This window comes from Filicampus tigris, chromosome 7 (assembly GCF_054856515.1).
Source record: "Filicampus tigris isolate MCC_2025a chromosome 7, RoL_Ftig_1.0, whole genome shotgun sequence".
Taxonomy (NCBI): Eukaryota; Metazoa; Chordata; class Actinopteri; order Syngnathiformes; family Syngnathidae; genus Filicampus; species Filicampus tigris.
The window spans coordinates 4332924-4621281 of record NC_141223.1 but is presented as its reverse complement, the minus strand read 5'-3'; the positions used below and the strand labels follow the sequence as shown (position 1 = coordinate 4621281).

General features: G+C 40.3%; 4 protein-coding genes, 2 long non-coding RNA genes and 1 pseudogene across 11 annotated transcripts in view; 3 read left to right on the top strand and 4 right to left on the bottom strand.

The window, feature by feature from the left end:
• Positions 1 to 4063, top strand: part of LOC147144483 (cholinesterase-like) — a 9264-nt gene extending 5201 nt beyond the window's left edge. The window contains exons 7-10 of the mRNA XM_086035677.1: positions 871 to 1181; positions 1711 to 1920; positions 2336 to 2493; positions 2883 to 4063. Coding sequence (XP_085891803.1) covers positions 871 to 1181; positions 1711 to 1920; positions 2336 to 2493; positions 2883 to 2980 — 777 coding nt within the window. The 3' untranslated portion in view covers positions 2981 to 4063. The remainder of the gene's footprint in view (positions 1 to 870; positions 1182 to 1710; positions 1921 to 2335; positions 2494 to 2882) is intronic.
• An 18508-nt stretch (positions 4064 to 22571) lies between these two features.
• slitrk3a (SLIT and NTRK-like family, member 3a) lies at positions 22572 to 29360 on the top strand. 2 transcript variants are annotated; one of them, XM_086036471.1, is made up of 4 exons: positions 22572 to 23295; positions 23427 to 23444; positions 23910 to 23996; positions 25565 to 29360. In XM_086036471.1, the coding sequence occupies exon 4, from the start codon at positions 25623 to 25625 to the stop codon at positions 28329 to 28331; it is 2709 nt and encodes a 902-aa protein (XP_085892597.1). In that variant the 5' UTR covers positions 22572 to 23295; positions 23427 to 23444; positions 23910 to 23996; positions 25565 to 25622; the 3' UTR covers positions 28332 to 29360. The 2 variants fall into 2 exon arrangements, with proteins under 2 accessions (XP_085892597.1, XP_085892596.1); XM_086036470.1 differs by having other exon boundaries at positions 22572 to 23444.
• A 22215-nt stretch (positions 29361 to 51575) lies between these two features.
• si (sucrase-isomaltase) lies at positions 51576 to 99117 on the top strand. The gene is made up of 47 exons (XM_086036161.1): positions 51576 to 51699; positions 52373 to 52458; positions 52950 to 53070; positions 55234 to 55343; positions 55434 to 55585; positions 57087 to 57258; positions 58184 to 58283; positions 58387 to 58499; positions 58752 to 58877; positions 60238 to 60369; positions 60820 to 60939; positions 63751 to 63864; positions 64861 to 64945; positions 65658 to 65775; positions 66413 to 66584; positions 68335 to 68451; positions 70464 to 70618; positions 71040 to 71124; positions 73779 to 73835; positions 76088 to 76212; positions 77306 to 77394; positions 77977 to 78026; positions 78256 to 78447; positions 80120 to 80269; positions 80348 to 80554; positions 80856 to 81010; positions 82341 to 82509; positions 83379 to 83475; positions 84671 to 84783; positions 85093 to 85218; positions 86204 to 86332; positions 86521 to 86634; positions 86741 to 86803; positions 87548 to 87664; positions 87774 to 87864; positions 87968 to 88106; positions 89182 to 89315; positions 89474 to 89508; positions 89922 to 90038; positions 91260 to 91408; positions 91715 to 91799; positions 91894 to 91950; positions 92677 to 92801; positions 93233 to 93321; positions 94116 to 94165; positions 97994 to 98161; positions 99022 to 99117. The coding sequence occupies exons 1-47, from the start codon at positions 51576 to 51578 to the stop codon at positions 99097 to 99099; spliced, it is 5472 nt and encodes a 1823-aa protein (XP_085892287.1). The 3' UTR covers positions 99100 to 99117.
• Positions 99118 to 133144: 34027 nt separating this feature from the next.
• On the bottom strand, positions 133145 to 147826 carry LOC147144480 (uncharacterized). Its single transcript, XR_015087508.1, has 3 exons — positions 147223 to 147826; positions 138542 to 138697; positions 133145 to 133345 (listed from the first exon to the last, which is right to left on the bottom strand). It is a non-coding gene; the product is annotated as an uncharacterized LOC147144480 (long non-coding RNA).
• Positions 147827 to 153701: 5875 nt separating this feature from the next.
• Positions 153702 to 263038, bottom strand: LOC147144478 (uncharacterized). Of its 2 annotated transcripts, XR_015087468.1 has the most exons (4): positions 262877 to 263038; positions 261966 to 262066; positions 156889 to 157104; positions 153702 to 154174 (listed from the first exon to the last, which is right to left on the bottom strand). It is a non-coding gene; the product is annotated as an uncharacterized LOC147144478 (long non-coding RNA). The 2 variants fall into 2 exon arrangements; XR_015087469.1 differs by lacking the exons at positions 153702 to 154174; positions 156889 to 157104 and adding an exon at positions 260978 to 261762.
• LOC147144479 (uncharacterized) lies at positions 164364 to 259685 on the bottom strand (annotated as a pseudogene).
• Positions 263039 to 266214: 3176 nt separating the features above from the next.
• Positions 266215 to 287894, bottom strand: zbbx (zinc finger, B-box domain containing). Of its 4 annotated transcripts, none has more exons than XM_086035855.1 (9): positions 287749 to 287894; positions 286324 to 286442; positions 285784 to 285897; positions 281465 to 281552; positions 280794 to 280848; positions 280339 to 280451; positions 269108 to 269318; positions 267565 to 267733; positions 266215 to 266529 (listed from the first exon to the last, which is right to left on the bottom strand). In XM_086035855.1, exons 2-9 carry the CDS (start codon positions 286380 to 286382, stop codon positions 266526 to 266528), a joined length of 813 nt encoding a protein of 270 aa, XP_085891981.1. In that variant the 5' UTR covers positions 286383 to 286442; positions 287749 to 287894; the 3' UTR covers positions 266215 to 266525. The 4 variants fall into 4 exon arrangements, with proteins under 4 accessions (XP_085891981.1, XP_085891980.1, XP_085891982.1 ...); XM_086035854.1 differs by lacking the exon at positions 287749 to 287894 and adding an exon at positions 287360 to 287638 and having other exon boundaries at positions 286324 to 286445; XM_086035852.1 differs by having other exon boundaries at positions 266216 to 266529; positions 286324 to 286445.
• Positions 287895 to 288358: the final 464 nt, after the last annotated feature.

Sequence of the window (288358 nt, the reverse complement as noted above, 5' to 3'; positions counted from 1 at the left end):
TTATCTTCAAAGTTACCGGTTGACCAAATTTGACCTTCATGCAGCAATTCATTCCCAACAAACATGTACGCGTGCAGGGACATACTAGGCCCCAAATTTAGCCGGGAATTAGAGATTGAGAGGCCCAAGTTGACCGATAGCTGAAAAATTGTCGTTCCTCCTCCCCCCCTACGTCGAAGCCGCAAATACAGTACTAACCAATGAGCCAATGAGTGTGACACTGATTTTAGCTCTCATCATTTTTATGGTAAAAATTGAAGAGAGTCTATTGATGTTGTCGACCATCAAGGCACTTAAGGAGGAAATCAACCCAAACACATTATTTTCAGGAATATGTTCCCAGCAGTCCCACTACTTGAAACACGGCAATTCTGGTTAATATTGCTTTTGTGGAATATGAGTTTAAGCAGCAAAATCCACCCCTTTTTAAGCTAGCCCCGGGGGCGGCCATTTTGTCACTTCTGTCGACTAAAAATGACGTCACAACTGCTCAGGGCTCACCACCAATCACGGCTGATCCAACCTCCTCGAGTTGGCCGAGGCCACGCCGCCTGTGCCCTGACTAATAACTCAAACTTTTTGGAGTTACTATGAAACTTAACTTTTGACATCAGTGTAGATCTTGGTAAACTATAGATTGAAGACAAATTAAATGATGTAAACTTTATCAGCCACTCCAAAGGGAAAGACACGTTGAATGAATCACTTTGTGGTAGCGGTGGTTGGAGTGCTCAACTGATCCTCTGAGCTGGTTTTTGGAGCCAGAATCTCCCAAGAAAATACTCTAGGTTAGTAGTAGGAAAAATAAAGAGAAAAATGACTAATAGAAGTCAAGTTTAAAAAAAACAACACTTTTTTTTTTCTCTACAGGTGTTGCTGCAAAGTAATACACTTCCAAAGAAAGAAGTGTTGTTTGGATTAAACAAGAATGAAGGCACCTACTTTTTAGTTTATGGGATGCCAGGATTTAACATCACTGGTGAGAGTCTCATCACCAGGATGGAGTTTATGGAAGGAGTGCGCCTGGCTACGGCAGGTTTTGACGCTGTCGCAGAAGAAGGAGTGATTTTCCACTACACCGATTGGGCGGATGAACATAACAGGATGAAAAACCGCGACTCCCTAGGGAATCTGGTCGGAGACCGATTTTTTGTTTGTCCTTTGTTGGAGTTTGCTCGCAGGTAATTTCAAGAGCGTCAATAGCATTACGGTAATGCGAGTCCACTTAATGGGAGTTGCCGTGTCCGTCTCGATGTCACAGATGCCGGAGTCAAGTTTTGTCTGGAGTTCGCATCTGCTTGTGCTCCTATGAGTTTTTTCTTTGGCTTGACCCTGTGTATACAGTATGCGCAAAACACAAAAGCAAAAAGCATGCCAAGTTAATCGCAGGCTCCAGATTGCCCATGGGTGTGAACGTGTATATGTATGTGTTGCCTGTAACCGACTGGTAAGTGGTCCCTCGGGTTTCAGCTCCCCGTGACCCTGAGCAGGATAAGCAGTGTAGAAAATTGATAGGCTACACGGTAATAGTCTCTTGAACACATAGCTGTTTAGATGGGGCAGGGTTTATTTATTTATTTTTTTTTAATCATCCAAATCATGAAAAAGAGTAAAAAGAGGAGAAAAAAAACCCAACTTCAGTCAGTCTAGAGGCAACTTTATTTGTTTATTGACCTACGATTTCAATCACACCGTGTTTGTTCCCCCCAGGTACTCACAACAGGGCGGTAAAGCATTCCTATATTCCTTTGACCACCAGTCTTCCATAAATCCTTGGCCAGCGTGGATGGGTGTTTTACATGGTTACGAGATAGAGTTTGTGTTCGGAATGCCACTGAATGTAACATGGGGATACACAAAGACCGAAGTGAACATGACCAAGAAATTCCTGAAACACTGGGCCAACTTTGCAAGGACGGGGTATGTATAATCAAATCGCAAACGGTCTAGAGACAGGATTACTTTGTTGCCACCCATGTATTTAATCATTCACCTAGTCATGAATTCTACTACATTCTAGCATTTGTGAGAGAGTACATTGTTCTAAAAACAACAAGAGAGCTCTCAAATACCAGCAATGCAACAGATGAATTTGAAAAATGTCTTCCCTCTTTGTTATTGCCCAATCAGTTGTCATTTAGACAGCAGCAATTCAGACCACATAAAGTTATACTGCAGCAAGGGGGATGAACTTCGACTTTCTTCATTAATCTTTTACTGGGCATTGATATTTAGAATGAGGTGTGCCTGAAGCTTGTGTAAGTGTAATTTGCCCTTTTTGCGCGTGTGTCGCCATCTTTTTTCAGGACATCTTTTTGTATGCTTTTCTATTCAGAAATCCAGGAATTGATGGGGCCGCGTGGCCCTCGTTCAGCCCAGAACGCCAAGAGTATGTTACGCTAAACTCTAACCACCCGGAAAAAAGAAGCATGATGAGAGCCAAAGAGTGTTACTTGTGGAATAAAGTGATGCCAGGAATACAGAAGGTTTCGGGTAGGACATTTTTCACCATTTAATAGTGCACGCACTTTTGAAGAGCATAGCTGAAGAAGTCTCCGAATAAACAAACTTGCCTGAGAGAAAATTCTTCACTGCCGGATATTTTCAGACCCTCTTTTACGCTAACGTTTGAAAATTTTTTAAAATAAATATAAATAACTTCCTGGGATTGAATGGCTGGACTGTGAAAAGACAAGTCAATTCGTCAATGGCAGTGAAGGAGTTAAGCGGCAAATTGGGTGCCCAATTTGATGCTAAAACAACATTTTAACATCTCTTTGTTGACAAAAGAGGTTAATATTAAACAGTATTTCATACTGCATTACTGTATTCTGTTTTAATTGATCGCACATTTTTTAATCTGTCTGTGTCTTTTTTCACAGATGACCTACAGGCTTGTATGACTGCAAATGGAATAATGCTCCACTACAACTGGACGTTCCTCATAATGTCATTGTTTATCATGTTAATCTATTTGTAGAGGCAAATCAGTCTTCCAAATAGCTCGACTGTCAGATGCCCATATATCAAATACGAGGGAAAACAGCGTCTTTTCAGTATGGCCTTTGCTGCTTGGAGACCGGAGGTTCGATTACCTACTTCTGTACTAGTTGTCGGATGGATGGTAGCCTGCTTCCTGAGTATTTTTCTACTTTTTTTTCCACTGAGTTTTCCTGAGTCTTGAGCAAGCGAGCCCACCCCCTCACCACTGACAACTGTACCTTGCCTGAATGCCCACATAATCTATTTGTGCACGTGTGTGGACTGTGTTTATGAGAAATGCTTGCAACAAGAATTTCCAGCAGCGTTAATAGAATTTCCCTTTATGGGGTATAGCCTTCTACAACCAGTACTTTTTTTTTCTTTCTTTTTTTTCACGGCAACGGCTGGAGCACTTTAATATAACATTGTATGATATATGGTATACTACATTACACACTATTGTACTGTAAAATATAGTATATTTTTTTAAACTAATGAATCGCAAAAAAGTGCTACAATGCTCAAGTCGGTCAAAATCCACCTTTTTTTCTCCTTAATTGAGATATCTGTTGTTGTGATTTGGGCTAAACAAATAAAAGTTGATTTGATTTCGATTTTTTTTTTTAGATCCCATTCATCAGAACTACATCCAGTTTTCTTTGGGTGGGCAGAGCGTGTCCGTGGGTGGGCACTGCCTAACCTGACCCCCCCCCCCCCCCACCTCTGGTAACGCCCCTGCCAAGCAGTGTGCGTCTGTGAAAACACCGAAACCCGGTCAAGCCCTCCCATACGCATACTTAAACTCCACCTCACGCTAAACTTGCACTGGGATTGAACATGGAACCTTAGTGTTAGTGTGTACTAAACAAAAGCGTATTTTCATTTACTTATCAGGGAATATCTGTATTTTTACTAATGCATTTGTCTCTATGTTGAGTCATAAAGTATTGGTAATAATTGCATTTGCTTATTACAAGAAGACAAGCATTAATCCTTATTAGTTCACAGTAAAATCTAAGTTGTGTACTATTAATTTCTCTAAAAGTGGTTCTTAATAATAAAGGGTTTTGTTTTGATCTCATACCATGTCAATGGAAAAATTATTTTTTGAAGTTTTATTTTTACAAATGTTTCTTCTTGTGACAGAATAAATCAACACAAATAAGCACACACCTGATAAAATTAAATTTACCAACATTTTCATTCACATTCAACAGTTTTTTTTTTTTTTTTTTTTGCTTTAATCACTCAATACCAACACATTTTAATCAATATGCAGGACACTTTTTTTTTTTACTGCAGTTACTGTTCAGTCATGTTGTTAGGTAGGAGTGAGCTGAAGTATTTTTCAATCTAAGAAAAGTTGAATGTGGTAGATTGGTCAAGCCGGTTGATGCAAAGCTCCCCCACATGATGCCAACTCCTATATACGGACGGCCCCGCATACGCCCGTCTTTGTAGCACCCATTGAACTCTCTGGAGCACCCCTACATCTCTGATCCTAGAATTGCTAATAACTACCCGTACTTATTTACTGTGTCTGTTCGAAACGTGACACTGTCAAATACAATTCATTTGGCAATCATCAGTACCAGTTGATGCTCGTTTGGTTATCATCACAAGTAAAAGTACGGTACCGCTGGATCGAAACGTTCCTATCAAAGCGCACACTCTCTTTCTTCCTCTTTCATTTGAGTACAAATACCGAATGGATTATAGTAAAGCAAAAAAAGAAAACATTATTTCATGCAGATCCCGGATCACCGAATTTTATGTTACTGTATTTCATCTCCAGCTCACGCACACATCTCATGTTGGGGGGGGGGAAACACTGTCAACACCTTCTGGAATTATGGTTAAATTTTACTGTTGTCAAGCCTTTTTATATTTGCTTTGGTAATTAAAAAAAATATATATCCAGATGTTTTCACTGTTCTTCAATTACGTTTAGGTCCTTGGAAATGCCTGACTAGGAAAAAGACTTCTATGGGAGTGGTGATAATGTTCTGCTTTGATTGATACTGCATATGTATCGTATCGCTGCTTTCTACTCCATGATGAGAGCAGCAGGAATAATTTAATGAAAGCGGTATTTCAAAGTGAGAGTGAGCTGATTCAGAGTCCAATGCTTTCCAAAGGAAGTTGAGAAAGCTGATGAAGTATGGATGTTTAAGGGCTTAAAAGCTTGCCATTGATGGACATCTGACTATAATGAAGGAAAGATTTTGTGCTATACCGCAATGTGCGTGGCAGTGGGGATGGGTGGGCGCCGGGGGGGGGGGGGGTGGGGTGGGGGGGGTCTTCACTGATCCACTGATAATAAATCTTGAAGAATTCTGCCTGCAACCTTAAAATACAAATGTCATGGTAAAGGAGTTTTAGATGATTGCAATAACGACCTGTTCTACAATAAATCTTTTTGTTAAAAAAAAAAAATACTGTCTAATGGTTGGCTAACGGCCAAAGGGTGGACCATGAAGCTGACGAAAATAGAGACGGAGATACTTGGAGTGTCCCATAGGAGTATTGAATGCCATTTCCGCTAGTCGCCTTTTTAATTCTTACCGGGTGGTACCTGTTGCGCAAGTCGAGTTTGGTAAAAATAGTAGCTGAGCGTAATGGAGCAAATGCCGAGTCCGTGAGGGGGAGTGGAAACTTTTTCTTAATGGTAATGTCATTCAGCCAATGCTAATCAACGCACGGGTGAAGACATTTATCCGTTTTGTCAGTAAACAAGAATCCAGCACCAAAAGGGGACGAAGACGTACAAACAAGTCCGGCAGAAGTGGATGAGGAAATGTAATCGTGTATTTCGGGCTTCCTGGGAAAATGTTAATGTCGTATAAACATGCCTTTGTGTGTGGGTGGGTATTTGGTGGATGGCTGGTCTGTTTTAATTCAAGCCTATGAAATTTTAAATGAAATGTCTGTTCATCAGTGTTCCTGCCTGAGGATAAGAAAAGTTGAATTTGGCCCCCTAAGCAAAATATGAAATCGATAGTGAAGGTTTAGTCGGAATCGCCGAGGGTAGTGTAGTACTACGTACAATTTTTTTTCCCCCGGAAAAAAAAAAAGGCGACTGGCGGACGACGGAAGGGTATAACGGACGAATAAGGGACGTTTAATTTGAAGTAAAATGCCCAGCTCTGATTCTTACGATACAGTAAGCTTTCTGATCACAAAATACAGTCAACCGTTGATGTTATTCGGGTTATCAGTTGTTGTTAAATTCTGACTTTAAGAGTCAGCAACTACCACCATGCCCCTGCGGGGGGTGTAGGGGAGTATGTTGCTTATTCATACAAGGCACGCTCTTGCTTTCATCCCCACATCCAAGCACCCCCACTCTCCATTACTCTTCTCAATGCAGTGCTTTTGCCAAGCGCCTTAGCGTTGAGCTGCTCTCCTTTCAATACCGCTGATTAAAAATGTCTGATGCATCAACACGACTAAGCAGATTACAGATTTAGTTTTCCCGAACCAAAGGTTTCTACTAGGGAAAGAAGTGAGCAATATTAACGCACATAGAGGACCAAGTCAACCGTGCGACATTTAGTTATAAAGTGCATGACTCTGGTTGCATTTTCCTTTGTTTTTGAATCTCTAGGCTGAATCACAATCACAATTAGAAAAATTTCCAAAATTGTTTCCCCGGATGTGATCATATTTACTGTTATGCTTTGCAAAGCCGCTCCTTGCTGCTCTAATGCCGTGACCAACCGGTTCACTGTTCATAAAACATGTTAAAAAGAATGTAATAGGTAGGTTTAAGAACAATGCATATTTTAAATATTAAATTGTGTTCATGACTCAATAATAACAAAGTGACTGGGCAAAACTGGCAACCATGTGGTCGATTTCCGAGGTGAAAAATAAAAAGAACATAACGTTCATCTTGAATTTGCCCAAAAATCTTTTCCAAAATCGGAATGATTTTGGGAAAATATTCTATTGACTGACACGCCTTGTTATATATGTCATAAATGTAACACCATTTAGAAAAAGAAAATCAAGCCAACAGTCAAACATGGTGGCGATAGTGTGATGGTCTGGGGCTGCTTTGCTCCATCGGCACCTGGACCTACACCGGTCCTACACATGCAATGCAATTTAATTTCACTGATCACCACACTGTGCGTGTGTGTGTCTGTTGTTTTCATTTGATCTTTGCCATCACCTGCGTGTGACGTGAAAATGTTCGTCTTGACACCGATTGGCTGTCGCCGACGGGCGACAAACTGGGACCACGTCGGTCAGCCGGAAATACCGCCCATAGACGGATAGATGATGCCCTGCTCTGATTATTATTATTATTATTAAGGCTCAAGCTTTCATGTATGGATTTTTCTTGTTCTCCCGTGGCTTGCTTATTTTTATGTTTTCAGGTTCCTCCCATATTCCCCGCCAAAAAAAAAAAGTAGTCTCAAATTGCCCATAGATGAGAATGTGAGTCTGAATTGCTGTTTGTCTATAATTGCGCTGCGATTGACTGGCAACAAGTTCAGGGTGTTCCTCGCCTCTCACCTAAAGTCAGCTACCATAGGCTCCATCTTACATGTGATCCTAATTGGGACAAGCTATAAAGAAAATGGAGGGATCTTTACAGAATGTCACACACCTGTGTGCCACTTCCTAAAAAGAGCTATAAGGCTTAAAGCTCTGTCTGTAGGAAATGTGCCCTTTATTGGCCACTCTGCTCCAGACATCTCTGGCTAGATGCCTGATTTTGATTTAATACTTATGTCACATTTACATGAAGATTTCAAGTGAGTCATATTCAATTTGGCTGTGTGTGACTGCAGACATGAAACACACTGCATGCACAGGGGGCGGAATTGCATGTAACTACACAAGTGTCAAAACAGGGCAGTAACAACATGGAACTAAATGATCATATGTAAATGATACAAATATGATGTTTGTGTTGTTTGAAAAGACACAGGTGTGCATTCGTCAGCGATTGCATTGACCGGGTACAGCTGATCTGTGTGTTTACACTCGAGTGGCATTGGCATATATCCACTAGGTATTGTGTTTTTTTTGTTTTTTTTCTCTCTATGCTACTGTGACACATATTCCAATTGGGCGTCCATGTTGAATCTCCTCTCCCATCAACAGCAACAAGAGAATTTAATGTTCTAGCCGTTTATAAAACCTGAAGTGTGGAAAACAACATAGACGATCTCATAAGATCGCGCAGGATCGTAAAGATGATCCAGATGAAATATCTCGTGAGTATGCATGCATAGTTAACAACTGACAATCTACACAGGATTAGATCATACTTAAATATAGCCTCAACCAAAGTTGATGCATACGTAAAAGTGGCGGTGTATGATGCCATGCCGAGGATTCCCGTCACTTACATCAACAGATTGAAGGCGCCGCACTGGAGAGGCTTAATGAAAGAAGAGAAATAACCGAGCAGATGAATTCCCCTAATAAAGTCAGTCTACCCTTGAACTCACACAAGCATGTCTGCACATGCACTCCCCCAAGGGGATTTTCTCATTCTTTTGAAGAACATGAGACATACTGATTATCATGTCACACAGCAAGCTCACCTATCCAGAACTCCACCTGCTTTCTCTTTGTCCTTGTACCAGCATTTATTGTGTGGTGGAATGAAAGCAATGTGAATGACAAACTTGAATGTCACCCCTCCAAGCCCGCTTGATGCTGTTAATGGTAAGGCAATCCATTGAGGGATGCTGAACGATCTGAAATTTGTATTTATTTTAAAAAATACAAATAAAACTTCCCATGGGGAAAAGAAACTCAATTCCAGAGGAAAACTAACAAATACATAATGTGGAAAATAGGTCTTGTCACCTTGCTTGGTAACATTCTTGTTGAGAAAAAAAAAAAAAAAAGCAGGTAATGATTTCAAATAGAAAACTAATAAAACTATCTAACACACTGACACCAAGTGATTCTGCTTGCTATTGTAATTACTTCACTTAACATCTGTTCAGAGCTGGGCACTTGACCCTTTTTTTGCCGGTCCGGCCGTGACCCTCTGGCCATATTCATAAACATTGTTGGCCCCCGTCCCGTTCCGCCCCCCACCCCAAAAAAACCCAAAAAACGTCCGTGATTGACATCGCCGCGGGAGACATGCTAACTGCAGAGGCTTTTTAAAGATCATTAGCTGGCTAATATACAATTCGAACCCACTGTGGACACGCTTCAAATGCCCCAGTAGTACTTACCCAACTGCGTGTGCTTACTTGCATTGTAAGACCCGGGGTTGGATTTGTCGTACTGTATGTATAATTATTTGGGTCCAACAGATGGCCAGAAGTCGCAGTCAACAAGTTACTTATTTTCCACACTTCCCCTCCTTCACACTTCCCGGCCTTCAAAATAAAAGCATACCAGCCAACCACTATACACAGCAGGTTTGCTACGGCGTATTTCCAGAAGTAGGGAAGGCGAGACAGAACAAGTGCATGAACTCCACCTTGATGTGCCGCCGTCATCCTTTTGTGCTGCACGCAGCTTGACTATACTCGTGGACACAAGTCGTTTTGAAACAGTTCCAAGTCGGGGGGCATCACTTCAAAAAGACAACGACAACAATGGATATCGCGCCTGCTACAACCGTAAAGAGACCGAGATGACGAGACGATGCATTTCATTTTATAGCGAAAACGATCTGGAATGTGGCGGCTGAGGGGGAACGTGGGTGAGTAGCTTCTTTTTACACAAACGCCGCTGCCAAACTAGTTTGCTTTGCAGCAGCAACGAGCTGCGTGGTGCATTCTCTCCTCCGTGTGGGAAACACTATGTCATCGCAACATGTGACATAATGGCCCGATCAGAGCAGCAACAATTCGTCATGTGTGCGTGGCCTGTGTTGCAGACCTGTCGCCAACTGCACAATGCGCCGGCCACGTTAATTAATGCGGCTGTTGTCGCTCTCGCCTAAAAAGAAGCCTTTCACCGAGTAGGCTGAGATCAAATTTGGCCGCCTCGCGAGCACGTCACACGCATGAGGGCCGATTAGTGGGCCGGACTAAAATCTTTTTCCGGCCATGCTTAGTCCAGCCCCTTTTTTAAAATTTGTCAGCCCCCACCCCCTGCCCCAAAAATGGGCATCCGGCCGGGCCGGAGAGTCCGACCGGTCCGCCCCAGGGACGGACTGCTCAGCTCTGCATCTGTTGTGTATTCTCTGTCTTCTTATGTGTTTGAAAAAGCATTTACTGGTTTACTAACATTGGCACTGCAGAATTACACTTTGTAAGTGCAGCTATCAATCCACTGCTCACACAGAGCTCTGCAAGGTGTAAATGTGACCTAATTGGTACATCCACCTTTTTGTCCTCCTAACAGCAGGATGTCAGTCCCCTCAACATGATTAAGCAATACTGTAGTAAGCAGTAAACACACACCAATTGCTCATCAATTACGAAATAATTTTTAGGCATGGATGTTATTCAAATCACTTTTAATAGTATGAATAAAGGATGTATGCAATAAAAAAAAAGTCACTGATTTAAGGGAAAAACTCCATTTCGTGTATTCAGGGACTTCACATTCATATAAAAACATGAGGGTGGGAAAAATGCTGTTTTAGTCTTTTGTTTATTAGCTCGTCCAAGTATTATGGACAAAGACTTTATCCTTGTTTATTTTACCCTTTGATAATGATCCATTTCATTACATTCTACATTGAACAACATTTTTCCAAGTGTCCACATGCCGTTATATACGATAATATCATGATATGAAGCTCACAATACGATATTGTTAAAAAAAAAAATCACAATATTCTTTTTTTTACATAATAACAGCATTCGCAAAGAAATAGATGACCTACAATGACCGAACACCTAACATTGAGGCAGGTACTTGCTAATGCGCGCACACATTGTAAATTGGGTCAATTTGTGGAGGAATTCAAGTGTGGCGATTAGTGTGGGTTTAAACATCCATCCATCCATTATAGGTGGCAAAAAATTGCAACTAATTAAACTGCACTAATAAACTAACCACCAGAGGGTACTGGAGCTATTAAAATCGTGCCTCGAAACCAACGATATATTGTGGCAATTTTAATATCGCAATACCTGGGTATTGTGACATCCCTAATAGTATAAACTATAAAATAATTATATATATATATATATATATATATATATATATATATATATATACACATATATATACATATATATATACACATATATATATATACATATATATTCTTAAAAAACAATTTTTTTTAGTTAATTTTTTTTTTTTTTCAGGCTGGATTTACTCCTAAAATGGTAACCATCTCTGACCTTATTTTTGATCACGTTTTGCCATGCTGGGCTTCGGATTTAAAAAAACATGTCTGCGTAATAAGGTAATTTGTTGGCAGTCAATTGAGATACATCACACTCCATGAAAATCCTTTGGGGGATTGTCATCTTTCAAACCGACCCTTCACCTGTTGTGTGGCCTGTTGCTTTTCTGTACCGTGATTAGCACTTGTAGGAGGCTTGCATTTAGACACTGCAGTAGCCAGTGCAGGGGGGAGGGGGGCATTAGAGCAACATTAAGGATTAGGTCATGATGATCCACACACATCTAATCCGTTATTACACAGACATGTTTTTTAAATCAAAAACCCAGCATGGCAAAACGTGATCAAAAAATAAGGTCAGGGATGGTTACTATTTTAGGAGTAAATCCAGCCTGAAAAAAACCCCCAAAAAACATCTCTCTCTCTCTCTCTCTCTCTCTACTCTCTCTCTCTCTCTCTCTATAGATATATATATATATATATTATATATCTATATCTATATCTATATATATATAATATATATAAACAAAAAAAATATATATAATATATATATAAAAATATATATATTTATATTTATATATATGTATATATATATTTTTTTTCATGCTGGATTTACTCCTAAAATAGTATACATCTCTGACCTTATCTTTTGATCACGTTTTGCCATGCTGGGCTTTTGATTTAAAAAAAAAAAAAACATATCTGTGTAATAACGGATTAGATGCGTGTGGATCATCATGACCTAACCCTTAATGTTGCTCTTATTCCCCCCCCGCACTGGATACTGCAATGTCCAAATGCAAGCCTCCTGCAGGTGCTAATCACGTAACAGAAAAGCAACAGGCCACACAACAGGTGAAGAGTCGGTTTGAAAGATGACAATCCCCCAAAGGATTTTCATGAAGTGTGATATATCTCAATTGACTGCCACCAAATCCAGGATGTACCATGCCTCTGGGATAGGCTCAAGCTTAGCCATGAGCTGAATGAGGACAACTGGTTTGGATGGATGGATGTATGGAAAAACATACATACAAGAAGAGCAAAAGCCATGCTTTTCTATGAAGATTTCCATTTCAAGGTTCCAATCGTTACTAAATAGACCACACCAAGATGACATCATCTTTTCACCAGAGCTAGAAGTAAAGTTTTCTTTGTATTAAATTGATATTTTTTCCTCCTCCGGGAATGTTGTTATAGAAGCCCCTTCCCCTTGCTTCTCCGAACAGCACAGTACACAAATTTCCCACCGGTAAGACCAAAATAGCAGTTGCAATATGAGTCGTTGAGTAATATTTGAGAAACTCTGAGTATGTGTTGCAACCCGTGTTAAAGACCTTATTTAATCGTCGTGGGGACAATTTCACAGAAAACACGGATGAACATCACAATCACTGGTTTGGGTCAGGGCCAGCAAAGCTTTCTCTGCTGGACTCAACACTCTCAGAAGCACTGAGCAACAATCCCAATCTAAATTCTAATAATTGTTCCATGAAATGATATTGATTTATTCTCAAAAATCGACTCGCTTCATTTTGTCGCATTTATCTTGGCTTTACTGCTTCTGGTACGTGTATGTGAATGTTACATGGTTGCGTCCAATTACATTTCAGCCTGTATGTGCCGGTCATGGTCATGGCAACGGACGGATATTTTTGAACGGTTCTTTTTGATGAACTGATTCTAATGATTCAGTTTGCTGAAAAGAACTGTCATGCCCATCACTATTTACATGAAAGCTGAACTTCATACATGTGGGTCATTCTACACCTGATCTTTACATGGTGCGTTACTGTCTTTGTTGGTCAACCTAACGGAGTTTACAAATAGTCTTTGACAAGTTCTGCCAGCAACTAGTCACATCCTTAAACCCACTTTTCTGGGTTGTCAGTCTGCCCGCCCGTTGTGTCATTTTTGTTCTTTCTTTCTGTCCATCACTCTGTCTGTTTGACTTTGTTACAGACCTGCAACTAAGCAGAAAGAGCACACATAATCCACACAATCTACTGGCAAAGTGTTGCAGCTCAAATTGCCATTTACTCTCCTCGTCCCAGGAGATTGGATTCTTAGCCTCATGTTCAAGAGTGCAAGAGCAGGAGGAGTGCTTTGAATGTAAAAGCAACTACTGATTCTTGCATAGTAAGTTTACTCAGTTAAAATCAAACAGGGAACTAACTGCACAGCAACCATAGGACAAACTGACAAATGTTGTCCACATGCAGATTTGTGCCGGGGCGGAACTCCGCATTGTGGGCATATTTGAACCATGTGGCTGTGTTTTTCTTAAAAAAAAAATTCTTAATTTAATGAACTATCAAAATGTAATTTAAAAAAAAAACAACTCTTCTTTTAAATTTATTTAGAATTTCCGAGTGGAAAAAAACCTTCCTAGGTTTTTTTTTCCAAGTAAACATCATTCCTCATTTTCTACATTGTAGATTATTTACATCAATTAGTTTCACCTATCATAAATGTATATGCCAAAATTATATGTAAAATTTGGTAATACTTTGCTATTTGCCAGTGTGAAGTATAAAAGCACTAAAATATGTCAAAGGAATATAAAAGTCATGATGTCTGTACGGAAACCAGATTTCAAGGATGACGAAGTGGAGGTGCTGGTCAGTGTGTCAAAAGGTCAGGGAGGGAGCGCTGGGGGCTGACTTTTGCCAAAAGCCCAAAATCTGGGTGAGCCGAGATGGCAGCCGCATCTTGAGGTGAACACGTATCGGCGCTAACATGAAGTACAAGTGGTGAGATTTTCGGACCTCTGTGAAAAACAACACGTCTGCCGACCACAAGCACACAAAAGAACTCTGCGAAAATTGTTGTGCTTTTATGATGTCTGTGTGTTTGTTCAGTAACTGGGAATGAAATCGCATTCCAAGACCTTATATGAACTGTCTGTTCACAGTAGAATACCGTGAAACACTGAGCTGCTTTAAAAAGCAAAAGTCCCTAATTTGTCTTTATCTTATTTATTGTCTGAGCAACGCACAAAACAAATTCAAAAGTTGTTTCCATAAAGCAGCGTCAGGCATTCCAGTCAGTTCATCACACATGGACATCCAACTCATCTTACAAAGTGACAACGGACATTTATCATTTTCACTGGCAAAATGAACGAGTGGTCGGTCGGTGGAGACAAAAAAATTGTTTTCACTTGTTGTATTGATGAGCCAATGTTCAAGAGTTTGCAACAAGGGCCTCTAATGAGCTAGGTTGGTCATTGATGTATCGTCTTTTATACAATATTCTGCTGACATTAATGTCATGTTCCATTCAAATGTAAGTCGCACTTTATAACATATGACTTCCACTTGACGTTAGTCCTTCTTGGGAGAAATTACACGTTTCAAATGACTAATTATTTCAAACCAAGTCAACAGCAAAATGTTCTTTGCAAGAAAATGTGCTATACACCTTAACTAGTCCAAACACGTAATTCTGATGAATATTGCATTTGTGGAATATGAGCTAAACAGCAAAATCCACCCGTTTTTCACCATCTCATGCGGCGGCCATTTTGCCATTACAAATCCTCGGGGCTCAGGCAACAACCAATCATGACTGGGCTTCGGAAAACAGGTGAGCCGTGATTGGTCGTGACCTGAGCCCTGAGCAGTTATGATGTCATTTTCACTCGATAGAAGTGACAAAATGGCCGCCCCCTGAGATGGCTAAAATGGGTGGATTTTGCTGCTTAACTCATATTCCACAAACATTAATCAGAATCTTGTGTTTAGATGAGTAATTCTGATGAATATTGCATTTGTGGAATATGAGCTAAACAGCAAAATCCACCCGTTTTTCACCATCTCATGCGGCGGCCATTTTGCCATTACAAAGCATAGAAGATTTGCTTGTAAAGATTTTTGGGCGTTGAATTCCCTTTTAAGTGTCCATATGTAGTTCCTTCCCCAATGAAGGACTCGGGTACAAAATAAACCACCTGAAAACGAATTTTGGGAATTTTTAGTCTGGGAAATCTTTCTAAAACATTTTTAAATGACAGATGTCACTGACTCATAATGTACTGCATATTTAGTTCATCCTAAAGGTGAAGCATTCCTCAATGGACAGTCAAACTGGAACAGAGAAGGGTCTTCTCCAAAGTGTTCCCTACATTGGCCAACATATCGAAAATGAAATCCGATTGATTAATCGGTCAATAATCTATTTAATGAGAGCTCTGTATCAATAGGCAGTAAAATCTGAAGAGTAAATGTTTGGGCTTTTTTGTTTTGCTCCTGGTTTGTATTCAGCCTAGCTATTTGTATCCTTGCAGATCAGTCCAAAATTGCCCAGAGCCCAAAACTACTTTTGCCTCATAGAGGTCAGATAGTTGACCCAGTTCTTCCTGTTTATAGGTTCATTGCCCTTTTTCAAAAAGCGGGATGCAAAGAAAATCTTACGACAGAGTGACTAAAAAAAGACTCGAAATCAGGAGCACTCTAATCATGTATGCAAATGTATTTCAAACTATATTTTAAACAGAACATCATAACTTCACCTAGAAAACTGTAATGCATCGATGCTGTGTCTGGAAGTTAAAGGTTTTGAAGCCTGCACGTGTGCTTTGCAGTGTCATGTGCCTTGTCTTTTGTTTGCATTTCTAGCTCTGGGGAATGACTGTCAAGGCTGGGAAAAATGAAAGAAAAAGTTCTAAAAATAGTTCATGATTACTCCAGTGATGTATCTCTCACGAGGTCCCAACAACGTTTTCAAATTATATATCCGGTGCATTTCTTGCTCCATTTTCCTCAGCTTTGGAATCCTATTTAAGTAAAGCACTTGGCAATATGGCTTTAAATTTCTCTTGTTCTCTTGCCTGCGCATGTAAACTTATTTTGATGTTTTCCAGACTTCACCATAAAACCGATCCCGGCCATTCTCATCTTTCTCTTTGTTCTGTTGTAACTTAGCCAGAAAAAAAAAAAAAAAAAACTGATGAGACAGCAACCTATAGTGCCCGCTCTCCAAACACACTTAACAACACGCAAACACATCTCTCCTGGGAAGAGAGCGTTCTGTGGAAATTAGGTCTCTGAACAGTCGTGCTGTGGGTATTTTTGCTCAGACAGTTTGAGGCTAGGACAGCAGAAAGGCCCGTAGGCTGGAACCATAGACATGACCATGTGTGTGTGTGTGTAAGAGCCACATGGCCTATTGGCAAGATCACCATTGTTGGCAAAATTGCATGCGGTGAGACTGCGAAAAGATAAACACAGCCAGGACACATGCAGGGCGTAGACACATTGTATATTATGTATTAATAGGACAGACCTTGTGGTTAAGAATACTGTACCCATGTTGATGCGCCTTAAAAGGGAAGTCAACCGAGAATATTTCTTTACAATATGTAATATGCACCCGCACTAGTCCAAATACGGCGTTCTGATTACAATTGCGTTTGTGGAATATGAATTAAGAAGCAAAAATCCACCACTTTTTAGCCATCCACGGGGGCGGCCATTTTGTCACTTGCTGTCGAATGAAAATGACTTCAAAGTTGCTCAGGGCTCAGGTAACGACCAGTCGTGGCTCAGCTTCAGAAAATAGGTGAGCTGTGATTGGTTGCGACCTGAGCCCTGAGCAACTGTGATGTCATTTACAGTCGAAAAAAAAATGGACAAAATGGCCGCCCCCTGAGATGGCTAAAAACAGGTGGATTTTGCTGCATAGTTCACATTCCATAAACACAATATTAATCATAGTATCAAGTTTAAACTAGTGAGGCTGCATAGAACATATTATTGTTTGGGTTGACTTCTCCTTCAAGCAAATCAAAAGAGAAACGAACAACAGAAATATATCTCCTTTAAAAAATCAATTAAATTGAAACTATGCACGAAATATCTACAAATCATGTTTATGTGTTCATAAATAAATCACAAAATAAATTTTTTTTGCAAGCCCTTAAGTATTGTTGAAATCCATCGGAAACCGTCTGATTATGGCAGTTTGAACACAATGTTGTGACAGATGAAATGCAGAGATGTCAACTAGGACAGAGAGTACCCAATTAAATCATGATTTGAGTCTCGGATTATGTAAGACACTAAGAGAAAAATGGTCTCTGTTACTTTTGCATTCCATACTTTTATCTCCAATACCACTCCTGAATTGTACCGTTTAAAGAAGAATGAGACTGTGATGGCGCAGTGCTACTCAGGCAGTGATCTGCCTTGCGCATTCTCAATGCCAATGTGTGTTTTCGTGAGGTCAACAGATAAAAGAAACTGCTCACTCCTTATCTTTGGTTGCTCTTTTGTCCGAGACTCCATTCACCAAGTGGCTTAATGCTCCGTCTTTCACACAGGAGTTCATACCCCAGCGGGAGGTCCTTTATATGACATTTGACCTATTCTGCAACTTTGCACGTTGTTGTTGTAACTTATCCTGTGAAAGTGCATCGAGAGTATACATTGTGTACAGTGAAGCGTCTAATATTTCTGTTCTTGACTATAAAAAATGTGTATAACTTGGTATTCGACTGGCGCCCGTGCGCCCGGCTTAATAACGGGCGCAAATTCATTTTCGTCAGTCTCCTCCTTGCAAAAGTTAAGAGTTCCTCCCACCTTCTGCCGCATGTCTATACTTTCAATACGAGTCATGTGGGCCATGTTTAAAGTGGAAGTCAACGCACACATTTTTTTTTTTTCAAGAATATGTTCTATGCAAGCCCACTAGTTGGCAATATGATTAGTATCAAATATACTAGTATTGCAATATTGCTAAATATTGCGTTTGTGGAATAAGTGTCAATCCACACGTTTTTAGCTATCTCTGGGGGCAGCCATTTTGTCTTCTTTCGACTGAAAATGACCTCACAACTGCTCACAACGACCAATCACGGCTCGGATTCAGAAAACAAGTCAGCCGTGATTGGTCGTCGTGAGCGGTTGTCATTTTCAGTCGACAGAAGACAAAATGGCCGCCCCCCCAGAGATGGCTAAAAAAAAGTGCATTTTTCCTGCTTTGTTTATATTCCACAAACGCAATATTCATCAGAATGTCGTGTTTCAACTTGTGAGCCTGCTGGGAACATAATTGTGAAAAAAATATATTTGGGTTGACTACCACTTTAAATGGATGGAAAGAAGGCGCTTGATTGATTTAACCCGGTTGGAGTCAGCTGTGTTGACGTCCAAATGGCGCAGGCAGCCTCTGTCTAACTGCGCCAAGCTGCGTCGAATTGCCAAAACGTCATACAAACAAAAACGAAAACAGGGCTCATTGTGTTTGACTTTTGAGCTTTCATTTTAATTTGGCTGATATTAAAAATCTGACAGGGTAACTTGTCTCCATCCTCTACAAAATACCTTCAGCTGTGCAGAAAGAGGAAGTATTAAGTGCAAAATGTGAATCACTTTCAACATTTTCATTTGTGTTTTCACATTTTCCCCTTTTGCCTCGCGTTCTTTGAGCACAGGACAGACCATTATTTTCATTGTAACCCAGGATAGAATTTCGAGGCCAGGCCGCACAAAGGCGGTTTCGAAAGCTCATGCGGCAACAAATACAGTACTCTACTTTCTCCCAATGCTCCATAAGGCCTTCCTTGCTATTTCTTGCGGCTATCAGTCACACTGTCATAGACATTCATTGCTTTCAACAATGGATTGAATAGACGAAAAAAAAAAAAAAAAAAAAAAAACACGTTTCCATTGGAGTGTTGACGTTAAGATGAATAACATTTGCAATTATGAAATCGTGTTCTTGCAAATTTTGCCGAAAGATTTGTCAAATATTGGAAATACGTCTGTTGCTTCATACTGTAAAATACATATGACAATTCACCATAGAGTAAATAATAACAAAAATCTTGTTTGTTGGATCATAGCCGACAGTGACTAGATTGTAGGCGAGGTGGACGCACACACCGAACTGATAGAATGAACTCTCACAAATGCGCTTGCCGTTTCACTCTTGTTAGCAAAGACTTCTGATTGTCTCTGCTTTCTTTGATCAATTCAGCTACCTGAGCGCAGCGGCAAGTGGGAAAGTCAGGCGATCATCAGGTAAGAGAGAGCGCTGGCAGGTGGTAGTGTGGGGTGGGCATTCAGACCAGGAAGTAAGCAAGACATTGAGAGCGGTATTCAGACATTGTGACTCCGACGCAATCGAGCCGACTGTCTGCTGGATAACGAGAAGCGGGAAACTTTTAATGGAGACCATTAGGAGTTTAAATGGAAGTGCTAGTCTTTAGTCCATCTCCTCGAGCCATTTCTATTATTGCTCCGCAACGATGCAAGTATTGCAGCTATACCAGTACATTTTTTTTTTTTTTTTTTAGATCTATTTTAAGATGTTCTAATTTCTTGTGCATTAAAAAGATGATCTCACAATTAGTATTTATCTCTTTACACTGGGAAATTTTAAATGGACTATTATGTTGATAATATCTATGGATTGATGTTTCAGTACTTTTTGATACAAGACTTCTACTGTTTGCTCATTTATGTATCAAGGGGTATATTAACTGCTGGAATGTAAGTACATCACCAATAAAATGGAACAGGGGTCACCAACTCCGCGGTCCTCGAGGGCACCTGTCCTGCAGGTTTTCCAATCTCTCCCTGCTGTAACACACCTGATTCAAATGATCAGCTCATCAGCAAGTTCTTGAGAAGCCCGATAACGATCCACGGACCCGAACACCATACAAGGGTTAAAAAAAAAAAAAAACATTAAGCACATCTACTAACGTAAATAAATAAAATGTATGGCCACACTGAACAAAGGAACACAAAATCGCTAGAGACTTGTTGGTCCGACTTGAGTTTGGACGCTTTGAAATTTAGAGGTGCCACTGTATCAAACAAACCTCTGTAATTAAAAGAAAACACAGAGGGTAACATTTTCAAAACCGCTCTTGCATGTAAACCTCAGTTGACATCTTTCAGCGCTACATCTCATGTTCAGGTTTCATCCAAGCTTGTTCTGTTCGACGTATTTTGGTCCTCATGGTGACAAAGATGTGCCTCGACATTTCTTTACCTAGGATGCCCTGAAAAGTTCAATCAACAGCTGTTTTATTCAAGTAGGCACTTAGTATTTCACACAAAACACACTCGATAGGGAGTTAGGCTGACTATGCCGACTGGAAACAAAAAAAAAAAAAAAAAAACTGGATAAAACCCTCAAAGAACCAGTCGATTTACATTCCAACGCTTACATGAGGTCAAATGTTTGCTGGAGTGAGTGAAAGAATGAGAACGGCGTTTTGAAATAGTCGTACTCTGTGGGATCCTGGTTTCGTGCTGCAGAGTAGAAGCAATGAAATCCGAGCGGTGCTCCAGCCAATGATTCTTCAGTCGTTGCGGTGCCCGCTGAGGATCAAAGTGGAATCAAAAGACACGACTGGAGAAAGGATGCAACCAGCCAGGTTTCTTGTCAGAACCCATTCGGGTTATTCATTGTCGTCACAATGAACTATCCACACTCGCACTAACAGATCTTGAATCGTTAATTAACCTAACACGCAGAGTTCGGCACGGAGAAGAGATTCAAACGGCAAAAACCTTTGACCGTATGCAGGCGCGCAAAACAAATGAACCGCCGTGCTGCTCGGTTGGAATTTTCCATTCACCAAGATGAACCTAAAACGTATTTTATCGGCGTTCCTTTAACTACTTAACTTTAAATTTCAAACTGATACTTGTACGTCCCTAAATCGGTCATTGTCCACTTTCCGCAAAATGGCTGGCCGAATCATAAAATCCCACGGTCCGTATTATTAGCTCTGTTTAGGTCACAAGTTCTTCATTGTGACCAATGCCAACCTACAGTAACCGTACAGCATGTTCTCTGTGTTGAGTGAATGCTTTTGAGTGACCCCGTGTCACTCTGCGTGACATTAGCCGTCAGACTGGAGGATTGAACGATGGCTTTTCATAAAGAAGAATGTCACTTTTTGTCGACCGGCAGCTGCTCAAAAAATGCCTCTCTCAAAGATCCACATCCACTGCCAGTCTTCTCGGGCGAGCTGAAGGGAACCATCAAACCAGCTGGGTGTTGCCCAAAAATACATTGGATGTTTGACCTCAATGATCATAAAAAATGTATGGACTTCAGAGATTCTCCCATCTCTCGGCGAAAAAAGACGCTTGTTACTATTTTCAACCTCCTCAGATGGTAACACCCCGTAAAAAAAGGCAAGAAAGAGAGAGAGAGAGAGAGTTCAAGTCAACCGCTGTTTGGATATTGATTGATTGCGATCTAGGGGCTTTATGGGAAATAAGAGGGACAGCAGTGACAGGCAACAGATTTGGAGAGGCAAGATAGTCTACTTGTTTAAGAGAATTGTTTGATATTGTCGGCAACAGACTGATTTGGTGAATGCATTGTGTCTTGTGCCGGGCTCAAAGCAACCAGCTTCTGCTGCGCAAAAAAATATCCGTCTCGTCTGCGAGAACATATCGACAGGTAGTGTGTATTTCTGTAGTTGTGACACAGTTTCCTAGAGTACATTTTACTCTAAAAAGACTACATTTTGGTACCGGTAAACAGAATGAAAATTGAAAGTAAAATTCTCAAGAGAAAATTTTATGCTGGATTTTACACTGAATATTTTACTCTCAAATGTGACTCGGAGCAAATATAGTCTTTTTAGAGTAAAATGTGCTCTATGAAATGTAATGTGTATCATAAGCTAAATTAGCATATTTTGTTATTCAGTTCACATCATTAGCTAAGTATGAACATGAGTTTTGATATTTGATCATTATTTTCCCCCCTCCTCAATAATATAAGAGGAAAAATATTTTGTGTGCATGATAAGTTTTGTATTTTGTTGTGCGGGGTTATCAAAATTGATACTGACAATAAATATGATATTTGTTTATCATATTTATTAAACATGATACTGACAATGAAACGATTTGGACTTTTTACTTTTGCACTTTAATGCATTGTAGTCTTTTTTTTTTTTTTACTTTTACTTAGTTGAATCAGTACTTCTACCAGGGCCTATTTTCCCTTTTAAAACAAGTATCTGTACTTCTACATTTGTACAAATTGGAGTACTTTAGCCGCCGCAATTTGCATATCGAGGGATACCTAATAGTACGTTTGTCTTTGCAGAGCTCGAGGTGACGTTGTCTCAGTCTGAGTTTGTGCTTTGGCTCTCGTTGCTCCTGCTGCCAAAGAACGGACGCGTGTTGCCCGCTGCAGGCGAGACGCGGGAAGGCAAGCAGATCGGGGGAGGAGTATAAACGCACCAAGTGCGATCACGCCTCTCCCTTCTTGCTTTAAATAGTCGTGGCCACCCGCTGTCGTCACCACGGCGGAGATGAGCGATTTTAGACGGACTACGGAATACCCAATAGTTAAAACAAATCAAATAATAACGCGGTGAACTTTGAGTGGCATCCACAGGTCTGCCAGTCACACCCACACCTCGCAACGCATTGCATTTCCTTCTTTTTTTTTTTTTAATTTCTAAAACATCTTCTCACCCAAAAATCAAACCGGTTATTTCCCCCTCCTTTTCACTCTCTATCTCTCTTCTCTGCGTCTCTCACCCTTTCCCTCCCTCCCTCCACCTCCACGGCTGGCTCAGTCCCTCCTCATCGCTCCTGTGACGCACGACAGTCGGCATTTTTTGGACGCGTGGAAAAGAAAGCGAGGCAGTTTGCGGCGGGGGTGGGGGGGGAGGCAAATGAAACTAAATAAAAGCAGCCGAGCAATTCCGTCAACATTCCCGCTGCTTATTGCTCCAAACGTAACGAGGACGCGGTCCTGAGGAGACAATTGTCACCCGGCTGCGCAGTCGCCGAGCGCGCTCACCCGGGAGGCGGCGGCGGGGGAGGAGGAGGAGGAGGAGGAAGAAGAAGAAGAAGAAGAAGCAGGACGGGCTGGAGTCGAGGACTTGCATTTTAAGCACACACAGGAGAGTGGGAAGAAGAAGGGGAGAGTGTCAGAGTCACCGGAGAGCGAGGGAGAGATTTCAAATTCCTCTCACGTCTTCATCTCTCCTCTTCCTCCTCTCCTTTCGCCTCAGCCACGGGGAGAGGGTAAGGAGATAGAGAGCTCGAGATGGCGAAGGAAGAGAGAGAAAACTAACAGCGTTCAAAGTATTTCTCCTTTTTTTTTTTTTTGTTTGTTTGTTTTATCATTGCTGTTATTTCTCCCCAATGCTTCCCAGCTGCAGTACAACCCGAAGGTGAGTTGACAGCTTTTCGGCGTGTGTGTGTGTGTGTGTGTGTGTGTGTGTGTGCACTTGTGTTTCTTGCATGCATCAATGTCAACTTTAACCACTGCCATGATCGCGGAATAGTCGTGCTCTTTTCAGCACATCAGCCACGGCCAAATGTTGCTGCATTATGCTTGGCATCGCTTTCCACGAGCGCGGCGCTCTCTGCTAGATTGAACTCAGTGCTTTCAGTGAACGAGAGGATTTGGCAGGACTAATTCAAACACCCTTTTGTTACGTTCCAATATAAAGTATTCAGCATTTTTTTACTGAAGTGTAGCTGTTTGACTTTGAATCGGTGCCACGTTCACATCAACTCCAAAGTCCCCTCTCTGTGCTTGCATATCTGCTTCGTCGATTTGCTCTCGAACGTTTTTCACACCTGGAATTCTGGTTCTGACAATCCCCCCCACCCCCCACCCCCAACCCGCGCAGCCCGGCATCGGACAGTGAGCAGGACGCTGCGGGCCACAACAGAACACGCCGAAGGAGGATGAAGAAGTGGGAATCCCTCTAAACTAAGTATGTATATCACTCCATTTGATCCAACGCGTATGACTTAAAATAAAAAAAGGGATGGTGTTCTATCTAATAATCAAAATAATCTGTCCTAAAAAAAAAAAAATAAAAAAAAGAGAAAAAAAAGGTTGGATATCGAGGAATCCTGCACACTGATGAAAGGAGGAAAACTGTGATTTTTGGAGCAAGGCCGCAGTTTTGGATGACTTTTATTTTATTGTTATTTTCGGTGGTGTGTTTTTTTCCAGGGGAATACGTCCTTGCATTTTTCTCTCTCTTTTCATACCCTCCTTTCACTTTTTTTCCCAATCAATACCATGGACAGCGGTTTTGCTCGGCCACAGTCTTTATTGGATTTTTCAGCACCCACTTTTCGACGGACAGTGCCCAGCCTCTGTTTGTGCGCGTCAGTGAATAGAACGTCACTTTTGCCTTGACGTTTGATTATTAGTGGCAAGGCCGACAGAATACCAAAAATTATTTCATGTTTTATGTTATTATCAATTCGTCAGTACTTTTACACCACAACAAAAATCACTCCCACATGCCCCCCCTCCCCCATTATCTTATCTTTTTGTTTCGTAAAACTTGAGTCATCCTGCAAACGAAGCTGAACCCCTTCTCAGATTTCACACTTCTTGATCCTGTAGCACGCAAATTCCGTCACTGAAGGCAGAGAAAAAAAAAACGTGCGTGGGTGTGTGTATGCGCTGGCGGTGTGTGAGCGTGTTGCATTTTTTTTCTTTTTTTACAAACAAAAAAGGGTCGTATTTTTGCCTAAAAAATATTGAGTTATTTTTTCTTTCATTTTTAAGTGAGTTCATCCAGGCTGAAACCACTTGATTTTTTTTTAAATTGCATTTTTCAAAAAATGTACTAGTTTTTCATAACTTTACTCCGACATTTTGAAATATTTTCCCCCCATTTCTTCGATTCAGTAGCTTACACTTATTTCGCCTCGATGCATGTCTCCTTCACCAGTACGTTGCTCATGGACATATATGGTCATATATCCATTTATTCTAAAAATGATGAATATTGAAGTTCATTCGGTACCCTTAGCTGTAGTGTAGCTTTCCCCCAACTGCTCTCATTACTTACGAAGAAGGTGATGAGTCTCCTGTTATGTAATAAATACACCTGGGGGACGGTGTCTCTGCTGCTGCTAACCTCACCCACCTGCTGTTGCCATTGTTTATTCATAGCGATAAGCATCCCTGAGGTGATTTATTGCGACCTTAGAGGCATATCTGCTGTATTATAAATGGACCCGGGTCTGCTCGGTGATGCCAACTCTTCAAGAGATTTGTTTCTCTTGCATGGATATCGCATCACCGAGATTCCTGGGCCCATTTTGTTTGAAATACCCAGCGACATCTCAAGTGGTCTCAGTGTTATTGTATCATTTTCTGGCGTTCGTTCCCAAGCGTGTTTCCATTCCATCGAAACGAATGAACCCCTATTCTTGCCATGTCTTTTCACCTTGATCTTTACTTTGCTAGATTTGTTTGTGTGTGTGTGCGTATCTCATTCTCACGCCCCATTTCATTCTCCCTCTGTCTCTCTTGCAGTGCTGTGAAGTGGCTCTCTTCCTGGAGCCCAGACTTCACCCACCTGGTGTCAGCAAGGATGCTGTGGGTTACCTTGCTGAGCACCATAGCCTTAGGATGGAGCACCCCGATCCCATTACTCGAGGACTCGGAGGAGATCGATGAGCCTTGCTTTGAGCCCTGCTACTGCGAGGTCAAAGAGGGCATCTTTCACGTGCACTGCGACAGCAAAGGATTTACAAATGTGAGCCAGATTGCTCAGATATGGAGCCGGCCATTCAAACTCAACCTGCAGAGAAACTCCATGAGGAAGCTCTACTTTAACAGCTTCCTCCATCTCAACAATGCCATATCTATCAATCTAGGTAATAACGCCTTGCAAGACATCCACGCCGGAGCATTCAACGGCTTGGGAATACTCAAACGGCTTTTTCTACATGAGAACAAGCTCGAGATTTTCCGGAATGACACATTCGTTGGACTGGAGGGTTTAGAGTATCTCCAGGCAGACTACAATGTCATCAAAAGGATCGAAAGTGGTGCATTCCGGCACCTACACAAATTGAGAGTGCTTATACTAAATGACAATCTGATTCCTGTGCTCCCCAATTATCTCTTCCGGTCTGTTTCACTCACACATTTGGACCTCAGGGGGAACAGACTCAAGACGTTGCCCTATAAGGGGACATTGGAATACGTTGGGCGGAGTTTGATGGAAATCCAGCTGGAAGAGAACCCTTGGAACTGTGTGTGTGAGATTGTCCAACTAAAGACTTGGCTGGAGAGGATTCCTTATACCGCTCTGGTAGGCGAAATAACATGTGAGTACCCGTTCCATTTACATGGGAAAGACTTGCGGGAAATCAAGCGCAGTGAGCTTTGTCCTTTGCTCTCCGATTCAGAAATTGAGGCCAAACTGGGAATTCCACGCATCCCATTCAACAACGACAACACGTGGCCTACCAAACCTTCGTCCATGCTCTCTTCCTTCCACAACACGGCCTCCTCTGCAATAAAGCCCACTAAACGACCTCGGCCCACCAAGAACCCCCCGACACCCCGTAGCATTTACCCGGGCAACAACCAGCCCCCGATTGCCGGCTATCAGACGAGACCTCCGATCCCAATCATTTGTCCTGCGGGATGTATTTGCAACCTTCATATTAATGACTTGGGCTTAACGGTCAACTGTAAGGAGAAAGGCTTTCACAACATCTCTGATCTTCTGCCGAGGCCTCTCAACGCCAAGAAATTATATCTCAGTGGGAACCTAATACAGAAAATCTACCGTTCTGATTTCTGGAACTTCTCAAGTTTGGATTTACTGCATTTAGGCAACAACCGGATATCTTATGTGCAAGAGGGCGCTTTCATCAACCTGCCAAACTTGAAAAGTTTATATCTGAACGGCAATGACATTGAAAGGCTCACCCCCGGGATGTTTCGAGGACTTCAGATGTTGAGTCTACTCTATTTCGAGTACAACGTTATACGCGAGATACGGCCCAACTCCTTCTCCCTCATGCCCAATCTGCAGCTGGTTTTTCTCAATGACAATTTGCTGCGCTCCCTGCCCGACGACGTCTTTGCTGGCACCAACCTCGCTCGCCTCAACCTTCGCAACAATTACTTCCTCGACCTGCCTGTGCGTGGAGTCCTGGAGCATCTGACCTCTATTGTCCAGATTGATCTTCACCAGAACCCCTGGGAGTGCTCCTGCGATATCATCCCCCTCAAACAATGGCTGGAAAAGCTCTCGTCCGTTATTGTGGTCGGGGATGTCATCTGCAAGACGCCCGAGTTCGCCTTCGGCAAGGATTTGCGTTCGCTAGAGGTCGACGTCCTTTGTCCCAAACTGAAGTATTCCTCAGGCCCGTTGCCGGCTCAGCCCGGCGGGGACGACCTCACCACCGGGAGTGCGGGAACGGGGGAGGCGGGCGGACGAGATGCAGTTCCGCTGTCGGTCCTCATACTCAGCCTCCTCATCCTCTTCATCTCCGCTGTGTTTGTAGCAGCCGGGCTGTTCGCCTTTGTTCTTCGCCGAAGGAAGAAACTGCCCTTCAGGAAGCGGTCGGAGGTGGATCTGACAGGGATCCAGATGCAGTGCAGGATTTTCGAAGACGCGCCGAGGCAGAGCAGCGCCGTCAATACAAGCACACTGGAGAAGCCGACCGCCAGCTTGCACACTCACACTCATCCCAGTCACACGCATTCCCATGGCCATGTTTATGATTACATCCCCCACCCTGTGACTCAGATGTGTAACAACCCCATCTATAAGCCCCGGGAGGGTGAGATAGCGGCAACATCAGATGAAGACAGAGGGCAGTTTCCAGCCAAGAAAGACAATGGCAGCAGCAGTAGCAGCAACAACTACAGAACCTTGTTGGAGAAAGAACGAGAGTGGAGCCTGGCTGTCTCCAACTCTCAACTCAACACCATCGTCGCTGTCAACCACACCACAGCCGACTTTGCAGGGCTTCATGAGAACGGCGGGCTCTGCCCGACAGTCATTGACAGTCAAAGGCCCACACCGACCGTGGGTTTTGTGGACTGCCTCTACGGGACTGCCCCCAAATTAAAGGACATGCACGTGGCGCACGCTCACCCACCTGGCATGCAGTACCCAGATTTGCAACAGGATGCCCGGCTGAAGGAGACTTTGCTTTTCACGGCGGGGAAAGGCTGCTACCCCGAACCGTCCCAAAGCGATTACCTGGAGTTAAGGGCCAAACTTCAAACCAAGCCGGATTACCTCGAAGTGCTGGAAAAATCGTATCGGTTTTGACATTTGTAGCCCAGAGAAGAAAGGCCGGACACGATCACTTTGTCGTCCGAAAAACACAACCACTCAAAACCGATATGAAAAGAAAGTCAATCTGGACAAGGCAGCATGATATGAAATAAAATATATTACAATGCCGCCCAAATCATTCTGGAGGAGAGGCTGTTCTCAGATATTTCAATCAAGTGCCTTTTTTTTCAGAGTAGCCAGCAATGTCAGCATCTGTTATTTTTATAAGATAAATATCTCTACTAGCTGAGAAGAGTGAGAGAGGCAACGGGGAATAAAAGAAAAAAAAAAAAGAAAAATACACCACAATCCTGATACAACGAAATCCTTTGTTTATGGAATTCCCATGACGCACGGGAGCGGGACGTCTCCCAGAATCGGAGGGTTATTCCCTGCCTCCTCTACCCCTCGCAAGGATGTACAAAGACCCGGAGGCCGTGCACATTAAGGCTATGGGAAATCATTGAAAGAAGGATAAAAACAAATATGAATATGAACCGCAGTTGGCTGCGCATGCACTCGCTGCAGTGCAGGAAAATGAGGGGTGGGGGTGGCAATTCATCACATCGAGAACAAAGATACTGCAACGCATTTACAGTTCAGTGTTCTATTTAATTTTTATATCTTATGACTATGGTTGTTACTCTTCATTAGGTCTTCTGTCTATATCAGGGTGCTTGTCGTAAAGGATGCGCCAGTGACGCACGGATGGTCAAACATTTGTGAATATTATTATCAGACCACGCTCAAGGTTTTCTGGATATTTCCATGCACTTTGTTAAAGCCCCACTCTCCACGCGATTGCCTCCGGATCCCGCCCCCGCCCCATCGTCGCCCACTAACAGCTTTGTAGGACGCACTTTTAAATGTTTTCTCTCTCACACAAAGATTTGAAGAAAAATGTGCATATATTTATTCTGTAATTTCAGTGGAGACTTTAATTGTAAAGGTAATGTTAAATCAATGTACAGTGATTATGCGTCTGGTATAGCCTTCTTAATAAAAAGAAACTCTTCAAACAGATGTCAGGAGGCTTGATGTCACGTAAAGGTGTGTTGAGTCATACTGAAGACCGCGCGGTTGTTCAAGAGCCATGTCGAAGCTGCGGCATCATCGGTGGTGCAGGTAGAATCCTTCAACTAGATTTGGGTTCAGGAGAACTCAGCAGACAATTGTAGAAGAAGTAAGCATCAGTTTACATTTGAACTGGACTAATTTTGATCACAGGTGTCAATGCACCTGCACAAGCTTCATTAAAAAAAAAAAAAACATCTCAAGTAACCTTTAGTTTTCTACGTAATACGGTGTTACTTTTGGCACGAAATTCTACCAAGTTCTTGTGAAAACGGGCTCCTGAACTAGATAAGGAAATCAATTATTGTATATTTTAGTGTTGATCACATGTTTATTCCAACACTACACACCACTATGTAACGTGACGGGAATACAGTGCAGTGAAGTCAAAGCAACTTTATGTGCAAACAGAAATTTCTAAATTAAATATATACAAAGTACGTGTGGGAATTGGCAATCTTCCTTTTTCAAATCGGTATTAATGGTGGCAGCTGTTGAAGAACGAGTGAGATGAGTGGTAAGAAGCTACTGTATACGTGTGACGTGATGGGAAAATGAAGCTACAAGATGCTTCATGAACCACTTGTTGGGTTTATTGAGCCCTCTAGATGGCATTCTCTGTTCAACATCGGGATGGAAGCACACTCACTTGCCATTTCGTAAACCTCTTTCTTTAACCCAACGCTGCCATCTAGAGTCAAAAACCAAACAAACAATTGAACCACGAAGCATCTGGAAGCTTCATTTTCCCATCACGGCTTGACTGCACTAATGCCCCAAAAGTAGCACTATAGTTTTAGTCCACTGGAGGGCGCTTGGTTGAGTACATTTCGTTCAGTATTAGAATAATGCACAAATTCTGTTTACCTTCTTGTTATTTTAATTCATAATAAACACCGAACCCAGAGAGCTAAATCTGCTAATGGCTTGTTGCTCGATTTCTTTTTTTTTTTTTTGGACGTTATACATTTCTGCCGTGTATTGTTATTCAGTATGTTCCTGCAACGTTACAAATGGCAGAATAAACAAGTCGGCGCTGTATCCAGGTAACTGAAGGGCCCGCTTTGTATATTATGTGTCGGAATGTTGACAATGTAATGGAAATGTCTTACAATGTACAATCAAAGAATGATTTCACAGAGTATGCTCTGAAATTTGGGAAAGATAAGTGACTAACATTCACACACACTCACAGAAACGTCTCGTCTTGCAGTGGGAACATAGCGTGCATTTCTCTAGACACATAAACACACTAATGAGACTTTGCTCCGAACTGAAACAACATTGCTTTGCAACTTCAGTGTTACATAAAATGGAACCTCAAGCAACATTTCTCCATGAGGTAGTCTTGAAGGACAATAGCTTGTCTACAACATACAGCTCGTACGATACCGTTAGCATCAAACGTCACAATTTGAACAGTAAAGCGACAGTTTTACGCCGCTTATGATCTTTTACAGGGACGCGGCCAAACCCCATGCGGCCTCTCCTTTCCATGACTATCAGTCAGCAATTTCACCCTGCACTCACTTTGATTAAAGCCATCGTGCATCGGTTCACCCCAACCTTCACCGTCGGGCCCTCCATGAATAAATAAATAAATATGATTTGAGGACCACTGAGGGCGAGGAAGTTGCTCGGTTCCATGCGGCTTGGCAACCTTCCATCCTCCATCACGTGACCCCAACAACACCTCTCACTATTATGTTTCACTCTCTCATGTTTTGGCCCACTGCACCATGCGGAGCGGTTTTATCCTCGTAAATCCTCTTTGTTATCCTGCCCTAATATCTCCAAGGGATTTCATACTTTGCTGTAATATTAGATAATGGCAACCAGTGGGATTCATTTAAGACTGTCTGATAGTTTCTCCTGTGTGAAATGTAAAAAGACATACATTTTTGCTTGTTTGGATTATCTCCCGTGCTGTCAGAGATGTTTGAATTTTGCTGGGAAGCTAACCTTAGCTTTGGATATTTCTCGTGGGGTCCGCGTGTCGACAAGAGTCCAGAATGGTAAATGAGGAAAGTGTATGTGCATGTGTATGAGCGGGTGATACTCGCTCCACATATGTTAATTTGATTGCTGGTTTCTATCAATCTGGTTAAAACTCACTCACTGCCATTGACGTATTTACTTGTCTTTTCACAGTCCAGACATTCAATTCCAGGAACTTATTTATATCTATTTTTTTTAATTTGTTCATACGTTAGAGGTTAAAAGAGTGTCAGAAAATATCTGGCAGCGAATGAATTCAACTTAGTTCCTGCAAAGGGGAGGGGCAAAGTACATAGGGGATTAAAACTGTAATGTCGAAAATCAAACGGAGATGTTACTCTAATCAACTTTTTGGGACTGCCACTATTCTTAAATTTTAGAAAAGTGCCTGCCGGAGCACCCTTGGGATTTGTGTTTTGGGGTTTTAGTTTTTGCATTTCTTTGTCATCCTCAAGCGCGCGTTGAAGTGATATTTACTTTGGCGGTGCAGTTTGTAATTGTAACAGTTGTCACGTACATTTAAGTTGATTTTTACTTGCACACTTTTGTGTTTGTGTGTGCGTGCATGTGTGTCTGTATGTGCGTGCGTGCTCGCTAGTGGTTTAGTCTCTTTATCCCAAAACTTGCTCCCGTTGTCTGTTTTGTTCTTCCTGTTTGCAATAATACGATGTTTGTAATGTGATTTCTTTTGTGTTCTTCTCCTGTGGCAACGGACTAGGTTTTTGTTCGCTGTGCAGACTGTGCTGATTTGACGCATTTTGTTTCACTTTGAACTTAATACAGAAGTACGCTGACACAAAAATACTCCCCCTCCATAATGATTCCACTTTGTGTCATCCACTTTATAATCTTGACTTCCGGGCCAGATATACAGTGTCGTCATTTTGACAAGCCCATCTGTTTTTACGTTCACATTCACTAAACTGCTGCAAAAGTGTTTCATGTTATCATATTCAATGAGAAATTAGGAGAGAATGTAAAAGAGGTTTTGCACCCATTGGTGTCATACAGTATGCGATGTGACCTTTTTTCATGTTGAATTGATTCCAGGATGCGGCTGTAGATTATTCCCTCATTTTTACATTGACATACATATATATATATATATATATATATATATATATATATATATATATATATATATATATATATATATATATATATATATATATATATATATATATATATATATATTTTTTTTTTTTTTTTTTTTACTCCAAAGCTGTTTAGAATCGACCTAAACATCGTTCAAATACTGCTGTGCATGCTTGTATGGGTGAGTGACAAAGCTGTGTTTGCTCAAATTGAGACACCGATTGATGAGAGGGTAAACACACAAGCAGTTTAGAGAAGGGTGAGAGAACATTGAGTCATTCGTGAGAGGATTGCAACGGCTACGCCTCTTGGAGAAAGTGCCGATTTTCTGCTCCTTTGTCAATGAGAAAAGCGGCAATCATCCAATTAAGTAAAACAAAAGTCCAAAGCAGAGAGTAATGTCATGAAGGCAGTGAGAAAAAGCTGGGACCATGTTTAAAAAAAAAAAAAAAATCTTTAAATTGCATTGCATGTGTGTTTGTTGGTGAGATATTTGATATGCCGTTGGGGAAACAGGGAATTATCTCCAGTTTGCTGAAGAAGCCAATCTTTCTGACCGTAATGCTGAAGTTGCAGTTTAGTGCAGGTGTTGCATACAAATATGCTAAATCCTCTTTTTGTGTAGGTGTGTGTGTGTGTGTTGCCTCTTTGTGTGCGTCTCATTTGGGTTTATTAGATGTTTGACTGTTTATTCTATGGGCTCAACAAAGTTTCGTTGAAATATGCAGTAGTCCATAAACTCACAATCATGGGACCCTAAGCAAGAAGGACCGTAGGGCCCCCCGCCCCCCCCCCCCCCAAAAAAAAAACTGCATGGTGATGGATATGCAAAGATAAAAGTGTTATTAAAAAACGGATGCTTAAAAAAAATCTGATAGTCCAATAGAAAGATTCCTGAATCTCAACATGTCGTTGCCGTGTCGACGGGGTTTCTAGTTGTGTTATTGATATGAACCAATATGTGCTGGCAACTAACTGATAGATGGGGCCCTATGTGGGGGAATTCCGACTGTATCCACTAGGAATAATTTCTTACAGTACAGGTCACAGGTCACTTTGTACGACAGTTACATTTAGCAGGTCAGTGGGGGAAATGGGGCCATATTATTCTTACATTGTGATGACATCTTTTAGGTTCGATGTTATAAAGAAAGTTTTGTTGTCCTTTTTTATCGGAAATTGATTGTTTTGTTGATCCTTTTGTGGTGCATTTGAAAAAAATAAACATTGTAGTTTGCAGAGCTGGACATTGCCTAACCGTCACCAAGTTCCCATCTGAATATTGTGTGTCTGTTGTTTTTATTAAATCAAGTTCTCGACGACGATTGGCTGTCGCCGACGAGGCTTCGTGGCGGTTAGGCGATGCCCAGCTCTGGTAATTTCACTACGCATGTCAAGATTGTCATTGCCTCCAGTGATGTGAATATAACTTATCAAATGTTGTCCCTTTAATCAGTTCTGCTGGAAATAATCAAGATAGTCCTTCAAAAATGTAAACATTCCTTTCATACATCAGTTAGCAGCGCTGAGGTACGGGAAGCTTACTGACTTGCTATGTTGGAGCAGAGAAAGTGCGAGAGAATGCCGTGGAGCTGTAAAGTGGTTTTGTTTGCCGAATGATTTGAGTCCACTGAGACTTTGTCCCTCTCCGTTTTGAAAATGCTGCAAGTTTTTTTTTTTTTTTAAAAAAGATACATTTGTAGAGTAAGCAGTTTGCTTCACTTTTGTTTACGCTAGGATGCAAAGTGAAATGTTATCACTCATTTCAGAAAATGGGGAGAGGATCATTTAAGTGACTTAAATATGGAGCATAATATGCCTCGCTATATGGCTAGCTCATATAAGTCTTTGTTCCACAGTAAGAGGCCTACTTTACACTTCGGAATGGCCTGTTTTGAATTTCTTACCACAGCATATTTTTAATTAGCATATTTTCTTCATGCAGCTTTATAAATTAGGTGATACTTGACAACAAATGTGGCGTTATATAGTTTCCATTCATTTTCTTCTTTCCATCCTTCACATGGAGCGGGAATAATGAACCCCTTAAATGATGATTTGTATTCTATTTTTATTTATTGCATCACTGTACAAACCTCCAAGGAATATGGCCACACCAGTTTAAACTTTGATAGATGGGTAAGATTTTGTGCGTGTGCGTGTTTGCAACGTGTGTGTGTGTTTGTGTGGTTTTAGGTGTTAAGTCTCTTTTAGGATTTCAATGACTGTTACATAAAAAAAACAGCCAGTATAAAATGCTGCCAGTTAAGGAATGCAGAATGTCGCCATCTTAATAGCACATTTTTAAAGATGATATGTAAACAAAATGAGGACCTGGTCTTCCTTATAATGTTTTCAATGACATCCTTTCATAGACCAAAATGATCTATGTAGGCTTTGCTGGAGCCTCTGAATTTGCCATAGGTGCGAATACAGATTGTTTCACTATATCAACCCATGCAACTGGCCGGTAATCAGTCCATGGCCTCTCACCCATTGGCAGCTGACGTAGGCCCAGGTTCCCCTTGACCCTGCATAGGGTAATAAATGCTAAAAAAATAATGGATGCATGTAATGAAAGGGAGCAGAGGTGATGAATGAAAACTGGTGAGCAAAGAAAGCGGAGGTCAAAAGGAAGCTAAGTGATCAATACAAACAGGTTTTGGAAACACAACAGATGCTGCAAACACGCTTAACAGATTACAATATACTGCAGTAAAGCATAGGCTACTTACACAAGGACTAAATTATGCAGGTAAGAAGCGAGGTCAGCGTGACGCAAACGGTGAATTTACAAAGTCAATTGGGTTCAAATGGCACATTGTATGCTGTGCTCATGGATAATACATATATGGGTCTACTGTACATGATAATACACATGCTATCCTGCACTCAAACATATTCCGCGTTGGAGTAAAAGCACGGAGTTCTTTTACGAGTAATTAAATGTTCCTCTTTATAAATAAATGCATTGTCCTATTTGAAAAACAAATTAGTGCTGTATGTGAATATGAATCCAACATAAAACACATTATTGTTATTCATTATTATTATATGCAGAGCTGGGCAACGCCTAACCATCACAAAGTTCCCGTCTGCATATTTTGCCGACCCACGCGGTCCCAGTCGGTCCGAGTCAGCCAAATGACGTCGAGAACGGAATAAACCGGTACCATGTCACACGCAGGTGCCGCGCACCTGCCACGCGGCCATATAAAGACAAGTTAAATAAATAAAACAGTGTTGTATACCTTTCGGCCCCACGGACGCAATGAGATGTGCCCCATGTTGTTTTTATTTCACTGATCTCCGCGCCGTGTGTGTTTCTGTTGTTTTTATTAGATATTTTTCCTTTATTTGGCAGCGTGTCTGCTTGTGCGGCGCCTGAGTGTGAGGTGTACATTAAGTTCTTGACATCGATTGACTGTCGCCGACGAGGGACTGACTGGGACCACGTGTTTCAGCTAAATATGCAGAGGGGAACTATGCGACGATTAGGCGATGCCCAGCTCTGATTATATGCAGAACATCGGCTGAGTGTCTCTAGGTTTGAATCCAGACTAAATTGTCCTCAGGCTGTGTGAGTGTGAATGGCTGTTTGTCTATAATGAGCCCTGCAATTGGCTGGTGACCATTTCCGGCTATACAGGATAGATTTGTAATAAACAGTGCCAATTCCTCATGTCAAAATTGTAGTTTTTTGCATAGTTTCCCTAGTTGTTTAAGATCAAGAAACGCATGTATCTGACAAAGATCACCCAAGTTAACAAAAATGTATTTTTTAAATGGGGATTTTATTGATATACACATATAAAAAGAAAAAATAAACAGTTTTCTTGCCTGCCCTGGCTCTCCTTTAAGCTCAAGCAGAGGCCGGCGAACGTGAGGGTTCCGTGCAGGATCTTAGCTCTTGCCACTATGTCACTCTTCCGGACGGAGATGTCGGATGTTGTTCCTGGTATCTGCCAGAGACACGGGAGGTTACTGCTGACACCACTGTTCCCTTCACCATTTGCATTTTCTCTAGTTCTTCCTTCACTCCTACAGTGTTGCTCCCGCTTTTTGTGTTCCTTTTTTAGATGATCTACCATTGCCGCTGTCTTCCGATGTTTTTCCATCACCACTTTGTCAGGCTGGTTGGCTATGACCAGTTTGCCACACTTGATCTGGAAACTCCACAGGATGGTGCTCAACCAACTTTGGTAGTCTGCCATCTTGATTCTCGGACCTGCAGTCCATAGTTTTGATACAGATGTTCCGGTATGCTATTCCTGCTACCTGGTTATGGTCCATGTATATCTTGTCCGCCAGCATCGAACATCCTGCACTGAAAAGGATTTCTGTTGAATTCACTCAATTTTATTTCTTCAAGTGGTTGCACTTGAGGTCCTGTCTGATGTAGGGTTGGTAGACCCTAGCCTCTATTGATCTCGTGTTAAGGTCCTGTTCTTGTGCTGCCATGATTAGCGCCTCCGTGCTGTCTTTCAGCACAACCTGTCCAGCCACTGATGTGTTTTCCCGATGTCGGCCACTTCTTGAATTTGTCGGTAATACATGCCATGCAGGAGCTTGTCTTTCCGCGGCATTCCATCTGGCTCCTTCTCCTTACTGGCCTTCTGTTGCCTGAGGCATTTACTAAGCAGATCATCCTCGGGGGCATCTTGATGTATTCTTGGAGGCCTGTTGTTCCCTCCTGGATAGTGCCTGTGACGCTCACTAGTCCTCAGCCAATCCCTTTCCGCTTTGTGTACAGCCTCAGGATGAAGGACTCGGAATGGAACCTTCCATGCATTTCTTTTCTTGATATCAGTGGCTTGCATCTATTCCCGTGGCAAGGTTATTATGCCTCATTACTGGCAGGGCATAGGTTTTAATGGGCGGCTGCTTCTTTCTTTTGCTGCTCGGCTGACTATTCAGGACCCGCCTCACCCTCTTTAGGTATTTGTCTGTGGCTACCCTTTGAGCTAAGTCCACATGGTTACTATTTGCCTTAGGAATGCCAAGGTATTTGTAGCTGTCCTGTACATGTGGTATGCTGCTTTCAGGAGGTTCAAATCCATTCCAATCCATTCCATTCCACTCGTGGCTATATATACATATTAGCAGAGCTGCAAACCTAGCCAACCTATACAAATATTTCCTGAAAAATTTATCTGGATTTTCATACTTTTTAAATTCTGCCGGGAAAATTGTATGTACAAGACAAAGTACCGGTACAGATGGAATTAAGCTGTAATGTAAAAAAAAAGAAAAAAAAAAAGGAGATGTGCCTTAAATCAATTTAAAAGGACTACCATTATTGTTAAATTTTAGAAAATTGTACCTTTTGGATTTATGTTATTGTTTAGTTTTTACATTTCTCTGTCGTACAATTATGACTTTTGTGTGTGTGTGTGAACATTTGTTTGCTTACAGAAACTTGTAGGGGTATGCATGCGTGTGTGTGTGTGTCTATGCGTGTGTGTGCATTTTTGTTGTAGCTGTGATATGGCGGCATAATTTTGTGTGTGTATGTGAATGCATAGGTGTGTGTGTGTAAGGATGTGGACGTATTGCGCTGGCCCTGCGACTGCAGCAGAGAGGGAGAGATTTGTGGAGATTTTTGCCTAATGAGCGTGGATCACTTGCATCGTTAGCATTAGCTCAACAAAACAAGCATCGGTTTAATTAAGGCCTGACTGCTTTTAGAAGATCAGCACACAACCACCCACCCTTGCATGCATCCCCCAACTCACATGCGTCTCTATATAGACGATGGCGTTGTTAGTCAGAAGTAGCTAGAGGGATTTAACGATGACTCTTGAATAAAAGTAATATTAAATGGTGAAGGCACCCATGCAAAAAGTGTCTTTTAACAAAGCCAGGGCAAATGCGTGAGGCCAGTGCGATTTCGGTGTTACCGTGGTGATAAAGGGTCCCTCGGCATTTGGCGTCATTTCTCAAGACGCAGTACCTCAATTTTCAATAAAATTAGGACGTATTTATTAATAATACAGAATAACAATACTCTTTGATACTTGCAGAAAAAATATTTTCAGTCAATGACAGCCTAAATCACGAATGGAAATTAAATAAAAATAAAGCTTCAAGACGCTTCACGAACCAGTTGCTGTGTTTATTGACCCCTCTGGCAGTCTTTGCTCAACATTATATACAAACAGACATTAGCGGGCCTACATGACATTTGTTAACGTTTTTTAAAAATGTCTCTCAACTATGGGGCTTGTGGAAACACTCCATAATGCATCCACTCCACTGAGGATTTTGTCACAAGACAACACTGCGCCTGCTTGTACAGACTACACTGCGGTTGATTCTCACACGCCCTGTTCATGTTTGTTTGTGCCAATTCAATGGTGCCTCGTGAGCAATGGTGTTTCCTCACACTCTGCCGTATATTCAATTTGATCCGCGTGCAAGGTAGTTGTCCCAATATGTCTACTCGCATGCACGTGCTTGAATATATTCTGTTGTCAGGCACAGAGGGCAGCACCAGATCTCAAATATGTATGAGCGGAGAGGAGAACCCTTAGGGAAACACAACTAGACAGAGAGGAACATAGCCCCCTGCTGTGTGTGTGTGTTTGAGAGAGAAAGCATGTGGGGGAGACAGTTGAATTGAGATGAGAAAAAAAAAAAAAAAAAAAGGGAAAAAGAGAGCACACACACGCACGCGCAGACTCTACAGCTTTGAGCTGCTGTCACTCTTCTGTCCACTATCTCCTCATTCCCGCTGGTCTTCTCCCCTCTTCCTCTCTCCATCCTGCTAGGCAATGAGAAGGAAAGGTGTGATAAGATGAGATGGAGGCGCTAGGAGACGCACCGTAGCCAAGCGAAGTCGCGGGAAAGAAGAAGTCAAGCACTGTATGGGTGTTATTTCCAAATTAGATGTACAGTACGGGCACGCTCCACTACTTCACCTGAGTAAATGTCTGGTCTTCTTCGTGTGAATTTGGGCTCCACTTTGGCTACGCAGTGACGGACGCTAGCTGGGCAAGTGGATGAGAAGAGCCTAATGTAAAGCTTAAATGCCTTCGCCTGCCAATTAAAGCGAGCCCGGGTGATGAGTTCGAGGCGTCTCGAGGCAATACCGGAGTGATTTATCCAAATTTTCGCTGGTCACCAAATTATTTTCACATTTATCAAACACGTTGCACGGCGTTCACGCGAAAAGATTGCTACTTAATTTAATTGGCAAACGCATCAGAACATCAGAGAACCAACCAGGGGTGCACGAAGCTTGACATGCAAAAATTCAATTCCGTAAAAAGTACGCTTGTTTGCAATTCAAGTGCATCCTTTGTTTTAGGGCTTGTCGCCTTATCTTAATTGGCACACTTGATGTCCTCAAACAGCGGACTCCAATCTCGGTGCTTCAATTAATTGTTGGGCGCATTGGCCACTTAAACAGATAAACGTCTCACTTTACATAGACGCCTCATATTTTTTCCTTGGGATAATAACAGGTGATGCCACAGGACGGCATCTCTGTTTAAGGTAATTGCCAAATTAACACAGCGCCACCGCTGGTGTTTTAAATTCCTTAATTCAGACCTATTAGGGCAAATGCAATCGATGTCATTATTAGAAATGTTTGCTGAATGAAGTCCAACTTCAGCAACTTTGCTTGGTCCATTCTTCTGAATTAACATGGGATGGGTGACGTCTCTTTTTGACCGGAGTCTCTCAACCAGTCTCTTCTCTCTCTCTCTCTCTCCTTCACCTTCCAACCTTATCTTCTCCTCCATCCCTCGGAGCAGCCGTAGCAGCACTTGATGGATTGTTCAGGTCAGCAAGGTTGACAGGCCAAGTGATGTAAGAGACAGAGAGAGTGAGAGACGCGGCCTGCTCATGGACGTTGACGTCGAGCTTGCCGAGTCTTCTGCTCTACGCATCTCCCCTTTACCCTCACCCCGGCATGCTTCGCTATTTCTTCTTGCATGCGCTAGCCCTCTACACATCTCTTTGTCATGGTTTGACTGATTGTTTGTTTATATTCATCACAGCCCTTAAAAAGGAAATAGTGCCGTGAAAAAGGGTTCACCCATTCCACCATTTAAAAAAAAAAATATTTCCACACTTCCATCGAAGAAATGTAAATATGACACAAAGATAACACAAGTAAACGAGCGATTTTGTTTTTAAATGATGAGTTAATATTTTAATGGGGCGACATTCTATTCAAAGAGGGAAATCAACCCAAGCATATTTTTTTTCAAGAATATGTTCCCAGCAGGCCCACTAGTTGAAACACGGCATTCTGATTAATATTTGTGGTTTGTGGAATAGGAGTTAAGCAGCAAAGTCCACCCGTTTTTAGCCATCTCCGGGGTCGGCCATTTTGTCACTTGTGTCAACTGAAAATGACATCACAACTGCTCAGGTCTCAGGTAACGACCAATCACTGCTCAGCTTCAGAAAACAGGTCAGCCGTGATTGGTCGTTACCCGAACCCTGAGTAGTTGTGATGTCATTTTCAGTCGACAGAAGTGAAAAAATGGCCGACCCCGGAGATGGCTGAAAACGAGTGGATTAACTCTTATTCCACAAACGCAAAATTGATCAGAATGCCTTGTTTGAATGCCTTGTGGGCTTGCATAGAACATATTCTTGAAGAAAATATGCTTGGGTCGACTTCCACTTTAAACCTCCTTATGGGGAAAAAGTAATTGCCTCCCTTGTTAAATCTTGAATTAACTGTGGCTAGTAATCACATTTTGTGGAAAGGTGAGTTCAGTTTCACTGACCACACCCAAGCGCGATCATCCAGATCTCTTCAAACCTTCACTTAAATAGAACATGACTAACAAAGTCCTCAAAGTGCTGAATCAAAAATGCCCAAAGAACAGATGAGAAAAAAAATGAAATCTACCATTCTGAAAAAGATTATGAAGCAATTTCTAAAGCTTGGGGATTCCAGCAAACCATGTTCGGAGCCATAACCCACAAATGGAGAAAACATGAAGCATTGGTGAACCTTCCTTGGAGTGACCATCCTACAAAAAGCTGGAACAACAACTAATCCAGCAGTCCACAGAGGAACACAAGACAACATCTTGAGAACTTTTTTTTTTTTTTAATACACGAATTTCAGAGCAGCACATCGGCCACTTTTTTAGAGTTGTGACACTCCTTGCCATTTTTGGGAACCTCATTACACCAGGGCTGTGCCCATGGAGCTCACAGGCACAGCGGCACTGATCTTATTTAAAAATAGGCCACTTCTAAAGTAACGTCATATTTATATGTCCTATTAAATGGTTGCATTGCTTTTTTTTTTTGTTACCTCATTTTGTGTTCTGCGGTTTATTCGTGAGGTGCAGACAAAGACCGGCGCATCCATGTGTGTTTGGGATGGCAGACCCTGTTCCAAGTTCTGTGGTCCTGCATCGCTTTTTGTACATTTCATTCATACAACGAGGGCGGCGGTGACGTTGGGACTTGAATTTCGATGAAGTGCGTGCGTCCATTCGCCTTGGCTGGTGCGTGCGTATGTGTGTACACGTATTTATAACACAAGGACAGTGATGCAGGGAGGAGCTGCATATTGATTAACTGAAGTCTAAGAGAAGGCCCTCTGTTTTGGCAGGCACAGCCACGGTCTAACAACAAGCCATTCACCCCATATAACACACACACACACACACACACAAAACTCCATCTGATACATCCAACATGTCTAAAAAGCACAATATCCTCTGTAGCTAACTTCTACTTTTTTTTTGCTTTAATATCGACTTATATGAACGACACATTCCTTTCAATGTACCATGAGGATCATCCACGTTGAAAGAGTGGTGGTGGAAGAAAAACAGAAATGCAAGTGGAGTCATGAAGGGCGTGAGCACCGAGCAGACTACGATAGCCCGTTAAAACATCGATACAGTGTGTACGCCCAGAGCAAGCATGCCCCCGGTGTAGGCTGAGAACAGGGAGGGTGGGATGTGAAAAGCAAGATGCGCGTCAATTTACTTTTTGTTTTTCCTGTGTGCAGGAGGTAAAATGGGAAGAAGGAAGGTAAGGGGGTGGAGAAAGGTGCTGAAGATGAGAAGTCCCTTTAAGTCCTTTTTAATGAAAAGGGGAAGCATACAACATCAGTGTATCTGTCGGATAAAGGAAATGCAGATAAGAGAGAGAAAGAGAGAGAGAGAGAGAGAGAGAGAGAGTGTGACAGAGCGAAAGGGGGATTTGCAGTCTTTCACCAAGATAAGCGTACTCACTGTTTCCTTTCGAGCCTTCAAAAACTCAGTGAGGTAGCACGCAACACACACACACACACACACACACGCAAACGTGTGCGCATGTGCGCCCGCATAGCCAACACTATTCTACTGCAAGTGAGCTCTTGGCACCTGACAAAAGTTCACCAGCTCAGAGTTACCATGGCAACGAGGAGATTCCTTGTTGCTACCCGCACAGCATCCGCTCACACAGGATGATGAGACTGAGAGGAATAAACTTACCATCAGGTCGTTAACGCTAAATAGAACATGGAATACGATCCATTTATCAATTATCCCAGCCGCTTATGCTCTTTGCCGAGTTTATGTTTTGGTAAGACATTGTAAAACGTTGCGAACGTCCAATGATTTATCTCTGATGCATACCCGTTTTTGCTTCTGATGTTCTATGAGTCAAATGAACACTGGGGTCTAATTTACAAGGTCATTGCACAGTTTTATATGAATATCCTTGCTCATATAATTCTGTCTATAGTATTAATGGGTGTGTATTACAATCATTGAGGATCGATACAACTAAGGCAACAAATAGTGAAATGCTGGGCTGCAAACCACCAGAAGGGCAATTGATTCCGTTTTTATAACTGTCGGCTACTGTCTCATATGCAACGCTTCAACATATCCAGGCAGCATTCATCTTCTCAATACAACAACATTAGCCAGAGAACGGAAGTTGAGAACATTCTGAGATATTCTCCCATCCCGTAATTGGAAGTGGAAAGTGAATACAAGCTAGCACATTATCCGTCATCAGTAAGGACAGTGAAACGTCCGTGGGCCAGGACCAGCGGATTGAAGGACAGCTTCGTCCACCAGGCTGCAAGGAAGCTGAATTGGTCGCTTGCTCTGCCCTCTCCACCTCTTTTGCTCTCTGCTCACACGATATATGGACCGTGACCCCAAACCTGCACCCACCAACACACACGCGGACCAGACAAGATTGCATCAGCCGCTTTATGTACTGTAGCATGAGTATGCTATTAGTGCTGTTACACTACACCTCCACGTAGATAATATTTTTAATGAGCCTTGGTACTCCTAATTTGTGCTGCACTCGACCTTTGCAGTAATTATCTTTGTTTTTGTCTTGTGATGTTTATATTCAAATTTTATTTGAATATATATATATATATATATATATAGTGGTACAATCCCTCTGAATCATTGTAGAAATCATCATCCGCAAGGGGAGATCTTGCACTTTGTGATTGCCGTTCTCATTCAACGGATGTCAATTTCTGCGTCTGGAACGTCACCGGCTATGTGCACCTCGACTGCGTTTCATCACACGGCGCACAAATGCCCAACTGCTCTCTTCCACCTGTGAGAGTCTCGGAAAATACCAAAAGCAAGAAAACTCCACCCGTGCAAACAGTTAAGACTGCGCTTTGTGCTAAACGCGCGCCCGGCATGAAAATAGGGCCCTAAATATTTGAATGTTTGATTGTAGCACTACAGGCCCTTGAGGAGTGTATTTCAGTCATCTGTACGTTTTACATATCGTTGTTGTCCGATGTGTGTAACACAGAAACCCCATTCACATAAAAATAAGAACAATGAAAAAAAAAAATGGACGTGCTTTTCACAGGACAGCGACCACATGTTGCAGAACTGACAATAAAATCTTAAACGACATCTTTCTACATACAGTATATGCTTGTTCCCAGTAAAATCTTTTGCTCTGACCTCATGGTATTAGTCAAGAAGCAATCAAAACAAGAGTTTATATTGGATACACAAATAGGTGGCTAGCTTTTCTATAATGTGGGTCAAGGCACTTTTTACATGACTTTTCTGATAAAAACCAATCCAAACTTATACACACATGCACACTTCGGCATAGCGTGTACAGTACCTAAACTATAGCTGGCTGGTTGGCAGCCCTCAATGTTGAGTGGCTACTTTTACAGAAAAGGATCAATATAGGGAACTGAATTGCCAATTTCAGTTTGTTCTATTGACATCGGCGCAGTGCTGCAATCAAGAGGGGGAGCACCTGAAATTGGCGCTGGCCGAGTGGAATTGGATTTGTAAAGAGAGAAATGCTGATGAGTGCGCAGAATGATCAGTGAAGGATTAGGAAAATGGCGCTATTGAAGAGGTACTAATGCTCTTGTTGTACACACATAAGCATTGTAAAAATATATTGAGACACTTTGGCGGAGTATCTTAGTCACTTGTGTGCTGTCTTTTTTTTTTTTTTTTCCCCCTACTGCTGATGCAGTTCAATGTGAATCCTGAAAAGGAAATGTTAACTGTTTGACTCTATACATACATATTTTTTTTCGAATGACATGGGAATTTGTCACAAGCAGATTCACGCGGGTAGTGTTAGGGATTCCTAGACGAGGCCACCACGGGAGAGGGAAAACAAGCGCGTACGTGTGTTTGTGTATACATGTCCTCGTGTGCAGTGAACTGTGAATAAGAATATATCTATGGTAGATATAGGCCAGTGAGAACTGTACATCTTTAATTAGAAACCAATGATGTCTTGAATTAGGGGTAGGAAAGGCAGTCTCACCAGATGGCACTCTTTTCCTTTCTTCCCTAATTATATTTAATACAGAGCTATAATTCATTTTACTAAATGAGTTTTCTGCCCTGCTGTTTTTGGAGTAATTTCCTCTAATGTCTACACGGTAGCTAGGACTAAATGAATTAATTCTACCTGGCAATCTGACCAACAGCTAATTGGATTTAATCATTAGTTACAATTGCTCTTTCGGCTGTAAAGCTATTAGTCACATATTTGAGTTTTAGGAAAATAATAATTGGAATAATCATCAGGTTATGGTATTTTTCGTGATTCTCAACAAAACACACTACTGTTTGAAACCACATAAACAGTTGTAGTTTCTTCCTGCACAAACCTAATGTTGTTTAGTTTTCTGGCAATGGGCCTCTAGTAAGTCTAACTTTAGTCTGGCACTGTAAACACCAACACAACTTGAAATCATGATTATACGCTCCAAGGCAGACTGTGTTTCATCAGATATAGTCTTGGGAAACCAAAGACCAAAACAGATACCAACTGCCTAGTAGTCGTGCACAATACAACGAAGGGAGATGAGCGTTTTGTATATTGGGAGACGGCATGCTGAATTGAAGACTGTCTTTGTGATAGCGTCACAACGGAGTGGCGGTAATCCATTTTTTTTTCCTGCACAAACATCGAAGCCGGGAAACAAAGCTCGTGTAGAAAATGAGCAACTCTCGAGCTCTATCGGGACCGGGGGTTCATTAAAAGAGCCAACAAATCCCCGTGCACCGTCTTATTTCAATGAAACTCGCACCTTAATGCATAAAACAGTTGGCACCGAAATACTTCACAGATGGGCAAAGCTCAATTCAAGGTCAGGAAGATACTTGATACGTGTTACATCTTTGCACAACGCATGCCAGAGCTTAAATTTAGACTGCATCATAGTGAGAGACACTTTTAATATTCTACCCTTGTGTGGTTCAGTAAATAATATTAGAAACACTTCTGCGTTCTGAAGTCTCTGGTGAGTATCAGTAGCGTGATTGCAGCACATGGATTAAGTATATGACGCATGCAAGGTAGAGTAGATACAACATATCAAAGGGTCAATAAAACATTTGCACAAGGTGTGAGTATAGCCCTAATCAAAATCTTTAAAGGGAAAGTCAACCCCCAAATTTGATCTGAAATTATATGTTCTATGCAGCCCTAAACATTTTGATTACAAACGTGTTTGTGGAAAATGAATTAAGCAGCAAAATCCACCTGTTTTTATCCATCTCGGGGTTACGGCTATTTTATCACTTGCTGTGGACCATAAATAACGTCGCAGTTGTTCAGGACTCAGGTAACAACCAATCACGGCTCATCTACAGAAACAGGTGAGCTGTGATTGGTTGTGGTTGGTTGTGTCAGCTACACACTGATGGGAAGAATGAAAAACACATCTAGCTTTTGCTTTTTCTGTGAACAAGATCGGCTACAGTCGTGCTTTTCTCATAGTTCTGCCGGTCTAAAAACAGTTGGGTTAAAAATAACACCATTTTGGGTCAAAAATTTGACCCAATTTTCTTGGTTGTTTTGTCCAAAACAATGCAAGAAAGCGGGTCAAATTGCCCCAATTTGTGTATCGGTCCATTTTTGACCCCAAATTGTGTTATTTTTAACCCAACTGTTTTTAGAGTGTGTAAACCCACCGGGGATCCAAATTCCAAGTATTGTTATTCAAGGTGCTTACTGTAAACATCAAAACGAACACACAACTGTGTTTTTCCATGTCAAAACACACACACCAAAACATGCCAGTAATTTCACTGAGCGATAGTAAGAGAAATAAAATAAAATAACAACCACAGTCTACATCATGTCGTCCCTCTGGGGCATTCCCTGGTTGATTACACGCTCCACTATTGCAGCTCTGATGTCATCAGTAATTGTATTTCTTACTTGCCGTCCGTCCCTCTTCACCTTCTTGTCCTCCTCCTCTTTTCCCTTTTGCTTCTTCACCTCCACGTCTTCTTGCCCGGCCTCCTCTAATTCACGCTCTCCCCACATCGTACTCCACCTCAACAGCTTACCCGTGGTTTATTTTTTTTTAGTGCTGAGGCTGATTTCAAAGTGAAGTAATGATCTAAAACGTTTTTTTTTTTCCCTGTGACAATGTGGCCGGAACGCTGACAGAATAGTGTCAATAATAATCATAATGGTGTATAGTTTTGCAAGGGGTGTCTTGCGCATTTGAATTTTTCAGGGAAAGGAAGTGAGTTGTGCTTTACAAAATGACAAACTCGGTACAAAGCAATGTTTGTGCTTTCAGTTTTGCAAACACTTTTGAGTGGCTTTGTGATAGAAATTGTTTTAGAAATTGTGCTACAAGAATCACAGTTGGGAGTTCAAGCATTCTGAAAAAAATGTTAGCAACAGCGTGTGTGCGTGTTTGTTTGTGGGTGTGGCTGTGCGTGTGTGTGTGTGTCTGGGGTGCTAATAGTTCATGTGGTTTAATAAGGTGCTATCTGGCTTTGGCTCAGGCACTTTGAGGAGAACTTTGCCCAGGACACAGTGGAGCAAGCCAAGGTAAGGCGACAGCTTACAGCCGTTCTACCTCTTTAACAACAAGGAATTAATCATTCATACCTAATCAGTTTGTACACTTGTGGTGCTGCTAAAGGATTCACAACAAAGAACTGGGGGGGGATTAATTTTCGGTGCAACTTCAAAATGAATAATACAACTACTTCAAAACCTGTTGCAGCCACAAAAAAATGCACGTTTCATTATGCTGCTTATTATGGACAAAAGTATCCAGAAAATGTGTGTCTTGGCTTTTGTATTAGAGTAAATAATCATTTACAGGGGTGATTACTTTGTGCTTTTCATTTTAAAATAGTTAAAATTAGAATCTCACAGTCTGATGTTGCATCTTTTAGCATTGCTCCATTAGTGTGCTGTGGTCATTTTCTTCCCGCATGTTGAAGGATCTCCGAATCCGCGTGGATGCATCTTCCGTTAAATTGGCAGAAAACATTTCTGTGGACTTTGGAGTTCATATTTCAGGGTCTTTCTTAACAGAACTGATCATGTTTTGGTCACCTGTAAATGTTTTACTTGGTCTCTTTCTTTTTCAGAACATTCCCTAATGTTTTTAAAGGCTATGGCCAAAATTTGCACAATGACTATTTTTCAGACTATATGTCGCACGGGAGTATAATTCGTCCCAGTCATAAAATGCATCATGAAGAAGGAAAAAAAACATAAATTGCTCGAAATTTCGTAAGTTTCCCGAACGGCCGACCCATTTCTGGGCTTGGTTTTATTCCACTACTGCGGCGACCACCCAACTAAAGCGGCCAGTCTGCTTTAGAACCATATTAGAATTTACGTGAAGTGAGCTTTGACAAGTTGGCGTCTGTTTTACATAACCCTTCTATCTCTGTAGGCTTCAACTTCAACTTGCACATTCATCTATTATTGATCACGATCCAACGAAGAACGTGCGCCTAATACATTTACATCACCCGGGGGGTTGCGGGGAGCTGTGGGTAACTGGGGCCACTGCGCTATTGGCCCCGCCCTCTGCACACCCTTGGCATTTCGCAAATACTTTTGGTGCACTACCACCAGTGGAAAGGTGTCGGTAATGCACAGAACGTCAACACGATTAGGGAACGGAGGTTTGGGGTGCCAGTCCAAGCTCTAATCTTAATATATCATCTTTGTCCTGTGAAAAACTCTTGTCCATATTTTTCATTTTTCTTATTTGTATGTGAATGGTGTTTCCGCGTTGCAAGACGTTGCATTAATGTGAAAATTAAAATTAAAAAAAAAAAAAATCCAAAATTGGATATTCCATACATGTTTTTCACATGACAGCAACGATATACAAGTTACACCTGAGTATAAGAGGCAGGGCCAGCCAACTATGAAAGTAAATGCGACTTATAGTGCGAAAAATGCGTTCCTCTGATTTCAATCTTCCCTAAGCTTTACAATTGTTGTTTTTTAACCCATTTGACAGCTCAAGTGAACCGGCGACTGAGCATAGACATTCAGCACTTTTTATGGCTTCAAAACCCAATGCGGTTTTTAACAAAAAACACCCGTCAGTCACATGTACTAATATAATTGTCAACAACAAACATAGGTTGGTTAAAACCAAAGGTGTTATATTAAAAGCTAACAGATCTAGATGTAAATATGTTGAGGTCGTGTTTGATTTTCATCATTTGATGTCAAACCCAACCAAGTATTTTCGGTCTACAGCAAAACATTTAGCCTTGTGATTGGCCTCACTCTTATAATACTTTTTTTTTTGGGGGGGGGGGTGCATGTGGACTAAAACTCAATGGGTGGAGGCTACGTTTATGGTATTTTCTAACATGAGCTAATGGGAAGTTGAGCTTAGTGAATATTGTTTACACCATATGATTCTGAACTGGTGGGTTGGGACCCAATGGTAGGTCACTTTGGCTTGGTCACACACAGGTAGTAAAAATTTGAACAGGCTCCTCAGGTTACAGCGGTACGAATATATAACATTTCATTGTTACAGACGTCAATGATAAAAATACATTTTGTATTTGCAGTTGTCCCGTGCATATTGACTTTCTTCGTATCGTCGCTGTCCTGTGAAAAACACGTATCTCCAATTTTGGAAACTTTTTTAATGTTCACTTTAATGCGATGTCTGTAACGCGGAAACATGAGTCATGTAAAAATAAGAAGAAAAAAAATGGGAGATAAGGCTTTTTCACATGACAGCGACGATATGGTGCTCCGAAAGGCACTCCGAACACGTAGCCTAAGCATGCGTTGTTAAAATATGATACATGCACATTTTTGAAGGTTATTTTCGAATAGTACATTTTCTTAATTGCTATCCACGTTTATTAAAGTGGGCTGCAACTCAAGCTACAACAGGAAAATGTGGGTCCTCGTGTGACAACAGTTGAGAACCTTCAATTTATATTACAAAATATATGCACTTTTGTGTTGAAATATTTTCTCGTGTCTTCCTTACATCGAATGTTTCCAGGCGCTTTTCATTGTTGCGTCATGTGTATATGACTCAGAACCACACAGGGCCACGGGCACATTTGTCTCTTTCTTTACCCTCGCTCGATCTTCACAGCACATTAAACAGCATGGCACTAAATGTCTAATTCACCCAAATAGACACAAACCCACACAGGCAGCTTGACATTCACCTTGTTTCTGTCTTCAATTGTACAATGGAGGGAAGCTTAATGGCTTGAGTGACATGATGAATGTCTTTGAAATGACTTGCTCAAAACCTTTTTTGGAGATTTTGCGACAATATCGAGAGCAAAGATCCCGGATGTCTGATCACCGCTAGAACAGAAAACGGATGGTAGAAACGTTTGTAGCCCTTCTGTTGGTGGTATAGTCATTCACGTAGCTGACTTTACTGCCGATGGCGAGGGATCAGTTCCCACTCAATTCTTATTTCACAATTTATTTGTGATTGGGTGGCGACCTACCACATCCGTTACCCTGGACAAGTTAAATGGAAAATGATGGCGTGTATGATAGGTGGAAATACGGCGTTTGGGCTAGAGCGGCGGTAAACAATCTTTCTGAAAATGAGAGCCACTTCTTGGTTAATACGAAGGACTACCAGTTTGGTACACGCATCTGAAATAATACATTTGCTTGAATTATCTTTCTATTATCAATCATTAATGATATTCACAAAGTGAATGATTTCTCACAATAATTAGGGAACTGTTTAATATCATATGCAATACTTTTGACTTCTATGAATCCTGCTAGTGTTTACAGGCCCGCAGCCTACTCATGTGGGCCCCGGGGGTGACCTGGTGCCCGTGGGAAAAGAATATTCCTCAAGATCAGCCAGAGCTTACTATTTTAATATTAGGGTGAGAGGGAACTAAATCTCTTGAAAAGTTCCTGCCAAAGAGTCATTCATCTGAAGATCTCATATTAAAGGGGGGAATTTTGGGATCCAGCCCAACTGTTGAATAATTACGTGCTTTGTCTCAGTATTTCTGTCCAATAGATGCTTGTCTTGTAAAGTATGTTCCTTATCTGTGAACTTTAGAAATAGTTCGTAAATGGCTTTGTTAAAGGTTGATGATTGTTCAGAGGGAAAAATGTCCACATATCATATGTGTATGTCAGTTGTGTGAGTGTATAGAGTTTTTTTTTTTATTCTTTGTGAGTGTCCTGCCACCGGGCCTCATTAAGCATGAAATTATATCTGACCTTTGAGACCTTGCCTTTAGAATCATGGTGTCGTTAATTGGTTCTAAAGTTGTTGACTTTTGTAATCAGCCACATATGCACATCTTTGGTTTTGTGTTTTAGATGGGGAAAAGGCGGTTCTCGGGGTTGGAGGTGGCCTTAATGGTCATGTTCGCATTGATGTTGGCAATAGCCATTGCTCTAATAGTTGTTTATTTGACCGGCGAACCTGGGACCGTTAAGGATGGTAAGTGACGTTTGCATGGAAACGCAACTATAAAAAGTTTACCCCTCATGGGCCACAATTTTAGGTGTACGTGAAAAAATAATCTAATAAGAAGACCTAATACAAGAGCCAGGGTTAAAATATGCCTTTAAAATACTTTGTATAATTTATTGTCACATTGTCTTGTGTTTTTAGATTTAGGCCATATTTTCATTTGCAGTGGTGTATTAGTGACCTAAATCTTATTAAGTATTGATTATTTTTCATGCCGCTAACGAGGTAACCAAAATCTGAGAAACACGTCTTAGTATGATGTAGTACACTACTGCTAACTACCACTATTGGATCTTATTTGATTGAGCAAGTGTTCTGCGTGTTGTGACCTCTGAATCTTACAGTTCATAAAACTTAAGATTTCCAAATGTATGAATGACTAATGATTAAAATATAGTTATTTATAGAATCATTAGTTTGTTGATAAAACAAAATCGAATACTGAGTATAATTTGTAATAAAAACAGACAAACCTTTGACTGACCAGTTAGCAAATTTGACTCATTCTGTTTGTATAGTTGACTTTTATTTAATTTCTTATTGCACGGCTATAAAGCACAACATACATACATCATGTTAAGGATTTACAACTGCTATTCATACTATACGCTTGTCATGAGGAAATATCATGTTTTGGCAGAGACAACAGAGGCGTTTGTTCCACAGTGTCCAAATATTGCTCTTGCGGAAAGGGTGGACTGTTTCCCTGATGCTGGAGCCTCCAAGGTATGTGCGACAATCAATATATGAGGGTTTATGTATTCACAGACTCTGGACTCCTCGACATACTTTACTGCCTTCGTGGCTCTGTTTAATGTTACAACTGGCGTCATAGCTGATCCAGATTATAATCTATTTCTCTGGTTAGAATGATTATTCGAACATTATTCCTCGAGATAGTAGAATCATGGCATTACTATGGTGGTGGCGGGAGAGGGGTAATTTGACATACTGTAAAGATTTATTGTTTGGTTTCATACAAAGGTTCCGTGCACAATGGGCCTATTCAAATTATTGTCGTAGTAATTTGCTGTTTGACCCTTTTCTTTTTGTTAAAGGCCATCTGTGTGTTAAATTTAGTTCAATATGCACCGTCTCTTTCTTTGGATCCCAATAAATGTCGTTGCAATAATATCAAGGCCAAAAAGGTTACTGTCTGTATCGTTCTGAATGAACCCCCCCCCCCCACCCAACCTTGATTCATGTTGCTTCCACAGAAAGGATGCCAGCAACGTGGATGTTGCTGGAGCCCTCTCGATGAGCGAAATGTACCTTGGTGCTTCTTTTCCACCAACCATGGATACATTGTCGAATCAGTGGAGCAACCGGATCCTTACGGTAAAATTGTAACGTGACACAAATCGTTGTGGAGGGGTGAAACTAAACACTGAATTTTGCTCCCAATCACTGTCCTAACCCATCCCAAAAAAACCCTGCTCTTTAGTTTGACTGATAACACTTGATTTGTTGCAGCTCTGGGTGGGAAACACTTTGTTTGTGTTTGGGCACTTAAAACTGAAATAATTTCCACTTTCACCATCTTTTGCTCGCTGATTGATGACCTTATTTCCTTTCAACTTAGTTTGGTAGGCCAGCTGAGGGTGTATAACTGCAATCTGTCTGTCTTACCCTCATCTTGTTTTTTTCCTCTATCACTCACTTTACCTCAGGCATGTCTGTCACTGAAACATGATGTGCAGCCTCTCAAGAGAGCTTGATTGAATTTGCAAAATGCAGATTTTTCTATTTCCTTGCCTGGATTCATTTTTGCTTTAAGTGAGCTTAGTTACTGGTTCCTCAACCTGAACAAAGCATTTCAGCTACATTGTTGGAATTGCTAAACAATGTGATGTACTGTTGAAACCTAAGGGCAAAGGAAATGCTGATCAAATATTGCATTTGAGATGAACTATTTGACAAAAGTGGATGCATTGCAATATTGTAAAAAGCATTTCTCAAAACATGTAGTCATCAACCAAGATAAATTCGAGGGTTGGTCCGAGAAGGAGGCATAGCTTCTGTCTAGATTCTGATGGACTTGCCTTAAGGCATGGCTTGTACTACTATTCCCATTGAAAAGGGCATTCTTCGACCCGAGCAGGTGCGGGCATACTTATTGGCCTACCAAAGAAAGAAGGACGCCTTTTTTGGCCCATGGGAAGGCTTATGGCGGCTCATAGTGCAGGCCGAAACCGAATGCGGCTTTGTTGGTACCGAAGGAAAAACACTCGAGTGAGGTGAGGCCATGGAGAACAATCCACAGACGGCATGAACATTTAGTTTAGCCTTGCACCATCAACAATGTAGAGTGAGGATTGGAACACTGCCGAATCTGGACATAATGCGTGAATGGAGAGAATACATCCTTCTCAATTCCACTAACATGCCTTCCAATGATGAGAGGATGGAGACTCCGAGGTGGGCTCTCCCATCTTTGACATCACCAATGTGGTTAAAAAGGTGTTCCTTTACTTTTCACAAGCAGCTCTGCCTTGCTTGAAGTCATCCGGCGCACCTTACTTTGAACACCACTGACCAAAATGTAATTTGATCATATCTTACATACAGTATTCAAAGTCGCGGAGTCATTGTCAGCAGAAATCCAATGTACAAAGTCTTGGCCAGAGGCCAAGGCAGAATAAAATTATTGATGACATGCCGACAAAAAAAAAAAAAAAAAATGAAGGATTTTTTTTTCCCCCCGGTATGAGATGTCAAGCGTGACATAAAATATGCCGCGGTAATGCTCAATGTTACCATGGCAGTCATGTAACAACTTTCTTTGCCTCTAAAAACCCTTCAGAATATTTAAATGGGTAAATGAATAAACCAAGGGACATCTATATTTTAATGTCTACCATGCATGGTTCACCTGGAAAATGTTATGGATAGCACCGGATCTCATGTCCATAAACAAAATGTATATTCTGCTGCATCATGATTTCCTAAAGCAAGCGGCTAAACTTTATAAACCGTACTTAGAACGGATTCCATCCATTCTTTTACAGCGGTTGTCCTCATTAGGGCCACAAATGAGCTGAAAACCTGTCCCGGTTGACTTTTGGCGAGAGGCACCCCGTACTGATGGCCAGCCAATCGCAGGGCACATGAACAAATACACGTTCACACCCAAGGACAATTTAAAGTCTTTAATCAAACTACCATGCATCATTTGTGCTGGAGAACCTGCAGCAAACCCATGCAGATGTGCTAACCACACATTCACCGCGCTGGCCCTGAAATAATATGCAAAAGAAAACGCACAAGAGCAAAAACATTAGCATAGAACTCTCAGACAGACATTTGGACTTTGATATTTGCATTAACATTAAAACTGACACAAGCTGATGAAGATTCACTTCACAGGAAAAAAAAAAAAAAAAAAAAACAATAAAAATTTTGACTTACTAAAAGCATGCTTTAACATGGCCTGTAGCCATTTAGTCGTTATCTCCTCTGTATTATGACCTGGACCTTGCTTTTATTGTGTTTTTATGGCAGTAATGAAGGCACATCTGAAGCGAATGACCTCCCCTTCCTTGTTTGGAGCAGATATAGAGGAACTGTCATTTCATGCTGAAATGCAGTCAAGCAATCGACTTCGTTTTAAGGTACACGGACGCATTTAAAGAGCGATTAAGAAAACTATGAGCGAAATACTCTGCATAAACTCAGATTAACTCTCCTATTGGTGTACTTAGATATCTGACGCCAGCATGCGGAGGTTTGAGGTGCCCCATGAACACATAAACAGCCTCGGCAAAAACCCGACCAGTCCCATTAGCAACACACTGGAGATCACACACAAACCTTTTGGGCTGGTTGTGCGCAGGAAGGAGAACAAAAAAGTCCTGTGAGTTCACACCGCTGATTGACTATTATATCTCTTTATATTTTCTGTTGATGTAACCGTGCACCATTGTTTTCCTTTGGACAGTCAGTCACACAGCCCGAGTTAAAAACAAAACATCATACCAAATGCAGTCGAGGCATATATAGGAAACCTCTGTGTGTCATTTGTGTTTTGGTCAGTAGCAATTAAAACGGTTTCAGAATTATGGATGTAGTTCATGAAAGACCACACAACTCAAAAGCGGAACTGCTTGTCTGAAGGAGAGTTATAGCAGTGGAAGTTCGCACTGGTGTCTGAAAGCACGTTTGCACTTTTTGGTAGGCTACATATTTTAACGGGACATAAGCAGGGAAACACTAAATATTATGTTAAAAGGTACAAATTGTCATGACATGGAGACAATTTTTTACCATTGGACTGCAGCATTTACAGGTAGCGTTTGCCATTTTCACAAAAACTGTTTTTTGTTAAAACATTCATAATCAATAGTAGTCCATGATATATATGATCTGTGAAATAATCAGCCACCTCTGGCCCTGTCTTTTGTCTCTAATTTGATATGCAACCACCGAGTCTGAGGAAAAACAACCAATCAGAGGCAGAAGGCGTGACTTAGTGTCACACTCTCGGTGGGGCAAACCACAGCGACCTCATGAAAAATATAACCAAGATTTTTGTGACTGGAGCAAGTTTGGCACAAGGCGTGTCGTAAATCTGTGCTGAGGCGGGTTAGACCGGGTGTTGACAATTTTGCATTAAGGGCAGTTTGCGCTGTTGTTGGACGTGAACACAGCCGACTTGGTTCGCCGCCAATCAAAGCAGCTCATTTCATTCCCTATAATTTTGCCGTGTGAATGTTACAGTGACTGACCTGGAATAAACACTTTTGTTCCTCTTTCCACCCACACCTTCTCAAATAAAAGTCTAGCGTACTTTGACTACGCATGATGTCTATGGTTTCTAAGTGCATGTGCAATAGACGTACTGCCGTTCTCACTCTTTTTACCTTTCACATAGTCAAGCTCAAAGCCTGATCTCAGCCAACCAAAGAAACTTATCATGTTATTTTTACCTTTCACATCATAAAAACTGCAGTAGATCATAAAACTGCACACATAATCTCGGCCTGATCATCATCTGGAATGTAACTGGGATTTCCCTGCCCTAAATTGCGCTCTTACTTGAAAGCTGTTGCAATGACCCAGTTGAAAGGATAACGCAATATGTCGACAATATGTCTGTTTACCACAGCATTTGATGACATTTTGTGTCTAATAGAAATAATGTTACATTGCACTTGATTCGCTGTGGCGACCATTAAGGGGAAAAGCCGAAAGGATAACAACAACAACAACAACAAACATGCATAGTAGTCTCCAAATGTTTACGATTTACAATGGCGAGTTTCGGCTAAGTTTTTTTTTTAGTAAAAATGTAATTGTACCTCACTCTCTTACATTTGCCTCCAATTTTCCATTTGTTTGTCATAAATTACATACAGGTTCGACACAACAATGGGGCCATTGGTGTTTGCTGACCAGTTCCTACAGCTGTCTGCTAAACTTCCATCCCATAATATTTATGGCCTGGGAGAGCACGTACACCGACAATTCCGCCATGACACATACTGGAAGACCTGGCCCATCTTCACGAGAGACGCTTTTCCGAATGGGGTGAGAAATCTCTTAAATCAATGAATATGCAAATGCTATTTAGCTAAAGCACTATTTGTTTAAGTATCGTTTGAGTTTAAGTAATTACATAGACACATACTGTACGTCTGGTGAATATGTTGGGCAAGCGGCCTGGAAAATATAGAAAGTTAAGATAAAAGTTATTCTATTCCGTACACTGAAGCTACCCGCTAGAAAAACCCAAAGGCGGCCGGAGGGTAGTACCCTCTCGTCCGCAGAGGTGAACCCCCAATGTACATTTGGACGTTGTGTTTGACATTCACAACTACACGTAATTACTTATTAATATAAATACAAGCAAGCAGTAGTTCTTGCTTTACTGAACCAGTTTAAACACTTGAAAAGAACTACCTCCCTCACTCAGACATTATAGAGCCCCTTACACGATTATAATAGCAGCTTTGAATTTTTTGATTGTATGATATACGTTTGTAAATGCTACTATACATAGTGAAGATTGCCCTGAAGCAGAATTTCTATTGCAGCCTTTCTTCCAGGTGCACCAAAAAACAAATACATGTTAACGTCAATAGAGTAGATATCAGTTAGCGTTTGTGGTATCAAAAACAAGCAAAACTGACCGACTTTCCCGCTGTGAGTCAAGTTTTTTTTTATCCTGACAGATTTTACAGCGGGAAACCTTCTGCTTCCCATTTGCAAGCCAACGTTTGGCCTTTCCGGCGGAGAGGAGTTTATAAGAGGCTCATCATTTAATCTTCATAACTCCTTAAACAGTTGATGAGTTCATCGTTTACTAAAAGTAAACAAGCTGAATGATGGTGCGGACTCCAAAAATATTATTTTCGATTTGGAAAACTCATGAATTCAGTTAAGAACATAAGACAGGGTATCAGATTTATATTGTCCTCCTGTGTTTACCTGATATAATTACCTCTTTCTGTAGGGAACTCACAACCTCTACGGACACTATCCCTTCTTCCTCTGTCTGGAAGACGAGGGTGGAAAGTCATTTGGGGTCTTCCTCATGAATAGCAATGCAATGGGTGAAAAACAAAACAACATCAAATTAACATATCTTGCTATTTCTAAAAGTTACGTTCAGGACGACACTAAAGCCTGTCATTACTGCGCGCTGTCTATTTTCAGAAGTGACTTTGCAACCTGCACCTGCAGTGACATACAGAACAATTGGAGGAATCCTTGACTTCTATATTCTTTTTGGAGATACACCGGAACAAGTGGTGCAGGAGTTCCTTGAGGTGATACATGCCCGGACTACGAAGAAAAGCATTTCAAGCAATATGCAGTACCGTGCATTTTGTTCAAATGTAGTCAATAGTTTTGGTACTTAATAGCAATTTTAATACATGAAATAACAACTTCAATCGACGTTTAACTTGCACAATCGTACGGAATATTAAATATGATAACCCAGGATTACCTACACGGGCAGTCTATTATATGGGTACACGTTTTCTATACCGACTTTACCTTATCAACTGTGCTTTCAGCTTATTGGCAGGCCTGTCATTCCGCCCTACTGGTCACTGGGATTCCAGCTTTCTAGGTGGGACTATGGCAGCTTGAGTGAGGTCAAGAAAACAGTGGAAAGGAATCGTGCAGTGCACCTCCCATATGTAAGATTTTGTCTGCTCCCATTTTAATATTTTCATTCCCGCACTCTACTGTATAAAATATATAGGTTCGGGTATTCTGTGCTTAAGATTGCATGAATTTTCTTTGGGTTTTGTGACTTAAAAATGAAAAAATCAGTAGGCTTAACAGATTGGGTATATGGCCGTCATGTATCCGCATACAGATCTCTGACTTTCTTCGCTTTTCTTTTTTTCTCCGCTGGTATTCTTTACAAAGAAGAGGACAAATACAGGAGCGGATCAATACAAGGCACAGCCTGTTATGTTGTCGAGTAATGCAAACACAAGCTTCGTGTGTACGAAAGTGTGCTGCCAGTGGTTTCTTTCGGAGCACCGTTGAAAAGCTTTCAGTGAAAAATATCATTGCCTCACCTTTGCGACATGTTATTCTTTCACAGTTCATACACCGGTGTACGGCTTCATAGGTCGGACATGTTACACTATCTGGGGAGGTGTGATACGAAGGTGGGAGCAGCAGTTGGGTAGACAGTCTGAGCGATAGCAACGGCCTTTAGCTTAGACGGGGTTATTCGGCTTTCTGCCAAATAATGGAGCGTCGGCTCGGCTCTATTCAGGTTCAAACGTGAGAGCGCTATTCTTCAAGTGTAAGTGAATGTTAATGCCGGTCAAATATCAATCGAACAAATTCCTGTCATTATCTCATTCATCCTGGTCAAAATATGAAACCTACTCCGGCCTGGCTCCCCTTTAGCGGCGCTTGATAAATACCAGTTCTGTGAGACATTTTCTTAGAAATGAGTCTTATTTCCATACGGGCCAAAGGTTGCTCTGTACACAAGAACTGATGCTTGACAGCTCTTTTTAAATGAATTGCTTTAAAATTCCTAATCTTCACCTTTATACTTCATCTCCTCATAAAATTGTATCAAAACATCAGCCTTGCATCTCACAGTATCACCACAAATCAAAGCCAGGCCGCCTTATCTGATTCCTAGCCACAATAAAATACATCACCGATTATGCTCATATCTTTCGTTTACTTTATATCCAAAGATTGCATCCTCTTCTATCAAGGGGAGCAATTGATGATTATTTAGAGATGAACTCTTGGATTAAAGGTGACTGCAATTGAAAAAAGTCAGGATGAGAAAGTGTTCTTTGTTGCCCTAAATTCATTTATTTTTCAAATAAAATAGATTGTGTTTGTGTGGAGAAAAAAAAAAAGAATAGCGTGCTAGTATTGATACTGACTGCCGGCCAACCCAGGTGTGAAATACTTGATTATTTTTCAAACGTTCTGCTGTTGGTTATCGCACATGAAGATTGTTTTTTTTTTTTTTAAAGAAGTGCATGTCATTTTGTCTGGAACAACCTCATGCAGGAAATCCAGTATACCGACATTGACTACATGGAGGATAAGAAAGACTTCACTTATGACAAAGTCAATTTCAACGAGCTGCCTCAGTTTGCCGACTACCTTCACGAGAAGGGACAGAAATACATCCTCATCCTGGTAGGAAACAGTTACACCCCAGTATCAATGAAGCATATTGTCTACCTCATCTCATAAAAAGAGCACGAATACATTTGAAAAGAAGTGAACGGCCATTTATTTCGTAATAGCGTAGCATAATCGTTTTCTAACACAACAAATGCGCTGCTGCTTTTTGTTGAGTCGATTAATTTGAGCAATCATGGCCAAATTACCTTGAGAAAAAGTAGTTATCTAAAAAAAAAAAAAAAAAAAAAAAATATCAAATCCTCGCATTAGCTGTTAAATATCAGTTATTATAGCATTGAAGTATTTTGATTGCTACAGAATCCTGACGTCATAACCAGGTGTTCCAGTTTTATAAAGCGATATTCACATCATTACCTTATTTCTCTTTATTGTGAGTTCATTAATGCAATTTAATGGCCTGCTTTCCCCCTCGTGAGTATACTGTATGTTTGTGTGCACCAGGATCCTGCTGTTGCCACCAGCAAAAGAGTTGGGGGTGCGCCGTATGAGTCCTTTGACCGTGGGACCGAAAAGAAAGCCTGGGTCACTGAAAACGATGGCAATTCGCCTTTATTGGGAGAGGTGAGATGAAGAAATGCGTAGACATTAAACAATACTGGTCCTGGGCCAGTAATTGTCTTCTTATCTCCATTTAATACCGACCGCTTAAATGATCGCTTAGAATGAGCAAGTCATTTGTCCAAATGAAATAAATGTGTAATCTATCCTCTGTATGCAAACCACAAGTTAAACACGATTAGACCAGAGGAGAGATTAATATCAAACCGTACATGATAATTACAAAATTGTAATTATGCTTAATCTTCCTTTTAACATTGTATTCAGCATCGCACATAATAGGGAATCTCTCTTGATTTTAGCTGAGCGTTCACTTAAGAATTTGATAGGAAGTCATACAGAAAGTGAATTTGTCGAGTGAAACGAAAATGTGACACACCTTCTTTAAGAGTTTGTATAATTAGGGGTAGCTGCAGTTTTTGGATTCGGCGGCTTGCAGTGTTGCCTGACAAGGAAGAAAAGGCAGTAGCCGGAGTGCAACATAAAATTGTGTCATTAGACCACAATTAGGTCAGCATCAACTAAAAACCTAACGTGCGTTTGGCACATAGAAAATGACATCAAATTAAAAACACGGGGAAGTGCTGTTTGTATGCGAAGGGAGGAGAGAACACATTTCGATTATTAAGAGAGAGAAAAAAAAATCATCCAATATGTACATTTGTATATGAATGTGCATAATTCTGCTAGCAATCCCCAAGAAACGCTATACTTTTTTAGTTACTGTTTTGATATTCTTTTAAACCCCATAACCAATGGCCAAACATGCCAATTCTCTAAAAATGTGCACAGTTCACAAGGCAATACAGTAGCCGAATGCTTTCCTCTGTTGGTTTAACGTTTCAGTTTTGCAGACAAATGATTCGGATTTTTCTCTTTTCTGGAAAAAAAAAAAAAAAAAGTCTGAAAACAACAACAACTTTTAACTTATTTTAAAAAAGAAGACATATTCTAAGCGGTATAGAGGATGGTTACATAGATGGACCTGCATTAAATAGTTTGCCATTTATCAAGCAAGTGTATTTGTGTGTACACTGACGTCTGGGCGCCTAGTTCCTTTGTCCTAATTTCCATCAAACCATAACGCCCTAATGGAAGTTCAAGCCCCTGGTGTGCCATTTTCTACCCATTCCCCGGCACAGCTTGTTTTTAAAAGGCTCATACCCACTGTGAAGGGTGGATGTGTGAGGGATAAACTTCTGTTGCTTTTATGCTTTTACAGCCTTGTTTTGATTACGCACACGATTAGGTCCAGTCCCACTGCTAATCGCCTTTCCATGCCGCTTATAACAGGTCAAACATATGCATTGATTTCACATTAGTATTTAATCTTAAAATGTTCTGCCTCGCTGCATCGCAGATTAAGCGTGTCGAGTGAGAGAGGAGAGAGGGAGCAAGACAACACCATGAAAAGTTGTGCCTCTGGTTCTGTGAATGACACGCTGCTGTTATGTTCATGAATGCTTATCGGTGTGGTTGTGAGAGATCCTTTTTTTTTTTTTTTTAATTCCCATTTGAATATGTGTCGTAATTATGAAAGCAGTTGCGTTGAAATTATAATTATGAATGATTTCTACAAAGAGTTAAGATGCACACATTTACTTGGACCTCAAATGCATCTGTATGAAAGTAAAATAAATCAAATCAACTTTTTTTTAGGGCGTGGGGATGGATTACTGTCATGTCTCATGCAAATGAACCACTGCTCACCCTAACCACCGGCCCACCCCTGACAGTTGGGTGTGCCGATGCAAGTATTTCGATTTGCATGGGTAGAGCTGGGGGCTGTTGAAGCCCCAAATCTGAGTTTGGATTTCAAACAAAGAAAAAAAAAATGCCTGAGCCCCCACAAAGAAAGCAAAAGCATTGTCTCAAGGAAACTACAATAATAAATAAATACACTTATAGAAAATAAATTAAAACTTCAATAAATCGCAGAAATGAGTAAAGTCAAAATATGAGAATATTGTGTAAAAAAATATATATTAACACAACTTTATGAGATATGGTTATACATTTACAAGAACAGAAATTGTGCATTATGATGATAACAACTGAGGATGTCAACAAGTTCCACTTTTGTATACATTTTAATTTATTATACAGCATGCGCCTAGACTTCGAGTGCCCTTAGGTGTGCGTGTGGGAGATTTGACATTCACTCATTAAAAGTACAACTTCATCATACTTTTTTCCCCCGCAAAAAAAACCCCCTTTATTCTCGTAATATTATGGTACTATACTTTGAAATACTTACGTTGAACTAAAAGACAAGGAGAATAAAAGCAGCAGATGGGCGGTATGCAGCTACAAAAGCTAACAGATTTGGTAGGGACAAACACAGTAAAAGAGAAGCAGCACATATTTTTAAAAAGTACCTCGCACCAAACAACCTTGGAGTTCTGACCACCTGCCAGAAACATCTGCCTGAAAGTAAAAAGTAAAGAATGTGCGTGTGTGCGTGCGTGCGTGTATGCACTGAGCATATGCAAGTGTATCATTCATGCCAAGGCTTCTAATTACTTAATCTGTGAAAAAAATAAGAGTAAAAAGGACCAACTTTGAGATTCACTGTCCCGTTTCTCTCACACCACATTTGAGTACAAGAAGAGACCAAGAAATACAATCGCTTTGATTCTTAGTGGATCAATCATTTTCCTTGGTACACGATATACAGGATGACTCAGATCACATCTAGAGAGCACAAGTACTTTGTTAAAAGCATTTTGACAATTCTGATGCTGTTTTCCATCTTTTCTTTGCGAAGATACACTACTGCTGGCGTTTACTCCAGTCGCTCTCTGTCCTTCTCAGGTATGGCCAGGAGAGACTGTATTTCCAGACTACACCAGCCAAAACTGCATCGACTGGTGGGTTGATGAGTATGAGCGATTCTACCGCGAGATCAAACATGATGCCCTCTGGATAGTGAGTCTGATTTGAAAATCCTCTATTACCAAAGTTCATTTCAGATTTTTTTTTTTTTTTTTTTTTTTTTAACCAACTAACAAGACAACCAAAGGCCAAATTAAATATAATATGAGGCCTTACAGAAAGTCAGACTATAGAAATGAGGTGGTTTTCCTTTGCATGGCTTTTCCATGTTTATGTCCAACATCGGTAAGGATTTGCATAATGGTTAGGCATTCTTTCCAAGTATGACAATCCACGCATTGTAATGTCAGAGTTAGTTAATTAAGGATTAAGGGTCGGAACAAACCCCCGGGGTTTGGTGAGCCAGTCTTGGGGTTTCAGCGGAGGTCAAGTGCATTGAAAATGAGTCATAAATTGCTCATTTCTGAACTAATTGTCATGAAGCTTGCTTTGCTATCAACGCCAAAAGCGTGTGCTATCAAATACAGAAAATACATTTGAGATTTTTGGCGAACGCGGCAACACTTGCTTTAACACACGAGCTTTAACGTCGCCGTAGACTCTATGGTAAGGACGGTAAAGGCACCTGGTTCCCAGAATGCATTGCATGGCACAATACATTTAATAAATAAAGTTATAAGGACCTTGTCGTATATGTGTGTTTGTCTTACTAGGAGATGAATGTATTTAACCTGTCACAATAGGAGCGGCAACCTCTTCTCACCTCAGTAGGATTCCGTACAGCTCTACACTACCGTACTGCCGACTACAAGCACAAAAGCAAACATTGCTCAATTACTACCTTCCTATTAATCAAAACAACGGTCTTCAGGAGACAATATTTTCAGTTAGCAGAATAGTTACAGCTCTCGTACTTAGTGTAACATATGAAGGTATACCTAATGAATGGTAGAAATGTATGTAGTATTCATATTAGTATTACAATTTCCATTTTAGCAAGCAAGCCCTTTGGAAGATGTCTGGATCGTTTTATGTATCATTTCAATTGTTAAAGGTATTTTCATTCACGAGTGACTCATCCTGTTGCAGGACATGAATGAAGTAGCTAACTTCAAGAAAGGATCAACCAAGGGCTGTGCTGATAACAACTTGAACTATCCTCCCTTCACTCCAAGTAAGAGACATTCTCCCATCCACCCATTTAATTTCTGTACGGAAAGGAGAAAGAATAAAGGGAAAAAAAAAGAAAAAGCAATCCGTGTCACCATTTCCAGGGCCAGTTTCCGTGAGTCATTTTCACCATTTACGTCACATCATTGTCCGATTTCTGGAGTTATCACATTATTCAAGTCATCACGTCAACAATGTAATGCGGTATGCTTTATAGGCTAACGGCCATTATCTGATTATGCCAAATCAGATAATCACACCTTCATTAATCCCCAATACACTGACTTTATTCTTTGGCCATGTGTACCCGCTAATCTGATTTCATACTTAACATTTGCATGGGTGAAGTGGAAGTGGTGTACAAACAGCCTGATCTGCAAAAGACAAAAAAAACAAAAACCATGGTCCACTTCATTGTTTCTATTCTGTCTGAATATCAGTTTAATAGGTAACTCTTAGTCGTAGAAATTCATTCTGTGTTTCAAAACACAAGAAAATGTATGGAAAATACCAGGAAATGTGAATAATTCTATGTCGGGACGAATATATCTATTCCGACAAAAATCGAATAATATTCTGAAACCATGAACCGCAAATGAGGGTTTGTCAATTACAGCATTTGGGACACCACTCTCAGTTATCAGATGATCATGTAAACAGGCTCGCCATCGTAATCCATTCCTGTCCATCACTTCTATCATTTCTCCCACCAACAGAGATTCTGGATGAAGTGATGTATAGTAAGACTCTGTGTATGGATGCCAAGCAGGCCTGGGGCAACCACTATGATGTTCACAGTCTCTATGGCTACTCCATGGTGCTGGCGACTGAAAAGTGAGTGGAGAATGATGTTAGTATCTTGCCAACTTGCGCTTTGGAAGCCAACTAGCTGACATCCCTTTACAGCAATTAGCAGCAAAATACGCAGCGGAATTACTCAAAATAGTTGCGTCTAAATGTATGTTATTTTGGTGGCGCACTGATTCTAGTCCAGAATTAAGGGCCCCGTACTTTGTCGTCTCCTTTTCCTTGTCCCGTTGGTAGTAGATCGTGACATCAATTTACATCAACAACAGTGGGTGGTAGAATGACAAATGGCCGCCCCCTGAGATGGATGAAAACAGGTGGATTAATCTGCGCAATTCTTCTTAATCAGAAGACTGCGTTTAGACTAGCTGGGGCACACAGAACAACTTTGGCAAAGAACATTTGTCACGAGTCCCCCCCCCTTTAAAATATGTTTTTTCATTATTATCATTACATTACTACTGAATGGAGCAATTGTACTGTAAATATCATTCAGGCACTGAATCTTAGAGGAAATCAATTCGACTTTGATTTCCTTCCAGGGAAAGCATTATGTAGTTATAAATAATCACAATCTCTGCCTGGGCGCATGCATCCAAACCACCTGTCCTTATTTCATTATTCAATGTCTTTGACCACTATGCTTTTTCTCTCCGTTCCTCAGAGCTCTGCAGCGTGTGTTTGGTGGGAACCGTACTCTGATGCTGACCCGCTCCTCCTTTCCAGGTGTGGGGAAATATTCGGGTCATTGGCTGGGGGACAACGCCGCCAATTGGAACGACATAAAGTGGGCCATCCCCGGCATGCTGGAGTTTGGTCTATTTGGAATTCCATATGTGAGTTCTGAACTTTTACTAAAGATCAAACAGCCCTTGTGGTTTTTTTCAAGTGTGAGTTGACCTCGGAATAGAATGACTGGAGAACACCCGGTTAGCATGGAGGGGCTACACAGTTGACGGACATCGTTGCTGCTGTTGTATTGCTCTCACTCTCACAATTCGCACTCATCTTCATTTGTATTCTCTAGTTATTTCAAACGATATCTTGCCACAATACGGCAAATCTCATCTCAACCACAATTTCCTGTCTAACACATTCAAACTTTAATTAACCAAATACGCTTATCGTCGTTCTTTGTCTGAACAATAGTCAGTGTTCCAGTTAGATGGGGGCCACTGGGACCCAATCCCCCGGCAAATTCCACCTGACATCCCACATAGACGGTCAATTCATCAACGATGTAAATGGAAAATTATGCAAATGACAAGAGGATGGACAACCAACACCTACTTCCCGCCTCAGAAGTTGGCAATGCAAACACCGTGTCCGCATATCTGTAATTGTCAAAGTTTGCAAGCGTCCAAGTGCAAATTAGCGTCGAGCATTGATAGGATCAAAATGGACAGAATGCTAACATGTCTCAGAGGCAATGAAACACTTGATTCAAGTTTCCTTTTAATTAACAATGCAATTCTGGCGTTCAGAACACTTTTAGCTGCTAGTTGATCCCATTGTTGTGACGTAGGGAAGGCAAGTTTACCTGAAATGACAGCCACAAAAAAAGGAAGGAAGACTTATTTTCCTGCCGCATTAACACATCGGACGCACCCGGCACACACACTGTTGGGTTGCTAAGTACACCACTGAGTCAGTGACATCCACACACACGGTATGGTGTCGTCTTAAATATACCAATGGCGTCAAGGTGTGACTGTGTCATTCAAAAGTAAGGTTGTTCTGTACGCGCACACACAATACTCAACATAGTCGGAGAAGGAAAATCCGAGAGCGAAATGGGACTTTTGATCGATTCCCACCAACTGAGTGTGTTGCAAAATGTGGCCAATGGCAAACAATAGAACTCAAGCAGTCTCGGAGGAGTGGCCTTTGAAAGTGGCTTTCTTAGATTCCCATTGTGTAATCAATGTAAATAAAGATCACAGTCCTCATCCACTGTCTGCAAACAACTGAGCTGACACATAGAGACCTAAAACTGCGCAGTTATGACTGAAATAGTTGACACCACCACAAATGATTTTAAAACCCGGTTGAAGTTTCTTTTCTCTGGCTTTTGATCAGACCTGACATTTTCGGCTCTTTTCCGGCGTCAATTGTATATAGTGTTTTATGTTCATTTATTGGCTTTATTTATTTATATTTTTATCATCTATATTTATGAATACGTGTATCACAGCCATTTGTTTTTTATTTCTTGTATTGTTTGTAAAGTGCTCTGTTACAGCTCTAGCTGTTATGAAATGCGCTGTATGAATACAATTGTATTGTATTGTATTGTATAAATATCACCATTTTGTTATACTGCATAATGAGATGAAAATCATTGGTAAATACTGGCCTGCCTGAATTCTCAGAAGTATTAAACGATACGGTTATTTTTGCAAGTAATACATTCAAATTTAATGGGAAATACCAATAGGTGGGTGACTGCTTTATTTGAAAATTCATTGCGGTGGGCTCTGTCAAAATACTTTTGGAGCAACTGTCATATGCCGTTTTATCCCAGGAAGACTGCAAGAATAATAAATATACACAACATGCGACATTCAATGCTTTCATTCGTTTCAGATTGGAGCTGACATCTGTGGATTTTTTGATGACTCAAGCGAAGAATTATGCCGTCGCTGGATGCAAGTGGGAGCCTTCTATCCCTTCAGCCGCAACCACAATGCTCAGGGCTACAAGGTAGAGTGCTCTTAAGTCATGTTGCACTTTCCTTGTTTTATTAAAGCATCCCTTTGATATGTATATATCACATAGGTTGAAATGCATTAGTGTCAAAGAGAATTAAGTACAGGGGACACAAATTCTGAAAAGGGGTGGTTATTCACTGACAATAGTATTTATAGTCAAACTGTTGTAGCCATAACATCTTGGTCGAATTGAATGGAATATTATTAAATGATATGGGATATAAGTAACAAGTATAGAATGTCATCACAAAGGACTGCAAATCTAAACCGGCGGAAGTGAATTTCAAAAGATCCTGCCTCTGATAGCACGTATCTACTTGGTTGCATACATTTGGACAAGGTATATTGATCCTGAAAATGTATTTGTGATGGAAAAGAAAAATAACCACAGTATACATTATGATTCATGATTTTACTTATACTGTACATCTTTTCACTTTAAGAGGGGGAAGTCAACGCAAACATTTTTTTTTTCAAGAATATGTTCCATGCAAGCCCACTAGTGGAAACAAGGCATTCTGATAAATATTGCGTTTGTGGAATAAGTGTTAATCCACTCGTTTTTAGCCATCTCTGGGGGCGGCCATTTTGTCTTCTGTCGACTGAAAATGACATCACAACTGCTCACAACAACCAATCACGGCTTAGATTCAGAAATCAGGTCAGCTGTGATTGGTCGTTGTGATGTCATTTTCAGTCGACAGAAGACAAAATGGCCGCCCCCGCAGATGGCTACAAACAAGTGCATTTTGCTACTTAACTTATATTTTTATACAAAATTAATCAGAATGCCGTGTTTTCGACTGCTGGGGGCAGATTCTTGAAAAAAATATGGTTGGGTTGACTTCCGCTTTAAGGCTGCATGGGGTTGGCACAGGCTTGATGTCCTTCATGACTTGCCTTTTACAGTGTGGTAACCAGAGGTGGGCATTTTACTAAATGTTGCTGGTCCATCATTAACCATCCGTCAGTGGCCTAGGCACCCGTCTGTCATCTATCAGTCCGTCATTTTTCGTCACAAACCAAATTGTAATCGTCAGTTGGTCAGTCCGTCAATCTGTTAAACCCGTCATTTAGTCCGTCAGAAGTCCATTCGTCCGCCAGTCCCGTGCCACACCGTTGCCACGAGGGCCACAATTTATGAACCTCTTTTCCGACGACGACGTTTTCGATCGGGGCTTGACTGTTCGACTTGGAATGTCTGAAAATGAGACGAGACTTGACGGACGCAGGGAAGCCACCCAAATGAGCCGAGAGCAGTGTTTGCATTGACATCCAACGCGGATTATTGCGCAGATAAGCACAAATGACTGGCGAGAAAACTCAGACCATTAGCGGTGAACAGCATGAAAATGAAGGCTCTGGCAGCGGACGTGGCATTTCCATGCTCATCAGTGCTACAAAGATAGAACACTTATAAATGGGATGTCGTGTGTGTGTGTGTGTGTGGGTGTGTGCGCGCCAATAAATCCAAAGTACTATTTCGCCAAAACAAAACAGCTGATATGTGACCTTTGCTTTAACCCGATCGCGGATCGAATGCCATGAGTACGCAAACCAACCCGCACGCGCGCAGACGTGCGTTTTGCATCACTGTTTGAGGTGGAAAAGACATTAGGCTATTAGCAGATTGAAAAGACAATGGACAGAAGCTAATTGACCTATTTGAACTATGATGAATCTTCGAACAAGGGAATAGTTCCTAACCAGATAAAGTGTTGTGACTTCTCTGACTTATGTGTGTGTGTGTGTGTGTCTCATGACCTAAAAAAAAAAAAGAATCAAGCTATTATGTTCTGAGATCAAATAAGATCTTTTTAATATTTTCTTCCCAAGTTTTCAGGAAATGAAAATAAGCCAAGTCATTGGCAAATGTGAGAAATGTAGCGCAACTTGCGAGACCGACTTGTCGGCACATGCGTGAGCTTCCCCTAAAACAAATCAGAGGGGGAAGTGAGGTTCTTGCTCATCAAATCCAGTCTCGGTAATTAATGTTGTCTGCAGCCTCAGGATCCGGCGGCATATGGGCCAGGCTCGGCTCTGGTGGAGAGCTCCAAACACTACCTGAGGATTCGTTACACGCTGCTGCCGTACCTCTACACACTCTTCTTCAAAGCCAGCACCACGGGGGAGACCGTAGTGCGTCCCCTCATGCATGAGTAAGTCATTTGGAATATCGTGCATCCCAAAACAAGTGTGACTTCCAGGAAATGTGCTTTTTTTTTTTTTTTCCCATTCAGCAGAATACGTGTATTAATATTCATTTATGCCTTTATTTGAAAATATAAACACTGTCTCTATATATCACCTGTTTTATAGCCTCTTCATTTTCCAGTTGTTGTTGTTTTTTTTTTCCTTTCTGTTTTTAACCCAGGATCATGCAATGTTATGCTAGCAAGGCTTTAATTCTTCCACAATTCTTGTCAGGAATTCATTCTATTCTTAGGAAAACATTTAGTTCCGTTCACACATCTTAATCGAATTTCCCGAGGTTGTATTCTAGCATGTCTCTGTTTAATATACCGTGCTTCTTTCAGCACGCGTGTAGCTGATATTTTATTGTTCGCTGTTGCTTCTAAGGTTTTACTCGGACAGTGCCACCTGGGGTGTGGATCGTCAGTTTCTTTGGGGGAAACACCTGCTCATCACACCTGTACTGGACCCGGTTAGTCAACACGAACCAACAAACGATTGCGCAACCGCACGTTAGCGAGGACCATGCATGACAACCACTGACCCCCTGTGACCCGGAACGCTTCAAATGGGGGCATTTTTAATGCCATATGTGCCATACAGATTGGATGACCAGCTCATCCGACACACACCCACACACTGACCTCCGCTGGGAAAAACATGACATGGGATTTGCTTTGTTGCCCTCCCCTCCTCTCATCCCCCTTTCTTCCTCTTTCATACTCTCTCCTCTTTTCTCTCGGCTCTAATGAGAGCACTGACCTCATTACAAGCAGATTAGAAGTGTAGATGGAAGTGTGTGCGCGAGTGCGCGTAGTAATACGCAAGTTTCTTGTACTGCGCTGCGCTCGACATGCGTCTGCATGTGCGCCGATATGGCGGATTGCGGTCGTGTCAAAATGGCCCCTTTAATGGGCAATTTAGCACGGCCCCTTGTTAATTGTCGATTGGTGGAAAGTAAATTGGATTCATAGGGTGTGTCAAGTTGCTTCAATTGGTGTGATCGGGGGAAAAGTGAATATTTCAAGATGAGGGCGCAGCTTCCAAGGAATTAATACGGAGAAAGCATACAAGTCTGCACTAAAACCAATGAGAAGAACAATAGGTGTGTAAGAGCAAAGCTTAAAAAAAAATTCTAGGGAGCTTCTGAAAGGTCACAGACAGAGCAAATGAAGCACCGGCATTGTGGGTGGCGATCTTATCCATCAACGACCAGTGGCGTTGTCAGATCTGAAGCCCCTCTATAATGTTTTCAAGAACCCCTCTAAATGATTTGTTTGCTTATTTATTTTATTATCAATTACACCAAAAGTGTCAAATGCTCAATTATAAAGTGACCAGAAAATGATTTGAAATACAAATTCATCTAATTCATCATTATTCGCTCATGTAGGATCATAAATCTGTGAGTTTCCCCTCATTATCCGATCCGTTCCACTTAATCATATTGAGACCGTTCTTATTACTCAAATTCCAGTCCGTGTTTTCTCTGCGACCGCAATTTACAGGCTTGAGCGTCTGGAATGGAGATTCTGGATAGTACACTGCGTTCTCAAGAATTTGAAGGATGGACTATCAGTATTCCTTTAAATATAATCATAAATCTACAGGCTTCTGTCATTTAGAGCCCTTGTCGTTACATCCTCTCTCTCTCTGCAGAGCGTCGTCGGCCAATGTATTATACGCCCGTCTGTGGCTCAGCCACAAAACTGCTTTTAGATCAGCGAGACTGCAAATGCAATAGTTGACGATAAAATCCAGTTGTGGATAAGGTGCTTAGGATGAAGTCAGCAAAGACCTAATTCCCACTATTTCTGGTAACCCTTCATTTTCCACCTCACATTAACTCGAATTCACTGTCTTTCTTCGTCCATCGTGTCATCCATCTGTCTTCTCATTTCTCTAATGATGCTCGACCTCAACCCTTCGGATCTTTGCGGCAAACAGGCTAGTTCTGTTGACTTGCTTCCCATCATCCCCTCTGGTCACCATCCACGCCATCTTTTTGCCCATTTTTTCCCCCCACGTTGCTTTTTATTTCATTCTTCCATCAAATGTGGGTTCCATTTCTCATCTTGATTCTCCTAGTCAGCTGTTGTCAAATCTTTCGTGTGATCCTTTCTTCATTTCATCCAGGTTCTCTTTCAACTCACTCTTGCTCACTTTCTGCGCTGCTTGCTACCCGCCTCACACCTACCGACTGATCGGAATCACATGCAGATCAAACTGTGGTCTAGAGAGTGGTTTGACGTGCTTGCTTTGCGCGGAGACAGGCCTCACGTCCTATCGCTCTGAATCACAGTTAGCAGCAATGCTAGCAGCGATACTTAGCCGCTCTTTTCTTTCCCATTAGCCAATGTGGTGACTGAGAGGCATGGCAAGTAAATCGGACACCAAAACACGAGGAACCCGAACCCTGTGACGTGGATTAAATGTTACTCTTTAAAAAAAAAACATTTGGCTGGTCTTTGGAGGGAAAAAAAACATGCTACTCAAGAGATGACACGTGACATGCTTTTGATGGGCAGGGTGGCTCGACATCATTGACATAGTTATTAATAATTTCGTGGGGTTTTTTTTTTGAGAATGAGAGTTCGGGTGGCTCCTTCATTCAATGTGCTCTCTGTACTGCCTTCCTCCCTGTCAGAAAGAGCCACGATCTGACAACGCTATCAAAGGCTGGTGCTCTTCTATTGATTGCTCTTGTCTGTCTGCCGTCTTGAGCCATCAAAAAATGTCGACAGTTGTCACTTGATATGATCTTTCCCATCATGAATTGCATCATAGTGCCGCCGACTGAAAAGTCACACGGAGCTGTGTAGAAGTCACACATCACACACAATAGACTGCTAAAAATGACTTATCTGAGGTAATCATGTGTCATTATGCTCATGTTTTAAAAAATACTTCCCTTGTGGTGTACTTTAGATTCTACCATCACACCTTTTAGGATTATCATCATCAGATGGGCAGGAAGTTGAAGATTAAGGAATTACTCTTTGTTCTCTGTAATTCAGACCCACAAAAATGTGACTGGAAGAAAATGATAAAAAAAAATTGAAGAAAATAGATCAAGGTTGAAATTGAAATTTGGTTATGCATGACAAATGTCCCTTTTTTTTGCAGGGTGTGGTTATGTTGGATGCATATATCCCGGATGCTTTGTGGTATGACTACGAGACGGTAAGACTTTGTATTCTCGTTTTGAAATGCTGTTTCTAATGTACACTACCTCACCTTTCTTATGATCAAATAAACTCAACATCATTTTGTGGGGATTATTTACTAATGTTATTTACTAACTATTATTTACTACGTTGTATTAAAGGATAATAAATTGAACACCTTTACAACTGTAGCGTATGAGAACCATTGATCAATTTGCTTCACATAAACTTTCCTTAAATAGCCATTGTTTCATTCCCCATTATGCATAAAAACTGTGATTTGCTCAATAAAAAAAAAAAAAAAACATAAGGAGTTTTTTCCCCCTAGAAATAGGCTCATCTTTGAAATTACTAATCAAGCCTGTCTGTGAGCGATATCAGTGATGCAAAGAGACTAGAGAAAAACATCCAGAAATATTCAAACATTTATTTAGCCCCCTTACATACGTAAGCATCATCATTTGGAACACCCTGCATGTATATGGGAACACCAATGACATGATTTAAACATCTGTGAAGACATGATCGTCTTGTATGGTGTAATCCAAATCAAAAACAAGTGATTCGCAAATGTCAAAGGAGGCAAATTAGCATCTCCTTGATAGGGCCTTAACAAAAAGTAAATATCATAAGCTGCCTCAACAGGGGAAAGGGATCATGAATAGGCTAAACTAGATTCTTTGCGGCTGCGTCAGTGCAGGATTAATTTACAGTGCGAGAATGCTTCAATTCTACAGGTGCAATCAAATGGTAAATGTAGTGCTCAAGAGAAGGATTGCAGAGGGGGTTTATCAGTATTAGAGGCATTAGCACACACAAAGAACACAGTTTCACGTGGACGTCGATGCTTGAAGTTCTTTGTCGGGGACTGGGAGACAAGAGAGATAAGACCGAGCGAGACTGGAGACAATGATCGAGTGGAAGCAGGGGTGCAGATGAGAACGGAGAGACCATCTCCCTTACGGAGAGATAAAAGAAGTGTTGAGTTCCCTCTGGGATCTTATTTTGGCCATCACAGTGGCATTGTAAAGCGGCCGCTGATCAGATGGGTGATTAGATTTTGTTTCTCATTGCTGGTTTCTATGACCTTGTTGGTCCCTAGTGGTTATCTAGGTAGGAGTATGAGTGAAATGAAGGCGACTGAAGTACAGGACAAACAGAGCAAATGACTAGGGGTGAAACGGTACGCTAAATCACATTTCGGTTCGGTTTCTTGGAAACTTCGGTTCGGTATATTTTCGGTACAAAAAAAACAGATTTAAAAAAAATTTTTTTTAAGTATGTTTATATTGAAAAAAGGACAAGTAAAGGGTATATTCTTTAGGAAAAATAAATAAAAGTGAACTATTCAGAACACTAAACACTCAGCAGCCTATGACACAGACCGGTTGTCATTACAGTACATATATACACGTTTTGTGATGAAAAAAATACATGCAATAACAGTTACAATTATTGCTAACTAAATTAAAACTCTTTAATCATGAAATATAGTAACCTTAAAGTCTTTATGAAATTATTTACACTTTTTCACAGTCAATAGCGCCTGTGCATAATCTCACGCTATAATAAGTGGACCGAACCAAACATTCCATACCGAAACGTATTAACACATCCACGTGTACCGTTACACCCCTACAAATGACATTATGAAGTGATACGAGTAGTGACAAGAGTGGAAAAAGAAGAAGACAGAAATATAAACATATTGAAGGAAGAGCAAGAAAAAAATGTGGGATGACATTTACTAGAAGAACAGAAGACCCCTTGAGTCTGTAACAACCAATATAAAACAGTAGCATTTAAGAGTTATCATTATTTTGGAATTAAAATATGAAATATTCATATGAATATATATAATATTTTTCAAGGTAGATATGCCAACTCCAGCCCACACACACAGCATAAAATGGCACACGGCATGATCGGAACACAGAGAAAAGAAAATTAGAGCATCACATGAGAGGATAACAAGACCTAGAATAGGATTGCGAATGAGATGAGATTGAGAGAAGATCCTTTTAAATTGTTTTGGCCTGCTATAAAAGTTCAGGCCTCGGGAGATCAGAAATTAAGTGTGTACCATCCAGGCCACAGCAGCAATGAGAGAATGAGAGGAACTGTAGAGGACTCTTCAAAAGTTGTTTGAATAGATGGAGGCTAGGTTTGTATACAAAGCAAAATAAACTAGTGTGCTAGTAGATTGGAACCTCACATGTGCATGAAGGTAATTTGTATAATGTATTCTTTTTTCGTTTTACCAATCAGATGAAAGCATTGGCAGAGCGCAGAAAAAACATTAAGCTGCATCTACCGGGTGACAAACTTGGTTTACACATAAGAGGTGGTGCAATTCTCCCCACGCAGAAACCGAATGTTACCACCACTTACAGGTACAGACTCACAAACACACTATAAACTGAAGCACAAAATAAATGGATGGCCTTGCGTGCATCGGTATCCAAATTGGGCAATTGTGGCACAGTTCTTTACACCAACAGAGGGCTGCTGATCTTGACTGAAGAATTGATGAGAGGGTAGAAAAGTTGGAGCTGGGGAAGCCTCGTCCATAGCCCTGAGGTTGACAATTGAAAGCTCCTTGGCAAGGACCAAAGTATAACTAGAGATTGCTCAGGCTTTGGACATTTTTGATATGTTGGTTGGCTACACTGAACGACTAGGATCTACAATACCTGCGGTATTACACTAGCTGTTATAGCCGATCTTTAGCCTTTCGAAAGTCCTAGAAAGACCACTGAAGTATGCCCAAACACTGTCCGTCTTTGAGATTAGGAAAAAGTGGAATTACCATGGAATTTATAGGCAGTCAATTGCCAGCGAGTTAAGCGATCTATGACGGCCATCTGTAAGAATATCTGTGGCAATCCTGAGCATCTTCTGTAGCGTTTTTACTGGCACTAAGCAAGTTTGAGGAGGATGGGAGCAACCCTGGCACAAAAGAATACAAACGTCCTGAATTGCTTTACGGCATACTCGCTTCGTCCTTTCGCTATAAGGACGGAACGTCTACGCGCGATTACTGGTGTCATGGCAGAAGCCCCAAAAGAAACCAAAAAACGAAAGTATTATTCAAACAAAATTAGATTCATGACCTCATCGCTATTCACCTTTCACACAGCCACTGGAAATAGAAATGTAATTCAGTCCAACTTGCAGGCCAGCGAGAGCTCAGGATTTCACGACACTACCCGCTGGCGCGCATGGGAAACGTGGTTGACTTTTGTCAAAACACTACCGCTTTTGTCCACATGGCGCCAACATAAGCAATAAAAACTGACATGACACAGTGTTGCTTTAACAACAAAAAGGGGAAATATCCAAAATGTATTCTATTTTTAGCTACTACGTATGTAATAGTAAAGATATATGTATGTATGTGCGTAATATAATGTAAAGATGTAACGTCCCAAGAATGTACTGAGTATTCAATAATGAAAGTCGTTTCTATCCTATTTTGCTTCGCAGTCGACGCAATCCAATGGGTCTGATCATTGCTCTTGATGACCAAGCCCAGGCTGCAGGGGAGCTGTTCTGGGATGATGGTGATTCGAGAGGTAATATTTCTCTAATAGTGTTTATGTTGGTCCAAATATAAATACAGTAGAGCCACTAAATGTTACTTTAGAATTTGACAGGCATTCTTCAGCCAAATCAAATCGTATTCATGTCGCACTTTTCACACATAAAAATGCAAATCAAAGTGCCGTACAATAAAAACATCAAAATACAACATAAAGAGAAGACCCGCTCAAAGACCCACTCCCTCTTTCCCTCCATCCCTCGCTCGCAATATACACAAAAACTTGATTCATACTTTATCTACAAATTAACCAGATTAGTAGTTGAGGAAATCCAAATCTCGCAATATGTATTTAAAGGATTGTGGTTATATGTACTCACATGAAGGTCAACGACTATTTCAGTTACACTTTACGGTTTCACCTTGATTGATACATGTCTACAGCTTTTCCATTAGGGATGTGCAACTTGCAAAATGAAAATGCTTGTACCAGAACTGTTTAAACATTCTGCTCACACAGATGAACAAATGAAGGTCAGTCACTCAGTGTGACAGTACACCGGCTATGTCAAATCACTGTGACAAATTCCAACATCTGTTCTCTTTTTTTCCACAGACACTCTTAAAAAAGGCAACTACGTCCACTACAAATTCACCGTTCTCTATGTAAGTCTCCCTAGCACACCTGTTTCGTGGTAAATCCAACCCTTACTTTCCATCTTTCTGGCACAGAAAACGATGGGTGTCAAGTTTCAAGGCATAAAAGCAAAAAATAATTGCCTGAGTTTTGTGATTACAGTACAGGCATTTTATCCAGTTAAAACAAAATGGAAGCATAATGGCTGAAGGTCTTGGATTTACATCAAGCACACTCTTCCTTTTTTTTGCTTCCTAGGGGGTACTGACCATGCAGGTGATGCATGCCGGCTACAGGGATCCCAACAACCTACATTTTGAGAGCATCACAATCTTAGGCGTTCCCCACCCTCCTAAGTACGCCTATGTGACGCATGTGGGCTCTGGATCACATGGAAACTCTACAACGACTGTTCCACATTCCAACATAGAGTATGATGCAGCCAAAGAGGTACCGTTTAGTCATCTTCACGCACATTTGTACATCCCAATATTAACGTTCATTGGAGCCGCTTCTTTATTTCAAGCAATGTGATGCCGATGAATGTTGCCGGGGTACGCAAGTATAAAAAATGGCATACATATTCTACAATTACTTAGGTACTAATGCTGAGCATTATTATAATGTGCGCGGAGGCAATATTTGACACAGCCTTTATTTAGGAACTATTTTAAATTTAGGAAATACTGTCTTAATCCAATGGTTGAATACGTCTTGTAGCGACGCGGGACCGTTGCAGGGTGGATGACTTAAAACACTGGCTGTACCATTTCAAGGTTAGCCCCTAAGTATGAGAAATGGAAACAATTTACAGTGGGTGGGTGTTTATATAAAAAGAGACAGGAAAAAAATGACTAAGAGCAACAAGCCTTTCATGTGCGAACGGGGTTATGAGTTAAAAGCCCATAAGACAAGAGTCTATAAAATGAGAAAACATCCAGTTAACCAATATTGTAGACAGTTTCCCCCATACAGAAAAGTGTTATTTCATGCTCAAGGTTTTCCTGGTCAAACACAGAAGGATACATTTATCACAGTTTACACCATTGTTGTCTGGAGGTGAAGGACAAATATGCTAAAAATGTTTCAAGTTCAATGACTATTCCCGCGACGAATTCTGGTCTCAGTATGCCCATGCATTCAACATTAGATAATTGGCACTTAATTGTACTAATGTCAGTCACGTTTGGCTCGATCCATTTACTTGATTGTATACCTGCAAATTTATCTACCGGTAGTTACCTTATAATATAACTTTTTACACATCTCATGGCACCTTCACTGTGTTTTGTGATCTTTTACTCTAGTTTCTTGCTATAAATTTAGAATCTTGCCATCACAGTATTTCCCCGCTGAACTCCTTCTGTGCTTGGATGTTCCCCATCAAATATTTTTACTGCGTTTAATGGGAAGTGGGAAAATGACTTCAAAAGAAAAGGACGCATTTTGATGAACATCACTAATGTCTAGTAAACAGATCAAGAAACTTTAGGGTGGTACTGTGACTGTAGAGCTCCCGCAAGATTTGCCGTGACTCATAGTTCCCCATAGAGGCCGTTGAAGCAGCTTTGGAAATTAACAGATGTGTCTTAATTGGGAGCACAAACAAAATCAAGCACATCCGTTAGTCGGTCTCAAGGAAGCCTGTCTGTACAAAGCTTTGCCGTACAGGAGAATTGGCCTCATTCCACTTTAGATTTGTTCTCACTGGTGTTTTACTGTATATAAAACAAAAGAATTATGATGCACCAACCCTTTGGGTACGCTGCATAACAAGGAAACCTTAATACTCACTTTTACTATCTGATGCGGCTTTTAAGGTAAAATCTGATCTGTCAGGCTACTTGTTGGCAGGCAGAAATCAGACTGTAGGGTCGGGTTATAACTGCCCAATGAGGCATACGCCAGTCAAGACCATTAGACTAGACTGTTTGAATGACAAACTTGAGCATCTCCCACCAGAAGGAAGGCGGGAGGAGGTGGAAATGTTTTGGGGATAATGAGATAATCACTCCTTGATGTCATCATTTAAACCTTACAAACAGATAGTTGGTTCGGTGTAGTAGCCTTGAGTCAGTGTAATCTAGTCATATTGGCACTTGGAATTGTCGCTCAAATGCAGGTTCTCTTCTTACGACACCTGCCTCTAACTCTGGGAGAGACATATCTTGTGCGTTGGGAGGTGGTGCAAGAGGAGTACCAGCGCTTTGACTGCCACCCCGAGGAGCATGCAGATGAGGCCAAGTGCAAGGCCCGAGGCTGCATCTGGAAGGTTAGGAGATGCCCTCTGAGAACTCAATTTTCCATTCTTAATCCAAAATCGGTTTTCTTCTTCCAACATCCTTTTCAGCCAAGCAACATTGAACGGGTTCCCTGGTGCTTCTATCCAAAAGACTATGGATACCATGTCAGAATAAATGAGCAAACCACATCTGGCATTTGGTTGGAACTCTCCCGGAACAAAAAGTACCAGAGCAGGGGCCGCTCTGAGTCAGCTGACATTGACAACCTCCATGTTCAGATCACCTACCACAGCAGTTCTATGCTGCAGTTCAAGGTCTGTTTGTTATTCCATGTACCATGTCACCCACAACGTAGAGTATTTTACCACTCCGAAGTTCAAGTCAAGACAGCCTAGTAAAAACACCCGGCGTATTAAATATAGTTGCACTAGACCCCTTCATTCCATCAGAGTACTATAGGATGAATTAGGGATGAACTAGAATTGGCCCTCTTGTCCCGGTATTTTTGTCCATATATAAGTTAATAGCATTGCCCTACACTGAATGATTTTGTTTCCACCGGCATTCCCATCATGCGTGTCCACCGCACACATACTAATATGCCCTTCTGTCCAGATCTGGGACCCAGCCACAAGTCGTTATGAAGTTCCAGTTCCGCTGTCTATCCCACCTGTTCCCGAGACTAATGAGGACAAACGGCTTTACAAGGTCCTTCATAAAAGTGATCCATTTGGCATCCAGGTCATACGGAAAAGCACGGGGACCACCATGTGAGTGCAAGTGTTAAAGGAAAGCGGAGTTGTTTTAGAAGAGTCTAATCATGTCAACGTACTCACGTTCACGTTACCAACTACTGTATGTTATAAATGATACAGATTTTAAAAAAATTTCCAGTCATCAATACCACATTTTGACACTTATAAGACGTTAAAGTTATAATTGGAACGGTTTATGTAATTTGACAACAATGTTGCCACACACAGTTACTGGCAAAGAAATAAGGTGCATGTAACGCAATTTAATGACATCCAATATAGTCACTTATATGAAATCCATGCCTTTACAACAATGCTTATGGTCAATTTGGATTGGAACTAACAATGGTTGAAGTTTACCAATTATATTACTGCAGTGGTGTAGAACTGCACGCTGTCAAACTAAGAGCCATTTCTAATATTTCAGCCTTCTTTTGTACTTAGCGCCTCTAAGTATGATATATGTACTGCAGTTCTGCACCACTCTAAACTACACCCATAATAATTAACATATTTTATTGGTGCAGGTTTACCAAACACCCAATAAACCCATTTAGTAGCGGTAAGAAAACACACAGTCACATCAAAAATCAATTACATCCTGTCCGAGCTAGATATATGACCCTATGTGGGAGTGATCTACTTTTACATGAACATTTTTATATACAGTATATCTCCTTGATTTCAACAGGAAATTAGTTGCTGAGGTTATTTGCTTTCAGTAAGGACAAACATTTACAAGGACAACAACATGTATTTATCCAGTAAATGACTTATGTTGGCAATATGTGCAAATTATTGAATATGACACAATGTAAACACTTCAAGCATCATAACATATTTCGAATGGCACATCCATGTAGAAATAATTAAATAAAAACCTGTAGTGGCGGTACCTTGTTCCTAAGAACATGCAAGTAATATTTACTGAAACTGGAACGACGTTCGCCAACGTGCTCAAAAAAATATATCCTGTATATACAGTATTTAAAGTGAAAGTCAACCCAAACATATTTTTTTAATAATATGTTCCCAGCACGCCCACTAGTTGAAACACGGCATTCGGATTAATTTTGCATTTGCGGAATGAATATAAGTTAAGCAGCAAAATGCACTCATTTTTAGCCATCTCCTCCTTTAAAGGAGCATATGTGCATATTTTGGCACCCCTGAGCAAGGCAGATTATTTTGCGTCAGATGAAATGTTGCTAATTAATATATCTGAAAATGTGACATTACTTCCTTAGGGGGTTAAGCGTGTGGTGTTAAACATTATTATGATGTGAATAACTTCCTTTGCAGTAACGCCTCTAATTGATTCTAAGTCTCTGTCACTCTTTCTCAGTTGGGACTCATCGGTGCCAGGTTTTACCTTCTCAGACTTGTTTATTCAAGTATCAACACTTCTGTCATCTGAGTATGTGTATGGCTTTGGCGAGACAGAACATTTTACATACAAACATGACCTGAACTATCACACCTGGGGCATGTTTGCCAAAGACCAGCCTCCTGGTGTAAGTATCTTACTGAAACACACAATCACTGCAAATAAGGGTTGCTTTTCGTGTTTACTTTTTAATACTTAATCCCAAGCATCTGTTCTACATGTAAAATAATATGAAACCGATTTTGGGACTGTTTAGAAGCTGGATTTTATCATCTTAAGCTGATAGTCTTCCACATAGTACAAATATGATCATATTGTAGTTGGGGTAGCGTGTTGTTGTTATGGGTCTGATAAAGAAGAATTTATCTTTACCTAGCCAAAGAATAAAAATAACATTATGGCTACATACATCACCAAATGGATTTATAGAGGGGATGGTGTGGAATAATTAAACGCAAAGTATTTATACTGCATCATTTTCAACGTGTGATACCTTGGGTTTGGCTGTGTCAACACAAGTACCTGACAGTGATTGTAGACATCACTACATCACAATAACCTCTTTCTCCTTCTTCTTCAGTTATGTCAAACACAATTGCAGGCCCATGGACACATACTCACCCGCGCAAACACACGCCCACCCAGGCACTCTCACACACAAACATACTTGTAACAGCTCCTTAGGTACCAGTGGAGTAGGATGCTGATGGAGTCTGACATGCCCGTGAGCTTTTGTCATAGATGTTGACATCTCAAAGCGGCAGATTCCCTTTCTCTAGCACATCACTGCGCCCCCCCCCCCAACCCAGTCCATTTTGTTTCATAGTCTCCTGCTAATGTTCAATCGGGTACTCGCAGAGTTGCACACTTCACAATTAGCACTGCCTTTTACCGTGACGAAAAACTGCTGTACAAAAATGCTCTGGTGCAATCATACAAACAACATAGCGACCACAAATGAAAGTCCAACACTTGACTGTGTTCTCCCTATTACAGTACAAAATGAACTGCTATGGAGTTCACCCATTCTATATGGGCCTCGAGACCACGACTGATGCTCATGGTGTGCTGCTGCTGAACAGCAATGCAATGGGTCAGAGGAAATCGGAACGTGCACGTACACACACACACACACACACACGCACGCTTGATGAAACACATTATGTCAGCGTAAGCCTTGACATGGATGCAGTGGGCATTTACTGTAGGTATTAATATTAATGGAATATTTTATCGTGCATGACAGGAAGCCTTCTAAAAGCCCAATGCAACTCAATAAGTGTTGGTTGTTTCTTTTTATCCCCACATTAGAATCCATGTATATCCAACAGCAAGAGACATCACCAAATTGCAGCTAAAAACGGACATGCTGCTGTTATATACATACAGACGTTATATGTAGGGATCTTGAGTATTTCCTTCAGTTTGTTTGTTCTCAAGTAAAAATCAACGGCGGATTTCTAGATCGTTCTACAATTGTACTTGTGGAAGCACGCGACCAACTGGCATTGCTTCAATCATCATCTTGGCATTAGCTAAGATCAAATACTAATTACCGGTACTTATCGCCCTTTCTAAAAGCGGAAGTCAACCCAAGCAAGCATATTTTTTTCAAGGATATGTTCCCAGCAGGCCCACTAGTTGAAACACAGCATTCTGATTAATTTTGCATTTGTGGAATATAAATTAAGTAGCAAAATGCACTTGTTTTTAACCATATCTGGGGGTGGCCATTTTGTCTTCTGTCGACTGAAAATGACATCACAACTGGTTACAACGACCAATCACAGCTGACCCGTTCTCTGAGTCTGAGCCGCGATTGGTCGTTGTGAGCAGTTGTGATGTCATTTTCAGTCGACTGAAGACAAAATGGCCGCCCCCAGAGATGGCTAAAAACGAGCGGATTAACACTTATTCCACAAACGCAATATTTATCAGAATGCCCTGTTTCAACTAGTGGACTTGCATAAAACATATTCTTGAAAAAAAATATGTTTGCGTTGACTTCCGCTTTAAGTTCCAGACTTGTGCACAAAATTACATTTAAAAGGATTGTTTTCAAAATCATTGTGTTATTATGATTGGCACAGTGAATTAGTGGTTTGCATGCCTGCGATGCGAACAAGAAATTTGGGGTTGGAATCCTGACTCAGGCCTGTGTAAATCACCTTCAAGGCGCTCATGCTCTCATCATACCCACACGAGCAAAACCATGATTCCCACACAGAGAAAAAAAAATGTTCAATACTGTAAAAAAAAACATCCAAACTTGCTGTCTCTGTACACAGATGTGACTTTCCAGCCTACGCCAGCTTTAACCTACCGAACCGTGGGGGGCATCCTGGATTTCTACATGGTCCTGGGACCTTCACCTGAGAATGTGGTGCAGCAGTACACTGCTGTAAGTCTTCTTAGTTCTCTGATTTGTTTGTGTATGTGTGTGTGTGTGTGTGTATGTGACGGCAACATTTTAAATTGTGTTTGTGAGCCTGTTTGTGCGTGTGTGCATGCGTGTGTTGTGTCTGGCCCTGGGCCTCCGTTGATGGACTGCAGCAGCTGGGAGTTTTTCGCTTCATTGCACTCTCTCATTTGGACAGTCTCTAAACACACACTTTCTCCCATACACACACTTTTTCCATAACTTTTCTTCCTCTGCTGAAGTGTTTTGATTTCCTTGATTTTTTATTTTTTATTTTTTTTATCTTAACAGCTGATTGGAAGACCTGTTCTACCTGCTTATTGGTCCCTTGGATTTCAGCTCTGTCGCTATGGATATGCTAATGACAAGGAGATAGCAGATCTATACACGCAAATGAGGGAAGCTGGCATTCCCTACGTAAGTCCTCTGAGACCCATGCACAAATACACATTGAAAATATATATAAAACGTTTCAGAGGAAACAAATGGTGTACTACGTTTATTCGTAAATTTACTCAATTTTAGAGATAACCTGGCAAAAAAAAAAAAAAAGTACAAGATCCCATATCTGCAGGCAGAGTAAATTGTGGTCAGAATGTCTACCGTGACCCATGGTGCTATCAACCAAAGTAAAGTGAATTACTGCCACCTTTTCGAAACACCTGTGTCTCTATTGAGGATGCGCACTGATCAAGTGGACGATGCACCTTGTCATGATGAGAAACATGGTATCTATTTGAGAGCCGTAGGAAATACCGTAGTGTTTCGGGCTTTTTTTTAAAGTACAAATGTTTTTGTTTGTGTATCCCAAATGAAATTGAAATTGTGCATTCAATGTCAGTATTTTTCTGTTCAGTTCATTAGTGTCCCAGCATCTCAGAGAAACGGTACAGTATGTTAGCTATTTCTTATAAATGTTAGGCTTCTACCATACATCAATACATAGCATTTTAATTCACAGTATCTGTCCGTTTTAAAATGCCCTTCAGGGTCAAAGGACAGTAATGACATGTCACAAAATTAGATAAAATTGGATCAAACACAAGATCAAGTCAGAGTAACCGACTTCATAGATTGTAGGTAATGTTTAATTTAATCAAATCAAATGTGACCTTTGGCTTCATTTCATAGCAATTTTGTTGTTTTTATTTCATTATTCTATAGCCTCTACTTCTTTTTTTTAATATGGCTGAAACAGAAAAGGTAACAGTGTGGGATTCTGTTGTTTTACATAAATGCACTAGACACCATTCAACTGACATTGATGGTCTACAGATTAATTATTTACAAAGGTTTAATCTGCCAAAGTTGACAACATGAAGGGGCTTTTCAAAAAGAAACGTAGATGTTGAAATGATGATGATGATAGTATGATTGTTTATTTGTTTTCTGGAATCTACAGGACGTGCAGTATGCGGACATTGATTACATGGATCGGCAGCTTGACTTTGTCCTGGACCCAGAGTTTTCTGGACTACCTTCCCTGGTTAATGAGATGAGAAAAGATGGCATGAGGTTCATCTTCATTCTGGTAATCAACATGATTGAAATTCTGGGTAACACACCCTAAATAGATTAATGGCAAACATACAAAATTATCCTGAAAATGTGTTATGTTGCCTTTGTATTTTGCACATTTTGTTAAATTAAGTAAATGAATAGACGATTGGCATTGTTGCCTTTTTGAATATATGCTGTTGCCTTTTTTTTAAATTCCAGGACCCGGCCATTTCCGGCAATGAGACTCATTACCCTGCCTATGAGAGGGGTAAGGCTGCAGATGTCTTCATTAAATGGCCCAAAAACCTTAGTGATGAAATTGTGTGGGGGAAGGTAAGGTGAACTCAGTCTCCATACAGAAATGAAATGCAAAAATACTTTCTCTATATACAGTATATTGTATGTATGTATTGATGCCATTGCCAATATTGCCTTACAGGTTTGGCCAGATTACCCGAATGTCACAGTAGATGAGTCTCTGGACTGGGACACCCAAGTCGAGGTATAATTAAAAGACAAATGTAAACATAATGGATGTTTTATAACGGAACATTCAAAGTCAAACACAATCCAGTCCATGGCCCTGGTTGTTGTCATTTCCAAAACATGTTTTCTCATAGTAATAATATAAACTGAATTAACATCTTCAGAAAACTTGAATTGTCAATACCGGCAATGTTTTGAGTAGAAGTTAAAAACATCCTTATCTCTTCATACAACTGTACCCAACCTGTCCAGTATTTTTGAAGACAGCCCATGTGCGCTTGGCGTAAAAACTCACACGTTTTCTGAATGTAGACTAGACTTTAGACCAGCAGGTCTAAGTTGTGGTGCAGGAGGTGTAACGCTATTGTGGTGAATTTGATCAAGGTGCAGGCAGGCAGATTCTGCGCTCCGGTGATGTGTGGTGGATTTCTTTGCATTCAAGAGATGTAGGTGTGCTCAACAAAAAAATATTTGTTGTCTCCCGTTTTTCTTGAAATTAGCTGTTCTCATGGCAATAACATTAACAAAATATCATCCAGCAAATGGTCCCCAGACCATAAAACCCCTGTTTTATAATCTCATAAGATGTGACGACTTCTTGTGTGATGTCACAAATGTTTTAGTTGATATTTGGGGCATATTTTTCAGGAAAAGCTTGGTTGAAGTCGAGTTTTCACCTAAGGCTCCACCGTACTGTGTATTCTGTGCATATTAAACCGGCTAACTTTCAGCAACTCATTACCTGATCGCATCTTCTCAGCTCTACAGGGCTTACACCGCCTTCCCTGACTTCTTCCGCAATGCAACGGCAAAGTGGTGGCATCAAGAAATCATGGATTTCTATCAGAATACTATGAAATTTGATGGCCTCTGGATAGTGAGTGAAGATAACATACACTAACATTGTTTTTTTTATGCTGCTTAATGATGTCCAATGTTCTTTGGGACTTTTATGCTCAAATGCTTTTTCCCGTCTTTATCTGTAGGACATGAATGAGCCGGCCAGTTTTGTGCATGGTACAGTTGGGAGGAATTGCCGGGGTGACCCTCTGCTTGAGAAACCTCCATATATGCCACGTAGGACATGCACAGCAGTACATGTTACGCAACTACCCTAACATTTTGTTGTCAATCAATAATAACTCTTCACTCTGCATGTGTTTTGTCTTTGCCCAAATAGCCTTGGAATCGAAAAATTTAGGCTTAAATCATAAGACTCTGTGTATGAACAGCGAACAGATACTCAGTGACGGGACGGCAGTCAGGCACTACGATGTCCACAGCATCTATGGCTGGTCCCACACGAAGCCTACTTATGAGTGAGATATATCATGTGATTCTCTCAGAATTTAGCTGTGTGTTACCTCACAATTAGACTGTAATGAATGTGCATGGTGTGAAGTAACAATATACAAGTAGTAGAGAAGCATTAGACCTTCAAATGGGCTATGGCAGAATATGGTTGATCTTATTCAATTGATCTCAAATATATTTGTGGATATTGTGGATACAAAAGCAAATCGAGAACAGGAGTTGAAAGACATGAGGGTGGATACAAATGACTAAAATGGGCACCAAGTGTTGCTGTTCACTTCTGGGGGTGTAGACAGTGTGGCGATAGTAACGTCAAATAGTAAAGTAAAATAGAGTAAAGTCATATTTTGAGGTCTTCCTCATTCCATTACTGTTGTTGTACAAACTTGGTGGTTCTCTGTGGTTCTTTCCTATCATACTGTGGTTAAGTTAAGACAACACACCCTTGAGGTTTGCAAACCAGAGCACAGAAATGTGTCGTAGCAAAAATCATTATCATTTTTAAATGACAAACATTAACATGTACTTTAAAAACAACAACATTTTACTGCTTGGTGGAAGTGGGACAAAAATGCAACAATAGAGATAATTTTGTTGTTTAGTAGTTACAAGATGACATGCTGTGTCTAGTTCCACCTTTTTCGATACCAAATCACTGTAACCGAAATAATGTATGGTGCACTTCAGAGATCATTCACTCATTTCAAAGACTGAATGATATACACTTGACCTAGTCCTCCACATAGCCCATATGAGCCAAATGAGCTTCGACTCCAGCTATGTCAAGCATCATGAGATACAATTTCACAGAGAGACGCGATCCTTGAAATTTCATGATGAAAACTAACCTGAATGATGAATGAGAAGAATGTTGTGTGACTTGGATACGGAAGGCATAACTAAAAGAGTTCGCATTGACACCGAAATATGCCTGGCTTTAATATTTACACTCATTTCCATCAGATGAATAGGTCCTTTGGCAGTGTAGTTCTTCGCACAAAAGGCTTACCATGTATGCTCGTGTTTTTTTTATGCCTAACTACAGTACGTATGTGTCATCTTTCTGCCTTGTTCGTACAGTGCCCTGCTGAGTGTGACTGGTAGACGAGGTATCGTGGTGACCAGGTCCACTTATCCCTCCAGTGGAAAATGGGCCGGACATTGGCTGGGTGACAACAATGCCAGCTGGGACCAATTGTTTAAATCCATCATAGGTACTGTACAGTATGTAGAAACGCTTGCAATAATTAGACCGTTAGCAAAGCATGACGAACGTATACGGGTCTAAAAACATGGGGTTGCACAGCCAAAACTTTGTGGAAAAAAAGTGATCTTTACTGTAGAAGTCACACACGATTTTCCTGTCTTACAGGCATGATGGAGTTCAGTTTGTTTGGCATCCCTTATGTAAGTATCATCATCTGATCCGTTTCTTTTTTTTTTTTTTTTTCGATAAGACATAATCTTATTGACGTGACCTTGCCTGCTATAAGTAGATTACATGGCCACAGAGATGTTATTTCATTTTGTTGGACACTTTGATCAAAGGGCATCGTGTACAGTGTACAGCATGCTGTTACAACAGGACCATGATTTGGATTCGAGATTTAGTTCCAAAACAATGTAAAAACCATAAATCAGTTAAGGCTATTTAAAAAAAAAATACTAATAACGACGTTGCTGATGAAGCATTGCATCTCATATTTCTCAAATAGTCCACGTACGTATTACTCATGCTGAATATATTTGTAACTCCTGTTTAATGCATTTATTTTTCCTTGTTGTCTCTTCTTTTCTTTCAATGGGCCACTCTCTTCCAGACTGGAGCAGACATATGCGGGTTCTTCAATTCAGCTCAGTATGAGATGTGCCTTCGCTGGATGCAACTGGGTGCCTTCTATCCATATTCACGTAACCATAACGGCAAGGGCAACCCGGTGGGTAAACTCTCAGGAGAATGACTAAAGCTTAGCTTGGTATGACGGGCGACTAGCGCAAGAGTAGCCTTAGCGGTTAGCAGTGTTAAGCAGTGTTTAATGAATAAGAATGTGAGAGAAGAAGAACATAAACCAACACGAAGTTAGATGACCCGCATCTATCACAATAAGATTTCATTTATTTCGTTATTTTTTTGGTTGCTGAAAACCTGACAGAGAATGTGTTCTTGTTCTTGGAGAGAGCCTAATATATGCAAACAATACAAGGTTGTACACACACTTGCACACGCACACACATCTCCAAAGAGATACACTGGTTTGGTGTTGTGGTGGTGGTGGCATTCATTCTTGCAGTGACCTTTAAGAGCTTTACAACACATCTAAGAAATCCAATAAGGTCCGTCCAGGGATCGATCCCACGAGACAAAATTTCTCTGCAATGGAGTCTGAAGTAGTCGACGGGACAGTTTGTGTGTGAGTGTGTGTGTGTGTGTGTGTATGTATTGGGGGTGAGGGGCTTAATTGAATTCTCAAGGTGATCCGAGCGTCGCTGCACATCACCTACCCCACCACCGCCAACGCACATACGAACGCCATTATTCCAGCGGTTTTGTAATGGCTTGCAAATGGGATAATATCTAGAGGATGATTACGCAGATGAGTCTTGTAGCTTGGAATCAAAACACTTTGAGGAAAACCCCAAGCCAGCTATGCAGCAAGTAAAAAGAAGCAGAGAGAAATGGAACAACGGGGCGCAACCCTGCATGCTTTAGGAATTGCAATCTTTTTAATCCTTACGTCACAGCCCAGAGTTTAAATGGACACAGGTTGAGATATACCTAATGAGTGGAGGTCAGACCCAGTAGCCTCGGCCGCGGCCAGCGGGAAACCTCACTGCGAACATAGACGATAGTTTATCGGATAGACGACTACATAGATGGGAAAAATGGGCTTCCGACTATGTTTATTTTTTAAGGTTCGCTTCTTTCATTTATCGGCTACAAAATGGGCGTCCGTCATAGGCGGATAGACGGACCGCGGTCCGTCACTTAGGCGGAATACTCAGCTCTGCATTGGTATGGTTATTATTGAGATTCTATGGGAATTTTAATAGCAGTTCACTTTCCTCACGTCATAGCAAACGGGATGAAAAAAAGCGAAATGTAGCTTTCATATATCTGTTGGTGTAGTGATTATTTCTTGAGCATTTGTTGTTTTCAGAGACAAGATCCTGTATCCTGGAACTCCACCTTCGCAGAGGCATCTCGGAAAGTCCTCAACATTCGCTACACCCTCCTGCCATACTTGTATACGCTCATGTATGAAGCTCATACCAAAGGAAACACAGTCGTCAGACCACTTCTGCATGAGTAAGTGCACTATTTGTTTGGGGGGACCACTTGAATAAACAAATGCGTCCCCTCAAATAGATGCCTCCTGCATACAAATACAGGGTATTTGATAACATAAAAAATAACTGATGCGTGAATATGATTGAATTGAAATTGTTTTACTTATATGCTGAATCCGATTTTTTTTCCCCAATAATATTTTACTTAACTGGTTAGCTTGCATTGTAAAAGCACTCAGCTCTAAAGGAACCTAGAGACCTGTGAAATTGTGGGCAGTTATTTCTTTAATCCTGTCAAACATACATTTTGTTGATGTGTTCACAGGTTTGTGAATGATAAAACTACTTGGGACATTTACAAACAGTTTCTCTGGGGACCCGCTCTTCTTATCACGCCTGCCCTTGACCCGGTACGTACACAAAAACACTGGTATTATTATGTTTTTTTTTTTCTCCAATTGTTTTTTTTTTTTTTCAATAATCAACTGACTTTTTGATTGGCAGGGAGTTACATATGTAGAAGCCTATGTTCCTGATGCACGTTGGTATGACTTCCATACGGTGAGTCCATACAGTTGGCAACCTGGACATCATGCAGTGCCACTGTACTCATATGTCCGTGAATTGGAAAAGCTATACATACACACAGCAATATCTCATCTGTAGTGAAGCAATTTTGGTCAAAATATATTTCAATACAATAGTCTGTATGAATTACTAGTGGTATTTATTGCTGCCCTGTTGCAAGATTACATTCAACACCTCAGAGGTTTTGATTGTCGTGGGCAGTTGGTATCAGCGGTTTAATCACTTTTTCATAAAGTAACGCTTTGACATGGAGGCTCAGTATTTTCATTTTAGTACTTCACTTAAAAATTTAACATGCCCTTGAGTAAATTTATTTCATCACCAAGTTTATTCCATAGCTGTAATGATCATTTTTTGCATCTGGAAGAAAGAGGCATCGATAAGTGACAGAGTAAAAGTTGAAGCCAATTTCTCACTCAAACAATGCCATTAAACAAAAGCGGCTATTAAACAGCCGAATCACCACATTAAATGGTGAGGTGTAATGCTCACTTGACAGTACGGTGCAAAATAATAGACTGAAGACTGAGGGAACTTTCGTCCAACTTCTGCTTTTCACGATAACTTTGACAGGACGCCAACTCCATTTCCACGCCTTTTTGGACGTACAATATCCGTCATTATTTTTGCCAACTATCGTAGTGAGTTTGAAACTGATATGTACAGTTAATGAGATGCAACTATCACCCTTTTAATTAGGCCAAAGCTGTCAAGGTGCGAGGCACAAAGGTGTGGTTGCCCACACCGCTGGACCATATCAATCTTCACATCAGAGGAGGATACATCTTACCTTGGCAAAACCCAGAGCGCTCAACATTTTACAGGTAAATGCAAATAACAGCTCACAAATTCACTTAATGTGTATTAACGCCTCCTTCAAGTGAGAAGGCAAGAAGTTTTCGGTTAATCAACATTGGAGAGTTTTATAGCAAGAGTACGCCATTAACTACTCACTGGATTAATCTGAAAGCGTTGTGGTCTGTCGAGAATATAGACAACATAATCTCATCACCTCTGAATCTTTTCCAAGAAATCGAATGCCTGCTTTATGATCAATAAAAAGACTTACAACCAAGCCCCAAACCAGGTTGGGGTGAATTACTTGTATTGTTATAGCAAGCTTGAGAAAGGCAATAAATTCCGTTGTTGTTGAGTGATTGAGCGCAGATGAGATCAGGTGGGTCCCTGCCAGCAATGATATAAATATAGCAGGTGTCCTTCACTGCTGCAACCCTTACCAGCACTTCTCTTTCAGTCGAAAAAATCCTTTGGGACTGATCGTCGCCCTGAGTGACAATGGGACCGCTCAAGGATTATTCTTCTGGGACGATGGCGACGGAATAGGTGAGTTAAAGGTCACCTGTGAGAACCTTGCTGCTTCAAAATGTTTAGCTTTAGCATTTAGATGTGCTGATACAGTGTTACCTTTGATACATGTGGTTCTAACAAATGCTGAAAGCTGCAAACAAGCATTTTGTTGGCCGTTTAAAAACGGGTCATATCAATTAACAGAGGCAAACATCACATCACTCCGTTCCGTTCCAACTGAGCATACAGAGTGGACGATTAAAGCATTAACTTGCTTACTTGACTTTTGGAATTGGAATTAAGACAATCCGACGCAATACAGTACGCTACTCCGGTCCCGTCAATAGGCAGAACGTCACTTCCTCTCGCCCGTTCCCTCGCTTAAATCAGTCCGCAAGCAACATCAACTCAATCTAACAATCCTATTGTTAAATAAGAGTAAACTACAAACCAGTAGAGGTTTAGCTAAAAAATAATCAGTTTCTACCAGAGGTACACTTTTTGGCATGCCTTTGATGTACCGATTTGGCTCCCTGAAAATAAATCAGCTTCGTGTTCATCTATACAAGGCCAAACTTTTTTTGGGGTTCAGTACACGTTACTTCTTAGAAAGAAAATATCAGTTATGCTTTGTATGGCTCGGTTAAAAGTGAAAGCGTGTGTTCACTGCGTGTATACGATCATCGTAAACTCGGATCAATAAATGTGCCACTCTCTCCTCCCTTACTGTAATTACCCAATATTCCGACTTACCGTTAATACTGATCAATTTCTTGTTTGTGGTGGTTTAAATGTCAGAATTTATACTTGATTATTTTTCTCCCCCTCAGACACGATTGAAAAACAACAATTTCTACTGACCTCATATGCTGCAGAATCGGTGAGTACAAAGGCTGACTAAATGCTTTGTCTCTTCTTTCCTTTATTGTCACTATTGTTATTAATGCTCCAATAGTTTCATTCATATATTTACTAGGGAGCAGGGGATGATAAATGTCAAAGGTCACAAGTCAATTTCACAAAAATGTGTCCAAATTCACAGACATGTGTCCAAACTACGGAAATTGTATTGGTGTGACTTCCTTTAGGTTTAGAATAACTTTCCTTCTGAAAAGTATTACTGTGAAGCAGCAATTCTGGGAAGGATGACTTATTCGTGCTGACCTTTTGTGGGGTTTTTTGTGTTTTTTTTTTTTTTTTTTTTGTGCAGTCGTGCTTTGACTCACAAGAGCCCCAATTAATGAGTTTTGACACTTAACCAGTTGTCATCTTGACGTTTTGTTTACTTTGCGTTGTGAGTCAACATTTTTGTTATGGGCATTCTTCATATACACTGTTGCTCGAGTGAATTGGAGAAGAAAAAAAAAATTTAAAACAGTAAAAAAAAAAAAATCACAGCATACATGTATTGCTCGGTACAAACAAATGAGAATGAGAAACGCCAGCAAAGAGCTACAGAGCGCCACAACTCACATCCGGACGTTCTCACGAAGGCTAAGCGGCCATGTTCCCGATGTCATTCATTAGGCCACACCAATTAAAGGCACACATACTGTACAACATTATAACTCAACTCAACTGTATTTACAAAGCAAATTAATAATAAAAGGTCAAAAACGGTAAAACTAAATCCAATCGTTTCTGGTTTATTTACAATTATTTCTGAAATATCTTTGCTGCCTGCTTTCTAAATGTGTCCGGCACACATACTGTACAACAGTACAACTCAACTGTACTTAAAAGCAAATTAATAATTAAAACAGTAAACCGCAAAAAAAAAAAAACAGTAAAACCAAAGCCAATCGTTTTTGTTTTATTTGAAATTATTTCTGAAATTGCTTCCTGCTTTCTTAATTTGTCCGGTGATATTTCTGTCTCCTCCTGCAGTGATTTTACTCGACAGCAATTTGATACAGAAATTACCTCATGAAACCCAATATACAATAACACTCAATATACTCACTGCTGTGACTCCCATGACGTAAAAAAAATAAAACAAATAAAAATAAAAATAAAGCCAGTTCTAGATGAATACCAATGTGTTCAGCACGCCCCCTTTTAAGTTTGACATGTCACATACCCACTGATCACTTGGATTTATGCAACTAACCCAGCCCCGTTCTCTTTTTATCCGGACAAAGACACAGCATCACACATGGGCACACATTAATGAGCATACATTTAATCTCCAACATTCGCAGATTGACGTACACAAATATACACCCTCGCACGCACCGTATACACACTCGCACAGCGACCAGAGCCAAACATCTGTGGCTGTCCTCTGCCTACCATCAGGCTCATTCCAAAGCAATTTCACACAGTGATAAAGCAGGCACGCTGTCTGTCAGCCAAGGGGAGGAGGAAGAGAAAGAAAGAATCGGTGTGTGTGTGTGTGTGTGTGCGCGTGTTTGTGTTTGTGTTTGTGTGCATGTGAGCATGAACGGGCAGATGTGAGGAGATGAGCAAAGTTGGGCAACGAGGCCAAAGCTGCCTCGCAGATTAGCACATCACATGCCATTTTGGATGATACTGAACATAGACGGTGTGTGTGTGTGTGTGTGTGTGTGTGTGTGTGTGTCTGTATTTCCACATACGTGCGTCTGTGCTTGTGCCCATATGAAACATAAATAAAACGTGTGTAAAGCTTAGCAACAGAATACGTTAACTTGTTCAACCTATGTTCAAATGAATATACTATAAAGACAAGATATTTACTGTTCAAACTGATCAATGTTATTGGTTTTTTTTTTCCCCCCAACTATTCACTCATTTTGAGAATTGATGTCTGAAACGTATTCCTAAAAGCTGGGGCAGGGGCATGTTTACAATTGTGTTCCTTTTAACAACATGCAACAAGCGTTTGGGAACGGAGGGCACTAATTGTTGAAGCTTTGTACCACACTTTTTCAATGGGAGACAGGTCTGGACTGCTGGCAGGCTAGTCAAGTATGAGTGTGGGGGGGGGATTTTGCCATCTCGGCAAAGGGCAGAAGGGGCAAGTTCGGCAACATGGCTGCCGCCTGTTGTGACGAAACTGATATTGACTTGGTATCGATATTACCAATATTTGGATCGATCCGCCCACCGCTAGTTACCTGACTGTCTTTTTAAAGTCTTCCTGAGCCAGTGTGGCAATATCCTTTTCACAACGATGCCAATTTTTAATGCACTGTCGCCCGAGCGATCGAAGGTCACGGGCATTCAGTGTTGCTTTTCGGCCTTGCCGCTCACGTGCGGATATTTTCTAAAGAGTGTTTGAATCTTTGGATGATCCTTTTATACTCTATCATGACTCTGACCTTTTTCCAGTTAACCTGATCGCCTGTGGAATGTTCCAAACAGGTGATTTTTGAGCATTCCTCAACTTTCACAGTCTTCTGTTGCCCCTGTCCCATCTTTTTTTGGAACGTGTCCAAGGCATCGAATTCAACATGATCGAATATTTGCCATAAAAACATTAAGTTGAGCTTGCCTTTGTAGTGTATTGAATTGCCTATACGTTGAACATTTGCAAATCGTCGTATTCTGTTTTATTCCACTTTTACACAACTTCCCGAATTCATTGGAGCTTGGGTTTGTAATCCACTTTGAATTATCGGTTCATTCGGAAACCTTATTTGAATAAATCTCTGTGTTTGCCTATGTGCCATAATCTCAGGACTACATATACGGTATTGTTACTCCAAATCCGAACCCATGTTAACGCATGTATTTATTCAATGACGTTATTTCCTAACCATATGTATCAATATGAACACATTCAACATCAACAGTGCTTAGTGCTGCTTATCGCTCCACAATTTCTCCCTCCGCACCTGGATAGCACTGAACGGTCCTCTGCTCTATTCTGGCTCTGCCTGCTCCTGCCCTCCTTCGGTCACTAGTGACCAGTCAACCATCCCGTTTGATGTCGTATAATTAATGCACAGTAGCGCATAGTTTCCTCAAGGTCAATGGCAATAGCATGAATATGCATATACCGTATCTCTGTTATCCAATATTCTAGATGGAATCTCTTTCACTTTTTTTTTTTTTTTTTTTAAGTTAGGCCTTTTTCTGGTACACAAAATCTGAATATTGGGGTAAGAGGTTCCATATGGGATGAGACATTGGCAGTTTGTTGCAAGAATGATTTTTTTTTCTTTTACTACCGACCAGTTGTCTTATTTACAATTAAAAAAATATATTTATTGGTATACACCTCTTGATCAACTTATCAAAAAGTTGCTCTTTGTATACTGTCATCAGTTTGTAGAATGGGGTTTTATGTTCCAGTAAAACAAGGTCCATGAAATCTTGGTTGGATGTGTTTGGTGTGGAAAAACGTTATAGAGTCCAGACCCAAACCCCATCAAACAACTTCGGAATGAACTACCGTACATCAAATTTTGTTTCCAATGGTTGACTTAAATGATGTTTTAGTGGATAAGTAAACACGGATTCCCAGTCACACTCCAAAATCTTACCGGTAAAATGTTTTCCCAGAAAGGTGGAAGCTATCATAGCTACTACTCTTTCTTTTCCCCATCTTCACTTCCTCTAAGTGTAATGACTAACGATTCCCGATCATTTTGTATTATTGTATGCGTTTTACAATATTTGAAATACTTCGATGGATCCCTGTGAAACGTTTTAGTCAACCCATTTTTACCTTAAGTCAAGTTTTGAGTTCCGTGAAAAGTAATGTGTCTTTTTCCACTTCTAGAATACTTTGTCGAGTAAAACTATCCACAATGGCTCGTTCGAAGGCGACCATTTGATTCTTGGCGTAGTGAAGGTCTGGGGGATCAGCACGAACATCACGGAGGTTACTCTGAAGGACGTGACAGAAACAATCCATCCTCTGACACCTCAGTATAATGCTGACACTCAGGTGAGTACTTTTTCTAATATATATACAGTGTGGTTAGGGTTAGTGTTAGTAAGCTTTCTGGGTAAATATAAAATGCCTCTTGTAAAGAGACCATTCTACATTTTTATTTTGTATTGTCCTCCAAGACAATACGTCTATCACCTTTGGTCTGTTTTTGGCGTAGTTATACTGATTGTGTAGTGTGATCCACAAGGGAGAGACATTCACCAGGTACCTGTACCTTTAAGGGAAGGGGAGTTTTACATGTTTCTGGGTTCAAAGGGATTACAGACATGAAAGGGTTGAAAGGGAGTAGCTTGCCGTGTAAACAGTTTGACTGTGCAGAGCAAAGAGGCATTCTCGCAAAAATAGCACAATTCTTTAATCGGCTCTTGCAGTTCTACTTGCGCATGTTGTATATCAGGAAGAAGGTATTTGTATTCAAATAGTCACCGTGATTAATGGACTGCAGTTTCCCCCAGTGTTTTTTTTTTTTTTTTTTTTTTTTTCCATGACCCCCAACGTTAGTTCCAGCCAGTGTCGAGTCAAGGTCGCTGTTTGGTTCCAGCACGCTTGTTTACCAGAAACAGGACTTGAACCTGCTTCAAGGATAAAGAACAGAGACTACGCATTGTATCAAAGGCGTAACGATCAGAATTCCTACCAAAACGAATTGAGGGCATTTCAGTAGAATTTATTCAATTGACTTAGATAATGTAAAAGCGCATATGACAGTGACACTTGATAGCATATGTTGGTGTATTCATACTTAACAGTGAGTTCTAAAAATGTGATATGTTTTACAACCTGTCGTTTACACGCCTGAAAATTGCACATTTGTCATTTTAAACCTTTTGTTTTTATTTGCCTTTAATCTACAGGAGCTGATTATAAATGCAACTGCAGTTTCCGTCCGTGTGGATCAAGGATTTACTATTACATGGCGAGCCAGTGTTTGAGTGGGATTTTATGTTCAGATGGCGAATATTTAACATACTGTACATATGTCGATTTATACAATTACACATTGTGATGACGTGATTTTTTTTTCCTCCTCTTAAGTGATTAATGTACATCTTGACAATGACATGATTTGAGCAAGTAAACATGATAGAACTGAAATCCATTTTGACCATTTAATATTGTTTTTGTTCAAATAGAAAACTTCTGAAATTAAAACTGGTTTAAAGTTGTCTTTTTTTTTTTCACACTTTTATCTGACTAGTGGTCACTTGTACCTTCTTCGAGAAAGACACACAGCGCGGTGTCAACGCTGCCATGTAGCTTTTAATACTTGTCATTTCAGAAATTTGAAATCAATTGTTCTCATTACGTTGACCACCTTCCAACGGATTAAATAATATGTACCCATTTTTGTGCTCTGATTAGCCATATGGTAATGATTGGCTGAGTGAATTTTTTTTTTTAATTCATATTCCAATATGTCAGTCTGACAGTGGATAGGAGAGTCAACCTCATTAAAATCAATTCATAATTACTTTATAATTTAAAAATGCCTTACCTGCATGCAAAGTCATTCGATGGCAATATGTTTCTTTTACCACAAAGAAGCGCTTGAAGACAATCTTCATCTGTGCCCGAGCAAGTAAGCAGATGCTCATGATAAAATTATCACGGGGAGTAATGCTCGATGGAAACGTGATCTCAAGAGCTATGCGTTTGGCAATTGGAATAGCTTTGATTTAGGAGACGCCTGCTGCAGCAACTGATCCCCTTTAGCAAAACAGTCACCAACACAAAAAACGTAGACACTGAGAAACGACGAATGTTGGGGTTCTCTGGCACCTGTGCTCTTCCACATGGGGGAGTGTTAATCAAAGCTTTTACCCGCCACAGGCTTCCTATGTAAGTTTCATCCTATCATCCCATCTCCACGAATGTCAACGACACTGAAAAGCAAATCAGTGTTAGAAGGGGGTGGGTAGGGAGGAACGTCTTCTGGAGAAAAACAGCAAGGAAATCAGATGCAGATCCCACAAGCATACTCCCTGTCGCACATCTGGTGGGTTTGGATCTGGTCACTCTAGCAGCATGACATATTTGCAGTCAGACACAAGGACCAAAGTCAAGCTCCTAAGGATCACATTGCAACATGGAGGTTGAGCGAATGTGCTCAGGATCACAGTTTGGAGAGTTCAGTGAATGATATTGAAAAATGAGGGTTTGCTAGATTGAGGGTTGAACTAATGAAAGCGTTCACAAAGAGATCGATGTGCCAGATAATTGGTTGCTTTACGTCTACCATGTTAGGGGGGGGAAAAAAAGCTGCCTTTGGACTAATCAATGGCTTGAAGAGGAATATCAAGGAAGCAAGCAAGACATGATCAAGGAAGAGAGAAAGACACTTTTCAAAGGAAGTCAACCCCCCAAAATTCGTCGCAATAATATGTGCTCTGCGCTTTCACTAGTCTAAACATGGCATTCTGATTCAAATTGCATTTGCGGGATATGAGTGAAGCAGCAAAATCCACTCGTTATCTCGGGGGGGTGGCCATTTTGTCACTTTCTCTCGACTGAAAATGACATCAAACACACGGCACATATGACCTGCTGAACTATGATTAAAATAAATAAATAAATAAACAACATGGCAAGGCCAAGCGAAACCATATTAGGAAAGAGCATCCAAGGGGAGCCCATCCACGCTGAGACGAATGACAGCCCATGGCCACGGGGAGCGCCACCGTCACAGAGACCCCCGGGCCACATTAACCGCATAGTGCAAGGAAGGCCAGCCACACCTCCCAGCGCGGAGGCCCCCCATGAGGAAACACAGGAGGTAAAAAAAAAAAAAAAAAAAGAAAAAAAAGCATAACATAACAGTTGCTCAGGGTTGCAATTATTGTGAATTGCATGTGTTTTCCAGGTTAACACTTCAGTGGGGCGAAAATCTGATTGGCTCACATAAAGACAAAATATATACTTGGTTGTTTAACTTCACACTAAATGGATGGCCAGGCACCTTAGACACCCAACTATACAGTAAATTAAAAAGGCAATTTTATATATGTCCCCTTTAAATATGTAAGTGGCTCGGAATGTGTATCCTGCTAACCTTTGTGTCTCTCTGCATAATCATGTTATTTGCATCCTATTCTGAGATCACATGTTGTTGATCTTCAAGAGGAAGAGCTGCATGGTAATAGCAACCTTGGATTGACTGCTGGATGACAGCAGATAACATTTGAATGCAATAATTTTCATACACACCAGGTTTCTTTTTTTTTTTTTTTTCTTTTTTTTTCACCTTCAGTCCCTTAGCTACTAGTTATTCATTTCACTCCTACAAACTCCCAAATTATCTACATAGTCGGCTAGGGATGTTTTGTTCTGCTAATTAGTGCTTCTATCGTTAAAAAGGGTTAAGGTTTGTTTTTGACACAGCAAACGCCACAAAGATAACATTTGCGCCATCGCTGTGTAAATGCGTGTGTGGATGCACATTTGTACCTCTCCAAGAGTGGACTTGGGCGTCATCACACTTCCGCCAAGAGGGGACCGGATGTGTGTGCCTGTATGTGTATGTGGATTAGTAATTACGTTGTGATTAATTATGTGAATTGTGTTTTCTACATTACAATCGCTGACAGCTCAAGGCAGAATTTCTGAAGTAAAGAAATTGCTCAAATTAAACAGAAAAGTGATGATGGATTATACAAAATGAGCAGGGCAAAGATGAGCCGAGTATGAGCAATGTACATCACCAAATCAGTAATCATCACCATCATCATGATCACATCACTGACATTCTAACCTACACCGAGACCCTAAATAAAGATAAGATTAAGATTTGGTTTCTAAAAATTGAAAACCTTTGCAAAGCGCAAATTTTAGCGACTGTATCTTGAAGATGGGTCAACGTTTTAATTACAAAAATTTCTTGATTTAATCTTCCAATAAAATTATTTCAACATTACAAAATGCGTGTGGGAAAGTTTGAGGGGATAAATGAGTTTAATCAACCAAAATTACATTTTTTTTTTTTTTTTTTACCATGCATCTGTATTTTTAACTTGTTGCAGTTATAAAAATTGCATTGGAGTTGGAGAAGAAGAAAATTAGCTTGTTTGCTTGAGGAAAATTAAAAAAAAATATTGGCAGCCAACAGACTGCGCAGACTGTGGATTAAACACTGCAGGATAGCCACACACATACAAATCTTCTCAAATCTCATCAAATAGCTCAACACCATCCCCCACCTATTTATACACTCACGCAAACATGCTTTATAAATCAAATTAAAAAAAAAAAAAAAAGACATCATTCACACAGAAGGAGTTGCTCGCCATTTGGCTAGAAAGACCATCCACGCAGAAAAGGATTTAAATATCATTGGAAATGGGGCCAGTGTGATTGCATCACTTCCGGCTCAGCAGAGATACTAAAATGCCTCTGGTGCCCGAGTAATTCAATACTTCATATGATCTAATGAGCATTAATATAATAAGCCTGCATTGCACTTGTTATCACCAGGAAATTGAGAGCGCTCATGGGACGAGAAAAAAAAAAAAAACTTTTCTGGAAAATAGATGTTACATTGCTGTTGGACAAATAGAGCAAAAGCTGACAGCGCTGATGCAAAATGGCGTTTGTTAAATTGAAACACGGAATTGTGATTATTTCACATTGTTATTACAATAGAGATTGGCCTGGGTGGCATTTATATAAGTATGTGGTAGGACTGCTTTCCATTAAAAAAAAAAAAAAAATAAAAAAAAAAAAACAACATGGCATCTGAGAAATTTGTAGCCTGAATCGGAGAATATTCACTACTGGAGACCCGCTCATCGAAATAAGTTGTAAATGGGCAATTTCATTTAATATGTTCTACGGCCAGCATCTCAACCTCATTCAAAGTCTTTTTAAATTAGACTACAAAACTACAGTGCTTCCACTTAACTGTCTGATGCGATTTATCTTCCAATTTGCCTCACAACTGCAACATACTAAAAGCAAGAAAAAGAAAAACAACAAAAACACAAATGGTTAAGTTCCCATTCTGACTGTGTGAATGTGAATGGTTGCCTGCCACTATATGTTCACTCTGATTGACTGGCGACCAGTCCAGGTTGTAGTCTACCTTTTGCCAGAAGTCACCCGGGCTATGCTCCAGCTCTTAGTGACAGTATAAGAAGTGTAGAAAAAAATTGGTTGGATGCATAGCAAAGCAGCGGTCTTTTGGGGTGCACCAATTGGAAGAAAAGGGTTAGCAGTTAAACACATATAGCTACATTGAAATATAAAACAAACAAACAAACAAACATTACCAAGCACAAAACTTGACGCTCTCGATAAACTTTTGCACCCGCGCTGTTATCTCAAAGCGCCGACATTTTAGGAATCGGTCGACTTTGTGAGTGCCGTTCCCTTATAAGTTGACTTTCTTTTCCTCCTCCAAGTGCAAGACTTGTAACACAGCTGATAGCAAACCGGAAAGCTCCAGAGAAGAGCAGATTAGCATCACACAACAATAGAGGCAATGATGATGAATTGCGAGTGATCACCAAGAGTGGCTATGGAAAGATGAGAAATGAGAGCGGAAACCGAGACAGGGGAGATGAGAGATGGGGAGCACTGACATGGTGACGGAGTGGGTCAGGAAGAATAAAGGAATGGGGGTGATAGTCAGAGATATAGTCAGTTGGAGGAACGGATGGAGGGACAAAAAAAGAAGGCGGATGTCCTCTCGGTAGAATGGCTCTGATTGAGGTCAGTTTTCACACCGGTTGAGCCTCCACTTTAATCACCCCCCTGTCTGCCTCATCACCATGGAAGGGCTGGCCTCATCACACAGAGAAGGGGGACAGTGTGAAAGAGGAATCATTTTGACGGAAAGACAGATGTGATAAAACACTTGGGGAGGGGATGCGGTGGTGTCTATAAGTCCTTTTCTCACACTTAGGACCAGAGGCGTATTTATTTTTTAGAATACCTTTTACTTTTAGCCGTTCCCTTTATCACCAGTCCCCGTATTTGATACTCAATATCTTTTCAAAACAGGGCAGTTACTTTTGTGTCACCTGATGCGTGACGATTAAAAAATAAATTCGACCAATGTTCGTGCCTTTGTCAATCATATGATGCGTGACACCATATATATATAAAATAAAACAACCCACAAAACCCCCACCCTTTTTCTACTGGTAACTTTGTTCCCAACAAAATGCAATGCAATTTTTGTAACAGAGTCGAAATTTGACTGAAGTAGAAACAAATAAAATTAAAAATAAACCTGAGGCTTTCTTCACCATCAGGTTTATTCTTTGGGGACACCGTTATGGGTTATCCATGGGGTCCTCTAAGCAAATGCGATATCAGCCTATAAGATGCAGATTTATCTATCTGGATCAAATCTGACACAAAAGCCGTAGGCCCACATTTGTTATAAAATACACATTTCCGTTGTTGAGATGCATCCTCCTCATCATCAATCAAAAAATAAAGATCTCAGATTAAGTTCTGTACTTAGAAACACAAAACACACGCAATCCACAGTGGTGAATACTTTTTCTAAACTTTAGTTTTTTTTGTTGACTTCTTCCTGTACTACTGATGGTGGATTAGAAAATTAAAAATGGACAACAAGAGTATGCTACATTTGCAGCAGGTGATTGATAACAGAGCCGAGATGCCTAATTACTGCTTAGTTGGTTTTTTAACAATCTAGCCTACTTAATCTCTTTCAGCACTCAATGTTTATTGAATTAAAAAAAATATATATGTAGGCTATGCGCATTTCTCAAACATAACCAGAACGATAGGGATAATTAAAATGATGCTAATGATAAGCAAAAATGTCCACCATTGCGTTCATTAATTAAATGACTTGCCGTCAGTTTATTACCGCTGTTATTCATCCTTACTGCTTCTTCAACGTTGATATAGGATAGCATCGTCTGTCAGCGGATAAAACAAGTTAATTTGTGCAACATTAACATAACCTTTATGGAGTTTTCAATAGCATAACAAAGAGCCGAGCTAGCCTACTGCTGATTGCACTTCCACTCTTTATTGTGTTAGAACACAGCTTTACCCTCACCGCAACGATCGGGATTCAATTCCTCTGGGATCTTCTGTCCTGCGCCACCATTTCCTCCAACAGAGCATCTAATAACATCCTCATCACATATACTCTCTCTGTCGCAGTCACTGATGAAAGCAATGTCTGTAAGTAAAGGAGCTGCGACAAGCACATCCTTTCTAAATGCAATTGTAACATCACAGAGCAGCACTGTGTGTAGTAGCTTTACAACAAAACTGAACTTATCTGACGAGGATACGCATAAATACAGTAGAAAGGAAAAGCAAGCGATTGTGTGACATTTTATGAATGATTGGTGTCATGGTTGTATAGATAGATAGATAGATAGATAGATAGATAGATAGATAGATAGATAGATAGATAGATAGATAGATAGATAGATAGATAGATAGATAGATAGAGATAGATAGATAGATAGATAGAGATATAGATAGAGCTAGATAGATAGAGATAGATATAGATAGAGCTAGATAGAGATAGATATAGATAGAGCTAGATAGAGATAGAGCTAGATAGAGATAGAGATAGAGATAGAGAGATAGATAGAGATAGAGAGAGATAGATAGATAGAGCTAGATAGATATATAGATATAGATAGAGCTAGATAGATAGATAGATAGAGATAGCTATAGATAGAGCTAGATAGAGATAGATATAGATAGAGCTAGATAGAGATAGAGATAGAGCTAGATAGAGATAGAGATAGATAGATAGATAGAGATAGATAGATAGATAGATAGAGAGAGAGATAGATAGAGAGATAGATGGATAGAGATAGATAGAAAGAAAACATTGTCACCCAGACACTTGAAGTGTATTTTGCGTAATTAGATGTGACATTGTGACAAGTCACCTTTTCTAATCTAATGGATGACTTGCAGATTTGTGGTCGATTTCATGCATGGTTGTTCATGTGAGCGGAAGAAGGAAACATCTTCTTGGGGGGGAGGGGGGGGGGGCATATGGCATGTGTCTGTGCAAAATGACAGGATGCTCCTTGTTTACTGAGTGCAATCATTATTTTTTATTCTGCACGCTGGGTTAAACTGAGTGCATCCGGCCCCGTTTTAACCTTGAGATGGGCGCCATAGTACGTGCATTGTGGGAATGTGGCTTTACTGAGGGATTACTTTGCACAGTAGGAGGTTGCATTTAAATGTGCTAGGGTAAGTATGAAGCCAATCATTTATCATAATGGCCATGGAATAAGAGCAGGAAATGTTGACATAAATGTAATAGTGTTAGATTAGATAGGTGCACCCATTTCGACTAGTGGTCACAAAAAAAAAAAATTGGGGGGACTGGTTCATGGCACGACTGATACAATATTTCAAAGACCATCCGCTTCATTGTTTGGAACAGGAGATGGTCCGCAACAAACGTTCTACATGTGACCATTGTGATGGAGGGTTGATTGCGGGGGGGTTAATGAGCATACAATCCTGATCTAAATATAATTAATTAATTAATTAATTAATCAACCCTTTCATTTAAAAGTTGATTTAGCCTATATTCATTAATCAAAAAATGAATATTTATATTTTAAACAATTACATCAAATCATAATGCATGAAAGGGTTAAAATATTTTTTTCTAATTTGGATTAATTATTATAGGCGAAAGCAACTTTTCAATAGCTGTCCACTTTAGTGACCACTGTGCATGAAAGGGTTGATTAATTAATTAATAATCAAAAAGTAATAATAATGATAACAATAACAACAACCGTCAGTATCAGTCGTGCCTATCCCAGATGACTGATAAGAAGCAAGGTACATTCATTACATTCACATTTAATTCTATGGCCAATTTCAAGTATCCAATTCATCTAAAACGGACAGGGAGCCGGAATACCTGGAGGAGACCCGCACAAGCACCTGAAAAACATAAAAACTGCACACTAGGAAGAAGGTTATGTGAAGACATAAGGAGGAAGTTACCTGTGAATATTCTTATTCATCCAGGTCATTTCATTCATGGAGTCAATGCCCTGACCCAGAGAAGGTTAACCCTAACATGAGAGAAAGTCTGAATTATCTGGTGCAGAGAGCCGGGTAAGAGAATATCAGAGGCAGTCACCCCGGTAACACACTCTATGAACCTAACCTGCTGAGCAGCAGGTTTTTTTATGCTAAACCCTGATATTCTACTGGTCTCCACCTACCTGAGCCTAGATCGTGAGGCAAAACAAAATATAAAATATGATGGAATTACCAGATTAATTTCTGTTCAAATATCATTGCCTTTCCCCGGCCATATAATATCTCAAATCTCACACACCGCGTAAGTATGCTGACATCGGTGCAAATTTTGTGCTTTGCACATAAATTTCTTTGCTATCGGGAGTTTTGTGTGGCGATGCAGAGCATATTGCATAAAACCAAGAGTGTGTCGGCTGGTGGAAAAAAAAAAAAAAAAAAAAAAGTCAACTCTCGCAGTTAAATGCCTGTTAAACGTAAGGGTGGTCTTCACTGAGTCTGCAGGAAAAATCAAAGGTCAATTTCACAGGATTGCAGGTGATTGATGCAGAAATCCTTCAGATTCTTAAACTCAGATTCTTTGTTTTATGAAACTGTGGAAGACATGCTGCTGCCCAGTCTGGAATTAGTCTAATTCCAGTTCTTTAATCCGGCCAGTCAGGTACTTGCATTATCAAGAGTAACGGAATATTTGGTGCATTACTTTAGCTGTTTTCCCTAAAACGGCTTAGTTTACGGTATTTGTTCAGTTTTACTTTGCATTCATTTCCCTTATTATATATTCTTAATATATAAAAAGATATAATATAATGTAATAAGAATGTATAATAACTAATTGGTTGAAGATGGGAATGAATAATTGTTGTTTTTTCCCATAAAATTCAACCTCTGCATTTGACCCTTCACAATGGCACACACTAAATGAATGAATATCAATAAAATAAAATGCATATAATTAAACTAACTTTCCTTTGTTTTAATATACTGTAGTTAGCAACTTGACACATCTTGTTGCTATGAAATGTAAATATATACTTTGATTAGGTCTTCTTCTTGTGGCATTTTCACTTAACTATTTACTCTCAGACTTAAGACTAGAATCATGTTATATGAACTCAATGAATGAATTCATATAAGATGATCTGGACCAGAATGCTCGCGGAAGAAAAGGAATCGTCACCTTTATTGTCATGACATACAGTTATGCACGCTCACAAAATGTGGCTTCTGCTTTGACGCTATCGCACGAGTGACCACCGCAAACACACTCAGTCAATGGCGCGTACTGGAGCAGGAGGCCGGTGGGACAATTCAGGCTATTGGTGTCTTACTCAAGGACACCGCATCCACTGATCCAAGGGATGCTGTGCATGGATGGCCCATTACCCATATTCTCCTGCTTGTTGATGGCTGATTTTGGATTCAAACCCTTAAACTCAGAACCGTGACATGAATGCGCTAGCCACTTATCCACGCCTGCGATTTGATTAAGTGTGTTTTCAACCTGCTTGCTGGAGTGCTTTACTGGTCTATTTTCAAATGACATCAGTGCCCCTTTGCCTGTGTGAGCTCTAAGTGCACACCCCCAGCTGTGATGAACTTCTCTCAAATGGCGTGGTCTGCTGGAGCATACTCAACAAAAGTGGCCAGTTTTTGACACTCAAGATCTTATACATTTAAAAAATATATACTGTATATAACTTTGGTGCTGAGACTGAGAGCGTTATAAATAATAACAATAATACATTTTATCTGTGTAGTGCTTTAAAAACACTCAAAGGCACTTTACATGGTAAGAAAATAAACTTAATCATCTTACTGAACACGGTACATGGTGGAGGGTACATATTGACATTCACTTATTCACACCACTCATACCTGTGGCCAATACAAGTCTTCATTTAACCGCAGATGCATTGTTTCTAAGATGATTTCCTATAGAAAACCCACACAAACACAGAGAGCTAAAATGCTAAAACTGCTAAATACTGCAAGGCAGAGTATCATCACTTTAACCCATTAAGGCCTAAAGCGCCTGGCTCAACAGCACCCCAAAACCTAAGGTCGTCTTTGGAATTACCCTTGAAAAGCTGAAGTTTTCCCAGAAATTCAACACCTACAAAATAATTAATATCTCGGCCTATGTAGCAGACAGAAACAAAATTCCAAAAGATTTTGAGACCTTAGACATGTGGCTTGCACGCAGGCCCGAGTTTATTCATCTTTACTGTTTCAATCGAAGATGTAAAAATAAAGTGTCAGTGCAAGAGAAGCACTATTTTTAATTTTAAAAAATGGAGTGGTAATTACCATCATCTATTTTCTTACAAAGACGTCGATATTGTCATTGTCTACAAACATACATCTTAACCATATATCACGTTCGACTGGTTCTACTGGTTCAAAGTCCACAAGCGCATCGTCTATATCACTGCCGTTACTCATTTCAAAGCTCCCGCGATCGATGGCGTCCGCCATTATGACTCGAAATAATTCCAGAACATCCTCTGTGGGCTCAGGGCACCGTCACGTGTATATTCTGATGCATTTCATTGGTTAAGAGAACAAAAATTGGAGTAAAAAAAAAAGAAAATGACATATATGCTCTCCAGGCTTTAAGGGTAGAAAGACGGTTATGCACTCCCGTCCTCAATGGGTTAAACAGAAAACATTAATTTGTGAATGCAATCCAGGCATTAATATAAAACCGTTCAAATGTTACCTTCTCATATTGCCATGTTCCTGTGTGCATAAACATTATGGCATATTTTCAGTCGGGTAATGCAGATTTAATGAGGGTTGTTTGTTCCCAACTGGCAATTAAGCACATGTATTATGTTTACAACATCAGAGTGCATTTTACTTTGTTATATGTATGTTACTTTGTAATATTACCCATCAGGTTTCACCATCTGCCCAGCAATCTAGATGTTTTTTTAGGGCAAATGCAGCATGCAAAGAGCCCAAGAAAAAAAAAAAGAAAAAAAAGAAAATATACTTTTCCGCTGGCTAAAACAGGGGTCACCAACTCTGGTCCTCGAGGGCACCTGTCCTGCCGGTTTTCCATCTCTCCCTATATATATATATATATATATATATATATATATATATAGCATTTGATAGCACTATGTATGTGTATAACCTGTTGGCGAAACAAATCAATCAATAAAGATAAGTCACTGCCTAATTATTTTTTTACACACGCACGAACGTTCATGCTGACTCTGATTGAACGTGCTATTTTCCAAGGCGCTGAAAATTCAGCTCCTCCTCTGCCGTCGACTGTGTCGCTGAGGCTACCACCGGTCATGGTGATGAAGAGGCAAGCTGTGTGAGTGTCGTGAGTGTGCCTGCGCCTGTGTGTGTGCTAATTCCGAGTTGAACGCCCGCAAACACTTTTGCCCTGCAAATAATCCCTCAAGGGGGAAACTTCTGCTCTTTATAACTTGAAGGAGGATGGGGGGGGGTGAAACTCATGCTGGATTTAAACTCTTCTATCGTCCTTTGTAAATACATAGCGAGTCTTATTTTTGGGTGCCTTGATGACACTTCATTTCACCGGTTTAAAAGGTAGACTAGTGAAAAGACATCTGGTGGGGAGTGATAAAGATGAGGTGTCCTCTGACTCCCTGACCCAACACATCCCCTTCCTTCCAAACCATCCACCCCACTCCATCATCCTCAATAGGAATCACTCAGATGTTTGACATTAAATGAGGATAAATGGCAGACTTGGACTGTCAATTTACTTCCTCGTGGCCACCCAAAATTTGAAGGTAGGAGGGATATGGGAAGAAAAGGATGTGAATAATGTATGAGGCCGGTGGAAGTGCGTAAAAACAGTTGGAGACAGAAAGATGAGTGACAGATTGAGCCTGAATGAGAGAGCTGAAAACAAGGTGAGAGGGAAGGAGACGCGCACAGAAGAAAATACAAAAAAAGGGGCAATCAGAAAAAGGGAAGGGTGAAATAGAGATGAGAGCAAATTGGAAGGGAGCAGGAATGTGAGATGGTGGCTAAGGTGGGCTCACGGAGTTTCATTTCATGTATTAAAGCCAGGAAAATGGAAGATATAAGTTCAAAATGAAAAAGGCCAAAATAAAAGTTCAAGTGGAAGCAAAACAGATATGGAAGCGTGTCTCAGCGTTTTGCTTTACACTGGTTCACGTTTTTTTTTACTACATTGTTTTTTTTTTATTTATTTATTTATTTTTTTAATCAGACATGCTTTCTAGATAATTTTTTGTGCTGTTCTGAATCGGCCCTTGTTTTTTACTCTAGCACATAAGGTATTCGTAAGATTTTTTAAATATTTCTGAATCAAGGATTAGGTTCAGCAACAGGTGGAATTTACTGACAGAAGCACGGTAAAAATAACATGACTGACTGACGATTACTGTTATGTTCGACTTGGAAAAAATGACGGACTGACAATGACGGACGGGCACCCGGGCCACTGACCGGATGACGAATAACGGACCGGAAACATTTTGTAAATTGCCTACCTCTGGTAACAAGAGGCAGTAACTTATCTTTACGAAGATAAAAATCACAACAAAGTGACTAATGAAAACATTTTTGAGATATATTTATTAATTTAACATTGTTTATTGTCGTTGTTGTCTGCGCTGGTGAAGGAGTGCGCCGTGTCACTCTGAGAGGCATCTGATATTCTGATCCTCTCAAGTGGAGTAAATGAATAAATAATTCAAACAAGAAAAAAAACATCAGAAATGATGGCTCTCGCCTACAACATTAATCCAAACGGATCAATATCGTATTCGTAAAGGTCAAATTGATGTAGGTAACGGATTTGCCAAATGAATAATCCAGCGGACGTGTGTGCTTATATTGCAGTACATCATTTGAAAGAGAACACAGTGGCATGTCAAGTACTACTCAAATCAAGCGTCAAGACAATTGATGCTTCAGTTAACTCGTGCACAGCCCAAAGATTTAACTTGGATTAAAAAGGGAAAACCTTCTAATGATTTATTTCCATGCTAAACTACAGCAAATATATGGATGACAAAGTACCCAGAGAGGTGAAATTGAAGGGGAAATGCATTACAATAACAGACAGTGGCAAACGTGCCATTTATTTTTCCTGATTTTATTTTCCAAGAAGAACGGCAGTCACATCCAACTCCTTTCTCAGGCAATTACTTTTAATTGGGTAACCTTTTTGTTTGTTGAAGAGCACTATTTTTAACTGAGCTTACAGTGTTAAAACACCATGCGGAAAATCACACTAAGGTTGCGAGGAAGTTGTGACAATTGGCAGCAAGTCAAGGAAAAACATGCTGATAAAATCCTTCGGAATTTCCATGTCTGGGGTGTTTGCATGTGGGAAAGTAGGAATAAATATTAAAGGTGAGATTTGTCGTCAGGCTAAAATACAGCCATCATGCATGCTAACTGTTATTAGCGTTTGAATAGCACTCCCATCAAATGTACACACACACAAACAGTACGACACGTAAGGTATCGAAAGTATCAATACTTCATCAACGTATCAATAATTGGTTTCGGCACAAAAACTATTGCGATACATCGCCAAATGATATTTTTCCCGGATAGACAAAAAAGTTGTGAAGTCTGAGCCTGGCATGATAAAGTGCAATTAGTAGCATTTTTAGTAGGCTTCACTAAGGAAATTAAATTTTAAAAAAATCCTGCTTAACTTTACAAACTCAACCAAACCATGCTGTTTTTTCGAAGCCCGCCTGATGTTTGAGTCTTGGCTTTCACTTTCCGAGGACCTTTGTGTTTGTTTTCCGTTTAGTCGTAAATCGAATATCTTGAGCTGACCATAAAGCTGTGATGTGCCACACCCAGGGGGCGCTGATTTACTCAGTTACTTTGGGATCTTAGTAAATCACGCCTTCAGAAAGGACTGCCAAGTGAAGACGCTGCCTGTTAGCAAGTTTTCACCATGAAGCTGCCATTAGCTTTATTAAATTCTTGATATGTTAGTTAATTTCCCAGCCTTCAACCTCCTGCACTTCCTTTCACTTGTTCAATCCCCGTAGGCGTGCCGATGATAAGCGATAAGAGATCTCATCGTGGAAATACTTTTCTCTGGGAATGCTTTGTCCATTTCAGTTTTTGAATTATAGTGGGTCCTAATGGGAAAAGAGGACGCTTGTCTTAAAATTAGGGTCAGGCACTTGTTTCAAACTCCGTTTTCAACCACCACTGTGCAACATGGTGTCATGAGAAATGTTGACTGCATAAACTGAATGCAAAGATTTGAATGGCGTCTTAGAGCTGCACATGCACTATTAGAGCACTCTCAGCTTTTGATTACCATCTCGTCGTTCCTTTTATGAGTCTGTAATCCAGTGTGTAAGTTCGTCTTCAGATTTTGCCCACAGCTGTGGCTTTGGCCCACAGCTGCAGTAAGACTTTATTGTCGATTTTATTGCATGTGTGAGCACGTTGGCATTCAATTATGACAAGCGGGTTTGGAGTGAGGGAGGATGTAAAATAGCAATGCATAAATGAAAATTATTGCACATTAGATTTCTTTAAAAGGGTAATGGGGTTAATATGTGTCCCTACAAAATGCACCTGGCTAGCAAGTATATGGAAAATGATCGAATCTTCCACGGGCATCTTTCAGTTGCTTTTAGACTGGTTGTGCAGAGTTTTATCCTATTAACTGCAGCAAATGGTGTATTTTTTATTTATTTTTTTGATCCAGTTCAATGTGATAATTCTGAAAAGTGTCAGTCCGTCTATCATTTTAAACGGGCTTACGTTAGCATCTCCGTCGACCAACTTCAACCTCTCCACAATGTTTTCTCCCAAAATGGCGCTGCGCCTAAATTGATGACTTATTCCATTATCAATTAATTATTCCACGAACATAATACTAATCAGACTAGTGGAAGCACATAGAACATAATACCGCTTTCTCCTCCGTGTCGCCAACTTGGCAACATACATTTGCTGCCTTTCCATCCTCTCTTGGCAGCTTATTTGAAACGGCAACAATCTTAGTGACTTTTTCGGGCCTTTTTTTTTTTTTTACGCCACTGTGAAGTTCATGTCCTCAACGAGGACAGTCTGAAAGCACACAAGGCGGACGTCATCTGGAGATTTCTTACGACTTTTAGGGTAGCCTGTCCAGTGATTGGGCGATTAATTGCTCTTACATCAAAGTGTTTTGTTTTGGTTTTTTTTCCCCCATTCTGATCTGTCCTCATCCACTTTTCGACAGGCAACATCAAATGAAGATATGACTCAAAATGGTTTTGTCTGATGCAGTAGTAAATGTCTCTGTGATTGGCAATCAATGTTTTCCAGATAGGCCAGACAATATTTTATTGTATTTTATTTTTTTTCCACCAAACTTTCCCTGTCGCCGCAGAGTGGGAAACAAATCCTGGTCCGTTTAAAGTGGACCAAACTGAGTGGGTGTGAGTAGACCTAAGATTATTGAGATAGAAGATTCTATAGACCAGGGATGGGCAATTCATCCTGCATGTCACCCTGGTGCAACCCACCTGATTCAAATGATCGGGATCGTTATCCAGCTCCTGCAGACCTTGCTGATTATAAGATCATTTGAATCAGGTGTGTTTCAGTAGGGAAAGATGGAAAACAGGCAGAATACTGGCCCTCAAGGAATTGCCCAGCCCTGCTATAGACTTTTTTTTTTTTTTGTCTTTGTTTACTCACGATAAAAGTAGCCCAGACTTGCGCAACTAGTTTCAGCTGTTTCATTGCCCTTTGTTCATAAAACTCACACTGCTCTATCCATTTTTTAAAAGGCCACGATATGCTGAGGGGATTTTCCCGTCCTTTTATTCTGTTAGATGGCTTTGGCTCACTATGTCAATGCTATAAAGAACAATTTCTTCCCACATAAACAGAATTCCTGAACTGCATGAGATCCTTTTCTTGTTGTGCAACCCTTTTTCTTCTGAGTCATAGTTTTACACCTCTAGCATCTTATTTTGCCTGCTGTTTTTAGACCAAGATGCAGTTGTTTTTCCTGTTCATCTGTTATATTTCTGCTTTGGAATAATTATAGTTATTTTCCAAAATCACAAAATGGTGTCCCTCCAACACCTAGTTGTTGCCACAACATTTTGTCCACTATAGGACTTGGATCGTAGCCCTCCGGCTACAAAGCCCAAGTCCTTACAGACTGTCACCCCAAGATCAAGACCATGTACAGACCAAAGTTTGGGAATCAAGACTAGTCTCTTGAGAGAGGCAATTTCACTCCTGCAACGTTGTTAAGATGCCATAGGTATAGGCATAAAGACCCCACTTGCTCTGGACACTTTTATGTGTGAAGCCACTCCCACATTATTCTTCAGGCTCTCCATTAGGGTCTATAGAATCTTCATATGCGCATTTCTGGCTATTGGAAGTGAATTTCCCCTTCTATTGGACTAATAAAGTGATGTGTTCTACTTTGGAATGTTGGCACACTTGTAACAGTGCAATTTGATTAGTCTAATGTATCATATAAATGAAACTCATCTGGGTAGTGGGGAACAAAATGTCTACATTTTGCAAGAGCCGCAATGTGCGTAGGGCTTAAGAGGCGATGTTCCATTTCAGAGCGCGAGGCAGTCTGCGGTGACGTGCCTCGCGAAATTGTGCTCATAACATTTTGTTTTTCCTCGAAACGTATAGGGTGAACAATTGCGCAAAGTATTGCTAATTGATATTGCATTGGACTTTATATACATTCTACCGGACTGAGTCTTAATCGGAAGACGTTTCTAGGACGTGTCTGCCCGTGTGAATATTACTGTGTAAATGCTATGTCCATGTCTCTTACGCCTTTATGTGTCCATATATGCTTGTGTGTGTAACTAGCCTGATGCGGTTTGTGTATTCAGCCCAAGGGAGGTAAGTTATTGGACTGACCTCTGTAGTGTGACAACAGTAGAGTCTGAGGCAATCTAGAGGACTAAACATCAGCAGCCACTAGCTACCAAAACACATTAAAGATTAAAGCAGTCGCTCAGAACAAAGCCACCAGTGTGTACACTTTTGGTCAAAGTGGACGTTGTGTATTTTCTCTGCACTTTTGGGCTCTTGGATGTGTTTGTGGATGCGCCTGCAAGCATGTGTGAATTTGAGTCATTGCGGCGCATGTTCCGATAAGATTTGCAGAATCCACGTTGGCCGTTGTATTCACACATAGTCGGACAGAGTAGTGAAGCAATATTAAACCAGGGGTTATCATTTATGCAATTATTTTGCATTGGGTTGTTTAGCCATCACTAAATAGTTAAAAGTATTTCTTTGTAAAATCGAAACAAAGAATATAAGTAGAATACGGTACAACTGTAACTTTTTTTCCTTACAAAATGTTACGGTAATATATAGCCGTGGCAAAAATTAGGAGACCACCATGTTTTCTTCAATTTATTGTTCATGGTAATGTCTGGTTCCATTATCAAGTGACTGACACAAAAGAAAATATGGAATGCCTAAGAGCACAGTTTTTGGCAGCACGCCAAACGTCATAGCTATATTTATGTAAGAAACGATGCAGCAAATTTGGTCATTAATAAGAAAACCTTTGGAAAAATAACAATGAATTTTTGTAAAATATCATAGTGTCATCACGTTTTCTATCTTACATTTTTAAAGGTCACGGGAAGCTCTTCTGGCCTCGCCAAAAGCAGCTAAGGTAAATTTGAGATTAAGCGGACTGACTGCTAATGAAGATGCATGCGTGAGTCAAAGGTTTGTGTGTAAGTATGATGATGTGAGCCCTTGTGACAGAACAAACACATTGGTTGAGAGGTGAAGATGGCCAAAGTGACAGAGACAGATAGAGATTTCAAAAGGCTACCGTTTCTTATCAGCAAAGGTCACTCAAGCAATTACGTGACACATTGATTTATATCCCCAGAGGCAAGGCATCCGACAAAAGCACGAGCAACACGCTGACTCACAAACTTCAAAAGACAAAGCCTTTATCAATCTGCCTCCCACCCCTAATTATTATTGTTTGCTGTGGAAGTTTTACGCTTTGCGAGATCATTAAGGTCTTGGCCACAGGGAGAAATCTAATTTTTGTCCTCAGTCACAAGGTAGTCAAACAAGTTAAAGTGAATCCCAGCAAAGTCGGCCGCATCAACTCAATTTCACCTCCCTTTGTAAACATACGTGAAGGTGATGTGTGTTTGCGTGTGTGCGCCTACATGTACAGTCCTGTCAAACGGTTCATTAAACATTGTTGTCTCCTGCGGTGAGTCACGGTTTCCCAGGACATCTTTTCATCTCGGCATCGGATGCACAGGAGCGTGTTGAAATGCAAATGTCCACTCACATTACAATAGACGCCAGCCATACATGGTAATGAACAGCTGGGGCTGATTTAGATTGATGACTACCTAATTTTACATATTCGACAAGCGCGCGCGCGCGCATCATAGCAAAGCCGAGTACGTATAAATACGGAACGCCCTCAAGCGCCCTGTCACAAAGAGTTACATGAACATATTTTAAATATCATAATCTGATCACTGTGACTTTGAATGTATTTTGTTGACTTGTGCAGAGGCCTCTTTAGTAACTGCTTGGTCAAATGCATTGAAGCAGTAACTGTATTGCAGCTTTGGGAAGCAGTACCTGTTGGTGACAGAGAAGTCGATTCTTAGCTACTGTTTCACATTGGGGTGGCAGTATCTTACTATGTACACAATCGTCAGATTTGTATGGTTGAGGCTTGAAATGGCACCGCGGACAAGAAAAAGGGGATGTAAATGGCGATAGTTTTTGTGCCCAAAAATCCAAAATGTACGTCAGTGCTATTAGAGTAGCAAGACGACACATTATGATACATGGTACATAGTGCGCTCCATTTAGCATTTTAATCAAGTCGGTCAAGTTAATGGATGGATGGATTTTTCATCTGTTGGATCTTTTTTTTTTTTTCCTGGATTGACGATTGACGGACCTTTGATTTTTACTGACGGAGGCACGGTTAAAATAACAGACTGACCGACAGACGATCACAGTTTGGTTCAGCTTGAAAAAAATGACAGATTGACAGATGACAGATGGGTACCCAGGCTGCTGATGGATGACGAACCGTCAAACCACCCACCTCTGCTTACTGCCATATTTAGCAGATGGTTAAAATGACTGTGATAGCAATGCTAATTTCCATTAGCCCGTTTATGGTGCTTCCTATATTGTGGTAGCATTAAGCTAATTTGGGCTGTTGATGTGTTTAAAGTACTGTGAATGAGCAAGGACACTTTGTACCTCGTTTCAAGAACCCTCAGCTACCTGCCGAACTTGGAGAAGGCAGAACACATGAATATGAGAGAAAAGAAAATGTCAATGTTACTTTAGGGAATAAGTCGACAAAGTAACACCAACATACAACTTAAAATAATATTGTGTTTTCGGCATGATGAGGGTGTGCACTTGGTCAGAGAAGATCTGAGCACCCATCTAAATTTGAATGTGCACCTGATTTCAAAGAATGAGAGAGACAGAGAGACAGAGAGAGAGAGAGAGAGAGAGAGAGAGGCAGAGACAGAGACAGAGAGAGAGAGCGAGAGAGACAGTTATTACTTCAAAATGGAACCCATAATTTTTTTTTGTTGAGTTAAAGATGTTAACGTGCCACTTCAGGGGGTCAGCAAAATCCACAAGAAAATTAACAGCATTTTTTTAAGCAGCAGCAAAAAACACATGGGCATATCGAGCATGTAAAGTTTGAAAATAAGCGTTAAAAAAAAAGAAAAATAGAAAAATAGACAATACAATAGAAGAATAACTCAATAGTACAGATTATGGAGCAGTTAATCTTTCTGACAGTTCTCTGTACTCCGGAGATGGTACAGACAATTATCTTGACAATCGGCAAACAGTCTTCTTTCAATGATGAAGTGATTGAGGCGTCTGACAGATAAATAATGATATCATGAAACCATGTGTTTTTTTTTAACCCAACAACTTCATTGATGTGTGATATTTCTTAATGCAAAATTATGATAAGGAAACTGATATCTACAACAACATCAGTTATTTTGGAAAAAGGACCAAGATCATGAGGGAAAAGAAAAAAAAAACAAGGGCTGAAGGGATTTAAGACCACCCGCACCCCCTTCCTGATTAAAAAACAAACAAAAATAATTAATTCATAAATAAGTCACCTGACATTACACACCTGATTTTAGGTGTGTATCAAACATACAGTGTCATGTCATGGCACTTTGTTGTGAGAGTCTCCAAGTCAGTCCTCAGGTCTTCTCAGATTTGATAGAACAGATTGCGCATTCTAAATCAATCTATTTACATACACACCTCCCAGAACGCACGTTAGAAACTGCAAGGGAATTTTGTGCATTTAGGCACCCTGGGTGAGCACAGTTGGCAGATCAGCATCCACGTCTGTCTCCATGAGCAATCGAGCCTGTGCCTGTTTTCACATGTGCAATCCTTCAGTAAATCAGGCACACGGTATACTGAAATGCATAGCAGGTCAAACGGTACAATACAATACAATAAGGTGACCACACCTTAGTCAAACGTAACCACTGAAAATAAGCATTCGCTAAAATTGGTCCAGCACACCTTCAATACATGTGGACAAGGTAATACATGTGTATCATACTACATGTAGCTGTTCTCTGTATTCAATCCATTCTGCATCACGTCGACAGAATTGGATTCCATTCTACATTAACTTTTTTTCCATAGCAACATTTTCTCCGCCCAAATAGCGTCGGAATGCAGTTGTAAGGGGTTTTCTGGCCGCATACATTTCACGCCGTACGGCAGTCTGAGTTCTTACGCAGTTCCAGCAAATTGCGGTCGGAAATAACATATGTTCCTGGAAATATGCAAACACAAAAAAATAGAGACATACTGTATTCATTCTCGTATTTTCCATGTGCGTGTAGCTCGTAAATGAGCAGCATCTCTGCTCCACTTCCTGGTGCGACTAGTTCTCCAAAGTTGATTTTGTGCCATCAAAAGGTCATTCTGTGCTCCAACTTTCACGCAAAAAGTGTGACATGTTTGACGAACGTATATTCTTTTGAACGTAATTAAATGTAGGGTAAAAATAATGACGTTATCGGATAGAGAGACAAAATATGAACATTTTACTGCTGCAAATGGTGTGTATATATAGATAATTTAATGTAGAAGAAAGTGTCATTTTATAGTTACCATCTTCACCTTTGCAGCTTTTTTTTTTTTGCGTGAAATCTGAATTATTGTACCGGTACTTTTCTATGCTTGATGCAGGATAATACCGGCAATTATTCATTAAAATATGCCTGTGGATTTAAAGGTTAAAGGTTCATTGGTGAGGAATAAATTGCATCACAATTGATAGAATTCATCTGTCTTGCCTTGTCGATTATTATACAAGCTCAGAGCTCAGTTTGATCGGTCGCCTCCAGCGAGAAAAGACATGCTAAGTCTAAAAGAAACAATAACCAATTCTTTCAATAACGCGCAGTCAAATTCAATGCCGACTGGTAAAAAGGAAACGCATTATATTTGATCTATCAATCATGGTCATGCAGTGAATAATTACGTAGGTGGATGGCATTGTGATGAATTGCTTATAAGATATTGTTGTTGTTATTTTTTTTTTCTTTGCAGCACTCATTGCTTTGGCTTTTATGGACATTTTACTGACAGCTCAAGTCACCGTCAGGCCATGCATCAAATGAGGGATGCTCTTTTCAATAAAACCAAATCAATGTTCTCTTGGGTATGAATTTAAAGAAGCGAGTTTATTGAAAAGCGCTGGTGCGTGGCCTACAGAAAATAAATCTAGTCAATGTAGAAATGAAATGAACAAAGGAGGAAGGAGTGTGAACTTTTGAGAGCTTTTCCACCATAATAACTTTCAGGCAATATACTTAAGGGACACATCTAATGTTTAATTATCGCTTCACACGTGCAAAATAGAGAGCACACACCAACGCGCTTGAGGGATTTGAAGAATGATGAGCCTCTTTTATGACTTGAAATAGACTAAATGGACACAAGTATTGACTATTTCCACACAGGAATTCAAAATGGGAGAAAATAGAGTTTGTCCTTTGTAGCTGTATCACCTCCATTCTTTTGAGAAATCTGTGTCAAAAAGAACTTTTGTGAGGCCAGTGATCGCTGATGTTGAAGAAGAGGACCTCACGAACAATCTCTGTTGCCATCCATCCCAAATGTGTTTAACTGGGTTGAAGTCGGGGCTTCAGTCAATTTCTTCTGACACACCTGCCAAATTGGTGCGCAAACCACCAAAAAGCCGCCTTTGGGCAAAGTCTGACGGTGGCTGAAATTTCTGGAGTGTAGAGTTTTCCTGAGACGGGTGAATTCCATAGAGATCCATTTGGAAAATAGCTCATACTTAAAATGTGGAATTTACCGAAGGATCCGGAAGTTATGCTGACCCTCACCACCTGCTCGTCTACAGGCTGCTTTGAAGGCGCATGTGCTCCTTCATTCAATAACAAATCCAACAAATAATAAATAAAATAGTAAATCCAATTAAAAGCAATTTCATCAGAATACTCAGCTCAAGACTGAGCGCTTAGGAGTGAAAGTTGACCGGGCTGCCGAGCGACGCGGTGCGTGCGGCACACACGCAATCAAAAACAAACAATCTGTAACTCATGGCCAATTATTATAACCGTACTGTGATGATGATCCTTTTTTTCCAACAATTAATATGATATGATGTCTAAATTTGGCCATCGTTATAATGTAGTAAGGATAGTGTTGAGCATTCGATGAGCATATAAGGGACAGTGCCCCCCCCCCCCCCGTCGCGTCCGCATGAATCAGCTGAGTCGGCCAGCTGACAGTCATCACTCGCTGTCAAGTGGCTGTGAAATGACCCAAAACGTGCAATATGATGTTTTGCCTTCAAGAGGCGCTAGACTTTAGTACAGCCTCCTGAGAGGGGAAGACAAAAGATGCTTAAGTCTATGGGAGAATGCGCCCATTAACAGATTTGTCAGGGTCGTGCACTTATTTCAAGGTCGCTCAATCCAAAGTGCGTACATTTCATGATGGCGCTTAAGTGGCACACTTAAGTCGATCGGAGAATCTGCGCCGCCCAAAAACTGCCAATCAGCGAGCCTTTTATGACTTTAGCACACGGGAGAATAAATGCCTCTGAGAAATCATCCACTAATTGACTATATAATTAATTAGGAGGGGCCTCTTCAAAGGGGGGTGGGCACAGTGGGCGCCTTACAGAACTCAGGTGAAAGGATCAAATCCGTTCTCCTTTCAACGCGGAGTTCGCCAAGGCTCCGACGCTGTCTGGGTTTTTAGCGGCTTCCTCCACATGCCCAAAACATGCACGTTAATTAACTGAAGACTGTAAATTATGCTTTCGTGTGAATCTGCTTGTGACCAGTCCCAGACTCTCCCCCAAATTCAGCTTGGCAGTTCACCCATGAATAAGTAGTAAGCGGTATAGAAAAGGGATGGATGGATCTTTTGTGGATAAAAGTCGACATCACTTCTGAATATCACAAATATTATGATGGGAAAAAAAATGACCTAAGCGTTTTTAGAGGCATTTTATTTAGTTTATTTTTCCCTTGATTTTGAAATGGCAAGGCTGGGTGTACATACCTGTCAACCTCGGGCTGTGCTGAATATTACAAAAATTGTAATTTGCCCGTACATTTCTGTATATGATCTTACACAGTATCTATGTTTAATCTTACACAGTATTTATCGTTCAGCGGGAGAGGTGGGGGAAACGGAACGGATATTTCTATATAGAATCTTACAGCGTTTATCGCTCAGCGGGGGGGCGGGGGGGATTTTGCTCCTGTAAGTCGGCCGAAGTTTGCAGTCGGAATCGCTAACGGACGCTCCGGATTAGAGCCCAAAGAAGAGATCGGTCTTACAAAAAAAAGAGTTATTCATTTTTTTATCCCCCCCGTACAAAAAATGTTATATGGCGTACACAATTTGAAATGATCAAAAAACTACGGGGAAAACGTACAAGCTGACAGGTATGGGTATATTACAGCTGTCAGTCAGACGCCGTAATTAGCAGCGGCAAAAGAAAATTGGCTGCAGAAACACACACACGCGCATAATCAATTGCGTGTTATTATTGTGAACAAAGAAAACTATCTTGCAGCCACTAACAACTCTACACAAAGAGAGACAGTTTGACAGGGTAATAACCATCATCAAGGTGCAAAGGCTTGGAGATCTAACAAATCCCACTCGCTCCACCCATCATTATCTCCTGGATGTGTATGCAAATGATGACATACCCCTGCGTCAGTGCACTTATTTGAGTGCAAATGTGAGATTACAACAAAGTAATTAAGATAATGTGCTCAACGCAGCAAATCATTTGGATAAAAGTACTGTTTGTGGTTTGTCTAAGGGCAGCTCATAACAGCCATGATGTATGAGCTGACTGGATTCCCCAGAGTAAGGAATCCGTTCAAGCTCCCAAGACATTTCCTTCATACCTTCAATTTCTTGTTGTCCATTAAAGCATGTATGTGCTTACGTACCAGCCTACCAGTTACTTTGTGTGTGTGTGTGTGTGTGTGTGTGCGTTGTTTAATTGGGTACCTGTTGTCTATGAGCGATCTTGTTGTGATAGCGAGTTTCCTTTTGTTGGACGTGAAGGGTAATTGCAGCCTTTGTAGATTGTCGAGGCAGGTGGTGAGCCATCTGCTAAGGGCAGGTAAGAGAGGAGGACTGACGCTTAGGGGACAAAGGAGCGTCGAGTGGCGGTTGCAAAGGATGAATTCACCCTTCCATCAATCACACTGGGATAAACAGTTGAAGGTAAATGAGCTATTGGAGCCAGTCAGGGGCATCATGTAAATGATGCTAACTAGAGTCCATGCCGATTAGCATGCAATTGAATGTGATGTGTTTGAATGATTTGGATGTTAGAATAGAGGGAATTGCAACAGATGGTTCACTTGTTGGTAACTACTTTCTTACCCTAAAACTCACCCGAGTGTTGTCCCATGTCGCAACTGCTATTTTAAATTGGAAAGGCAAATCAGTGCTGTTGTTAAATCCGGCTTCTTTCATTTAAGGTAGCTGGCTAAGGTTAAGCCTTTCCTTTTTCAAACGGCACTTAGAAAAAGAACTCCTTTTGGAGTCTGAGTCTTTTGGAGTCGGACAGTCCTCCCTCAAGCGTCTCCAGTTGGTCCAAAATGCTGCTGCTCGCCTCCTTCCATCCATCTGCTCGTCCATATAAAAAACGTTCGTATATCAAAAATATACGTAAATAGAGGTCATTTCTTTATGAAAATGTTGTGCGTAACCCAAATTGTTTGTTAAAAAGGAACGTTCGTAACTTGACGCTCCACTGTATTTTGATTCATTTATTTTATTCCAGGCTCTACTTATTGTAACCTTCCATTGTTTTTTCTTACTCCCAGTCATTGATCACAACAAGCGTAATACATCCTCTTACTCTGCTCTCTCTATAGCAGGGGTGCTCACACTTTTTCAGCATATGAGCAACTTATAAAATGACCAAGTCAAAATGATCTACTTTGCAGGTGGAGTATGTTTTGCATATTTGTAGTGGGTAGGTCCTACACGCTACAAAAATGCAAAACATATATTTATTTTCAAACATATTGAGGATTCTGGATTTACAATTTATGTTGATGTACCTTGCATAACCGCATGAGCCAATGTCGCACAACACAATATAATTAACTATGAACATGTTTTTTTTTTTTTTTTTGCTTAGCGTCAAAGCTAATCACGATATCCAACGCAACATAGCACTGACCACTTTGGCCTGCTTTCAACCAACGGCAGTCTTCTCCTGGAGATAATCCTTCCTGTCAAAAATATGATGCTTCAACAAACTTGTTTTGTTAACTTTGTATATTCACTCGGCTTTGGCAAAATTACGAGGAACGACGAGGAAAAGTAAGCGACACGCATGGTGAATACCGCTACAAGTGCTTCTCAGTCTCTGCGGAAAGCGTACGGAGATTCTGTAAGACGCAACTTCCGGTATGACATTTTCAAAAGGCATCGTTTTTCAAAATACAGATGGCAGCCATTACAAAAGTCATGCGATCTACCAATACTACCTTTGCGATCGACTAGTAGATCGCCATCGACGTATTGAGCACCCGCTCTAAAGTAAATGTATTTTTAGGTTCATAAACCAGTCCTTTGTGTCACGCTGTTGCTTTGAAAGCATGACAATTGTTAATTGGAACAAAGATTTGAAATCAGAGGTGTGTTGACACCAAAGCTCATTTCTGGCTTTATGCAAATGAAACACTTGGATATCAGTGGTATTTCCCTCTTACTGAACTTTGCAAAACAGGGCTTACATCAGCCAGTTAGTCATGAATAAATGTGCATTATACTGTAATTGTTTTGCTGGCGCTAGTGAGCAGGTGTGGAACGAATATGAATTGTTGAAAGGGACAACTAATGATGATGGCAATTTAATAAAAACTATAATTAGTTTGGATGATGATAAAATAGCACGAATCAAGATATAATGAATTCCACCTATTATTTAACGTTTTCCAAGCTAACCTACACAAATTTATTTCAGTATTTTAATGATTTACGTTACAGGCCAGCAAGTTAAGGGACACATTTGAGATTCATTATTATCAATACTCCAGTTGGAAAAGCCAATACGGTTTGATAAAGGGCAAGACGAAGAAAATAACTGTCAAAATATTCTGTTTGCGGCACCGTGACATGCCAATAAAATCATCAAATAGACTTGGAAAGGAAAAAAAAAAAGTGTTTACTTGACCATTGACAGGCAAGGACGTCATGCTGAAGTCTTGCAACATTCACAAAAATATTGAAGTCATCATTTCTGACAGGAAAAGACGTCAGTGCTGTATTTTCTGGGTTTTTTTTTTCGGGTTTATTTACATGACAAAATGTTTGCCTCTGTGACTTTATCCATGTTAATCCTTCTCCACCATCATTTACAGTCTTGCATTTGCTTTGCTTTGATGTCGCAGAGGGAATCCAGAAGAAACAGCTTCCAAATGTATGCATGAGACTGATACATCCCCACCATCCTTCCAGCTGTCCCCCCGTTCAGATGAGAGACAAGACAAACCGTATGGATAAAGTTACAACTCAAACCATCAAACCACTGACTGCATCTATGAAAGTGCCTCTGCAAACCCGTCAAACTTTGTGTGTCCCTGTTTGTCTTCACCCTCAAACATTTTACCACCTGCAGTCATCCTTCGTGTGTGTATTGTGACAAATGCATATGAGGCACTACGCGACGCGCCACAGCATGACTCGGATTCTAGCATTAACGCTGGAGGAAGAGCAACAACTCAAAGAAAAAAAGACTCGAGTCGCTTTTCTTGTGAAAAACACGTATAACCGTTTTTATGGATGGGCGCCTATCGGGACAGACTAAGCAAAGACGGAAGTGGGTTTTTGGCCGTCTCTGTAATGGTCCCTAACCAGTCAAGTGCCAAGTGGCGCGTTGTGTTGGGTTCTTTTTAAAAGAAAAGACCACCGTTCTTTTCTGCGATACCACGGAGTCGCCTTTATGAACCGCCGGCACAACACTTTTCATTCCCTGCAGTAACATCATACAGGCATAGTCTGCCCTCTAGTGGTTCAACACATGTAATACCATGGATTATGGCACGGGATGCCCATTTCACTGACAAGGAAAAAGGAGTTTTGACTGTTAACATTTAGTAAATAATGTATCCCTTTGCATGCAAAGTATGTCCTTGACTGGGACATCTCTAGAGTGTAAAAATCTCTCCAAACCGTCGATCATGCTCATGCAAGCGACGCTGTACACTTAAAGTTACAATCCGGAAATGGAAGTCTTTTCTTTCTCCTCCTAGAATAACATTGCGTTATTTTTCCAGAATATGTTCTATGCAGGCCCACAAGTTGATACAAGACATTCTGATTAATATCGTGTTTGTGGAATCTGAGAAATCCATTTGTTTTTAGCTAGCTCATCACAGTTGCTCTGGGCTTGGATAACGACCAATCATGGCTCAGCTTCAGAAAACGGGTGAGCTGTGATTGGTCATTACCTGAGCAACTGCGATGTCATTTTCAGTCGACAGAAGTGACAAAGGATGAAGACGGATGGGGTCGAACGCCGCTAATTTTTACGAATAAGGACGGATGGACGATGACGAAAGGGTGCCCAGGTTGTGGACGGAGGATGGACTGGCAAAATAGGGTAGAGTGCACATCTCAGGTAAAAAACGATGCATTTGCTGTACCTGCCGTGGCCACCAGGTTGTTAAACTGGAGATGATCACTTTGTGCCCCTAAAAAGACCACACACTAAAGAGATCTACAATTCGAAAAGTGTACCCTTTATACCAGCAAGTTGCCTGTAACAGAACGGAATGTCAAGCCATGACTTGACTGCTCACACCGTATGCTGGTGTTTGTTGCTTTTTCACTTAACTTGCGTAAGTGGCAGAGGCAGAAGTGAGGCTTTGTGTTAAACTTCACACCCCGGCCCTGGATTTCCATGATTCCTTTTCACATACAACTGCGACAGCTGGAAATTTCATGGCTTTAACAGATAGTGTGAAAAGGGCTGTAAGCCAGCCCAGTCTATGGTTGTTTGATTGAAGGTTTTCTGAACACAGATGATGGCAGGTTGCCTCTGGCGCTGGGCCTTTTAGTCAGCTATTCAAACAAGTCCCTTCATCCAGGTGCTGTCTCTGTACTGACTGGAGGAAGAGGCTCAGTCTCGCGCAAAAATATGTCTACCGGTTTTCTGAATTTGCGAATCCCTTGAGGTCACAGCTTTTGAAGACATTGTAAACTTTGAGTCCGACATCTTGGTATTGGCTCTGTAAATCAGTTCATGGTAAAATATGTTGTTGTGTACTGTGGCTTGAAGTTGAGTAATACAAATCAAAGACGTTTATGAAGAAGTCCTAGCGGATATTGTTTCAAGTCTGCACACTCATGCATCCGCACAAAAAGACCAAGCAAGTTGATGACCGTCGTTGGGCTTGATCATGGCACTAAGTGTATATGTACCTGCCACACAACATTAATGTTAGCACGGGGGTCAAGCGTTGCCACACTGAGCACTGACTTCATTGGAGTTAACGGCAGCTCATTTGCCAAGTAGTGCAGTCCAGTCACACCTCAACACACACAATCATTTCTTCTGCCTCTTTTTTTTCTGGCCTCTCGATGCCTGCTGCCGCCGCTGCTGCTGCTGCTGCTGCTGCTGCTGCTACATCCCTCCCCATTCAGTCACACCAACCAGTGAGACGGAATTTTTATTTCTGTGAAAATGATCATATTGTTAGTGTGGTGAGACTGAATCAAACATACGAAAACAAGAGTAAAAATACGTTGAATACGGTGTACTGTATACTATGTATACTGTATTGCGCAGTGAGTCAAATTTTCTAATTTAGTCATTTACATTCGCGTTTTATTTGATAAAGGTTTGTACAACAGGAAAAATGTTAGCGGGAATAAATAAATGAAGTACTCCAGATGAAAGATTTGGCTCAAACCGATGTATTGTTGTCAGTAGTAATAATGCTTTTAAAGAAATTAATAATTGACAATAAAAAGTGTAGATCATGTGACTATTATGGTTGCTGAATATTTAGCCGACAAAACATTACAGTGTTCCAAATTATTAGGGAAATGCATTTTTCATTCTTTTTCATATAAACAGTCAATTAGTCAATTTGTATTATAGTTTACAGATTTTATAATTATTTATTTTTTTTAAATCAAAGCTTCCCCATTTTTATTGTACTAACAATTCAATGTTAACTCCTTCTGTACCAGACTTTTTCAGACCCTTTGTGAAATGTCATTGGGATAGAATGAGTTAACTATTGCACAGCTTAAAACACAAATATCGGTTGTAAAATATAGTGAAAGAAATGCATTGTATTTCCGTCATTTTGGAAGAAAAAAAAGCCCTACCCCCCCCAACCCTGACTTTGGGCGACAAGCAGTGTACACCCTGGACCGATCAAGTCATTTGCAGGTTCAAGTTTTCATATCCACCCTCCAACCACTGAATCATTGCAGTTCCAATCGTTTGAATGTATGTTGTAGCGCACCCTCCAATTTTCTCAGCCCTTTTCCTCTTTTCCCCAGCCAAGTTGTGTGTGGTATCCCCTTAATTCGCTTTATGGCCATGTCAGGTTTGTTCACGAAGCATCTCAGTGGCTTAGCTGTCATCATGGCAGCATTCCAAATCTGCTTTACTGTTCCTCTCCCAGGGTAGTCCTGTTCCAAGCTGAGGCGTCAGCTGCTGCTACTACCACCCACTGCCATTGTACTGCTAGTTTGTGTATGGAAAAATCACCTAAATGTTAATATTCTCTAGCAGTATGTAATGTAGATCTTTTCCCAAAGATTGCAATATATCGAGTTGTTGAATTACAGATGGAATAAATAGTATCCTACAGAGTGTATCCATTCAAGAGTTGAAGGTAGGTGTATATTGACGAATGCCTCGAGGTATGTGTGTGTAAGACAGAGATGGATGGAGTTTCTGGTATAAAAACTACAGTTAAATGTCACTCCTGTCTGTCACAGCACACCTGCTCTCACTGATGTGTCTACTGTGACAGGCTGACATTTATACACCTTCTCCTGAACAACACACATACACAAATGTGCATGTTCACAAAAAACTGAAATGTAATCAGAAAAAAAAAAAAAAAGTCAGTTCCACACTCATTTCCACACCAGGGCTATGATGCTGTAACATTGTTCTGAAGACACAGCTATAACCCACTTTCACTATTTATTCTTTATTGAAAAGCATATTGCCCAAAAGGAATAATATACCGTCATCACAAAAAGGTTCAACATGACTGACATTTTCAATATTACAATAAAAGTACAGCACAAAATAGTAGTTTTAATTTTTTCCTCCTGGGGGGAGCCGGGAGTTACATTGGATTCATAGTTTGCCGTACCCAGAGAATTTTACTTGGTGTGCTGAACACAGCTCATTTTAGTGATGTACTACGAGTTAAGATTTATGTACTTGAGATCTCTAAAATGTATTTATCGCAATTTTTATAATGACATTTCTTGCACTTAGGACAGACCAATCGCGCTTGTCTTCGTATCTGCAAAGTTGTTCAGGTGTAACAACGTTAGTATTTGACTTTAGTTTAATCCCACTCGAAACATGAAGGACAAAGTGGACATTTGTGGTTATGGCATAATTCTGGTAATAATTCTGACCTGCAGGCGGTGCACTTTATGCAGACGTCTCCATCAAATGACGACATTGAGGAGTGATTGTTTTATTATCACCCCAAAACATTTCTACCTCCTCACACCACCTTTGTCAATCTACTACTTGATGGAATTAAAAAAATAAATAAATAAATAAATAAAATAAAGAGGTACAGATATGTTTTCTTGGCACACTTTGTAACGTATTCAGAAATTCCATCAACACTTTACACATGCTATGTACTACTTAAAATTTTTGTTGCACACCACATCGAGAACCAGAGCACACATGAAGGGATGCAAGGACAATTCAACAAGTCAAAGTGATGGGGTGCATAAATAGTGCTGCGCTCATGTGTTTTGGGGAGTTCACTACCTTGTTCAAGGGCACCTCATCAGTGGTGAGGATGGCTCAACACAACTAAACTTTATTTATGAAGTACTTAAAAAAAAAATAATAACCATAGCTGAAACAAAGTGATATACATATAGCAGTTAAAGAGGAAATCAAGCCAAACATATATTTTTTTCAAGAATATGTTCTATGCAGGCCCACGAGTTGAAACACGGCATTCTGATTAATATTGCTTTTGTGGAATATGAGTTGAGCAACAAAATACACCCCTGTTTAGCCATCTCAGGGGGCGGCGATTTTGTCACTTCTGTCGACTGAAGATGACATCACAAATGCCCAGGGCTCAGGTAACGACCAATCACGGCTCATTTGTTCGTGCGTTGGTGAGTTACCTTCCCATATGCTATAATGATCAATGATAAGAATCGTATAAAATCGCCTGTACCATTAGGTAGGGATGCAGATAATCTTTTTTTCACCCTTGTACTTTAAGGAGGAGCTACAGCACTGACAGTTTCTTATTCTTGATTTTATGAGGGCAGACTATGTCAGCGGGACTGTGGACAGTCGCACAGGGATCCGTCCGAGCATTAAAGTGACCCGGAGTCATTCATTTCCAATGAGCGTGTCCCCCAGCAGTCATCAGTAGGCTGTTATGGGAGTCCCCCAGAAATTTTTAGAAGTGCTTCAAGGAAGAGACCATCAGACGACAACAATTTAAAGTTTGGTTCCTTCCAAAGTTTTGCTCCTGCCCTCGACAGAGGAGAATTTGGTAGTTGGTAAAGTCATTGACGTATGTCTTTTCAAAGTCCAGTCACTCAATCCCAGGAACTTATTTGTATTTTTATCACATTTATTTTTCCCAATCGTTAGGATAAAAGAGGGTCCGAAAAAGTCTGGCAGTGAATGAGTTGAACATATTTTCTCTCAAAAGGGGATGTTTTCATAGGTAAAAAAAAAAAAAAAAAACAGAAATACAAAAGTGAGTATTTGTGACCCAGGTACTGTGTCCTCATCAGACTCATTTAATGCGTGTGTGTCTTTTGGTTGAAACTTATCATCATCTTTCTCATGTCATGTCATATCGCTATGCTGGTCTGTTTCCCCTGCCTCATTTTCAGCGAAGATGTGATCCAGAACTTGGCTTACTGTGAACGTCTGCTCATTTCTGTGTGCTACAAACTGCAGAGGTGTACTCTGCAGGTCATCGCCTCTAAACTAAATTAGTCTGTGGCTTACATGTCTAGCACTCTCTGTCGTTTGTTTGCTTGCCAGCTCCTAACTAAAGCTCACAGGGTTGCGAGAGGAGATAGCTGTCATCGGGCTGTTAGTTTACAGTATTATGGAGCGGACAGTGTGTTCATTATTTCCTTTTTGGCAGTAAACATTGTTTTATTCTTGTTTGGTTGTGTAACACACACACACACAAAAAAACTATGCTTTGAGTCCAATAAAAATGTGGCATTTGATAGCCCGCTTCAGATCTGTTTAATGCGAGTCATTTGCAATTATGTTTTTCGACCGGTTATTTTAGCATCTGCTTGATATAATTAGTGTGCGTATGTAATGAATGTTTACTTATTGCATTGCTAATTCTGTAATGAGTTATGTGGATGATTTCCAATTTTAGAAAAAGTTCCACTTAGGTTTCTGTGGTCATCATCATATTTTATTTATTTATTTTTTTTACAAACTGTTTAAGATCTGCCAAAGGTCTTCCAAATGTTCATAAAATGTTGGTACTGGGTAAACAGATGATGGGGAAAAAAAGAGTCATTGGTCCAGTGTCCTTAATTTATTCTTAATATTTAATGCACATCAGAAATGACATCACTCCCCTTCACAATGTAAATATACATAAACTGCGCAGGCTGGTCGGTAAATAAGTGCAAAAGTGAAGACAGGGTTTGAAGATATTCCCCAAGAAAAGTACATGGCTGCAATTTTTTCTCTTGAGACGTCATAGCCACTTTAGTTTTATTGTTGGATGATGGCTCAAATCACTTTGCCTCATGTCCCTCTCTTGATGGAAACCCTTACCTTGTCCCTTCGGATGGTTTATAATTCATGTGAGTCCCTTAAAGGCAAACCAAGGTCTTAGCAGAAGCGGTTTATTGGTTCCAATGAGGTAGTTAAATATGGACAAGGACAGTTTGGAGGCTCAGTCCAAGACACTACATAATTGACGACCTCAAGTCAAAATCACTTCACCATGTAAATGTTGTAAACACCTTATCTTAATTCCCCACTTCATGCAACATTCATAAAATGAGACTATTAGCATGAATGTGTCTGTGAGTTTTAAATGAATTTCAAATGTTGTGAAAAAAATAAAATGTTGTGACTTGTAAAAAAAAAAAAAAAAAAAAAAAAAATGTAGTTTTGACTGTATAACGTGATAAAGCCGTCGTTGAATTTGTACTAACCTGTTGTCTACATCATCCGACGGTGACCCAGCCTAACATTCCGCAAAAGCACAGATAGAAATTGTGAGATGTTTTGGATCGGCTCAGCTCCTTTGGCTCACGTTGCCGCTGTCTGTGGTAGTTTGGGGAAAGGGCCTCATCCCCGAGGTCTGTAGATATTGTCGCTTATTTGCATCTGAGTCCCTGCTGAAGAATGGCTGTGTTTCAATACCACTGGGGGGTCATGGTGGGCGGGGGCGCCTGTGCGCAAATTTATGTGTTTATGTCCACCCACGCCTGGTTTTGAGCCTCAAGCAATCTTCAACTCAATATGCGGCTGTCATTCTGCATGAAACTGGACGTGGATGACCGACATGCACTTATGCATTGTCTGGGCACATGCTATACAAATACAAAACGATGTAAAATATGCTAATGTAATTGTAAATTATATATCAGAATTAAAAGTGCTACTTTAGCTACTATTACTACGATGAAAGTGCGATTTTAGCTACTGCGCATAGCATCTACATGTGTATTAATACATGTAGGACCGAAAACTGTGCGAGTCTGATAAATGTGTGACGCACATTATGTATGTAAAATAGTATTTTATCACATCAAATGATTGCAAGACTTTTTAATTTCATTGAAAGTCAATCATTTTCTAAAAACTTTCAGTTGACTATGCCAATTATTTCTAATACTCTTCTCTTGTAAAAAAAACCCAACAACAACAACCGAAAAACAAACAAACAAACAAAAAAAAAACATTCGGGCCACAATTTTGCAACACGATGTGACAGTTTTACCAAAACATGAAAAGTCACTAAGTGTCACAGAGAGTGCATTCAAGCCATAAAAGATGCACTATTTCAAGAATGGAAGGAGGCTTTTGCACTGCATGGCTAAAACTATGCTGAGTCTGATGAATATTTTAACTTTGAGGGCAATTACATGACTCTAAATGAGATGAAATGTACTTCAGCTCAACTTAAATATGCAGGAGCTGTGAAAGACATGGTGTGCGATGCCAGACTAGTGAAATTAATCAAATAATCACCTTCAGTATAAAATATGTTAATGAGTCATTTGTCCGCAGGACACAGGCGGCTAAAATATTTAGACTGGATTTCGGTGACTGTGTGCATGTCTGCAAGTAATGTGTAGCCGACTATTTGACAATACCTCTCCTAATGATGCATCTTTATCGATACATTATGAAAGAAGCCATGGTTAAAGCGCCCCTGTAATTGACTGGACAATGGCACTGATGTGATAGTTGTGGACTTCAAATTGACTGATTTTAAGCTTGTTTTCCGACAGTTCTTTGAACGCTCACATTTAAATCGAAAAGTGGGGTGTCAGACTGGTGTCAGGTGCAGAGGACGAGCCCATTTCCCCATATTAGTGCGTGCGTCCGTCCCCACTTTGCCCGTTACTTTACGCAACATTGACCAATTTGAAGTGGTGAAAAAAGCTTGGGAAAAAAATTTGATAAATGCTCAAAATACCTGAGAAGAGAGCAACTTTGTCTTTGTTGTTGTTTTTTTTAGTTTTGTTTTCTCAGTTTTTCTATGTCTCTCTCATCAATGATTATTGAGTCCACCTGTGTGCATTCCACCCCCTAGTGTTAGTCAATCAGCCCCCTCCAACCATGCGCGTGTCTCGCCCAGGTGGTTCTCGTCTCGTCGGTATTCCTGTATTTAAGTTCCTAGTTTTCATTCAATCCTTGTCGGATCGTTGCCGCTGTCGTGTTGTTTTGTTTCTGCTAGTATTGTGTTTTTGTTTCCTAGTCTTACTTTGAGTTTTGGATTGTATTATATCGCTCATGTCTTTAAAAAAAAAAAAGTTTGGGAAGCGGATGTAACAAGCATTTTTTTGTTTTGTTTTATCATTTCAATCATTGACAGCGAAATAAATTACATTTTATTCCTGATATTAAACTAACGATTGAACGTAACATCAGGTTGCTGTTGTGTTAAGGGTTAGGGTATATGATAGCAATAGCATGATAGCATAAGCAAATCTTGTAATAAGGACGGCTGGTGCCCAGGACCAACTTGAACGCATGTGTGAGCACATTGGCCACACTTGAGTCGAAAACAGATGATTTCAAACTTGTTGCAAAATTTGCTTCATGACTATGAACAAACGTGACCATTCCTGCAGTCGACCAACAATCAGTCACAAACCAATCATTAAAAGGATTTTCTACGCCGGTAATTTGTATTCTGTAGCCATTCAGTTGATGGGTTTTTAAACGCGATCCAGGAACAAATCACTACTCTACTCAGCCGTTCAATAAAGATGGAGCAAAAAGGGGATATAATAATAACAGAGTGTATTATCTCAAACGTGTGACGACTGCAAGGCAAAGCAAAGTTTGTTAGTTTGTTAACAGGATTACGTGACGCAAACGATTTCCACTTTGTGGAAGGTTGGCACATAAAATTGAATACATTTGTTTATACTACGGTCGTTTATTTGTCATTTCTCACCCTTTGCTTAACTAGCTGAACCACAAATGATTCAAGGTCAAGAGAGCAGAAGCTCCGGCATTGATTGGGGCATCCGCAGCACGGCTTGCTCGAAGGCAGCGCCAGGGCACTTTTATTGTTCCGTCACGAGTTGGGGCTGTTTGCAGAAGGGCGTGTTTGAACGTCTCATCAGCACGCATATCTGTGCCGCCAAAAGTGGCATTGTAAGCATTGTAGGTGTCTTGGCTGTCCTGAGATTGCTTTCCTCGCACTGGTGCAAGCGTGTGCGTCTGTATTTCCGTGCCGCGGCGACGCGCAAACGTCGGCCCGGCGGGTACTTTAATCCTCTTTTCCAGGCACCAACACACTCCTTGCCTTTCAGATGTGATCAGAGGTGAGCCTTTGTGTTGAACTGTGTGTGGTATTGTGTGAAATCAAAGGAGGTGAGTGAGAGCAGCCCGAGAGGCGTCAGCATCTGGCTTCAACCCCGATGGCTTTGCTCTAGGGCAAAGCTTGTGTGAAATTAAACCGAGGCTACATATTGTCACCCTGAACGGTGAGCATTTTGAAACTCTTGAAACGCTGTCACTCCCACACACATATATAGCCGACTCCAAACGCTTTTTATAGCCACTGTGAGGAATAGTTGTGAAGCTTTGCAGACGTGAAACGGAGAATTTATATATATTATTATGAGGCACCTGCAATAAAAAAAAAAAACTAAAAAAAAGGTTTACAACTAAAGCACACTGGGAAAAATAGAATAAATGTGCCATTATGCAGAATCTCCAAGGAGGGGAAAAAAAAATAAAATAAAATCCCAGTTTCAATGTCTCTGCACTGGGACCAATCAGTGTGTTTTTGCTGAGGTGCGAGGTGTTCAAGCAAGTGTGCGTGCATGCATAAATATATGAGTGTGTGTACTCAGCATTTCAATCCTCAGGGGAGTTGTTTAAGGTATCAGAAACAGAAGTATTTTGAGCTAAACCCTTTGAAGCTCCTCATTTGAATGTCAGAGGATACCATTAGATTGTGTGCACACTGTTTATGTGAGGGGATTGGTGCCTTGAATTTCACAGTTTATTTTTTGATGCGCATTCTCAATTTATACGTATGCTTATTTGATTTATGTGCATGCTAACTGCATTAGCTTTAAATCCAGTCACACTGAGTTCATTTTGCTTATTGACTGTCATTAGCAAGTATAACTGTCCCTAACTCCATAATTAACTGTTTTTTTTTTGGGGGGGGGGGGTCGCTCCTGATTAGTTTTTGATGCTGATTGACTGTGATTTTCATAATCTCAACCAAGGTCAGAATTCACCTGTAACATGAAAAAAGTTGGAACCAGCCCAGTTTTAGTCTTGGCATTTCCAGATTTTTTTGTTGGCGCGATGCACTTGTCTTTAAGTTCAGAGATGTTTGCAGACAAAATCTTCAAGGGCATGAGCAAGGTCAGGTCGAGTCAAGTGTGAATCACAAAAATACATAGTTTTAAAGCTTTGTGAGGTTATCTCAAAACTTGGTGGACATAGTGGCTAGATCGCAGTTTAGCAAATTCAGTTTTGGGATGGGAGTCTTAAGGTCAAAATTCTCTTATAATAGTAAAAAAAAAAAAAAAATCTGGGACTGGAGGGATGACATTGTAAAATGCTCATCTGTCAGCATTTTGTCAATGCCATACTGCGTATGACAGCACTCTAAATGCACTCATACTTAATGTCTGTCAGTCTAGCTCGCAATATGTCTATTTAAACAACTTGTATATTTACTCTACAGCCGCCATAGCAAAAATGCATTAGAAAAAAATAATTAAAAAAAAAAATCTGCGATTGGGGTAAAAATAGATTTAGGGCTCACATGTACACTATGGCAGCACAGAACGACCCCAGAGTGAATGAGTGAATTATTTCGCTGATCCGATCAATTACTTCATTGATAGGTTGCGCAACTTATGACATTACAGTCGATCACCAATTGTGTAGACAATTGAAAAAATATCGACCGGTTTCTATAAAGTCGATCAGATCGGTGTAAAGTTTAATACATATAAAATGCGTGTGTGTGTGTGTGTGTATGTATGTATGTATAAAGTCATGACAAATTCTCATTCAAAGCATTGTGACTCCTACTAAATCAGATAACCCCAATTTATAGTATAAATATATAGTAATTTGGGAACTGCATAAATTGAATAAAATGTGCTTTCCGACAGAGCTTGCAAGCTTGCTGAATATTATATAATATGTGAGCAGGTCGCTGCTGGGTACGGCATTACAATTGAGCACACAATGTATTGGTCAGCTTGCATTGTGTACAACTGATTATGCAATACTTAACAAATGGCAGAAAAAGTTGCATGCACCTTTTTCAGTTTTCAGTGTTTTTTTTTTTTTTTCCTTTTTACAGAGTAAGCTACTTCTTAGTCAAACAATTTTAGTAGTGTGCAGTCGGATACTGACATCTCTGTAAAGGCCAGAGGGATGTGAAAGTGTGTCCCGTATTCACCGTAATTACAGCACTAACCAAATCCCATAGGAGCAGAGTGGGCTGGAAAGGATATGAACAGAGAACGCGGTGAGGGCGGAAGCTTGAGGATTGTTCGTCATAATAGGATATTTGCTATATTGGTAGGACGTAATGATGGGGATTAAAGGTGTGGGGGAAGAAATTAAAAAACTGTTGGAAGATAATAATGGCTGCATATCACTTGATTGAGGCAAATGAGGAGGGTGGAAGGGAAGGCAACCCACTTTCCAATCTGATATGCTTGGAAAACTTCAATAGATGTACTACTTAAGTGATAATTTAACCAGTTAATTAGTACACTGATTAGCGTTGATGACCATGTAATACATTAAGATCGTGTGTTATGACTTTGACACCTCCCTTGATACCTCGAATCATGTCAACCTCTTACATTCAACTGGCTGGAGGGCAATGAAGCGTTCCTCAAGATTTCCACACGGAATATCTGGCAGCATCTGCGTGGAGCCATCGTGCCGATGTGGACGATATGATAGTAGTCAGAGAAGAATTTGAAGGTTTGGGATGACATGCAGGAAGCACGTAGTTCCTGAATAATATCAAAATATTAAGTGAGTTGATTTTTGTGATGAAATGCACAAAGTGAGTTCCTGCACTTGATGTTGGTTTGCTGTTCAGCAGTTTTGTGACGTTCTTGAATGGTAATTTGTATGCATGGGGGCCTTTTGCCCTGGGGAAAAAAAACTCACATTAGGATATGTGGTTATTGTTTGTTTCAAACCCTTTGTTGTTGAAGATTGGATATTTCATTTGCATTGAGCATGGAGAATATATTAAGATATTTTGAGCTATATGGGTTCAATAAAAATATGCATATCATCGCTGTCCTGTGAAAAACACTCATGTCCATTTTTTTTTCCATTTTCTTATTTTTAAGTGAATGGTGGTTTCAGAAATTTTATTAACGTGAAAATTAAACATTTTTCCAAAATTGGACATAAGTGTTTTTCACAGGACAGCGACGATATGTACCTCTTTTGTCCATATTTAAAACGACATTTATGTCATACATCTGGTTAGGAATTGTGTGATCGTATGTGGCCCGGAAGAAAAATTGTGGTCCATATCATAGGGATGGACCAATTATCAGCCGGGCTGATTATCGGCACTAATATTCAGTATTTTGATGAATATCGGTATTTGTCTTTTTTTTTTTTTTTTTTTTTTAATCTGATGGCCGATAATAAATCAATATAAGACAGTGTTAACTTCAAGGAAGTAGTTATCTAAATATTCAGTGAACTTTATAAGAGATTCTACAGATCCTGGGAACACTATGCACTTTTTGTTTTTTATTTGAAGTCAATCCAATACAATATCTCTTTTTGTTAGAATTTTACAACAAAGATGGCCACATTGACAAACATCTATAATAATAACTTCTTTTTTTTTAAAACCAACGTTATGCAAATCTGAAAAATTGTTCAATATAAAGTTCAGAGGTTTTTTTTTTTATTTTCATTTTGACACCAACATTTTCCTTTTTAGTGAAAGTGAATATCGGCCCCTAATATCGGTTATCGGCCTCCTTGACTACCAATAATCGGTATCAGTATCGGCCTTGAAAAAAACATATCGGTCTATCTCTAATATCATATAAATAATAGCGTTCCCACTGTGACGGAACGGTTAAAGTAGTACAAAACAACAAAGGAAAACGGTTCTATGGAAAAGTTGGAAATATATGTGAAGATTTGTGACTTTGCTCCTCTAAAGAGCAACACAAATGTCCAACTGACACACAACAGTACTAGTGTAAACGCTAGACTTAGCATTCACACAACAAATATGAATGAGACCAGCAATGACAGTGAGCGATTGAGTAAGTACCAGTGCAAAAATGAAAGAGATGTCCTTTCCTAGTACAGCACCGAGATTGACTGTTAATTATGAATGACTATATAGCTATTAAAGATGGATGGGTCCCTCGGTGCTGTACAGCCATTGAGTGAATGAGGAGTGTCTGTTGTTCCTTCTGTCAGTACACACACTCACACAGCAGGGGTGAAGGCAAGCAAAAAGCGTCGCAATGACGGGTTATGTGCAAACTAACACGCAGAAAGGGCTGCATGTCAAATAAATCATTACTGTATTTTTCAGTACCTCAGCAAATGATACATGTATTCAAAAGAAGAATAAACTCCTTCAGCACAACCCTTGCACTTGGAAAATTCTTCTGAAGCATCCCAGAAGAATTGCGTCCAATCGCAGAGGTTTCGCTGCATATTTCCTACTCTGTTGTATGTTTTCATGAACAAAAAGCAGGGTTAGAAGAATTATGATCTGTTTAATTATAGCATTAATTCATTTGAGTTGGGTTAGGAAGCTTGCTAGGTTAAATACAACATCCCTGAGACACAACAGGTTACTCCCTGACTCCAACATCTCCATTAAAGCTTCATTAAAAGTAAACATGTTAACCAGTGTACAAAACCATACTACAACTAAGCGTGTGGTAAATAAGACTGTGCTGGGACGTCTATGTGTGCCCTTCCATGTACATGCAAGGGAAGCCACAGGCATGCAGAGAAAGAGGCAAAGACCCCCGCGGGTTACACAACAGTCAGCACCAATGACAACGCATGTGACGCTGATGGAGTCAGACGCAGCATGCAAAAGAGGAGCGAGGGTGATGGCGAGCTGCAAAGTGACATCCAGGCGAAGCAGGAGGAAGTCTCGGGCAGACTAAAGCGGCTTAAGTAACGGCTCCCTTCCTGTGCCAGATTTGCCAGCTGACTGCTTGGAAGGGAATCAGCTGAGGCAAATCAAGGTATGGAAGGTCTGTAAGTGGGTCAACAAGATGATGTGGGCTGACTTGGGCTCTATTCTTCTTATCAGATGATGCTAGCAAGGCCGAGATTGGGGGGGGGAAAAAATGGCCTACCTGAACAAAATTTCTACAAGTAAAATGAGCCCTGAAAAAGTGAGGTGAGATTGTGTTATATCTTAACATCTGTTCATAAGGCCCCTTATTGCAATTCAATTAATTATTAACGCAATTACAGATTGGGTTGGACCACTTCAAATCCCCCGAATATACAATCCTCATATTATGAAGACTGGTGCAATTTGACGCTTGCGCATTTGCGCAAAAAGGGTTGAGGAGGGCCTTTGCTGTTCCAGTGAGAATATGGCTGAGCGTTCAAAGCAAGGTCCGTAAAGACTTGGAATGATGAGTGTGGTGTAGTAAAACTTTGAAGCACTGACCTTAACCCCATCAAACACCTTTGGCAGGGCCGGCCAATGTGGCAACCAAGGTGAGATTTGATATGGCGCCGCCCTTCACTTACAAAGGAAGTCACATCTTTAACATTCATTTTTTATATATATATATATATATATATATATATATATATATATATATATATATATATATATATATATATATATATATATATATATATATATATATATATATAAAGAACGTTAAAACATTTGCCAGTCCAATTTTTTTTTTTACTCCACATTGGCAGTTCCATGCTTCTGTACTTCCATAAAGATATTATAACTTTATAACTTTTATCTCACTTCCTGAAGATGAATTCATAGGACATTTAAATTGCTAGAAGCAGCTTTCCCGTGAAGTCCTTAAATCCACTTTGACTTTATTTTGAAGGAGAACACGTTCACGAAAGTGAATATATTTTTGAGCTATCAAAAGCACTCTCATTTTACATGATTTTATTCCCCTGATGCTTTTAAGATTATTTTGTTTTGGTCTCCTGTCTTCCGTCAAGTGCCTTTTATTTGTCTTTTCCTCCTTTAACTGTGAATGCTGACATTGCCAAGTTCCCATTGGAGGCACTGTGAAGAAGTTATGGCGCTCTATGGGAGCTCGAACTGAGTTCATGAAAGTCCAACTACAAAGAGAACTTTTATTAAGCTATGACACTGATTATGTGTTAAAAGATGCTGTTGTGCAACCGTTTTGTTTGCTCAGTTTACCTTTTGATGAGGAACCACAATTGTTGCAGTACACTTAAACAGCAGGTGGACATGTAGCCTGTCATATAATTAGACCATTGTCGTTCTGCAGTCACTGATCAAACCCTAATATGTATTTATGTAGTTTACTTTAATACATATTAAAGGGAGGTCAACCCAAACATATTTTTTTTTTCCCAGAATATGTTCGATGCAGGCCCACTAGTCTAAACACGGCATTCTGATTAATATTGCGTTTCATGGAATACGAGTTCAGTAGCAAAATCCACCCGTTTTTAGCTAGCTCAGGGGGCGGCCATTTTGTCATTTCTGTCGACTGAAAATGACATCACAGTTGCTCAGGGCTCAGATAATGACACCCATTTTTAGCTAGCTCATTTTGTCACTTCTGTTGACTGAAGATGACGTTGAAGTTGCTCGGGGCTCAGATGACGACCAATCACGGCTCCCCCGTTTTCTGAAGCTGAGCCATGATTGGTTGTTACCCCAACGTGATGTCATTTTCAGTTGACAGCAAGTGATAAAATGGTCGCCCCCTGAGAGAGAAAAACGGGTGGATTTTGCTGCGTAATTTATATTCCACCAACGTAATATTAATCAGGATGCCGTATTTCAACTAGTGGACCTGCATAGAACATATTACAGAAAAAAACAAAAAGTTGATATAAGAAAACAAGTTGAGATGAGAACTTGGCTCCAAAAAAAAAATGTTCTGTGAGCACAAAATGTACATCAAAGTGTATGAGGAAAAACCTTTAAGTTAGCAGGTCATCCAAGATTTTGGATATGGTTTTGATGTCTACAAAAGTAATGTCACTCTGTTTATTTGGGCTGTGTCTACTTCCTTTGTACATAAAGTAATCCATCCTTTTATAGAGACATGGGAGTATCGAGACCTGAAGCAGGATCAAAGCTTGTGTGTGTGCTGGCACAACAGACGGTGTTAGCACAGCTGTCCAATCACAAATGGGCAAAAGAGAAGGGACACATGTGTCACACCAATAACAAACTACATGCATAATTACCATCTTACCTTTAGTCTACTGACTGTATATGCTTGTAGTGATCAGATGAATCCTGTCGACTACTATACTTCAAGGAAAAAAAAAAAGAATTGATCTTGAAATGTGATTTATCGCAATGAAAAATGCTTCAGATCAGAAAGTGACATTTATAATGACCACAAGAACGCTTTGAAACACATCATTAAGGAAACGGAGGAGGAGAGAAACATACCACAATCAGTGAGCGTGACCAGCAGAGAAACATAATAGCAATATGGTGATTACCAAGCAGTCCACATGATTACTGCCCCCTTGAGGACTAGAGGTCTGATTGTGATGGCATGATTATGACTTCAGGGGCTATTCATGTCCCTTCACAGTCATGCAGGAACTGCCTGCAACGTTTATTATTGTTGCTTCTGACTCCGACCACCTCGAGAGGGTTATTAAGCTAAGGTTTGTCAAATGAGGAGAGCTCATAGAGTAGACTGTGCGCCGCTGCTATCGTTACTTTAGACTTTGTGATGCTTATGAACCTACGTCTCCAGAGAAGTGTGTTGAGGTGTTTCATTAAGAGAAAGGTCATGGCGAAGTCATTTCTTGCCAAACTTTTGGCACGGTTACTCAGCTCATCGCCATATTTTGGATAACAGTACATCAAATTTATTATATCAAACAATATATATCAAACAACAATTATTTAAACAGTATACCTACCGTATTTCATACTGGCTACTTATGATGGGATGCACTGTTTTAATGGACAGTAAAAATATTGATCGAATAGGACTTAAAACTTGGAACAAATTATTATATGTCTTTTGCTCGCTCGGCTTCTTGTTTTTTTCTTTTAAAATTTATTGAATCAAACAACAAATAATATAACCCTCGCTCTGCTTCTACTAGCTTCCGGGAATAACAGTAACGTGTATACTGATGTGACAGAGATGAGTGGCAAAGACTCTTTGTTCCGAAGTGTTTGAATAAGTGTTTTCATGCGCGCCGATTGGATTAACAATAGACAAAAACTAACTCCTGTATAGAATAAAATCTTGATCGGAATGGGCTTGATCTGCTCGCAGTATTCCGAATGCGGTGTGGACATGAAGCATTTTTATTCCGGTCATTTAATCCGAATAAATGTGTCCATGTAAATGTAGCCACTGATTTTCCATTGCCCATTACCAGCTCGGCTCTCTGCTACTCTACAGACCGATACAGAATGTGGACCAAATATATTTGATATGTTCACAGTCAACCAGGGACATTTTTCCCACACAATTGCCACTGTGAATTGCCTCAAATCCATTTTTACACATCTATTAAACTTGGAGTGCCCTTCTATGCCAGGAAAATATGGGATAGATTTTGTTTGGCAGGTATTCAGTGACCTTGTCATGACCTCAAATGCTCAGTTGTTTGCCTCTTCAGTCGAATTTGGAGGTTATTGCTTTTCTTCACAGGGGTGAGAGCAGGCGGTTGAGTCCAGAGATTGTTTAAGGCAATGACGTTTGGACAACACAGATACATCCCCGTTTGTGCTGTGCAAAAAATTGTGCAGCACGTCTCCATACTTCTTGATATAATATCGATATGTGTGAGTGGGTGCAACTGGTGCACTGTAAAAGGCTACAACTTCAAGCCGCCTATTCCCCAGCCGGCTTAGACAAATGGAAATTTAAACCGCCAAGTTAACAAGGCAGTTGACAGGGTTACACGAGGTCTATTTTCATTCTGGCATTTCCTAATGTTAAACACCAGTGTAATCAACAAGCTGCCTGGCTTCCTGTCTGTGTGGCTCGCTCCCTCCCTCCTTCCATCACCTCCCTTGCTCTTTCTGTCTCTGCTGGAATTCATTTAACACATCCATATTGGATTTCCTAATGTGTGGCCCAACAAGTGGCTTGTACAACTTGCATCTGGGCTGCCTTTCTAACAGACAAGTCCAATTTGTGTTTGTGTCCAAGGCACCTGCCTGCGGGAGGGAAGAAAAGTATGCTGCCATGTTTTGTGTTTCCGTCCAGAATGTTTCTTTGCTATTGTGTTACATAGAGAGGTTCAATTTTGTGGCACAGGGATGAGGGATGAAACTGATTTCAGAGAAAATGGCCTTCAAAAGTAATACAAACAATGTATGTAAAAATCTAAAGCTGTATCTATGGAAAATAATGCAAAGAGGCACAGACATGGAGGCAGCAAATCGGGGAGCTGCACTTGACCAATTGGATGTTGACATCGCACACATCACTGTGGTTGTACACATATCAGGGTGATGGAAAACTTACAAAGATAGTGGAAGTATTCGATTGTTTTTATTGTTTTATTTACCTGATTCTGATTTCAGGCTAAGCGCCGGAGCCAGATTGAGCATGTCAAAGACTGGGCACTCTGTTACTTCTACACCGTGTATCTGGAGATGTTTAATCAAAATGGTTGTGCAACTTTCTTTGAACGACCTAACCTTATTGCAAGTGTTGCACTGAACCCCCCCCCCCCCCCCCAAAGTTAAACTATACTTTCTATCGCCGTCGCACGCTGTTGCGCACACTTACATTTGCTGCTGGTTCATCTTTATTGGTTTGATCGGCCAGTAAAACTAGGAACATTGAAACCATGTCCCGGTTCCAATCAATTCTCATTCCCAAAGCCCGACCCTACCAGGGAAATGTAGGGTATCAGTGTCTTATTCAAAGACACCACAGCGGTGCATCCAGGGAGGTTGGGGGTCAGTGCTTTATTTTTCTTAGGTAATTATACAATGTCACTTCATTTGTCCAAAAATGTTTACATATCAATTACAAATATATCTTTGTTCATCTATCTATACCAGCCACAAGCATAATCAAAAGCTCTTCCCAAAAAATGGCAGACGGTGCAATAAACCTGTGCAACCACCTGTTTCCATTCATAAAACAGAATAAATTACACCTTGATCATATCAAATCTGTATTTAATAAACGATATAATGTTGTTGTTCTATTTATATATTACACACATTAAGGGTGAAACGGTTCCAAAAATCCATAGTGTGGTTCTCGGTTTTGTGCTCATTCAGTGATTTATTTCTTGGGACACATTCCACTAAAGTTTGTTTATCCCCACTAATCACTTGAAATCAGGGGTTTTGTAGTATTTGTAATGATATATAATTCCAATGTGTTAATTTTTTTCCTTGACTGCCTGTCAAACTGTCTCATATTTGACGGCTGCAATAATGACACTTCAATGCTCATAAATGAGCAAAAAGGAACCACTGGAGTAGAAAATTCCCCCACACTTGCTTTGATAGTTTGTAGATTGGGAATATGTTAATAATGCCAGATTACACCCAGCTCTAGCTAACCGGATTATTGTTTAATGCTGCTCTTCTTTTCTCCTCAGCTCTCCTCATTATTTTCTTGTAATTTCTTTCCCCTCTTCTCTCATATTGGCCCTCCTCTTGCTCACCGTGAGGACCCTGCAGTGTCAGACATTTTACTTCAGTATTAAGTCTTATAGTTGTGGCGCCTCTCTAGCATGTGTAATTATGATGAGAGTTGGATAACCTGAGTTCCTTACTTCCATAAAGAATATGCTTTTTCTTTTTTTTTTTTTTTTACAATCAAGTCCCTGTGATTATAGTATGTGCATCTATTTAAGGTTTGTCAAAACGTACTGAATTGCAATTTAATTATTCAATGACTGATAATATGTGCCATTTGCTTCTCACTAAATACAACACTAACAATGTCCCTAAAACTACCCTTACTCTTTGAGGACACTAATATCTTTGATAAAATCATTGGATTTGAAAATTATCAATAGTACATATAAAACAAATTTCCAAGTAGGCAATAAACAGACTTATATAAAATCAGAGAACATTTAATTATAAAATTGAAAAATGTAGAAAATAAATTGTTCACTCAAGATGTTTCCCATATAAATCTCTTTTAACCGATCCAATATTCAACACAAAATGTCCACGTACACAATATTAATGCAACGGCCCAATCAATTTTCCCTACAGCTGGCAAGCACTAAAATCACATACCCCAGTGTGCTGTACGTAGTATCTTACAACTAAATGGCTCATTCACCCATAGGCAAAAATATAAGTAGGTACCTTTCAATTAAGCAGGTTCACTCCTGTGGTCCAAACGGCAGGAACGAGGAAAGCAAGAGATGAGATTCCACGTCCAACACGCGATGTCAGTCAAGTCCTCCCAGTCCACAACGCTGTGCGGCTCCGGCCAGGTCCTTGTCGTCCTCGGCAACGTATTAATCCACACAGGCCTCACTTGTTGCGTTAGCTTGTTGCTAGCGGCATAGCAAAGTCCATGCGCACTGATTAGCCTCTGTGTTAGCGGCTAATTCCGCGAACGGAAGTATTCTGCTGAGTAGTCCACTCAAACCGACTAACTCTCTCACTGCTAAAGTTTTCCAAAGAGTCCCGGTCGAACACTTTCGCCAACAGTGATTAAAGTCCACTTTCTCTACACTTCGACACGTGGGCTCATCGGCCGTCGTCGTCGCTATCTCTTTTCTCGATCTTCTCCTCCTTCGCGATCTCGGGAACCAAACGCACTTCCCGTCCTCTGACCCCGCATATGATTCACTCATTTACATAGCAAAATAAATAAAATAATTTACAATACAAACTGTATATATATTTTTTTCATGTGCTATTATTGAAGAAAATACATTTCAACAGAAAATATTGTACAAAAACGTATTTGCTATTTATTAACATTATCCGATATACAACCTTCCGTTATGGAGAAACCTCATAAGCTTATTGCTGGTAAACATATTTTACCGTTAAACACAATTCCTATTTATCAAGCTATGAATTTATGAATCTACATTCACTTGAAACAATTAACTAATTTTAACTTGGGTACATACTGTTTACAGGTGTTAAAAAAAACAGTACAAGGTCAAACAATAATGCCAGGCAGTGGTAGATTCCAATATCTATCAGTTGCTATGTAGTTATTGTAATGCAGCATGTAAGAGAAACCATCGAGTGCATGCCCCTGTTAATAAAAGTAAAAAGATTGAATGAAATAGAACTTTTTACGACAACATTGTTGTAATATTTGTCAATTATTGTTGATCATGTTTTGACTGGGTCAATTATTATTTTAATAGGATACAATTGATGTTTGCAACGATCGTAGGTCTAGGTAAATTTTACTTTCAATAATCACAATGAATTTATAGCTTTTTATGAGAAAAAAAAAAACTCTTTAAATGTTAGCATGTTTCAGCATTGCCAATACTTTTAATTACTGTTATGTAATGACCACAGTTTGAGAACAAAACAAATTAATTTACCTTATAGGAAAAACATTCAGTTCAAAGACCAGTTTAACGGAACAGATTGTGTTTGACTTTGGAATTTCTGCTCAAAGTTAATTGCTAATGATAACAAAGCACTGAACATATGTATACACAATTTAAAATGAAAACAAACCCTACTATAACATTACGTTTTGAACTAGGCGGTAAGTAAATACCTTAATATGTATTCAAGAAGAAAAGACATTTCTTCACAGGCATGCACAAACTCGCACACGCTCTCTCGCTCTCTCTCACTCATACACAAATGCGTCTGCAAAGCGAGCATAGTGTCAACTCTGAGTTAATGATGGATAATAAAAAATATGCTAATGAGCCAGCAGGAGGCAGAGACTGAATTGCACCATCAGATGTGGGCAGAGGTTTAAAGAACCCTATTTTGACAACTTAATTACTTCTTGCTGGGATATTACTTTGAGTTACTGATTGACCCCATTAAAATCCAGACCGAAAGCCAGCGGAAACACCAAAGTGTAGCAAAGAGTGAGGAGATTGTTTCTAGCAGCTTTTGTAGTTGGCGGAGAGAGAGGACTCTTACTTCGGCGATTCTGCAGAAATTAAATGAAGGGAAATGACATTAAAAGGAATGCGGCACAAAGAGAATGACAGGCACTGTGAAAAGAGACAGAAAATGACAGAGTGGGGATGGAAACAATACTTAAGTCTCTATCTGGAGCATACTGCCTTTGCCATTAATTGGGGATGCCCTTTCTCTTTTGCTGCTTTTACCACCGCCTGCTCCCACCACCCCTTCGTCTCATCTCCTTGTTGCTCTGCTGCTCTCCCTTCACTGTGTGTCTCCGCCTGCTTATCTCTCCTTTCCCTGACGTGCCTCTTTTGCCTTTTTACTCCCCACACTTCTGTGTATATGTGAATCCATCATTGGTTTAAACAGGGGGGAAAAAAGTCGTGTATGACCGGCGGGGGCTTGTCGGAAGCAGTCTCACAGAATTTTTTGCCAGACAGGAATGTCATTATAATCCTACCATTTGATTGTTTTTTTTTTTCTTTTTAACCCTTTCTACACCAACACTTAATGTGTTGCTCCACCCTTGTGTTGCTTAAAGTGGGAAGTCAACGCAAACCTTTATTTAAATTTTTTCAAGAATATGTTCTATGCAAGCCCACTAGTTGAAACAGGGCATTCTGTTAAATATTGCGTTTGTGGAAGTGTTAATCCACTCGTTTTTAGCCATCTCTGAGGTGGGGGGGGGGGCATTTTGTCTTCTGTCGACTGATAATGACATCACAACTGCTCACAACGACCAATCACAGATCGGATTCAGAAAACAGGTCAGCCGTGATTGGTCATTGTGAGCAGTTGCGATGTCATTTTCCGTCGACAGAAGACAAAATGGCCGCCCCCAGAGATGGCTAAAAACGAGCGCATTTTGCTGCTTACTTTATATTCCAAAAACGCAAAACTAATCAGAATGCCGTGTTTCAACTAGTGGGACTTCTGGGAACATATTCTTGAAAATAAAATGTGTTTTCGGTTGACTTTCACACAACAAAGCATAACAACACTGCCACATAGATGCTAATTGTTAGCCTGTTCAACCGATGGTGTTTTCTACTGTACGTTAGCATTAAGCTAGGGGAGGCTATGTAGTTGTTATGAATACACAATTGCACTTCTCTTTGTTTGATGTTAAGTTTGACTGTAACTTTCAGCTGTTGAGAGTCGGAATAATTTAACACATCTTTTTTGACGAATTGATTATTATCTGCCAACTGTGTGTGCTTCTTGTGAAGAAAATGTATTCACCTACCACCATACTGTGCTCGCATCTCAAGTTTGGCAAGTCAAAGCAAAAAAAACATGGCCCACCGACAGCATGTATGTATCTTGAAAAACCCGTAACACGGGTCAATCATATCTCAAGGAACTACTGTACTGACAAAAAAAAAATCTTTGTCTCAATTCATTCACAAATTTACTTGCTCAGTAGGAAATCTTGGCCACCCACAAACACAAAGCTGATACACCCACAAGAGGCCATTTTGTATGAATGGATTAAGTGAAAATGGATCATTTCTGGCAAGCACAGCCGATGCTCTCTCATGACACAATTTGATTGGGAATCACTGCTAGCACTGTGATTGATTGGTGACCAGTCCATCCAGGTTTTGCCTCACCTCTCGACCCCAAAAAAATCAGACGGCAGATGCTCCAGTCTTGATAAGGGCAAACGTTATAGAAAATGGACGGAGGGGGTCTATATATTTATTTACTTATTTAAATTAACTGAACAAAGACAGCAAGAAAGTAAAGACAAAGAGAAGAGACGCAAAGTCTGGTCTTCAAATCCCTTTGGGGCCTAAATGTGTATGTGATAAATGGATGCTTCAAGCATCTACTTTTCTCTTTTCATCACGCTAAACAATGTTGCCTTCCCTCTTGTCCCATTCTCTTGTCTCTTTATTCTGTTTGTCTCCCTCCTCGTTCAAAGAGGATGCCATGCGGAGAGGACGCTTCATATGCTGCTCTACGTGCGCTATGGTAACAAGGTGTCAGAAGTCCCTTGGGGTAGATTTGCACTACTGGAGATTTGGCTGCTCATCGGCTAACATTTCCAGATAACAGGATGGCGCAGAGCGGGACGGAAAGGAAATCAAAGCGGAAATACAAACTCATGCTTGTCAAGCGACAAAGTCATGCGTTCGCATAAGATTTATGGACACACATTTCGACACCAGACTAGTATGCCCGTACAACATTTGGAAACCTATTTTAGATTTGAGATGACATTTTCTGTTCTTGTTCATCCATGTTCAATGTTCAACGGGGCCTTCTTTCGAACTGCATAGAAATGTCTGGAATGTAATTAAGGTTAAAGTGGGAAAATGGAAACAATGATGGTATGCAGGGATTTTTTGGGGCTTTACTAATGAGAACTGCTGGAATGCTGACGATATGAAGATATGAATTGAAATCCCTCCGGTAGCTAGAGCAACTGTGTTTCTCATAATCGATGGCATCCCGTCATCTTTTGTTGTCTGCCTTTTGCACAACTATAGCTCTGGGACAGAAAATTCGCCAGGGAGCACAATTCACATGGAATTTAAATGATGGATCACAGCTTCATTCAGTCAACAAAAAAGCACCGGAAAAACACAGTCCAAAATACATATAGGCAGAAGAAAAAAAAAAAAAAATTCACTAACATAGGACTGTGGAAGTTGTTTATATTTGAATCTCTCTAATATTGGATGCTTGTCTTTGCCTTGAATGTGTGTCAACGTGTTGCGTATTGTTGAGTTAGAAACCTAATTTGAATACAAGAGGATGAAACGCGGGAGAGTCTCCAACTCAGGCTTTGAGGATATGATTGAAATTTCCGCTGTGTGAAGGAAAACAAGCGTGAATGCATTAGTGACTGTCAACGACTGCGTTAACTGCATACCAATCCGAGGTCAGGGGTGGCTGCATTTTCAGAACACAGAAACGCCTGATGCATGATGAGATGTTTGGCTTCAAGACTGACTTTGAAGCCATTGATACGCCTTTTTTAGTCAAAAAAATAATTGTCATTGACAGTGAATGCAGCAATTCAAATGCAGTCATACGCTTTTTTTTTTTTTAATTTCCTCTCTCATAGATCTATTGAATAACTATTCTGCTTTTATCTGTTTTACTTTAAAGAGATAATTAAGAAAGGAAATCATCTCAATCAGTGAGACAGATGTCAATCTCATATAGAGAGACAAATGATCACATTTACAATCACACCTGTTGAGGAGCTTCCAGTTACCTACCGTGTATTTTTGGGGAGTGGAAGCTGGAGTACCCAGAGAAACCCAACGCAAGTACGGTGAATTTAAAACCTGCAAACCGCACAGAAAGACCCGAGCTGGGATTTGGAACCCAGAACTTTTTGACTATGGGGCAAATGAGGGCTCTGTGGTCTGCAGACTCGGTTCAATTCGTGGAGCCAGAGTTCAAAGCAAACATGGTGAAGCAGCATTTAGCTGTTATGCGGCATGCAAATGGTTCAAGCTGCCAACAGAAGCGAAGTCAACCCCAAGTGCAAATGCTTTTAAATCCAAAACGATGCTCCTCCTCCATACCCGATTAGGTCGTTACAAATGCATAATTTATTAGCTGTGACTTTTAACTGTCAACCTTTTGGCCAAATTAAAAGAACCCTTTCAATATCACGTGCGATGATAAGGACAAGTGAGTTAACTATTCTTGTAATTACTCATAACTCTGAAATGTTGCCATTGAGAAAGTGAATACATGAATAATTCACTAACTACATTAACTTCGCTCTTAAAAGTCACACTGTACAAAAAGTGTGCTGAAGCTCTCAAGGTGAACTTGCATTTTAAACACTATCATATCACATTTCTTTATAACATTTAAGCTCGAGTTCATTCAGTGGCATTCAACAAAGTTGGCTAATTTTTGACTCTGTCAAAGAATTCATAGTACAGACTGTCTATCTAACATAATTAAAATATGAAGCAAAAATAGGTGAAAATCTTCATGGAATCACACACCGTTGACTGCAATTAAATCCCCGGAAGCACCAAGAGAAGAGATAAGATTTAATTATATCTGCATTTCTTCACACATCCAGTGTCAGGAGGTCAGACAGAGATTGTTACCAGTGTTCCAGTAAAGTGGATCTACCCAATTCCTAAAATGAATGGTGTTCCACAATATAAGAAGAAGTACATGGAATATTAAAGTTGAAGTCAAGTCAAACATTTTCATTACAACATTGTGTTCGATGCGGCCCTACGAGTGTAAACACGGCATTCGGATTAATGTTGCATTTACGCAATATGGACAAAGTCCGCCCGTTTTCATCCGTCTCAGGGGCGGCAATTTTGCCACTTGCTGTCGACTGGAAATGACATCGGAGTTACTCAGGGCTCAGGTAACGACCAATCACGGCTCACCTATTTTCGGAGTTTTCTACGTTTGGTCATGATGACATTCGCAAGCTGAGCAGTGATTGGTCATGCAAATGTTTGCTTTTCTGGCTCATTTAGTGTCAGTATGCTGACATTTTTTTTTTTTACATCTAAGTGAACGAAGCTAACAAGAATATGTAAGATTTGTTGTATTTTGTTATTGTGGTCGTCCATAGTTATATAGTGGTGTTGTGCTTCTACTCCACGTTACAGTTTTAACATGTGAGGAATATTGATTTGTCACATTACGTCACCGAATTTTTGTTATTGTTATTGCCTGCATATCAATAAATTGTTGTTTAATAAACAAAAATATTTCAAAGATATTTCGGATGCATGCCTTTGCTTGCAAGCCAATTTCCGCCAAGCTACAGTGTATAGCGAAAACAAACAGAACACCATTTTCCTCCAAGTGATGTTTTCATGGATTTACGAGTTTGTCACAGCAATTTACAGCTCGGTTCACAAAAGGGAGAAATGAGTCTTTATAAGCGCAGCGCTTTACAGAGTTGATGCAGTTGACAATGTTAAATGTTTAGACGGTATATATTCATTCCAGACAACACAGAGGAATGTTGGTATCCGTCCGGCAGATCCACTGCTTAGATTTCATCTCTCCTTGTTTTGTCATATCAGTTGCATCTTGTCCTCAGGTAGTCTTTCTCCCACTCTCACTTTTAAGTTAACATTCCAACCGCAATTGTTGAAGGCCAAAGGAGGTTCCTCTATCCAGCTCACATCATGGAATGAGTAATCTCACCGCAAGCATTCTAGGGACAATTGCCCGGCTGTTGAAACATCAGATAAAAGGGAGAACAATCAAGCCATTGAAAGTGTGTAAACATGCACTTGTCAGTGTTTTAAAGTTATGCGACGTGTTTGCATTCTCATGAGCCTTTTAGCCGCACAGGCTGACATTCAACAGTGTGAGTGTGCATGTTAATTGTTATCGCTTGCTGAGCAGTGCAGGTGATCACAGCCCAGAGAAATGAGACTGGAACCTCCAAAATAAATGCTAACCATTCCGGTGGATGCTGGCTGACTTTCAAGTTCTTCAAATAAAAAAAAATTTTTAAAACAGGGGAAGAAGAAGAAGAAGAAAAAATTCCATTGAAAGTAATGTCAAGGGAATTCATTTGTCTCAGACCCTCACTATTTTAAACTATTAACTCTTTGGCAAATTCTGTAAACAGCTACATGAAAAAATGTTGAAAGTGTTCTTATTTATCTTACTTATGTCTCTGTGTTGTGTAGTAAAGTCCAAATTAATTCGGATGCTGGCTGGATTGCATTCAAATGATTTTTTATTTGCAGAAGAAAAGGGAAAAAGTCATTGTAAAAAATGTTTGCCGTTTTCATTATCAGTCAATTTTGAGAAAAAGTCATGTAAAATGTCAAATAAGGTCTTGTGTCATCAATGTCCAAACGTTTGTATGATATTTAAGACATATTTCCCCCCCCCATGTTTTTTGGTATGACCGCGTTCCGTTTGATTTGTCAGTGTGAATGAGTGAAATCAAATGACGGAGAAGAGCAAACCGGCAGTGCAGTACAATCCAAACTCTCTCGCCTGTTTTGGAATAAATGTTCCAGAATATCATGCTCATATATCAGCACTAGGGACTTTCTAAGCATTATGTCTTCCTATCCAGTCAACTGTAGAGTGTACATGTACAGATGCTGAGATTAACTGCAGGTTGACTAGTGCAGATGTGCACGCTCTGTAATTCAGACATCAAACTGACAGCTCGGCAGCTTTATGTGCTCAACCAACTGTGCTGTTGTCACAGGTTCAGGCCCGGCTGCCTTGATGTGGCATACACACTCTGATGTTAAATAAATAAATACATAAAAGTATACACGCGCACACATACGCACAGCGATAGCAATCTCTTGCTGATCCGTCTCCCGATGTCTTCTCAAAGTAAAGTTTCATTTATCGCAATGTGTAAAAGATGCTCAAGATGTTGCACGTCAAGGATTTTGAACGCTTGTCATACACTCACTCTGCCCTTTTTTTTTTTCATTTAAACTACGTTCATGTGTGTCCACAATCATTGCAAAGAGGCAACGTAGATGAGAATGTCATTGTTTAGATAAATTACACAACTCAATACTACATATTGTGTTCTGAGTCATGACAGTGCTGAAGCGAAAGGCACACTGGGCTGAAATCGATGGTGACTGGCACTTTGAATGAAAACAGACCGGACCAGCTGCATGAAAGTCCAGCTATATGTGAACCGCTGTTATTGATAACAAGAGCTATTTCAGATATATGGTTACATCAAAGTTTGTACCTTTTTAGAATTAGAAATAAAAACTGTTTATTTATGGTGTAAAGCTTTGATTCCATCCATCCATCCATCCATCCATCAATCCATCTTCCTTTGTGCTTCAATCGGTTCGTGTTGTTCGACTATTTGCCAAGTCCTCCATCCAGTTCAGAAACACATAAAAACAAAGACACATGCTCTCAGCATTCTACCCGGAGGGCGTGTGATTCATGCTTTCGAGACTGATAAACGCAAGTGTCTACAAAGAGAAATGAGCTGGTGCCTTGACCTCCCTCTTGGCATGGGCATCCTTCTCCTTCTCTGCCTTATCACCAGACAAATGGATACATAGTATACACATTAGTCTCTAAAAAGCTACAACCACAAGTAGCCCACCAAATATTCAAGTCATCTGGTACATTATTATTGTTTTTTTTCTCCTTCGTTGACAACATTGAAAAACAAACAGAAAAGTATCAAATAAATAGCTCTGACATTTTTTTTTTCCCCTCACGGAAAAGTTTGAGAGTAATGTCAAAGGTTTTTCCGAATCAGAATAGTACTAGACAGATGAAGCTTCACTCCATTTTGTGGGGATGTTTTCGGTTTTGCCATTTGTTGTGGCCTTGTGTCTATTTTGTAGCGCGGCAGAGTCTTGAATAAAAGGACTGCCTACAGACAATCGGTCTGCAATGCCTGTGCTGGGGGAACTCGTGGAAGTAGCGAGACAGCCCAACAGTTCGAGTATAGTACAAATTGTAGAAGGTGTACACTTGTACTGGTTCGCCAAGTTGATTACACATGCACCGCCCTCGTATTTTCCCGTGATTTTGCGCTTTTACTTCAATGGTCATCATCCGCTTTTTCTTCTCAGCAATCACTTCCCTAGGGAGCAAAAAAATAAATAAAAAATGGAAAATGCAAGCACACAAAGCGACTGTACCTAATGTATTGTCCTTCTCCGCTACAAGGGAATCAATGTGAGGATCTATGACGTTACTTTATGGAACAATTTAACCTTCCATATGTTCCGAACTGCCACGCCACTGCACTCGATTTTATGTCCGACACGGTGAAGGCTTGAAACCAGAGAGGCAAACCACACAGCACTGTGACAATTTCATCCATTTAAAAAGGCAAACAGTGATAACAGCTGCATAGCAGGAAGACGAGTCTACTGAAACAAGTGTTCCCTCTGGCCAGTGTTTCGCAGAAATCATTGTTACCTCCTTTCCACCGGCGGCTCTTCTGTCACATTTGATTTCTTTCCATTGTCCTCTTATCATCTTCCCGTCCTGTCTTTTCTCATCTGTGGCACTTCATTATTTTCTCTTCATTTCTTAGATCTTGATTCTTTTTGATGGCCTCTTGTTTCTCCTCCAATTGAAAGTGGCCGGTGACATCACTGTCTTTTCCTTTATTGGTGCCATTTCATTAGTAGACTGCGGATGGGAAGGAAAAGGCACATATGCACATAGCGCTGTAATATAAAAGAACAAAACAAGTAGAAAAGACTTGACTTCAGTAATTGGGTGGGAAGCAGCTAATCTTTTTTTTTTTTTTTTTTTTTTTTATAAAAGATATGTTTTGGGTCATCATCACGGCCATCTGGTGCCGCCAATGGCGGTGAAGCATTTGTAATCGAGGTGGACGATTCAGTGGTCTTTTTTTGTGTTAAAAAGACATCACTTTAAATTATGATTACATTCTTCAAGTGATAATGACAATCTGCGCGCAGAATTATTGACTTCTGTTTGATAGGGGATGAAATACTTACAAGCCTCGATCAATTAAAGGAATACAGCCCACATTTGTCAGGCCGCGGTGACAAATAAAGGATCGCAAAGAAAACGAGATCACAATAAACAATAAAGCAGTTTATAATGAACTCAAGCAGCGCAAATTACAAAAGTAGCAGAATGCATTAAGAAAACAATTACGAGGACATTATGATCAACAATATGAACAATCAAAATAACTATTACGAAAGATGATGGACGGAGCCGCGGAGGAAAGGAGATGCAAATAAAAAATAAATAAACACAATCAAACAACAGAAAAGCACAATTAACTGATTTTTAATAGAGGGTAAAGTAACACAAAGAGTACGCCTGAGGCCAACTGGAAAAAGTAATGTACTGGAACACTGCAAATTTACAACAAAAAAACAAAAAAAGTGAAAACACCAGCTAGCAAGGTAATAACCCGCTGTCGCTTCTCTGCCACTGTTGATCTTATAAACTCCCAGCAGGTGCGAGGTATGAGGCTCCGCCCATATGTACGCTCACCCTGTCCGGGAAACTGAAAAAAAACAAAACAAAAAAAAACCAGCCACAGAGCCGAGGATATACTGTAAAGGGTATCGATAAAGTTTTGCCAAATTACTATGGAAAAATACTATAACAAAATGTTACTTAAAACAACACCGGGAAAATAGTCAACATGTTGGCAAAATTTCCTACAATGCGAAAGTATTTAAAATCCAAACAAATCAATGGTGAATTACGTTTGACTCGAATGAGGAACCACTGCGTATGTTGCATGAGGCTCAGAGGTTCTGGTTCTCAAATTTAAATTATATTCCTTACAAACTGTTTATAATTGTCTACAAATAGAGAATAAATTGACCATATACTGCACTATTAATCAATTACCACAAGAACAATGTCGGGTCAGTCTGACAGCAACTCCTAAACAAGGATATATTCGAACTCTATTCCCTTGTGTAATTTATTAATCATACACACGCACGCACATGGACACACACACACAACAACAACAATAAACTGGCATTCCGACTCCGTCCCTGGACACAATACATAAATCTTCCCTAACAACAGGAGTGGCATTTCAGTAACAATGGGGATTACACACACCAACTGCTGGTTGCTTGACCAGCCAAAATACACAGATACAAACAAGCTCATTCGCATTCGCACACGAGACGCAAGGAGTTTTCGAGTCTAAAAGTTCCGGAAGAAAAAGAGAGCTGTGCGTGGAGAAACTCTGATTTAATTCGACTTTGGTTGAAATGCAAGCTCGTATTGGAGAAGAAAAAACATGTTGTCTGTCACTTGTTCTTAAATAGGGTTGTGAGTGACCTTGAGCCAATCCAGTTTACTTTGGGCAAAAGTCGAGAGGGTTCTTTCAGTTAAATACGTTGTTGGCGGGTGATTGTCGGTGGGCACGGACCAAATCTGTGAAAAAACATTGATGATTGAATTCACTTTTTTTTTTTTTTATACGTTTGCGGCACTGAAAAAAATGCTGACAATCATTTACTCGGTTTTATTTCTTCAAGTGGTTGCACTAAATATCATCATCTGGATCCAGATACATTTTTTTTTTAAGTAGATATAGTCTACTTAAAAAAAAAAATGCATCTGGTTTCAAATTCTTTTATTTTGTGCAACCACCTGACGAAATGTAATTGTGTAAATTGTGTAAATACTTTTTTTTTTCCGGTGTGCAAAGAATACAATTGCTGCATTGTTGATGGGAGATCATTTGTGAGTGATGCAAACGAAATTATTTTAACCCCATACACTGCACACTACCTATTCTGATGACATGGCCCATGGTTGGGGTTGGGCATCGTTTGAATTTGGACGATTGCGGTTAAATCAAAGTTGTATAAAATATACCTGCGTGACATCTTTCTTTGCATGTATCCCATGTTATAATGTGGAGACCAGCAGCTATTATTACAAAGTGGCCAAAGTATGTACAAATTAGTTTTGATGGTTAAAATTAGCGGGCGTGGCTTTTCATCGGGCGCCTTTTGTGGTCCGGAAATTAGAGTAGATCAAGTTGGATTTGTTTCAAATACAAGAGGATAAACATGTGGTGACATTTCGCTTCAAATATTTTCCCAAACACCAGTCTGTATTATGTTAATTTACCTTTAAGGCTAACAAAGCTGTGGACATTCACAAATCACTATTTAATAAGCATGCAACCAAAATACTATTATTCAGCCATGCATTCAATCATTCTTTGCTCTCTAGTAATAAGCATTGCCTCCCATTTGGCACATGCTTAGACTTCAGAAGACTGCCTTTAAGATGTGTGGCCACCGAGGGGGGTAAATATTGACTTCAAAGGACGCATGCTTTGAAACCCATTCGATTCAAATGGGATGCATTACAACAACACTTACTTCAAATGAGTCATCCTTCATAGCTTATTGACTTCAAACGGAGAGGTGCAGGTGAAATGCAATGCCACACATTTACATGAGAAAAACAATGCAACAGCTTCACTATCGAAAAAAAAAAAAAAAAAGTGGAGAGAGCAGTGAGAAGTAAAATCACTTCATAGTTTTGGAGCACCAGCAAGTCCTTATAGATGACTTCATCATGAAACATTGCTTAACTTGGTCCGTGCCTAATGCCATAATACATCAGTGCAAAACATAAACAAATTAAGCTCCAGCTAATTCTGTTTCCAAGGAAGATTTTATAAGTCAAGGTGCTTTATTGCTTTAAAAAAAAAAAAAAAAAAATTCTTGGTGGTAGCAAAATAAATATCTCAAGATCTATTACATGTTATACTGACCTCTGTCTTTTTATATCCCAGCACTTTGTCTTTTGCTACCTACGTCAATTATCCAATCCAGTCAAAGTTCTCTTCTCATCCCACCCTCTGCGCAACTGTCTGTTCGTTCCCTCTCCTTAACTCACCTCACCTCTTCGAAGCCCTACCGGCATCCTCTCATCCTTTGATCCCACCTAGGTCTGCCCTATCCATCCAAATTCATATTTTATCCATGTCAAAAAAAAAAAAAAAGATTGCACAGCCATTCCTTTGGTCTTGACAATCAATGGATCTTGTCCGATGAAGAAAAGACCGAGCATTTTAGTTTGAATTCAAGAAGTGAATTCCCTAATTTCATCCGTCTCTTGGCACTCGAGCTTCCTCCCGCAGCTCCGAAACAGCCTGTAGCAGTATTTTAACCGAAGGGACTAATTGTTATCAATATGAGTGCGAATGAAACATTTGCCGGATCAATCCGTGGCAGGGCTCACGTCTTGCTTTCAGGCACGAGAGGCAGCACGCCGGCATCTCTGCGCAGGATGAAGAGCAAATAAATAAATGTGTACTGGCACCTTCGTACGCAAGAAGTAGCTTGTTTCATTTCAATTCACATTTCTTGAATTTTCTCCTGGCAGGCAAAAAAGGCTAGTGTGTATGTGTGTGTGTGTGTGTGTGTGAGATTTGTGGTAGTTAGGCTGATGCCAGCAAGGGAGAACACGCTCCAAGAGCTGGCTTGCTGACCGCATAGAGAAAAGATGTCCATTGTGGATGCATTACGTACATGCGCACAAATCGGTGTGTGCGCCGGTGTACTCATCCGTGGCTTAAATTAAAACACACTGCGCAAGTGAGAGGCTGTTTGCAGGTGATTAGTCTGACCAGCAGTATTCACTCTTTATTTCCCTTGGTGGCTAAACACATTAGACAGCCCTCCAGCCTTTGAGCTGCTCGCACGCACACGCGCACACTTAAAGGAACAAAAACACATACGAAAAAAAAAAGAAAAACGAAATAAAAAAAAAAATTTAAAAAAAAGAACAGTACACCAAAGTTAATGTCATCGCGACATTTCAAATGCACATTACTTTACCATGGAAATCTGCCATTTTAATCCCAGATCTGCTAAAGCCATTCGTAGGGAACAAATAGCAAGCGGAGGGTGACGAAGACGGGAGGAACATCGGGAAATCCATCCGGAAATTTTACGAGCTCGGGGTAAGCTTTGACGGAAGCTCTCGATTAGCTCGATGCGCATGAAACACAGCGCGTGTCGTGACAGCGGGAGTGTCACGTGGATTAAAGGAAAGCAGTGCCAGGAGTTACTCTTATTCTCAGTCCATCAAATTAGATAAATAGATGGAAGCTATTGAGGGAGTGTGCGAGCTCTCAAATGTATAATTCGCTGTCTGAGCCTCACCTGTTCTCTGGGGCTGGAATTTATCCAGCGGCTTCCGTAGGGGAGGATAATATTAGGGATGTCTGAGCTGCTGGTTTAGGTCAGATTTTACATATCGCACACATTATACGCACATACACGGTTGCTCAGAACTGTTGGGAGTTTGCTACAAAAGATTGATTGGACAGTTACTTTTCATTCCAGTGCTATGTTTGTGTGTGTAAACACACACGCATACTATACACACACACACATACACTCACGCCGATGTTGCCAAGGCCATTCTTACGGGCGCACACTGTAATGTGACAACACCTATCTGCCACACACAGTAAGTGACCTGGGTTAAATATGTAATGGCTGCTTGTCCCACACTCAGGATTAATGGGCTGTGGAGAAAAGCGATAAAGGCAAGTCATTAACACACACACGCGCACACACACACCTACACGCACGCACAGACAAATAAGAAAATGTCATTAAGAGTGGTACATGGCTTTGGTGGTAATGGTTTTGCTCACTAAAGAAACAACTTACAGATGCAAGTTTGGAATCTCATAAAAAAAAATGTCACTGTACAAAATGTGCCGAATTGTATGACGCAGAAAGTTTACACACTCTAAAAACAGCTGGGTTGAAAATAGGGTTGCCAACTCCCGGAAGAATAAATAAGGGACACCTCGTCGGCAGGGACGGCCGACCTGACTGCCTTCAACTAGGGATGGGCAGATCGATACCAAAATATCAATATTACGATCCTGAGTGCTTAATTTTAAGTATGGATCGTCAAGATAAAGTATTGATATCTGAAATGAATCCATATATACTGTATAATATATGTATTAATCCATAATTTAGAAGGTTGTATTGTCATCCAATCAGCATTTTTGTTATGTGTTGCCAAGGGCAAAGAGCTTTCTGCCTTGGCAGAAACAGACTGCTGGCTCTGGTCCCGGCCCACCAGAACTTTGTAAACGCATTTGATTGGACGAAGAACGATCAGGGTGAAGGCCCACGACTCGTAGGCACTGCATGGAGTCCAATTTGGGTTAAAAAAAATGGACCGATCCACTACGTGGGTCAATTTGACCTAACTTTCTGAAAAATGGGTTCCGTATTTTCTGGACTATAAGTTGCTCTGGAGTACAAGTCCCACCAGCCATAAAATGCATAATATTGATGTTGTTGTCTTTTCGGCTTTTCCCCTGAGGGGTCGCCACAGCGAATCGAGTGCATGCTCGATTCGCATCACTGATTTGGCAAAGCATTTTTACGCCGGATGCCCTTCCTGACGCGACCCTATTAGCAGGGCACACACACAGACACCAACACTGAGCGGGAATTGAACCCACGCTGCCCGCACACAACTCGGGCGCGTGTACCACTATACTATCACTGACTCTCTGCAATAAAATGCATAATAAAGAAGGAAAAAAGATATACAATTATTTTGGTTGGTTCATATATAACAGACAATTTAGGTCGTTTAATTACCTGACATAAAATCACGACCTAAAATCACGATTGTCTGTCATATATGAACCAACCAAAATATAGATAACAAGGAAGACAAAATGAACTTAATACAACTAAATTATATAAGTCGCACTGGAGTATAAGTCGCATTTTAGGTTGAATTCTTTTCGATAAAATCCAACACCAAGAACAGACATATCATTTAAAATTCAAATGAACAATTTAAAATTAAATTAGAATAGAGGCAACAACAGGCTGAACGGTATGGTTATGTTACACTACGCCAAACGCACCCACCCGCCCGTCAGAAGCCAAGTTGTCTCCGTCGCATAAAGCTAATATTAAATGCACAAGCTAGCATCTCCGTCGCGTAACGCTAACATTAAATGCAAAAGCTAGCCTGCTAGCCAGATTCCCGCTGACAGTGAATAGTTACAAGGCCGGGCCGTGAACAGTATAGACCTGGATAATACGTCCGTGGCAGAAAAAAGGTTGGGGACAACTGCTCTAAAGAATCCATCCGGACACTTAGTCTAGAGCGCCATCTTGCAGTTTTATGTGAAAATAACATGTGAAATGATATACCGGTAATAATGTGTTAATAATTTCACACATAAGTCGCTCCAGAGTATAAGTCGCACCCGCGGCCAAACTATGGGAAAAAAAATCGACTTACAGTCTGGAAAATACGGTAGTTTTGCACAAAAATTTGGCCATTTTTGTACAAAACAATGCAGGTCTGTCAAATTGACCCAAATAGTTGAAAGGTCCATTTTTTACCCAAAATTGTATTTTCAACCCAACTGTTTTTAGAGTGCAGCATTTGGGTTAGCCGTGAATGAATGTAATGAAAATACAATTGCCCCTTGAAACATTTGAAATTATGGTAAAATGTTTTAACGCAGCTTGTCCGCCAGTGTGTTGTCGCAAGACTTCTTTTGCAGCCTGAATCAACAGTGTCATTTTCCGGTTGCTGCCAAGAAGCGCATGGCCAATTAGGCCATTCATTCATTGCTTGAACTGACTACACAACAAAGCCTTGTTAAAATGGACGCTAAAATTCCACGCAAGCAACAGAATTCTTTAGAAACAGTCACTTTCCCCATTCCTATATTCATTTCTGTCACAGGGAACATGGTCCGGTGGTTAGCACAGTCATGGAACGAGGAGGCGCTTGATTTACATCTCAGCAGGGACCCAGGGATTTATTTATTTTTTTTCCCCAGTCCAGAAACATCTACTGTTATGATTGTAATATTTTCACAGATGCGAGTGTGAATGGTTGTAGATAATCTACATCTCCAATTCTTTGTCTCCTGTCAGGTCACAGTTGAAGCCGCACTTGTAACTCAGCATGCGTCTCATGCCATCAGCCGGAATGTCAAAAGCTGTTAGCTTTGTTACACAAAAGCAGACGGGTGAAAATAGAAGAGCAACGACAACACGGTGGCAGTGGTGGCAAAAAAAAAAAAAATGTCCCTGAATAAAATAAAGAGAAGAGGCAAATACTGGTTACAAATTAAATGGATGGCAATGATCCGTTTGAGCTATTGGCCTAAGAGAAAAAAGTTCTTCAACTACCGTGGAAACAGTGTTAACAAGGTTTCACATTTTGTGTCACAGTCATCGAGACTCGTGGGAAATCTCCATGGGAACAAGGCAATGTAAATCCTGTGTTTTCCATCAATTGCAAGTATGTATGAAACATGAAACTCATTCGCTGGTGTTTATCACAGCTCATTACCACAACAAGGAAAAAGTCAAATCCTCTTATGCCAATGAGCTTCGTTTAGATTTACCCGAATGCTCTTGGGAGAGGAACCTCCTTCACAAACACGTACGCAAAAATACACACGCTGATAGGTGAGACTGAGTGTTTAGATTTACCCCAATACCTGAGGGACTCGAACTCATTATGCTGTGGATATGTTGTCTGGCGAGACGTTTAAGCTAAGGCCAAAGCTGTGAGGCCACCTGAGAATTTCGTCTTGGCACCTTGTTTCTTATTTACCCTGCTCAGGCTTGGGACTTACAGTATCTGATGGCAGTCTAGCCACAAAGTCATTTTGGAGCTTGAGAATCAGACACATCATGTTTAATGCATAAACACACATAAACGGAGGAGCACACAACTGAATGGAAATGCACCTCGACTCGCTGTCCGAACATAAATACATACAGTATATATACATAAATACTGGCAAAATAGGCACTGACTCAAGTGTATCAGAGAGACAGATAACGCGGACATCGCCCATCGGTATGTCCCATGGAAGGATACACGATGATATTGAAAAGGACACACAATCTCATCACCTTGTCCTGCTAGTTCTGTTGCGAACAAATCACAAGTGCGTTGTTTTTTCACCCTCGCGCCTTACCTTATCATGAGCCACCCATTCCGCAAGACTGATTCCAAACCTGATCCTATAGTCAAGATTTACAACTCAAGCAGCTACGCTAAAGTTGGAGCGTTCAATAAGGAGCAAAATAGGACACGTTGAATGTTTTAAACATTGAATTTTGTCAAACTCGAATTTGTACTCCAAAAGATGTAGCATCACTCCTACATCATAGGTTGACCTGCGGTCCCAAATTCAAGGCCTGGTGGCCAGATCCAGTCAACTACATTTTATGAGGCCCACTAAAGCAAATAAAGTGTGTTGACATAATGTTTCTTGCTCTTTTAATTTTGGCAGAAAATCTGTACCAAAACAGATATTACAAGATTTAATTTTTTTTTGTCACTTCTGTCAACTGAAGATGACATTGAAGTTGCTCATGGCTCAGATAACGACCAATCACGGCTCACCTGTTTTCCGAAGCTGAACCATGATTAGTCGTTATCTGAGCCCCGAGCGACTGTGATGTCATTTTCAGTCGACAGAAATGACAAAATGGCCGCCCCCCTGAGCTAGCTAAAAACGGGTGGATTTTGCTACTGAGCTCATATTCCACAAACGCAACATCAATCAGAATGCCATGTTTCAACTAGTGGGACTGCATAGAACATAATCTTGAAAAATATATGTTTGGGTTGATTACCCTTATAACCATTTTTGTAAAACACAATATATCTGAACGGAATATAGTGTCTTTTTAACTCAGCTGTCTGATATTTTGTGGCAGAAGCCCACACAGTGCGAGTGGGCACTGCAGTGCAGTCTTGTACAGTTCAACTGATCCCGCACTGATTGATTGGCGCCTGTTGTAATGGAAAAGCAACGGAGGCCAGGCTGGGCCAAGTGAGGCCGGTGGCAGGCCTTTATGGAACCCGTAATTGATAAGCGGCTGTAGTGTACTGATGATTGTAAATTCTTAGATACTACCATCGATTACAAGCTCAACTTTTACGATCAATGGCAAGATGACACTCTTGGACTGCCAGTAATGTCTGTTGTTGAGGAAAATGAGGAAGTGCTCAGTCCAGGCCGGGCCACGTGTCCTGCAGCTATTCTACAATCCTTTGTGGGATCTATACCTGAATCAATATCAAGGCATGATGTGGAAGAATGAGCAGCGGCTTCCTCAAACCTCTCGACAGGATTGCAAAGATCAGCATAAAGATCCTCAAGTGGGAAGCGGCGGTGGTCCACTGGAAATGACAGAAAAAAATTGAATACTGTGTACCAACACTTCAGAGGTATTGGGACACGGAAGGCGATTCTTTATTTTCGCTGTGGACGTGAGATAAACACGTCGGACATTATATGCGGATGTTTCCATGGAGATCGGCTACACAACTTATCATTCGCACTCCATTTGATGAAAGTGAATACTATATTTGTTGCAACTTATTGCCTCGCAATCATGGCATCAAGCCTGTGCCGTGACCAGGGATGTGTTTCGTGATATAAAGAATATAAAATATCAACTCTACAATACAGCAGCCTGACGCACATCTCTACCAGTGTGGTTATTGCTGTTACCTGCGCCATTACCCTCCTTTTTCGACAATAAGACCACCACATCTTTCTCCTCCCCCTTCAAGACAAGCACCGCCTCCTCACTGCCACTGCTATGATCGGGGTCTCCCAGACCTAGTTCCTCAAAAACCACTCTGCTAGTGACCTTCAATGCTGATGTTGCTAGTGCTAATAGTTAAAACAATAATTATAAAGTATTACGTTCTTGACACGCAATCTATTTTTCAACAGTGCCTAGGAATTTAGACCAAAAAAAAAAAAATTGGTTGGTCATTTGGGAGTCGTCCTGAATTTCCCAATTGCCATCATGCTGGTGGCTGCAACCAAGGGAAAAATCTGAATTCTTGAATTGTCCTCATTCCTTGAGCACTTTTGATGGAAATGCATACCCAAATTTCTCATCAAATTGTTTTACCGTCACACTTTTCAGTATTTAACTTTCACAATCGTGATGTAACATTCATCGCAATAAGCTTGTTTGAAATCCAAGCACATTGCAGGTCACTCAGCGTACCAGACTCGATTGTGTTCTACCACTAAGGTTCCACTCTACCCACATCAATCATCGCCGTGACGGTATTTTTTTTTTTTTTATACACACTCTAATTCAATTCACATATTTTACAACAGTGAAAGATACTTTTTATCTTTACACTTAAAGCTTGATAAAAGCCATGACACATGCACAAAACAATGTATACCCGAGGATACGTTATGGAGACTGGGAGATGGTCAAATAAAGCCACATGCAGATCATACTAAATATGCAGCAGCTTTCTGCACAGCACATAAATCGGATGCTCTCATTTAGTATTCATACTTTTTCAGCCCGTCACTCTACAGGTACACATACTGTCAAAACAGGCTTTTCTGAGCCCATAATTTACGGCAGATAACAGCTCGTGGCACAGGCAGGTGGCTATTAGTCCTGATAAATTATGAATCATCTTTATAACTGACTGTCTAATACTTTCTGGAAATAAATTACGCTTGGGTTCCGGCACATTGGGCGTGCACACAATTCTGTTTATAATGAGGTTTTTTTTTTGTGGTTTTTTTTAAGTGAGTGAAGGTGTATCTGTTTGTATGGTTGCTGTCTGTATTTCTCTGAATATGCTTGAAAAATGAAATCCTTGTGACAAACAGTGTGTGCGTGTGCGTGAGTGTGTTTGTGAAAGTGAACCTGGCAATAACCATAATGTGTCTCTCCTTGTGGGGCCATCCTGATAAAGACAAATGAGCTGACAGCAAAGTGAATTGTGGAAAGCACCAGGCAATATTCACGTTTCCAAACCACACACGCACACACACACACACACACCCTGCACACCCCCGCACACACACACAAGAAACTATGGACTTTTGCTAATGCTGCATTTACTGCCCTGTTTGCCCAATATGCAGCACAACCAATTTCCCCCCCCATTTTTTTTCTTCATGTTCAAGTCTTTTTAACTCATTCGCTGCCATTGACGTATTTCTTTGTCTTTTCACAGTCCAGCCATTCAATCCCAGGAACACATCTCATTTTTTTTTCAATTTTGTTCAAACGTTATTGTAAAAGGTGGTCTGAAAAAGTCTGACAGTGAATGAGTTAAGTTCTGTCACAGTTTTTCATGGTTTCTGTGACAGGCAGTGAGCGGCATAGGGTGGTGATTTCTGGGGGCTCAAAGGTGAACTGCAGTTCAGCCCACGGCCTAGCACGGATGACTATCGTGTTCTGATGGAGTTTCCTCATGTTTTTCACATTCTGTCAAGTCTTAGTATGGATGAAAAGTGGATAGCGGGCAGCTAGGTTAAAGCTAGTTAAAGCTTATTGGTGGGCATTAAGTCGTTATCGTCTGAGATTTTTTTTTTCCACAAGACATCATTCTCTTTCCCGTTCTGTCAGGACGCAATTCATAACAAAACGTCTGAGGAGAAATGCCAGGTGTGGTATTAATAGAAGATGTTTTCTCTCAAACATTTCTCATGAGGCCATGTTAAATAAAAGAGTGTGGTGTGAAAGCAATTTTCTTTACTTTTCTACCAATGTACTCCATATTCAATACATAATTGTATCCTGAAATTGTAGCGCATCATTGTTGTGCGGCCGCATCCGCCACTGAGATTGTTTGTGTGCGGATAACAACTCAGTATTATTTGGATGTGATTTTTTTAGGGGGGGTGTTTAAGAGTAGGCTACATAGGCAAAGCATTTCTTCAGTTTTGAAAAATAACATTTTCATACATTGAGTAAAAGTATCTACAAAATACCTACTGTTGAAACCTGAATGTTTTGTTAAAATTTTTTAATAGAATTTGAATAGTGTGTATGTACTGTATGTATTCGGTGTCCTTAAAGTTTTGCTTGCATTTGATTAATGAAGTATGATGAAATTAACTCACTCACTGCCATTGACGAATTTACTTGTCTTTTCACAATCCAGACATTCAATCCCGGGAATGTCATGTCATGTCATCTTCCAAACCGCTTATCCTATACAGGGTCGCAGGGAATTGCTGGAGCCTATCCCAGCCATCAATGGGCGAAGGCAGACTACACCCCGAACTGGTCGCCAGCCAGTCGCAGGGCACACATAGACACTGTCACTGAGCGGGAATCGATCCCACGCTGCCCGCACACAACTCAGGCGTGTGTACCACTACACTATCAGTGGCCGCCCAATCCCGGGAATGTATTCATATTATTTTCAATTTTTTTTTCAAACGTTAGGGTAGAAGAGGGTCTGAAGATGTCTGGCAGTGAATGAGTTAATATGCCACGAGCAAAATAGTGAGGCAGGAAGCAGCATGTTTAAGTAAAATGGTTGCTCTAACATAAAATCATGTATCATTATTGTTGGGCGGAAACCTCCTATGCCCAAATCTGGTCAATTTCACATTTTTTCCCACAAAGCTTTTCTTGTGGTGAGTCGCTAAGTGGACCTGTTACTTTTATAAACTATTAACCAAATAGAAGTGTTAAAAATGGCTTGCTGTCTTTGACAAAATGACATTATTCGCTCCATAGGCTGAATCAAATAACCATTTGTTTGTGTGTACATGTGTGTGGGTGGGCGGGGGTTGCGGGGGGGGGGGGGGGGGTCTGAAGAGAGCAATGTTTTTGGTGATAAAAATAATGATAAATAATAAATGATTGGCAAGACCAACCTACTTGTTTTTCGAGCATGTCCGTTGCCAAGAATCAATCACCATATCCATTTGTCCTTCCATCTTTCATTCAGTCTGTTTATTTGTTTCCGCTACAGGGGTGATGAAACCACTATCAAATAGTATCAAATAATTATCCTATATGCCAAACGCAAGTGCCATCATTCACCTAAATTGACATCATCACAAGGGGGAAATTGCAATAGGAAGGTAAGATGTGGGCATACAAATTGGCTTGCCGATTCTCACTCGCACGATAATACAGACACACACACACACACACACACACACACCCCGCCAACACGCACACAAATAGATTGAAATGATTGCTCACTCCATTCAACCCTGACCTCGGCGGTGATATCTGCTCCTTCTGCAGGCCACTTTCTCACCGCGGATATGTCAATCACGGGATCACGTTGTGAGAAGGTTAGTGGCTGTCTGTCATTTCCATCAATCCGCCTGCCCCTGGGCATCAAGCATGTCCACACACTCCCGAATCTTCTTAATTGCTTTGAAGCCCTGGGAGCACACGTGCCATTATTTGCTTGTTGTCTAGACATAGAAAATACATATTGTATTCTATAAGGTGCCCTTTTAGACAAAGAGCAGATCATGAGACTGATTTGTGACGCTGAACTCGAACCGGGAGCCTCTTTTTGTAATGGTACTTCCACGGGTCCCCCAATGATCTCCAGACCTAAGAGCAAAAAAACTCTACACGTACACACACACACACACACACGCACAGATGCAAAAAGCCAGAAACAGCAAGTCAAAGGTACAGTACCTTAGTTTATTGTACTTGCCAGAGCAATTTGTAATATTTGCAAGAATGCTAACGAGTATTCCTGTCCCACACTATTCTCGTCACGCCCCGGAAGGGTAACGATGATATTAGTGTATCATCACATCCTCTCCTTTACCTCTGGCAGTATTCTCTGTAGTTTGCACAGGAAAGTATGAAATACTTACACGCATCCAAGTACAAAACACAAAGTCGCAGATGCTGTATATGTAAAGCATATTTATGTATCGTATCGGAATGCACAAATCCACAATTTTGCCTTTTTCATTCAAAACGCCTCTTTGCAATGTTGTTCTTTGTCAAGTCATAAGTTATGTAGTGGTGCAAATTTGCACAGACACCTCCCCAAACATTTGGGCTGCAAACAGACTTCATAAAGCCTTTATAAATGTTTTCATGCATATTTCATGTTTTGATTAGGGCTTTGGTCAGTCATATCCGAGCAATTTTTTTTCAAGGTTCTGAAACACATACATATCAATAAATAAAAGCCCTCTGTCTTTGCTCTTTTTGCATTATGAATGCATGGCATCATATAACATTAGGTTGCAGGGTAATGATAAGAGAACATTGGCGCTGGTTTGATAAGTTATGCATGAAAGGGCCTCTTTCAACCTTTTTGACTTCTCCCTCAACAGAGTTCATTTTCTCAAAGCAAAATAGATATGACCAAACTAAAATTCATACATGGTTAATTAATCTGTTCTTATTAATTTTTTTTTGTGTGTGCATAAACTCATGTTCACTAATTACCGTAAGAAATCACAACCTAAAGGAATTGTTTGGTGTATTAATATTTTTCATACTGACATTACTTCCACCAAGCACAAACTAAACCGATGAGTTGTGTCGTTGGTTGGTTTGAGTTGAACACTTAGAAGCATAAGTGGGGTCAAAAATTATCATAGAGGTTGTAATATGTTTGTAAATTTTACATTTTTATCACTTAATCTTCCACCTATTGCTCAAAGTTGTCTTTGACATGAGAATATTTGGATTTGTATTAGTGTATTTTTTAAGATATTGTTGATTCAAAGATAAACAATACTAATTGGACACGGATTGGTAATCTGGCCAGAACAGAACACCAAGACAAGAAATGTCTCTCATTTTGTTTAAAGATGATGATTTATTATATTTTGGTGAACAAAATAATTCTTTCCTGTTTGGCATGTTAATTGATTACTTTTTAGCTAACATTTTTATCACAAAAACAGCAACATGAAGTCATGAGAGACTTTATGAGGCCTCAGTTCAGTGTGTGTTTATCTGTCGTTGGACTTTGTGTGACCAAAATTAAGGCTTTTTTTTTTATTTTTATTTTTTTTTATTTGCCATGGTTCTTTTTTTTTACACTTGTGTGACTGAGTTCATGCGAAAGAGAAAACTTCAGACAGGAACAATACGTGCACAGTAGCCAATGCAGTCACAGCTGAGAGTTGAGTTTCTGTCCAGAAAGAACTCAGATTTACTGATTCTATTCACTACACCATTCAAATTAATCAAACACCAAAAAAAAAAAAAAAAAAAAAAAAAAAACCACTTCTTTTTGATTGACGACTGACTAGCTAAAAGTAATGTTCAGTGTGCCGTTGCACATCTTTGAATATTCACTCTATGATGAATAGCTGTCACTCATGTTGACTAAGGCTAAAACGACTGCTGCTTTAAATACTTCCCAGAGCCAGACATGTGGTGATCCTTCAATGTCACGGTTTCAAGACTCAAAATGGCCTTCTTCTGCCAGTGCCATAAACAATATGTCCTCACTTGGATCAGGCTTTATAGACCCCTCCTGGTGATACTGTGGTCATAAAAAACGAAATAAATAAAACAATTTGACTAGACTTGTTGAAGCACTTAAAATATCCAATGCTTGCACGCAATCTTGTGTACTCTCATCATTCATTGTGACCTTACATTTATTCAGCATGTTTTAGTGTTTTAAAATAAATATTACAACGGTTATCTTTTCTTTTTTTTTCTTTTTTCAGTTGTGTGACAGGTACGAATGCTGCAATATTATTTGAAACGGTAAAACTAACTGTTAGTAAAATGTGTATCACTGCCACAGTTTGGCTCTGGCTAATTCAATTACTATTATTTCCGAGGGCAAATTTGTGGAAGAATTCCAAACAAAGTGGAGGTCAACCAGTTGGCTTAAAGTGGAAGTCATCGCAATCATTTTTTTTTTTTCACGAATATGTTCTATACAAGCCCTCTAATTGAAACAATGCATTCTGATAAATATTGCACTTGTGGAATAAGTGTTAATCCACTTGTTTTTAGCCACCTCTGGCGGCGGCCATTTTGTCTTTTGTTGACTGAAAATGACATCACAACTGCTCACAACGACCAATCACGGATCAGATTCAGAAAACAGGTCAGCCGTGATTGGTCGCTGTGAGCAGTTGTGATGTCATTTTCAGTCGACAGAAGACAAAATGGCCGCCCCCAGAGATGGCTAAAAACAAGTGCATTTTGCTACTTAATTTATATTCCACAAACGCAAAATTAATCAGAATGCTATGTTTGAACTAGTGGGCTTGCTGGGAACATAATCTTGAAAAAAATATGTTTCTGTTGACCGCTTTAAAAGGTTACCTATGGTGGTCAGAAGGAAAAATATATATTGTTTATCAAGAGAAATTGCATCCATAACCGTTTTGGTTATACTGGTTGTATTAAAAGCAAACTTATACTCATGGGATCTTTCCGTCCAAGACGTCATGGCAGCGAATGTGCATAGACATACTTGCTCCTTCTTGGGCTGCTGCAAGTGGAGCCGTGACGTACAGTGATGTTGTTGAAAGGCGAGACTGGCTCTGGATCGGAATGGATTGGCTGCCACAGGCATAACCTGCTCGCACAGGATTCTGGTCTATGAAAAAGCTATCATGACGGAATGCAAAGCGTATGAATGTCTCAATAACAATGATTTAAAAAAAAAACAATGATAAGTAGTAATTGGCCATTAAAAAGGAAGGCCAAATGAGTATTTGTCACATCAGACACACACACACACATATTCGTAAACTCCACCAGTCGCCACTGACGACACAAATAAACTTAACCTAATAGTCAGACACATGGAAATACATATATATATATATATATATATATATATATATATATATACACACATATATACACACAGATATATACACATATATATATATGTGTGTACACATATACACATATACATATACCTACATATACATATACACACATACACACACATACATACATATATATATATATATATATATACATATACATATATATATATATATATATACACATATACATATACATATATATACATATATATATATATATATATATACATATATATATATATATATATATATATATATACAAATACATCCCAAATGTGAAATGACAAAAAGGCAAAAGTTAAGCCGCCGCTGTGGCATGGGTAAGCTCTCAGAAGGACACCTCTCTGCGGGAGGTTCAGATCGAGCAGTGAGCACAAGGAGAGAGATGTTGGATTAAAAGCAAGAGGCAGCTGTTACAATAGTAGGGGGCCCGGACTAAAGACACACGCACAGACACACACAGATAGACAGGCGCACACAAACATTAATGATGCATTTGCCTTGGTGAGGTGAAGCCAAACATGTACTGCTTATATTCTCAAGGCCACAGTGTGGGTAAGAACTGCTACAGAAGCACACACATGCATATCCAAATGTTCAAAGCACCCGAAGCGCAGCTGTGAAACTGACTTTTCCCACAGAGGAGCTCCAACCCTCCATATGGGTCAAGCTGACACTTTCACATCAAATCCAAAAACAATTTGACAGTCAAATATTTTTATGTTTCCACTTTACACCTGCCAAAGCTACAAACAGCATTTTTGGCATTTTCATTCCTCCAAAGATTATTTCCTTCAAACCACTTACAACATTAATGCCACGGAATTGCTTAGTCAGAACCGAAGATGCAAAACAAAAACAAATGGATAAAAATACAATTCAGCCTCTATGATCAAACAAGTCAGTCTGCATGCTTCTGTTTTTGAGGTAACACATTTTCCCCCCCGATAACATATAATGAAAATACAAAGCTATTATTGTATTCTATATTCTATATATTATTCTATTCTATTCTATAATATTCTAGGGTCCGATTTTTATGAACTGTACAGGCATTGTTTTAAGTTAATGACAATGATAATTCAAAAGTCAGCCATGGATAAAAATAATATTATTACTATAAAATGAAAACCAATAAAACACTCTAGTGAAAGTTTAGTCAGAATTGTTGACGGACACCCGTTTAAAATTAGAGGCGGATCAGCCTATAGTATGTACTATTTTGTTTTACCCTCTGAAAAAAAGGTGAATGATGGGCGACGGAAGGGTACCCACGCTGCAGACGGATGACGAATAACGGACGCTCAATTTGTAGTAAAATGCCCACCTATGCTAACTCTACGTTTAAACCCTACTTCTAAACCGTAGCCCTAGTTTCAAACCCAACTTCATAACCCTAGTTTCAAACCCTAAACCTAGTTTGAAACCCTACCTCTAAACCCTAAATCTGGTTTGAAACCCTTCCTCCAAACCCGAACTCTAGTTTTAAACCCTACTTCTAAACCTTGACCCTACTTTTAAACCCTTATTTTAAACACTAACCCTAGTTGAAAACTCCAATGTATGTATACCAGCTGGTCTAGAATCCCTGCGGTAAAAGGGAATTCAATGTACGGTATATATTTATTAAACAATGAGGATAAGCGGTATCGATAATGGATGGATAGATGGATGTTTATTTAGTTGAGTGTAATTTAGCAGCTTGGTGATGAAGTGCTGACTCCATGGATAAAAGTAGAATCTGCACTTAATCTTAAATGGGGGCTTTTGTGCATTTTTTTTTTTTTTAGACACTTGGCTGAACAAGTAGCAGTTACACTGGTCATTCACTGTCACACCGATGGAAAATCGAGAGCCTTCAATTAACCTTACGTGCATGTTTTTGGAATTTGTTAGAAAGCGGAAGTTCCGCGAGAAACTCCTTGCGACCAAAAAGGAGAACATGCAAACTCCACACGGGAAGGCGATCTGTGCGTGTCAGCCCTTGAATACAATCCAAAGGCAGCAAAATATATAAGCACTTATGAAACTGATCATGACTGCATGAATAATTAACTGCAGTAGTTAATTACTTCAAGATTCCGTCACCTGATTATCCACGCATATATCTTCAAGCGTGCTGATGACGTGAAAAATATCTGCTTCTGTTATTAGACTGGTGTCTCTTATTACTAAGGTCAATATCTGTAACATATTAGAGTGCAATATCAAACTACCAAAGGTAATTTGACATATATCACCATGCATAAACCAATGTGGAAGGAAATTAATGATTACATTTGTGATAAGCGAACTGTTATGGAAGAAAGTGTGTGTGTGTTCAACCAAGGCGGCATACTTATACGGTAGCTTCTACATGTGAATATTACTGCGTCTGTTGCAGGTGTGTGTGAGAATACGCGTCCAGGAAAATGTGTTTGCGAATGTGTGTTTGTCATAGCTCCTCCCACTCATTAGAGCAGGACGTATCTACATGTGGCATTTACCTCTGACCTCTGATCCACGGCAAGCACAATTACTGAAAGGCCAGGTTCCTTAACGAATGTCCGTCATGTCCACTGCTTTCTCTCCTACTTGCTGTCAGACCATTTTTTTCCCCCCCCTACCTTTCGGTGCTTGTTGTTATGCAGATGTAAACTAAAAAAATGTCAAGAAAATGTACAATTGTGTTTTAATTGAAATGGCTGTTACCTCTGATGTTTTGTTGAACAGGAGCAACAATCGAGACTACGAGGGAGTGAACTAAACTGGAGGACTGATTAGGTGCAGCCGCATTCCTTTCAATTCTTTTCTCTGGCAATTGTTTCTCCAACCCTAACATAAATCAGTAGGTAATAGACCGTACTTCCAGAAAGCGCGGGATGAAGGGATAAAGAGAAAATTATACCAAGCATCTTCTCTTTGACAAGACATCGGAAGCAGAGTCACAGCCTCAACCAACTTTTCAAAAGATGGGGGTCAGTGGTCACAGAGATGGCTTGAGATGAGAAAAGAAGAGGCGGTTGCAAAGGTCGAGGTAGATGAAGAGTTGAAGGGAGCTGAAATGGATGGGGGAGTAAACCGAATGTCCATTTTGGCCTGTGAAAAGGAAGACATTGTGCTGTCAGGAAGCTGGGATGGGCCCTCGTGAGGATAAGAGGTTCAGATAATGGATGGATATAAAACATCAATAATTTATTAGACTGACAGTGATTAAAATAGTGCAAACTTGGTGCCATGCTGGCTGGATCGCACCGTTTACAGACAGCCGTGGTCACACGACGCCACCAACCGTATAAACATTTTAACTTTATAAAAGCAAACGCTTGTATTACGTCCTCTTCCCAAACTTGTTCAATATCCCGAGTGATAGAATATGAGCCTCAGAGGTGGGCATTTTACTCAATTTTGCTGGTCCGTCATTCGTCAGCGGCCTGGGTACCCATCTGTCATTTGTCAGTCCGCCATTTTTCAAGCCGAACGACATTGTAATCGTAAGTTGGTCAGTCCTTCAGTTAAGTCGGTCGGTTAGTCTGTCAGGTCCCTAACCCCAACCCCAAAACACCTCAGCAAAACAGGCGTCCGTCACTGACGGACCTCTTAGCGGTTCGTGACGATTACTCTGACGGGCGAAAAATCCATTTCCGTCAGTCCGTCAACCGTCAGCAAAACTGGCATCAGTCAGTGACGGACTGACGGACCGGAATGCCCACCTCTGATGAACTTACTAAACCCATTTCTATAGCCGAAAATGTACCCGGACAAAAATCTGTGCATCTGTGAGTTAAAAAAAGCACTTTGAGCACCGCGGTGCAGAAAACAGACATAATTGAGAAACCTCCCATTAAAAATTCAATGATAAGAACGAAAACAATTTGTTAACAATTTCCTACGGTCAATTCTCCACAGCGGTGCTTGTGTGCAACTTCTGCGAGGGCGGGGCTCTCTTTCTGGTGAGGTGACAGATCTGTATTTGAATCAATCCGACAGTACAATGCCCCACTGTATGAGGGCAGGGAGAGCTTAGTGATTAAAAAGCCACAATGAAATACACACCTGCACATCAAACATTAGTCAACTTTTAATAAAAGCAGGATGCTCCAAAGGCAGGAAAAAAAAAAAAAAAAAAAAAAAAAACACAGCAAAGCTACTTGCTCCCTCCTCTGAAAACCTCTCTGGAGATCAGGATGAATGGAAAAGGGTCTGGGAAGAGGTGTGAGCATATTTAAGTGTGCGAAATGAGGTAATGTAATTTGCTTTTGTTTAACCTCGCGCTGTCGGGTCTCTTGTTTTAATAGAGTAGTCGATTAGTTTTTCAATCCAACATAATTGAGTAAGTGATAAAGAATACTCCTTATCGTACCATTGCACTCCAAAGCCAAATCTTTCTTGCTCTGTCGCACCGTGCTCTGTCCTACTTTTCCACACTTTAAAACAATCATTGTAATCCATGAACAATCTCCTTTTGTCAAAGAGGAATTATTTTCCAATAGAGTATGGGTGATTTGTTTGGTTTTTTTTTTTTTTTTTTTTTAAACCAATGCATCACTTTTATTTCATCAACGGGCCAAAAAATGGATTTTCTCTTCTCGACGCTTTCATCAGTCAACTGCTAGAGCATGTAAAATTCTAAACAAATATTTGGCATTTGCTTTCATTGGCATCCCTAATGGGGAGTGATTTTAAGTAACATACACAAAAGGATGGGATGGATTGCACGTAAATGGCGGTGATGTAATTGGATCTGAGCCATTATCGCTCAAAAGCTTGCGCCGCAAATTAGCATAACTAATGAACTGCACTTAAACCAGATTTTCACGCAATATGACAAACCAGCACCCAAACTGGCGGCTAAATTAGTGCTAAACAAATAATCAGCGATGCCCACAAGAGTCTCTGCTCCCATCTCCTTACCAGCTGCCTCTCTGATGTTTGTTAAAGTTCATGACTTACATGAGCTTAAGGGTTCAGACTACAAAGGGGCTGTCGAGCAGTCTATTACTGTAAGCTGTTTGATTGTGATTATCTTCACAAGTGAAGGCTTGCACTCTTTTAAACTTTTTGCCCCTTGTGTGAACAATGAGGAGGGTTGAGGGGTGAGAAGAAGGGGGCATAAGCCCAGTAGGGCACTGAAATGTGCAGACTTGAGTCAGTTACTGGAGCCCAGAGTTCAAAGTAAACATGGTGAAGCTGAATTTAGCTGTAATGCTGCACACAGACGGAATTAGCTGCCAAGTGTGTAAATGCGTTATATGCAGGTTAACGCTGTTTTCCCATAGCTGTTGCTTAAAATATTAAAAACTTTTTAAATCGTTTTTTTCTTTTTAGTTATTTTAGAAACCTACTTGTATTTCTTTACTTTTAAATGCTTTTAAAGTTTTCCCTTAATGTGTTTTAATGTTGTCGATGTATGTTCTTTTAATCATTTTTGAAAGCTGCTTTTCTGGTATCACATGAAGAGAACAGTGGTCTTGCTTTTTAAAAGAACCCAACACAACACGTACGTCGGTACTTGACCCAGTTAGGGATGAAAAGAGGGACGGACGAAAACCCATTTCCGTCCTTGCTTAGTCCGTCCTTTTTAAAAGACTTCACGTCCAGTCCGTCCGTCCACAAGACGGGCGTCCGTCGGACCGTTCCCTCCCTGGGACGGAATGCCCATCTCTGGTTGTGTCTTTGCTTTAGTCAGGCAAATTGCGTTGCCTTGTGTATGAAAAGTGCATTATAAATACAGCTGCCTAGCCTCGTAGGGTGTACAAGACAAACAGGTCCTAGGAGATGTAAATGACTCTTGAATGAGTTGCAAAACAACAAGTGAGGAGAACTCACACACTGACACAAACAATCACATAAGAGACCACCTGTCTCCAAGAGTGCACTTCACAGCAGTGGACTGTGCTTGCCTTGTCCAATTTCATACCATCCACCTATACGGGTGCTTCCAGTTCCTTATAAATCTACTTTGCACACTCTTCTGCATGGACTCCAGCAAGTATATTTCTGCTGCCGCAATGTCAATGTCTCTTGCGCGCTGATTTTAAAGGGAATGAGAGAAACTGCTTCCAGCAAGTCAGCCGTGTTCACTCCCACAATGGCGCAAACATCCGTTTCTAACTGCACATGTCTGCCAAAATACAAAAAGGACGAAAACTCCACCCATGCGCAATTAGACCGTGCTTTGCAATAGACTTGCCATAGGCACAAAAGTAGGGCCCACTATCTCCAAATTGATTTTAGAATGTACTAAGGCACCTAAAAATCCTTTTGAATGCCTCATTTGCACTCAGGTAGTTTGACTGCATTTTTCTCCAAATTGATTGTGTCAGCTCATTAAGATGACCATTAGTCATTGTCTTTGTTTCATAATGAAAAGCCATTCAGTGCTTTGGCAGTATTGCCTTTATTATCTCTGTGATTCTATGCCTATTATGTTTCTTAATGATGACGTGAGACTTCATTAAATGGCATATAAAAAAAAAACACGGCTCATCCTGGCCTTCAAAATGACCATCATCCAAACTATTGAATTAATCTCTGACAAAGTCAATATCACCATAATATTATTGTCCTCGGATTTGGTGCACAACAATGGACGTTTTTATCAATAGAGGTGACAAGTGTGGTAATTTTAGGTACACATTTAGATTAAAAAAAAAAAAAAAGAAAGTTTCCTCGTTAGCTTCAGGATGCAGAGGGAAGACAACAATGGTGACACAAATGCCACAAACAAATTGGTGTGAGTCTTCACATTGTGGAAAAGAAATTCCAAAAAAGCAGAACTTGTAATGGGGACAGGGAAAGCAAAATAAAATGCTGCACAATAACAACATATCTGTCAGATGTCTGATCACTCCTTATATAGGGTACTGACTTATTCTAACAGTTCCAAAGTCATATGAGTCATACAGTAGTCCAAACAAAATCACAGATCCTTTCTGTTGCATTAGGAGTCATCAGGTTTTTACTTTCATTGGTCTGTCAGAATCTTTATTTGTCTTCATTTTTAAAATGTTCTTTAAGAAAAGAAAGATGATAACATCAGAACCAAAATAGCTCTTCTTACCAGAGGTAGATTTTTTTTACCAACAGATTTTTTGGGGCACTTAAATTTCTCGTTTCTCGTACATTTCTCGATGCCAAAATGTGACTGAATTCACTGAGAATGATTCTATTCTATTCTATGTCCATTAGTAATTACCAGGAAAATAAATTCTATGTCTCTCATATCAAAGGTCAAAAAGCTTCCTTGAACAGATTGCATTCAACCTTTAGCAGTATTCATCCGTTCCACTTTTTTTTTTTTTTTAACGTCGATCCTGTCCAAGGTCCTGTAAATAAAAAATTGTGAATCATACACTACAAGAAGAAGGGATTGTCATTCTTGCCGGGTAGAAAAAAAATGGAAAAATAAGTGTTAAGAGATCAAGACAACAACAATAAGTAGGCTATCATTCAAATAAAATGCCTCAGGCTTTAAGGCACCACTAAAAATGCATGCTAGAGCCTGATTTACAAATAGAGGTAATGCAGCTGCACATATGTGTTTACGTTTTTTTTTTTTTTTTTTTTTTTTCAAAATTTGTGCAATTCATCCGTGCATATTTTTGTCTTTTATTAGTGTCACCGGCTCAATGGGCTTTGAGAGGGGCTGTTGGCTAGTTGGTCTTTTTCCTCTGTTTTCAAATGCAATCTTAATGGCTGAACAATTATGCCAGTTTTTTTTTTTTTTTTTTTTGGGTGGGAAAACTCCTGAAAAGTGATGATTTTGGAGGTGCTTTTATTCAACAGCGAAATAATCCCACCTTTAAACCTTATTCATCCTGCTCAACCACATACATTTGAATCATATGCAGCCCTGACTGTTTCAGCTTAACGTTGATTCTGCTTTTGTCTTTTTTACACCTTTTGATTGTCAGGACCAAAGAGGAAATGGGACATTCCGTGTTCCCGGAATTCCTTACACAGTATTACAAGTGATATAGCCTGACTTCTGTATTGAACCCATCTGAAAGGAACATAATGGTGCTGTGCAGCAAAGTGGGTTATTTGATGGTAAGAAGAAAGACTGAAAAGGAACAAGAGCCAGACTCGTTGCTTCTACAGTGAATAACTAATTCCACTCTTTAAAAAGGGAAGAAAGGACAAGTAAAGGAGAAGAGACTCAATGGGACTGATCGGTTCAGTTCTAAAACCGGACATGTACAACAGGGATTGTTTCTGATGACAATACGTTATAATGACGGATATCTAAGTTAGCTAAAGTGTGTAGTGTTACTTAAAATTCTAGCGCAGTCTTCTCTGGCGCTAATTAAAGATACACAGGATGAAAATAGGTGAAAAAGGAGCAAGGTTCTGACTTGTGCAGTCTCAACTGAATGGACTTGAGGAGCATATTGTCATGCCTCGAAGCCAGGATTCGAAAGTAGATAGACAGACTGCACAACAGCAAACCTAATTAAGACCCAGTTGAATAGACAAGAGCAAAGATTCATTAAATGTGAGGTAAGACAAGTTAACCAATGGGAACTGAAACAGAGACGGCTGACTGTTGATACTCAAGTGCAGCGAATTAACGCAGGAACGTCTGTCTGAGTGTGAAACGTTCATGTACTTTCCTAAGAATATTAAGAGTGACCGCTTACTGAATAAACTAAAAACTAATGTTATTGGCTTCTCAAAAGAGTCGACATTAAATTGACAACTCAAGCCATAATTACTTTACTCATTTCCATTAACTTAGAAATGTTACCAACTTAAAATTAGTTGGTAAAAATATACACTGATAAAAAGTGTATAGCGGAGACAGGGATGAGATGTCATTGTTGCAAAAAATCAATAATTCATGTTTTTTTTTTTTTTAATGTAAGGTATGTTATTTCCACGCTAGCAAAAGACTGATGATTTCAGTTGCTATCATATTCTGGCCTGCGGGTGTTAGATTTGATTTAAAAAAAAAAAAATTCTGCAAAATTATTAAAATCTTTCTGGGTAGAGCTCCTCAGGTCATGCGCACACAGTATTGAACATCTTATTCCGTAGGGGAGCAAATAAAGCAATGTAGCTTCTGTGTGTTTTTGCGGCCGCATCTAGGAAAGTTCACCAACATAAGACAACCTGAATAATCATCATCAAACAGACTTTGAACATTGCTTTAAAAAATACGATTCCAACTGATCACCATCAACCATTTTGCTCCACACGAATCACTCTCGAGGCTGGAAAAGCATTACCCCAGCATCTTCGCAGATTAACCAGCATTCTGCTTCTTTTTTCCTCTCAGATGAGCCATCCAATCGTGTTCTCTGAGAAATCCAATTTAGGACACGTCAGTGAGTCTAATATTCATGCGCGCAGGAACTATGGAATGGGGAAAGGTGCTAGGATTGATATGTTGTTGTTGTTGTTGTTGTATCCCCATTAGCTCTCACAATATACAAGAACTAACCTTGCTGGGGTCCATACTAGTGAAAGACAAAAATTATTGTCAGAATACATCAGCGTAAATATATAATATATATAATATTAATCATATCATAATAATAATAATATTAAAGTAATATAATAGTAGCGGATACTCAAAGAAATCATAATGGAAATAATACAAATTTCAAAGGAGAAAAAAAACACACACAACCCCCTATTCTCACATAACGATATTCCACCCCACACCAAGGTATGTGTTAAGGGAAACGAACCCCAGCATATCTTTATTATGACTATTTTTTCTATTAAGCATTTTTTAACTTATTTTTGAAAGTGGACTTTGTTTATGTGTAGCTGTTACTAAATAGTGAAAGGCAAGGCAATTTAAAAGTGATGACTTGAGGACCTGCAAAATTGTGCAAAGCGTCGATTGCAGGAATACATTCATCTTGACAAGAAGACATTTTCTGTCCTTTTTCATTATCCCCAAAATATATTCAGACAAGCAATCTCAATACAAATATGCATAAAGGACCTGATCATATGTTGATTGAATGATTCACTCCCTCCGGAGACGTGCACATTCTATTGAGATGCAAAACAAGAGCTCATAAAAAAAAATGTCAAGAGGATTAGCAAAGTTATTATTTTCTTAATGTTGTTTTTGATACACTTCATTCAAAAAGGAGCAGCCTCCACAAGGGGTTTAAGAGAAGGGTGGGGGGGGGTGAGATAATTAAGAAAGGCAATTGACAGAAATCTGAAAAAAAAAAAAAAAATCTCACGACCTGCCTTCACATTTCGTCTATCAAATTATTGCTGAATTTTTTCTATATAAAACAAAATGTTAACCGTAGTTTACTTATTTCTGCACTTGTTTGACAAATAAGAATGGTCCAATTCTATAGTATTTTAAAAACGGACTGTACAGTTACGAAATTGTTTGTGATAGCAACAGTTCTGTCATGTTTGGTCTGTTTTTTTTTTGTTTTCTCAGTATTTCTGTGTCTTTCTCGTTTATGATTATTGTGTCCGCCTGTGTGCATTCCACCCACTAGTGTTAGCCAATCAGCTCCCTCCTAACTTGCGCGTCTCATCCAGGTGTTTCTCGTTGTGTCGTCAGCATGCCTGGATTTAAGTTCCTAGATTTGTTCGGTCCTTGTCGGATGTTACTAAACTAGTCTCAAAGTGTCTAGTTAGTGTGAATTCAAAATGAAATGCATTCCATGGGCATTTATGCATCAAACACAAAGTCTACTTTTAGTTTTATTATTTAACATGCATGGTTGTAAATGTATAATAATTAGCATGTTTGCCTATTAAATCCATCGTTGTGCAGGATGTCTGTGTCATACAGCCCATCATTCTCGATCAAACTTACCTGCATGGTGTGCCATGAGCTAGCAGCCACACATCCTGGCAATGTGGTTATTAAAGTGATGAGACATGAAGGGTGTACTGAAGCATAGTAGTTGTCTCGTGTGCCAGTTCCTTCATGAGATGACAGCAGATTAAAATGTCATGTTGTAAAGACACCCAGGAGTCATCTTTCAAGGCAGGAGTTTCCTGTGGGCTCAGTAAAGTATGTTCCGAACCTAAACTAATGATAGATGGGATAGTAATCTATATTTTCAATATTTGGAATGATTTGATATGGTATCACTCTGATTGTCAAGTGAGTTTAACCAGCCACACATTTAACTCATTCACTGCCATTGACGAATTTATTTGTCTTTTCACAGTCCAGCCATTCAAGCCCAGGAACATAATTTTTTTTCAAATGTCAGGGTAAAAGAGGGTCTGAAAATGTCTGAATGAATGAGTTTAGTACTATCACTTGGAATCCACGGTAATCGAGGCAACTGGACTTTTCTTGTTCGGTGAAGACGGTCACCAGTCATGCCGGGCAACAACAACAGCACCCTTTTGTCGCCATCCAAAGGGGACACACGGATCAGAGGCATAAATAGGGAGAGTTCTCACATTCAAAGATTTGAATGCCTAAAAAGTGTAAATAATTTCATAAAGACTTTAAAGTTACTATGTTACTTTATAAAAAGAGTTTTAATATAGTTAGCAATAATTGTAACTGTTATTGTGTGTGTTTTTTTTCATCACAAAAAGTGTATATATGTACTGTAATGACAACTTGTCTTTAACTTGAATACTTAGATGCGTCATAGTCATAAGCTGTTGCTTTTTATTTGAGCCTTCCAGAGCAACAAACAAGCTCCAAATGACAGAACATGAAAAACTAGATCAGAATGTGGGGGACCTCATCACAACATGACAGGCCAGGAGGGAAGGTACTCATACCCGCGGTAGACCGCAGGCCAAACCGTAGTGCACCTTTGAGCCTTCCTCATGGCCCATCTTGGATACCATGGTCGAAGAAAAAAATAACCAAAATCCCACGGCGTGTTATATTTCCAGCAAACAGGGCTGAGCTGAGGTCTTATGACGTTTCATGTGCTATGCTTACGTCTCCTGTGATGGCATGCATGATAACGGTTCGACCTCCACCCTTCAGGACGTTTTAATCACTTAACTCAAAATTCTAATTTGTTGCATGTTTGAAGCTGATGTGCAAAACTCAAAATAAAACGTGAAATATGCTCAACCGCCTGCATCACAGTATAACAACTCAATGTTTTATCTTCAAACAGTCAAATCATTTACATTATGCAATATATATATATATTTTTTTTTTCTCATAACAGCATTTTAATGAGTGAACAGTTACTTGTAATTTCTCTCTGTACTGAATTATTTACTCAGCAGCTGCATTTATCATTTTTGGTGGTAACATATTTGCATTAATTGTAGTTCGACCAGACACTTTTAGAGGTCAGGACAAAATGACTTAATCAATACTGATGGCCATGCGTTTGGCCTTTTTCACCTTCAAATCCATTAGTTACAGAAGGAAAATGCATCATGGCTCCATCTTACTATATGGCATTTTTTTTAGGATTATGATGCATTATTGCAATGACCTTTAGGCTACACACACATTTATGGTGTACGTTTCATCCTCTCGCTTGGTCTTGATGGCACATGCTCACATATTTGTGGGCCTGTGCAGATTCATATGGTCCCTTTTTATGAGCTTCATCAGACAGAGGGAGGTCACTGTAAAGGTTACTGAGGTTCAAGCTTATAGCCTCATTAAATGTTTTATGAGAAAGGCTGAGCAGTCATGCATATCACCTCCCAATCCTTTCAATAAGACAGACCAGAGCAGGCTATCCAGCTAAAAGAGAGTTACAGCCTAGACTCCCTGGATACTTCATCATGAAGCATCATGGCACAATATTGCCAAGCTAGTTTACTTGTCTTCAATCTTATTTAATCAGAATGATTCATGCAATTTCATGTCTGCTAATCATTTGGAATAATAACTGCACCGCAGCTGCATCTGCTGTAGTGTATTTAATGTAGGTGGTAAAACGCAACATACATTTGCACATTTTATAAACTGATTTGCACAATTTCATTTTTTTTTTCATCATCAATCAAGTTTAACACCATAGGACTGTATTCAGTATCATAGGGTCACTTGTAAGATGTTTTGAATTTAGTGTAACCTCTTGGGGAATATTTTCATATTTTTATGTAGAGGTTCATCACTGTATTAGAGTCAGTGTTATAAACAGCGTTATACTTGGGTGCAAACCAAAACATGGCTGTTTTCCAGCATGGGGTTGATTAGTCCCGGGTGAAATGGAAAAAAAAAAAAATCACAATATACCAGGCCATTTTCTAGCACGGTAAAATTATACCACAATATAGATATGTTCAGTTATTCTGTAAAAAAAAAAACATATATATATATATATACATATACATCCATATATATATACATATACAGACACATATATACACATATATACATATACATACACACATATACATATACACGTATACATACATATACATACACATACACACATACAAATGCCATAGAGAATGTCGCAAAAAAGAAAACTAGAAGCCGTAAATGTTGCTGCGGCATTACTTCTTTTGCAAAAATAGTTTCTCATTCTTTTTAGTCACTTAGAAAAACAGAGTGCATGCATATTAACAATAATAATGACCAATCACGGCTCAGATTCAGAAAACAGGTCAGCCGTGATTGGTCCTTGTGAGCAATGTCATTTTCAGTCGACAGAAGACAAAATGGCCGCCCCCTGAGATGACTAAAAACGAGTGGATTAACACTTATTCCACAAACGCAATATTTATCAGAATGCCCTGTATGAATTAGTGGGCCTGCTGGGAACATATTCTTGAAAAAAAATGTTTGCGTTAACTTCCGCTTTAAGGAGGATAAATGACAGTAAAAACGATAGGAGAGGATTGGCACGATAACGCTTCTATTGTCTCCGCGACATATATCGTCATATCGCCCAACTCTAGTGTTGATGGTTTGAAATACGGTCGTACATCAGAATATACAAGTACCGTACATGAACACTTTCGCCGTTGGCCACCTCTGAAAGCAGTCATTTAATTAGCCTGAGGAGATGTAGCTCTTAGGCAAGACAAAAATCATGAGTTCAAAACTAAAAAAGGGCACGACGGAGTAAACGAATTGTAGGAAATTAGGTGAAGTGCTTAAATGACAGAGTGGAGACAACCAGATAGATGTAAACTCTTTCTTCTAAGACTAAAATGAGAAATGTCACTTCTTGCCCTGAGTCCCAGGCTCATTAAAACATATCACCAGTCGCGTCATGGGGGGACCCAGCAGAGACATGGCTGTGACCTATTCTGATTCGCCAACATTAAAAATATTAAGCCAGTAGAAGTGAGGGGATAAAGATAAGAGACGGGCGTTAAGGACCGAAGGGTTGGAAGGGGTGTTGAGGCAGACAAGTAGCCGGCAGAGGAAGGAGTGTGCATTTGATGGCCTCGCTTCATCTCTCAGCCTCTGTCGATCCCTACTTTCTTCTCCTCCAGCCTGCCATGGGGGCTAATGTGCCATGAAATATGTACTGAAAGCCAAGCTCAGGTGCTGTCATAAAAAGAATAGGAGACAGTCTGGTTTGCCTGTGCATGTGTGTGTCTGACTCCGTGTACACACATTTTCCAATGAAGTGCAGTGTAATGGAGAAAATGCTAATGTGGTGCTTGAGGGAGCATTACAACAATTTTATGCCAGCGTGTGTGAATCAGGTATTCTGATTATGGTGGTGGAGTACATGACCACATTGCACTGAAACGTCTCGCTTATGGAAACTGAACAGCTAAAACCGAAAACCGAGCTGTTAAGCTTTGCTAAAACATGTAGCCATTAGCACTGGGTATCATTTATTAGATCACCTATGTTTTTAAATCAATGCAATGATAGAACTGTGAGGTGAGGAGCAAAATTTGGACTCAGATGCAGACGGGACACGGAAGTGGCAAAGTAAAAAGTTTTTATACAAAAATACAAAGTAAGAGGAAAGAACAGGAACTGAGTGCAGCAAGGCACGGAAGAAAGCTTGACCTCCTGACGTGTCACTGAGTAACTTGAACTTACGTGGTTGACAGTTGTAAATGAAATATCTCGAAAGAAAGACACTGATTGATTTTGTCCCTTGACACCGTGCGCCTCGGCCTTTGCGTTGTATATAAACCGATTATTTGTTTTCAAAAGAGAAATAAAGGCAACATTTCGAAGACGGCTGGCCTCTGTACTGAATTGGATAAGCACTGCCAGGTTTTGTGATGGAATGGACTGAGTCTAAATCATATGACGTGTAGCTGGGGACTAGTTGACGCCACTAAAGTGAACATGACAGTATGGGATTGTACGCTAAGTGAAAAATGAGTTCGCACTGTTCAGAAAATGTATTAAAATGGTAAAAAAAAACGTACTCTGTTATTTGTCAGAAACCTTTAAAGACAAAACTTTCAGCCTCAAACACCTGCTTACAAGAGTCTCCTATTCACTCTTTAACCAGCCTCGTTTTATCATACACTCATCTATCTCCATTCTTCCAATAACTTGCTATCATCCATCTTTGTAGTTATCCATCCATCTGCCCATTCATCTATTAATTCCGTATTCCCTTTCTCTTATCTTATTTTCAGATAAGCCTCCTTTTCTTTCACCCAGATTCAGCCCATTCTGGCAACAAAGAGAAAACTCCAAATCACTATTGATTCTGCTCTCATGAAAAATACATTTTATACATTACAATTCAGCATCAGCTCCCTTCCTGTAGCCCCACTGCGGCGGCTCCTCTCCTAATCTCCCCCCTCTATCATTCCATCCTTCCCCTTCCCTCCCCACAGCAGGTGAGAGGTATGTTCTCAATCCATACATCTGGTAAAACTTCTGTGCTCTGATTGATCTGGAACTTCATATCTTGGTTCATAAGGATGACAGTTTTGTTTTGTTTTGTTTTTTTCCATCAGAAATACTTTGCCTTGTCTGACTCACTCTTCTCCCTTTGTACCCACTTTATTTCTTGACACTGTGGTTTTATTTTGTCACTGTGTCGCACAGGTCTTTATTTCTCCAAAACAGTGCGACCCAATTTCCCCCCCCCCCCCCCCACACACTTTTTTTCTCATCTGCTTATAAAACTTCACAGTAAGTCAAAATTGTCAAAACGTTTGAAGCTGAAATTGTTTTTCAGCACATGGGGTCTGTCAAGACAAACTTTGGACATATCAACATAATTTAATCAACATATACATATTATTAATTGGGCTGTATCCAAACAGCTGTTGACAAGCAATCTTAACCTATCTTTTTCATTAGGTTAACATGTTTTTGCACCGGAAGGCTTTGTGTTTTCCCTGTGTGCCACTTTGCTATTGTTATTGGTGACCTGTCCCGTCTAAATGATTTTTTCTTTGTCCTTAAGTTTTAGCCGGCTTTCTAAGACTTTTAACTCGGTCTACGCTGCCTAAATACACACGTTTCGTACGATACATTATGCAAAATTAACTCGCATGATTGAAACACTTTTTGCCTGATGCAGAAAAGAGACTTCAATAAGGGATCAGCTTTTCAATCCCTACTAAAATATGTTCTTTTCGCAGGCTAACAATATTAGACAGTAATTTAACATTTATATTTCCCCAGTTTGTAAAGATAATCCTACCTCAATGTGCCGAGGAGAAAAGCCAATTAAAATTGGTTTGGAATGGTGCCCTTACACCTTTACGCCTCCCTTATGCTTTCGAAAACACAAATGAAAGTCGTATTTTTTTTTTGGAGTAGAAGGAGCCCACAGGCTTACTCTTTCAATATTAAATGGCTTGTATCCGCTGCATTTGTCTTGCAAAATACGTTTTGCATATGTACTGACACATTCACCCTGACAACGACACGCTTATTTATTACAAGAACAACTCGGGCACTGCCAGGCTGTGCTTTCACTCAAATAACTGTGTTTCAACACACGACTGTCTATCCATACAGCTCTTGCCCAACCAAGTCACAGCTGTGCAAAGAAGTGACACTTGCACTCTGCTACATGTTAAGACAATATGTGAAGACATCCTGGTGTCTTTTTTCAAGCTATTCCTTTCGGCGTTTACGGAGCCTGTTCACAGCTGAGTGGGAACCATCTGGGATAAGAACCGGCACCTCGAAATCCGAGGGGCTGGTTCTCAGTTGGCAATGGCAACTGGAAGACCTCAGGTGGAGGAGTTAAGTATCTTGCTCACAAGTCATGTGTTGGATTTAGATTGTGACTTGAGCTACACTTCCCGGCTAGCAAAATTGGTGTGGTCCAGTGATGGGCACAACCCACCTGCGCTTGGCCCACATACCTCAATGAATGACGGTACTTTAGTGGTCCGCATCTGGTATCCACATGTGGGCCACACAAGGCCCATATCGCAGCCAAATCATATAACCATAGCTGGCCCTACTATGGACCGGAACTGGTTCCTGATATCAGCCTTAATTCAACCTTAACCAAGCCACTTCCTTCATGAGCCATATTTGACCCAGATTTGTTTTTTTTTAAAGCCTCAACTAATACAGCGTTTTAAACAGATCTTTATATTCAGAAGTTGGGAACCACCGTACATAAACTGGAAAACTGTGTTGTTGTTTTTTTAACACTGAACACGGAGTCCAAACTGGGATGCAGCATTTATCTATCCATCAAATTGTTGTGCTATCCATGCCCTATTTTCTTGTCATCCACTCCTTCCTGCCCCCATCCCTATCAGGAGCCAGATGTAGCCATTTTTGGATTTGGAATCGACTTCCTGGTGTTTGGCCCCAGATGTGTGGCCAAGGCACAGACGCTGAAACATGCAAACATGGTTTTAAATGAACTTTTTCTATATTCATTGACAAAGATGAAAACAAAGGAGATTTTCACTATAATTATAGTTAGTTTTATAAATCTCAGTTGTAGTTTCAGTTAGTTTTCATTGTTTTAAAAGCGTTTTTGTTTTTACTTTAATGAAAATGTTTTTGTTCAACTGTAGTTTCTGTTATTAATTCATTATAATAGCCTTTGTGTACACATCTTGCCCATCCATACAGTCATGCAGAAACAAATGAAGAACAGTGTCACTACTACCGTAAGAGACTCTGTCTTTCACAAGGGACAAAAAATATATGCCTTTATATGGCCTGTCTACATTTGCTTCTGCGCAGTTTAAAGTGTTTGAATGCTGCCACATGAGCTGCTCTTTGTTAGCCCATCTGTGGTGTTTTTCCATTACGCCTCAGCATTTAGCTAGCTGTCTTGTGCGTTTGTGTATACACATACGTCATTCTCTTTGTTTTATGTTTATTTTGACAATACACTTCAAACGGAAGCGGCATTACGACAGCTGGACGCATAAAGCACTGCTACCTGAATTTTTTTCTCGCAAGTCAAAACCAAAAATCGCCTGAAGGGGAGCTCGTCTTTCAAGGCACCGGTGTACTTTGGGCATAGACAGGCGTCTCATTCCGCATGCTGTCCTCTGACTTTGTCATCAATATGGTATGTGCTACATTCCTTGCGTCTATGTTCTGTAGGTTGGCTATTGAGCACTCTCGATCCTCGGTTACAAATGTGATCTAATGATGATTTCACAGCTCATCTGTGAGCCGGAAACATTGAAAGGCAGAAATGTTGAGAAAGGCCCTTTTCTGCAATCAAGAGCGACAAGGAATCTATTTTTTGTCTTGAATTTATGACAGTGTGTGATGTCTGAGTCCCTCTCTCATCATCTCCCGCTTCCATTCTTCATGAAGATTTCCATGTCTATGCCTTTCTCTCGTCGAGGTCATTTTCATCTGCTTTTCTCTCCTCGTCTCCGTCCTTCGTCTCGATTTAGCAGGGTTTCGCTCATGCCTCTCTGCTTATCTCCTGCCTACCTGTCTCTCTGGTGCTCCTTCCTGCATTAATCTGTCCCCGCGCTTGTTTCTACAGCCCCGACCCTCCTGTTTTCCTGGTCTATAAGGCATAACGAGCAACTTGTGTCGGGCTTGGCTTAGTTTTGGTGCTTTATTACTTGTTTGTTCTCGTGTTTCTCCGGTTGCTTTGGTTTGTTCTCTTAGCTTATAATCGGCTTTTCCGGGTTTGGGATTGTCTCTTCCCAACTTTACCCTCTCTCAGTGTCACAGGATTATCACTGTCAAGGAGGCTGGAGTTCTTGTTTATACAAGTGTTGAGTGGATCCGAGTGTTCAGACCTAAGTGTTCAAACCTGAATGTTCAAACCTTCTTTTTTTAATAACTTAAAAAAAATATATATATATATAAATACATGCATCCTTCTCATCTTTATTATTACCACAGTGATCTTGATCATGACCAGTGATACCGGTAACGCATTACTAAGTAAGAAACACCTTTCACCACTGAAGGCAGTTAGCATTAATCACCTCCGGGTCACAGCAATGAGAAAGATTTGATAAGACATAAATAAACAGCACAAACGTTTCGGCCATGGTGGTCGCCCACACAGGCATTGCGCATGCAACAAAACTATTAGTTAACAATTAATAAAATACAGGTGGACACCTGATTACTAGCACTCTGTTGTTCAATAAAGGCGCTCAACAAAAAGCTACACATGATATAAGACGTAAGAAAGGGGAACTATAGTAGTTACACCTCAAAATGAGGCATTGTGGGAGCCTTCGACTTCACATTTGTGTCTGGGGGCGCGACGTCACCTATGGACATGTCACGTTTTCAGCGCTGTATTTATAAAGATGAAAATATTAAGGTTTGTTGCACACTGCTGTCGACAAAGTGTCATCTAACTTAAAAAAACAAAACAAACAAAAAACCATCACAGCCGAGTGTGACCGCATTTGACGCGTCATTTTCGCTTGAGTGGTGTAGGAAAAAAAGTAAGTTAAATTAGCCATGGAGAGGCTAATCCTTTTGTGATTATTTTCAGAGGTTAAAGTGCGCCTAAATAGAGATGTCGACATATATTTTGGGGGCAGTTTATCCCAGTTATTTTCACAATATTATCAATATGTATTTACAATGATTTTGAATGGACAAATAGTCTGAGGACCCTGTCATGACTCCCACCAAGAAGGGAGGAGAGGGGGCCATGGACATATTCTTGATTAAAAATGGGTGTTTTTCAAGTTGTTCGTTTTTTTAATGTTTTCTCCAAAAAACAAACGGATCAAATTTAAAATGCAAGGTAGTATGATTTTCCTGATTAAAAAAAAACAAAAAAAAAACACAAGATAAATTAATATGTGAAGCGTAAGGAATGTTTTCATGTCGGTCTGAGAACCATTTTCTGCCCACGGGTGCATTTTGCTTTTGATCAACCACTTGACTGACAAGACTCTACTAGTAAGGAACAGAATGTTTTGGCAGCCAGGTGAGGACTGGCATTTAGTCTTGGGAATTTTGCCCTCTCTTTTGTTCTTATTTCTGCTCATTTCCATCCCCCAGTACCCTCTTTATTTAACTGGCACTCTGTAAAGGTCCTGCTGTCAGGCTCCACCTGTCCCTGTCACAGTAAACAAAGACAACCAGAAGACAGCACCCTTCACGTTTTCTTGTGTGTCTGTTTTTATGTTTCCCCCACTGCATCTTCCGCTTATATTTTTCATCCCATCTCATCTTTGTTCCAGCCCTCTGCACAACTTGTCTACCAGCATTTCCTGTTATTGTTGTTATTGGACCTTGTTTGAGGCGGTCAGAGTGGAGTCAGAGTGGCTGTTTTGCAATTGGTAGATTGCTTGCTCTACAGACGTTTGCCTGAACCTGATGAACTATCTTTAAGTACAGCCTTGTGATACTAAGCAAAAACACGACGCTATTCATTAAAAAAAAAAAAGCTATATTAGACTTGCGCCGACATCAAAATGAAGATGCGGCGTTTTTACAACGAGCGCAAGGGCGCCTGCCTACGAAAATATGTCCCTATAACTTTAGCTATAGTTAACATTGGATTAATCTAATCCAAAATCTAAAGTCTTGTGTTAACTTACAATCGTGCTGAAGTGTTTGACAAGAAAATATCAATCAACATTTATGTTGCTGATCAATAATGCAACCTAGTGTCATGGGTGTATTGTACAAGGAGAAGATGTAGACAACGAGTTAAATAGCATACATGTAAAAATGTAAATACGAAAACTGTGCCTTTTTTCTGTATATGTTTCGTTTCACACACCGAGCCAATCATAATATATATTTTTTTTATTTTACTATGGAGCACTATGGAAATGAACCAAGGATTAAATTGAACAGAGAAATAGAAAGCAGAAGATTTGAAAGAGTATGCAAACATTACATCTTTTATGCCCATTTTCATTGTTAAATCTACAATTTTATATTCAGGCCTAGTTTTACCACCAACAGATCCTCAGCAGACTGTCAATGTCTGCATTATGCAAATCACTTCCTGGCCGCACAAACAAGCCGGGACCAATCAATGTCAATCCCCATTCCCTTGGCCAATCAATGTCATTCCTTCTGCTCCACAAGCAGGTCTAATCGAAAGCCATTGTTCTTCAGGCATTGCATGCCAAATGAGTAGGGCTGGGAGAGTGTACATTTCTCACATTCCGAATCCGTAGCACATAACTTCAACAACGACTAATGCACAATAAGAATAGATGAGAGCTTGACCACATCATTTCTCAGAGAAACTTGGATTAGAAAACGCACAAATGACAAAAAGGCTATGTTGGGAACTTGTTTTAACCACTCGACCGAGGAACATATAAAAGGTGACCGCTAAGCACATGCAAAATGTGCTTAGTGACAGGTACAGCACCTGGCTTCATTCACCAAACGTGCCAATGTATAACTGAAGTCCATTAAAGAAAAAAACATTCATCTTTACGTGTATCTTGGTGATACATGTCACAGAAGGACCTCCCACTTCTAATTTCTGAACATTCCCAAATTTGATAGCGTAAAAAGAGTCATGTAAAAATTGCCAATTTGAAGAGGTCTATGGTGACTGCTTTACTGTTTTGCTTTTATTTTACTTTTATTCCACCTAATTCCCGGTGTATATCTATTTTTGTCACGGACTTCTTGAACAGCCCTTGTTGAGGCTGGAGTCAGGAACTATTCATCGCCCAAACAGCAACCTTGATCCTTAGGTTCCAAAACCCATGTCCTTAGGCTTGATCTAGCGCTGCCCCATTAGCATGTTGCCCTCCTACTAAACACCATTGCCAATCGTTCTTATACTACCAAATCCAAAACATCAAATTATACCATCAGCATATCATCAAACATATCAGCCTCCCCACAGTGATCCAGTAACACCCACGATGCATACTTTCCCTAATTGTCTGCCATTCCTTTCATCTCTTAAAGATGTGAAGCTGTTACTGCCTGGGTGGTGTCGATAATTGTTAGAAAATTGTTCTTTTATGAGTAACAAAGACTTTGGTGTGGACCGCTTGTACGATTTCATCAGCAATCGTGTACTTTTTTACCACCGACACACTCTGTGGGTAAGAGTGGAAGACAAAGTTGCGGAAAGGGGCAGAAATTCTGGGAGTCCTCATTTTACGAACGAGTTCCGTTCCTACACTGGCAATGTAACCTGAATTTAGGCGTTTTGTCGGATTTCGCCGTTAAAGTCGAAATTTACGTCAAAATACTTTGTATTAAAAAAAATGAAAATGGATTCAAATAAAAAGAGATGCTGTACTTGGCATTACTGCCGAGAAGTGGGAGGAGAAGGACGAGACGAGGGTGAAAAAGGCAAAGATAGTGCCGGTGCGCACAGACACGATTGAGGCACAATCGCAAGGAATACTGGTCTTTGTAATACAGGAAGTGCTTGTATGCGGAAGTGCGGTGATTGGCGCGCGACCACCGCAAATACCCGAGCAGAGGTAAACAAGCTCAGAGACGCAGCACAAAAGCACACTTTTGGAGCGAGTAGGAAACCGGCTGCTTCATTCATGTGGTGAGTGACATGAATATCAAATGTTTTATTGACGGTTGAAAGTAACAAGCGGAAATGACGTTTTTTACATTTTTATAATGAGAGAAATAACATTATTATTTCCCTGAAACCAGGTTTTGTTAGTTGGTATGTGGATTCACAATCTCTTCATATGTGTGCACAAAAATCATCATGTGCTGATTTCAGATTTTGTTCCAAGGCTGGGAAACAGCTCATTTCTATACTTTACTTTTTATGCTGCAGTGGAAGCAACAAAATAGCCACACACCATGACAGATACTGTACAATAGAGACAGTCATTTGGATGCAGAGACTGGGGTCAGAGGGATATTTGAACTATAATCGCCACCCCATACCACTGTGGACTGACGGCTCACATCGAGGATTTATGGCGAGATCCACTTGAGCGGGGTGTGTTTGTTTCCTAGGCAAAGTTACTAAGGGATACAGATTCTGGCTACTCCTTGCACTTTACTGCAGCACCTGATTCAGTCACAGGAGGAAGGTCCTTGCACTCTAAGTGGCTTATTGAATCTTAAACAGATAAATCTGCCAAGGGCTCCAACTTCGATTGTGGATGGGTCATGGCAGTTAACCACATCTCTAAAATAGGTATACATGCTAATTTATACACATCCACGTTTCAGGCACATAAGCGCTGCACGCGTAGCGAGTGATTTTTACATCCAGTACATCCAATCACCAGAGCTATATTAAAGTCCTCTTTTTGGTTATGCCCATTCATCTCTTTCTCATCCATCACTTGTTTTTCTCCCCCGATCCTCTCCCATGTCATTCGGTTTCGTCACCCGGAGGTGCCTGTGAACCACAATGCAATGCAGTGAGTGAATCTTAATTTTCTTTTTTCCAACTCAGATTTTTAGGTCCGCGATGCTCACCAAATAGAAAATCCACTCCCGTCTAATTTTCCTCCAGTGTAAAACCATTTTAGACTATGTCCCGCAACACATGCTGGAGCTGAATATGAACTCAGGAGGGCTATTTAACAGGCGAGTTCACCGTCTACATCTGATTCATAAATAATTAAGTGTTCCCAATTGATTTGCCAAAGTTCCTTGTCGATGAAGCAATACATTTCTTCATATTGACTGGTAGGGTTGTATCATTGCAGGCAGAGATTGGTAGCTAATATCAGGTTTGATACACAGAATGAAAGGAAAAGCACACAGTTGGGAAGAGAATACAACATATATTTAAAGTAGTAAGTAAACAAAACTGTTACTGGAAATGTGTGTTGATGGTTGGGGTGAGCAACAGGATAATGGAAGAGTCGATAAGATAAACATAAAACAACATGTACATGAAGGAGGGCATATACGTTCATAGGGTCCAAATTGCTCCCGGTTCAGAATAAGTCTGCATTATTTAAATTGACTAAGCACGCTGAACACTGTGATGTGAATAAGATGTCATATAAAAGTGACAACATATGGCTGCGCACCAGGAAACTGTGGCTGGTTGCTCCTCCCTTAAGTGCTTTGTTTTTGTGTGTTTTGTGTGGCTGTTTATGTGTGAGCTATGTGTGCACTGATTTGAACAAATCCTACTACCAGCAAACACAACACCACAGCAAGTGAACTGTTACAAGAGATTATATCAACACACATAACATCCCGGCAGACGCTAGGAGGCCCCGCAGCACTCCCTGGATTAAAATCCCAGGGAGTGGGTGACTCAGTGAGCAGAGAAGGAAATTTGGATGCCGGACCGGCGCGCTTGAGAGGCTACGCAGGAGCCCACACAAGTCACTGCTTTCCAGTGGTTTCCTCGCAAACACAAGAGCCCTCTCTAACAAGATGGATGAATTGAGACTGCTGTTTTTTTTACAAACAACTACTGTGAGCTAATATTCATTATATAATACGTCTTTGGTGTATCGTTCAACCGTTTTTGACAGGAAAAGCCATATTCAAGGATCAAAGAAAGCTAGTATAACAGTCTTTGAATCGAAATATACATTTCATTTTTTTCCACATTAATTCCAAGATTTTACTTTTGTAAATATCTGTTCTAAGCTTCGTAAAAATTGTAGTTGAAAGCTGCGATTAATTGCGATCAATTATGGAAAAAAATGTAATCGCTTGACATCACTATATATATATGGGATGTTCCGATCAGGGTTTTATGACACCGATATCGATACCGATTATGCATGAGTGAGATCATGCTCAAACTATTCACTGAGTTCCTAATTTGAAACGATTCATGAACTTGGTTTATTTTCTTGTGCGTAGACAAACTATCTTGTGCATTTGTCAACGAAAAAAAAAGTCACTGTTAATCTTTTCGTAAATTATAAAATGATATAGTGGGTCTGTTGCCCACAAGTGACCTACAATGTGTCTCCCTGTGGCAATAATGACACTTATACTGCGCTGTGACAGTAAAGCATCATGCATAACAAGCTGCAGTGTGCGTGCCATACACCCCACACTCAGTCGCCCATTTATTATCGGTCATAGCTTTCACTATGTTCCGCGCATTATCTCTCAATACCACGTGTATTTTGTCTTTTGGAATATGCCTCATTTCGAACATTGTCATTAAAAGCAGTACGCGAGGGAAAAACTCCCTTGTTAGACTCAACATTGACACAGGACTGACATTTAACACTTGTAAAACTTAAACAGGATAATAGGCCTTCTTTTAGGAAACTTTCGATGCGACATTATACTCTCTGGTGGAGCTCGATCAGGCAGAGCTACGCCTGTGAAGTATTTGTCTCCCGGTAGCACGTAGCGAGGCTCCAAGTGGGAATCGGCGGAATCCGATGTCTTCCACCACCGGACAATGGTTGGTCATCAATTCCGATAAATTTCATTATTTTTCTGGTTATTTGCGGTGATATGGGTTTGAGTTGGTCAGCATGTGCTGTGTTAGCTGCCATATCATTGTTGCTGCTTTGTCCGCCTATACTTTATTCAATGCGGTGAGCCTCGTAAACTCACCGTAGTCTCCCAATTGCTTGTTCTTCAAATGACGGATTAAGTTGGTTGTGTTGAAACTTTCGGCCATGCTCCCCCCGCGAGGTAACTTTTCATGGCATATATTACAAGACGCAAAGTCCACACAGCAGACATTGTTGGCCTCTGTTTGCTAATGCTGCGCGCCTCCGCAGCGTGCAGAGGGCGAGGGGAGGTGGGGGGGCGCAACACTGCACACAGGCTGGTCTCTCATAATGCATTAAAAAATTAACTCAGTTAACTCAGTTTTATTTACTTCCTGTGGCAGCTGACCGCCGCTCACTTTGCAGCCAAACTTAGAGGAGAGTCACTGTCGCAAAGACGGACTATTACGTAGTTTTACTTTAAAAAAAGTTGCTCGACACCTCTTTGAAAAAATCCAAAATAATTTGTGCACTTTGCAAAACGAAATTCAAATATATATTGAATATTGAATGTATCATTCAACAGTTGTATTTTCCAGGAAAATAATCGTATTCAAGTATCGAAATACACTTTTTTTTTTTTATCCCACATTAATCCCACGATTTTACTCAAGTAAACATCTGTTGCAAACTTTGTAAAAAATTGTAGCTGAAAATAACAATTAATCGCGATCAATTATGGAAACTTTTGCGATTAATTGAAAAAATGTAAACACTTGACAGCACTAATACATATATAAAACACTTTCTTAATTTCAGTGATGAAAATACAATGTGGAGGTGAGTTGTGTTGAATCTCTCAGGATCGGGTACAAATTACACTTATGTTTTATTGATCAAGTGAGCTTGTAAGGCTGCACGCCAGACGTTGCACATTTACATAATGCAATATATCCGATTCCAATGTGGAGGGGAATATCAAAAAAATGAGTTTTCATGCATAAAAAATCCAAGAATGCGTTGCCGTTTTAACATTTGTCTCATTTTCCACACCGCTTATCCTGTACAGGGTCGCGGGGAGGTGCTGGAGCCTATCTCAGCTGACTATAGGCGAAAGGCCCCCTGAACTGGTCGCCAGCCAGTCGCAGGGCACACACACGGACACAGTCACTGAGTGGGAAACAATCCCACGCTACCCGCACACAACTCAGGTGAGTGTACCTCTACCTTTTTACATGTGAATATTAATTCACAAAGCCTCAAATCACCCCCACCACACCCCCATGCAGTGATTGAGGTGTTTACTCCGGTGCATGTTTTAAAAATTAGTAGATGGGGGCGGGTAGAGGTGGGTCTCCTTAGTGTGCCATATTTCCTTATTATGCTTGTCAGGGTGATGGAACACACTGTGCACGATCAATATAATGGTCACCCTACATGCACATTCCCCAGGACTCACTAATATTGACAATGCAATGGTGGTAAAAAATAAATAAATCAATCAATAAAAATGCAAACATCGAACGATAAACATGCACGTCAGCAGCAAACGCACGTGAACAGTTCTGCCTCTTTTTTCCATTTTCTCGGTTATGAGATGATTAGAGTACCATGAACAACAGTGTTTGCTGCCCTGCCCAGGCGCTCTTTATGCAGTAGGAGCTGTGGGATGTTGAGGCATTGTTACCTAGGGCCATGAATCATCTGCTTCTTCAAATTAAACCTGGCGTGTCATAAACACGTTACACTTAAGCCAGCATTTCAGCATAGCTGTTGAAGAACATAGTAACTGCATCAGAGTGTGTAGATAGCGCCGAGTGCCACAGTAAAGGGTTATAAAGCACAAAGCTAAAATAATGTGATGGGTTTAATGAGCAGAACATCTATGCATTGAAGCTCCCACTCTCCATCTCCATGTGTACACACAGGCAGCTCCAAGCTTGCATGCGAGCTAATGTGATTCGACTGGAGCGATTAATCTTGCTCAGGTGAGAGTGCAGTGGGGGTAAACATGGGAGGCGACCGGTGGGAGAGATATGGCTTGAGATGGTAGCTTCAATGTAAAAGGGTAGAAAAGAGAGGACGCATGACACATGGCAATTGATTCTGTCGCTTTGCCTGTCCCGCTGTCAGCATCCACTCTCAAGTCCTCTAATCGTCTAATCGTGGGAGACAGTGTTTTTTTTTCTCCTATGATTCAGTTTTCAACGACTTTTTTGGATGACATTTTGTTCCGGCTATCGTTTTTTTTTTTTTTTGTACATAAAAGTCGTGACTCGGCCACTCATCTCTCAGAAGCGAGTGCCCACGCAAAGCGCAGCATACGTCCGTGACTTAGTCTGACATTGGTTCTCGTTGAGAGAGCATCACTTCTGCACGTTCATCCCAATCATTTGCTAGCAATTATTTTGTGCTTGTTGATTGAGTGTGACTGCTCAATAAGACAAGCAAGTCCTTTGAAAAAGAAGCCAACAAACACAATACGATTCAAGAAAGAACAATGTGTGGCATTCTTTAAAGGTAAAAAATGATGAATTTTTGCAAGCAAAATTGACATTTTCTGTACACAGCTCTATGAAATGCATTTTTTGGTTAATATTTTTGCATGTTTGGAATGGATTATTTGTCACTGGTGGTGAGTTCAGTGCAGGCAGTGTGGGTTCATTTCCCGCTCAGTGTGGAGTATGAACATGAGTCTGAATGATTGTCTTCCAGCGACCAGTTTAGGGTGTACGCTGGGATAGTCTCCTGCACACTGCAACCTTGACGAGGATAAGCGGGGCAGAGAAAAGATGGATGGAGCGGATTAATGGAATTTACATGATTTCTTGTAAGAATGAATGCTTCAGTTTTCATGCGATTTGCTTTTTGCCAGTCTCTTATGATCGGATTAATCACAAAAAGCAAAGTTCCACCACACCATCATTTTACTCTTTTTTTTTCATCTTTTTGTTCCCCTACTCATCTCATCTTCATGTAATGTTTTCCTGAACTGTGCCATCCATCATCTTCCCTGTAGTGCAGCTAGAAAAAAAACAAAAAAAAAACATATATATATATATATATATATATATATATATATATATATATATATATATATCGATTTTTTTTTTTTAATTAATATTGTATCGAAAATGTTTTTGTAAGTTCGGCCAGTCTTAAGGGTGGGAATTTCAAATTTTGTGAACAGGTTTGGGAAGCCCTTTATGCTTAAAAAATGTGTCAAACTATATTTACTTTACCTTATTTAGTAAGGACAACGGGTACTGTGTTAGCGGCACAAGGGTATTTATCTGCTGGATATGGTGGGCCAGAGTCTGACTTGACCCAATGTAAGTGGACAGTAATAGCAAATGAGAATCAATCAACCTGGACCTTTACTACTATTCACCGTTATTAAAATGATTTCTCCTTGGCTAATGCAACACCCATCAAATGTGTTTTGTTTTTGTCTTAACTGTGAAAGCTAACCGAAATAAGCTCCCAAACATCCTTGATACTGTTTCATCATTCCATTTTACTTTGCCTTTAAAAACACTGTACATGACTTTGGAGTCAAACTGTGTGCACATTTTCTGAAAGGTTAACAGTCTTGAAGTCTAGTTTAGGAGCTACTTTCTGTAAATGTAGTTTAAAGGCACTGCAGCTTTGAAAGCTCCAAACATCGTCATTGCTTCAGTTTCTCAAAGTAGGAAAAAGTTTTTACCCCGGTCTGCTATTTTAATGATGCAGGTTATCTCAAACAAAACTCAAAGGTATATTTTTGCAACGTTATTTAAATATGCCAGTGTTCAAGCAAATTCGTCAAACTTGGTTGACAGGACAAGTGACAAAACCGAAGCTAATAGTTTTAAATTGCTAATATTTGAAACAGAATGAAACGTCAGCTCTGCTCATTTGTTTTAAATAGTTGATTTCCATTGTCAAATAAAGTGGGTAATTTGTTTCGGCGACCAGAATTTGCCCAATTTAGCTGATAAGCTCCTTGGCAGCAGTAATGGGAATAAACAGTTAGTAGGAGCGGCAGCCTCATCATACTGCGTTTGTTGAATACTCACACACACACACACCCCGAAACACGCGCGCTCCCCGGCCTGTCTTATTCTCCCACAAATATTTATAAATCCCAAAATATGGCTTCGTATGAATAAGCACCATGCCAACTAGCCTATTAGCCAAGTCGATTTGTACACACACACACACACACACACGCGCGCAGCATACACACTGAGGAATTCCAATCTCTAATTTTGTATCTTATGCAATCCATAGCAATGTGCCATCCCTTTAATTTTAATTAATACATCAGAGTATTCCAAAATTGTTTGTGTTACCAAGAGATGACCACAAAAGAGGGAATACTAACTTTTAGTGTCTAATAAATCAAAACACTGCATGATGAAAGAATGAACTCGTATCAACTTTAGGGAGTCCAAAGTGACGCATAATATACAGTGTAAAAATAGCTTCGATTGTTGCAGACAAGAACTATGAAAGAGGCTATAATGACAATCCACCCGGTTCAGACACCAGCTTCATCTCAAATTATTTCTTAAATATCTAACTATCCTAATTGTTCCCGTTGCAGTGATTTCAATCTAAAAATAAGTTTATTATTGCGGCTGTAACTGTGCAGCACTGCTCGGTGTTCGCGGTTTGTATATTTTGCCCCTCTTATGTTGCTAATTAAGTCAACGAGTCAGTTTTAAAAATGGCTACCAACTAACAAGAAGTTTGCAGGCAGGTAAACATGATGACTCTGTTTTTCCATCATAGACCAGAAATGGGGGCGGAATGCTTTCCATGTAGGTTTGCTTGACGAGAAAGCCCAAGAGTCACTTTTCCTGCTAACCAGACCCTGACATGTTCCCGTTCTTCACCTCTTCATGTGTTGCTTGCAAATAAATCCTTTCACTTCCACTTTGCATCTCATCTGACTGCTATTCATGCTTTTCTTTACCCGAGCGGATGCTCTCATTAACACTCGTGACTGCCGACTTTTAGCATCATCTGTCTCAATACTTTTCCTCCCCCGTAAGGTTCGTGGCACTGGTGTTCGTCCCTCTTCAACGTAACGCCATCATCTATTCATCATTGCAACAGTTGATTCACAGAGAGCCCTTAGTGGCACATTTCAAAGTGTGCAGTAGCAAGTGACAGCATGTGGCCGTTATTTCTACCAGTCCACTCTGCACATACTTGACAACACTAATGTGACACTTTACACAGAATAAAACAAATGTCATTGACAGATGGTGGTAAATGGGCTTTCATGTATGGCGCTTTTCTACCTTAGGTGCTCGAAATGCTTCAACGCGGTCGCTTTCCTCATTCACCTACTGATGACGCAGCATCGGGAGCAAGTGGGGGTTCAGTATATTGCTCAAGGACACTTTGAAATGGTCACAATGGCTGGTTCATGGCACCCCCAACTACCGGGTTGGAAGACGACCACTCTACCACTGAGCCATGTAGCCCCCGACAGATATAATATGTTACTGCTCAGCTGTACTGAGCGATACATTACTAATATGTGCCACCTTTAAAGGCAAAGTCTTCAACAGGCAGATTGTTACTGACCAAAACTTCTTACCATACAGTCTCAGAACATTTAATAAAATCATTTTGATGAACATTTGCAATTGAACTTGACCATTAAATTTATGGTCAGCAGGTTTTTTGTCATTGGAGTAGTAAATATATCACATGTCCTTCCTTGATATTCTCAGTTTGCTCCTTGCAGATTCATCTATTTACAGATTTTTTTTCTTTCCTGTTACTTGGTTTTTTTTTTTTGTGAAACGTATCATCCATTATTTGCTTAAAAAAAACACTCTTTTGGTTCTCAGGCCAAAGCCCTGTCTAATACAAAAGTTTTTCTAGCTGTGTTGTAATGAGGGGAGGAGCTTCATTTAAACAGGCAAATAGGAAAGCAGAGACCATCTTGCGGCGTATTCTTGCTATTCGCGGGGAACACTGTACATACGGGAAACTCAGAGACTAATTGTATGTGTTGAGACTCCTCCCACATTATTCAATTTAGCCAAACTCATTGTTTATTCAAAGCAGCTTGTGAGTGCAGCTAGTGGGCGTGTGCAACGCAGACAAGTAGGTGAGACGCACACCCTAGCAGATGGCTTCAGGGCAAACAGAGCCACAAGAAAACAGTTTAAGGACGACCACGCTAAAGCTACCCAGAGCTGAGTTGACTGACATCAGTTCATGTCATGAAATCCACAATGTCAAAAGATTCAGTCGACCGGAGCATTCTAATCGTGTTGCAACACAGTGACTTAAACTTGGGGGATGCTTCTGCTGACTTCATTAGGGAAAAGTACCTCAGAGTAAAGGGCCCGGATTACAACATAACGAAATAAGGAGGGGATTTAACTGCCACCACTTCTGTTTGATCGCCAGAAGTAAACTCCTGGTTCTTTTGGATGTGGATTTTGCTTGCGGGGAAGACATTAAACCTTTTAGAACCAAGGTTGAACTCTATAATTTTACTTGGCCTTGGGAACTAATTGAGGTAATTGGCAGAGGTGAGCAATTTAGGTGAACAACCGTTATTATTATTATTAACCGTGCTTCAGTTAGTAAATTTCTGCCAGTTTCTAAAAGTCTGCCAGTCCGTCAATCGTCAATATGTCATACCGTTGGAAAAAAAAAAAAAAAAAAAAATCCTAGTCCAGATGAAAAATCCAAAAATGGTCACCCCCAATGCTATTCTCCTCATTAGGCAGTCTGCTATCAAAAGACAACCTGCAAGTCACTCTACTACTGTCACCCCCCACAATTTTATTATATTACAAATCATCAAATGATTGTTGATTTGGGACCACAGGGAAACAGCTTGTTTCCTTCGTAATCAGTGAGCAGCAGATGTCTGTCTGTGCATATGTGTGTCTTGTTTTGGGGCTTTTTGTGTGTGACAAAGCTTTTTGGATATGATTTACGACAAGCGAAGACGAGAGTCTCCCCTGATTTCCTAACCTGCTAAAAAGCCTTGCCTGCACACACACACACATGAATGCACAAATACACAAATCTTCATAGTCACGGGTAAATCACTCCCACAAAGAATAAGATTGATGCTCGGTTAAAGTCATGTTGAGTGGCACATTAAAAATTTCTCAGCACCTCTCATAAATGAACATTCTAAGACTAAAGACGAAAGATGCACACATGCACACACAGATTGCCCATTAGTGAGTTTACATGTATCTTGTATAAGAAATGATTACATTTCACAGTATGACCCCCCCCCGTCCTTCAATCCCACCCCCATCTTTTTTGACCAATACTATGAACCTATCAACCTTTACCTTCTCGACTCATCTCTTGATTGTATTGCGCACAGGGGCTGTTATTGTCATTTGCTTCTATTTTCAAGCCTCAGCATGAGGCATGTTGAAGGCCTGCTGCGAATGCACACAATGGGAAATAAAAGAAACCGAGAAAAAAACATGCCTCCACAACACCCAGACCCCCCAACTCCGAAACACGCACACTACCAAACAGTAAGATGTCATGTGAACAGCCATCTGTTGAGGCAGCAGGACAATGGTACTGCTGTGTTTGTGATATATATATATATACACATATACACATATATACATATATACATATATATATATATATACACATATATACATATACATATATACATATATACACACATATACACACATATACATATATACATATATATATATATATATATATATATATATATATACATATTTTTTTTTTTTTTTTCAAAAGATGAGTTCAGGCATGACATTGTGGGGTACACACATTGCATTCATGTACCACGAGCCAGTTATTTTTGAAGCAAGCAATTGCAGGTCATTCTCAACGCCTGCATAACAGCTTTCTTTCTAATCTGTCTCTGATTCTGACAGCGCTCGTAGGCATTCCCGCAGTGACTCATATTACCACCCCCGAGTGAGGCGGTGGGCCCGGAGGATGGAAAAAAAAAAAAAAAATGGAAAAAGAAAACACTTCATGGGTATCAAAGAAGATGGGATAAAGGAGCAGTTGGGTTAAGGGGAGGGCAGAGGGTTCTTTCAGGGGGCATATATGTACTTTCCATTCATTTTTTTGTGTATGATGACATATGTTGGGTTGTTCAATTTGATGTAATACTATAACTGACACATTTATGATTCACCATTACTGTGCCAGAAAAGCAACACTGTGAAAGATGAAATTATACTGAATGTGTGTGTGTGACAATTTCAATTTGTGTATGTATTTCTTAAACAATGTTTATCCCACAAGGGAAATTGAATTTATATTATATCCTTGGTGTCTATTTTGGGTGCACACCATCCATGGAACCCGATCGCACACGTGCAGGCATGAAAAGATGGAAACAGCTTGTTTCCTTCGTAATCAGTAACTTTTCAACATACAGAGTTAGACATGAAGAAAATAAACAAAAATGTGATAATCGAGACATACGCTTTGTGCAGCATCAATGTTCACTTTTTCTGCTTGTTACGTGATGGTATTAATTGATTTAATGAATGTAGCCTGAGATTATAGTCACTGTCTGGATCAGTGTTTTTCAAACTTTTTTTTAGTCAAGGCACATTTATTTCATTGAAAAACCACCACCAGCTGAAATTGTGAAAAAAAGCTTATTTTAATAATATAAGTGTTATATTGTTTGTAAAGGCATTTTTTTAACATTGAATATTGACGTTATATTATAACGTCTTGAATAGGAATTAAATAAACACAGAGAAAAAAGTATTTTATAATGTTTCATATTGATACTAACTCAGTGTGAAACATGGGCCTGTTTGGATAAACATGTGTCACTAATTCGCTTGTCTCTAAATAAAGACAATTAGCTACCCGCTGCCGCTACCTGCTGGTATGGAAGAGTACTACAATGTAGCAAAGATATGATTACGCTGCCAGGCGCTAGACCGCACAGGTACACAAATTAGATAATTTCCCACGGCACACCTGACAATATCTGTGTGCCACACTGGCGTGCCGCGGCAAAACACTGACTCATCGGTGCTTGACAGGTTCCTTAACAGACCTTGTCCAGACCAACAAAATGCATGTAAAAATAAACTGTATATATCTTAAATCATTTTTTATTTTTGTTTCCTTCCGTGCTGTGACTTAACTGAACGCGCTGCAGCTGTTGATGCTTGTGTAGTTGTTTACCCATGCAAGTTGTTTTGTTTGTTCATTGAAGTTAAACATGGTAATAATTGAATAGGCGTATGTATCACTTGAAATCTATGTACACTGTAAACAAGATAAAAAGGATGTACAATAATCCCTAAACCATAGGTGATTACAAATAGAAATACCCTATTGAAGTACACCCCAGGCAGGTTTTGAGAGCATTCACGGCCCTTACATTTTTTTTAAGGTCTTTAGACCCGCTTTTATAACAATACAAACACATCTAAACGCATACTATTGCAAGAGCAATGGGAACACAAAAATATTGTAGAAACTGTAAAAAATAGTCACAACTGTAGTAAAATGTTAAAACAAATATATCAGCAATTTAGTGGCGAACCACGATATAGTGGCACCAAATTAGAATTGGCCACTTTGACAATTATGAATGTTTGGATGATGAGAAACAAGTCCTAACACTAACACATACTGTCGATTTGGATGGTGAGATCATCGACAGAAGAACAACTATGATGACGTCTTATTTCTTTCATGTCTTATTTCTTTGGTATCTGGGCACTGCAGTGATGTTTAACTTGCGTTATCGCTCTCAGTTTCTTTCTTTGGCTTTCCCGTTCTGTGACAGCCTCTCTCAGTATTCACAAGGCATTTCTGAAAGCATTGCAGTCTTCGTTTTGAGTGATACCCAACCTTAAGATGATGTAATATATCTAAGAGCAAATGTCAAATCAGTACATGGCCCTTCCTTTCCATGACCTTCCAATTCCCAATCGTAAGGTTTGATCCATTTTAGATCCTTGCATGTTTTGAAATTCCAATACATTGATTTTAAAGGGGCTTGATTCAAAGGTCAGCTGAGCACAATTTCCTTGACATTTCCCCTCTATCATATTCGTCAAAATGCTCGATCCATCTCAAAATGCATAGAGATTATTTTCGAGCGCTTCCAATGATATTTGATTTCTCACTGCAAATTGGCGATTGCTCTTACGAACGTTCCATCTGCAACCACTTTCAGCCTTAAAACTGTTTAAGAATCCTTGTCCTCAGTTCAATTCAAATACAAAACGCATTTGACAATCCTTAAATATATACATCCATCCATTTATCATTTAGGTGTACAATTGTAACAAACAGTCAGGGAAATAAGAAGTGTCTGCCAACTGGAGGTGCGAGAGGATGTCACAAGGAACTCCACCGGGGTCATCAGGCAGGCAGCACAATTCAACCACACACCTTATCTGAATCCTACAGTGTTGAGTGCGTGAGTCACACTCAGGAGCTCGAGCTTGATGGGGTTATCAAGTTGGCACCTCTCTTCACAGATGTTTCATTGAATTATTCCCATGACCCCTCTCGAGAAGCTCAGCAGTGATTTCCAACATCCCAGACCTGCACTTAAATTTAGAGGACAATAGCCGTTGCGGGTATTCCGCAAAGATAAAGAACCGTTTCTCATTATTCTACTTAGTGACTTTGTCAGTCGCTTTGTGAGTGTATTCAGGTCCACAGCTCTTTACAATATAGACTGATTTAATTAGAAAGTACCCGGGGATTTGACCTTGCCGACAGTTTTGATGGGGAGAGGAGACAAGAATGCCACTGAAGACATCGTATGGAATACTCTAATTCTACAGATTCTCGACCTTTGAGATAAACTGTTTGACAATGGACAGAATTCAGACACAAAAAAAAGGAAGGAGAAAGTAACACGTGTAAAAGCAAAACCTAATTTTAAAGGAGAACGATCCCGTGTTTATTTTGTATTTTGATCATAAATTAAACAGACAGATGAAGCTGTTAGTTTAAAGAGGAAGTCACCCCAAAGTTTTTTTTTGAATAATAATATGTTCTATGCGCCTCCAAGAGTCTAAACACGGCATGCTGAGTAATATTGCATTTGTGGAATACGAGTTAAGCAGCAAAATGGACCTGTTTTTAGCCATCTCAGTGGGAGGCCATTTTGTCACTTGCTGTCGACTGAAAATGACATCACAGTTGCTCAGAGCTCAGATAACGACTATTAGTGGCTCGCCTGTTTTTTATAGCTGAGCCATGATTGCTTGTTAGCTGAGCCCTGAGCAACTGTGATGTAATTTTTAGTTGACAGCAAATAACAAAATGGCCGCCCCCGGAGGTAGCTAACAACAGGTGGATTTTACTACTTAACTCAAATTCCACAAACAATATGAATCCAAATGTCATGTTTAGACTAGTGAGGCTTACTAGTACATATTCTTGTAAAGAAAAAAATGGGTTGACTTGACTTATGATGTAGTATTTCCTTTTTTCAAGTAATTTGAAAACAAATTTGAATTTAAATGTTCTTGTCTTTCTGGAAGCATAAAACAAGTAGGCTCTAGAGATCACCCAATGTAAATATGCATGCCGTTGAATGATAATAAACTATTGACGTCATAAAAGCAAACGTGTCATCTAGTTAAGAGTATTCTTGTACCTGCAGTACTTAAACTATTTGAAATGCATTAAGACATTTAAATCCAAGACTGCACACTTTGTTTTTGTATTCTGTTCTTTTAGTTATGAATTTAATTAATCTCTGCTGCATTCCCGAGAGGATATCGGTGCTTTTTCTCCCTCCTCCTCATCTGTTTGACTATTAGTTTAACAGATTTGGTCATTAAACGGTTTTCATACATTTCATCCTGTACCACACGTCTTGTCCTGTCACACTTCACAACAGCCTGACATTATTTGCACAACACCATCAGAGCAAAGCCAATCTGATTGCCACCTCAAGCGTTTGTCCCATAGCGCGCCGTGCTGCATACAGCAGGAGGTACAGATAACCTCGCCACCTGCCCAATCCACAATCTGTTTATAACGAGATGAAGTCTGACAAGATGTGGTGGAGGGAAACAGGAAATCCACTGAATTGTTACACAGTTTTGACGTTTAATGTCCCCTACTTGAACATATGACATCGTTTTCGAGCGCTGACAGCTGAGCAGAAAAATGCAATCTCTCACTGTTGTCACTTTCCTAGTCAGAGGATGAGGGGGAGATTTGTGAACGTTGAAAAAAAGAGAAGGGTTAGTGGGGAGAGGAGGAAAGTAAGGCCAGAAGGGGGGGGGGGGGGGGAAAGGAATGAAAGCAGAGGGCAGAGGAAGAGCATCTTTTTTTTCCCCTCAGTAAAACTGTCAGGAGCCATAATCCCATTCTGCACAGTTTGGTGTGAGAATCAAACATATTGAAGAACAGTGAGAGAAAAGAAAGATGGGGATTACGCAGCAGGAGAAGGGGATAGAGGCTTAATAGTACGTTTACATGACATCGATCCACTAAAAACAGGAAAGTTTTTCTTTTGTCTTTGGAAAGTTTCTCATACGGACAATAACCTTATCAACACATGGCCCTATCCTATTCAAAAGATTTTTTTAATACCTAACAGCACATACAGTCGAACTTCTAAAGATGACCACAACCTGGACACTCGGTGACATCTGATTTGCTCGTGTTTTAAAAGGAAAATATGCCTATCGATCACTGAGCGATGTGCATTAGATTCCACAAACAACGGGTGGCCTTCTGGGGTACATTCCATTCTTTTATGGTTTTTGTCAACATATTGTTGACTTAGACATTTTCTTGACTTGACTACTCAGCTTCAATGTTTGAGGCTTGAAGTCAACTAATGCTAAACAAGTTTTAGAATGATTTTTTTCAGGTCGGCCCATTTACAGAGAGCAGCAAAATGTCATCGAGTACGAACATGAGAAGACTGTAGATGAGCGTAGCAGTTAGCTTACTAATGCTAAAACAATGTAAAAGCCAGTAGTGGGGGGAATGGCAATCCATTTTTATAATGATAAAATGATACAACTTTATCAAAATGTTGTGAACTATAGTAAGATGGTCCAGGCGCGTGGTGGCCATCGGGAAATTTGGGAATTTCCGGCCCGGTCGAACACAACCAACACAAATCCCCAAACAATAATAATAAGGGTGGACAAGGAGCGGAGAGAGTTTAATATATTGAGATTGATCTCAGTGACCGACCATTGTGTGTGACTCCTCATTACAACCATGAGAAAGCAAAGCGATAGAAAGAGGCTCTAATCCCAAATTGCTTCTCATCACACATTCAGCCAGTATCGGAGCTGCCCGCTACTTCAGGTCAAGAATCAAAATATGCAACAGGCAAGAAAAGCAATATGTTTTAATGAGCTGCAGAAAGTGGCGATGTTTCTCGAGGCGCAGCCTGAATATATTTATAAACCTCTGCTAACAGCACTAACCTGGCGCTCATATTGCACAGAGACCAATAAACGAACATGCCTTGCAAACACTCAGCGCATGATTCTTTCTGCCCGTTTTTTCCACCAAACCAAGACAACACAAAGCCCTTAGCTGGCAGCTCACAATGATTTACAGCCTCGTCATGAATTTGATGCCCCTCTGCCATTTCAGGCAATAGCCATTCAAACTTAAAAGGCATGTGGCTTGTGAATTGAAACCATGCTACTCTTTTCATTTGAGAGTGCGAATTTACATTGCTGGGGGGACATGCTTGTGGATGAAAGATAGACAACGTGCAACTAATTCATATTCGTCTCAGTCGCTCGAGATACATTTCACTCTATCGTATCATATTTTACTGGACCGTTAACGGCTGTGCGTCATTTTTCCTACACCTAGCTTGAATTGCAATATTGGTTCAGTTCTGCGGCAACTAAGACTCAGGCTCCTTTTCTTCACATTGTATCACATGTACGGAATGGTCACAGAAAATAAGCTTCAATATTCAAAACCTGATATGCACCTTGCTGCTGTGCCTCGCTAAGCTCAGGAAAAAGAAAGTCAAAGACACTGGACATAAAATGTGTACAGTTCTGCGGACAAGGGTGTTATGCTAGCTGTACCGTACCACGTATACTAGATGCGATATTTACACAATTTTCACCGTTCTGCGCTTTCTGGTAATGGAATGGGAAAAACACAAAAAGTACCCTTTTCTACACAAGATGGTAATCTGCAGTTGTCCTATATGTTTCCTTTTAGCATTTAGCATCAGTTTTGGGGTGAGTGGGAAACTGTGCTGCTAGCTTAAAGGCTTTAGGATGAATATGTAACTGAGTAAGTAAGCTGTGATTAAAAAAAAAAAAAAGATGTGATTGTGACACCTTAGATTAATTGTAAATGTGTGTTAAAGTGACAGTGTGTGTAAAAGAAAAGAACAGTAAATGAACATTGTCACTCATGTAGAAATGGTCCTGAGCTGTGAGTCTACCAATTAGAAAATCAGCACTCCTGTTGACGGTGACGGCTTTGACAAACCGCCATTTTATGACAGCCATAAAAAGTCTAGCACGTATGAGTGACTCAGATGCAGCAGTTGCACAGGGCCACAATGTTGTGTACCTCCGAATGAGCCGAATTAGTGACACTGCTCTGCATGTTACTTTTTATTATGTCGTGTAATGATGGTAAAATGTGTCCCACGTTCTGTTTCCTTAAATCATATTATCATTCACACTGTTCATCTTGTTGAAGAGACAATCAATAAAAACAAGACTTGTGGTCCAACAGGATTAGGTTTCCTGCAAAGAAATGTCTCTGATAACGCAGTAAGGATATTAAGTTGTTTTTCTATTTAGATTTTTTGCCACTTCCGTGCCGTGTATAAAATTGCTCAGGTCTTTCTTGAGCTTTCTTACTTCTTCTCGGAAAGTTGTTCTAATTTAGAAACAAAAAACACATCCATTACGGTCCGGATCTACTCAACTAACTAGCTTGATATTTATGCGTGCATTCCAACTCAATCAATGAAACAGGAATCTTAAAGAAGTGAAGACAGGCATTAGACAGAGCACCTAAGGCTGAGCATCAATAGCTGGCCATGAGGAAAATCACGTTGTTACACACTAGAGGATGCTCAGTAGGACATTCTTTTTAAGCTAAGACATGTTCCCCGGTTCTGATAAAAGCTGCACCGGCAGAATCAACATTACCAACTCCTGGGGCTACAACTGTTAACAAGCTATCAGTTTTTCAGAGCATTTGATCACATCTCATGCCCGCAGCAACCACCTCACTTCTCAAAGGATGATGGTCTTTTTTTCACAGGCCATAGTTGTGCACAAAACCATAGAACAGGGGTCACCAACAAGGGCCTGTTTAAATTGAAAAAAGAAAGAAAGAAAAAAGCTTGCCAGCAACGGCATTGTGATTTCCTGGGAATGTTGTTGATGTGATCATTTGAAACTGTTTAAAGAAATGTAAAGAAAAATAAGTGGTACACAGTGATATAGATCTGTTTCCTTAATTCAGTGTTATTAATTATTCTGAAAACTCATGAACATTATCAGTGTCTAACACATAGAGAAGATGAATATTAGCTACAAAAGGTTTTTGTTGAATTTACTCAATTTTATTTCATCAAGTAGATGCACAAGAACAAGATACTTTTTTTAAGTAGACTATACAACTTCTTGAAAAATGTATCTGGACCCAAAAGATTTTATCTCATACAACCACTTGATGAAATAAAATTAAGTAAATTCAACACACATTGTTTTTCCCTGTGTAATAGTAGTATCCTGTGTAATAATAGTATTTTACAATTAATGATCCAAATGTGTTGTTTAAGTGTGTATCAAACTAGTAGTTGAAGGATCTCAATCTATATGAATGGCTAGATATTAGCCAACAAGTTAAACAAAAAAACAATATGGCAATTACACATTTACGGACATCGCATAATCAGTTAAAAGTGTTAGAGTCAGTGTGCCCTGATCTGACCAAGCTGGAGAGGATCAGCCCTACAGACGGGGCCAGCCAGGGAGGAGACCAGCCCACATTATGTTTAGATTTTGAAGACAGTATAAATGTGAGGGCCGCATGTTAGACCGTGCCCCTTTTCTGCCCTCGCCGTGTGAGAGCATTCGCGAGGATGGAAAAGCTGCCCAGATCTGATCATTGTATGATTCCTGAACTTCAGAGATGGAAAAGAAAACAGACGAGAAAATTCACTCGACTCGTGTGAGTCTTTTTTTTTTTTACATTGGATACCTTCTTGAAAGATAAAATGAACAGGCATTGAGTAAGTAGTTGTTTTGTAAATTGTTGATTGGGCTTATGGCCTCGAGACCTGTTTGCAATACTCAGTACCTAAGTACCCCTCAGTTTGAAAAAGGTTGGTGACCTTGGGCATAGAACATCATTGAAGACTGAACTGCAAGTTTTGTCCCCGTGCATATAATTCAATATTCATTTCATCTTAATTTATTGTGAAAAATTACCCGGCATAGTTGAAATTAGTACACAAGACATCAGTTAAAAAATGTGAGAGCAAGGGAACGTGTGCAAATATCTGAAATCCATACTGCATAATTAGATTTTTGACGCCATTACTATGCTAGTAACTCTGCGAACAACAATTGGAGTATAGTCAATGCTGTACATTATTTTAAGGGCATTGTGTATAGTGTGTACATTGTTGTGAAGAGTTGTCCATTTAAAGAACACTCGGATGTGAGACGGATGCAAGCACTGAGGGTGCAATGAAGCAGGCGGTAATCTCCGTATATTTGTTCCTTAGAAAAGAGTGTAATGGTGCATGTTTATCCTCTTTCATTTGTCAATAAGTAGAAATTGCCCATCTACAAAGTGTGCGTATTTTACTGCTTTTGTCTTTGCTACACCACCGAGGCTTTTTTAATTTCTCTTTGCCTGGAGCGCCATTCGCTTCACACTTTTGAGTGCACAAATGCCCGGCTCTGTCTCCCTTTAGACAAATATGCACATTTGAGCATACAAACACACAGAAAGAGCTTATACATTCCGTTGCATGAATGCCCATACACACACACACACACACACACACACACACACACACACACACACAGATACGCAGAAAATAACCAATCTTCCTCCCAGACAGGGCAAGCTAAACCCAAAGGGAACTTGACTGTGTAATTCTGGCTGAAAAGCAGCAAGCCTCAGTGGTATAATAGCAACAATCTGACTGAAGGCGGTCTCATTTCTGTATCAAAGTGGCTGTAATGAAGGTTGAATGATGCCATGGAAGGGCACAATAGCTCAGATATTGCTTCTAATTAATCTGGCTCATGTTTGAAACATGAATTAGATCTTTTTCAAGCTGAGCAATAGTTGTAATTAAGTCCATTCACCACTACACATTCTCTGTTTCATGGTCTTTTTTCTTGACTTTTTCTTGCATTTATTCTGTTTTTTTTTGTGCCGGGGTTAATACCGCTGATTCATCCGCGCTCGCCAATCTTCACACTCTTACACGCGCGCGCACACACACCCTCAAAAATGTCAGTCTTTGCGTGAAGCTTTTTAATATTCCTCTCATTTCCTCTCAATATTTCGGTGCATGTCGTGTCTCGTGCCTCTTGAGGGATGAACCTAACGAGCGACTCGCCTTGACAATGTTACATCTCTCTGTTATGATGGATGTTGGTCCAAGCGCCTCTCTGGCGCTTGTCCTTACTTTTTAAAACGAAGCCGAACCCAACAGGATTGCCTGAATTAAAATGATTTTCTCAGGTTTCTCCTCCAGAGTGCCAAAATAGCGCCTTGACATTCTAAGGGAAGAGGAAGAAGTGTTCAGATGATCATGAAGTCGAGGGTGATTCAATCTGCAAAAATATAATTGGGAGTATCGTTATTTATTTACATCCTACAAAAATGAGATTAAAACTGTAGCCTACATCTTGATATTATCATAATTGGTTTGATTGTTATGAATCTGCATTATAGTGTATTGCATCAGAACTGGACTGTACTTCACTAAAGAAAATCAATCCAACGATCCATCCTTCTGCTTATTTTGGTCTATTTTTTTCCTGAGGCCACAACAGGGTCTGGAGCTTATTGAAATGGAGTTATTCTCCTATTCAACGGCGCCGTACCAGCTGTGCTCAAATGTACCATACTTGTCTTTGTTTGGGGTTGTCGGCTTTGCAGTGTAATACTTGAAGCTGCTCCGACGGTGCTATCGTGGCGTTGCATTTCATGTATCAGTAAACAACAAAGTTGCCAAAAGTGAAGTTTGGGCATGGGCTTTTTTGTCTTTACTACATTAAAAGAACTGAAATATGGAAGTAAATATGGCGTTTCAAGACGTCTGTTAAAAACAAAAATAGTCATGATAGCTGATTTTGTATTTTCTGTTCATGTATTGTAAGTAAAACATAAAGCAAATAAAATGCCTACAGTTGTTAAATGATCCATGAGAAAGTTTCAGTTGCTTTTAAGACAGCTGGAGGGTTATTTCTTTCGCACATGCAAGCACCGAACAATGCGTCAGACTTTGCACTTTTTCACACCCAACAGTTTAGATTTATCTTACTAAATAAGATAAATATAGGAAAATAAAACATTCCAGATGAAATAGTAATGACAATTTGGGCCCTATTTGCGTGCCAGGTGCAATTAAGTGTAGCGGAAAACGTAGTCTCACTGTGTGTATGGGTGGGGTTTTCATTCTTTTGGTATTTTGCACCGGTAGGCTAAATACGGTGTTTGTGCCTTTGTGTGCTTTTGTGGGATGGAAGTAGACTTTTCTCAGCGCAATCCGCACGGTGTCCCTCATTTGCATCGAAATCAGGGAGGTCGAATCGCATACCCCTCGTACACCATGCTGGACATTGAGGAAACAAAAAAAAAACGATCCGCCCGGCTCGCCCGATTGCCTTATAGCCATAACGGAAGGTACAACACCGACTGGCATCCCTTATACATGTTCATACTTTTTCAAAGTATACGCACCCTCTATCCCAGCAAACTGCTTGTTCAACATGCACATTAATCAATTAGTTATTAACAAATTAAAGGTATTATTAATTATTATCATTATCATTATTATTATTATTATAACAACAGGCCTGTAAAATCGCTACACGACATAGTCATTTACTCAGTAGTTTCATCATTTTATCTGTGTGTTAATCAGTGTCACTCTGGGCTTATTGACCCCGTAACTCCAAAGTTCAATATTTGAGATCCTCGGTAAATTTAAGTCTTTTTGCCCATTAGCCTCATCGGCAAATGGTTTTCTCAAGGCTATGCAAATGTTTCGTAGGCATCATTTGAGTTCTCCTCCCATTGTTCATGTTTATAATATTTTACCACAATTAAATATAGTTCAGTTCTAATGGTATTTTATCATTTTTATTTATCACATTTTTATGGCTGCATTTATACTGCAAGTCTTAGTGCCCAATTCCAGTTTAGTGCCCGTGCCATTTTTATGACTGAATCATAAATATCTACTATCAAGTGACCCATATCCAAATCACTGTGCTTATACTGTATTTACTGAACACATAAAGCAGCTTGTAATGTACACATGCTCAAATGGCGGGTAAAGAACTATGCGCCGGTTCAAAAACAGAAATGAAAACATTAGGCATCAACAATGAAGAAGTGGGACAGTATATTATTATTGTTAATACTACCACTACCTAATTAATAAAATTAATATTCATGTCTTCATTCTAAGAGTATCCGATAGTAACTTTGCTTAGGAACGAGGGGGCTTGCTCATATTTGCAGCAGTTACTCAACATGATCCCAGGAATACACAGAATAAGTCCATTGGTGGTCAGGGTTCACCTTTTTATGATTGGGGGGGATACAGAAGCTGGCAGGTGCCTGACAGAATCTGTATTCCCGAGTAACTTTTCCTAGGAAAAAGGAATCCTGCTCATATTTGCTACAGTTAAAGTAACACAACCACGTTCAAACAAAAGTAAAATATTACAGGGTATGATTTGCAGGCCTTAGGGTGGCATGCTCTTCTGATGGATAGAAAGAGAGCATGCACGTGAAAGATAGATGATGGGATTAGGTAAAGGGGGAGGCACATTTGAGGCCCTGTTGTCAGCAAAGTGTGAATGACACAGCAGACAGCTGTGACAGGTCTGCTAAGAAAGAAACGGGGGAATGAAAGGGGATGGAAATTGAAGGCGAAAGGGAGACTGGAGTTTGACAGGCAATCAAAAAGACATGAGAGAGATGAAAAAGTGATGGGTAATAAGAAACTTTCATTTGCTCTCTTAGGACAATATGCTTTACATCAAGACAAAAAAAAAAAAAGAAGAATACCCAAATCAAATGCACTTTTGAACTGTGACCGATTAAGTAGTATAATACATCTTTATCAAATATGGAGTCTGGGTATCCAGACACACTATGGGAATGCTTCAGTGAATCTCTCACTCCTTATTGCCATCACGTCCAAGCCAGCAGTGTGACCCAAGGCCCGAGCCTTCAGAGGAGACTTTTAAGACAGAATGAAATGGAGTGAGATAACAACAGTGATAGAGATGATACTTGTTAATCTTCTCTTCGTCATTTTATGCTGGAGCCTTCTCTGAATCTGGCTTGGCCTTACTGCACAAAACAATCCAATCACATCGTTCCATATGTATTTGTGTCTTCCCACATTTTCCATACAAGATATACAGGTTTATTATTCCATTAATTAAATGCTATTGTAACTAGTATTGTTTTTATTATTTCTGTTTACATATGCATGTACTTATTTGTTCGTTTCATTTACAAAACCGCTCCCATCGGCGCTTAGTCCATCGGTGTTTCAAAGTTTCCGTCAGCCGTCAGTCCGCCAGCAAAATGGGAGTCCGTCAGTGACACATTGTGGGACTTTCCGTCGGTACTGACGGAATGCCCACCACTGCAAAATTGTTACTCCCAATGTTTTCTGAAATGGTTTCCATAGCAATGTCACATTGCATTAAGCCACTTTCAGTTTTCTTCGATTGGATTTGTCTCATTCTTCTTGCTATCCATGACACAATAAAGTTGCAGCCATTAACACAGCAGATCAGAAGAGCACATCTGATTCTCCTCCAGAGCATGCTGGCACATCATACCTTTTCTGTCAAAGAACTTTTAAAATGGTGTTGGATCAGACAGACAGTCCTGTGGTCCTACTTGCCTTTGTCTTTACTGTTTTCTAAGAAGATGGCAGTAGCCCTAAAGCATGTGGTAGTCTGCACAGATGCCCATCCGCCAAGCTGGCCAAGTCAGTCCCATTTACGGCAGCATGGCCTTGACCTACAGCCAGCTGTTGTGTAATGACCACCTTGCCTTTATTCCTGGAGGTCTTTGCCAGCCAGTGGGCTGCCATCCAGAGCTCTTTCTCCTTCAGTGCCAGTACATATACCGGCCTTGTCCTCCAGAGGGGCCAGTGCTTTGTCACTGACATTGTCGCTGCCCTACAGAGCTGCTCCTGCTTGAAACTCACACAAGGGCAGTTCCTCTTTTTTTAGTCTGTGTCAGCATTGTTCTTCATTGCAACTACATTCATCAGCCCTATGTCTAGTCAACCTTGAGGGTCTATGTATACATCCTCTACACCCAAGTTCGGTCCTCGAGAGCCCCTATCCAGCCTCTTTTGCACGTCTCCCTCCTCCAACACTCTTCATTCAAATGATAATCTTATCAGCAAGCTTTGCAGAAGACTGATAACAATACTGATCATTTGAATCAGGTGTTGGAGGAGGGAAATATCTAAAACAGGCTGGTATACACCTTCTGGTAGGCATGCGAGGTAAAGTAATATGGTTAGTCACCCTTAATTTGTGTATAAGTTCATGCATACTCAACAGGGGGTCACCTGACAGTGATCTCAGGTTAATGTATATTGTCTTAGCCCTTCCAACTTGAGCTTTGCAGTCAAATTTCTGTCGAGTAATGTACGTCGCTGATGGTACACTCGCCTGACGTGTGTGCGGGCAGCATGGCATCGATTGCGACTCAGTGACGGTGTGGCTGTGGGTGTGAATGGTTGTTTGTCCTCCATGTGTGCCCTGCGACTGCCTGGCGACCAGTTCAGGGTCTAGTCCGCCTTTGGCCCAAAGTCAGCTGGGATAGGCTCCAGCGCCCTCGCGACCTTGTACAGGATAGGTGGTTTAGAAAATTATTTTTATTGTTATTGTTATCATATTCCTAACAAGTGAATGCTGCTGCTTCCCTTCCCATCGTCGGTCAGAAAGCTTTCACAAAGCTTGAGCCATTCGGCTGATTTCTCCAATGTGGTGGCAATTCATCAAGGTCTTGTAAAATCCACTGTTAATCATGTCGACAGATATGTTTACATGGTGGAAAACCATGCACACATACCCACACGTACAAACGACACATTTACATATAGTGAGTTCCTGTATTTATAACAATTTCACAATATCGGGTTGGTTGCATGGTTGGCTGAAGTCATGCTTATGTCATTATCACGTATAACAAAGTGAAACCCTTTATCTAGCACTACATGTGGCCCCACGCAGTGTTGAAAATGACTCGCCTTTGGGAGCACATTTGGGACGCTTTATGTTCACATTTCGTCTTTGTAACTCTGGCCCATTAAACTGTCGGCAACATTTATAGGTGAACTGATGTAACTGCATCATTGAGGCGCACCCCATCTCCTCCTGCTCGACAGTACTCTTAGATCTACTAGACTCTTACGGTGTCTTTCCAAGTCACATCAAATGAGATGACGTCATTTTTCACCAAATGTGTTCAACAAAAAGGCCTGTGGTTTGCGTTAACAACCGCATTTAATTTGACTGCACATTGAACATAGGAGTATGTGCCCACAATGGCAGGCATTGGCAAAAGCACACTTATTTGCACTGTATAATCTGAGCTGATATATATCCGCACAGCAACAACTTTTATTGCCTCAAGGCACGCTTGCGCTCTTGAATGGGCTCCAATTTAGATGGAAGCCCCCCCAAGACAATATAAGGTATAAACGAGTGGCAAACAGAGCGCGTGAGACAAACAAGCAAGAGCATGGAAAGCTGCAGAGTACACTAGAGGAGAAGAAAACAATGCAACCGAGTTAAATAAATAAAGAAATCCAGACCAAAAGGTTCTTTGACTGTATATCACTTCTATGGCCAATTCATTGGCAACACATACAGTACACAACATTTGCAGAAGCTGTACCTTACTTGCACACCACTGTACAAATAATAAAGTTCAAGGAAAAGCGCAGTTATTTGTCATTTCTGCTTCTCGCGTAAACATTGAAAACAAACTCGAGCCACACAAAATATGCACCCAGGATTTGGAAGTTTACTCTTCTTCAAACACAAACTTTTAATTCAGAGTTTTAGTGCTGGAAGGAAGCATGCATGAAAATTGGACAACATTCTGCATGACATCTACCTAGTATAGTTCCTTCGGTAAAAGAGAATAAAAATCAGCAAAGTCTGGGCTCCGAGCCCAGAGGAGTTGCTCATGGAGTGTAAAACATTCACTGTTTTGACAGTGAGGTTATCCTCTTTGTATGCTTCATTTTCTTTCGGTCTTAAACCATCACCAACTTGGGCCTCCTTGTTTTGCATTTTTTTCTAGAAATGCGTCTTTCCATTTGTATGATGTTGTTGTGCACTGATAAATCTATCATATTTTGTATTTCCTCATCTCTCATCCCACACTTCTCCCCTTCCTTTCGCTGAGATAAGAGGGGCACTCGTCTTAATCAAAGCTCCTGCCCCTGAGCTAACCCAGCACACTACAAAGTCTAATCATCGTCATCATCTTCCATGGGATCCAATCAATAATTCAGTATGCTGCCCAACAAATCACCGTTCGTGGGGTTATTTTGGCTCAGTCCTGCGCCGTCTCGCGCGTTGCGATGGAGATATTCGCTTGAAGGCCGATAACAAGGTGGAAATGACAACTACAAGCCAATAATCCCCAGTTAGTGTGCGATACTTCTAGCCCCGAGGCTGGAGGGCTTGCAGAAGTGGTGTACTTTGTTGACTGGCATTTGAAATGCAGACGCACTAATAGAGGGGATTTGAAAAGAGCAACTGCGCGATCACATGGGTCTGCCCTATGGACCCCAAATGATAATACAGAGAAACCCAAATGATTTTGTCCTATCGGTATTTTCCCTTCCCCTGTGCGTCTGTGACGTCTGCTCATTGACGCCCTCATATCTCCGCAAAGCAATTCATGTTGCACAGCGGGTGACACAGCACAGTCTCTGCCCAGTAGCAGCTTTATCAGGTGTTTGGAAAGAATGGTACTCTTCATGGGTGCTCGATTACGATGAGCTAATTTACCTCTGTAGCTGCCAGTAACGCAGAAAACGTATGCTTAGAGGGGTTTTTTTTTGTTTTGTTTTGTTTTTGTGCCCTCAGGTCCCGATCGGTTGGATAGCTGCAGATTAAGAGAATAACAACAGATTTTAACCTGAGGGGTAAATAAGAGGTCTGTGCTATGCATCCAGTTTGACACATCCAGGACAGCTTCATGTGCTATTTGGGGTAAAAGTCAGCAGTGTCACAAAATAACCCAAAGCAGTCAGAGCACATATGACCAACAAGGCTAGAACATTGATAACATGGTAAGCTCTTGAGGTATGTTGACATCCAGGATCTCAGGTTGCTTTCACCAATCTGATGCTACGGTCTCTGGTACATCATCAGTTCATTATATACAGCCGGTTAAAGATGGAAAATGTTTGTCTTTTTTTTTTTTGTATGGTCGTATTGTTCTTTCTAAACAGTACTGACATGAAAATGGGGACTGCCAAACCTAGACAATGTTTGAGAAACAGCAGAGGAATTTAGAGGAGTACTAATAAATGAACAGCAAACAAATTGCTTGCAATTTCATGTGATTGGGATATTTTATATTGCTGCGAAGAAAGTTAATCTAATGAGCTAATGCAGACAGTCATGTGTTTTTTAATCCTATAATCTCTACTGAATACAATGTGTTCCTATTAAAATCTATTCATTCTCTCGCTAATTTAATGTACCATTGTGGATATTTGAAATATTTAAGGTTATTGAACGTTATTCATATTGTGAAAATCATTTTAAAGAATTATAATCTGTATTCAACTAGACAGTTGTATTTTATGTTTTTCACCTGCACTGTTAGCTTTTGGAATCGTTTTTTTTTCTATTTAATGCTATGAAGTTAAATAACCAGAAAGCACAGTCATATTTGTGTGATATATTGATTTAACAACAGTAGAGTGTCGTCATGCTCAGACTTTCAAACTTTCTCAGTGCCCCCCCCCCCCCCCCTCCCCCAACATGACATTCTAGATCCGGGCCTGGTATGCACTCATTCAATGTCTGCAGTAAATGATTAGGCTGACACTGCCCCCAACAGTCAGTGGATGACGCTACACATAAAGAGAGGAAATATTTTTAAATGTGTGTGATTTAATTATTATTTTTTAGTTCCAAGAACACGCACTGTCCTTCAACTCCTTCCCTATATTGTCTCATGCGCATGCCACACTGCACGCACACACGTTCATGCGGAGGGCACACACGGGAACACTGAAGAATACACTCCTCACCAAACGAACGCTTAAACTCAATTCTGTAGAGACCCATTCCTCTGATGCGATAAATGCGGTGTGTCCTGCTCATGGCCAGCACCAGCGCAAGGATAAGAACACACGCACACGCACGCACACACCCTCACAGCTGGACAATGAGAGATGTGTCAGGGGACCTAATTACGTACCCAAGTAAGGGAGCGTGAGGTGTAACGTGAGAGTGGGTAAAGCAAGAGAGAAGATGTTGATGAAGAATGACTACCGAGCATTACATTGTCATCTATGAAAGACGTTCGGCACACACTGGCCAAGTGTATTTGTTCACGTTTTCTGGCTCATGTTCAATGAACAAACAAAACGATTTGAACGTATGATAGATTACTACTGTTCAACCCTCACTCACAAATACAGCACGTGTGACTTTCTTGGAGTAACAAAGGCGATAAATGAAGCTTTTAGGAGTGATCATACTTGACCATCTTGACCTGTACAGTCTGTAAATGCACTGCAAACATGCTGGCGTTAATTAAACACCCGCTATGGTAATTTTAACACAGGCAAAGTGTCGATATACATCCACACTGCGTTCAAGTAACCTTTACAAAAGTGTTTAACGTTAAACAACAACAAAATGTAGTGTTGACAGTGCAGTAATAATGATACTATAGAGTGTTTTGTTTAACACTAATTAGAGTTCATGCCAACACTATACAGTGTGGGAAAGAATACCCCGTGCCCATTTTTTTATTTATTTTTTATTTTTTTAATGAAATCCATTTCAGGAGGCTCATATGAAACAGCAGTAGGGCACAGTGTATGTTCTTTCATCATTTTCATGTGAAAACTGTTTATCCTGGTGCTGAAAGTAAATCATGGCGGATACACACTGCAAACCAGCCAGTGTTAAAAGTTGGGGGGCTGTGTTATTGAATGATAAATCTTGATCAACGATGACACCAAGGTTCTTCACTTTGCTGTTTGATGCGAGTGTGAATCAATCTCGAGCAACGGTGTCACTGGACACTTTGCATCGGGTCATGGGAGCCAAGGATTAGAACCTCGGTTTTACAGTATTATAGGTCAGGAGTAAGAAATGACTGGTCAACTAACTTTTCTTGAAGGTTATACAGATAATTTGTTTCTTTAGTTTTCATTGATCAATACAGTTATGTCTAATCTGCGTCATGGTGGATTTAAACACAGTGTAAACATTAAAAATAAAAAATACTACCAAAGCAAAGTATGGTAAGACTAAACAATACAAGTCCAAGTACAGACCCCTGCGGGACTCCATGAGTACATGTAATTGTCCAAATGATTAGGATCGTCATGCTTGTGCAGAGCTTTCTGATGAGTTGATGATTTGAATCAGGTGTGTTGGAGGAGGGATGCATCTAAAACATGCAGGATAGCAGACCTCGAGGACCGGATTTGTACACCCCTTTTGTAGCATAAAGTACCCATACCCCTTTCTTAAAAATTACATGAACAATCTCATAACTGTACCTCTTTAAGTATACATAGCTATAGTAGACTGTATTTGTCTGTTGTGGTCCATAACAATGGCGAGCTGATGCGCCTCCATATTTCTTTCCTGCACACACTGTGTATTTGTCCACATGTGAGCTGCTGAACGCATGCCTATTATTCCAAACAAACCAACTCAGATTAGCCTCCATCCCATATCGCCACGGACAGACTCAGATGCACACAATACAAATACACATACGGACTGAATCAAATACACTGTAATGCTGTTACCACAGGAACAAATATTGCCAGCTCACACAGCTGATGAAATAGTGAGTGTTTACCCTCCTCCAAATGTCCTGCTAATTCTTTCATGTGAGGTTATGTGCATGAAGTGTGTGCCCTCAACTAACACACCACCGTGAAGGCAGCAGAGCACAATTTCGACTAACACATTATCAAACAAGCACACAGAAAGGACACCGTGGCTAATATGATCGTCCATACTATCGACTGCTTTGCTCGTAAATATAAACTCAAGGGCATGTTACTGCATGGAGTCACCAGGGCTGAATGATATTTCATATTCCAGAATATTACAGTACATTGGGGACACTGTACTTTATATTCTTTCCTAGCAAGTCAGACCCACTGCAGAGCTGAATTATCTTATTTATTCTTTTTTATAAAGAAACACAAGCAGAGCACAACAAATCAGACAGGCTGTTATATCTGTTTGGTAAAAACATAGTGAATGTGTTTTTGTTCAATTCAAAACACTTGAAATTGATCGAGAAAACCAATCAAACAGTCTGCATGACCAATGGTAAAGGTTGCTTCAAGGCTACCAGACCGTGATTAGCACAGCTGGGCATTTTACTAAAAATTGAGTGTCCGTCATCCGTCAGCAGTGAGGGTACCCTTCCGTCGTCCGTCATTTTTCCCCGGGGGGAAAAAATAGTACCCGTCTATAGGCCGGTCCGCCTCTACTTTTAAACGGCCGTCCGTCGGCACGTCCGACGAAACTTTCACATCGATGGAATGCCCAGCCCTGGTGATTAGGTCCTATTCATTATTTTTTGTTAAACTTAAGACATCTGTCAATGGAGACGATTGCCTCATTCAAATCACAAATCAACACCTCTGGTTAGTAAACAGATATTTTCACTCTGGTTCTGGAAGCTCGCAAAGATGTTGCAGTTAATGATGTTGCATCAATTTGAGGCAAATCAATAAGAGGGATGGCCCAACGCCACGGGCCCATTTAGTTAAATGATGTTGGCACCTTTGATAGATTAAGATGAACTGATTTTTGCCTTATCCAATGGTGAGAATTCATCAAATTGCTGAATGAGTCTTTAGAGGGACATGAATGTTTGCGAAACAAGCTGTCCGCGTTGGCAAAAAGCAACGTGTTTTGACACGCAGATGATGTTTGTAGTGATCGTGCTCGCATCTGACATTTGGAATGTTAAGTACACTCACTTTTGTTAATTAGCCGTGAAAATCATTAACAGCCTGTGAGACTGGACATTTGGTCAGCTCATTGTGGCACTTGCTAGCTAAAGTGTTAGTTTATGATCAACCAAATGGTTTCCATCCACAAACTCAATCAACTGCACATATTTACTGTTTTCATAGAATGTTTAAAATGTACTAAATGTTTGTCCGAAGGAGCGCTGGGGTGTCATAACCGCTCAAATATTCAGAAGAAATACGCCTTCTCGAAAGTTACACAAAAAAGTGACAGACAATATTCCGTTTGTGAATCAGTGGTTCTGGTGGACATACCACGCTCAAGAAGCAGTATAAAAGACTATGTGTTATAAATATTTCAAATGATTTCTCCCGATGCAAGAGCTGTAGTAAAACTTCTACCTTTAAAAACATTACACAGATCTTATAGTGGATCTCATTCGAGTGAGCAAGTGGCCATAATGTTGTGGACAGTCAGAGAACGGCATATTGTTATAAAGCACTGAAGGGAGTAAGCTGTCTTTTTTTCCTGACAGCGCATCAATCGAATCTTCAGAGCTTTGACATCTCACAAAAAGCTCTTTTTAGTAATACCCAATTATACAGAAGAAATTGACTATTTTCCTTATGACTATTACACCACATCAGAATGAACAGTGGATGCCTTGAGGGGGAAAAAAAGCTGACAATAAAGCTGACTCTCATAATTGAAAGCATAACATTCAATTACTGCGGCAAAAGAAAGTCAGCCTATGTACATGATTTGTTTTTCCTTAGCTCCTAATTTCCTTTTTTTTTCCCTTTATCACACCTACTGTTTGCATTATCATATCTTCCTGCTGAGTGATGTTATTGTCTGAAATACCTCTAATATAGGGACTCATTACGCATTTCCAAAGTTATTGCGGCTTTGTGAGTCTGCTCAATAGGAGCCCACGACCGAAGCAGGAAATGTGACTGAAAACATGAAATTGGACTTTAATGAGTTCAATCCCCGTGTGCTTTATGTTTACGATTTGTATCCCACAGTGAATACATTGTGTGAATTACGTGAAGTTTTCAAAGGATCTGTGCCTTTTGGCGGTTGCAAAACTAATACACAACAAAAAGGGAGTTGAAAGCAGCTTTTTAATTGGACATTCAAGTGGCACTTGTCTCTACAAAAAGTTTCATTTGAGAGAGGGAGTCTTGTTCTGGATCTTGGAGGGAACTGAAGAGGTTCACGGACCGGGCAGGATGGATTAGAGTCACGTTGATGCAACATTACTCCCAGAACCATCCGATTTTGCGACACTCCCATTAGAAATTGACACAGGGTTTGTTTTTTCACAGCCACGCCTCCTTCACACGGACACATACACAACAGTTGCTCTTTGCTTCTCACGCATCAGTCAGCACTGGGCGTCAATCTGACAGCAGCCATATGAGCAGCAGGTGTGAAGTGCGGTGACTTATCAGCCATTTAGCAGCCGATGACCCGGAGAGAAAATGGCCCTATCATGATAAAGTGTCATGCCGCACGTTCAATTACAGGTCAGAGGGCAAGCACGCGCATCAGCATGCTGCATTCATCACCGCAGGTATTGATTGTGCTGCTAGGTGTGTTGTGTGTATGGGTTAGTGTTGTGTCCATGCATGTAATTACGAGTGTGACGGTGTGACGCAAGCGGTTGGAGAGTTGGGTCGTATCATTCAGCTTGAGAGGCACCAACGTTTTCCGTTTATAACTAAAGAGAAGCAGCGCTCTGGAAAAAAAAACAAAAAAAACACCCAAACTGACTCCCAGCTACTACAAGGTACAATTTGGAGAAGGTTCCTGTGATGTTATGAATGAGACAACACCGGTGAATTCTAGTTTCATGAACAAATGTTACAGCGGCAAAAGAAGGCGGGGAGTTGCTGCCATTTGCAAATCATTTCAGTTTAAAGAAATCTTATCGGGTGACTTGAATTCATCCGAATATCTTTTTTGGGGGTCATAACTGGAGACTTTAAGATTCATGTTTACAACATTTGGGATAAAAATACCAAAGCGTTTTACACTTCTTGATATTTTTGGTCTCTCAACATGTAAAAAGTCAGACAAACACGCAAGATGCTGTTCTTGACCTCATTTTTTAAAAGATGTTGACGTATCATTTGTTGATGTTAAGAATCTCGGATCATATCTGTGTGTTCTTTGAAATACAAAAATTCAAATCACTTATACTAACAAAACATTTTAATAAGTATACTCAGTGAACTCAGCCAAGCAGTGCATGGCCACCCATATATTTTATACCCATATATATATATTTTTTTATTTTTTTTTCGATTACCCACAAATGACGAAGGCTTGGACATTTCCTTGGTGACTTGACTGGAATTTGTGTCATTCGAATTCATCAGAGCATGCAGCTGCCGTTTTAATGAAGCCATTAGACTTTTGTCATCCTCATTCAAGGTGGATATCTTGTCACATTACAAATTCATCTTCCTGTCAGTTTAAACCAACATCTACATGCAGTGATGCGGCTCGGATACAAATCTGTCAGATTCAGCGGTCGGCTATTTTAGTTTCGCTGACAAGGTCATCGTCTTGAGTCATTTCGCTTGACTCTAATTCGTCCCATCTGATGTGCTACTGTCTGCATTGTACCCACACTTCACTCTTGAGTGTCAAAAAGAACATTTTAAATCTTAAACAATTCCCCAAAAAAAAATGTAAAAATATTTTTAAAAAATATTGTACAATATAAAATCTGGTTGTCTTCACTCGTGTCTGTTAATTTGATGTTAGTCTTCATGTTCACGAGTGAGACCTTCACTACTGCCAATGAATTCTCACCATGTCCTCCGACTGGAACACATTTGATTGAAAAATCATTACGTGCCTGGCGATACTGTTCCACTCCTGTTCCCTTAGTGGCATTTCACTTTGCAAAGTGACTACCGTCACACAAACAATTTTTTTGTCTGATCTGTCGGATCTACTGGAAACCTTCTGTCACATGTTCACAGGAACACGGGTATCTTTATATGCGGTGAAAATAACAGCGAAAAGCTGACAAAAAAAAATGTGCACAATGATATGTGGATTTGGTCATGTGAAATGAAACACATCAATTTCCCATATTGGCAAATACCATTAACCATTACGCCAATTCGAGCCAATCAAAGTTCGGACCTACCACACAATGCAGCGCCCTGTTTTATAAAAAAAAATAGAAACAACTCTTGTATCCAAGCAGTCAGCATAAATACATAAATTGCTTTAATTCACAGCTCGCTTTCGATTGACTTTCTCCTCCTCATAGAAACTCTGCTTACACATCAAGGGTTGAGGAACAGCAGAAAAAGAACGCTGAGCCACTCAATTCGCTGACAAACACTGCAACATGAGTGAAGTTGAAGAAAAGGAATATTGCAACATTTTTCGACATTCGCAGGGAAAAAGCACAGAGATAAACTAAACAAAGACAAAGTGCTGATGTGCATGTGCTCGCATTTAATTTTGTGCAGTGTTAATGCCTGACCATGTATTGTAATCAATAACACTTGAGCCGGAGAGGAAGTCAATAGGGGCTGAACTGCAATGGAGTGCATGAGCCAGTGAGATGCAAAGTGAATGTGTGTAATGGAAAAGAGACCAAAAAAAAAAAAAGACAAAGGTGAATGTGAGAAAAGAGGAAATATTAACTGAATTAAAGAGGTGAGAGAAACGGCACAAAAACAGAAGAACATCATGATTCGTGGGGGAAGGAGTCACTGTGGGAGTGATGTGCCGAAAAACAGCAAGGCATTTGTCTGGGTAGGCAGATTTCTGCATAACTGTGTCGTCTTAGTGAGCCTGTTTAACCCCCCCCGTGAGGCTTAAAGAAAGCAATACAGGGAATTTTCTCCAGTGAGATGAAAATGAGCAATAAAGACATGAAATCACCCCAAAAAAACATCAAGGGAGGCCAATGCAACCTTGCCTTTCGTTTGCATACAAATTAGAGAAAGTTTTATAATGATTTTTTTCCCCCCTGGCTGATGAATGTAGCTGTCAAGTATAATGCGCAAAAGTGACCCTTACCCCAAAAAATATTAATTATAGTAAGAATAATGGGCACCTTTATTCCCAGTGAGACTTGTAGAATTTTTTTTTTTTTAAATCGAAGATTTTCATAAGATACGACACGGTATTGATGAATTAAGACAAATAAGGTTGGGGATGGGGCTCATAAACTGATGAAAGCCTTTTTGTACCGAGTTGGAATTGAACTAGCGGGGAGTTAAACTCTCTCGCAAACAAACTGACATGAATGTGCCCACATGAGCGCACCACTTGCTGTTATTGCTGCTTTGCGTTCTGATACCCCTTAGGCCATACCATTTGAACTAACAGCAACATTTTTAAGGACAAATGTGGAGTTGATTTTTTGTTTGTGTATTTCGCATGTTCTTTGCCTTATGTGGCTTTGGGTGTTACTAATTCCAAATGAAATAGGAAGGCCTGCAGCACACTGAGTGAAAGAGCCTGCGACTGAACTGAAAAAATTACGCAAGAAAAAATAAAATAAAATCAGCAACTTGCACCAGGCGTTTTGGCCCTTGCACACAAAGTTGGGTAAAAATAATTATATACAGTAATCCCTCGTTTATCGCAGTAAATGGGAACCAGAACACCCCGCAAAAGGTGAAAAACCGTGAAGTAGAGGTTGACTGTTTTATTATAATTATTATTTTTTATTTTTATTTTGGGGGGGATTTACGGCTTTTTTGTAACTTTAGAGCAGAAGTCAACCCAAACATGTTTTTTTTTTTTTTTCAAGAATATGTTCCCAGCATGCCTACTAGTTGAAACACGGCTTTCTGATTCATTTTGCGTTTGTGGAATATAAATTAAGCAGCAAAATGCACTCGTTTTTAGTCATCTCTGGGGGCGGCCATTTTGTCTTCTGTCAACTGAAAATGACATCACAACAACCAATCACGGCTCAGATTCAGAAAATAGGTCAGCCGTAAGATATATATATATATATATATATATATATATATATATATTTTTTTTTTATTGTTTATCCGCCTCACTATGAACAGTAGTTAACTTCTCATTACACTTGCCCTGGCTTACACACTTATTGCTTGTAAACTATTCAAGCGGATACAGTATATTGACAAATACATAGCTCATTATTGGGGTCACGGTATATTGATAAGGTTGAGGTGAATACAGGTTAAAGTCAGGTGTCAAGTAGGTGGCGATTTGCGTCAAGGTGGATCTCAAGAAAATTCGGCAAAATACAGCCCTGTTGTTGGCGTGTGCGAGCCATACGGTGATACACGCACACACATGCTCAGAAATGGTTGTTTACTGTCCGTGCCATTGCAGAGCCTCTTTCACATGAAGATGAACACAGTACTCCCAACATACAGAAACATGCAAACACACAGTTCTATACAGCCTATTTGGGTCTGATAAACTTGCTTATGACAGCTAATAACTCCTTTTCTCCCTCTGGTCCTAATTAGGGCCAGTTACTACGAACTCTTTGATGCCGGCGCGCTCTCGCTTAGGATTGCTCCCTCCTCTCTGTCTTTCCTCGGTCTTGCCCACACTGTTGCACTTTGTCTTCACATTGTTGAGAGTGAATGTGGAATACGGAGGACCATTTTGAAAGGTTCTCCCCGTTGGGGTCTGTTTAACCACTGAGCATACCACACATGCGGAGACACACACACACACACACGCGCGCGCATGCTAGAACATGTTTCATATAATTAGTATCCTGAGTTTATTTCTGGTTTGCAGTTTGGTGTCTTGACTCAGCTTGGTGCTGCATAATGTGCAATTTTGCCCTTTACTATCTCTCTCGCTCTCTTTTTTTTTTGGGGCAGTTCAAAGGTAGGCAAGCGGCGCAGGAGGAGAAATAGCCTCCAATAGACCACATGGCTAATTGAACGTATTCTGTGTTGTCCGTACTGTTCCTGAGGTCCTAAAATGTAATAAATAAATTATATATTGAACATTATTTTCAAAAGGAGCTGTAGCATTTGAAATAAGAATACCACGCTCAGCCATCATCGCAATCTTGATGGTCTCACAAGCGAAAATTACACATTCATCTCGCAAAGTATAATCCATCCATCCATTTTCTAAACCACTTGCCCTTTTCAAGGTCACAGGGAGTTGGAGTAGATCCCTTTTGACTTTGGGTGAAAGTCAGACAACATCCCGGACTGGTCATCAGTCAATCACAGAGAAATTGTGGAGACAGAGCGTTCACACTCACTTTTAACACGTCGCTTTGGGCAAGGCAGGCGAATCACTACACAAGCGGCGACCAGAATAATCCTTAGCATTGTGAAAGCAATTCTAATAAAATGGCATTTGTGGCCTATCAATAATTGACAAAAGGTCCAAGGCAAAAATTGACAATTAAAAGCAGACAAAAGGAAACAATGACAAAGGAATCAAATTTGCATTTGTTTGATGTAACAAACAAGTGACCTCATGTATTATGTAGAAACTATCTCTGGTCCCAACATAATACTCTGATCTGAGAAATGAGGATGTAGTGAGACTCTAAACATCAAATATTCATCACACACACACACACAGACACACCCGCACACACACACACAAGCGCAAACACGCCGGATTACAGTACGGACTACGGGTTGGTTGTTTAACCTTCAGTTCTCTGAATAGAAGCGCCAGGATTGGAAGGACAAACATGACATTGTTACTTATTCTTACCTTGTTATATAGGATATTTACTAAAATTATGATGACCGCTTGCACGATAAGTTAATAACTAATGCGGGACAAGTGTCAAATATGCGTTTCCAAAGAACAGCCCTATGGAATTGTACTGCAGCATAATGAGAGAGAATTAGATATTATTTGCAGTGCATGTGCGCGCGTGTGAATGTGCCGCATGTGAAGGGTTTGTTGTCTAAGAAAGCTGGTTGCAAAACCGAAACTATGTCTACACCTTTGTAAATACGTATCCGGCCTATATAACATATTCAAATCTATAAATTCATATTTATTTTGTCAGCATTTAAATTTAATAGTCCTATCAACACAAATCAAAATGTGGACCTTGTTTACTTGAGCCCAAAGGCCCTGCTGAGTTCGGCTTTCACTGAAAGTAAAGCGCAGATCGCCTTGAGTATACAAGTTTGCCAAGTCAGTGATTTTAATTTCTTCATTACTGTAAAAAGTGCCAATTAGTGTCCAGGGATATCATTAGTATGCTCTCGGCCTGTTCTATACTTGCCGGGTAGATTGAATGGGTTGTAATTGTGTGTCATGGTGGTAGAAAAGGTTGTGAGCTGTGATCCAGACTGATAATAGCACAGTAAGTTACAGAGCACATTAAGGCTGACAGGCGGCGGTTAATTCAAGAGGAGATGGCTGTTGTTTAAATAGAGAATCATCAGGATTCACAGGCCGCTGCTTTACGAGCAGGACAGTGAAAAACCAAGCTTGAACAACAGCCCTAAATCACACAGGGCCCACACAGTTCTCCCTTCTTCGTCTTGATCTGTTTGAAAGTAGTTCATTGACTAGCAGAATGGCAATCAGTATTGAGCAGACCTCCTCCCCAGGACATGCTACGATATTACGTAATATAGAATGTAATATTACAGTAAGACCCCCCTCCCCCAGCTTTGTAGCTACTATAACATTGCTACAATATTACGTAATATACAATGTAATATTACAGTTACATGACATTAATCGGCCCATGCAATTATCAGCGCCGATATTCGGCATTTTGTTGAATATCGGTATCTGCCTTTTAGAAAAATCTGATGGCCGATAATAAATCAATTTAAAACTGTGTTAATTTCAAGGAACTATTTGTTTACATTTTCAGTTAACTTTATTAGAGATTCTAACTGGCCCTGGGAACACTCTGCAGCTTTTTGTTTTGTTTGAAATCAAAACAAAGATAAGTGAAATTTTAACATTTCTGTCATTTTGAAATTTTGGAGGACTTTATTTACTGTTGAAAACTATAGGGAACAATTGTTTTCATGTAACTTTTGAAAACATGATGATGACCCTGGGAGCTCCCTGAACTTTGTTAGAATTTTACAACAAAGATACATATTGTCAAAAATGTATATTAATAAAAAACACCAACATTATGCAAATCTGAAAAAAATGTTCAGCAAACATGCATAAAGGCATTTCAACAAAGTTAAGAGTTTTTTAATTTGGTTAATTTTTTTGATGTCAATATTTTCCTTTTTACTGAAAATTAATATCGGCTCCAAATATCGGTTATCGGCCTCCTTGACCACTAAGGATCGGTATCGGTATCAGCCCTGAAAAAAACATATCCGTCTATCTCTACTCTGTGGCAGTATTCTGTGTTCCTTTAATGCTAATGAATGCTAATGTGTTCCACTAGCAAAGCGCATGATAACCTGTCACTGTGTATTTTTAAAATACGTGGCATGAGATGCTTGGTTAGTGTCACAGATGGACTGTGACATTGTTGTACAATACCCGTTAGGTAATACGACCATTTCCTTTATATTACTTACAGTCGGGGCAGAGAACTGTCTGCTGCCATCTGCAACAGAATGCATAAACACACGCTTGCACAACAACTTCACACCCATGAATCTCTCACTGACTTCGGCTTGGATGGCTCATTGAACTGCCATTAAAAGAGAGGGCCTTCATTATTTAGGATGGTTCTTTTTAGAGGATACCAACTGTGCGGGCGTGTGTATGTGCATATACGTGCCATCGCGTTGTTGAGACATATGCATGTAACCATCCAAGCGATCTCCGGCGGAGCACGCACGCATAAAGGCGTATTCATTAGGCAGGAGGGGTGCCATTCTTCAGCACTGTGAAAGGCAACGGAGCATTCACCATAGTGGCTGGATGCGCAAAATAAAAACAGATTGGGTCCAATCTGGGTATATGAAATAGAATAATGCGGCAGAACATTAAAGTACACTCCGGTGCCAAGTGTCATGGGACAATCCTGTTTCAGGGAATACATTTCACGCCAATAGCCCAGACATTTTAAACGCTTGAACTCTGCTATAGTCTTTCAAATAAGATATCAACAAACAATACTGTGCGTCACTTGCAGAATGACTACAAGCAACACTGACGTCACGAAGATTTAAGTGCAGGGACGGTTGCTTATCAGATTTGTCAATAATGCCTTTGTCACACTATGGATAGTATTTAGCCCACGAGTTGAAACACGGCATTCTGATTAATTTTGCATTTGTGGAATATAAGTTAAGCAGCAAAATGCACTTGTTTTTAGCTATCTCTGGGGGCAGCCATTTTGTGTTCTGTCGACTGAAAATGACATCACAACTGCTTACAACGACCAATCACGGCTCAGATTCAGAAAACAGGTCAGCCACTTCGGCTTTAAAGACGAAGTCAACCCGAAAAATTGTCTTTACAAGAATATGTTCCTATGCAGGCTCACTAGCCAAAAATCGTAATCGGCCGCAAAAAAATCCGTATCAGTCGGGCTCTGGAAAAATATTTTCAGGATTTTAGGGAAACTTTGCAGGGAGTAAAGTGAGGCTCAATAACGACCAATCACAGTTCACCTGTTTTCTGAAGCTGAGCCATGACTGGTCATTACCAGAGACCAGAGCAACTGTGATGTCATTTTCAGTCGACAGCAAGTAGCAAAAAAGCTGCCCTCTTAGATGGACAAAAACAGGTGAATTTTACAACTTAACTCATATTCCACACACGTAATACTAATCACAATGCCATGTTTAGACTAGTGTGCCTACATATTCTTGTAGGGTTGACTTCCCTCTTTAAAATCAAAATGTTGTTTCTTATGGAAATGACTGAGGAATAACAGTGTGTTGCTTTAAATGCATGCGTGGACATTTTTGCTCTGTCTGTAGTTTAAAAGCTAAGAGTCAACTTTCTGTGACACTTTTCGAAGACTGCCCAGTTTTAGAAGTGTGTGGAATGAGAGCTTCTAAATGTTCACTAAATGTCCCAATGGGGTACTTTAATCCTGCGCTTAATTTTAAGAGGCATTTCCCTGTTACTGACTGGTGCACAATCCATGCATTTGTCGCCCTAATCCTTATTTATCCCCCTGTCTTTAATTTACATCACGGCACCTGAAAGCCAAAGCAAGTCACTTGGGTTCAGCCAGTCACTCTGATCTTCACAAAACAAAACAAACAACCACGCACACATCTGATAAAGATTTGGCGCAAGCAGTGTGAAACAGTAACGGAATAGACAATTGCGATAATGGGACACGGCGTATCCTCTTTGGAAGCGAAAACGATGGAGTGTTGAAACGTTGAAGAACAAAAGTACCTGCTTTAATTCTCATTTGAAAGAAGTCAGGCTTTGTTTGAGCCACATTGATTGAATGAAAAAAACACGTTTTCAAATAAAGCTTTCCAACTCGAGTCAGTGGAGGTGCTCAATTTAATTTGTTTGTGTGAGCATATGTCAATTTGCGCTGTTGTATATAATATAAAACTACTCAGGCTGGGAGTCACACAACCTATGTTCATTATTTTGACACAAAACATGCATTGTATTTAGAGCAACGCAAAGTGCTCGGAGGCATCTTGCATGAGTCAATAAAATTGCAGTTGCAAGTTCAGTTTGACTTTAGCTTGAAAGGCTAACAGTGAATAGTGTACAAAAATAAAACAGTCCGTGTGCATCACTGCCTCTTAAATTTTATCAGCACTCCAGTGTGTGTAACCAATCTTCTTCGGGTTGACCTCATTAAACACATTCACCTTGTACAACAGCTTGAGATTCGAAATTTCCCAAGTAGTTAAAGGGGAAGTCAAGCAAAACATTTTTTTTTTCCAGAATATGTTCTATGCAGGCCCACTAGTTGAAACTGATTAATATTGCGTTTGTGGAATATGAGTTAAGCACATCATATTTTGACTCAAACAGTTAATATAGGGGGTTCTATATCCTACTTTTGGACCATAACTTTAGGTCAAATTTTGTCGTTGTTCGACTTCTGTTTTTGCTCTCTCGCCTAACCGGGCCACAATCAACTAGTCACCAGACAGACATTAGATACTCTGACAAAGATCTATTACAAGAATGAAAGATTTTGAGCATATGAGATTGTCCTAATGAAAGATCTTCCGATTAGGCCTTGTTCCACCTGTGTAAAAGTGTTTGTAATAGTAGATCGTCCTTGCTGAGGGTTCTTACGCCAATGCGCTTGCAGCAGTTTAATGAACGCCTTTAAATGCCCCTTTGATGATTGTTTTGGGGAAATGTAATAATGAAGCGAACAAACACTCCTGTGAATGTTTTTGAAAAGTATTTTCTGGCTCATGTTTGTGTTTGAACTGCTTGTTGTCCTAATTATCTTGCCTGTAATTTGTTGTATATTTTCTGTTGTTGTTGCGTAATGATTTTCTCTGCAGGTTTATTTTGGTTTGCATTATCCCCGCGAAAAAGACTTCACAAACTTCGGTCTCTTTTTGAAATCCACATTTTATTTGATTTTATTTACCTCCCCCACCGTATTCACTTTCCATCTATTTCTCCTACTTTAGGTTTCATACCTTAGCTGGAGGCATGTTGCCCACTGGACAGATTACTGTTATTTAATGTTATGATTTTGAAGTAGAGAGTTGTATCTCTCTTACATACTCCCATAGCCATGCTGTAAATGGAATACATCTTGCAAAGCGTCAAGTTTATATCGTTGGTGGCCAATTATAACGTGAGCTGACTAATCAGTCCTCTGAGGTGAGGTTGTAATTGGGAACAATTAAAAACAGTTTTATCTGAACACAATATTTCCTCATTAGATTAAGAGGACATTACTAAAGGCCTTTTTGAAACATACTCAATTCCCTTTTCCAAACAGTTTATTTCACCTGACAAACCATCTCACATTTCTTTCAAAGATCCTGAATCCTGACATTTTCTTCTCTTTCCCCGGACTAAATTGCAATTTGAATGCTAAATACACCGCCTCTTCTTCAGTGGTTGATCCTTTAGCACCGATGCAATGAAATTGTCCCTGCCTCTCTAGATTGTTAATCACTGACGTTTATTCACTTTTTGGGTGCCGACGTGCATTTTTTTTGTGTAGCAGCGACGATATTCTTCTCCTCACATTTTAATACCACTTGTTGAAGCAAGTTTTTTTTTTTTCTCACAAAAAGAGTTGGAAAAAATAAATAAAAAGCCAAACACTAAAGTTAATCATTTGATATGAGCTGAACTAAGGTTTTGTGAGCAGCCGTTATGCATGATGGTGGTTTGAACTGATCTTTTAACTTACAAGCATCTTTTTCCTGAATATTGTGACCGGAGTGTGAATTATATGACCTCAAGCTAGTTTGACTCTTCCACTCTTGTCTGTTAGGGCGCTTGTGGGTGTATTTTTACTGCACTGTGTTCGGGCTCGACAGACAGCTAGGCAATTGGCGGGTAAAGTTTTATTAAAGCTCCATATAAAAGCTTAAGCTACTTTTATCCTTCAGAGGGAAAAAAAAGGGAGAATGTCAGCACATAATTAAATTAGATGAAAGGCGAGGAATGAGCGACTTCCTCCTCTTTAAACACAAACGTCGTAATCAGAACCTTGGGCTAAATATGAGACAGACGGCTACAAGATCACGGGCAGGATAAACATCTCTTTCTGTGCATCTCTCGGTTTTGTCATTCGTCTCCTCGCGTCTTCATTATCTGTCTGAACTGGCTGAATATGTCTTATCATAATTTGTGTATCCTTTCATCTAGCCTTTACCCACATGCTTGTACAACCTATGAACACAATTACTCTTTGGCCTTTTTCATCTCATCTCCTCTCCTGCGCCCTTGTTTCCTGAGTTCACTTGCCCGGGTCTCTATGGGCCTTCAATGCAACTCCGGCAGCACACTTCATTGTCAAATTCTGTCGGCATCTTTTTGGAATATTAATTCTGTCACAAATGTCACTGATCTGTTTACTCTGTGTATCCCTGAAGAGACTTATTTTGATATGCTCTCTTTTTAAACAATTGTTTTATGCCTGACAGTTTTCATCCTTGAAATACATATCTGGCTGCATCAGTCTCGTAATGGAAAATGTTTATTAGGTTGTTAGCGGTAGCGGTGGCGGAATGAAACAATTTGATGAAAACAAAAAAAAAAAGTTTTTTCATTGTGTTTATTCAAGGTGCGCCAAAGAAAGGCAGCTGCAGCTGGATCATACAAAGCTCCTCACCAAGTGAGATCTAGCGACTTAACTCGACTTTATTATACATTCCCAAAAGAAGTCATAATATTCAACAAGCCTTGATTTGACCCATTTTTCAGATCCCGTGGTGTAACTGTGTTAATTCACTGGTGTAATTTGAAAAAAAAAATAAAAAATTAAAGACCAGGCTTTACCAGCTAGATGTTTTATGCCGATGTTTTCCGGGTGTTGTCGAGCAATTGTTGCCTTTGAGTTGTCAATAAAAACTTGGTGGAATAAGCCTTGTTGTCTGCTAAACACTTTGTACTAAAATACGACAGATCCAACTGGAATGTTGAGCCACACATTAGTTCAGCCTTTGCGTCGGCCCCGACCTCACAATTTTTTATAATTACAGTACTGTATGAGCTTTGTTTGGAGTGGTTGGTATGGCCTACACTGAAAAAAGAATTCTTTGGATTTAATTAAAGAGGAAGTCAATCCCCAAATTTTCTTTGCAATAATATGTCCTTAATATTATGTTTATGGACAATAAATTAAGCAGCAAAATTCAACCGATTTAAGCCACCTCTAACAAAATGGCCGCCCCCTGATATGGACAAAAACAGTAGGATTTTACTGCTTAACTCATATTCCACAAACACAATATTAATCCGTGGCACGGTGGGCGACTGGTTAGCACGTCCGCCTCACAGTTCAGAGGTCGTGGGTTCGATCCCGGCCTCCCTGTGTGGAGTTTGCATGTTCTCCCCGTGCCTGCGTGGGTTTTCTCCGGGTAGTCCGGTTGTCTCACACATCCCAAAAACATGCATGGTAAGTTGATTGGACACTCTAAATTGCCCCTAGGTGTGATTGTGAGTGCGGATGTTTGTTTGTCTGTGTGCCCTGCGATTGGCTGGCAACCAAATCAGGGTGTCCCCCGCCTACTGCCCGAAGATAGCTGGGATAGGCTCCAGCACGCCCGCGACTCTTGTGAGGATAAGCGGTATGGATAATGGATGGATGGACAATATTAATCCGAATGCTGTGTTTAGACTAATGAAGCTGCCTGGAACATATTCTTGGTAAGACATTTTTGGGGTTGACTTCCTCTTTCAACACCGGTTGCACATGATCAAAATGTGTTAAAAAAGAAGTAGAACTTTACATTATTTTACCAGATTTAAAGTGCAACCAGAAATTAAGTAGTTTGTTCTCCGTATCGGGTCATCTCAGTGTTACTGTCTGGCCTCTGTTGACCACCACCACCTTCCCATGGGTGCCACTGATACAATACAAAGCAAAACTGTGGATACCTCACAAAGACCAAGTCAAGAAAAGAAGGCTTCATATATCTGATAATATTTTGTCATGCTAACAGTTATGGCAGCGGGAGTTCTGTTTGTATTTCTTGTTGTTGTTTCTTCTCTGATTATATCCCAAAGTGAGGCAGAGCAAAAGCACAGAAATGTCTGCTGCACTCGCTAGCAACACAAAGCAAAATAGCGTCTGTGGGTCACAGTGGGTGATGTATTTTGTATGGAGGTGTCGCGTCGCTTGTTCAGTGTGTGCATGCCAGCATGGAAACCTGTTGTCCCACCAACTTTGCTACAGACCTGAGGGAAGCCACAAGACTGCTAATTAGCGGCACAGAGGGAAGTAACCCCAGCGGCCAATCAAATCCGCTTTTGAAACTGTTTCTCCCTTGAGACGCCATGGAAACAGGGCAGCTGATCAACCGAGGCAATGGGATACGATGTTCCAGCCGATCGGCAAATTAGAAGAAAACGCTACGGGAAATGTCCGACTGTGTCACTCACTACGTTTTCCTTTGTTCCGGTCGCTCTCGGTGATACAACAGTCGTCTTGTTTGGCCGGCTCGTCTTTTCCAAGGGTAAATGATGAAGCGGTTCAGAGGCAGACGAGTTCATACAGAGTACATGCGCAAAGAGGCTTTGTTGACGCCACACCGCATTGAAATCTACAGTATATACAGTGCTGCACGCGTAAATGGGATGAGCACAAATACTGGACTGTTTATGTCACAGATTTCATAACTTTGAGTCATAACACACTGAGGTGATGAAAGAGGTGATATTTGATGCAGCATTACAAGGAAGGGAAGGCATAGATAGATGGGTGGACACGATGGTACGCATTCAGGATGACGATATGACGCATTGCAATGAATTCACAATGAGTTCAGATAAAAGGGGCTCATAAAAAAGCAATATAACAATGCAATGAAATGGATCACTGCGGTCTATAACTTTGAAGGGGATCCTATTCATCTCCAAAACCGAATGAGTGGACCTTGTACAGTGCACACACTTTTGTGTCCGTGTGATAGCAAATTAGCATTTACTTAATGGGAAGAGGAAATCGATTACTTTGGATCATATGATTTGTAGGAGCACTTCCATCTGCGCTCATATCAATTATTCATCTCCCCGTCCATCTGTCCCTCACCATAATGACAAAGGTCAAACCGTCCTTTGAGCTGTGTTCATGCCGACACACAACTTTACAGTTGGATCAATAAGCATTGATGTATCGTGCCGTTTATGTGTCACTCGCATCGTACGTACGAACCCAACCGGGTTTCTTTTGATTTTGAATGGGACAGCAAGGGGCTCAAATGTAACAGGCTAATTTTAACATTCTTATATGCCTTATAAGTTAACCATTGATAATGTAAAAGCACGTTTAAATTGGACAACTTTGGAACTTGTAGGATGTGTGGCGAAAAAAATTCTGAAAGTCAATGGAAAAGCAAAACACAAGCGGTTCATCCTCTGAGGCTCGCTAAACTGAGTTTGTGTTATATGTGGTAGTACATGAGTGTTAAGAGGCGTATTGTTCCCCTTACACTTTGCTTGATTTGTTGGACCCAAGTTTGTTTCCAGGACTAAGACAGGTGAGGTGGAGGCAAGTAGAACGTATTCCAAGATTACTCACTATAGGCATAATTATACTTCATGGAGAAAGCGTGACACAGGAAGAACTATGAATTTGACTTCTAATAACAATGGTACATGAACTTGGTCATTTAAGACTTTTAGGCCAGGAGCTAATTGGCTGACCTTAGGGAAAGTTTATTGGCTGACACAGAGGGAAGGCAGGCTTATGTGACCAAATGAAACCAGTGAGGGACCGACAGTGTACGGTGTTAACGCTCATGGTCCTTGCCGTGGCAAAGGTTTATAGGGTTGTAAGCTCCAACTCGTACAACCCCTGAAAATGTCTTCCATACGTTGAAATTTATACACCTTATCATTGAACACTTTATTGTTATTAGTTGCAATGTCCTTGCAGTTACTGCATGCAGCCAGTGCTGTGTCTCATAAGGGTGTCCGTTCAGTAATAAATTCTTTTAGAATTTATTTCAACCTCTGCAAGATGTGCACTTGAGTTACCTTCTGTTGCATGAGTTTAAATGACAATCTGATTACAGCCTTTGCTGTCGCTTAAGGTGCTCTGTCAACTTAATTTTTATGCAAATCATATGTGAGCGGTTAATGTCACACCTAATGAGATCACCTGCATTCATTTCTCCCCTTGTCAGATTTTTACGTAATTACATCTGTGATTACTAGCTAATGTTATTACTTTGTTGGCAACAGATGAATGAATATTTTTTTTTAAACAATGAAAATAATGACCAGCCAATATTCAATAAGTTAATGATTAAACGTTTAATATATTCACTCTTTTTTTTTTTTTTTTTTAAACTGGCTTAGTTAAAAAAAAAAAAAACTATTTGCTTGTGTGTATCAGGGGCGTCACTAGGTTTTATGAACTGGGGGCCGGGCAGAAGGAGATACAGCGGATTTTCTTATTCAAGGAGAAACGCAGAAGACATTGAAACACGTAAAGCAAAAGCACTGAGGGTACATACTGACTTGTATACTTATCATCATCACACGAACAGTGACACACTCCATGAAGGCTGGGAGCTTTTGACAGACTATAGTCCCATTCATCTCCAAGCCATTTATAGAATATGGGGCCCAGCAATTTGCATTTCTAGCACATTAAAAAAAATACATTGTAATGGCAGCGATGTCCTTTAGGAGGACGTCAAATAACGAGGGAAGAAATCAAAGTGGATGAGGAACTCCCATAACAATAGATCCACTTAGGACTTAAGAGAATGGGAGAACTATGTGAGATTTTTTGAGCCAATGCATCGCATTTTAGCAAGAGGTCAAGGCACCGGTAAGATGGAGTGGGAGGAATTAAAGCAATGATGTGTAGATTGTACTAAGCAGAAGCAGTCTTATGCAGCGAGAGAATGATGTGTTGTGATCTAGACCTCATTTGAGGAAGGGAAAAGGCATCTTGTCTCTCTTGAATGTGTTGCAGATCAATGTACTACAGTATGTGCAAAAAATACACACTCACTGGTCTTGCTTTCTTTCGCACAATCTACTGAAATATGCATTTTACTGCATATCACACGTAGGCTGTTTCAAAGTGTCTGTCGTAAGATAATGATACTCGATTTTGACTGACACTGTCACAGAGGTTTCATTTAACAGTATGTATGAACCGTGTATAGTGTATATTTAGATGTAAATGTATGCATCTCATTAAATTAGAATGCCTTTGGAAACTAGCAGTCCAAGTTCAAAAAGTGAAACTCGTCGTTCTATAGATTCATGAAACACATAAATGTACAAATGTTTTTGTTTTGTTTTTTTGTTTTTTAAGTGTATTGATTATGAATTACAGTTCGCAAAACAAAATTGCGGCCCCTCCCCGACACCCCCAACCCCCACCATTATACACCATTTGAATTTAACTTATTGGAATGTTTTTGTCAACCAACTTTTACCCTTACACACAGTACACTCTCTTACAAATAGTCATAAGGGGCCCCGTGGACACAATATAGTCGTCTTTAGCCACGGAGCTCTACTTTAAATATGATACGACTCCAAATTACTGCTGAAGTATGCAAGCCGGACTCCACTTTAGCCCATATAGAACCCTGTTCCCTTGCGATCTTGCAGAAGACGTAATACAGTAGATGAAACATTTAGCAGCATCCACAGCGCCTAAATTTGCTAAACGCTTTTCTCATATGTTCGTTACTGAACCCAAAACGCATACACACAAAGAGAATGCAGGTGAGAAGCGCCACAAATCTAAAGGGGCTTCGACAGGGGATGCCTAATGAGGAGCTCTAACAGGTGTTTCTCATTAAAGTGGACCAAGCGAATCTTGTGAAAAGAGAGCGCAGAGTGTGAAGAGTGAAGGGGAGGAAAGGGATGAGCTCAAATATTCCCGTGTTATTCATTAGTGTCTTACAGGCTGCTGGTAATAATGATTCACCGTTCATAGCATTTTGCATTCCTTTTATGATTTTAGAGTATGCGCCATATTTTCACAATCTAGACATTTGTAAGACAGATCTTTTAAAGGGTAATGTAATCCGGGTTTGAGATTCTATTAAATTGTTTCGGATCATAGCTTGCCTGTCATATAGTTATACTATACTGTCCTCGCTGAGTGCGCGGTGTTCGGTTTGGCAGATAGTGAACAGTTCTTCGAAAACAGTCAGAGCTGTTTATTGACACTCAGTTTACTTTTACAGTGAAGCTACACAAAAGAGAATTACACGTTCTATATTCAAGCAAACACAGAGCTAATGCTAACAAACTGCAAAACACCATTGACGGGCTAATGAATATTATCTATGTAGCAGTGCAATTCTTTAAATGAATATTTAAACCGGTGGCGGGGACAGAACGTGGCTAATGGGTGGGCCTGGAAAAATCAGGGTGGGCCTGAATATTTCTTTTACTGAGCACAATCCTCCTGTCCCGACACATTGTATAATGACAAACTGCATCATATGAAGTTCGGATCTTCCTTGGACAACCACAGTTTGCCATTATTATTCAATAAAATAAAAAAACATAACAACAAAATGTAAATTTAAAAATTAATTTAATTTTTTTCATGAATCTCACTGGGTGGGCATTCTGTCAGTCTGGCTGGGTATGTGCACACCCAGGCCCACCCATAGCTCCGCCCCTGATTCAAACATATGCTTAAAGACTTTTCAACAAAGTTAAAAATTTACATCTTTTTATTTTTTATTTTGATGCCAATCTTTTTCTTTTTACTGTAAATTAATATCGGCTCCAAATATTGGTTATCGGCCTTGACTATTAATCTGTATCGGCCCTGAAAAAAAAAAAAACATAGGTCTCTCGAATATACACACTTGGGGCTATATTTCTATTCTGCAAAAAACATCTGGACAATACTACTATACATTCTCACAGCTGGCATGTGAAAGCCTGCGCTCCCTGCCAAGCCTGCTGCCCTTGTGACCCAAACCCGGATGAACGGATGAAAATGAAGAAATGATCACTCTGCTGCTTTTTGTCACCCTTTTCATCCACCATCGTCTCATCTAAACATTTATCTTTCACTTTCTCTTGATGTCCTTTGTGCCGTCTGTGTCCCCCTTTTCCACAGCGGGAGTGGGTCAAAGCTGGAGCATACTGCAATTGATCAAACTGCAAGCAGCAGGACTAGACTGATGTTGTCAAAAAGAAGCTGTGAGTACAAACATCCACCGACACTTTTAAGTCGCACCTGGCATGATGTGCTTCTCTCCCAAGGTTACACATATTTACACCCAAAGTTTACTGTTTCAAGTGAACCAGCCGGAGCGATCCATCACCATGGGAACTGCGCTGATTAACCCTAAACACCTCAACCTGTGCCCCCCCCGAAAACCCTCTCACCCATCACATCTACCTCACCACCCCGCAAAGGCCCCCCACCTCCCCAATGCAAACGAAGAGCGCTTTGTTGCACATGAATGCCGTTGCCCCATTAGCATGAAACTGGACTTTGCCAAAGCCCAAGTAGCAAACGGGAGAAACAAGAGGAGGGCGGGGCTTTCATTAAACACCTCGAGCACCCGACAGAATCGATTACAGTGATGTATTGATTTGTCAGTCGGTCCACTGTTGCTTACCCAGGGCACCGGGACATGCCGTTGCAACTGGGGTGGACATGGAGGGATTAAATTAGAAATGAGTGTGGAACTCAGGGGAGACCAGAAGGGAGAGTGAGTAAAAAAAAAATAAATAAATCACAGCACTAAGGGGGAAGAAAGAAATGTCATTAGGTAGTTGCTAATCAGTGTAGGAAACGTTGAGGAAATGGATAGCTATGTATGGCGAGAAATGGGTACACGAATAGGGAAGGGAGAGCGGAAATGAACGCTGGATCACATTCTCACCTGCTGCCTTGTTCAACCGTCTGCGGTGGTCATCGTGACATATTCGATAATGCCTTCCCATCTGCTCCGTCTAAATGTCTGAGTGCCGTGCTGAATTTAAGAATATGGCAGGCAGACTGCACATCTCGTTATCTTCTTTTACGGTTTGCAACTTCCATGGTGACATTCTTTGGAAGGTGAGGCACACGACACACATTCTCTGCCAATGGTAATGAGGCATCGGTCCCACAAGAGACTGCAGAATATGAAAAGATGGCAAGTGCGCATCCAAATTTGGATTTCTCATTCAGTGGCGATGTTGTACGCATATTTCCAGAGGCATGCACCGAATGTATCTTATGGTGTTGCTTTGACTCCCTCGAAGATTCACATCGTTATCAGCATGATTTGGATTATTGTATTAGTACGCAATTATAGCGCTACTAGAGAGTACCACTTTACCCGGCTGATTTTCAGCAGGTGGCGTGCAATCCATTTCCACTTGATGCCCCCTTCACCATCGACCTGTGACTCATTGGCATCCAGTCCAGTCATCTGCCTTTCACTTTTCTGTTAGCAGGGAACGTTTCTAGCCACGGCCATGACCCGGACCAGAATGAGCGGAACAGAAAATGGCAGGATGGATGGATGGAATACACATCTACAGTGATCAACATAAGTGAGTACATCCCAACACAATTTTTTTCTTTTTTCTTTTTTAGAAAACCTTGAGTTCCCTTTCACAATCAATATTTCATGTCGAGCAGTGTATAGTGCATGTTCCAATGTATCCATCCGTTCATTTTCATTCTGCGTAGCCTTTTACGGAGCTCCAGAGGGCAAGGCAGCCCAGCTCAGTGTAGCTCGCAAACATGGATAAATTGGCAGGTTTGGGGTCATGAAGGCCATCTGTCCAGAAAAACTTCTTCCGAATCGGCAATCCCAAATCGGGAAAAGCTGGGAAGAAATCGTGTATGCGAGTTAACTTTGGGTGAGAAGCAGGCAGACTACACCCCGGAATGATCACCGCCATTTCCCAAGAACCAAGCCTTGGCAAACTGTCTAAAGGCAGCTGAGTGAATGCTTCCACTACCAAGCACGACTGACAATTTGACCGTCCTATACAAAAGACTGAGCATTAGGCTATTAGGCTACATTTTCCAATAAGAAATCCCTTTATTCATCCCAGAAAAGAACATTTCCTTTGCACTCTTTATTTCTTCAGTACATGCAGTACCAGTCAAAAGTTTGAACAGATTGAATAGCACGAGAAAGTGTCCAAACTTTTGATTGGTAGTGCATATTGAATGAAATGACATACAAATGCTGCAGAGAGAGTGTGAATATGAGTGGACATGAGTGCATGCAAACATCCCAAGTGGTGTTTTAAAAGGGACATAGCAGTTCAATAAAGTTTTTTTTTTCCCCCCCTTTTTCTTTGCAAGTAATAAAACTAAGGAAGACACTGACAAAGATCTTCCCATCTCTCCGTTATTATCTGTCTGAAGCTGCCTTTTCGCAGCCAGATTTGTGGTGATTGCAGCTGATTTACAAGACTTCCAATGGCCGTAAGTGATTAAAACTGGCAATAATACCCGCATTTCTTTCAGGGAGGAATTTCATCATATCGTTCAAATCAATCCACTTTTGGCCGTGAAAGTAAATGTTAATGTGAATGCAGGCATGATTTATCAACCTGGCAATTGGTTTGTTGTTGTGCATGTGATGCTCAAATGCGCATCGGTGTGAGATGAGGTGGCGCAGGTGAACTCAGCTGAGGACACGGATAGCCAAGATCCTACAAGCAACGGCTTGTAGACCTAATGCTAGACAGCAGCACGCAGGCACGCGCACACACCAAGATCAAAAAAAGAGAGGAGGAGAGAGAAGAGAGTGCATGAATAATTTGCTACTGAGATGACAAACTGGTTTCAGTGGCTGGTGTTTATCTTTCTGCACTCTTGCAAGTACCTACACAGAGGGGGCAGCAGCTGCCACTGGCACAAGCGCTATCCTCCAAACTAATTTATCACCTACAAAGCTAACCTCGGTGCTGGGAAGCGTGTGTGTGTGTGTGTGTGTCATTTTGTGTGTGTGACATTTAGAGACAACGTGTGCATGAACAATGTGACCTGGTACGGTGCCACCCTAACCTTATTAAGACCAAACTCAGGACAGAAGTGCAGAGTATCCCTTTTTCTGCGACACTGGCATCAAAGTCAAAAGTCTATAGAATCTGTCCCTTAGCATACTTTGAATGTAGTACACGCACGCACGCACGCAGGCATAAACACACATACAGACACTCAATGTATGACGCTTAAGCTATGGTCACATTGCAGAGGATGACGCCCCAATTCCGATTTTTTTTATTAAGTCAGAGCTTTTTATGTAGTCGTTCACGTTAAAAAAAACAAATTCGTCGTCTGATGTGAATGGCATGGCGTCTGTGAAGTGATAAACATGAGCACAAAACACGAGGTCACATGGCACAGTGTGTTTACATAAGTAAATAAGTCCTCTCCTGTAGGTCTAAGTCCTGGCGCATTTGTGGCAATTTCAAGGATTTTTTGGAAACCGTGCAAACATTTTCTTAACTGAATTATTTCATGTTGCTCCAGCGTCTGCCATTGCTTTGTTTTGTTTTATCGAACAAGTGTGATGTTTGTCGCCTTTTGATGACGTATAAGTCAGATGAGCGCAACCTGAGCATCCAGACTGCAGTCGCGTAGGATACATATACGATTTCTGTCTACATATGAAAAGAGTCCTGGGTTGGTTTTGAAAAATAAACGTTTACAGTGAAACGAAATAAATTGTCACAGTATGAATATAGCCTTAACTCATTCACTGCCAGACATTTTCAGACCCTCTTTTACGCCAACGTTGGAAAAAAAAAAAATAATAATAAATTTAAAAAATCTTGGGATTGAATGGCTGGACTGTGAAAAGACAAATAAATACGTCAATGGCAGTGAATGAGTTAATCACCATTTATCTATCTGCCACCTGCACTCCTGTCTTAGACAGAGTGTTGCTGTTCCTGGTGGGGCCAGGGGCACAACACAGGCTCAACGGGTGGACCTCTCTGATGCTGGCTAGCCTGGCTCCAGGGAATCTAAATCTGTTTATTAGCCAGTCATCATCCTTCGGCCAAGAAATCTTAGCGGTCCCCGAATGCTTGCTCCCTCCTAATTCCTGTCCATCTACGTCTCGTCGCAGAGCCGGCAGTGCCATCATGCAACATTACGCCTCAGTATCAATGCGGCATTTCTGTTTATATGGCTGTCGGAATGATTGTAATCTTGACGTTGGTTCTTTGCGACATTTTTCCAGGGAAATTATTGAATTGTATGATGTTGTACTTTAAAAATCATCCTTTGTAGACTAGTTACATAAAATTATAGGCTTGGTTTCTGTTTTAATCTCCCCAACCAAAAATACTGAAAAACAGGAACAACACATAAGATCTGTACAGTGATACTGCAGCATTATCATTTTGAGTGTGTGTGTGTGTGTGTGTGTGTGTGTGTGGATGTGTGTGTTTGAAAGATGTCAGGAGCTATTTAGGAAGCCCTCAGTGTGGTATGTGTTAATCTGGTATTACACGTCTCAGTGTGATATTCACAGTGCTCTGCTCCGTTTAAGGCCTCCAGCGCCGATTATGCCCGCTACATGCATACACACAAAACGGCAACAACTGCCACACACGCGCGCGCGCGCACACACACACACGCATACACACATACATTAGGCAGCACATTAAGGCCTCCTCGCCAACAGCAAGCTGTCAAAGCAAAAGTCCTTCAAGTGGCTAATGATCCATTACACAATCAACAGCGCCGACCAAGAGCGAGATTGATGAAGCACAACAAAGCGGGGACACCCCCTCCCCCCCACCAACTTGACTTGTGTTACGGTAAAGAAGTGTTTGGATTGGTGAGGGTGACGATGTAACGGATTACACGCTAATCATGGCAAGAAAAACAGGAACAAGAAAGCTGATAACAAAAGTGCAACAAACATGTCAAAGCAAAGCAAATGCTTTTGTCGTGGCTATTTCATCAACAAAGTGGCAGCTACTTCCCCGTGAGGAGGACACATACTCAGATCCACATACTTTTTACCGAATACTAACAACAACTATAATTGAAAAGTACCCCTGTGGCATCAAGGAGATTGTGCGGTGATTTTCAAAACATAGCGAGAGTAAGCTAACATTTTTGTGTGCTGCTTTGCTGATGGAAAACCAGTAACAGTGAGCAGAGGTTTTGGTAGGCAGAGCATCTAATAGACAAAAGACATTTAGAGATGGTATAATGTTTTTATATGATTCAAATGCTGGTATGCTTTCCTATACATTGGATCATTTGCCTACACGAAAGCATGCAGTACCCTCCAAAAGTATTGGAACAGGTCAATTCTTCTGTTTTTGTTGCACACAGAAGACATTTAGGTTTCAGATCAGAAAATCTGTGATACTGTGAGTGCTAATTTACAAGGCGTTAAGAACATATCGACATCATTTTCGATTAAATGGGTTCTGATCAGCTAAGGACTGTACCTGTGTGCATGTGCCTAAAACTGTACAAAGAGACCGTGATGCAGAATGCAAACGTGTCGCTCTAGTCTACAACACGGATAGCAGAGCTAGGACGCTCACGTACTTGCTAATTTACAAAGTACACTGAAGGAGCTACTTTATCGGTGGCTCGCTCAGCGAAAGTTAGTGTGCGAGGGGAATGAGTGAAATGGAAGAGGGGGTCCAAGAAATAAAGTGTGACATTGAGAAATGATCCCAATAACAGAGTATCGTGTCATCCCTCCAATTCCATGGTATCAGATTGAACGTCCTTTGTAAATGCACCAACGGTCCCTCTAAGAAATGGTGTGCGGTGGTGTGGATGTGATGATTTAGCTGGGTGTTTATTCTCCCTGATTTTTATCCCCTCCAGAGCCTGCTTCTGCCTGTCAACTGGCACAGAACCTCCACTTAGTGCTTCAGCAAAACCTGCACAGTCAAACTAAGCGACATGAGGGATGGGGAAATGCACTGGCACATACTGATAGATTCAATCTTTTGCAAAGCAGACGTGGACATTGGCCACTAATTTAGCTCCCTGACACATTTAGAGTGTAAAACCAGATACAAATCTTCCCTTTCCAAAAGGCCTCCATTAAAAGTTTTTTATTGCCAACGCCAGCGAGAAGTTAAAATCACTTGCGTGCTTCATGTTTACATTTGTCTTGCCAAATGTTATTGGTCCCACCTGCTTCTTAAATAGGTTTCAATAATCCCACAACCTGCCAGGGCTCAATGAAAAGCCAACAGTTGCGGCAATAAGTGCTCTCTGCTACCCCCCGTTTGCAGAATTCATCGTAGCCTAATCGGGTCGAGCTGCACTTCCTTAGGATGCACTTACACACATCCCTGTGTATTTTGTAACATGAACATACATTTCCAAAGAAGGAATAACCGTGAGGTCCAAACGAAAACTACAGAGAACCGTGGTGTATTTATACACAGTTGTCTGAATTGAGTCGCTAGAAAAAAAGGATAATCCTGTGGGTTGACAACAGAGACGAGTTGAGGATAGAAAATATACTCTTAACACAGTTCTGTAGCACACTAATGTAATTGTAATATACTGAACATTGGTGAAACGTGTGAGTATAGATTTTCACATTTAAGTATGACTTCGTTGTGTGATTCGGAGTTGATCTCAATATCATGATGACAATGTAATTAAAAACAGGTGGTGGGGAGTAGTGTTGAGGACAGGGGTGCCAATAATTCTGGGGGGGAGGGGAGTGTTGTGTGCACTGTATATTTATACAATATATGTATGTATCATAGCATATTTTAAGTGATCTAACGCAATACTGGCAGTTCCTAAAGTGCCCTGATTAGATGGTAAATTTGTAATTTACTCATTATATGTTCATGGCAGAGTATAACAAGGATAGGTTGCATGCCGGTTTCCTCTAAATGGTTCTATTTTAGTTAATTGATTGAATATCCAACCATCCATTTTCTGAATCGTATCCTCACTGGGGCACTGGAGCCTGTCCCAGCAGTCTTTGGGCGGTAGGCGGGGTTCACCCTTGACACCAGCCAATCACAGTGCACACAAAGACAAAACAACCATTCGAACTCCAAGTGATACCTACGGACAATTTAGAGTGTTCAATTAACCGACCGTTCATGTTTTCGGAATGTGGGTGGAATTCGGAGTACCTGGAGAAACATGCAAACTCCACACAGGAGTGTCGGAGACCGGATTCGAACCCTGCAACCTCTGCACTGTGAGGCGGATGTGAATAATAATTTTTAAAAAAAGCATAAAATAATTTTAAAAAACAATTGCCAGTTAAAATCGGTGACAGTAAATGAAAAATGGAAGAAAAAAAAATGTAAGTGATGTTTTGTGTCGATGTGAATGTATGGCTGACATTAAGTGCACCCCATCAACCTCATTTTCTGACTGACTGCCTGGTGGAGCATATAAAACCTGTTGGATCACAGCCTTGCCATGAAAAAAAAATGAGCGAGGGGACAGATGGAGGGATAGAGGGACTTAAATGAGTGTGAAGTGTTGTCAAGGTGATCCCCCGTTCACCCTCGTGCTCCCTCACAAACCCCACTCCCACCCATCTCCCGCTCATTAAAGTTGGAGCTTTAATGATTGTGGCATAGGCAGTGCTGTATTTGCCGAGGTGCTGGCTGCCCGCTGTGACAAGGATAGTTGTGGAGTAACTCACTGTCAAGCTCACAGACTTGACACAGACACACTTGCAGTAAAAGCTTGATGGGCCAGAATGTTGATGGGAACATTTTTCGCCCAAGGACATTCGCTATGGAAGCAAAGCAGGAAATGAAAAAGAAAGAAATAAATGGAAAGGATTGAACTGCAAGAGTATGCACATTTAAGAAATGCTGGTAATATCACAGCCGCGAGCAGGCGAATAAACCATAATGAGCATCATGTGGCTCAATAAATGTTTATGCGTGGTCTGATTTAATCTGAATATTATGAGGCGATTGTGATATACAAATAACAGCGGTAGTATCCAACTTAAAATAAAAACATGCACTTACGCGCACAATTGAGACTGTGTAGGCAAAGTGAAGCATTTTTTCCTCTTTTTTTCTTTTTTTTGGTTAAGTTAAAAACATTGTTATATGCAAAACCATTTCCACAATTCTGGGCAGGAAGCAATTCTCCCCTCCTTTTTTTTTTTTTTCTTCTGCGCCTGAAAATGTTTTTTTCTTTTTTTCTTTTTCTTTTTTTTTACTCCATGGAGCAAGCCCATTTCCTCCAGTAAAATATATGCAGTGGACCCCTCGCAGGGATAGAGACCGGGCAAGCCCGTCAATAGTGGAAATATCGATTTTTGAGGTTAATATGCGAGTTTGAAAAAAATGGTACTTGATCACCGATTCGATGAGAAGATGGAGCAATATATCTATTTAATCAACTTGTATATACAGTCGATCCCCTCCATAGCAAAGATGTATTGGCAAAAATAATGATTTAAACCCCCAAAAATTCAACTGCCCAAAAACGCATAAACAAGAAATATAAAATGTCATGTTTACGTTCTCTGACATTGATGGGGGAAAAAAAATGGCTGAACATCACCAGTCATTCAGGTGGCCGGAGCTTTTGCTCAAATTATTGCTATCTTGGTTCAACAGTCCACACACTTACTTTCTCGGCTCTGCTTTGTAAGTCCCGGTGCCCACAGACCACAATAATTATTTTTTCCTACACTGTCCACTTTTTAACCTTCTGTATATGTGCCGCGTATGTGAGAAAGTATGCACATTCTGGAAGCCGTTTGGCTCCGGTGCAGCTGTACAGATCCGCCCCCATCTACCCTATACGCAAACTAAATTGACTTTTTCTGTAATTGCGTCAGGAGAATAGCTCAACTCACACGATAATGAGAGTGAGCCATGTTTTGCCACGTGAGCTGTATTAATGGCAATGCTGAAAAAGGATGAAATGAACAACACTGCTTAATGGGGTAGGGAGTCGGTCTATGTATTTTTGCATCCAAACACAAATTGAAAACGTTCAAATGCGGTGTCGAACAAAAGCAAAAATATGCTCACAACAAGAGAGACATCTCAGGAAATCTCCCCTTGGATCCAGAAGCATTGTCCCTCTTCTCTCATTTTCTAGCACACAAGCCGCACTGCTCTGGGTTTAAAATTCATTTTCATCTCTCTTGTAAGCTCTCCGTTCTTACATATTTGTTCTAAATCCTATTAGGAGGCCTTTGTGATATGAGAAACGCTTGCAAATTGGAAACCATCTTCAGGCAAAAGTTGGACACGGGAGGCAATCTTCACAATCTAATCTGTCGAAGCACAAAACACCAACAGCACATTTTGGATGTGGTTAATATCAAAACGTAAGTGGGGAGAAAAAAACCAAAATCACTAAAAATGTTACGTCATGGTGCTGGTAGATACACCCGATGTGCATATGGACCATATGCACGCAGGACTTCCATGTGCATGTAAAAAAAACCTTAATATGGCTCAATACTGGCAAACCACGACCGATCACCACCAAAATACAGTGTCGATTGCTTTGATATTTTCAGAAATTGAAGTGGGCATAAGTGGAGATGTGCATGTGAATTTTGGTGGCAAAATGTACACGGAAAACCTACAAAGAAAGAAAACATTATGGGTGGAGGAAATAGCACTGGAGTTGAAGTCAATAAAAAGCTCATTCGCTGCAGGTTGACTTTCAAAAGAGCAACTTCAATTAAAGACTGCTTTGAGTACTTCATGTTTTCATTCTCAAAAATTTGTAATATTAATCAATCGTCTCTCACTCCATTACCCACTCCCATGTGTTTCCCATGAAATAAACAGAATTTTAATTAACCCCTGGAGCAAGTGGGAGCATGCGAAAAAAAAAAAAAATGGAGGCAAGGGTTTTCCTCATTTTCCCTGACAGGTGCCCTCCTGAGACAAAAGGGTAAAATGAGGAAAATGTGTTTGGTTAAGATTAGATGAACGGCATTAGCGTGCCATGTGAAACATTTTAAAGCGGCAAGTCAACACAAACCTTTTTTTTTTTTAAAGAATATGTTCTAAGCAGGCCCTCAAGTTGAAACACAGCATTCTGATTCTTATATTGCGTTTGTGGAATACGAGTTATGCAACAAAATCCGCCCGTTTTTAGCCATCTCTGGGGGCGGCCATTTTGTCACTTCTGTGGACTGAAAATGACATCACAGACCCTCAGGGCTCAGATAATGGCCAATCATAGCTCAGCTTCAGAAAACAGGTGAGCCGTGATTGGTTGATTGAAGCAATTTTTTTCTAGGAGTACTTTGGTTCGAGGACACATATGCAGCAGAAATATATCGAACAATTAACCTTCCACCTAGACAGTAATAACAGGATATTTGATACCATTCATCAGATGTGATTGAACACAAGACCATAAAACCTTGTATGATGCTCATATATTTTGAGCCACATATATTTAATGGAAACTCACTATAAATAGGTGAGCTAGATAGTAACAGTTTTAAGGTTCCTGGAGGTGGATTTGTGCTGCAAGATAGAGGTGATAAAGAAGATTGGAGTAAATTATTGACTAGGCGAGACTGTTGGGGGGGGGGGGGGGGGGATTGGTTTGGGGATTGTAGATTGTTAGGTGGTGATTGGGAAACTGAAAGCTTGAGTGACGAGGTTGGTTCCGGGAGCTACTGGGATGATTGTAACACTTCTAATACGAGAGGTGGGTTCAATTGGCAATCTTTGGGCAGTGAGGCTGAACTCGATGGCGGATCTGTGAAAGTTTGCCTTTAAGAGAAGGAAGGTGAAAATGGAGAGAAATGCACATCTGGGATTGGTGATTTGACACTAGTGTAAGTAGAGAGATCAGGAGAAGATGAAAGAGGAGGTTGGGAAATGTTTGGGATCTCAGTTTGATGATGTGGAAATGACGGCAAGTGCAAAATGCGCGGGCAACCACGGTGTGGTTTTGATTTGTGGACTGTGGGAGCGAAAGAGGACCTCTGTGGCTTTGAGGATGATGTTGAAATGTTTGGAGTGTGATAGCTTACTCTGATTGGCCAGCACCGTGTGCAAAAGGAAGAAAATGTGCTAGTTACTTGTATGATCACATGATTTTTATATGAACACAAGAACAGCTTTAACAAAATAATAGAAAGGTTTTTTTTTAAAATGTTTAAAAAAAAAAATTTTAAAAAAAGGATTTAAATTGTTTCAATTATGTTTAACTCTGTGTGTGTTCGAAAACCTTTTTTTTTTTTTGGCGAATCAAGAATCTGAAAATCGTTCATTTTCTTAGTGCCTCTGGCTCAAAACACAGCCGTGTGACTTCCAATCGGTTTTGCGCTGGAGGGATACAGTAAAAAAAAAAAGGGAATGTGCCTGCTCTGAATATTATTTTTGACCTTTATCAATATTTACAGATCTTTACAATTTGCATGATTTACAATAGCTGTAAGTTTTCTGTTTCCATGCTGAGTGGCGAACTGTGTGACATTTTTTCCCCCATATCAAGAGATTTTTCCCACTTGGACTCAATACAGTCGAACCTCTTAATCGTTTCCGTGAGACCCTTTTCAACTTGAAATGTTCATAAATTGAGGTCATATTTCCTTTTGAAAAATGTACATCATTTCCAAATTTACATCATATGCTAGCTGAATTCAAAGGGAATGAGGGGAGCTGCTTCGATTGGCCAGGAATCAAGTCCGCTATGCTTATTCCCACTACGGCGCAATCTCTAACTGCGCCTGTCTAAGAGAATGCCAAAAGGCCACTTTTGGTAAAAAATAAAGAACAGTATTTGTTCCTGCACAAAAAAACGTACATACTGACTAAAATTCTACCCTGTAATTTTGTTGGACAGCCACCAACATGCACCGAAGCCGATTCCCTGACGGGGGTGCGGACGGTGGCCGACGGGCACCGAAACCTTTTACAGAATGGACCGGCCGTACAGAAGTACTCCCGAACTTCCCAATGGCCACCACAACACTACAACATAAACTGTGTACTAAAAGTAAAAATCTAACATTGTTATAGCTATACTTTTCAGTCACTGCAGGTTTCACCATCTGTCCCACATCCCTCATTGCTGACATTGACTAAAGACTGCCGCTAATAATCCCTCCATCACATCACCATGTGGGACCATCTGACAGCTCAGGAAAATGACAGTGAAAAATAAAGAGTGTTCCCCTCAGGATGTCATACCAACACAATCAATTATTCATGGCCACACACTCTTTCAAAATCAAAGGCAGGAGATGAGACACTGGTGAACACGTTGTAATTATTATGCATTATAAAAGTTTTAACTGTTGGAAGGAATGACTTATCAACATCTATATAATTTTGCATTTCCCCAGTCATAGGAGTCTTCTAATTATCAACCAAGCAAGGTCGTATCAATTATGACTGCCAGCATACAAATCAGTCCCATTGTTTGAATAGTGTTGGATAAAAAGTTTACATTGTACTTTTACAACATTCTCTTTCAATGTGAATTGTTAGAAAGAGAGAGAGAGGAAAATAAACATGATATTGCCTGCAGTTCAGGGTCACATGGTTAATGGCTCCCTTTCTCACTATTAGGGTTACAGTAGTTATGAGAATTTTCATATTTTTTGTTCCATTTTGAGTTTTGAGGGGTTTTTTAAATATTGCGTTAGATCTAATTAAATTTGAGAACATTTAAAAAAAATATTAGTTTCATTTTTTTTAATCTATATTTTAGTTTAGTTTTTAGTATTAGTTTTAGCTTTTTGTCTGTGTGTGTGTGTGTGTGTGTGAATTTCTTGTGTGCAAGATTTTTACATAACATCACTATTAAGTGTTGTATAAGTAAAAACTAAAAAAAAAAAAAAAAAAAAAATGTAAACACATTTTGAACACAACCATCCAGAAATCAAATACAGGTACTGTATGACAGACCATCATCATACTGCTTCTAAAGTTAGATACATCACAACCATAACTAAAATGTGCCAAGAGTGGATTTGTGGCTTGAATTCCTGTTGAGAAGTATTCCACACATAAGCCACTTTTATCTGTGAGTCATAGTCAAATTGGAGGATGGATGGATGGATGGATGGATGGATGGATGGATGGATGAAAAGTGCTTGCGGTTTATTTAGATGAAACTTAAACCTCGTTTTACTGTGTGCTATTATTTTCACATCTGAACCAAAAAAGGAGAGCATTTGTTCCCCCGTGTTGCATTTCGGGCTGATTTAAGTGACAAAAGTGGGACAGCGTGACAAACACGCAAGCACGGCTGTCGCGTAGGAGCAACGCCATCTGGTGGCTCTTTTTTACGCCGCTGTCACCGGATGACGCCGCTTCTAGGCGACACAGAGTAAAAGAACCACAACTCCCGGATGACTGATGATTTTTATTTTGTTCACAATTTTTTTGTTTTGATTATTTCGTTTTTGTTGCGTACAATAACCTTGGTCACCACATGCTGGAGGTCAGAGTGACGTCACTTTGTTTTTGTGTTCTATATTGGCTACTACTCATTTGACATTCAGACTGCGTTTCACTGCATGTGCTGTTTGTTTACAGCAAAACTTCCCTGGGGAGTATTTATAATAACTTCTGCTCATTGACTGCGGCTCATTCCAAATGTAATAAACACTAATAGGGAAACATTTAATGCCTCCAAGGTAAGTGGAATTCTTCATCTAATGTGCGCTTATTGACTGTAGTTTTTCCCAAAACTCTCACACTGACTAAATGCTTGTATCCAAAACATCTGACATTGACGTTAACAGTGCTGCAGTTTGCAGGTCTCCAAAATCTGGACCCCTCATTCATCATAGTCTCTTCCCTCTCAGACATTCACAGGTATGATGTGTGTATGTGAATAGACAGGGAGGTACTATAATATGACGTACAGTACAATGTGCTATTTGCCCATCGCGGTACGCAGAATAAACGTTATTTCTACCTGGGTAGATGGCAGAATAGGGCTGGGAAAAAATATCGTCTCCCAACAATCACCGCTGGGGACTAAACAACAAAGACACTCCCCTGACTGATGAGTGCCAGGTCAGAAGCGAAAGACGGGAAGAACGTCTCCAAAGCTCTTTTGCCCTCTCTTCCTTGTCCATCTCCTTACTCAGGCTGAGTGCAACCTGTCAGGCATACGCCGCCTCTGACAGGCCACTGCCCACAAAAACAGAGCCTATGATTACCCATTAAGATGGACAGGTGAGTATAATGCATACAATCCATACAAGAGAGAACCTTCTATCTAATTTAACTCTACTGCTTATTTGTATGTGTATGCTAGTGTATAGTTCACATGTCAAGAGCATGCAACTTTCATTACTGTACATTAATGAGCCAAAAACATGGGTGCTCATTACCTGTTAGGCCACCTGCCTACTCCTCCTCGATGTTTTTATCATACATAGATATCAAATCTGAACTGGAGGGCAATTATGGCTTAAAAGCCTCCATTGGTGACCTGGGAAGTAAAAAATAAAATTAGCATTTGAAAGGAATTGAAAAATGCAAATCTGTGGTTGATACCGCAGTCAAATCACTGTTTAATTATTTGAGTCTTTCAGCCGTCTATTCCGTCGCCTCATTCGGAAGTAGATGCATGCATGAACACAAAAAAAAATATCTATTCAGATGGAAAGCACACCTTCATTGAACAGACCCAGACCCATGTGCTTTACGCTGTCTGTCTTTACCTTACAAGGTAACTTCAATTCTCTAAGCAGGGCAAAGTGCAAGGCCAGTGAGAGAAATGTGCACAATCAGACTCAGACAGGGAATGTTGCTCAAAGATCATTCGGTCTATCCACTTCTTAAGCGATTACATTTTGCCGCAAAATGTCAACACGTCTACAATCTGTCATTCACTTCTCTAAATAAGAACAAGCAAATCAACAGAGATGCAAAAAGTACTGATATACACTGATTACTTGTATAAAAAATGACTTTGGTCAAAGTAAAAGTACTCACTCAATTAATTACGCAATTAGAAAAGTACAGGCTCTGAAATCTTTGTGAGTAAAAGTAAAAGTGTACATTTACCGGATGTTTCCCCCTCATGTCATATCATTTGAAGGATATTAAATTTGAAAGGCCACTTAACGCAGCCTTTAAACGGACGGGATTGTTTTGGGTTTTTTTTAGTTCAACTTCTCAAACTTCAAAAAGTAAACCAATGGAACATAACGGTCGACCACGCTAATACAGCATGTTATTCTAAACGAACGTCATTAAACAGTTCCAAGCTAAGGAAAGGCTAATGATTTAGCTTTACCTCGACATGTTTTCTCGGATTGGACGGGGATTTCTTGTCGGCAAATTCATGGACTTCAGGTCATTTGCCAAGAATTGTTCGTCGACTTAAACAAAATCGTCAATCATTTGACTTCTCACCTTCCAATTAAATTATCTTTTGTAACGGGTAGCATAGCGTCTTCTCGGGTGATGTCATAGCTTGAGATAGAGCCAATCACAAGCTGGGATGTCCGGGCCGGCTGTAAGCCTTCATGTGATTGGCGGAGCCATGAACATTGGTTGAATTGATTTTTTTTAATGGTCATGCATCATGTAAAACAAAAGTAAGGACCCTGTTTTGTAAATGTATCGAGTAAAAAGTACAGATACTGGTGTTAAAATGTAACGAGTAAAAGTAAAAATATTTTTAAAAATACTCAGTAAATGACAAAGTACTTGGAAAACAACTACTCTAGTACAGTAACAAAGCATTTGTACTTCATTACTTCCCATCTCTGCAAATCAACAAAAAAAAGGTTACATTTTCTACTTTGCTTCATCTGTTTTTCATTATATTCTAGTATGAGAGTGTTCAGCAATGTTCTTGAAGTTCTAACTCAAACTCATGCTTAGGGCTGTATAGTCGTCTAAAATTCTGATGCACGGTGTGGCGTAGATTGGCAGCGGTCGAGACTAGTTTTGTTTTTTTTGCAGTTACAAACCTTTTTTGCGCCATTGTAGGTGAGAACAAAGCCAACTTGCTCCATAGCCAACCGAAGCGGTCCGCTCATTCCCTTTATGTTCGGCATGCAGGATGCGCGGCCCTTGACACGGCGGAAGCAGAAACTGATTTGCTCGAGTCCATGCAGGATATCGAAGTATGCAAACTACGTTTTATAAGGGACTGCAAGCAGACCTCCACGAGAAGATGATGTAAAGTTGGCCAGGGCGATCATTGATGGCCACTGTGAAGTGGGCACTTCCACCCTGATCGTTCCTGTCAGTGTGTGTGACCCCCGCCCGGCCGTGACCAGGGGAGTGATTTTTAAAATACATATAATAAAGATGACGATAATAATTTACAGGGTTCAATGGACGCTGTTGTCATTTTTACGAAAAATGATGGCATCCACCTCACATGTCTGTGGAGCCCAGATTCTAATTGCCTGCGCCTCCATCAAATTCACCAAAATTGCATTACATCATCTGTGCCAAAACGCAGACCTGGTTCCAGCAGGTGAAATGTTTAGTCTACTTTCAGCCACCAAAATATAAAGTGCACCGAGGGCATATAAAAGAAAAAATACCCTTGGACTGCTCGATCACCCAGCATAGTGCAAACTGTCCACCAAATTGCCAGATAAGCTAAACGTGGCTTGCATCAGCACAAAAACTCCAGATGTGCCAGTTGCAGTGTCTACAAATATAGAGCCCTTAGTGTCAAGAAGCAGCAGTGGAAGAGCAGGAAATGTGAGAACGAGATCCTTCCAAGGTCATCTCTGATTTATGATCCAGTTAAATTGCAGAATTATACATGAGACTGTCTGATTCGTTTCTTCATCGGGTCTGGAGGCTACAAGGATCCGTGACGATCATTGGATTGGACAGGTGTTACAAAACTGCAAAGTTTGACAGCTGGGACAAACGGTTTGTATGAAAACAGATCTTTGGAAGAAGGACATTATACTATAACCTGTGTGAAGTGCATTACGCACCGAACATCCATCCATCCATTATCGATACTGCTTATCCTCACAAGGGTCGCGGGGCGTGCTGGAGCCTATCCCAGCTGACTTCGGGCAGTAGGCAGGGGGACACCCTGAATTGGTTGCCAGCCAATCGCAGGGCACACAGAGACAAACATCCGCCCTCAAAATCACACCTAGGGGCAATTTAGAGAGTCCAATCAATTTACCATGCATGTGTTTGGAATGTGGGAGGAAACCGGAGTACCCGGAGAAAACCCATGCGAGTACGCGGAGAACATGCAAACTCCGGGGGCTAGATCGAACCCACGACCTCTGAACTGTGAGGCGGACGCGCTAACCAGTCGACCACCGTGCCGCCCCACGCACTGAACATGTCATGTCATGTCATCTTCCAAACCGCTTATCCTATATAGGGTCGCGGGGAGTTGCTGGAGCCTATCCCAGCCGTCAATGGGCGAAGGCAGACTACACCCCGAACTGGTCGCCAGCCAGTCGCAGGGCACACATAGACACTGTCACTGAGCGGGAATCGATCCCACGCTGCCCGCACACAACTCAGGCGTGTGTACCACTACACTATCAGCGGACACACGCACTGAACAATCACAATAAATTACAAACATATATTCTCGCAGGGATGCTGTAGTTTTCTTGGCCCTGAACCAGCTCTGCACAATGTTCTGTAGAAATTGATTTAATCCGTTTTTGGTTTAATTTGCTAACAAAAAGGTGATGATCCATAAACCTATTTGGCACGGGTAATAAAGTCGGGCGAATGTACCTTTGAAACTGCTAATATAAATTGGATGGAGTCGGGTAGAGTTGTAAACCTATAGCGGGTCAGATTTTCTTAAGGGGTTCGGTGCCTTAATCACAGATACTTTGACTTTGGCATTGATGGAAGGAGGCGCTCACTCACCAACACTCAAGAGAATTCAGGTAATCAGCCTGACAAACCCCCAACCCACCCTCGCCCCCCCCCCCCCCCCCCCCTCAGTCACAGGACTGGTGATGTTTACGACTCTAATACACCTCTCCCCTTAGTGAGTTCTATAAAACAGCCCGCACTCCATCCTCCCCTCACTCTTGGAAACGTGTTAAAATTCAGCCTCTCGCTCGCTTTCTTTCTGCCGGCCAGCCAGTCCCTCTGTCTCTTCATTAAGCTCTGCCACCATCATGGCTGCAGGCTTATTGCACTTAGATTGGCTCCCTGCTCTGTTCCTCACTTAAAGGCGGCTGCAGCAGGGGACTTAAAGCGGTCCTGCTCAGGCGGTCAGCGGGTCCGAAAAGTGCACTCTAGCGCTCATCCCCCCCCTCCTGGCCCAGTCTACGGTGGGCTACTCAGTCCGAGAGGTGCCGCTTAAATAAAGGGCTGTAATTACGGGACCTGCTGAAGACGAGCTCTCAGGAAGTCAACAGCGCTATGTGTGCTGGGAGAATGCTTGGCGGATCGGAGGCAGAATAAGAAGTGGCATGAGAGGGTGTTGATGTAAAAAAATTTATTAATTAATTAATTAAAAAAAACAACAACAAAAAATTGAATAAATGTACATGCACGAATGCAACAGTAAAAGTGAAACAGCAGCCCCAAAATCAACAGCCTGGAAAATTTCAGATAGGATTATATCAGTGAACATATAATGAACAGCTAGGCTTGAGAAAAATGTCGGAATATAAAATAAAGGCACGGATATTCAAGAATGAATCAAGTGTAGGATTTATTTTAAATAAAGAATGTTGAAACCAGCACACACATTTTTCTTAGGCAACATACATGACATTCATTTGTCAGATGAAGTTGCTGATGCTGGCTAATCAGATCTCGTCTTTTCCTTGAACATGTTGGGACATTCAGCTGTAATTTTAAAGTCATCTGGAATTCCATCACCTATATAAATTCCTGCGCAGTGACTGATGTTGGTCCGGGCAATTGGTCTTTGAATTCTGAAATTCTTTGGATGCCATCAGTGTTCATGCAGTTTACCTGTTTACAGTTGCACAAAGCCGACTGGTTAAGTATATGTACGTCTTTAAAGGATGTTTACATAGAACAACAAACAATACCAGTCAGAATTTTGGACAGTTTCTTGTTCAATAGCATGAGGAAGTGTGTCCAAACCGAGGGTGTGGCTGTTAATGTTTATAAAACCAAAACACAACAAGAGGACAATTTGAGCAACTTTCCCTTAATATGTGGCTGGAAAGTTGAAAGGTCAAATGACAAGTTATCTTACAAACTCTACGAAAACCCCACTTGCTGTTTTGGTGTGGTCAACTATTAGAGGAGTGTAACAAAAAAATAATTTCGATCGGCAAATCGGCACACATCTAAAAGATGAGTGCATCGAATTGAAGCGAATCGAATCGTTCCACTTATATCGAGATAGATATCAAATCGTCTTTCATTATGAATATATGTATTTATCTATACAATGTATAAAGAGCAAATAATTGTAGATTTATATGTGTGTATTGTATTATCATATGGGTTGATATATGTTCAGATGTGAGTATGATAGAAATATATATACAATATGTGTATGTATGCACAAAACCGTGGTAGTCGACAGTTTGATATGTGAAAAGGGTAGACGGTATATGCATTGGCTTCAGTCTACACCTTTTGGTCTTTGTTTGTGAATATTGCTTTTGACCGCTGATTTGATCAAATTAGAAATTATACTAATATACCTTTGAAAGGCCGCATTTACAGTACCGCCAAGTCCATTCGTTAAAAATAACAACAACAAAATCATCGTATCATACACTCGTGAAGTGAGTCATACCGTATGGAGTCAAATCCCACTGAATCGAGCCAAATCAAATCATTCCACTTTAAAATGAAGAATACGTATTGCACCACCCCTTGTAACGATATGTATTGAATCGTCTTATTTTGGAGGGATGCACACCCCGACAATATATGCATTAATATTAATAGAATGTAAAACACCAATACTGAAATACTAAACAATACTAAATCTTCCAAAATAAAGTATTGTATGTGAACGAATCGTACCTGCGGTACCTCTTGAGAAGCAACCTTTCCATATAGGTAAGACTGCTTTTAGGGAACTCCACCTTGATGGGTACCTTGGCAGGTACGTTCACTCCCCATCTTTCTCCTTCTCCTACATGGCCTCTCTCTGAAGGGAAATCAGCTTGGGCTGCTACACCTGACACTGATACTGGGGGAGAATATACAAAAACAAAGTTGAGTTACAGAGAGAGTAAAACAAAGCCCAGAATGTGTCAGACAAAAGTAGGATGTGCAACACATTTTCATTGCTACCTACAGTAAGTGGAAAAAAAAAAAAAAAAAAAAAAAAAAACATTGGCAGGCTGCAGTAAAGCCCTATACAGACTAACAAAGAGATGCATGCAATACAATACAAAACATTACAACCACATGAGAGAAAAAAAAAAAAAAAAAAAACACAGATCGAGGAAAGAAAGAAAAACATTATGATTGCTCTCAACGCTTTAGAAGTCCACAGTGGCACCTTTAAAGTGGACCTGTGAGCCAGTGGCTTGACAGAAATAATTAGGGCTGAAGGGGCTGGCAGTAATTTGCAGAGTAGAGTGGAGAGGGAGAAAGGGGGGACGGGTGGGGGGGTGGGGGGGGGGGAGTCTGTCCAAGTGGCAAGGCAGAGAAAAGCGGGAGGGAGGTTGGGGTACACCTAGAAAGTCGAATAACACCACTAATAGCACATACATAAACATGCGGACAAATGCTCTGCTGCACATGCAGACCCAATATGAGATGGAAGGCAGCTTGTATGAAAACACATCCACGTGCACATGGCTGAGGGGGGGTGAGTGCGGTGGAGTGGCGTACGGCCACCCAATTCTCTCATTATCGCAATATGCAACCGCCATGGATTATTTTTCTTACTGCAGCGGTAAGCACTTTCTGGAAGGCCTTAACACATCAGCGTAGAGAGAGGCAAGGAAAGGGGCAGCAGGAACACTCGGGACTTGGCGAAAATAGCACGTGAGAAGGAAAGCGGGGTTGTCGCATGAACGTGCGCAGGTCAGGACTGCTGAAAATGTTTTGCCATGATTTCAAAGTTAGCCGGAGATACCGCTATCTCATGAAAGGCATTCTGTTGTCATTTGCTACTTAAACAGAAAGGCTTTCCAAAACCTGGGAGGAGTGGTGGGCGGGCAGCTCGAAATTAAAAATGTTCAACTAAATATAAAGAACTTTGAGGACAGTGGAGAAAATGGCTCAACATTAGCTGATCTCAATTTTCTTGCAGGCCGTGTATTTCAAATTGGTGTTTGGGTTCTATATGTGGTAGAATACAAACAAAATAATAATGGTGATGATAGAATTTAAAAAGGAACCTATTGATTGTTTCTTTTTAACAATTAACTTCAACTCATTTACTGCCAGACATTTTCAGACCATCTTTTTACGCTAACGTTTGAAAAAAAAATTAGGAAAAAAATATCAATAAATTCCTGGGATTGAATGGCTGGACCGTGAAAAGACGAGTAAATTTGTCAATGGCGGTGAATGAGTTAATGTACCCCCAAGCCTACAACCACCTTCTCACCTGTTTGCGTCCACATCGTAACTGGTTCTTCGGCACCATCATGCCTTTGGTTTCTCCACTCCTTGAGAGCCTCCTGGAAAGATCTAGCCGACTCCTCCTCATCAAACTTGCCACCAAGAAGAGAATTGGCAAAATCCGTTTTAACATCCTTGTTGTGTTCCTTTTTAGTCATCTCCGCTCTTGTCTTTTCCCCATAATTCCCAACAAACATCTGCAATTTAAAAAAAAAAAAAAAAAGGGAGAAGCACTGAATTAGAAAGCACGCCAAAATGTGATTCATGCTAATCTTCCCTAATCTACGACTATAACAGTACTGTAAAACATGAATGGAAACTGAATTAGTCACAAAAATCATCTTTCCTGACGAAGGATCGCCAATTCTAATCTGTATCCTGTGTACTGCATTTGTGTAGCTGAGTAAATTATACATTGAAGTGCCAAAATAGAGGGGACAGTTAATGAGATCCTTCAAGGCTGTGCGCGTATGTAATTGCCAATTTGTGCAGGCAAAAACAAGTAAAAACTTGATTGTCTCTACATTTGATATGAAAGCTCAATAGAGGCTTGGTGAGAATAACGTGATCAAAAACTAATTAGGCAGATCCTCATTGAAGTGGACACATCAACTGTGTGTTCGCTTTCAAAACATACGCCCGATTATATGGCGCATTATGCATCGCATTGTATTCATCAGTCAGTTTGCTTAAAATGCATTTATTCTGTTCCCACTTTGATTGACAGTCTACTTCGGTCCCCACCAAGTTCATTGTATTGCGAAGAAAGCAAAAAAATATTTTCTCGATATTGGTCTGGTTCATCATGTTTCCATGCTTTGCCAACTCCAAACACACAGCTCTCTTAAAAAGCTAACGATATGTAAAGCGGAAAACGTCAGCCACGAACGAATTGAATAATCATTGGTGTGAACAAAATGCGCACAGTGGAATCGTGTTTTGCATGCCAGCGTCAAAATTCTGTGGTTCGGGGTTCAAATCTTGCAGCTTCGGCCTTCCTGTTTAGAGTTTACATATACCCCAATGCAAACTCCACACAAACAGAAACGCCAGAGCCCGGATTTTGACGTCAAAAATTGAGAGGTTGTTCATGCATAGTGGTCACTACAGTGGACAGCTATTATGATTTAATGTTATTATTTAAAAAATAAATATATTTTTGGGATTAATTAATATAGGCGAAAGCAACTTTTAAATAGCTGTCCACTGTAGTGACCACTTTGCATGAAAGGGTTAATGAATTAAAGTATTACAATTATTTGGACTGAGCACATATTTGTAATGTCATTACATTGTCAATACAGAACCACCTAATAAATGGGTCTATAAAAGGGGACGAGAGGAGAAAGGACACTGCCCATATCTTAGATGGCAGTGTTACAATTGCAGCGCTTCTACAAACTTCTCAGTAAAAAAAAAAAATCAAAATTAAAAAAAAAGTATTTGATTTAATGAAAGAAAAAAAGTAAACGTAAGCAGTTTCCCCATCACAAAACATATAAAGGACTGGTGAGACCCACCCAGATTCATAAACCATTTTTATTCTATTTGCATGAAACAATAAGGTGCAATGTTCATTTCTTGGTGTAATGCCTAATGTATCCACCGGATGTTACACTGCGCGGCTGATTTATACTTGGTTCAGCAAAATCTTGATCATCAATCTTCTGCTGAAAACATTAGTCAATACCCGATGTTGTTTTGGTTTATTGAAAGAAAGTCAGCCATTTCTTGAGTCTTTGCTTTTGACGCAGCATTTCATAATAAAAGGTCAGTTCTGACATTGGTGAAAAACATGGCGTTTTCATTAGCTGTTTTGCTGCATACATTTAAATTGTCAATATGTATAATAAAAAAAGTCAAATTGTCATGACGTGGGGTTATCGTGTTTTGTTGGAAAGTGTTGACATCATGTTGTATAAGATACTTTGGTGGATTTGTAATTGAGTGAATCATTTCAGAAAAGGAAAACACAACAAATAAAACAATAAATGCAACATACAGCTCAAGTATCTCCATACTTGTAAATCTGAAAAAGTGGGACACACGCTGCATGAATACTGATTGAGCTTCTCTGTACCACAGAATAAACTCATTTCGCTGTTCGTTTAATAACAACTGACCACTTGCGCTGCTGAGGTTAACCAGTATGAAGACTGTTGTCCCGCACTTGAAGGTGTCAAAAAGAAGCCCTGAAAACATGGACACGAGAATTTAAATATGGAAGGCCGACTACTGGCAGCGCAGTTAAAAGGGTTGTGCTGGCACCGTGATGTCATTTTCAGTCGACGGCAAGAGACAGCTGAAGGCAAAATGGCACTTCATGCACAAAGTAATTCATCGCGACTCTTCATCGTGAGCCAAGCGAGGCTACTCTGTAACAGTCAAACAGTCATTTCTTCAGTGCAGTACACATGTACATGAATGTGCAATGAAATATTGACAAAAATGTGAGAGCTGTGCTCACTTTTGTGAGATACTGCATATCAACATTTGTTTTTATTTGACGCAATAAATTACTCGATTCGCTTTAAGTGGAATGCCTTTGGTTAGTGGAAGGGTGTCTTAATTTCAGAGTTAACAATACATGACCTAGGGCTGCTCGATTCTGAAAAAAATATCAATCACGATTATTTTGGTAATAATTGAAATCACGATTATTCAAACGATTATGTTTTGCTATAAAAGAAGAACAGGTTTAAACATGTAAAAAATATTAAGACAAAATTCTTTGAAACGCTATAATAATTTAAGTTCGTTTTGGACCCAACAACATTTATTAAATTATTTTTTTTTTTAAATGTAAGCGCAAATGTATAAATTAAAATATGGTTTCCTTGCATAAACAAACGAGTTAACTTGCTATGCACGTATAAATTGCCAAAGTAGTAAACTGCTTGGAGTATAAATGCCAATTTTGACAGATTATCAGACATGCTATTCATCTATACATTTGTCTGGAGCCTTTTTTGTTTTGTTTTTAAAGTAATATTTACACATAGTAAACAAAGTTAAAGTAATTTGCTTCTGATCAATTATAAATTTAATACGCTGATTGCGTCAAACTAATTTAAATGTTGACTGTTACATACTAGTATGTAATCTATATAATACTTACAAATTACAGTAAGCCATATTTAAATTGTATTGCAATATACTGACCAATAATATGTTTGCAAATTGCATTTGAAGCAATTTCAAACAAAAATGGACACAAAAAATTTGACTTCATATTATGGACTACACAAGAAATTTAATTTAAGTCACTGTAATACTGTTTAGCATGGTTTCTATTTTTGTGCTAGTAAAAGTAGTGTATATTTGCATAAGATGTGTTATTTAAAATAAATCTCTCGTGCCGATTGCGAAGTGGAGTCTGTGCCCTAAACATATGGAAGCCATGTCCGGCCATTAGATTCTGTTATCTTTTTGTGTCCCTCCGATGTTGATGGGTGGGGGTTACTGCGTTCAGTGTTTCAACGACTGAGATTCGCATTGCGGACGACGCCAAATCTAACTCGGTGTTTTCCTGCTTTGGTGTATCATAACATCATCGTAAACCAAACGATCGTCTTTGCTCGCCGTCTTCCACGGCAAACCCCAAATGTAACCAAATAAGCGATTTCAACTCGCTTTGCTTGTTTACAAGTCGTTCCTGTGACGGGTCTCGTGCCATTTTTAGGTCTGTTACTCTGTTCAAACGTTGAGTAGGAGCGTGTGCAGTGTGACTTGCTGTGTGCGGCCTGGCTAGCTAGCTAGCTAGCTAGCTAGGTAGCTAGCTTGGAGAGGGCGGCGCGGCCGAGTAACTCATGTGCGCATGCCTCAAAACAACTCAAAATTAATATTAATCATCATTTGTTTACGATTATGCCAATTTTGTAATTGTGGAGTGTAATAATCTAAATCGTAATTGAATTCCGATTAATTGCACAGCCCTAACATGACCTATTACACAACTGACATTAGATGTCACATGGAATCAATCAATAATATTTAAATTTAAATGCGTATGTGCGAGTTTTACAAAACAACAAAGTTGATGGGAAACTAGAAAGGCGAGTACACAACTGTAATCAAATTAATATTCTATTTGTCACCCTGTCTCTCATTCTCTGTCCTCTTCTCTTGCATTCTTTCCAACACAAATGACACAGGATTAGCCGAGGAGCGAGATCTGCATGCGTCAGCTGCATGTGTTTAATCCCCTAGCCTTTGCATCCTGCCAAAGTACACAGCTGGGCGTGATTGAATAAGGGTATGGATGTGTGCGCTTCAAACTGAAGTGGGCATCCACACCGACATAACAAAGCAAGTCAACTGACATATTATAAGACGTGACCTGCCTCGACCTGCATAGGTTGACCCAGCAGCAAGCGGCCCGCGTCGCGCGCTCTGAGTGGACTGGGATTCATTTCTGAAAATAAAAATACTGACCGCGGATGAGCCGTTTTAAGTTGTGATACCCGTGTTCACCACTAGATGGCAGACACCACAAGACTGTACTTCTCCACCAGAGACACTTCTGAGCAGGACCCGCATGAGGTCAAGAAAATGGGTGTCCTTAAGGTAAAATTGGAATATATTATATGTTCACCGAATTTAAACATCTGCCTAGTTTCTGCCTAGTCGCCACTACAACACCAATCCCAAAAGTACGTAAACAGAATTTTTTTTCCACAAGAACCATCGACAGTTCGTTATTAAGTGCACAAGGAGTTACTGAATTTGTGTCCTCCAAATATATGGATATATTCTATTATATATATTATATATTATATATTGGATAAGTGGCTGTTATGATGAAAGGCGCAGCCGCGATGATGCAGAGGCCAACTTTGCTGCCCTACACCGCGTTATACAGGAGTGTCAGCCTATTCATTTGCGGAATTTTCACGACATTCATGACAACCGCACAGCAGTATAATATTAAAATCTCTGAGTTAGTTGATTCTTCCGAATAACATGCACCAAATGAGTTCTCACACTTAATGGCAGTTTGCAGTTTTGTGCCATCCTTGAATAGGAATATTTATGCAAGAGCGCCATTTGCACAGAAGGGGGTTGAAAAAAAATATGTGCACATTTTTGTTTGCTTCAATGCATTTCAGCATAAAATATATTAACATGCTCTTCTGGACACTGGTTCATTTAAAAAAAAAAAAACTTATACAAATATTTTTTTTTGGGCAAAACAGTAAATCTGAAAATTCATGAATAGCATATTTAAACATTAAAAATATAATTTTGGTTAAAGAGCTTTGTAATCAAACAATCCATCACTTAAGAGTGGGTCTGAGCAGGAGTCATTATTCTTGTCTTGTCTAATCAGAGCAGAGAAAAACACCTGAAAGTGAATAATGATATGGAGCATTAGTGCCTCCCTTAGGTGAACTCTAGCAAACCACGTTTATACTGCACACTGATGTTGATTCTGTGTTCACAGGCATGCGTGTTTAGGATGATGCTGTGACTATAAATGCATGAGAACAATCCTTTACGTTTCAATTAGCTTTCTTCAAGGCCGAAAAAGAAAAATACATGCACAATCAGGATGCGAGGGGCACGCAAAAAAGAAAAGAGGTCAGAATAAGGGGGCTGAAAAGAAGAGGATAATGAAGTGGAAGTCAACCCGAATTATTTTTTTTCAGGAATATGTTCTATGCAGGCCAACTAGTTGAAACAAGGCAATATGATTAATATGAAATATGAGTTAAGCAGCAAAATCCACCCGTTTTTAGCCATCTCAGCGGGCGGCCATTTTGTCACTTCTGTCGACTGAAAATGACATCACAGACCCTCAGGGCTCAGATAACAACAAATCACGGCTCACCTGTTTTCTGAAGCTGAGCTATGATTAGTCGTTACCTGAGCCCTGAGCAACTGTGATGTCATTTTCAGTCGACAGAAGTGACAAAATGGCCGCCCCCAGGGATGGCAAAAAACGGGTGGATTTAGTTGCTTAACTCACATTCCACAAACACAATATTAATCAGAATGCCTTGTTTCTAACTCGTGGGCCTGCATAGAACATATTCCTAAAAAAAATGTTTGGGTTGACTTCCGCTTTAAATCACCAAGGGTTGAAAGCCTTGCTCGAGCATACCTCCCCCAAGGCTGGTAAGCAAACTAGCATCATTGGGTTACAAGCAAACTGATATACTGTTTGAAAATAAAGTACTCATGAATTAAGAAAAACAATACTTTGCCGTTTGTGGACATTTCTGCAGATCTTCCAATATGTTGTACAGTCAGCATGGTATTTACTGACCCAGTCACAGGCCTGGAAATGTTTGCTCTGCAAAATTGATTTTTTTTTTTTTTAAGTTTCTCAGAAGTCACTCATCCAAATGACTTCAAACAAAATCTCCCTATTAGAAGCTGACCATGTAAAATTATCTTGGGATGACGGGTTGCCGACAAAATACACGGAGAAAGGAGCACACACATTGGGAGGGATTATTTTCATTTTCAGAGAATGTTATCTGTCTAGATACAAGGGTTAAACAATATAGTCGCTTGTCATAAAGCCTTTCCCTTTCTTGTAAAGCAAACTCAGACAAACTGACAGAAGTTCAAATGCGTAACTGAGTCAAGCAAGTTGTGCGCGAAGTAAAAGGAGACAGGGTTAATTGTCACTTGTCCGTGCATCTTGAGATCATTATTTGTTTAAAATCTGCTTTAATGAAGCAAAGGAAGGTTCTTACATCAGTACTCAAAGTGATGGAGCCCGGAGGCAGGGTCAATAGCAAAGCAAACATGCAAGAACAAGGAAGATTGATGGAGATGCTTCATCTGTTTCCCATGGAATTTCACTAAATGAGGGTGACGAAGGTTAGGCCAGCTTTAATTACAAATGACACACATTTTTGGAGATCAGGTAGACACGCTAATTTTGATCAAAACAATGGCTAATATTTTGGGTGGAAAACGCACAGTGGAGTTTTAGCTGAGTTTTTTTTTGCTGGGGCTGGATCAATAGCTATCCCCCACAAATGGTATTTTGGGGTTTTTTTAAATGTTGGTAAAGATCTGGATAAAAGTGCCACAGCATGATTCTGAAATGACATTGTCAACAGATTGGCCCAGTGGAGTTTTATGCACTCACTATATTTTGATTTACTGTAGCTTACTGTAGCGTCCATCCCAACACAATGGTAGAAAATCTTGAATTTCCTTTCAGAATCAATATTTTTTTTAATATTGCGTAATATTAAGGATAGACCGATTATTGGCCGGGCCGATTATCGGCACCGATATTTGGCTTTTTGACGAATATCGGCATCTGACTTTTTTAAAACTCTGCTGGCCGATAATAAATCAATTTGGAACTGTGGAAATCAAAACAAAGATATGTGAAAGTTTAACATTTCCGTTATTTTGAAATTTTCATTTACTGTAGAAAACTACATGGACCTATTGTTAAAGTTTTCATTGATCCTTTTTAAGACATGCTGACAACCCCTGGTGCTCCCTGAACTTTTTGTTAGAATTTTATAACAGATGTATATTGTCAAAAATGTCTTAAAATAATAATTTTTAAAAAATCAACATTATGCAAACCTGAAACATTGTTCAATAAACATGCTTAAAGATGTTGCAACAAAGTTAAGAGTACATTTTTCTTTAGATTTTGATGCCAATATTTTCCTTTTTACTGAAAATGAATATCGGCTCCAAATATTGGTTATCGGCCTCCTTGACTACCAATAATCGGTATCGGCCCTGAAAAAAGCATATCGGTCTATCTCTACATAATATGTTACAAAATACTGCCACAAATACAAGCCTTTGATAGCAAATGAGACGTGTTGTTTTGCACAATGTAATTTGAACAAAAATATTAATTTAACACCAACACATTTTTATGAAAGTTACATTTTCGATTAAAACAATTCTAATTCGCAAGAATTCAGCCTCAGCAAAGTGTAATAATCATCACAATTCTGAAAATCATTCTTTTGTTCGTTGAGAAATGGATAAAAATGTCTATCGCAAGAGGGTATACACATTTATGTGTATGTTTCAATGCCCATGTGACATGCAGTACCTGTGTGTGTGTACGTGTGGGTTTTTCACAAAAACAAGTAAAAAAAAAAACAGACCACACAAGTGCGCATCGCCTTCTAATGGTGCCATAAAGCTGGCCCTTATTTCCCCTCTTTCGCCTAGGGATAAATTACAGCCACTCTCCCGGGACCAGGCATACTATCAGGCAACAAGCAGCATATCACTACACTCTTCTGTACTATGCTGGAGGAAATTAGTTCCCTTTTTTTTCGCCTGAATGGGTCTGGAATACTGTATAGAGTTAAGCATGGCGTGTGCGTGCACACGTGTGTGTGTGTGTGTTATGTTTCTCAAGTGGGGTCCACAAGTAATGAGGAGAGGGGCTGTTGGCCGGCGATGATGACAATGAGCCGGTTACCCCAGCCACACATTTCTGGACGACACAAAATACTATAGTCGTAATTACACAAATGATTTTTTTGCTCATAATTTCATTGTGTTGCAACAAGCGCCGTGATAATGATTCATTTCCCCCTGCCCGACACACTTCTGTGTGTGGTACTGATACAAGTGTTTCATTTCATCGCATTGAAATAGCAGCTGAGTGATGCAATGAATAAATATTGAATGTTTATTTTAACATGGAGAAAAAAAACTATGATAATAACAACAGTAACAATAATGACAAAAACAACGACAAACAAGCAAAAATGACAATCAGCACCTGACACCGGTTTTCCATGCTCAAAAGGCAGCCAGAAGAAGTCTAGACTTATTCAAACCCAATTCTATTCTATTCTATCTATTCTTTGTCCATGGTAAGAATAATACTAAAGGCAAAAACAATAATAATGATTATAATGAACCACTACATAGTAATATAAAATAATGAATACTCAAAGAGATATATATCAACATTATAAATTAGGGATAGACCGATTATCGGTACCGATATTTGGCATTTTGACGCATCGGCCTTTTTTAAAACTCTGCTGTCCAATAATAAATCCATTTAAAACTGTGGAAATCAAAACAAAGATACGTGAAAGTTTAACATTTCTGTCATTTTGAAATTTTCATTTACTGTAGAAAACTACATGGAGCTCTTGTTTAAGTTTTCATTTAACTGTGTAAGAGATAATGACAACCCTGGGTGCTCCCTGAACTTTTTGTTAGAATTCTATAAGAGATGTACATTGTCCAAAAATGATTGTAATAATATTTTTTTGTAAAAATCAACATTACGCAAGCCTGAAACATTGTTCAATAAACATGCTTCAAGACGTTGCAACAAAGTTAAGAGCAAATTTTTCTTACCATTTTGATGCCAATATTTTCCTTTTTACTGAAAATGAACATCGGCTCCAAATATCGGTTATCGGCCTCCTTGACTACTAATAATCGGTCTCCGTATCGGCCCTGAAAAAAGCATATCGGTCTATCTCTATCATAAATCCACATAGACAAGATCCAACACAGATCCATAATAATTTGGACTGTAAGAAAAGTAAGTGTGATCTGGATGGCCAACTTTAGGGATGATTGTTTTAAACCCTTTTTTTGTCAAGTTATGCGTATCAGTGAAGCAACTGAACTTACAGGATGTAGCTAATATCTGATCAACCATCCATTTAACTTTATTAAATACCGAAATGCTTCTTGGTAATTTGGCACGTACTGTATATTTTTGACGTGTGGCTTAGTTCCGGCTCATTGTTCTCATCTATTATGACAAAAATGTGGCTGTAGTATGCAATATAATAGTGGAGTGGTCAATAGGCCGGGTGGAGTTCGAGTACTTCCTCTTATGCCATTTTTTTAAAATTTGACTTATGAGGTAAAGTGAAGTGAAGCCAATTGGTGAGCACTTTACATTACATACATTACACATATGTTTAGTACTATGTAATTATAGGTTCAAATAGTATGTGAGTCTCATACATGATTCCTTTACAGGCATTCCCATGTGTTTTGTTGAACTATGTTCTTCCTGGCGACTATTACGTTTGCCGTTATGCCCATCACAAAGGGTACTGCAGATAGATAGCCCCGTAAAGGTGCAATTTAGCTTCAGCGTCAATTGCACTATCAAGTAAAGCACCGCATTACATTTGAACTCAGTGTGGGTGAGTCGGCCGGGTGAGTCGGCGGCACCATCCCTTCTGCTTTAGTGTTTAGACCGATTGAAAATGAAAGTTATCAGAGGTCAAAGATGGGAGAAAAAAAAAAAAAAAAAAGCTTTCTGCTAAATACGTTGCAAGCATCTCTTCATGTCTTTATTATTGATTGACTCATTCACCGACAGACACTTTCAGACCCTCTTTTGCCCTAACGTTTGAAAAAAAAAAAAAAAAAAAAAGGAAAAAAATATTTAAATAAATTCCTGAGATTGAATAGCTGGACTGTGAAGTAAATTCGTTGATGGCAGTGAATGAGTTAATGTACATGCACGTTATGCATAAACATTTTTTTTTTTTTTTTTTTTAATTAACGAAAAGGTCAGTTGAAGCAGCTAATCTGCGAGCAGAGCAAACACAACCTTATTACAATACGTTTGGGCAGTGAAGTCATAATAAGAGTGAAAGAAAGGAAAAGCACTAAGGGACACGAGGGCGGGACATAATCCAATTTCGGATATGGGAAAGGAGGCACAAGGAAAGGGAAACAAGTGTTAATAAGTAGCACGGAGTGCGGTATATCAAATGTGAGAGGGGACATTTATTTGACGGGAGGGACATCTGATATAGGAATGGGAGTAAACAGACAAGAAGAATTAAAAGCAGCAGAGGTCATAAGATGGAACAGTATACATGTAGTATTAAAAAATACAAAAATAAAATACGGCTCGGAGAGGCAAACGTGTTGTCCCCGTATATATATGTGAAGGGCAAGTTCAACTTAAGAATCTATTTGAAAAGTGGGGTAATTTTCTCTTTTCTTTTTTTAAACTCCGAAAAGGCTGTGTGAGGATATAACAGAGCATTTTGCCCATACCGGGGTTTCCCCAAACAAAAGGTCACATGTTATTTTCACCTTTTGTCCAAGTAAAACGCTAGAAGCTATTTTATCATCCCGCAAGCACGTTTTCTCGGAGAAACTGCTTTTGATTTATATTTGTTGGAATTACTTTATGTTCGAGCCTTGAGTTGCAACTTTTTGGGGCCTCGGTCTTTGAAAGGGAAACGAACCATATCGTGAATTTCTGCATACCTGTTGATCGGTCCACATGTCTCCCTGTCCATAGATTGGTCCCCTCATCCTGCTTTGCCTGGTTGTTGTCGGGGGACAACAACATGTTTCACACAGAGGGAGATGAGGTGGCGCTAGGGAGACAGACATTGATGTAACCATAGGGCTAATAAAGTCGTATTAAACGGGATGTCACTCAAGATCAGACGTTAGGTCAAGACAGTCCATTTTGACATTTTCACATTTTTTTTGACAATGTATGCGAATTGTGGCCTTTAAATGAGCACCTTCATAAGAAAATATGTTCAAAATTGAATTCAGCATAGCCAATTACATTAAATTTTTGTAGAGGGCTCTGCAGAAATAAAGTCGCAATGTTTCGCTTTAACTTGAAGGCGTTTTTTTTTTTTTGCCTGGAAATTTAGGAATTCGGGATGTTAAGAAATCAAGCCTATACACAGTGACTAATGACTCACCCGTTATCGGTTCATCCTTCAGCACTCGGATCCTCATCTTGCCTGCTGATGATTGCTGGGAACAGGGAACAAACAGTTTAAGATTGCAACAATAGGCTCTCCTCCAATCGTGGCAGATTTGTTTTCATGACTGTTTTAAAAAAAAATTAAGAGTTGCTTCAGTTGGCTCCATCATTGACTTTATATTTTACTTTAATTTATTCCCACTTGAAACATGAAGCATAAAGTGGACGATTTTAGTCATTCAGCCACGGCTCGGATCGATTCATTTTTCGACGCACGGTTGTGAACGTGACGTCATCGTTAGTGATGTCTCCATGAAATCGGATGTTAAGACCTGCGGTGAGAACCGTGGCGCAAGCCGCCTGATTCAAATGATCAAGATCGTTATCCAGCTTCTGCAGACCTCGCTGATTATATGATCATTTGAATCAGGTGTGTTCCAGCAGGGCGAGACGGAAAACGGGCAGGATACCGGACCTCGAGGGCCCTGCTTTAGAGCAATCCAAAGTGAACATATTTTAGAAGCATCAGAAATGTATTGCATCAGTGGATGTCACCACAGGATCAAGTTCAGCACTTTTTACCAGGTGGAGATGACATTCATTTCATGTATCAGAACAGATTGAACAAGCATAACAATTTTTTTTTTTTTTTTTTTAAATGGGTACCTTTTGGGTTTTCTTGGTGCCTTGCATCGCAGCACTGCTGCTTATTGATGCCAATTGTTCTGATTTCCGGTGGAAAATTCCTGATTGCCTAAGTGAAGAGAGAAAAGTATTTTGTTTTAGTTAGCTCGTCAATTGTACACGCAATGATGGATTTGATAGCAATTCGTCACAGTTGTACCTCTCTATAGATCTTTAGATTCTTAAAAATTCTTTCTTTTCGAAACATTTCCTCAAGTACTCGTGGAAGCGTATTGTTTGGCCAATAAATCTTGGTTCCTTTGATTTCGGACTTCCTGATGTGGTTTGCCGCCAGTGAACTAAACCGAGATACCAACAGGCTATATAGTGTGAGGGGGAAACATCTAGGAGTCGTTTTTTCAAAAGGTATTAGACTCAAAGACACACCTTTGCATTCTTGGATCCAATTGAACAAATGGAATACTTTGAGGGACTTCACTGCAGATTGCACGGTAAATAAAAAATAGAGCAAATCCAAGGGAAAAAGAATCTTTAATGTATGATAACGATGATAAAGTTATTCCCTGTTACGTTTAAAGGAGCGCTGGGCAAGAAATCGACCTTAAACATTTTTCACAACTCTTTTGATGAAACGTTGACTTACAAGTACAGTAGTTGAAACGGGACTTCATGCCCTGGGGGGGTCTGTATCGTTTTTACTGGCAACTTTCAGGAGGGTGGGCACAACAAAACACAACAAAATACAAATGTCCTGAATAGCGTGAAAGCATACTCGCTCCCTCCTTTCGCTAGAAGGACGGCTCAGGATTTCGCGACACTACGCGCTCGCACAAATGGGAAATGTGGTTGATTTCTGTCAAAACACTACCGCTTTTGTCCACATGGCGCCGCCATAATCAACAAAAAGTGACATGACACACTGTTGCTTTAAGTCAAAGTCCTGATAACATGATCATTGCATGAAAAGTTATTGGACCATTAACACTAACTGCTTAAAACCATGGAGAGGTACGTTTCTGTGGCAAAATATAATGCAGCAGGACTATTACATTTGAGTTTTGTGAAGATGGAAAAAAAAAAAAAAAAAAAGGTTCTTCAATTAGACGGGAGTTATTCGTGCTCATCGCGTTGAATTATTTATGCGTTTGTGATGGCTGTTTATTTTGGGTTGAGCAGGCAACCTGTCACAGAAAGTCAAAGAATACGCGTGTGTAAAAGAATGTGCGTTTAAATGTGACGGCAGAGTTGCCAACTGCCTGAACTCTGTTGGTGTGTTGTGCTGACACTGAGGGTGGGCGTCAGGTAATCACCAAAGCGCCATCTCCCTGGCAACTGACTGTCGCCAAGGGAGACAACTGAGGCACGCCTCTGCTGGTGCAGGCTAACAAGTTGTCCCTTCCGGACATTCCGACCATCCCTCAAACGCCCCCCCCCCCCAAAAAAAATTCTGCAACTCCACTGCCATTTTTCAATGGAAAAAAAAAAATCAAAAACATCCTCCTTAACCTTGGATTGAGCCCTCAACTTTCACCCATTCACACACATATTTCCCTCCCCCTTCCTTTCCTCCCTCATTTCTGCCATAATCCACCCCTACACACAGGTGAGCATTCCGTCACTGACGGACCGGTCCGACGACCGTTTTGCTGACGACCGACGTATAACAGGACATCTTTTAAAAACGATGGACTAAAACGAATGACGGAAGTGGATTGTCATCCGTCAGTGTAATCGCCACTAGCCGTGGAGCGTCACTGACGGCCACCCATTTTTGGGGGGTACTGACTGACGGATCAACGGACTTCTGACGGACCAACTGATGGACTTGGCAAATGGACTGACTGACGGACTGGCAATCACAATTCAGTTCGTTCACCAAAAATGACAAACTGACGAATGACGGACGGATACCGTGGCCACTGACGGACCAGCAAAATAGCAAAATTTTGTAAAAAGAAAAATTAGATATACATACATATATATATACCGTATGTATATATATATATATATATATATATATATACCGTATATATATATATATACCGTATATATATATATATATATATACCGTATATATATATATATATATATATACCGTATATATATATATATATATATATGTATATATATATATATGTGTATATATATATATATATGTGTGTATGTATATACATACGTGTATATGTATAATATACACACATACATATATATATGTGTATATATATACATATATATCTATATGTATAATATACACACATACATATACATACACCTATATAGAAGAAAATTCTGTCAAAGCTTTTGTTGCGATTTCAACCAAAGAAGAGGGGAGGAAAAGGATTGTTGTTTAAGAAAAGTATAAGAAAGCTAGTGGTATCTACAATCCTTCGAGGCCGGAAGTCACATTAAAGCTAGGAGTCGGGCAGGCCCACTCATAGAAGGATGTACTACATTTGCTCCAAGCCATCAGACTGACTTTATTATTGCCTGTGTAGTCGTCACAAAGCGATTACACCAAACCTCCTCTCAGCAAACTAAATTTGTACATCTATTCTTTTGGGCCCCGAATAACTGAATCCGCCTCTAATACAAGAATAAGCCATCCATCTAGTCTGGGAGCAGTGTGATCTTGGGGACAAGCAAAGAGAAAAACAAAGTGGTGCATAACACAGAAACACAATACGCACAACTTGACTATAAATCACATCTTGAAGAGTTGCAGGGAAAGCTTGTCAAAGATGCACTCCTATTGTACTGAGGGGGAAAGTTTAGAGAGGGAAATGGGAGAATTAATCCCAAGAAACCTCCACGTCATAAAAGTGGAACGAGGGAGTGAAAGATTGGCATTGCCAATCAGAAAAGAACTCATGATTGGGGAGCAATGATAATGTGATGACGTACGGTTACATCCGGAATGTCAAATGTGAAATTGCTGACCAAACATGTAAGAAAACGACATCGGGTCCCCAAATGCTTTGTACGTGTTAGCAGTTTACAGTGTGGCTAACGCAAGGCAACCCTTCCATTTGACGAACTCTTGGTTTAAGGCGATGCAGTTCTACAAGTGACCGTATAACACGAGCACGACACAAGACAAAATGAAATGTTGTGATTTATATTACGCTGTATCAAAATCACACAGGCAGCTGCGGCCGCACCGTGCATCATGAGGCTAGTGAAGCTGTAAATGTTGCAGTATTTCAGCATGACAGGAAGCACCGCGTTCGTGTGCTTATCTGTTTAGCTGCAACGCGGCCCTCTTCCCATTTTGATTTAGAGCTCCTTCATTGGGATTGGATGTTGGACCTCCACTGTTGTGCACCAGATGACTTCGATTCAAAAGCAGACTGGTCGCAGTCACTGACAAGGCAGTTTTGAAGACAAAAAAAAAATAAATTGTGATTTGATCGCAAAGTCATCTGCACAAAGTCAATGGCGTGAACCAACCTTTTCCATTGAAACATTTATTCGACCGCTTATACTGAGATAATACAGCATCAGTATGAACGTGACCCCACTAGTAGCCTGGGAATGTGATGTAAAATGGGGATAATATCTCAGTGTCTCACATTGTTTGGTTACTTCTTCAACCTTCTCTCCCTCTGCCTGATTTGTTTCCCTCCAACCATCACTCATTGTTTTTTTGTGTTGGTGAAAGGGGGGCATTTATCTGCACTTAACTATAAGCCTCTTAACTGCCTGATGTGGCAAATCACAGGCCACCAACATGTCTGATTCAGTCGTATTATTTTCCCATGAGAGGAAAAATCGAATTTAGTCTCAACAGGTAGCCATAATGATCCGCTTAGTTTTAATCTATGTACAGTGTCTCACAAGGTTGAGTACATTTCTCATTTTGGTAAATATTTTAGATCATTGTATCAAAACACACCTGCCCCAATTTGAAGTGTCTCTGATTAACCCCAAATAAAGTTCAGATGCTCAGGCTCTGACGGACATTTTTGCAGTCACAACAGGGATCTCATTGTTCAAAGGGGTCAGCCAGGAAAAAACACTAATGGTAGAAAAGGTTTTGAAAAGAATTATATTGGTCGCAGTTTTTTTTTTTTTTATCGTCAAGAATTGGCGAGAAAATAAGGGGTGTGTGGACTTTTTATATCTCCTGTAATAATTCATCCATTCATTTTCTGTACTACTTATCGGGTGAGCTTCTCTGGGCGAGAGCCACAGTACTCGGGATGAGTACAATAAAATAATACCGTGTAAGGTTACCAATACATATTTAAATTTAAAATATGAACGCAAGTATCGTTTGTAAAAAAAGTGACTTTTTTCACTTCTCTATCCCCCACCGCACGAGCCGAACCACTGATACTCACCCTCTCTCACCTTTCTCTCGTCTCATGCTCTCTTTCAGCTTTTGCAGTTTCTCTTCCAGCTCATTGCCCTGCTGGGCCAGAGTCACCGTCTCGAAATGCAAGCCTTGTGGGTTCCTAGGGTAACACATGCGCACGTACTTTTGTGAAGCCAGTCGATGATAGTCAATCATACAAATGACGCACTCCATCAGATTAGCAAGCCGGGCTCTCATCGATATGTTCAATCCATCCACTGCGCAGTTCCCTGTTGCCATGGCTGATCAATATTTTCATCAGTTAGTCACAGGATAAGTGTAGGACCCAGCTCAAGCATCGCTTCAGTCAATTACTGGCCCGCAAATGAAAAACTACACATGGACGTTGGACTACATTTCACAGTAAGTGTACTGGAGTGACGAAACATGCTGAACTGCAAACTGTCACAATGTTGGTCAACAAAATGAATTGTACATCTAACCAAGCAAGTCAATAATGGCCGACAAATGATTCAGATTGTCACATTTTTTTAAAATTCACATCAGTTAAGTTAGCTCAACTTACCTGGCACTGAATTGTAAAGATTTTGCTTTGGGAAGCACCACAATGTCATTTAAATTCATGTCTCCTCTTGGGTTGGGACGCCTACGTCTTTTTGGTGTTTTTTTTTTACCAGGAGATTACTTCTGCAATAAGATCCAACAGTCATGAGTACATGATCACACTCGCTTCAAACTCACACAGAGTACAGCGCCACTGTCTATGATTTTTATCTAAATCGATGCTGCTGAGAAACCATGACCAAAAGCAGACAGATTTGCCAAAAGCTATACAGGGTAGTTAAAACAACTGGCAGTAACTGTTTAAAGGGCTATTGAGAAATTAGTTAAGTGAAGCATTTTGGGGATATTGTTATAACGAGAGCGGAGAAACCGCCAGATGAAAACATAAGGGCATTGGAATGAGGGTTGTTAAGTTTCACTCAAAGGGGGGAACATCGAAGAAAAGGCAACACAACTTCTTCTATTTCATCCATGATTTTACAACAATATTAAAATCAGCAGACCATCCGTTGACCTATTTTCCATAGCACTTGTCTTCATTGGGGTCATGGCTGAGCTATCCCAGCTACATAACTTTAGCCAAGGGCTTAGGTGGGGTACACCCTGGGCAAGTCACTTGCCAGTCGCAGGGCACATATAGACAAAACAACTATTCACTCTCACATTCAAACCCTTAAAGATTTTAGTGTCTTCATTTAACCTAACATAGGGCCTACATGTTTTTGGCAAATGGGAGTAAGCCGGAGTACCCGGCGAAAACCCACTGAAGCCAGTTGAGAACAGGCAATGGTCAGAGCTTGAGATTTGAACCCCGACACGCTGAACAGTGAGGCAGATGTGCGAACCACTCGTCCAATGTGCTGCCACACTCGGGTGTGGATCAGCAATACTTAGAAGATCAGTAAATTCCACTGGACAAGAATATTTCTTTGCAGGAATTTAAAACATTCCCTTTAATATCCAACATATCAAAAATCACCTCGTTATAAAAAGTAAAAAAAAAAAAAAAAAAAAGCTCAGCTCAAATACAGTAATACCTGAGGATCTGCCACTATGTTTGGAAATCAGATTGTTATCCTGGTTAGTTGGGATAATCACATTGTTTTTAGTCCACACGCAGGCTCAGACTGTACATTTAAAACAATTAGACGAGAAATACTGATTTAAATAACTTGGCTATTAGTGTGAGTTGAGGTGAAGAAACAACAGAATGTGTAATATGGTAAGTAAATAAACTAGCACTTGGATTAACAACGACTATATTAAATTAAAACAAGCATATCTGAAGCTGCTGTCACCAAAGGCAATATGTTACATCACTGACACACGAATATTGAGTCACTCTAAACATGATGTAGCGTAATAGCAAAAGCTTGTTAGCGCTATTTTAAAAAGAACATCAGGTAACTACATGGACTAAACTCACCCAACGTGTTATTTTGAAACAGCGGGTGTGACGCTGACTCTTCTGAAATAGTCCTACGTCAATATTCAAACGTTTTATCCAAGTTGTCATAAAAACTTGTTTGTTGTCGTTTGTTGTTTACCGGAAGCACGCGTCGGGTAGCAGTGTTGTTTTAGGTTTCCATGACAACTGAAGCACGTGATCCCAGCTCTCATTCTCGCGATAGCTGTGCAACTGACAAGGTTACAGGTTACACTGTAGTTTCATAAAATTCTTATACTTATCCAGTGTTGGGTTGCGGTAATACGGTTAATTATGTTTGGATAATAATTTATACTCCAAGTTGATCAACTTGTTCCATATAATTCACATGTCCCTAAAATTGTTGGGGTTTTTTTTGGTTCATGTTTAAAGTGGAAGTCAACCCAAAAAATGTTCTTTTCAATAATATGTAGCCCCACTAGTCTAAACACGGCATTCTGATGGATATTGTGTTTGTGGAATATGAGTTAAGTACTGTTTTTTTATTTCAGGGGGCGGCCATCTTGTCACTTGCTGTCAACAGAAAATGACATCACAGTTGCTCGGGGCTCAGGTAAAAACCAAGTCATGGCTCAGCTTCAGAAAACAG

What these genes read in the sequence shown, in the direction of transcription:
- slitrk3a (XM_086036471.1), top strand. Translation starts at nt 25,623, where the DNA reads ATGCTGTGGGTTACCTTGCTGAGCACCATAGCCTTAGGATGGAGCACC.
- si (XM_086036161.1), top strand. Translation starts at nt 51,576, where the DNA reads ATGGGGAAAAGGCGGTTCTCGGGGTTGGAGGTGGCCTTAATGGTCATG. An exon ending in CTATCCTCCCTTCACTCCAA is followed by an intron (nt 64,946 to 65,657) that starts GTAAGAGACATT and finishes TCCCACCAACAG; the next exon opens with AGATTCTGGATGAAGTGATG. An exon ending in GTGCGTCCCCTCATGCATGA is followed by an intron (nt 70,619 to 71,039) that starts GTAAGTCATTTG and finishes GTTGCTTCTAAG; the next exon opens with GTTTTACTCGGACAGTGCCA.
- zbbx (XM_086035855.1), bottom strand. Translation starts at nt 286,382, where the DNA reads ATGAATTTAAATGACATTGTGGTGCTTCCCAAAGCAAAATCTTTACAA. An exon ending in CGAGAGAAAGGTGAGAGAGG is followed by an intron (nt 281,553 to 285,783) that starts GTGAGTATCAGT and finishes CTCTTCACTTAG; the next exon opens with GCAATCAGGAATTTTCCACC. An exon ending in GCACCAAGAAAACCCAAAAG is followed by an intron (nt 280,849 to 281,464) that starts GTACCCATTTAA and finishes CCCTGTTCCCAG; the next exon opens with CAATCATCAGCAGGCAAGAT.